Source organism: Saccostrea cucullata, unplaced genomic scaffold (genome assembly GCF_032062105.1).
Source record: "Saccostrea cucullata isolate Sc308-1 unplaced genomic scaffold, CSIRO_AGI_Scuc_v1 ctg426, whole genome shotgun sequence".
Classification (NCBI taxonomy): Eukaryota; Metazoa; Mollusca; class Bivalvia; order Ostreida; family Ostreidae; genus Saccostrea; species Saccostrea cuccullata.
The window spans coordinates 152,368-422,616 of record NW_026930434.1 but is presented as its reverse complement, the minus strand read 5'-3'; the positions used below and the strand labels follow the sequence as shown (position 1 = coordinate 422,616).

Genomic DNA, 270,249 nt, shown 5'->3' with positions numbered 1-270,249 from the left:
GAAACTTTAAATGGCAATATCTCCTTTGTTTTTTGACGAAATTCTTTGAAATTTAAAATATAGTCATGCTTTAGGATATCCTACAAAATGGTAAAGAAAAAAATCATGAAATCACGCGCATGCACGTGTGCTGCAATCTGATTGGCTGAAACTTTAAATGGCTACTTCTCCTTTGTTTTTTGACGAAATTCTTTGAAATTTAAAATATAGTCATGCATTAGGATATTATACAAAATGATATAAAAAAAAATCATGAAATTACGCGCATGCACGTGTGCTGCAATCTGATTGGCTGAAACTTTAAATGGCTGTAACCCCCTTGTTTTTCAACCAAACAGGATGGGATTTAGAAGATAGATAGATGTAAGGGACTCCTACAAGAAGGTATGATCATCATGCACGTGCACGCACGTGCGTGCATTTGAAACGAGTATATTTAAAAATACTCCTGAATGAGTGATTTTTATTACTTTTGGACTGAATGCTTTAATATATAGTATATTAAAATATATAAATAGTGTAGACAAGATGATATGGTCATAACGCACATGCATTCACATGCGCTTGGGTGCAATGCTAAAAATTGAATATAATTGGTATCCTTCTGGGAAAACGTTGTTAAAGTCAAAAATGCACAGAGTTTGTCTTATTTAATGAAGCTTACAGGAAATATGGCACCGAAAGGGAGTTTGGGTGCGTTTGGGGAACATCTGTAACGGTTCCCGTTACAATTAGCACTAGTTTGATTTGATTTTTAATTAAGCTATGTGTGTAGAAAGTAAAAATATACTTGACAAAAAAAAGTTTAAGACTTCAAATATGAGGATCGAACGTCGTTAATGAAAAAACGCTGTCGATATAAATGTATGTAAAATCGAACTGGAAACCAACACATTTCTTTTCATGTTCAAGTTTTGAATACCGGGGTATATTATGCTTCATATGAAAACAAAAAGATCTAGCATATTAACAGCCGGGTACTTACAATTAGTAGTTATTGGAATTCCGGCACATATTTATAAGATTTTATCTCGAAATATTACATATATATTGTCAATCAGATACACAATAACCTATTAATATCAAATTCACAGAACTTGTGTACAATTTAGAATGTTTGTAAACAAAATACTAGTAGTATTGCAAATGAGCAATGAAAAGGTATGTAAATTATCGAGTTAAATTTTTATTGAAAAAAGCAGCTGTCTGTATACTCAGTATAATACTGGAAATTTTGTTATTTCAAATTTTCTGTAAGTTCCCTCAGTCTTTAAGTAACAGTATAGGACATAGATAAAGAGGTGAAGAACAAAATCGAATCTTTAAGAAGAGTGTGATATGTCAAGACCAAGTTCTAGGAGGAAAGGACAAACTAGTAACACAATTTTGTAAAAGAAGGATATATGATACGATTCTATAACTATCGAAACCAACTTTTCACCTTTGAAATAGATCAAACAATAGGTCAAAAGTAAAAGGGTTTGAAAAATCAGCCTAGATCTACAAATTCTGTTAGATTAATACATTTTTGAAAAAGGAAAAGATAAAGAATAGAGATCGATGTAAAAAATCTCTTGAGGAGTGCCCTAGTATTGATCATGTAGACGGAACTTTTCGTAAAGAAGAAAGGGCTCACAATTGATATGAAAGTCAAAAAAAGACTCAGTGATAGGTTGTATTTGTTAACAAGATTATCATTGCAGCCACAGAATCTACAAATGCTGACTTTAAACGAAGTTAATTGAAATCCCTTTAATATCAACTAATTTGTCAGTAACTTGCCTTAGTTTAAAGTATAATACCAGTAGCATGCTCTTTGGTATCGATAAGGCTGGGGAAAATAAATAAATAAGGAAAGGAAGATGGAAAAGCTGGTCATCTTGTTTGACATACAATTTAGTTGTCAGTTGGGCCTTTATTGTCTCTAATCCGTAAATCATCTAAATCTGAAACAGACGTGACCGACTCTGTGGTGAACCAGTTTCTTTTTCATGTTCACTGTGATATATTGAGTTGACATCTGAATGGATTTAACGATAGTTAATTGACAAACTGTCATCGATATTAATAAGCATTACACATGCTGAATATCAAAGCCAGTCTAAAGGATGATTTTTAATAAAATGACATTTAAGGTCAGATAGAAAATCACAGGGTCAACTAGATAGACATTTCTGGCATTATTTTTGTGTGATTTTTGCTGCTTATAACACATCCGTACTCCTTACGATTGAAAAGATGATGAACCTAAGCCACTTCTGTCTTTGGAAAAACATCTATTTTACTTTTTTAAAAAATTCTTTTATATTCTCTGCTTCTTTTAATAGAGAAATATTTTTCTTTTTAAATCTTTTGCTGAGTTTAAATTGGGTTTTAATGGATAATTACATTTCTACATTAAAAAAATTTCTGTTAAATCAGATTTTTTCTTTTATTACAAATTCAGGTTGTGATTTTTTTTTCATTCATAGATTTGTATATTATAAATAGGGCTAGTCAGGTTTCTGCAGTGCCAGTAGAAAAATTAGAATTCAAAATTTTATTCAACAGAAACTAAAGAATTCTGTGAGACAGAAAATGTTATTCTAAAACATTTTACAATAACATATTGCTTGCTATGAATTAATAAATAATGTTTATAGATTGTAATAGATCAAATAATTTGAAGTGTATTAATGGTATCGTACACATGTACTAATTGGTCTGCAGTAACTTACATCCCGTCCTCCACCCATGTCTGTATACTCTTTCTTCGAACACTTTCTTACCTTCTCCAACTTCAATTTACATGAACCAACCTTGAGGATTTTTTTTTTCAAAAAAAAAAAAAATCGTTACTTTGTTTAAAGATGTAAATACATGTACAACATGTACTTAAGCTGTTAATACATTGAATTTCCAATAAAAAGTTAAGTTAAAGTTAACGAATGATTGTATATCCAAAGACAATTTTATGCAATAATTTTCGAGTTGAACATGATTACAGAATTATCAAGATCAGATGAGAGATTTTAACTCGTATCAGAATGCGTTTTTAATCTATTTACAGTTCTTTTTAAACTGCTGCATGACTTAGGATGAGACATTTGGAATTCTTCTCAATCCCAAGTGAACACTACAGGTGCAAAAAAGAGACAAATATCATGTACATTTGTGTAATATAATATTTGCATATATCCTCGGAAGCACGACACTGCATGGGAAATAATGTCACGTGATATTAAAAAAAATCATAAATACCACAAACTCCTTGCTTAAAGTCTATTTCTCACTTTCAAATACACGATTGCAGCAATGTTTCAACACAAATCCATTTTAAAATCCAATGTGCAGTACTCACAAAATATTGAGAATTCGTTAAATGTCCATCACTTGTATGTGCGTTCTTTTTGCACAGTTTTGGTATGTTGGCATGCAGACATCATATTGTAGATAAGGTGCAAAGTGGGGTATATATAGTTTTTTTGATTGTACGATAAAACATCTCCAAAGAACTATTGAAATCACACCATTGCAGTTCTGTGATTTTGGCCATCATTGCTTGATTCCATGGTGTCTTTTCTTCAGGTCCACTCCTTGATTAGCAATATTCCACACAGTAAAACCAGTATTGAAAACTGTGTTCCAGAAGAAACATTACATCTCGAGTCCTTACAGAAGCATATTTCTCCGGAGCGAGGCCTCGACTCTTCCATGCAGACAATGTTAATCATCAACTTGATTCTTAAGTTGGTAGAGCAGGTGCGTGTGTAGGTCATCACACCTAAAATATAGATCGTTACACATATATATTTATTAAATGGCTATCAATTAAAGCAAGTGTAAATGTTAGTGGAAGTTGATATCTAATAGGAATAGTAGGTTGAATAGAAAGCGGAATATAGACCAAAAATGTTTTACTTACTCTACTTAGGATTTTAAAAAAAAGACTTCAATAATTGTGTGGAATATTTTTTTCTTGTATAGTTATCAAAGAAAACACTTAACTCTGCTTAAACATATTTTTCAAACTGTAAACATAAGAACTTATGACCATATAAGTCTACAGCCCATTTTTGCAACCTGAACATGTGAGTTTCGCTTCAGCCAGTGTTTCTCAATTTAGAATGTATAGCCCTTTCTTCATGGGGCTTCCTTCTTAAAGACATTAGCATCTGAATGTATTTTAACTTAAAGGAAGCAATCTCACCTGGGCTTGAATTCCTGACCCACTTTACACAGTGACCCTCACAAATGGAGACATTTTTTGCTAGCAGAGTGGCATTGAATGGGTCAGAGCAGTTGTTAGGGTCATTTGAAGAATCTTGGCACTCATAGCAGTACATTGGTTTTTTGTAATCTGAAAGTGAAAACAGTTGACTACGAAAGCGTATCAGGGCAGCAGCTATGTCTTTTATTAATTTGTTTTAATAAATTATCCTTTTGCAACATCAAATTACTGATTTTTATTTAACAGATTACAATTTGTTATAACAATTTATCACTTTGAAAAACAATAACAAATTAACAATTTGTTATAACATTATTAAACTGTTATTCAAAATTAATAAATTGTTACAACAAACAAGTAATAAGAAATAACGAATTGTTCATTTCTAATATCAAAATTACTATTTTGTTACGTAATATCCTTGATTTTGTATATCAAAATGATTATTTGTTATAGCAAATTTATAATGTTTTTAAAGAAACTTTTAAATTTAACTTAACAAAATGCTGTTTTTCCTATCATGAATTGATATTTTGTTAAATGAAATTTATGAAAGATCCTGGTGACGTCCAAATACGCTTGCGAAGCTGCCAATTGATATATGTACATGTATTACAAAAAATAGCGTAACTGTACATGTTATAACGTTCGGTTAATATTGATATACAATGAAGCGCATTGAAGTGGTAAAATTTTCCGTTCGAATGGAACGTTTTGAGCTATCCTTAGAACGTTGTTTGTCAAAGGATGACACGCCCATTTCTTTACAAATAAATAAAACGGTCAATTTGTTTATTCGAATACCTGTAGAACATGTTTTCCATAAATATAATAGCCAATCAAATTGACAGTCTAAATAAACACTGAGTAAACATGTGTTCGACCGAAACATGTGTTCTGGTAACTTTAACAGACATGATAAATTCAGAAATATGCAAATATTTGTTGCAATTTGTGATTTACGGAAGCAGGGAGTCTCTAACTCTCCCTTCTTATCTTTTTAAAGCTCCATTTCAGTGTAACTCATGTTGCTTGTCGCGAAGAGTGGGGTGTCCTAAAACATAACGACGAATATTTCTTTCTCATTTCTAAAAATATGGGCGTGTCATTATGTTATAATTGACGTTCAAACCATGACTCAGAACGTTTCATCCAAACGGAAAATTTTATCACTTCAATGCGCTTCATTGTAGCTCGATCTTACTTCTGGTCAACGGGAGCTTGAAATAACGAGCTGTGCGTTTGAAACTTCTAATGGCAAAATACAGGCAAAAGGAGGTTGGAATGAAATATATGGAGAAAACGAAAAGTATTCCAAGCTCAAAAGTCCATTAAACAATACAAAATAGGAGCAGAGCAAACACAGACCTCCAAAACATCAGAAGTAGGATCAGATGTCATGGGGGAGTGAGCATCCCCTGTCACTGATCACACCCTTCGTGTGTTCTTTGTCATGATCGGAGAATAACGGGAAAATCCGTCGTCAATTCAGTGTGTTAATAGTGGCTTAAAAATTAGTATGAAAAACGTCGGTTAGCATTTCACTTAATGATAGCTGACAACGTCATTACATTGACCATACAACTTACGAAATGATGATATTGATATTCTTTTTGTTTGTTTGTCAGTAATTTACCTCCTTTTAGAAATTGTAGAAACGTAAAGCATGCTTTTGCATATCGAATCAACTGAGAGATGTAAACCCCGTATGCAGGTGATGAAAAAATATTTTTGCTGCATAAGTAAAGGAAGTTAACGATTGAAAAGTTAGTCAACACGTTTATCATAGAGCTTAGTTGTTAGATTAGCATTAAAGTATTTTTTAAGTAAAATGTCCAGATATGAAACAGATGTGTCAGACTCTGTGGTATCTTGATCTCAAGCTCACCGGGATATATCGTATCGACATAAGAATGGAAATAACCATTGTCAATTGACGATACGTCATCGATATATTTAAAATGTCGAGTTGAAGGCCACAGCAAGTGTTTCTTTTTCTCACATATAAGGTTTTGAATAAATTCTGCTTCATATGAATACAATTCCTTTCATTCTCAGTCATTTTTCTTAGTAAATCTGTAAATCTAGATAGACAGTTAAGTCAATTTAGCCAACATTGCGAGAGACCTGCTTCCACAAAGAATTTGAGTATCATACTATCTATAGAAACAGCAAAAAAAAACCCACTCTGGAATCGTACATCAAGAAGTATATTTAGTTCCACATGTGTGTTAAGCTATTTTGATGGAATTTCAAGAGTCATTGCAGCAAAACTGACAAATTGGTCTTATGCTCCATTCCAGCCAAGAATTTTTAACTCAAATAGAGACGTCACAATATCTCAGTGAAGGGCTTCAAATTTAGACCTTTGGCAAGCAGCTTGCAGTTGTTCGCCTGAACGTCTGAAGGTTTTATATATATATATATATATATATATATATATATATATATATATATATATATATATATATATATATATATATATATATATATTGAGAATTGACAATATTATCTAATTTATTTTAAACATAATAGACCTTTAACGATGTTCAATGAAAACAAATAATTAGAGCAAAACAAAAATAAGGGTAGAAGACAGCCGAAGGTATATTTAGCCAGGTAGGTAACCGGTGCTTGGTCACGGTAATTACTGTATAAACACTGCTGCAGGGGATTACGGTCATTTAGAGTCGTAGGAAACCCTAATTACTATATGTACAAGTGCAATGAACATTTTACGTTTTAAAACTGATTTTTAATGCATTAATAAACATATATATATATATATATATATATATATATATATATATATATATATATATATATATATATATATATATATATATATATATATATATATATATATATATATATATATATATATATATATATATATATATATATATATATATATATATATATATATATATATATATATATATATATATAATCTATTGTGCATACTTACAGCCATCGCACTCCTCGTCCTGTTGTGTACTCAAGTCAAAAATGACTACAACTGAAAAATAAAAGAAATATTGTAGCATATAGGTTTTAACAGTTGTAGCTAAATTAATTAGTGACTGGAGGTAAATCATACAGTAGAATACAAGTATGAACTGGAGAACAGTCCTCGGACAGCGGTCTAAAGGACCTTTAAATGTACAAAATATTTTTTTCATTTAGATGTGTATTTAGAGGTCATCTGATGCATTTGTGCAACAATGATTGAGATCTTCATTTTATATACAGACAATATTTATATCAATCATTTGCAAAAACTATTGAAATATGTTCATCACAAACTTTCTTCAGCCGTTTCTAAGTCGACCTGAATTCAATTTACATGTAAGTAATAATTTCTTCCAAAACATTCTTGATAAATATAACCACCTACATTTTGAAAAAAAAAATGTGTAGGAAATCTGAAGAATTTAAAGAGTGTAGGAGTTTCTACATACAATTTAAAAACAAATCGCATTATAATGATTATCTATAAATCCTCTTGAGTATACTGTTTTTCTGGGTTAGACTACGTTCTGCAGTTCTAATGCAAGGACGATTCTGCACCAAATTAGTCGCTTTATAGGAGTCCCTCCAAACCCATGTCATCAATTATGCATAACATGCTGCATTCTCTCGCCCTAATCAATTGTTAAATAATTATGACACGTGAAATTAAATTAGTCTCCTTGACGTCAAAAAAAATGTTTCTTGCAAATAATGGAGCGGAAAACAGAAGATTGTTAAAAATTGTACCCGTATTTGGTATTTAAGACGATGATTTGGATTTTTCAAGGCGAAACTCTAAAGAATAAATGAATTTTGTGTTTTCTGGAAAAAGGTTTTGATTACTGCAATTGTATAAAAGGTGCTATTCGTGCGTGAAGTTCCTATAGCTAATCAAAGTTCGATATAATGTTAGAAGGTGTTTTTGATTGCCTCTTTCGTAAAAAATACATAGTAAACGAAAAGGTCAAACGAATAAGTCAAAAAGTTTCTGTTTTTATAAGCCTTATAGGATCTAATTGGATTTTGATATGGAAGATTTTCTAGTGTCCCTCCACATTTTTAATCAATCTGTTCCTTGCGTCCTTATCGCCTCCCGGAAGCAGATGAATTTCCTATTAAGGAGAATTAAAACATGACTTATTGGGATGTTTGACCAATGTAGAGGGCACTCCATGTCCACTGGAGAGAACTGGCAAACATCAGAACAAGATAATAGACATTGATCTGAATCCAGCATGTAGTGAGAAAATATCAAGGGTGCTTCGTTGGTTGTCTAATACACTAGATGAACATGTACATCTGTTGCACGAAATTGCAAATTACATTCAATGTACAGACACAAAATATATATTGCTATTAATATCTTGATCTCATTTTTTCGTTTTGTGGATTGGTATACTTTTTACCACATTTTTGCAATCAATATAAGGACCTTTAAAGGACACATGATTGACAATGTCTCTAAAATTATCACAAATTACTGCGGAAAAAATGCAGTTCTGCAGGATAAAGAAGATGTTTCATTCAACTTCTCAAAGAATTGCCAACATAATACATTAAAGCTATTCGTTTTATCCAACTGTTTTCTTTAAATGGTATATTACGTTAACTTTAAAGATATTATTAGAAATAACTGAAGAATAAAACATCAATGAGTTTATATAACTGAAAAAAATATGTACGATTAATACAATTAATAATTGCAATTAGATAATTCCAACAAACCTCCAGCGCAATAGAAGCTCAAATACTTACGAAAAAGCAGTGTTTGTAGAAATGCAGCGTATTTTTTGGCCATAATTTTGATGAAATGCACGTCCCCATGCTGTGTAGATAACTAAGTCTTTTACAGAAGTCTGCGATGAGCTGAAATTATGCTGCAATAAACGGCATCAATAAGTAACGAGAATCCAAATCATACCGAATTACGTCAATTAGCAGAGTCTAAAATCAATGACGAGGGGTGTCAGAAATTATCTATTTAATCAAATTAGTACCCAGAAATCTAACTTCACATATATTTTGAATTTACAGTCATGTTGTAAATTTTGTATTTACTGCCACCCGGTAAATTCAAAATTTACAACATGACACAACTGTGACAGCTATCAGATCACAGGGAAGGAACAACATTCTATATAGTCCTCCACAAAATGTCTTCTGTTTCCTTATAAAGTTAACATTGTTATCCCAGTAATAACTTCAGAATCCAAGGGTCAAAGCCAAAAGAAATCGATAACAAAAGAGTTATCATTTAATGTGAGACTTACTTGTATTCCTCTTTTAGTTGAGTGATAATAAACAGTAATTAATTACATTTTTACATCCCATTGTAGCAAATGCAATCAGCCAGTTGATTGGTTGTTTTACTTGTGAACAGTAAGTCCTACGAAGGATACACCGTATATTGTATAATAGAACTTGAAAAAGTTCATCGATGGATGGTCTTTTAAATCTCAAACAATGCAATATTGATTAGTAACATTCTGTACATAGGTGGGCAATATATAGATTTTGGGAGGCAATTCGATGTCTATAATAAACGAATTGATGTAATCATTAGTCAAGACCAAACAGAGGAAATTTGTTTACAGCGCTGCGTTCATTGGAAATATTATCTACCTGTGAAAGTGTGAATATGATGTCATTAACATGGTTTTCACAAAAACAAACAAAACAACATATGAATTGGATCTAAATTATAACTCTGCTAAAAATTGTACTGATTTTTAAACAATTGATTTCTTAGTCTCCTTTCGAGACCGAAGCAAACATGCCAAACGGAATCAAAATTAAAAAGTGCTGTACAGTTGAATCTGTGGTTAGCATCACATTTTATCCATATTATGTACACAAAACGTTTTTAGATATAATGGTTAAACAAAAATATAAATCCATTCTGATAAAAAAAAAATTAAGAGGAATTGACTACTCTACTCTAGATTATTATTTTTTCTTCGATCGTGACAGCTCTTTTTTATATATTTAAATGAATGTAAGTTTGTTACACTAACATATTGTATTTATATTTGTTTTCATTATCATTAATCAAAACTTTACAAACTATGTTAAGTAATCAATATTTTTAAGCAATGATCTTTTTTTTCTTTTTTAACGTGGAAATGTCTCTTCATTCCTCAACTTTAAAAGAAATGTCTCAACTTTTAAAGAAATATCTGCTCATTCCTCAACTTTAAAAGAATTGTCTCCTAAACTTTAAAAGAAATTCTCCTTAACTTTGAAAAAAATGCTTAAAATAAGCATCCCCTGCCTACCTGTCACACCCGAAAATGCAGTGTGTAAATAATGACTTGACAATTCGTATGGAAAATGACAGTCAGCATATGACTCAATGATAAATTATATTTGCTGACAAGGTCATTGGATCGACCATAGAACTTACGAAATGATGACTAAAAACGAGACTGTTGTTATTTTTGTTTCATCAACTTGTTTGTCAATAATTTACCTCATTTTGAAATTCTTCAAAATTATTTAGATATGCTAATGAGTATCGAATCAACTGAAATATATAAACCCCGTATGCAGTTGATAAGGGCATATCGCTGCATAAGTTAGGGAAGTTGGCGATTGAAAAGTTAAATTTTAAGTCACCACTACCAGGCAACCAAATTCACAAAAATGAGCTAAACATAGTTTCACAGTTGATAAACTAGGTTTATCGACTTTAAAATATAGTTTACAAACCGTGAACTATATATGGCAGGCCAAATTCACAAAAATGAGCTAATCATAGTTTCACAATCGATAAACTAGGTTTTTCGGTTGTAAACTATAGTTTACGGACTGTAAACTATAGTTAACGACGTTAATCTATATTTTACATCTGTAAACCATAGTTAACGCGATAATCTATGTTTCACAACTGTAAACTATACTTAACACCGAAAACTATCATTTGCGATTGCAAAACATAGATTATCTGATAAATACAGTTTCACGATTTGTAAACTATGGTTAACGAGCGTAAAGTATAGTTTACAGAAGTGAATCTATGTTTATCAACAAATCTATTGTTAACGTTTTGTTACAGACAGATAAACTTAGATTAGCATTTGTAAACTATAGTTAACAACCGTTAAATATAGTTTTACAGATGAAAAGTATAGTTAACGAATTGTAAAGTATAGTTTACAGTCGATAAACCTAGTTTATCAATTGTGAAACTATGTTTAGCATGCCAAATTCACAAAAATGAGCTAATCATAGTTTCACAGTCGATAAACTAAGTTTATCAGTTGTAAACTATAGTTTACGGACTGTAAACTATACTTATCAACTTTAATCTATATTTTACATCTGTAAACCATAATTAACGCGATAATCTATGTTTCACAGCCATACACTGTACTTAACAATGAAACAATCATTTGCGATCGCAAAACATAGATTATCTGATAAATACAGTTTCACGATTTGTAAACTATGATTTACAATTCTTAACTATAGTTAACGATCGTAAATTATAGTTTACAGACGTGAATCTAAGTTTATCAACAAAAGCTATTGTTAACGTTTTATTACAGACAGATAAACTTAGATTAGCATTTGTAAACTATAGTTAACAACCGTTAAATATAGTTTTACAGATGAAAACTATAGTTAACGAGTTATTAACTATTGTATACGATTTGTAAACTATAGTTTACAGTCGATAAACCTAGTTTATCAATTGTGAAACTAGGCTTAGCTCATTTTTGTGAATTTGGCGTGCCATAGATAAACCTGGTTTATCGACTGTAAAACTATGTTTAGCTCAATTTGTGAATTTGGTGTGCCATACACCACATTTATCATAAAGCTTTTGTTGTTACGGATTACCATATGGATGATTTTTTTCTAGTAAAATAACTAAATATGAAAGACCTGGTCTGAAAAATCCACGTAGATATTGTCAATCAGAAACTCAAGCATCTTTTTAATATCAACTTCAGAGTACTTGTGCGTACATATATTTTTTGAATAAAGTAATTTTGCAAATGGCCAATGACAAGGCAAGAACCAGTTCCATTTTTATTGAAAAAAAAAAACTGTCAGATGATGTCAAATAGCCTGAACTCTAATTTATCTTTATTAGAATGGTTGTATATGAAGTTGAAAAGCAGCGAGATTTTGGTATAATTTTGTGATTTCCAATATTCCCAGAGTTCTTCAGAATTTTTAAGTACTGTAGTATCCACATCTATTTATGCCACTTCTCCATATTGTTGCACTGAGTAAAAAATATTACAGAAATAAGTGTCTGTGGTCCTTATACAACTTAATGTATTTTACAAGCTACTGGTTTCACAGGAGACGGCAATTTTTTCAATACATAGAAAATAAATGGTAAACAGGCATAAATCCTACCAGTGAGCTTTGCTATGTATTGACAAATTAAAATTGCCGACTCCTGTGCCAGGGACCTATATAGTTAGTATATAGGTTCCTGCCTGTGTTAAAATTTCCTAAATTTGAGAAATATGTTGGAAACTTTCACTAACTATATCTTGACCTAAATTCAGAGTAAATTAACGAGTGAAAAATCGATGCAAAAGATTCAGAGGACTGGACTATTCTGGAGAGATACAATTCTCAGTTGTCAGTGCCCGTTTTAATTCGGTCGGGATCGGTCCTACTAAACAGAGAACCCTAGAGAACTCTAGAGAACCCTAGAGAACTTGAGGTTTATATGGTGAATTTTGATATATTTTATGCATAATTTGGTTGATTTTTATTAAATAAAACATATTTTATACATAAAATCAATTTAAAAATTATTTTATGGAAGTTTTCACCAGAGAAACGTAACAAACTAGAGGGTGAAATATTTTCTGACATCCCGATTCCGATTGAATTTCAAAAACATTGTACATTATCGAAATAATATTTATTAAGTAATTTTACGATTATTTTTCACATTATTTATTATTTGATTTTAATAATATATAGAATTCTTAATCATTTACTCTGATCTAAAACATATTAATTAATTTCTTACAAGTTTATCACAAGGCTATGATGAAGTCTTAAGTACAGGTCCACGTAAGAATCAGGCAGGAGGTGATGCACGAGGTTGTCAGAAATTAATGATTTTTCACTCACAGATTTTTCTCGGAGTATAAGCCATGCATGCGGAAAGAAAAATAATTTGGTTCATTGTTACTATGGTGACCTGGACAAAGAAATTTCCTTAGCAACAGGCCAATTTTTCTTTATAGATTGACGAAATTTCACCCATTTTGAAGGCTTTGTACAAAAAAATTTAAAAAGTAATTCTTTTCTTCCTTAGTGTCACAAGAAAGATAAACTCTTGAAGTCCTCTGACAACGTAATAAAAAGAAATTACATTCTCCAATATATTTACTATAGATACAGCTAAAGATACATGTTTCCCGTTTTTTGGTGATTCAGCATTTTGCTTGATTTTAGCAAAAATCAAGTCCATATTTTTCGTTTCACCATCTTAGTTCAAATGTTTCATCTATTTCCTGTAAAACTACAAGAAAGGCTTTCTTAGAATTTAAAATAAAAAGTTTTGCAAATTTGAAATTTACCACCTGTTGCTAGGCAACAAAAATGGATGGTTAAATAAATTAAAATTGGTGAAATGTTTTTGTCTTATAGTTAACATTCTTAAAGATTCTTGTTGAGAAGTTGCTTCATCCTAATTCTTTATCAGATGTATTCGTTGCTATGTTTGTAATTCTTTTGCTTGGGAAAAAATAACTTAAAAATTCTTTTAAAAACCTGGTTTGACAATGCTGAACCTGGGCAATAGCAATTCAAATGTAAAAATCAGATAATATGTTAAAAACTTAAATGAATATGTTCTAAAAATAACTTTCATTGCTTCGTTGCTAAGGAAAATTTACTGTTGCCATGGAGATAAAAATTCTTTTAAAAACCTGGTTTGACACTGCCGAACCTGGGCAATAGCGATTCAAATATAAGAATAAGATAATATGTTGAAAACTTAAATGAATATGTTCTTAAAATAACTTGCATTGCTTCGTTGCTAAGGAAAATTTACTGTTTTCATGGAGATATAAATTCTTTTAAAAACCTGGTTTGACAATGCCGAACCTGGGGAATAGCAATTCAAATGTAAGAATCAGATAATATGTTGAAAACTTAAATGAATGTTCTAAAAATAACTTTCATTGCTTCGTTGCTAAGGAAAATTTACTGTTGCCATGGAGATAAAAATTCTTTTAAAAACCTGGTTTGACAATGCCGAACCTGGGGAATAGCAATTCAAATATATAAGAATCAGATAAATATGTAGAAAACTTTAATGAATATGTTCTAAAAATAACTTTCAATGCTTCATTGCTAAGGAAAATTTACTGTTGCCATGGAGATAGCTTATTGTAAAATAATCATATGTACACAATAAAGAATATTTTATATTTTATGATTATTCTAAAAATTGATTTTGGTACTTAGTGATTACAATTTATATGATTTTTCTACCAATGCTTTAGACTTTCACCAATTTTAATTTATCAAACCATCCATTTTTGTTGCCTAGCAACAGGTGGTAAATTCAAATTTGCAAAACTTTTTCTTTTAAATTCTAAGAAAGCCTTTCCTGTAGTTTTACAGGAAATAGATGAAACATTTGTACTAAGACGGTGCAACGAATAATATCGACTTGATTTCTACTAAAATCAAGCAAAATGCTGAATCAGCAAAAAACGGGAAACATGTATCTGTAGCGGTATCTGTGGTAAATATATTAGAGAATGTAATTTCTTTTTATTACGTTGTCAGAGCACTTCAAGAGTTTATCTTTCTTGTGACACTAAGGAAGAAAAGAATTACTTTTTAAAATTTTTTGTACAAAGCCTTCAAAATGGGTGAAATTTCGTCAATCTATAAAGAAAAATTGGCCTGTTGCTAAGGAAATTTCTTTGTCCAGGTTTCCATAGTAACAATGACCCAAATTATTTTTCTTTCCGCATACATGGCTTATACCCCAAGAAAAATCTGTGAGTGAAAAATCATTAATTTCTGAAATCCTCATGTATCACCTTTTATATATAGGCTGCCTGATTCTTACATGGACCTGTACTTAAAAGATTATAATACTCTTTGAAAAAAAGCAAAAAAAACTTGTCAGAATATGTATTTTTAAATTTAATTTTGTTCTGGTATGACATATTAGTTATTTAAAATATAAATAAATTATTTACAGACAGTAAATAGTTAAAAATCACTAGGGTTCTCTAAGGTTTTCTAGAGTTCTCTAGGGTTCTCTGTTTAGTAGTACTCAGTCGGGATCGATGAGCGTTTTGTATGTCACATGACTTCAAAATGGCGAGCTCCGTTGGGAAAGTTTCAAGTGTTTTCAGGCCAGGCTTGTTTAAAGGAAAAGTGGCCATTGTGACAGGAGGCAGCACTGGCATCGGATTGGCTATAACTCAAGAACTCTTATATTTAGGTCTGTGTATTTTAAAGTTCAGTTACAGTTTGCATTTTTATTAAATTATGTTTTATTGGATGTTCAAAGTTTTGACATGCATGATACAGGATGCAAAGTAATGATCGCGTCCCGGAATGCACAAAGACTTGCTTCTGCTTCTGATGCCATTAAGAAACAGATCCCTCGTGACAGTTCAGCAGAAATAAGTGATATCCAATGCAACATTCGGAAAGAAGATCAGGTAAATTTAGTCAGATAGACCCAGAATTTCCTTTATATATACAAATCTAAAATTTAAATCATGAGTATTTGCATAGTATATACACTATATACAGCTGTGTGCTAGGACTTTAATAAGACTAACCAAAAATGACAATCATCTCTAATCTTTATTTTACATGCTTGCCCACTCCCGACTCAGGATTTAAAAATAATGTACCGGCCAATAGGTGGTGGTAAAATCTTTTTTTTCAGAAAATTTTAACTTAACATTGACTCAGTGGGAAATTCAGAAACAAAAAGAAAAATATTTTAGTTCAGAAAGGTTGAATTGATTTCAGTAATTTTTAGTCTATCAGGTCCAGCACAATACCCCGATAAAGGTATATAGCTTGATAAAGCTATATAGCTTTATCAAGGTATTTAAAATACCTTGATCAAGGTATTTTATGAAATGAAAATTTAAAAAAATTCTTTGAAAATTAATTATTGAAAGTCGAGTTTTGAGTTGTTGTCAGTAAATTCACCCATGCATGCAAAGTAGTCAAACACAATAAAATCAGTAGAAAAACATGTCGTGTGAGGAGACGTTATTTCATGCTTTCTTTTTGATACCGAGTGTTTTTCATGCACGAGTAGACACACTGACAAAAACTCAGAACTCGACTTTCAGTATTTAATTTTTAAAGAATTTTCATTACATAAAATACCTTGATCAAGGTATTTTAACCCTTTAACGGCCAGAGATTTTGCAATTTTTTTGCATAATTGCCTAAAAAAGTTCAAATAGAATTTTAGACATTTTCTAGTCACTTTTACATAGAGCAACCTATATATTTTCTGAAAGGTAAGATCCTAAACTATTTGATTCTGCAAAGTAATTTGACGTCACGGTTGCCATGGCAACGATTGAGACCCATAATTGCCAAAATATGTGCTTTTCTCCTTTTATTCGTCCCTGAAATACAAACAATTTTACAAATAATGTTTCCAAACCAGAGGATTTGGTGTTACTATTAAAACAAAGCATGCATTCAATTAGTTTTTAGTTTTACTGGTCAATTTTATTTAATAGAAAGAGTTTATACAATTACACAATGTCAGTACCTCATGCGTTCGACTTCGGCTTTACAACTGTCTGATTGTCGTGAGCAATTTTTGAATCGCTCTCCCTCCTACAGTTTTTTACTGACTTCAATAAAATTTGATACACATGTGGAGCATACAAAGATGCACATTTTTTTCATTTTAGTATTTTTATTTCAAGGAACAGTGTGTGTAGCCATGGTTACAAAAATAGCAATTTGGAGAAGGGGGCTTCCTAACAAATCATGGGTATTTTATATTTATTTACTTTCAGCAGAGTCTTATCAATGAATAAAATTACCTGCCTAGTTCCAGTGATCTGCATATAAGAATTCACAATACCCTGTTATGTACTCGAACATACAATATCATCAGTATATATCATTAAGTTTTATATGACGGCCATGGGGAGAGTATGACAAAGAACTATGCACACTAACTCTCGATTCCAGCCTACATTTTACATTAACACCTTTTATTCAATAAAAATGACATTATGCCATTACTTTTTTTTAATTACAAACCTGAATTAGAATTGAATTAATTATAATATTAATACCAATGTCAAATTTTTAATTGCTCTTAATTTCAACTCTTTGTATAAGGGTGAAGGGGGTGGGGTGGGGTTATAAGATATATCTCCACTGTAATTAAGTTTAAACATCACCAGATTTAAAAATAGTTTTCAAATTTTCATTTTTCATGGATATGGATATTTTTTTCAGTTTTCACTTTACTTCGCTGATGTAATTTTTTTGTTTTATCTGTAAACATACCCCCAGCTGAGCAGTCTTCACGAAAACTCACTGGTCCGAAGACCGAGGCCAGTGAATTTTGATGTCGGGTCAGTGAAAATCAAAATTCAAGAAGTCCGATGGGCTTTTTGATTATAAAAATCATATACAGTCAAAATTTATTTCAACTGACTTACTTGCGTAATTTCATTGATATGTAAAATAAAAAGAAAAAACGTGTTGTTGAATCGTATAACCCTATTATAACATGGATGTATTACGTAACAACCGGAACACTAGTACGTAAAATGTGCAAAGTTTAACAACAACTTACCGAAACCCGTCAAAGGGTGAAAAATGGCGGCATTACAAAAGTTGAAGTACGTAAACATGTATAAATTTACAGTTATGAAAATGTATTTATTTTATTTTTTAAGAAAGGGGCCAGTAAAAATTTTGGTGGGCTAGTAAATTTTGAAAGTTCACTGGTCCGACTGGCCAGTTCGCTTGAAAAGTTTTCGTGAAGACTGATGAGCTGTATGTCTACGTTTACGACGAACAACGTAGTACCTGGGCTAGTATTAAACGTAGCCAAGCAAAAACTTACAGCTGATTCTAATCTGATTGATCAGTATAGTTATATGTACCTGGGAGTATGTAGTTGAAATCGGTAGCGTATGCATAAAGCAAAATGTAAAATTTTTACATCGGGATTAAAATAAAACGACTTACAGTATTAATACGGTTTACATGACTTTGGAACTTTTTACTGGTCTCACTTTTATGCATGCATGAATTTAAATTTAAATTAAATCCATTCTACTTTTCCCTATGAAGGTTTTACCAAGTACTGCACATGTCTTCCATTACATGGTTTATCATCACCTAAGATCCCCTTCCCAAATCAATTATAAATGCAAATGCAAAATGAACACCAACTAGCTGTGTCATGTAGCATTTACAATAAATATTCCAACCAGGGCAAGTAACTATTTGATCCCCTTTAAATTCATTACCCAGAGTATTCCTTTATCTCTATATTTACTAAGAGACGTGAAGCAATATGTGTCTGTGTGGAAGGGGGGGGGTACCGATGAGTAAAAAAGGAAATGAATCATAGGCATGAAATGTAAACAAAAATGGAGGTGGCAAATGGAGCAGCTTTGAAGATGTCCTTACTAAAGAAACCCTAAAATGAGTATTCTCGTGTGCAACCTTCTTAAGAAAAACTGAGTGCATCACTTTAAGTCCAGTTTGAGTCACAATCTTGATCATGTTATCTTTGCAGGTACATGTATATCTATCTGTTCAATTGCTTAATCTACTGATGAGCCCGCATAGGGCGACAGCGCAACATAGATTAAAGTTTGAGTTTTTCATTTTTTGATTTCGTTTCATTGTTATAGATCTTCAATATTTTTAGGTGGTAATATCAGTGTAGGCTTATGCAAAGCAAAATCACCTAACTTTTTTTCAGGGACCTAAGGTAAAATACATGCACTGGGAACAAAATGTTAAGATTTTCTAGAGCAAACTTGGTGTCTTTCTAATCACGCCTAAAATCCTCTTCCAATCTGGAGGCTACAGGCGGACTCTGGACCGTGGCTTGAGTGTTGATTATCGATGTACTTAGGCATTCACAATGAACGCGTATATATAATAATTCATAGGTTACATATATTAGACTTTTCTTTGACTTGGCACTTGTATAAATATATTCATAATGCATGTAGATATGAACCTGCGTTGTAAAAAGAATGGTTATTGGAGGGGGGAGGGGGTTCCTTCTCATTATGGTTTACACAGACAAACAAGTTTCTTGGAATTCAGTGACAGCATCTCTGTCTGTGTCTGATAAAACACGATTTTTCTTCCATTTTTTATTCAAAGTCGCAATAGGAAAAACGGAATCTGAATTGCTACACAAATTTACATATCATAGGCGTCGGAACCGGGGGGTGGGGGGCTAGGGCCTCTTTTTTGCAAACATAGCCATAATATAGACAATGAACATTGGAGCGTAGGTTTAGACAGAAATTGCACTGAGAGAAGTTCGATATAAACACCCCCCCCCCCCCACCCCACCCCAAAATAGGATTTTCGTGATGGACGAAGGACATTTTTTTCGCTTTTCAAGTTTTTGGAAACTTGAAAATTTTGTTTCTCCTTTACTTTGCCCCCTTCCACTTTCAATTTGCTTCCGACGCCAGTGCATATACTTCCATTTAATGTCCCACTTCCCTACCCGACCTTACATGTAATTCCCAGCCATTCTACGATAAATGGACGAATTCATTATTCATTATATATTCATTATATAAATCATGAAAGAAATGACTTTTTCAAAAAGCAAAAACATAATTATAATTTTCTTAAAGATATATCATTGAACTTGGGGAAAAAAAATTGTCCACAACTATTGCATTGATTACTTTTTAAAAACAATTTTAATATTCCATTGTTCCGTAGTATAGACACAAATGTATGATTTATAAAGTCTCACATTATGCAAAATGAAGTTAAAATTTCGGTAAAAATATCGTAACGAAGTTAAGGTTACGGAAGTTAATTCTCCAACTTTTATAATATAAGTTAAAATTCTCTGCAATAGTTAAAATCAAAGCTTGTTTTAGGATATAAAACAGAAGTATGAAGAATTTTGCTCCCCAAGGAATGAAAAAAAAAATATATCTGTCATGCAGAATCCTTCCTGAATTACCATTTCGGAAGTAAAAGTTTTTTCTCCAATTTAATCTGTTATATCTAAAAAGGCGTTGTCTTAAAAATAAATAGCTGACTCGCAACTTGTATTAATGATATAAGGTTTTTTGGTAAATTTCAGTTCTTTTTGAAATTAAACCTGCAAATAATCTGGCCGTGAAATTTAGAGCAAACTCAGTACTGAAGTTAATTGATTTTTAGCGATATGATTACTTATGAAAGAAGATCCATGCATTTCTTTTTCGAGAATAGGTTTGATTTTATTTTTTTTATTCAAGATAAAAAAATTATTTAACATTCATCGCAATCTGTTAGGAACGCTTTTACGGCTGAGAATCCCGTCTTGAAATTTGTAAATAAATGAAGCGACATTAAGATTTGCAGTGAAATACGTTTTCAACATTAGGCCTTTATGATGTTCATATCTAAACTTTAACTACATATATATCGGTAAATATTTAAAAAAAAAAAAAACATGCGTGTATGTTATATATCTTAGAGCTGAATTTGATCTTAAAATTGATAGTTAAGATATTATAACGGCAAATCTGTAAGTGACATGAAAAAAAAATATTAATTGTCCATGCTTGTTTTTGTAGAATGACTGTTCCGTGCTATGTCTCTCCCTGTGTATATATAACAACCATGGTAACAGAAAGGGAAATAATTCAAACGAAATTAAGTTTCCCGATTTTAAAAAATTAAATATCACAGTGTATGTTCATTATTTTATTTTCATGTTCCTATACATTCATTTTATATTAGATAAAGATAAGGGTAAGAAAAATAATCGCGTCAGTTAAATGCAGTTTGTGCGTTAGCAAAAATATCTCTTTCGTCGAAATTTTAACTCCTAATATGTTTTGTCGTTATGACAGCTTTTTCTTCAAAGTACATTTAAAATACTAGCCTAAGGACTCGAAAAAAGATTTATAAGCTTGTATATTTTTTAAAACTTTTAATGACAAATCTGCAAGGTAAGAAAATGGTAGCGACAATACCTAATTACTAGATTAATTATAATTCCTACTACATGTAGGAATGACACAAAATTCGACAGGGATTTCTGAAACAGTGGGTGCGCGAAAACGGGGCGTTGGCTCAAAAACTAGCAGAAAATGTTGAATTTTTTTTTCATAAATCAATTTGATTATAAAAACCCCACCATTTAAAAAAACCCTAAGATGATAGCTTTAAAGGAAAAGGGTGCGCAAGTTCGGAAAAATGTCCGTTCCGAAGTTGTCCGTCCCACTGTTTATTCCTACTACATGTAGGAATGACACAAAATTCGACAGGGATTTCTGAAACAGTGGGTGCGCGAAAACGGGGCGTTGGGTCAAGAACTATCACTTATATTCTAAAGCTAATGAAAATTCCCTTTATTACATGTTTATGGATGAAAATGTTTCGTATATTAACTCTTCTTTATAATAATTCCTTTCAAAAATAAATCTGTTTCATATATTAAAAGAATCGATTTATTTTACACCGAGCTTATGAACGATTTCATTGTGTACACGTAAAACGTTAAATGACGTCATAGTGCTTTTTTTTTTGTTTTACTCGAAAAAGTTCCAATATTCAACAGCAAATATTTCTGTAACGGATGCTCGTACCTTTCAATGTCCAATAGAGAAAATGTAGGGAAAATTCCACGCTTTTATGATATGGCATTCATTTTTTTTATCGTATGCTGTAAGTGAGATACAGCCTACAGAAGATAGCGCAAAATCACTCATTTATGTGTAATTTTACTAACTTCCCGCAATTATATTCAATGTTCAATTCAAGTTTACAATAATTTCTTAACATCGCAGAGAAAAACTGATAATAGAAAAATTGTTGTGTTTCTCCTCTAGTTTCAGAAAATATCAACTGTTTTGTTGTATCCCAATTATTTACAAAACGCCAGCAGTAAAAACACCATAATGCTGAAAATGCGTCAAAAGGCGCACTTGGCCGTTAAGGGGTTAAATACCTTGATAAAGCTATATAGCTTTATCAAGCTATATACTTTATCGGGGTATTGTGCTGGACCTGTCTATATCCTGTCAGGAGAGGTACACATACAATTCTTCTAAAGATGGCCTGGCTATCATTTAAGTATTTTGCAAAATTTTCTGATTGTTTCGTAAACTTGGCAAATAATATTTCTAACAAATAATTATTTAATAGTTTAGTTTTTTTTATTTGGAATACAGTGTATTTAGGAAAACTATGTCAATGATATTCTACACTATTTCAATGTAAACATGATAATATTGCATGATTAATTAAATTTACCCAAACATTTTTTCCTCTCTCCATAAGAATATGACAAGTATGAACAATGAAACTGCTTGAAGCTTCCCTTATTGCATTTACATGTCTATATAAGTGATGAAATATCATTTCAGGTTCAGAAAATGATATCAGAGACATTGTCAAAGTTTGGTAAGATTGACTTCCTTGTAAACAATGGAGGGGGACAGTTTCCCGGACCCGCCTCTTCTTTTAGTCTAAAGGGCTGGAATGCTGTCATAGAGACAAACCTTACAGGAACATTTCTATGCTGCAGAGAAGGTATTCTGAGGTTATCCATATACTCATGCTTGAGTGAAAGTTGTGTCTAGAGAATCATTGTGTCGATTGAATTATTCAGATGCAGATTTGCAGTTTTACATGTACATGTATACTGTAACCCATTTTCTAGATATATTACCTTTCAGTATATAACCAGTGGATGGGCGAACATGGTGGTGTAATCATCAATATCATTGCTGATATGTGGAAGGGTTTCCCTGGAATGAGGTAGGTAAGAGAAAAAATAAGTTTATTGATGTACTTTTCTTTATATATAAATATGTATAAAGGAGCAAATGTGAGGCCGCACTCCACTAAAAGGATATACAAGGGGTTTCAAAGAAATGCACAGTTGAAATCTTTTAAAGTCTTTTTGTTTGAAACACAATACCTATTTTCAAATTTATATGCAGATGTCTTCATATAGTCTTAATTCAAGATTTTCAAAGCAAGACTCATACAGTAAAGGAAAATCCTAACAAATAAATCCTCATATTTTTCATGTGTTTTCAAACAACAAAATATATGAAAATGAATTGTAAGTCAATCTAAGTATAGTTATGCCCTAAATTAAAAGAACAGTATTCCAATGAGAGGGAATGTTACTTTTATACATGTATATTTTTACCAAATTTATTTGTCAGTCACACAGGGGCAGCACGGTCAGCAGTGGACAATCTCACAAAATCTTTGTCCTTGGAATGGGCAGCTTCAGGGGTCAGGGTCAATGCTGTAGCTCCTGTAGGTAAATTTCAACAGATATCTTACTTTCATGATAAAATGGAAAATTAAATTACATGAAATTCATCAAATCCATGTAAAATAGGTCATGTATATGTCTGATGTTTTTTAAACATTTACAGGGTAGCTCCATATACTCGGAAACAGCAGCTGCAAATTATGGAGACAAAGATATATTTAACCATGCCATTCCACATATTCCAGCGAAACGTTTAGGCACCACTGCTGAGGCAAGTTTCAACAACAGCTTTTAAAAATATATGAGGAAAATTTTTGTGATGAATTATCTCATTTAAAAAATTCCCTCTCAATTTTACGAGCCATTTTTAATCTGCATTGTAATTGCTCTGTAGATATCAGCAGCTGTTTGCTTCCTTCTCTCACCGGCAGCTGCTTTTATATCAGGAGAAACTCTCAAAGTAGATGGTGCTGCTAGTTTGTATGGAACTACATGGCAGATACCAGGTAGAAAACGAAGCAAGCACTTGATCGGTCTTCTAGTTCAATTCATCAAAATTTCATTTTTCAAAATCACATTTTTACAGGATGCACTAGTTAACATATTCCAAAATTGTTTTGATTTTGGATTATGACTTGAAAATCTTATCCATGTATATACCTGTATTGCAAGTTTCCCTGTGTAATTAAGGCTCAAATTTGTTTGAAGCCTGACCTCAGAAAATAGGATAAGACAAAAGGCAGTGAAGTGCTACCCAGAAATTAATACTTAGTATTATGCATGTACATGTAAAATTAATACAAAGGCTACAATTTGTGAAGTTGACATCAAGCCTTAAAAAAACTGTAAAATAAATTTGTTGAAATTAAACAAAATTTGAGATGTCAATAGGATGTTTCACTTATCTTTTAAGTTTTTGTTCATGTTCATTTCCATGTAAAGGGTGAGCATCGAGGGCTTTAAGCCTCTTGTTGACTGGCACAGAAGCCCAAAGAAATTTAGATTTTAGTTAATACCAATATGTCCATATTTAGGCTCTCTCATACCTAATTTTCTCTTTCTTAATTTTCTTGTAGATCATAAAAATTTACCGGCCTATGATTGGGAAACAGATGATCCAGAGAATCCCAAAACCAAGGCAAAGTTATAGTCAAAGTTAGAAGAGTTAGTAAACAGATCGATTTTATGTTAATATGTGAAAAAATTAGTTCAGAACTGTGATTTATCTGTGATATAACTCTTTAGTGTACATGTACCTATTAACAAGGAGTAATTTGAATATGCTGTATATATTACATGTACTCTTTATAGTATTCTTTTGATCATTATTGGGATTGCAATAGTACTCCAGAATCAAAGATGCAATATTAATTAGAAGTGAGTTTAGATTTAATCAATTGTCTTTTTAAGTTTAAAAAATTCATTATTTAGGCCTAATTAACCATCTCCCTTTCCTAAAATCTGCATCTAATTGTCAAAACTGCAGATTTAAGGATAATCATGATACATTATTATCATAACCAGAATATAGTGTCTTTACTTTATCAAGATATATTATTATATATCATATAACCTTACTGTATACCATCCAGGATAAAAGGTTATCTGTTTGTTTTATTGGAATTAAATATTTTCCAATAAACAATGTGACAATGTGACAAACACTCTTTTTCATCATAATCAATTATTTCTGATACATGTACAACTATACATTATAAATCTAATGAATTTAAAGGTGAAGTCACATTTTATTCATGATTTATTTTTTAATCAATCTGACATCTTCAAGGGAACATACATGTTCAATCATTCAATCAATTCAATATTTGTATATTCTCAATATTTAAACCTTAAACAAAAACTTGTTACCATGCAGGCTCAAATCAGATTCCACCATGACAAATATTGGTATATGAAATAATGATGATTTGAGCAGATTCATTCAACCCAATATGTCACATATCATGTAAAACCTAATATGAAATATTCTTAATTTAATTATATAATATGAGAAAGAAGTCTGGATTAACGGTGGTATATTAAAAGCTTGTGAAAGAAAGTGAAAAGAAAACAAAAGTTCATCTTTAAACAGAAGATTGTCCAGACACAATTGCCCGAAATTCAGTTGTAATGGAGAAAACAAACCTAATTTTCATCTACACAAAGTTAACATTGTTATTACAATTATTATTGTATCTCAATACTTTGCTTTTTCCTTATTGAAGCCTTTCAATGAAGATGTACAAGTAACACAAATAATCACAAACTGAAGCCTGTAATAATGTAAATGTGAATCAAATGTTAATTGTAAAAGCAAATCATCACAATTTGATTATTAACACTGTGATGACTGTAACAATAATAGGACAAAACAACCAAAGCAAAATCATCAATAAAATCAAGTCAGTACATATGTACTCTCACCAGTATCTTATAAATAATGCCAAGGGGTAAAAATCTGTGGCACTTTGTAAAAATTGATTTTTATACAGTAAGACCTGAGTTAAGCATGGGTAATACTAAATGGATTATATTTATAGCTTTAGTTCCCTCTCTGATGGTAATGGGGAGAAGTACCAGTCTACTTTTTGGGGGGTCACTTTTTCTAATGTTGGGGGATTCCATTTTGGACTCTGGTCTTTATCTACTAAAACTGAAATACAAGAAACAGATTATAGATTAGGATATTTTCCTTTAGACATATACAGTTATTTGTAATAAGTAATATAAACAAATGTACTTTTAATTTTGAATATAAATTCTTTCCTTAAAAACAAGCCTGCACTTCTTGTGCAGTTTTCAGCAAAGCATAATTGAAACAAAACAATAAGAGATATATAAGAAGCATAACAAATATAATAGAGAAAGATAAGTCAAAATTTTAAGCCTTACCAGCTCTAACCCCCTCATAGAAATCATGATCCTCCACACAACGCTGACTGAGGCGATACTCCATGACTAGAACGTCTTGTAAGGTCATTGTCTCTGCCTCCAGAATCTGCCTTAGTGTTATCTTCATAGATGTGGGAGACTGTAATAATACATCAAAACAAATAACTCAATATTTATTATTGAATATCCATATAGGTTTAATTTTTATGGATTCCATGCTTATCCGTAACATATTCATTAATTTACAACATCAACATTATTGAAGAGTATGTCAAATCCTTCATCTTGAAACACCAGTTTTTTTGAGGGGTCTTTTTTTTTTATATTGATTAATCATGAAAATAAAATAAAACATATTAAATTGTTTCAGCAGTATACAATTCCACACTGTTTACCATTTTGCTGAGTGTGTGGAGCTGTTTCTTGGCCCATTCTGACCCCTCCTTCTTCAGGTTTTCCACAATCTGTTCTACAGTGTCACCATCAAAGAGTTTGTCTATCTCCTCCATGTGAGGTTCTAAGATAAAATCAGTATCTGGTATGTCTGTGCTCTGAAAGGGTTTAGAATATTCAATTATGTTGTATTTATTTTTATCACAAAAAACTAATCTGTTCTTATTTAGTTAACAGATGCATACAATAATCAATTTTTAGGATAATCACCTGCTCTGCATTTGCATGTTCTTCATTTTTCTATGTGAATAAAATTGTAAAAGTGGAAAATGGTATAGGTACTCACCATATTTTGAAAATTCTCTAGGACTTCACCTATATCATGTGCACGTGCATTATCTAATCCTAATAAGGCACTCTCTAGTTCTGGTATTTTACTAGACTGTACAAAATGGGTGGCAACTCCAGCCTTGAGGACATCTCTGCCCTTTAATCTGAATCCACTAAGAGCAAGATAAACTCCTAGCTTTCCACCCAGTCGTGGTAAGAAATAACCTCCACCGACATCAGGAAACAATCCTGGAGGAAGAACATGTAGAAGTGGAATACATTGTGCTGTTTTTAATTTCACTATGTTAATAATCAAATATTTCTCTGCAAATATTTTAATAGCCATTCTGAATATTGTCAACATATCAAGATTCAACACAAGATATTTGATAATTAAGACATAATGATGGTGTGTCAACTTACGTTGAATTGATTAAAAAATTGTAAGGAAATGATATTTAAAAAAATCATATACATGTATTGTACATGAACTTTATTTCTCTTTACCTATTGCTGTTTCTGGCATCGCAAATACAGTCTTTTCTGTGGCCACCCTGAACATTCCATGTACAGATAATCCTACACCCTGTCAAAAACCAGAACCATAATAGCTTAATAAACCTAATACAATAATAAAATTACAATTATGTTTCAATAGCATGAAAAATTCTTTCAAATTTAACAAAAATCCACTGTGCTCATTTCATCTATCAAGTTCTGTTAGTTGAGTTAATGAGTAGGTTTTTTTCTCCAAGCTTTACTTACCCCTCCCATTGTTATACCATCAATCAATGCTATATATGGAATCTCATATGTGCCTGTACAAATGAAATGGGTGTATACTTGTATTACAAATTCTGCATACCGAGTTTCTTCACTGTATATTAAAAACAATCCTCTCTTTCTTTATAATTTAATAAATTAGATACAAGCACTATAAACAAAGATATTATCAATCCTTTGCATACAACTGGAAATTGGTAAGCAACCAAGAGCATTATTTCACTTTTTAATAACTAATGATTTTTGTGACTAAATTCCCTCAATCTTGAAATGAAAATGAATGTTTTAAAATGTGGATTTCCCATTATCTGCATATTTAATATATACACTTGTAATAATTTATTACAATTGTAAAGATGTAAAGAAATATATTTTTACTGACCTATTTTGTTATTCAGTATATATTCTTCTCGGAAAAAATCTTGGGCCAATCTGTCTCCAACTTTCCCAGCCTCTGTGACAGCTACAAAACAAAAAGTCTACTTGATTATAAGAACATCAATCAGACAATGTGGTGTTGGACATTTAACAGCAGATTGACAGTATAAAAAGGATGTTTTAGTTGACATTTTATAATCGGACATTTTAGTGGAAATTAAAAAAGCCTGTGATAGTTAAAAGATCCGGTAAATTTGAAAAAAAAAATTATTGATGTAAGTTTGAAATTACTGCAAATTTAAATAATAAATATCCAGCTTCACATGTAGGCCTTGATACAAACAAATTTATTCTACCACGGCAAAATTTGTGTCTCTGACTTTTCGGTGCAGACTTATTTCAAACACTAAAAACTTTATATATCTGGTCCAATTTTCTAATTTTTGACTTGAAGAACCACTGAAATCCAGTTTGTAAAAAGTATTGCATTCCCAAGTTCAATCTTGTTAAAAGAATTCAAGTGAGCAGCATGATTACTTTAAACACACTGCTTCTCTGTTTACCTCTAATGTCCCCTCCAGCACAAAAAGCTTTATCACCAGATCCTTTGATAATCACCATGGTTGTATGTGGGTCATTCTCCCATTCCTTAAAATAAATACTACTCTGTCATGTGTGTACATGTTTGAAATATCTATTGACAGAGTATCAATTTATACAAAGATAATTTCAAAAGAATCAAATTCAACAAACATCAAACATAATTTGTTTATAGGTCAATCTTGAAATCCCACTCTACCTAAAAAGTAATACCAAAATTAAAAGTTTCTCTAAATCTTAATTCATTTATTTTCTTAATATAATATCTGGATAAAATATAAGCTTACTGTTAATTTTGGAAATATTTTTCTGATCATTGAGAGGTTCAGCGAATTAAGAACTTTGGGTCTGTTTAGAGTGATGACTCCTTTAGTGTCAATCATCTCGGCTATAACATCATCTGGTGTAGATGTACTGAAGTTGTATGCAGTTGTCATTTTCTATAGAGAAAAAAATTAGAAAATGAATAACTATTTTAAAATAGTACTTTTGCATAAATATCATGCCGTATATATTTGCAAATCAGTATACATTGTATATATATTATGAAAATAATATTATTATTGAAACACTGTGTATAAACAAATGTAAATAAATAGATGATCTGTACTTACAACATGATGGAATACAACAGACAACCTCTGAAGACTTCTAGACAATAAAATAGATTTACATTAGTAAGAAATTATCAGCAGATACATGTATATACTGAGAAATCACAAATTTTCGTGGGGGTTTAATTTTTGTTATTTTCGAGGTATGAAGAGACCAACGAATTCATGTCCATCATGAAATGTAAAATGTTACATACTTAACTACTCAACAATTCTTCATCCATGAATTTAAATTCTCACGAACCAAGAGTTTTTTCCCAAACCATGAAAAACTGACCCAACAAAAATATGTGATTTTACAGTATTGTTTGAATTATTTTTAACTTAAACGAGTTTAAAATGAAAACAATTAACTTTCCACTTTTTTTTTTACTAAAAGACTTAAGTTACAAGAAATATGTACCTTCTGATCAGCATATCTCCGTTCGAAATTTTACTTCTTGAACCTAAAAGTTAACATGGTAAATTAACTAAGAATAAAAATAGACAAAATAGTTAAAATAATTATTGTTTCATATGCAAAGCTTCATTCATTTAAATATATTTTTATGAAAATCACATATCATCTACAATTTAATAGTTTACGCTTTGCACTTGACAAACTTGTCAAAAGACTTATCAGCTAACGGGACTCTACAACTGTACAACACTCAACAGTACAATCATTATCATGATTATGGTCATACAATGTCATGTCGTTCTTACAGTTTTCTCTTGGCTGACTTTCCATTTTTACATTTTACGGAACATATGAAAACATATTTTATAAGAAGAGCTACCCATAGGTAGATGTCACAGAGTATGTACTAAATAGATAAGCATGCAAATATTTATGCCAATTTTCTACCTGTCTGAAGGGCGAGGAACTCTTTCGAAAGTGGAGGTTTAATTTGTATAAAGATTGTGTAAATGACAAAACCTAAGACGGATTCAACAGAAAAGAAAATTCCGATATGTTATTCAATTGTTACGTCAAACTTCCGCATGGGTATCAGTGCCATTAATTATTTATAGCGTTTTAAGAGAATTTTTGCACTCTTCACTTCATACTTTATTTTGTTCACATATAGGTTCCTTAAAGGCTTTGACAAAAAAAAATAATTTTTCTTGTAATGAAGTTATTCGAATAAATTGTTTTCGATTGTTACTCGTAGCATAGGTTACGGATTATGGTCCTCGAAGGTAAGCATTTATTTTACACACTTTTTCAAGATTAAAAATAAAAATAGTTTCTTAAAATTAAATATATAGCATTCAAAGGATTGACACATTATATCAGTTTTTTTTTTTAAATTTCAGATTAATGTTAAATTAGAACAGTAAACTTGAACGAAGGAAGAAATGGCAACTTGTCGTAATTCCTATTCTGACAAAGTCAAAAAAGAAGAGGACGATAAGGTAACTAGAAATAATCATCTTTAATTTCAACTTTGAATATTAAAAAAAACTAACTAACATTAAATTATAAAGTTTGGCGGTAATTTTTGACCATGTACAAATCTTAAATGAGAGTTGTTTTATAACTTTTTAGGTGTTTCCTGCATTGTGTGATGAGTATTACCATTCATTCTGTCGACAATATGGCATTGATCCTGTTGCTGAAAATTCAACACCAAAGGTATATATCATCTTTATTTATAATGCATTTCACATAAGTTTTCCTAAACAATCTCATTTGCAAAATTTAAAGACATGGTGTATTGATTTGATATATATACGATTCATATATTTGTTTTGTTATTGTAGAAAGGAAACAAGAAGGCAAAAAATCGACTAAAGACTTGTGAGGTATAGCTATTTACTTATTTATTATTTTTAGATTATATATAATTATTTTTTTTTTTAAATTATTTTCTTTTAACGTACTTTATTGTATTCACACTTTATGACAACCATCAATTTGACAACAATTATGCGTTCTTTGCGTATTGAACATATTTTGTATTTAAAAATTACTTCTGTTTAAAGAGTCACTCGAAATACCTCACAAAAATCACACGGAGGGGTTCTGGGAGAAAAATCTCAAGGGACAGACATTTCCCCGACACTGTGACATGGGTAATTTAAGTTTATTTATATTTTAATTAAAATTTTTTTTAAATGTTTAATTTAAAAACAGTTGGAGAAGAAACAAATTTGAATTTCATTCATTTTATATATATATATACATGTATATTTTCAGACTAGAGAATTTGAAGCTGGCATGATCGAAAGGAAAAGGAATCTAATGGGCAGGGTTCATGACCAGTTACTGGTATGTTGTAAATTCATTTGTATAATTCATTATCACTTTTTTTTTATAACAAAGCTATGAATATACATGTAAATATAATCTGTCTTTATGTTATATATCCAGGTAATTCAATGTCCACTAAATCCATGTTGTCTTTCTGTATAACGAATATATAATACCACCTAAATACTTCTACTCTTTCTCTTACATGTATATAAATGGCGCTGTTTGAATTTACAATGACAAATGTGGTTTGCTTCTGTTATACCATGAAATTTTAATAACACCTAAAAATAAATGTATAAATTTCATTACAACCAGAATGCCTCAAGAGAGAGGAACGAATCATACCAAGATTTCCTACAATTTCTGGATGGAAATAAGACTATCTCGCGAGATCGGAAGGTGGATTTTTCATGGTGTGTCACAAGCCAGAGACCCGAGTTATTGAGGCGCGATAGGGACTGGAACATAACAATGGACAAACTACTCCGGATAGAGAAAGAACTCGAGGATAGCGAGGACGATGATTGTTTTGTCCCACGGAAATTGTTTTTCTTCCAAGTCGACACCTTCAAAGAGGCAAAGGCATCTCCTGCTCAGGTACACGTAGTGGGTATTTGTTGTTTTAAATCAGAATCATAAGGAATTGTTTAATCCGATAAATTACAACAAAAATTGGTATCAAGGTGATTAGAAAAAAGTCTAGGAATAATAATTTTATTATCTGTCTTTTATAGGGGCCGAGAAATCGTGCTGTTCAAAGAGATGCACATAAGCAGAAAAGGACAAAGACAGAGAAAAAATCTGCTTCAAAAGCACCCTTGATGCCATCCAAGAAGGTACTCCATATATTCTTTTTTCAATAAGGTTTTTGATGAGTATTGCCCATATGCAATAGATACATAAGTATCTTTGTTTTCTTTACAGACAGATAAGCCAGAGCAACAGAAGAAGAGTTTTACATGTAACATGAAAGGGATGGTTCTCAGTTTTTTCGGAGTTCGACAACGATAGAAAGATTTAGAAAAAAATGGCTTCAGTGAGCTTTAATGAATGAAGTGGAGTTACATGAATTTTTAGCATTTTCCAGTTTTTACAAGGCTTCAATGTATTGTTGGAAAGCAAGAACTTAATTAGCATTTAAAATAACGTGAAAGCATGATGTAAGACCGAGAGAGCTATAATTTTTGTTTAAATAAAATGTATAGTAATGACAATTCACCATAGTTCTGTTATTGATACAATTTTCTGTTTTCCTTTGTTGATATGAAGCAGCGTCTCCATGCTATCGAATCACCCAAGACAAATTAATAATTTAGATAACAAGGGCTTTTTTTTCAAATAAGAACAACAATTGTTTAACAACAATTTCTCCTCTATCAAAATATTTTCTGCACTTTTTGATTCAAAAATAGATATTAATTTGATAATTTGTGTATTGTACACTGTATATCTTTCATTTTGGTGGTTATTATATATAAAAAAACATTTATTTTAAAATTAAATTTATTGCAACAGATCTCATTTAAGACAATATACACGTGACATTCTTTTCAAAATGTGTAAGATATACTTGTATACATGAAGTTTTATTTGCAATTTGATATTTGTTGACTGGTTCATTGAATTAAAGATTCCTATTGTGTAATATCACAAGAATCTTTATTGGGTTTTGCTCTAGACAATAATGGAATTCTTTCTTCGTGGCAAGACATGAACAAAAATATAAGGCCATCTGAGACATAATACTTACTGGTAAAACATACATAATGCATGAAATGAAAGGTTAATAGTTTTTTTTAATGTAAACACACCTTCCTTCATTCCAAAGAAAGATGTATGATTGTATACAATCAGAAAGAAACTACAACGAACTCCCAATTGCAACTCGTTATGGTCTATGCCACTACATGCATGTAAACAACACGAATTGACAGAGAAACCGTGTATCTACATTTCTACACAGAAAATAGTGTAATGATATGTAACTTGGTATTACTGTCAAAATATTATGACGATGTGTTATTTCTACTACACTTATAGCAAAAATGATAAAATTAAAATTACGTTATAAATACTAGTATTCATAGGACGAGGTCAAAAGTTAACCTCGGACGATTATAAAGTCTTCCTGGTAAATTATCCTACAATCATTCTATAATGTGATGATAAAATATTATAATTCCTCTCTTTTGATTATTATACTTCTGTGAGACATCACTGCATACTAATACAAATCTTTTTAAAATCTAATGTAGGCTTTAATTATATTTGAACTATTTGAAATTTTAGTAATATATTATGTCATATCAATTTACCCATATCATATTGTATATTCTTAAATACTTCTGCAAATAGGAAATCAGGTGAGAATATAGCTTGTCATAACATTATAGCCAAGTTCATTTACAAACCATTGGTTAACAAATTTTCATCTATTAAAGTCCTTAAGTCTAACTGGAAGACAGATTCCAATGACATGAGTCGTTATAATTCCTCTTCTTCAGCCAGTTCTTCCAGCTGTTCTTCATCCAGCCTTCTTTCTTGTTTTATTGCGACCTTGACCTTTGCCCAATCTCTCCTGACAGAACTTCCGGAGCCTGGGTACATTATACTGCTGAGAACACTTCCGGGGCCCATTCCTGACGAAATCAGCATACAATTAAATTAGATTGTATAACACTTAATTTTATCATTAACATCGGGTTATTCCCGTGTGAACTGTATTCACATAAGAATATACTTGTATTCTACTGTGTACTTTATTCATCTAATATATTACTTACTAGAACCTTGTAAACCCCCTATCTGAGACCCGGGTTCCTCATAACGTTGATGCACATCTTCTAAATTTATCCTATGTTTTTGGGAATCTAATAAAAAAATAACAGCACAAAAAATTACATTTTTTCTCAAACAATTCATATCATTGAAAAAGTTAAAATATTAAAATTCAAAGACTAATAAATAAAACAAAGAAATTTTTTCTACTTTGAGCGTCAATTTCCCAGCTGTAACTAAGATTTCCACCAACAGTTTTTCCTCTTTTCAGAAGATCTATTTTAGTTTTCCTTAACGGTGCTTCAGAACTCTGTATTCCTTGTCTGGGGTTCAATTTGGACCACTGTCTCTGTCTGTTCTAAAATTAGAAACGATTTCATCGTTAAACTCAATTCTGTTCAAATAGTTGATGCCACCATCAAAACTATTTTTAATGACTATAGCATCATTATTCAGTATTCCAATTTTTTATGGGTTTTTTTCAGAGGCTCCATTCTGTGAAATTAAAATCATTTTAAAGGGCAATAAAAAAATATTTCAATTCATACAATTTAGGTTCCTAAGAATTTTTTCGCTTTATTTACCCTTGCAGCCAGTTCTGTGTTCTTTTCTTGCTTCTCTAATTCTAGTTCCTGCTCTTCTTCAGTTCTGTTTGCCAATTCAACCAGCCTTTGTTCTACGTGAGTTCTAACTATGAATATAATTTTATACGATAAATATAAAATTGCCACTGCATGGTTTATAAATGTACAAAGAGATTTATTCGTAAACTAATTTCTACATTACATTTTTAGTAGTTTATGTCAAATATCCTTTTTAGGGAAATGTGTTGTATTAAAATTGATTATATTTGAACTCCTTATCATATTTCCCATTCGGAGCCTTAGAATTTTTTTTTCATTTTACTCTGTTCTACCATTTTAGATTATATATGTTTTCGGAAAGGAAACCCTCATATCACTGACCAGTGTTGTCATTAATGGCCCTCAGAGCACACAGATTTATAATAAGCAGCCAACATGGCGTTTCTCCCGCCTCTTTCTCGTCCTTGACCAAACTTAAACACGTGACACTTTGATAACGCAGAACTCTTTCATCTGGATTCCTGTCATTTAGCTGTATTTGGATTCCCATTTGACATTTAAATTCTTCCATGTCAAATATCTGTAAAAATAAACAAAAAGGTAGGATGAACAAAATACAACAATGCTACAATAGTAATTCTAATGAAGGTCACTAGGTATGAAATGAATTCATTTATTTTAACATCAAATTAAGACTCATCAATTTTTTTTAAAAATTTTTATCTGTAGTATGTAATAATTTATGCAATGACATTGTATTATTTTAAAAATACATCAATTGATATTATTTTGTGTACCTTGACCGGAACATGGAGTGGTAGTCTCCCCTCGTGGTTCAGGACTTCTAGGGAGAAACAGTGTTCCGCGGGGTTGTCATGATCCCTAACAATAACCGGGTTTTTGCCGAGACGTGTGGCCGTTATACTACCGTCCATATCCTTTCGGAGTTTGACCCCCTAAAACGAACATCGTGTCATCTTTTTTAATTAAACTTAATTCCTTAATGCAATAATTGTGAGGTCTGTAATGATAAGCATTTTTAAGAAGAAAAAAAATAGAGATAAATTCATAATTATGATAAAGGGAATGTCAATATCCTACAGAAAATAGAAGAAAAAAGATTAATTGCGGAAGATATCTTTTTATGAGTTGTTTCAATTCTGAACATGGTATTAAAGCTTAGTAGTATCTGATAGAATATAATTTAAGCAAAGATACATTTTATATTCTTTCTTTTTTCTAATTTTAGTCTGTGATCATCAAGAAATATCCTAGATCAATATCAAAGACCTCTTTCTAGCAGTCAGGTCAGAAACTAAATATTAAGTATAAGGTAACTGACTCTTACCTGTCCGACGTAAGACAAAATGCTAGCCGTTTCGTCATCTCGGTCGACATTACGGATGTAGGACAGGCTTATTCTTAAAATGGATGATTGATTTTAAAATTTCATAATTTGTAATTAAATTTCTGGTACAACAGTATGCAGAAAAATTCTATCAAATTTTTCATTTAATGATTTAAACTAGTATTATCTAATTGAAAAAAAAATGTTTGTTTGATTTTTAGCCGTAATTATAACAAAGAGCAAGACTATGAAATCATACATTTAAACTTAAGGATTAAGTTAAATTTTTCTGCTTTCAATAAAAAAAGAAAGCGAAAAAGATTTTTTTAAAAAGTTTTTGTTTGATGTCTTTTATGTTATCATTTTTCAGATTGGACTTAAGGAAGGATCCGTATTTAACGAACAGTTTTTTATCTAAATAATCCACAAACAATTCAAATCTGTAAACAGGGCATAAAACACAACCCCCGGCATTCCTGATACCGTCAAATACTAGTACGAGACAACATGTTCTTAGTATAAATGATATCTAAAATGATGCATGTTACTGACAAACAAGTTGATGATCCAAGGATATCTTTAATTCGCGTTTGAAAATTCTACGGTGGATGCCATTTCCTTGTTTAATTTATTTGAATTTGCCTTTTCCAGCATACTTAGTGATATGAAAGACACTTGTGTAGCTTAACTTTGTTCTTTAAACAGATTCTGCACTATAAAGGTATGAATGAAAGATTTAAAAAGACGATTTTTTATATCCATTGTAATTTAATCAAATTATTTAGATTAAAAAAGACGATTTTTATAACCATTGTAATTTAATCAAATTATTTAGAAACATTTCTACCTTTTATAATATTATGAAATGAACAATGTTAAATGATATATGCATTTTTTTTTAATGAAGAGGGAGATTGGACTCTTATTCCTGAATGTCGGTGTCCCTATACTATTTATTATTTAGTATAGTACAGTATTTAAACTGTAATAAATGTGTACTTCCTACCGTTCTCCATCAAATTCGGACCCAGGTCTGCCATCAATTGTGACCTCTCTCTCTAAGATATAAAACTTCTGAACTATTTTGTCTCTTTCTAAGTAAATGATTTTACACCAAGCATCGGGATCAACGCTATGCCATTTCTTATACAGATGACTTAAGGATTCCTACAAGATTTGTAGAATGACAAAAACATATATAAAGTATTTCCCAAAAGAGTCAAGTAATCAAACGTTCTAAACTACTTGTAAAAATTATAAGAAAATCATTAATCACACATATCTAAAATTAAATCAATTACACTCCTTCTTCTACCAAAATATTTCATTTTCTTAAAGTTTATATATTTGTTTTAAAGTAATACTGTATTTATAATATTCTCTGAGCTATGAGAATCCATTAACAAATATTTCTTTTTTGCCCTAACAAGTATCAATTATTTTACATCATAAACAAATGAAGTGTATCAAACCTGGACTATTTTGTACTCCATAATTACAGGACAACAACTGTCACCTGTCTCCACAAAGAGGTCTAATGATAATCTTATATATACACTGTGTATTGTACACTCTATACTAGAAATCAATACCCCAGTAATTGACTACCGCAGAATTTTTATTTTCAGTGTACATTTTACCTGATCAGAGACACATGATATAATAACAGGATGTATAAGCACAAAGCCTTGTTTGACAAAAGTTCACGTTAGTTTCCTGTTCAAATAAAGCTTTATTAAAAAAATTGCTAGTAGTTAAGTTTTCTCTTCAACTTATGTCAATTTTTTTTTTTTGAAAATGGCTTCTTATCGTATTGCATCGTTTTATCGACGGAAGTACAGATTTTTTTCTGGAATTGAATATATCTTTCTATCAAGATTTTGGATCCCTATCTGTCACATTGAAATACGCGTAATATAATTGTGAAATATTATTTCTTGATTTTAAAAAGAACGATAAACAGTGTTTATGCCAACAATACAAAACGATTATAAACTTTTCTTTTCTGATTTTCATCTGGTTATCTCCTTCTTTATGTCAAGGGATATTTTCTTACTGATAATTTCTGAAATTTCATATAGTGTATTTCAAATAGGAAGAGCAAGGGTTTGAAGATTCTCGTTGAAAACTTGTACTGACCTCAGCTATATGGGATAAAGGGCGTCTTCTAACTTGTGGCTCATATCGCAAGCTGAAATTATAAACGTCATCTGTTACGAAACAGAGCTGAATTTCATCTGTTTATACAATTATACAGAGATGTATTAGAAATCCTCTATACAAACTTTCTCTTCTCTATAAAAATGAAAGAAAATATTTTGACAGTTTCACAAAATTAAAACATGTATTTTAATTATTTTGTGCGAAAAAAAACTTTTTGAATTATGCTTTTGAATTTTGCTTTTCCTATTCATAACATTTTAATATTAATTTGTCCTACCTTTGTTGATATTCCGACTGCCCATGATAGTTGTAATAACTTTCCCCCATAGTGTAATAATCCGGTCTGTCATAGAGGTCCTGCTGTGGTTGTCTGGGTAGTCCTCTCCTTCCAAACTGTGACTGTCTCTGTCTCCGTCTTTTGTTTTCTTCCTCTTCCAACTAATTAATTATTAGCATGCTTGAATATCACAAGTAGTTTTGAGCACAATAAACATCAATAATTACAAAATGTAGAATTATTTATTTATATTATAGAGATAAATCTTTCAAAAAAACAAAAGATATGATGAAATTGGAGAGGAATTGGCTAGCTTGCATAGTCTCCCCAAGACAAATTTATGTTGCAGCCAATTTTTTAAACAAAAAATACAATGACTTTTCCAAATTGATATATTTATTTGATACGTGCAATAAATTTCTTTTATTTTACGACTGACAATGCGTTTTTTTTTTTTGTTTTTTGTTTTTTGTTTTTTGTTTTTTTAAATCACAAAAATTATACTCTTCAAAAATATTTGAAAGTAAAATTTTCTGTGAGAGGTCTCTACAAATCATACTTTATAATCTATATTGATCTAAATTTATCCAAACTTTGATTTCCTTTAGATAAATAACGCAATGGTGAAGTTTAGTAATATTTTCAACCAATTTACTGTAATTCAAGTCTTGCCTTTGTTGTTATCATATAATGTTAATAATACATTTGTAATAAAATCATTCCTTTTTTCAAAAAAAAATAATCCTACCCTCTTCCGATAGTGGTTCTTGTCTAAATCATCCGTGGAAATCATAATATGATAAAGCTGATCGCCAGAAGTAGCCACCATATTCCCTATTTTAAACACTTCATCTTTGCAATATGTTATATATTGCATCATGTCAATAAACTGTTTTCGGGCAATAAACATTCGAATTCTTGATTGTATGGTACGAAGATTTGAAACAAAATTTTCCATATACATGTTAAGATGATCTACATGCCAGTATCTGAGGAAGACCTAGATACAAAGGAAATATTGTAATTATTTAATTTTACTGCAGTATTGTTTAGATATGAAATGAGAATCAGTGATATAAATGGAAATAATGAACAGTTTACAAGCTCATAAGTCCATCTAAACAATGCAAACGTGACTATTTCAAGTTTGGACTTTACTTTAGTTTTCCCAATTTCACAATCGTAGAGTTGTGCTTTTCTTAGAATTCTATCACAGTTAGCTGCGTTTGTCTCAACAGGTTCAGTCACCGGGAAGGCTATTGCTTTATATCTACAATGCAATGCAGTAAGATATATTTGAAATGATTTTAGAAAAAAAAACTTTTGTATGGCTCGTTAAAACAGCCAGGAAAACTATTTTACCTTGTGAAAAATGAAATTAAACATGTAGCAGCTCTTATGAATTTAATATGAGCATTGAAAGTTGATTTTTTACTTGCAATTACCCTTTAATGAATCCTGCAAAATGCTTACCTATTAATGAAGTCCTGCATATGTAAACGTGTTGGGAAACCAAGTTTTCGTATTCTTATTGTCTCAAACACACCTGTATTGCGAAGTTGTTTATGAACAAGTTTGGAGTCGAAGAAGCCAAACTGCTTCTCAGAATTAGCCCTAATACATCTACAAGTTAAAAAGAATATTTTTAATACACAGCATATTAATATAAGAGAACTGGATACCATTGTATGTTTTGTATATGGTTTAGTACTGGGACTTACCGTATAAATTGAGGCTCAGAAGACGCAAGGTTCTCCATCAGGGACGATAAAGATTTCTATAAAGGCCAAATATATTGTTTATTTTATATTTATATAAAATGAAAAATACAATGATTTAATAAAATTTCATAAATTAATTAGAAAATAATAAAATGAAATAATAAAAAATCATCAATAGCTACAGAATGCTTATTTCGCTTACCTTGAAATGAACACTAGTTGTGGCACCGGAGACAGAAGGAATAGCTGGTAAAGGGCGATCTTTATTCATTCTTCATTCGGAAGTAAGAAAAGGTAAGTATAAAGATAATGTTACTATTTTCTGCTAATTTTTATTACTGAAATAGTCTTTGTGAATTAATAAAATTGTATTCTAATGTTCATGACTCACAATCGTATAAACATCTTTCTTTCTAAAACTTAAATCTTTCACAAAACTAAACAAAATGTATGATTATTTTACTTCAGCTATCTAAAATATACATTTTCCTAAATCTCTTTTTATATATAATTCCTAATATATGAAAACTTGCTTACGGATTCTCCTTTATAATACATGTACATATTAGTGACTTTGGTCACAATAGTAATTTTGATTGGATTGAAATATGTACGTTTACGGGTGAGTATAATTAGAAGTCTTATTCAAAAATAATAAAGCAGTTTAAGTAAGTATGTTTGAATCAAATTTTTACCCTTGTTTGATTCGTTTTCCTGCTCGTTTGGAGAGGGTTTCCCCTGGTCCTAGAGTAGGCATGTTTGGTTTACCCCATTCAGGAACAGTCCACGCACTGTTCCGTTTATCAATATCCCTGATTGTAAATAAACAATAGGGTTTTTTTTATCGTTTAGTTGACATAAATATAGTTTTGTTGAATTTGGACAAAATTTAACGAAGTTGCATACACTAACTTCTGAGGATGAGGACCTTTTTTTATAATTAAGTATTTGAATAATTGAAGTGATGAAATAATTCATTCGTGAATGTATGTTACCTTGTTTCTCTCTGTGGTCGATCAATAAAAAGATCGTTTATTAACCAATTATGACTGTTCTGCATCAGGCTTAAGAAATTTACACCCAGTGTTTCCCTGTTTTTCTCAATGAATCCACGTGCGTGGTAAGTAACCTTTGAATCAAATGAGTTGGTTATATTTTGTTAATTTAGATTTTCACGAGCGACTAGACTTTGAAAAAAACATATGATTGACCAATCTGTAAAAATACCTGGCCTGCATAATGAGTGATTGTAAATATAGGATCACTTGATTTGGATTTTTGATAGACGTCGCGTTTTGCAAATTCTCGGTTCATCTTTTCTACGAATGACATTTCAGATGATGTGTGTAATCTACATTCATCTTCAAGTATAGCAAACACCCCAGCAGGTCTCTGTAAGAATTGTAGGCATCTTATGTTTTCACTGCTCATGTCATCAGAAAAAAATCAAAAGATTATTTAAAAAATATATTGAAGTAAAAGAAAGAATTGTAAAGCATTAACAATAATATCTATAATTGCTCAATATGTAGTCGTTATTTGCTTATTTCTGACTGTAGAAACTCACGTCAAAGAAAAGTCCAAGAATCTCCTTATTGTTTGTGAACTTGATTTTTGGTTGCTTAATGCCTTCCAAATGATACTCTTGTAGCTCCCAGGAGAATATATACGTGTTAAAATAGCTCTGAAGCTGTTCATTTGCACTGTTTATACATAGCTGCTCAAAACTGTTCAACTGGAAATTTTCAAAGCCAGCCATGTCCAAAATACTAATCACCCCAGCATCTGCTGGCCTGTAGAAAATAAGGATTTAATCTCCACATATTACATCTTTCATAAAGGTATATGATTGTGAAATTTGCCAATGGCTTGAAAATATCATTTATGCCAAGGTTTATGCCATGTATTTAGCTTTTTCATTTAAAAAATGCTTAGCCATTAATATTCTGATGAAATTAATTACCTTTGACCATTTTCTTCAGCGTGGAGAGCATCATTAATCTTTTGAACAATCCAACTAAAAAGCCGACTGTACAGGGCCTTGCAAAGAGCATCCCTACCATCTGAAGCTTCGGAAACAGACTTCATCTTGATGATTCTTTCGCCTATAAGGGTATGGGATTTGTTTTCAAATTTTATTGATAAATCAGAATGTGTTTTGAATTCAAATTGTATTTCTCATTTTACCTCGTTGAAAACTGGTTGTCATCAGCAGAACTGTTGCTAAATCCTCTGCTTGAAGGGAGAGTAAGCGGCTACCTTAAAGGCAAATATTGACAATTCAATTGACAACTAAATGCAATATCATTTGTTTGAATATCAGGAGCTGGTTTAAGACTTACTGTAATCAACTTCATCCTCATTAACTATTATGACCTGCTGAAGTTCTGGATCTGCAGCAAAGTCGATGTTGTTCAAATGAAGAATACCTGCCATCATTGCAAAAATCAAGTCTACAATCTGAAAAAAACAAGTAAAATAGAAGTTTCAATCAGGATTACAGAAATCAACTAGAATGGTGATGTGCTGATATCTTTACACCACAAAAGTATTGCAGAATGCTTGTTTTTCCTACCTGTGAGAATCCTGTGTCATTCAAAGCTTCTTTTAACTCCTCAAATCCACTCCGATGATGGTCAAAATCTGTCTGGGACATAAAGACAGGCTGTGCATGTCCTGGATCCGTTATCCTTATCAAAATAGACATCGACATAAGTGTAATATCAGCCTAACTCGACAAAATTACTAGTAACTTCAATACAGTTTAGATTTTCTTATTAAAATGTACAACTCTTCGCTGTTGATTTAAATTACAATTTACAGAACATGTACCTGTAATGTTCAGGGCGAGTTAGATAGTAACGATTGAATTCATTCTCAGACAGACCGGCAAACATGTAGTAGAATATATGGAATGATCTCTCTCCCAAACCACTGTGTACCACGCGACTTTTCTCTAACATGTGCTCCGTCACCTTTGCTATAAAAAAAGGAAGTTTATTTCACTAAAATTTACGTTATCATAAACGAAAATGAAGAAAAACAGTAAGATAGCAAACCTCCAATTATTTTGCCATGCTTGTTAAACATAACGTCTATCAGCTTTCCAAATCTGCTGGAGTTGTCATTCATGGTTGTTTTAGCATTTCCAAATGCTTCCAGCAACGGGTTTACCTTTTAAATAGTTTCCAGAAATAGATATTATTATCATTATTTAATAATATTGTTATATTAATTGTTTTGAAAAAAAATATTAGAAATAAGTTTTACCTCAACAATCTGTTCTGCAAGTTTAGTAGGCTCTTCTGATTTTGACATTCTAGCGATTTGTGCTAATATCATTTTTGTGCTTTCAGTTTTACCTGAAGAAGAGAACAACTAGCATTTTCATGAGTATTTATTAGTTCTCGAAGCTTTACTGTAGAGTTGGGGATTCCAAATCATAACATACATAAATTTTCTGCTGTTCCTCGACTGGACTTCAATATTTTTAAAATAATTTTCTTCTTTTACAGATATACCGGTAGGTGTAGTAATACCTGCTCCTGATTCACCGCTGACGAGGATAGCCTGGTTAACCCTCCCCCATATCAAATTTCGGTAAGATTTGCTGGCAATAGCATATATGTGAGGAGGTAAATCCTGGAGTTGCTTTGCTTTAGAATATCTAATCCCGACCTATTGATGAAAATGAGTTGATTTGTATTGTAACAGACAGATACATGTAATTTTAAGATACATTTGAAAAGCATTAAAATAATCAGATTACTAGTAATTTACAAAAAAGAAGTTTCATATATTATCAAAACACTTAATGGCGATGCATCAAATACAAATAGAAATATACACAGTAAAAAAGTAAGAAATATGAAAAACTATGTACAGCGACATATCATATTAATCAGCATTACCTCCTGTCCATAAATGGGAATCATTCTGTTGGGATTGATGGCCACTAAAATGTCTCCCAGATATGTCTAAAATATAAAGCAATGACATTGATACAATTTGATTTATGATATGATATATATTTTTAAAGAAGTCCAACTATATTTTGATGTAAATAATGTGCATGTAACCTTTTCTTTTTATTTTCTTGTATGCTCCTAGGACAATCAATTATTAAAACAAAACAGGCTGCTAAAGATAAGTTGATGTTACGTGGATTTCGACATTTAACCTAAAGGTTGAAGATAATGAACATTAGTGAACAATCTCATAAATTTAGTAAAAAAAAAACAAATTATCCTGGACTGGGGAAACAAAGCAACTGGAAACATCAGAGGTGGGTTTTTCAATTCATTTTAAAGTGAATTTTTAATAACGAATGCATTATAATTAAAAATTAATGATTATAAATATTTTTTTCATTTTTTAAGCCTCTTACATATGTCATTTATTTAGAATTTATTTCGTATACTTCTTAGTTCTTTTGTACTTTTTATCGCACACTTATCATTTTGAAAAGTAAAAATCATGTGGAAATATTTTTGATGATATCACAATATAGATGTTATCTTTTTGTCAAGAATCATTTGGATTCCAACACTATAGATTGCAGGTAATTTTTAAAACAAGAAGAAACCTTGTTATTTGAAAGGTTTAAGATATTCAAATTTATGATTTATTTAAAACCATAATTTTATTTTTTTTAATCTTTGTCTTTTGATGTACTGAAATATTTTATTTCATTCTTTTATGCACACACATGTAATATAAGTGCATGCTTACATTTAGATTGATTTCCAAAGGTAGGTTTCAACGAAGTTCATAAAAGCGAAATATAGGTTCTAGTGAATAATCGAAAAGTGCACTTAATACTAAGTATATAGCGTTTTAAATTCCCTCCTTCAGATAGGGTACACAGATGTGTGTGTGCTTCATTTGATTGATCATATATCACATATAAGACAGCAATATAAAATGCAAGACGTGTTCTATGTACACTGTATATACTAAATAATTTTAAGCAAAGCCTTCGAAACAAACAATACTGATTTTATTCTTTTTCAGTTGGTTGTATTTGATTTTTGACGGTGTAATTGTGTGTTTCTTTATTATTATTATTATTATTATTTGTAATTTGTTTTAATTTCAAACATGCAGATTGTTATGCAACACAAGTATGTTTGTTCCTATAAACATAACTAACAAAAATCAACAATACCTTCTAAATATCTCATTAAAAAATCTACAATTGACATATTTCTTACATAAATGACATTTCTTTCGTATCGCCGTTTGAGCTCCTGAAGCAGAGCTTCCTCCGTTAGGTCGCTGAGAACCGCTAAATCGTCACCGTACATCTTCTCTGGAGTCGACATCTTGTTCCTGTTTGTTGTCTGTTATGCTAAAGATGAAGAAATGAGGAATATTTCTTCCTGAAAGCAATAGAACGTCTTAAATAGTAAGTGCAAACAAAAACAAATTTAGAAAAAGATGGTTGTTTAAATGGAAACATTAGAAATGATAGCAAAAATTAAATAATGGTAATTATAATTAATTTCAAAACATAATTCAATAAACATATTATTTTCTACATTCATGTCACAAATAGAAAAATCAAATCAAAAGAATAGTGATAAACTTATGATAATAGCATTGTTATAGTTACATTTACGAAATAAAAAATTTAATATTGTCCCTCAATCAGGCCTCTTCTATTTAAGAAATTGAAACAGAATATTATTTAAGTGTAGTTATCAAAAGATTTTAAATGTTTGTTTTTTTTAATACTTCGGTGCGATGAAGAGTACCCTACAAAACGAGCCGGTATGACCTTGAATATCTGAATAGTTTACCGCAGGTCGTCTAATGTTTCAAATAATACAGCAAAACCCCTCATAAAAGACTGGTGAGATCGGTTATAAAGCTTTCCACTGAGTGTATTTACATGTACTTTTTAAATTCTTTTCATAAATTTTAAAACATCCAAATCCATGTAAATGAGACAAAATATGATTGGACCGTTTAAATACCAGTAATAGAAATCTATTTCAAGCTGTGTACCCTTATGCATGTAGACTGATTGAATATTATTGTTAAACGCTAAGTCGGCAATATTTCAATCATTTTTCGGGTACCCTTAAAGAAAAAAACAGACAGATTATCCATTGATGTGGGTTGCAGATTAAAGAATTTCGGCAAATGAGTAAAACATTTAGTTTAGTTACATGAAAAGGAATGAGGTATCAATGTCATTTGCAAAACATTGCTATTTTTAAAAACCTGTTTAATATTTGCAAAACGTTAATTCCGTCCGTCTGTACGTTTTTAAATATACCACTGAATGAAATTTGATGCAACTTTCACTGAATCTTTATTACATATTGCCATTGTGCAACTCCTATTTTACTTTTTGATCCGACACATATTTAGGGTTTCCCGGCCACAGGAAAACATGGACTTTTTCACCAGTTATAAACATATGGGAGGCGGGGGGTATCATTTAGTGAGCTCATCGCTCACAGTACCTCTAGTTTGAAGTAAAATGCGACAGTTGCTACTTTTATTTACCTCGAAACGGACATTTACAATAATTTCTACACATAATGCAATGAAATGCATGTCTCTGAAATAATTTGAACGGAGTATAATTGTAGTCAATGAAAACAGAATGGAGACGTCACTGCAATTTCTCTGCCTTTCAACTTATTCATGACATGGTATGTTTCATTGAGAATAAGAGAATGTGGGTTTCTAGACTGCAAATGATGCGTTTAGCAGAAACTGATATATCTGTTTCATATTTCGATATTTTACTAAAAAAAAGTCGATAATAGTAATCTAACAAAAAGCTTTATGATAAACGTTATGACTAACTTTTCTATCGTCAATTCCTCTATGTATAGCAATACACCTTTATCACCTAAAATGGGGTTTATGTCTCCCAGATTATAAGATATGCAAGAGCATGCTCTACTTAAGAACAATTTCTAAAACAGGCATGCTTTTGACAAACAAGTTGATAAAACGAGAAAATTAACATTTTTCTTTAATGTTATAATTTTGCCAGATTTATGTTCGACACTATGACCTTGTCATACAAAATTTCATTTAGATGAATACTTACTGATGGGTTTTTTTCACACTTATTGTAAAACATGACAGGTGTGAATGCTCACTTCTCAATGGCACCTGATCCCACCTCTGATCTTTATGAGGTCCATGTTTGCTCTGCCCCTAATTTGTATTGTTTGAAATGACTTTTGAGTTTGAATACTTTTTACAATCTCCATTTATTTCAATACACACTAAATTATACGGATATTCCCCTTTTTCGTCATGAGAAGGAACATAACGGCGGATGAGACCGGTCGACAGGGGATGTCTACTTTATCATGGCGCCTGATCCCTCTCTGATATTTTAAGAGGCCTGTGTAAATTTCTCTGCTCCTGATTTGTTTTGTTTAGATTGATTTCTCAGCATTTTTACTGTTCGTTATCTTCATATTTAAAAAAAATTCTATTTATACAGGGCAAACGTATATCTCGCATTTTTATGGCTGGCTTTATCTAGCAGTATCCCCGAAAGAACCTCTTTGAAAACAATCAATTCTATTCCTCTGGCAAGAAACGAGTGTCAGATTTATTCATAGTGTTCCAACTTATTTCCTTTTGTGTTTTATAAATAGAAGCATGTCACTATAATATATTTTAATCATCACTACACTGAGTAGAGCTAAATATTATGAAAAAAAAACACCTTACAAATTGTATTACTAAACTCCAGGGATCAGAAAAATATATAAATAGTTATGTCTTCAAATGTAATAATCCCTTATAATGTGCCCTTCAGAACTATTGACACAAAAATTCACAACACTGAAATGTTGCCTTTTGTTGCCCATAAAGCAGGAATTTATGCGGGTAAAGGTGCAAACAATAGAAGAGACAGATACCCTTCACGTCTCGCATATCTATTTATAGCCTTGAAAAGTTCACTGAGAATAAATAATGAGAGACCTGAGGCATTTAATAATGTAAAATCTGAAATTCTCTAGAAGTTTACATTAATTCTAATCTGTTTTACAACGTTTGTGGAAAAAGTTTCAAGATGTTCCCAAATCATGACTTGCAGAATTTAAGAAGAAGATTGACGTGGAGTGCTTATACACACACTGCATGGCAAAAAGTTCAAACATTGGTTTGTAGCTCTGTCTCTTACAAAAACCTTATTTCAAAAGAAACCTAATGTTGACTCTAGACTTTTCTAAACTGCAAAATGCGTCCCTCTTGAAAATAGATTTTTTTTTATTTCTTTCAATTATGTAGACGAACACATTAGTATTTAGTACATGTATATTTTTTTAAAAACGAAAGTACCTAGCTATATCTACAAAGAGTTCTTTTAAATGTATTGCTTAAATTGGTCACCAAATAAAAAAATAAAGAACTTATTGTGAATAAGTCTTGTCTTTCAAAGGCATAGTGTGGTATACCCATACTTCTGTACCATTGCAAATTCTGTTGCATCGAAAGGATAAACATTGGTGTTAATCGATTTCTACCTTATTGTTAACAACTGCTGCATGCATTAACTGTTCAAAGTTTTTGCAATGTTAAGGTTTATAGTTATCAATTTGCGTACATACTTAAAAGAATATTCTTAAACGATGTTTTTTTTTCAATTATATATAATTATACAATTTGACCATATAATGGTTAATGATAATTTTTAAAAAAGATAAAGAGCTTAACCACGATTTAGTAGTAGTTTAATGATATTTTTAGCGATTGCATCAATAATCATAGAAAATGCTTTAGAAAGTAGGTATACCTTGATGTAGGCACAATACTTTTATCTTTTATAATAGCATCTGACCTGGCTAGCACATTCTATATCTCAATATTACTGATAGCCACTGAATAAAAATAAAACTTACCTTCACATGAGAATAAATTCATTTGGTCATATGTTACACAGTACAGCTGTCCTCCAGTGTTATCCCTCACATTTTCTTTCTTTGCAATAATATGTACCCCTTGTTGTAAACACGGTAATTTTCGGTAAAATCACGTTTTAGTGTTATATTACACCGTATTGGTGGGGTACATCAAGGGGACAAAAAACTTCAGTGCAATTTGTCAATAACCTTATCAGTTGATTGGTGGCCCAGTGAACGGTGTATTGTGTATTGATATCTTAGCTATGGCTTCGAACACAAACTGTCTTTGAACGGGCTGTCGTCTGTAATTTTCTTTTTTATAAATTCAAAATAGGAACTAATTTGACACATTTGTTCTTTTAGAAATTTGACTAGTTTTTTTTTTTTTAGATTTGAGAATTTTTTTTTGTTTTTGTTTTTTTAATTTGTGTTTATTTTTCCCTCGACAAAAACACATTTTATTTCATTTCTAACAATAACACCAAACTGTATAAATTATACTAAGATTACTCTTAGCATACCCGAAACATTTTCCCACACAGACGTTTAACAAATCTGAGTAGCAACTGGACCGTGAGGGGTTTTGTTAAATTAATACCACGGACACACACTGTAATGCAATTCAGGAAGTGGGCCGCGATGTTGCCTACTTGAATTTATTTGTTGGTTTTTTCACCCCCTTTACAATAAGATTCATCCGAGAGGCACATACAAAAATTCACGTTTTTTGATGTCATAATAATTTTGGTAACTTTTTGTTTTTATGTATGCCAACATGTTTGGTGAATCAATAAAGAAATTGAATTGAATGGAATTGTAATGCATTTGGATGAATTATAAAGGAGCTATAACATGACATAACTACACGTATTCTACAATTATTTAAAAACATATTGAGGTTTGTTGAAAAATCAAGATAACCTTGGAGAGGCATTCTTGGTTTCGCACCGAATAAAAACATATCTCTGTAGGGAAAATGGATATGTATGCAGGATATATCCAAAAGATACATTTCGCTAAATATGGATCTCATTCCACAAAGTATTTTTTTTTTTTTTTGCAAAGAAAGAGTTGTCTTTAAAACTGAGGAAACGGAAAATGTTTATCATAAAAGATACATCTTAATTTGCAAAATATATTATCCTTTTGTTATTTTCTTATTAATTTTAATTTGTATCTTATCTAAGTAGAGATCTCTTTTTTTTTACCTGATCTATTTTTTAGTCTTCATGTGCCCATCATTAAATTTGAAAAAAGTTGGAATACTTGACAAAAGCTTGTTTTGTTAAAGATTTAGAATTTCTGTTAAAAAGAAATTTCTCGGGCCTAAGACATTTCTTTCTATTAGGATATTTTCTCTGGCATAAAAAAGTTTACTCTTTAACAGAAAAGATACCTCATTTGCCAAATAATAAGTAAAATAACTGACATAAGTATATTTAATCGAACACTGGGCTATTTTGATTTAACGCTGGCTCTATGATTTCAAGTTTTAGCTTGACCGTGCAAAAAGCACGAAAAGGGCAGAACATTCTTTTACATGTATCAGTGCTACTAAATTGAATCTTCAAGGGAATAACTGCATTCAGATTTATGCTTGAAATTATGCATTTAATTAAGTCCGAACTTTATCCTTTCAGACTGACAACTTAATCGATACTCAGGACCAGGAAGTACAGGCAGGCTTAGTTAAGATAACATGTGCTGCAGGTTAGTGCATTTAAATCTTCGTTTTATTATATCTGAGATAAAGTGTGAATTTATTGCCAGAATAGCATGACCGTAGTACGAAAGCCCAGAAGGCTCATTCGAGATTCGAGTTTCAAAATACGAGATTCAAAATTCGAGATAAAATTCGAGTTTCGAGATTCAAGACAAACCAATCAAAAGCGGGTTCAATATTTGATTACTCCCCTTTATTATGTTTTTACTATCAAGAAACCGTTTAATATAATTATAACAAACGGGTCATTTGATTAAATTACAATGCAAATTTTTTTTTTATATATTTTAGAAGGAAATTGAAATAGGTATTGGATTTTTAATCAGCAAGATATATTTCAATTTGTATGATAACTTCTTAAATATTAAATAGTTTACATATATCAGGAGTATATATACTTTTGTATTGTCTACTAAACGTAGCTATATTTCCTCTATTAAGGAATGGACAGGACCCCCCCCCCCCCTCCCCCTCGATGTTCAACGCCGGGAATTATTGGGCTTTTTTTTTTTACAAAATATATTTATAATACTTAATCAGCATGACTACAATACAAAAAAATCGTAAAACCCCATGAATAATCGATCAACAAAAAAAATACCCCATACATCGTAAGAGAGAAAGGTATGCCACTCCAGTCTGTTTACGTTGTACCCCCACTGGTATTTCTATTTTTAAAAACATGCATTTATTTTATTTTAACTTAAAACGTCGATTCACACTGTCTCTACATATATTTCTATGTTAGTCCATGCTATCGAACTGACTCTGCATCTCGTATAATCCCATATTTTCTCCTTAAAGCTGAACACGACTCGTAAATAGGCTTACGCCATTTTCGATAACATTATCTACGATACATCAATACTAGGGTATACTGGTCGCATTCGTTACACCTGACTGCTTTGTTGTCATGGGTATCGGCGTGGAATGGCGACCCGTGTTCGTGCTGGTTATCTTGCATTACCTTTGTATATATTTTATTGCAGTTACGTTTATCTGTGTTGTTTGTATACTGTACTGCCTTATACAACTATAGTATCTTATTTTCCTGCATTAGACGAAGTATTACGTTATTATTCTCGCTACCGAGTTCTGTATAGCATAAGTCCGTCTACACCGGTGTTGACTGATTACACTGAACAGTGACCAAATTTTGCCCTATTTATAGGGGTCTGCAGAGTAGCGAGACTCGGGAACAAAAATGGCGGACAGATTTCTTTTATGAATCGTGTTCAGCTTTAAACAGCATTCTCTCTTATAATGTACAAATCTTTTCAAAAAAGCTAAAAATCTTCTTATAATCATGATAAGTTATATATATAAACGTTTACATTGGGGTGAGGGGTAATTATTTCATTAGAGAAAATTATGCTGAACAAAACATCATGCAATTATTTTAAGTTGCTTGCTACTTATGAAAGCAATGGAGATCCTCGTTTTTGAAAGTGTGGGGGGGGGGCAGCTAGAGAATTTTTTTTTTCGTTCATCTGCAAAAAAAAGGAATATGCCCAAAGTTGAAAATCCTATTTCGGGGGGTGGGTGGGTGGGGGAGTGAACAACTTTTTTTCAGTGTCAAGTTCTTTCTGTACTCTTTTCTTAGCATTAAATACTGCATTTCCCTTTAATAAATTTCCTGTTATATACAGGGGGATCCCACCTTTCAATTAACATTTCCTATATATAGTAAAAGTAGGGTTTGGAATATCTGATGGAAAAGGAACAGTGAGATTTTGTTAAAAATTGGTTTTGATCTGTTTTTCGTTTGTTGTATAATGACGCCTGTGGAATGTTACAAATACTTGGAACTCAGGACCAATGAGCAGTTTCATGTAATCCTTTTCGTGCTAACACCTATTGCGACTCGGGACTTGGTTTTAAACGGTCTCATCCTAAGGACCGATCTCCACGTCCTGCAGTGGATTCGAACACGCGACGTAAAGCTAAGTTAATCATTTCGCAACTCTATAAATGGTTTTAGAAGATGAAGTAATTAAATAAGGGAAATGAACTAATGAATTAATGTATCCTGGAAAGCCGTGCCTATGTAAAGGTTATATATTAATTTTAAAATTAAAATTTATAATTAGATTCAACTGCATAAACTACCGGGAAGACAGCCGAGAATATGATAACTACAAGAAATAAATTAATCGTTATGATTAACATGCAGAATATGTTTAAGTACTAGATTGTTGGGTATGCCAGAGCATCAACGATTGTTGGAAACAGCCCGTCATGCATAAATGACCCAACAAACTTGACGGTGATTCCTTATATTCCTCAATCCTGGATTAGGAGCCTGAGTCTATTTTCTGTGTTTCATAGGAGAAAGAATTTTATCTCTGAAAACTGGGGGGGGGGGTCTATTTTCTGTGTTTCATAGGAGAAGGAATTTTATCTCTGAAAACTGGGGAGGGGGGGGGCTGCGAGTCCGGGCGAGATATGATCAGAAATATGTATATTTGGCCAGTTTTCCTTTAAAGCATTTTTTTCGTTTCGTTTTATTTACTTTAAATGATGTAACTTCTAACTTCTTTCACAATATCACCGATATGTTCTTTTCAAAAGTTTTTTCCGATAAAAAGAACAGACTTGAAGTTTTCATTTCCATTCAGTGCAGTAGAATCATCCAGGAAAAGGGCGCGATGATATACACGTGACATTTGGCGCAAAATGATTGTGACATCCCTTACCTAGAAGACATATGGACTCATCCAATAGTACAGAAACGCAGAAAAAAGGTCAAACGGACATGTCCGTATATGAAATCGCATGAAATAAACAGCTGCATGCAAAAAAAACTAAAGGAAATAAACACATCAATATATTGTATAAGACGGTTATTTTTTCTGCTAAATGTTTTGTTGAAACGGTGGTAACAAATTCCAGTGATAATCAGCATGCACAAAATTTTGCTGGCTATCTGTGACCTCTTCTCTTCGCACCTCGGAATTAATATCAATCCTTATACAGCCTGACACCGTGACGTCAGGCAATAATGGAGTATTTTTTCGTTGAGCGATTATTCTGGGTTTTTTTTCGCCCATTTTTTTCTGTATTGTACACATGATGAATAAGTGTAATAATTATAATTTGTGAAAAAAATGTCCTTTAAGCCCTGGCGTTGAATATCTCCTGTCCAAGAGTACCTATGGTTTACCTAATAGAGGTAATACATAAAATTTAAGTTTAGTAGACAATACAAATATATATATATATATATATATATATACTCCTGATATATATAATCTGTTTAATGTTTAAGAAGTTATAATATAAATTGAAGTATATCTTGCTAAGCAAAAAATCCAATCTTTATTTAAATTTACTTCTAATATATACAACACTCTTTCTAATCAAATGAATTTTTAATAATTATATTAAACATTTCTTGATAGCATAATTAAGGGAAGTAATCAAATGTTGAACCCGCTTTTGATAGGTTAGTCTGGATTTAAATCTTCATTTTATTATATTTCTCGAATGTTGAATTCACTTTTGATTGGTTAGTTTGGATTTAATTGCTCGAATTTCGAATTTTGCATTTTGAAACTCGAATCTCATATGTATACACTCCTTTATATATATTTTTCTTTCCTTTTTAAAGGGTACTAAACTGTAAAAAACGTTTAAGTTTTTGTAACCAACGAATTTCATCGATTTCTGCAATATTTTGAATTTTGTTTACCTCATATTTGTCACTTTGTTTACGAGTTTTATGTTATTAATATTCATGTTTGTATGCCGACATGGTAATTGTCAATAAAAAGAGTTGAATTGAATATTTGTTTAAGGTCCAACACTTACACAGTAATGTAAATGCAGGAGCTATACATCTACGTATATCTATCTCTTTATTTAACTAAACATATTTCTTCTTTGTAAAGACAACAATAAACTAATATTTATAACCAGATTAACATTTATAACCAATTATGTACATGTACATGCAGATTCTGTACATTGTCTTGCATTTATAATCCACGACAAGCTCAGTTTATATGATTTCGAATTATTGACGTACAAGATTTCATAAAACAGAAATACATTCCATAACGCAAAATGAAATAGTATATAAATATTGCTTTTGTATAATTATGTACCACTGTCAACCGATTTGACAATGGTTTTCATTTTTCAATGTTACTAAACTACATGCATATTTATTATATCCACTGAATGTTTTATACAAATACATATAACAGTGAACCGTGCGCGCATATATGATTTTTGGAATATCACCCGTCGTCAAGCACTGTTGACTGTTGCTACGCTGGATTTCATTATTCAGCGGGTAATAGTGTTTTTTAACAAATGTTTCTCGACCAATCAGATTAATCTAATTTACATGAAAGTATAATATCATGTAATGTTTTACGCAAAGATAAACATCATTTACACTTTATCAATTCTAGATTTTATTTAACTATGCACAGACTACATGGAATGGCAGAATCAGATTTATCAACTTTAACAATAAACAAACAACAAATATTTGTTACATCTGGAATACAAGCATGCTATTACCCACAAATTAAAACTAAAACAATAACAGCAAAAATATATTAGGGAATGTCCCTTCTGAATATTGTATATAGAAATGTAAAAGAGCAAGTCTGAGCAAGATCTTAACAAGATAATCAAAATATTTTATAAAATTTAAAGAAATGAGAAAAATTCACAACCATTTGATGTCAAACAGCCAAATTAAGGCTTAATCTATATCGTTGTACCTTTAAGGGATAGGAAATATTTTTGTTTGGGGTGTTATGCTGAGGACTATAAAATACTGACAAAACAACTGAAGTTAAAATATATATAAAATTATCACAGGGTTCTTTTGAGACTTGTTTCTATACGTATACATGTACCTCCATAAAAAGACGAATCACAATGAAAATAAAAAATATGTGCTCTTGTAAATAACACTGGACGGAAAATTGATTCATATAAATATACTAAATCTATTTAAAAATATCTTAAAGTCTATTTGGAATTTATATTATAAAAAAGCATTAAATTATTCTATTCAAATGCAAATATGAATTCTAAAATACACGTAAGTAATTTCAACTACCGTGATTAATTTTATTTTTGAAAAAGTTTAATAATTAAAAGAAAAAAAAATCCCTTAAAAAGATTAAATTTTAGCCGAAATACATTTATCATCTTTAATCATAAGGGAAAATGAACGAATTTTAAACACCTACACACTGCTAGTCTTTCTACAATTTCACATATGTATCACAAAATATTTAAATATTGATTTACAAAAAAATCAACATCTCAATTGTCTCTATATATCTAAAAGCACACATATGATTCAATCCCCACAAATACTTTCACCCTAAAACTTTTTTCAAACCCAACAAAACTAGCACATACATGTACATCCAATAAGCATCATATATTTTTAACATGAATTAATATCTACATACTAAAACTGCTTAAAAGTGAAGAAATAACATTTTAAACATGCAATCTATTTAAATGATTTAGGTTGAGAAGCAGCTCTATTAAGGCCAAGATAATTATGAATTTCGCCTCTAATTTTATCAGGTATGGCATTTCCCGGTGAGACAGTAATATCCAAAATAGTAGTATTACATTTTAACAGTTCCACCAACTTTCTTCCTCCCTCCTCCGAAATCGAGGCTTCCTCTAATTCCAGCACCTTCAGCGTTTGGTTGTCTTTCAATCCACTGGCAAGAGCAGAGATACCATCATCCCCGATTTTGTTGAAGTCTAGAGATAATGTCCGTAGTGTAGTGTTCTTCTTAAGGGCTTTTGCCAGTCTCTTCCACCCCACCAACGTGATTTTAGTGTTCCCGTTAAGATTCAGGGTCCGTAGTGATGTGTTCGCCTCAAGAAGCTCTGCAATGTGTTCCATTCCCGAATCTCCCATGAGAGTATCCCCCAGGTCTAGTTCCTGAAGCTGGCAGTACTTAGGCTGGTTTTCTTCGTGTTTGTGTGAAAGGTAAGCAGCATGGACATCTAAAAGACCATTTGCTATATATTTTGTCCCCATGTCTCCAAGTGGGTTTCCATGAAGCCTGCGAAAATTTAAATAGTCTTTCATATTATTAAATTACTTAAATAAGAAAAATAATATATGTGAGAGTATATAGATGCAAAGAGAAACAGAGAGACTTGCATAAATTTCTTACAGCAAAATTTGAAGTGACGGCTTTTCAACAAAAAGCTCGCCGATTTCCTTTGCAGATGCTGCATTCAATTTGTTTAAATTTAAATTCACCATCTGTAATTAAAAAATGTGAAATGAATAGCTGTTTTATCTCATAAATATCATCAAAAAAGGAACTTAAGTAACAATTATTATTTACCTGAATATCAGATTTTGTGGTTTTCAAGGCTCCTACAACATTTACAAACTTGTCATGGCCCAAACTAGCATTTCGTATGCAAAACGTCTTCACATCATCTTGTTTTATCAAATATTCTGTTATTTCTAAAACCTGAAAACAAATTCATAATATACATAAATGAAGAAATATAGAAGTATTCATACACTTTCAAAAATTAAGGTTAGTATTGGATGCTTTTTAATTCTTTCAAGATATGAAAAATTCAATTACCTGTTTATCAGAAAGAGCTACGCTGTTTAGATCTACATCTGGTTTTCCTTCAAACAGTGGTGTGACAGATCCCTCAAGTGGAGTTCCTGGTTTGACTCCAATACGAGACAGGTAAGATGTGGTGCCAACACCACCACCCTCCACATCATCTGGATCATTCCCTGATCAAAGAAAAAAAATGATTATGTACAATGCTGGTTTATATGTAAAATATAGAATGCAAATAAAAAAAAGTACTTAAAAAGACAGTGTGCAAATTATGGCCGGCAATTAAGCACAGTGTGTGTATAAATGATTGTCAAAAATTTAGAAAAGTGAATTTATAAAATAATAATATTTCCACCATTTTGCAGAGGAATTGTACAATTGCCGAAATTCAATGTATTGTTTAATAATTAAATCCGGAATTAAAGATTTCATGATATTTTTTATAAAGAATACTAATTGTGAAAAGATAAACTTCTTCTCTAAGTGTTGCATTTTAAGTCGAAGACATTCTTTTTTTTTTTAAATTTTCCTCATTGCACATACAATGTTATATTCCTAGTTTAAATCAATACCATGTTTAAAAAAAGATGCTTTTTAAATATTTTTACTAAACATGTAAAATCAATGGGTAAGAAACTAATTAAGACCTTTCCTATAAAGAAAAAAAATACCCAAATCTTCAAACATTTTGACTGTTTGAAGTAATCTTTACATAATTATGTAACTTAAGCCTTCAATACGACAACCTACCTCCATGCATGTTGTCTCCATCTGTGTCACTAGTGAATATAGACACTTTTTTGTCCGTATCACTCTCACTTACAGGCAAGTCTGTAAGCTTGTTATCAGCTTTTGAATCTTGAACGGTTATATCTTTTTCACCATTTCTTTCTGCAACAAGAGTAAGCATATCAAGTACAAGCCTGCACAATGTGAGTAAGATTCAGAGAGAACCATTGGATATAAGATCACTGATGTACATCAGGGGGGTTTATTTCAGCATAATTAAAAGAAAAAGGTCTTACGACATTTATGAAATTGTTAATACTGTTAACATAGTCACGGTAAAAAATTTAAATTTATAGAAGACACATATATGAGAGCTACATGCTATTTTCGAAACTTAAAAAACGAGAGCGCAAACCAAAAACAACAATCAAAATAAAAAGCTGAATCAAGTTCAAGTAGAAATAAACTAATCACTCGTAAGACCAAAAAACAAAATACCGACTTAAGATTGTTGACTATGACAACGTGTATAATTTTTTTTTTTTTTTTTTTTAATGTATTTAGAAGGTATGAATAAAGATCCAGCTAGGGTTCATTACTTCGCAAATAGAGCTCTATATACTACAAGTAAATACCAGAGGTATATCAACCAAGATTTATAAAGGGCTGGTCTTCTGTAAAGTTTAAAATCACAATTTTAATTTCAAATTTTAAATAACAATTTAATTCAAACTAAGATACATGAAGTGTGATCAGGCATTCTGATGATCAAATGCTTTTGTATCGTATCTTAATTTTATCACTTGAATTAAACCAGAAGTCTCTGTCGAGACTGTAGCTCTACTGGTTTGTACTTATCAAAAACCATTGCACTATTTTATGTATCTTTGTGTAGTCTACTTGTGTGCCAACTTATTTTGAAATCAAACTAAAACTGTAGAAGGAGTAGCGTTTTAAAAGAATTTCACAGAAAATTCTATTTTTAGTAACCATGGTAACACAGTTCATCGAAATCAAAAACCGATGCACTATTCTATGTATCTTAGTATAGTCTACTTGTGTGCCAAGTTAAATTGAAATCAGACCAAAAGTGTAGAATGAGTAGCGTTTTAAAGGAATTTCACAGAAAATTCTATTTTTAGTAACCATGGCAACACTGTTCATCTAAATCAAAAACCGATGCATTATTCTATGTATCTTAGTGTAGTCTACTTGTGTGCCATGTTATATTGAACATCAGACCAAAACTGTAGAAAGAGTAATTTTTCAGGAATTTCAAGAAAATTCTATTTTTAGTAACCACGGCAACACCGTTCATCGAAATCAAAAACCGATGCACTATTCTTTGTATCTTAGTGTAGTCTACTTGTGTGCCAAGTTATATTGAAATCAGACCAAAACTGTAGAAGGAGTAGCGTTTTTAATGAATTTTACAGAAAATTCTATTTTTAGTCACCATGGCAACACCGTTCATAGAAATTAAAAACCGATGCACACACAGAGTAGTCTACTTGTGTGCCAAGTAATACTGAAATAAAAAATTGTAGGAGGAGTAGCGTTTTGAAAAATTGTTTACAGACATGATATTCATTTATCGCATAAGCTCTTCTGGTCTCTGACCAGTAGAGCTAAAAAAAAAAAAAGATCAACATCCAACACTGATAATCTGAAAAAGAACTGTTAAGAGATGCATGACAAGAAATTATGACCAAGCCAAAGACCTCTAGTGCATCTGTGAATTTATAAATGTGATTTACGAGAGCTAGTGAATACTATAACAGTTTCCCAATCATTAATTGCAAGCTAAAACACAAGACAAAGCATATGAAGTTATAACCTTTGTTTGAATTTCATACCTATTTCCTAATTGTCTTGATTGTTCGAAGGCCCGCCAGTGGAGCAGATTAACAGAATGACAGAGGTACACAGAAAGATTTGTTAGTTGATCAGTGAACACAGTACTACAACCTTAGGTGTTTAATTTTCATGCTAAGTGTTTGGGGAGGGCAGCAGCGATTGATGAAAACATAACATATAATCAGAGCTGAGGCCAAAAGATAAAGGACAAAGAGGCTTTTTTTCCACACATAAAACACTTGTGAAATTATTTCATTTATACATATCACACACAGATAACAAGCAATTGCAAATAAATTATTTAGCTTTAGTACCATTATGATCACTGTACGATATTCATTTATATGTCTATCAACATTTACAAGAGAAAACAGAGAGAACTTCTCAAACTTATATGATGGAAGGAAAACCCCACAGAAAACATTTATGTAATAATTTAAGTGCAATACAAATATCAAATAATCAATAATTGATATCTATGGCCCCATAAAAAGGATTTACATGTGCATTTATACATTTAACTTCTACCTACACTAATTTTTCACTATTATAATTTTAAATTTTTTTTTAAAAATAACTTTCTTATACTTTCTCCATTAGATTTTCAAATAGACCATCGCTATAATTCCGATTAGAATTGCAAAGGGAAATGTAAGTGAAAGACAAAGATAGAAGAGTGCACTACGACATTGAGTTAGTAAGATAGAAGGATTAGGTGGGAACTGCTCCTGAAGATTGCTGCTCGCCCTTCCCTGTGGACGAGAAAACAGTTAGTGTCACATGTGATCAAGCCCATCAAGTACATCTTTTTAAAGTTATGTAAATTATTTTCATAGCTTGACACTTGTTTTATATTTTGTCTTGATTTTTTTTTTAATTTAGTTTGGTCGATGCCTCATATTCGACTTTAGTTGTGTAATAGTTTTACATTGCTTGTATTCAACTCTGCTTACCTTCCGGTTTCTTTTTCTCCTCGACCTCACTTTCAGAATCAGAAGAAGAGGAATCTGAGTCAGAACTACTATCCTCACTACCACTGGACTCATCTGTTCACGATATAAGCATACATATATTTTTAAAAGGCCATGCTTTGAGCAAAACTTCTTAATGCTAAGGGCGTCAATTTCTTTATATGCTATGAAAGCCTAATGTCTTTGGCTTTAATAGCATTCAATCTACCAAAACCTCTTTTAATAATGGTATTGACACTAAAAGCGATACTGATTTTTAATAAAGCTTTGGATATCCCATAAGAATTAATGGTATAAACATTACACTTCATTGTTTTGTCTTCAATTGCATTAAGAAGACTTCATTTTACTTATATTACATATTCCACTAGTTGTTCTTTCTCACAATTTCTCTAAAATTGCATTAAAAGGGCTGAATTTAACATATTATGTATCTGACCTTCACAAAATTTTGTCATAAAAGTGTGAAAAAATACATTGTATTTTGATTTGGAAACATAGAGAAATACAACCAAATGCCATATTTTTGCATACTAGGATAAATAAACTAGTCGAACTAGTCGACACATTAAAATATTTTATTACTGGTATGAACAAAACTTCATTATCTGTAGATAAGTACCACAATAGTATTACATGGATGTACCTTTTTTGGTATCCTCTGTAGATTTTTTGTTTTCCTCCTTTTCCTGTACAGGAGACGGTGGCTTTTGAACAGGAGGCGGAGATGGAGCTTTTTGTGTTACAGGTGGCTTCTCTGATCTATCAGTCTCAGTTTCAGAAGAGTCACTACTACTCGAATCAGAACTACTTGAACTTGCCTTCGCTTCTCCAGCACCTTTAGCTTTCTCATCTTCCTTTGCTTTAACTGTTTCCTCCATTACTTGGGGTGGTGGAGATGGTGGTTTAGTTTGCTTTTGTTCCTCTGCTTCTTCAGTTTCTGAAGATGATGAACTACTTGAGCTACTACTAGAGCTGGTAGACAGTTTTCTTTGTTGAGCCAAAGGAACATCAGGGGACTCTTTCTTTTCCTCTGTCACAGGGCTTGGAGTCTTTGTTGCTTTTTCATTTTCAGTACGATCTGTTTCCGTTTCCGACTCACTGGACGAGCTGCTTGATGAAGAAGATTCCTTCTTTGATTCAGCCTTAGGAGGTGGGGATGGACTCTTTCTTGGAGGAGTTGTCTTCTTTTCTGCTTCTGATTCTGAAGATGATTCACTAGAAGAGCTGCTGCTACTGCTCTTCTCCTTTGAGGCAACTGCCTTTTCTTCCTCTATTATTTTACTCTGTTGGGTACTTTTTTCAGGAACAGCTTTTGTTGTCTCTGATGAGCTTGTGCTAGAACTTGACCTACTGCTTGAGCTTCCCTTTTTGTCTTCACTCTCTGATTCACTTGAAGCAGGTTTTTGTTTCTCTATAGTTGCAGTGGTAGTGACTCGTCTTTTCTCCTCATCTGATGATGAACTTGATGACGTTGAAACTTTTCTGAAACTCTTAGCAAGAGTTGGCATTGGTGAGGTTGGACGATTAACATTGTCATCTTCAAATTTTTTCTTGTATTGGAATTCTTGGGGAAGTGGAGATAAAGGCCGCTGTCTATGAACTTCCTCTTCTGGAATTGGTTTTCCAACATCACTGCTTGCAACAGATTCTGAATAACTTGTGTAATTAAACTCCAGTGGCACGGAATCCTTTCTTATAATGGGTGTCTTCTGAGGTGTGCGAGTTTCAGTATTTATGGATGATTTTCCAATTAAAACTTTCTCTGCAGTTTCCTCTTTCTCTTCAGGCTCTGATACATGAACTGACGAAGTGGACGACTCTGAAGATGTAGATGCCCTCCGTACAGGAGAAGGAGACCTTCTTACTGGTGAAGGAGATCTTCTTGCTGGTTCTGGAGATGGGGACTTTCTCTTCAATTCAGGAGATGGAGATTTTCTCTTTTCTGGAGGGGAAGGTGATCTTGCTGGTGATCTAGTTCGTGGAACAATGACCTTCTCTGGTGTTCTTGACCTTGACCTGGAGCTTGATGAGCTGGATGATGAACTGTAAAGTTTTGTATATATGTATAGGTTTAAATTATTTACAATTATTCTAATTATTTACTGCAGCAATGTTTGAATAATCATAAATGTGTTGAGCCTACCTAGATAAACTTCTCCTTCTGAAACTTTTCTTTTCCTCTTGTACAACTATCAGAAAGAAAATAAAAAATCTGAGTGAAAGGAGTTTAACAAGAAAAGGGTATATTTCAACACTGATAATTTAAAGAATATTGAACAGTATTTGTTGCACTGTATTAATTGCAATGATACAAAATAAACATACAACTTTAGAAATGTAGATTTTAATGAGTTTAAATAAAATATTCATATGAATACAATATGTTGCAAGCAAGACTAAGCAATACTGGTACCTTTTGTTGCCATATTTTCCTCTTTACTATACTTCTTTCCATCAGGGTACTCTTCTTCATCAGAATAACCAGAAACCTGCGTTTTATGAAAGTAGTAAATAACAGGATTCTATCTCTTTCAACCTTATTCTATATCTCAAAGAACTGTATCATTAAAGAAACAATAAGAAAACCCTTCCCTTTAAGTTGTGTGTGTGTGCATATTAAACAGATACCTTTCTGATTTCACTGATGCTGTCTCTGTCCGTCTCTGTCTTCTCTGTTTTGGTGTCCTCATCAGCAGGTAGTCCTACAATATTTGTCTTCTTCTTGTCCTCATACACGATGTGAGTCACAGCATTTCTGTCAACATCCTCTTCCTCCTCAGAGGATGGGGAAGAAGACCTAGATGAAGACCTTGAAGACGATTTTGATGAGGCAGACTTGGGTCTTTCTGCAAAAAATGTTTGACAACCATGATTCTCAAGCTCTTCATGCTAAAATACATGTATAATGATTGTTTGGATAAAAAAAATTAAGTTGTAATTTCACAATATTAATCAAAATTCTTACCTTACAAATATAAAGTAATCCTTGTTTCATAAAAGAAATTTTTTTGTTTTTTCTGCACTCCATACTTTCAAAGCAATTGATGGTCTTATTTTTTTTTTACCTCAGATGAAACTATCTTTGAATGTAACACGTTGCCTTTTTTCAATATTGCCATATTTCCAAGCAAGACAAAAACACAGTCATGATTAAAAAAGAATGTGAAATTTAATTTTTATTTCAATTTTTAAACAATTCTAATGTACAGAAAATTCTTCAATGTTGTTGAAATACAAGACTTGCAAATAAAAAAAATGATAACAAAAGTTTTCATGAACATAAATTTCAGACATAAATACATGAATCAGATCTATAGATACTTTAAAGTCTCATCTTTAGAATTATGCATTAACAAAATTGTTGTATGGTCTGAAATATTTTTAACTATTAAAATCCGCTAAAAGAAGCGAAACATGTCACAAACACTGTCACATAGACAAGAAAATCCCTTATATTCAAATAATCAGATCACATATCATAACCAATGATTCAAAAACGATGAGTCAAAATACCATTCATGACCTCTCAGAGGATATCTATCTACAGCTATTTATTCTTCTGATATTATCGAAAGAGAGTCTATCTTATCTTGCAAATTAGCTGGAATAAAAAAAGATAGTCTTTGTAAATACATAAAAAAAAAATAAATCAATAAATAATTACAAAAAATATAGAAAAAAAAATAGAATAATATGCAGAAAACATCAATCAAAAACATGCACATTTTTGAATGACAAAACCCCGAATTTCCAGTGTTATTACATAAACATGCAGCATCTTCAGAAAATGCTAGAAGTAACTATGGTGTTATATCCATGTTTCATCTATGATTTAAAATACGGATTTAAAAATAGCAAAAATCTGTGACTATGAACTTTCAGGACACATTGAAATACCATTTTCATAGTAAACAGAAATACGAAAAACAAGTGACCATTGTTCTTTTGCTAAGCGTGATGACTCAAACAAACTCATGCCAAAGTATTGATAGAATACAATGCATGCAAAAGGAAGAATTAGCTGTAGAACTTGCATCCTAAAGAAGTACTAGTAAGATGAAGGAAAAAAAGTAGCATGTTTATTCCTCATTTATTTGATAAATGAGCAGTACTCTGGCTTGTTGAATGTTCTTCCGAAATTGTAGACATAACATCAATATTATAGGCCACGGCCATAACTTTCTTGTAAGTCTCTTTATCTAAGCTTTCTAGGTTATCTAGATCAATAATTTGGCCATCGATTTCTAGAAGATTAGGTGCTCCTTCGGCTGACGTTCCATTTTGAAAATCTTTTGGGTATTTGACCTCTTCTCCATTCATATAAAACTTAACATCTGTTTCTGACGACTCAGAACTGGAACTAATAGATGCAGTCGAATCTTTTCTTTCACTTAAATTTGCTTTCGTCTTAACTTGTTCACATTGCTTTTTTTCAACTTTTTCTTTAGCATTTTCTTCTTCATTACATATAACAGCATTTTCTACTACTTCAGGCACCATTTCCTCTTTGTTTTCAATATCTGCCTCTTTCATATCTGTTTGATCTTTAAGTCCAGCAGTTGATTCGTCGCTCCCACCTCCATCACTTGCCTCTGTAACAGTAATACATGGTGTAGTTTTATCCTCCTTATCAGTATGTATATCATCAGGTTCGGTTTTTGCTTTTATTTCCTCGTTGACTAAATTGTTAACCTCCTCTTCCTCCTCCTTGGAAGTTTGAGTCTGTTGCGATGACTCTGGATACTTGACAACCATCGCTCCAGATTTAGCCTTTTCTAAGGTTGGCTTCTGTTGTGCATCACTTTTTGATTCTATATTGTCTAAGACAGGACATTCAATAGCTCGATCTTCTTTTTCAATTGGGATAGGTTCCAATATTTCAGTATGTGATATTTCAGATTCATCTTGCACATCTAGCATTTCAGTATCAGGAAGATTGTTGCTTTCATCTTCCTCTGCAAATGTTGCGTTTTCCTCAGCCTCTTTTTTGATGGGTTGAAAGCATTTTTCTTCTATTCCATCTTTAGGTGCTGGACTGAACCTAGTTTCCCTTTCAATATTCTCTGCAGCTGCTAAATGTTTGTTTGTTTTCAAAGTATTTGCAATTTCCTCCGCATCATCTGAGTTACTGCCATTAGATTTAATAACATGATTGTCTTGACTGACCGTGATTTTACTTTCTAAAATTTCCTCTTGTGATAACCCTTCGATAACCCTTTTCACAAGGATGGAAGCTTCCTCGCTGGTGCACACAGAAAGATCTTCCTCATTTGGAGCTAAACTTGTTTCACGTGCTACTTCATCCAGCAACGATTTTGTCTCATTGTCAACTGCTTCATACAGATTTTGTACAGCACCCTGTCTTCGTAAAGGCCTAGGTTTGCTTATGGAATCATCTTTTTCTGCAGACATTATTTTCAAAGAATTATCCTCATATTCATCTGATGAACTTTTCAGCAGACCCTCTCCATTACCCTTGGTGTAATCTACATCTTCCTTTACAGTAGAGGATTCATTGATAATGATATGTGTAACCTGTCCGTCGGGATCTGTGCGTGGTGTACGTGGCTTTTCATTTGAAGATGAAAATTCCTTTACATTCAATTGTTCAGAAAATGAAGATGTATTTTCTGATTTTAATTTTTGAAAAACGTCCTCAACAATTAATTCTGCTTCTTTGTTTGTATCTATCGATATTGTATCCTCAGCTTTTACTTCATCAGTGACCTGAATACTAGCATTCTTCTCATCACCTTGATTACTTGGGTCAATACCTCTAATATTTTGCAACAACTCTTCAACAAAAAGTTCTGCTTCTCCACTTGTGTTTAATGATATTTTGTCAACTTGTTGATCTTCAGACAAACTTGAACTTATCAGCGCATCTTCCTCAGAGCTTTTATGAACAAGAATGGACGAATCTGAATTGTCGCTGGTTTTGCTACTTCCTACTTTTTCCTGGGTGAGAGAAATCTTCCGTGGAGAAAATGGAGTAATTGATGACTGGGTATCACAACTATCTAGCCTCAGAGTTTCTCTGCATTTTACATCAACAGTCTCTGTGTATAAAGTTTCATCTTTGGCAATATAAACAAACGTTTTTGGTTTGATGATTTCTATTTCCTTTTTCTGAACCGCCACTGGCATGGACTGTGATCTTTTCTTTTTAGCTAACATACTTTCTTTTTCAAACAGATTTGGGTTTTCTGATTGTCTTCTTGAAAAAGGTGATGATGAATTATATGAGTTTTCATTTTCTTCTGAACACTTAATGGCATCAGAAAGTGAAAATTCCTTCAAATTGCCATCTCCATTTACATCTGACATCTTTTCTTTTCTATCATAATACGTTTTAAAATCAGTATACTGAAATTCATTCGGAATATGCATTTCATCAGCATTAGTTTGTACTTCACCATCAACTTCATCTTTGTTTTCATTTTTCAGGTCAAAAATACTCGTAAATTCTTCACATTTGTTTACGTCGTCAGGCATAGGAATTGAATCCATGTCCTCTTCTGCAAACAAGTTGATTTTGTGTAATTCTGGTAAGTGACTTTTGTTTGACCTATGAGGAATATCAGGTGATGAAAATGTGTCCATTAGACCCATAACTTCATGAAATATTACATCCTCTATATTGTGCACAGCATCTTCATCAGGCAAAGATTCAAAATCTTCACTATGGAACAAAACTAATTTTTCTGTAGTAGGAGCAGTAGGAGTCTTAAGTGCCTCATTGTCTTCTTCCATTACTTCTGGCTTATTGTCATCTACTATTTCTGGATCTTCGGTACTTTTTCCATTATCCATTACTGCTGTATTTCCATGATCCACCACTGCTGAATTATTGCCAGAATCAACTTCAGATTTATCCATGGAGGTAGTCTCTGTGTCTTTTGGCAATTCATGCATTTCTGGTGATTTCTCTTCATCTGTTTCTGAACCGTTTTCAATTTTTTCTGGTTTGTTTTCATCTTTAATCAATTCAGAAAAATCTTTTTCTGCTTCTTTAATGGACTTTATTGCATGCATTGCAGTTTGTAAGGCATGTTGAGAAGATTCAACTACTTGTTTTGATGATTCATTGACTTGTTTGGAAGATTCGTTAACTTGTTTAGAAGATGCATTTACTTGTTTGCTTGACTCCAATACTTCTTTTGAAGAATTTACAACAAGCTTGGATGATTCTGTTACTTGTTTTATTGACATTGCCATTTGCTTCTGAGATTCAAGAACGGCCTTCACAACTTCTTGCGATGCTTCAATCATTTGTTGCTCAACACTCTTATGACTATCAAAACTTCTGATACTTGCATCTGATAATCTTCTGGGTCTGGTATTTGGCTCTGAAGACATTCTTCCACTGTCTGTTAGGGAACTTGCGCTTGAATTTTTCTTTTTCTTCTTTTTCTTGTCTGTTACAATTGGTTGTAATTTTTTCTTTCCATTAGGTTGATTTTCAAATGGTAAGGATGACAATGAGGTCTGAGAACCTACTCTAACTGACTCTTTTTCAAGAGAACTTGAAGAACCAAACCCTTCTGATGCCTCTTGTCCATCGTGTTCACTTTCTGAATCAACTGATAACCTGGATTGCATTTCTTTTTTCTTTCTTCGGACTTTCATCAGAAGTGTTGCCAAAGGTCCAATTATGTTCATATCCTCGTAAGTGGTCTGTAAAGGCCCCTTCTTCATTTCTTCAGTTTCACTATCTTCATCCACATAGTATTTCTTTTCATCGTCAAATGATTTCATACTCGTTGTTTCTTCACTTTGCTTGGTGTTCATGTTTACAGACATACATGCATTTTCATCATGCAGTGAAAGCTTGTCTCCATCACATGCATAAGCTTCATCATAATACTCACCCTGAGAGCTGGTTCTAGGTTTAGGGACTGATGTGTCCCTTTCTTTTGGAGAATTATTTTTTGGTTTGTCAACACCTTTATCGGACATAACTGTGCTTTCACTAGAGGCTTCAAAGTCATCAGAGTAATAGTTGTTGTCATCTTCAGTCTTTGTCACTCCTGAACCTTCAACATTAGTTTCCTTGCCAACATGTTTATCGTCAAGCTTTTCTTGGGTTTTATTATTGTTTTCCTGTTTATCCTCTCTGTCTTCTTCCTCTTCTTTGTTCTCATTTTCCTTTTGCTTTCTCGGAGATTCCAGATCGGTCTCTATTTCAGACACTTCATCACAAGTATCCATGGCACCTTCATCATCCTGGTTGCTAAGACCATTCAGTTCCTTTATTTTTGTATCTTTTGGATCCACATCTTCAATTTTTGCTTTGTCATCTTCATCATTCATTATACCTAACTTACTCACAGAGGTGTCTGGTGTCCCCATTTTTTGCACCTCTTCATTAAATCTGACTTGCTTGTTTGTAGCTTTGGGGTTTTGTTCTTTGCAGTCCATGCCATCCACACCATCTTGTTCATTATCTTCTGTATGATTTTCCAAGATATTTTTGTTCTCTGAATTGCCATCATTTCCTGAAATATGATAAACAACTCCTGCAAATAGTTGTCAAGACAGAATTTTCAATTTAAAAAACTTCATTTTAATGAAATAAATATTTCTTATAAGAATAATATTAAAGTACATGAACATATTTTTAAGAACTGGCTGTAAGTCTAACCTTACTACGAGGTGGTCAACATCTGGTACATTGTGGTATGTGATGGCCAGGGGCTGTGTACAGGTGAATGGGAGGGTGGTAGTCACAGTTGTCAAACAACATCAGTTAATTAGTGACTTCAAGTAAAAATAAGGCAAAAGGCAAGCATATGAACAAAAAAAATAAATGTGATTGTGCCTTGTGGTTGTTTTCTGACAATTAAAAATATTATATGAAGGATTTTGAATTATCAATCACATTATAAAATCAAGGTGTCGAAACAATTATCTAGCAAAATAATACATTTTACTATTTTCCTTTAAATAAATTATATATTTTATTTGACAAGAAAAATCTTTTTTTTTTCATCTTGAAATAAAAACAATTTGTGTCTCATTCACAAAAAGAATGAAAAATACATTTTACTTAAATATTTTGACTTGAAAAAAATTTTTGAGGATGTTTGGAAATTATACACAAAAGGCACACTGGAATGTGACTGATCTTTTATTTTGAAAAATCCCATTAATGAAGTTTTTAATCCACACATGCAGTTTTCATACCTTAACCTTGGTCAGGGAAAATAACTTATCATTTCAATATGTTATAAAACACCATTCAAATTAAAATTGGTAGGATATCTATTTATTAATTTTATGTATAATATAACCCCTGACAAGGAGAAAGATATGACTACAGCATGATATGCCTAAATTCTACAAGCTTCAGGAATTTATGACACATTTCAGTTCAAAAATGTAGAATTTTTTAACATGTAAACTACAAATAACATTTATTATCCAAGTAAAATACATATTTAACTACTACAATATTAAATCTACAATCTAACCTTTACAATAAAATGTCCAAAAAAAAAACAACATGCAAATTACCAACATTTATCCAACTTTGATAACATTGAAATTTTTGTTTGAAATTTTCACTGACCAAGGTGTTTATAAATTGTGATAAAGTCACACAGATTTTTTCACAAACAGACAATTCACAATGAGTTTTAATCACCCCTTGGTGTAGAGTTGTCTTGACTTCCTGTTAATTAGTTATACACAAACATATCAACTAAACATATCAGAAGAAAATCAACATATATTATTATTTAATAGCAAAAAAATAAAACTGTATGAATTTTAAACAATACAAAGGTGATAAAATATTAATCAGGTCCTATCTGTATAGCTATCGTACATGGGGTTTCAGTGTCTTTGAAAGCATGTGTTTATATATATATATATGACTCTCCTCTACATGTACTTACTGAAACTATTCTAAATTTAAATTTGATAAAATATAGGGGGTCAACCTAATAAACTTATCACATCTGGACAAAACTATTACATGCTCCATTCTACAAAAGTCAATGTCATGGCACATTTAATGATTAATTCACCCACTTAGGCAAAGTGTTACATTCTTCTAATAACAGGCAAACTTGGAAACATATCAATTGCTTTGAAAAAGGAATGAGAACTTGAGAGATTTCTAAGAAACTGTCAAATGAAAGACTTACCTTTTTCTTCTTCCTTCTTTTCCTCTTCATCATCATCGAAATCATCCTCGTATTTGTCATCTACAAAGAGCATTCGAGTCTATCATTAGAATCGAAAATATAGTTAACAATTAAGCTGTATCAACAATGGTATACAGTGACAATTTTTTAAGAGATTAGTTATTATGGTTTTAACACCCATAAAATTAAATTAAAGATGCCATTTACGGTTTATATGTGTAGCTTTTGTTGGGGGTAGGGGTGGGTTAAAGATTAATAACATATGTAATTGTTTATGCCTAAATATACAGTCAGTTGAAATGACTGTTTTGTATTATTATGTTAAATTTGGTATGATTATGCTATGTTTTCAAATATTAAGTTATATATATTAATGCAATTCAAACTGACAACATATTTTAAATCTGAACTTTAACGATCATTCCAGAAAAAACAATCTCAAAACTGTATCTAGCAATCTAAATCTATGCACATTTAATAATGCAATAAAATATTTACTATCAGTAATAAGATATCTTTATAAAAAAAATCACAAGCATATTCAAACAAAACATGTATAGTTGTGTTATGTGAAATCTCAAGTTGGTAAAGTATTATTCACCCAGACATGAAACTGAGCCATATGAGTGAATACCAGTATCAGTGTCTCCTTAACGTGCATGGAATGGACAACTTGATTAGACCAAAGTACATGTATTGGAATTTTTTTCATAACACATATTTTACAGCATAGAGAAGTTTTGTGATAATGGTGAGATTACGTGAATGACAGATTCACAGACAGTCCACAACAGAGCAGGGGTACCTGCTTCATCAGGGGAAACAACTTCTTCCTCAACTTCCTCCTTTATAACTACTTTTTGGTCATTCTTTCCCTTGGATTTATTGACTGTATTTATCAAGAATATATTGTACATGAATAACATTATAATCTTCATGTTAAACTTTTTTTTCTTATTTGATAATATGTACTTGATGTTTTTTCACTTACAATATTTTACAATATATCTTCACACTAATTAAAAGGTAACTTAATTATAACTACATTTTAAGCCATAATGATAGATTAATTTTAATGGCCTTGAAAGATAAATGATAGTAATGAATATCCATAAACAAAGTATTTTTACCATCACCAAAGCTTAACACAAAATAAAGATAAGCATTCCTTTTGAAATTCTAATTGCACTTTAACAAATAATTTCATTTGTAAGCAAAAACATTTTCATGTACAAAACATGTGGATATTGACTGAGGAATAACATACCGTATAGCGGGTAATTTTAGCGGGGTGCTAATTTTGGCTTATTTTGGCGTTTTGATGATAGCCCGCTAAAATTTTAACCATCAAAATAGTCAGTACTCTTCTAAGTGTTTATCTGCAAAGAGCTAAAACCCTGCGTCCGCTAAAATAAATTACGCCAAAATTATTGGCATACCTTTAAGCGGGCAAAACGCCAAATTTTACACCCGCCAAAAAAACCCGCTATACGGTAAAATTCTCTTGACAAGCATATTAAATTTTATGCAAAGAGGGTTCTCTTTAAAATGCACAATATCAAACATGGATAGGTAGTGCTCAATTGACTTTGCTTTGGTGAAAAAAATAGATGCAACAGAAAATTTTTGCTCCATTTTTCTTAATCACCATTGAATTTCTCATGCAACAAATGAACTTAAAAGACATCTTGCATTTTACACTCTAGCCTATAAACTGATATGGTAGGCTCTAGCATGCTATAACATTGAGGTCATCTACCACTGTTGTCCTCGGGAGGGTTTGGGTCAATATACGTGTCATATTTGTTCTTTTGTTGGGTGGAATCATCCTCCACGGGAATTTCCACATTCTCCTCCTCCTCCTCCTCATCCTTGACTGATTTACAGACAATGACCAATTCATCAATTACTTTGCTTAACAATCTGTTATTCTGTTACATCTTAATATCAAAAAAATGATGATAACACAATGATAATTTACCACCTGTGTCTACCTACCTCCATCACTCAGCTCCTGTACATGGCGTCTGTCCACCACAATGACTTCCTCCTTCAGCTGCTCAGGCTGTTTAGGGGTTTTGGTTTTTGGTGGCCTTTTCAAACTTCTTGGACTAGCTTGGGTATTAAGCTTACACCTATAAAACATTTATAAATACATTCACTTCAAGAAATGTTCCACTTAAATGTGGTCATAAAACACAGTGAGAAGCTACTCTCTAAATTTTTTTTGATGACAAGTATAACAAATATTCCATTTACTTACTTATAGCATGGAGTAGCACCTTCCACTTTCAGTAGACTGAAATGTCCCATTTTCCCACCCAGCTTGACCCCTTTAGCATGCTTGTACTCACAGCAGGTGCTAACCCGACAGTCAACTCGACCATCGACATAGATCGTCAGACTGAAGGGATAACCACGATGGCGACGTGAGATAAAACTAAAGGTGTCTGAAAAATTCAATATATTGATAAAATAGATGCTCTGTTTGCCATTACAAATATATCTCTGGGAGAAAAATATTTTTAAAACTTCATTTCTATGGGTACAAAAATGAAACTTATGTATCATTTTTTAGGGGGGAGTGGGCTAATTCATAAAAAACTCTATGCAATGTTTTAAATAAAGGGGATTAATGGTCCTACTAATGTTTTCTCCCATTAATCAGTAGCTTGTTCATTGATAGTTTCCTATCTTTGTATATCATTTTGTCTACATGAATATACAGCAAATTTTGAGATGTTTCATTTCAATTTTCAATTCATGAGTTATCCCCCTTGTCCAATTTGAATTTAAATTCCTCCTTTGTATGTTTACGTACCACTAGGCTTCAGGTTTTCTTTGAACACAGGGAGAGTATTTCCCCCACAGTGTTGTTGATCTATTGTGACACTCTGGGTGGGGTCATACTGGTCCCGCGGCAGGGTCAGGTTAGGTCCATGGTACTTCATCGTGATCTCACAGAGGGTCTGGACCTCTCCCTGGTGCATCATGGCTGGCTCTTGTCTGTGTAACATCAGTGTTCCCTGTACAAAACCAAAATATCACTTAGAAAAATATTATTTAGAAATTATAGCCAAAATTTCATTCCGTACAAAACTAAATTATCACTCTGTATCTGAATTTAATATCTTGGTTTTATATGATGGGTTTTCACAATAAGTCATATCCTAGTAAAATTTGTGATACATGTAATTCGTCTGTTAAATACGTGTAATATCAAATATATTGTAGAAGTGATCAATCAAATATCCATGCATGGAAAACATAAATTTAAATCTGATATATTATAACATGCATACTATTGAAATAGCTACAGGACAGTTATATACTTTGAAAACAAATGTTAAAGGTATAAAAATACAATGTACTTGAAACTAAATCAATCACAGTGTATACTTTATGTAAAACATGCATAAATGATATAAAAAAGGCTAAAATGCGTAGTAAATATACCCTAAGTCTTGCACATTTATCTATTAACCTGAACGAGAAAAATATATTTCTGTAAAGCAAATAAAATATGTGTTCAGCTACAAGTATTACTTGGTGTTGTACATTGTGAAGTCTTTAAAAAAAGCTACCTTTGAAATTAAAATGAAACTAATGAAATGGATCATCTATATTAACCAGGCTACACCGTACACATGACACCAGGTGAGAGATGTTAATCAGCTGGCACATGCATGTTACCCCATACTAATCCACAAACTAAATTAAAATATCTAATGCATTCATGACTACCTTTATGTCAAAAAATGATATATGGGAAAAAATACAAGAAATTGTTATATAATGTACGATATTCTACATGCATTTCTCTTATTTGCTACATGTATGTTAAGCTTATTTCCCGTCATCATGCAGTTAAGAAACCAAGGCATGCTATAATGGGGTGGTCACAAATAGTGAAGGGGATGCAGGATCTATATGCATACTTCCACAACTCTGGGTCTATTAAGTGGGCGCCTGTGGTGACCATTGGGTGGCCCCCGGGTCGGGGTACCCTTTGCAGTGTGTTCTTTATCAGAGATAACACTGTAACTCCTCTCAGAACTTTTCTCCGATGACTGAGCTGACTGAAATCCATGTACAATAAGTATGTTGTGATATCAGTTATATGATTTCAATGAGATTAGTGACAGGACAAAAACCAAACAATGCGGATGTTTGTCATTGATAAAGTGAAATATGTCAATCTGGTTTTCTTTTTTTTGTCCTCAAATTCAAAATAAAATGTAATTAATATGGTCTTTCAATAAACTTTTGACAAAGATACACATGTATTAGCAGATAAAAAATGAAACAGATGGAAGCTCAAATATCATTTTGAACTTCCAAAAAACAAGAGTTGAAAAAGTGAAACACTCAAAGCCAAAAAGAAACATAATAAGTACCTTCTTCTCCCTAGGGCTGACACTGCTCCGGGGTTCTGCTGTTCTGGGGCGGGATCTTATGTGTGCACGGGACCCCACACGACTCCCTCTCTGGCTCCTGGGTGGGCTGGGGATAGGGGACATTAGATAGGGAGACATGGATTCCTGCTCAATACGGGACAACTGTAACGCATACTTCCTCAGGGCTGCCGAGTCAAGCTGCTCACAGATAAACAAATACGTTATTTAATCTTAGTTCTTATACTTATTACAGTGTAACTGTACATTCCTAACTTTGTAAATGAGTTTAAGCATTTTGCATCCATTCTCTCTAGCAGTTTACATTTGGATAATGTCTTGAATAATGTCCATATATGACTACAGTACATATTATAGTTATATCTTTATAAGGACTTACAGCATATAGGTGTTTGGTATCCAGATCTTCTGGTCTGGCTTTCTTTGTTCTGAATTCTTCTCGACCATTTGGACTTAAACGGCGTCCATGTTCATCCACATACACAATCTAAGAAATGTCATGAGATGACTAAACATTTATTTTCCAAAAAAGATAATGAAACATTCATCTTCAGAAAAAATCATCCATTATCATGGAATTGCCTTGCTTATGTTTATTTTAATGAACTTCATTGTTTTTCATGTCAGATCTTTAAATTTACATTCTTTTAAATCAAATACTGGCATTTTTATTGACATAGGAATCTGAAGTTAGGTAAAATACCAGTAAAATACAAGTATCTGATTACATTTAAGTTAATGTACATTTAAGTTAATGGTTTTAAAGAAAATAGGTTTAATCAACACAATTGCTTTACAGCATTAGACCATTCAAAGCAGGCAAGCATATCACATTAAAAATTAAATTCAAGCTAATGTAGACTTTAACTATTTCTAAAAATACATAAAAATCATGAATAAAAAGCCTTAAATATTTTTTCAATTTGAATTATTCATGAATTATTAATTACTTCTCTCTCTACTGATAGGTACATGTACCCAGTAGTTAAAGATATAGAAGCTAGCAGCACGAAGCTACAAAGTTTTAAGCAATTAAGCTTAATTGAGCTAAAAGATGTACTGTGTACTACTTCTAGTAGTCACTAGGTAATTCACATGTAGGTTTGTGATTATGTAGGATATAATATACATCTATAGGATGAAATGAAGAGAAAATAATTGCCCAAAAATGAGCATTTTTTTCAGTGATCATAGTTTAGTTGTATTTTCTTTCCATGCATTCTAATTAACTTTACAATCATATTTTGCTGCTGACAGCTGTGTTATGTTGTATATAAGGACTACATATTAGTTGGTCCCCATGTAACTTACGCCAGCATCATACTGATTTGTTGAGGGAGCACTCTGGGGCCGATATCTCTGGTCGGCTGTGTCTGGGCGACTGGCGGAGCGACTAGATCGCAGCGATAAATATGGCAATATCTCCTCATCCCCCTTCCTCCCTCTTGAGCTCTAGCATTAAAAAGCGTTAACTGATACAGAAAACAAATCACACATACTCCATTAATAGGTTAGTTAAAGCTGTATCAATTTATTGTTATCATGTTTATCACACCATCATTCTAGAAATTTTAGGATTTAATGTCCCATTGGCACCATATACAGATACTGCAGTGTCAATGGGCTTCAAAATATTGTCAGGACAACAATGCTATGCATATAAAAACTTGAAATAATGGTCATTATATCATCGCATCTCCAAGAAATCAATAGGTTGCATGGAAATTCCGCTACAAACAATGTTAGAACGGAACAGACATCTGAAAAGCTACAATCCATTAATAATTCATCACAATCCTAGAACATGGCCCGAGTTTATCTCTTGGGCAGTGACATATTTTCTGCATTAATAATCATTTTTGAATCCTATTTCTACATGAAACCAATTTATGATATTATGTTTGATGTTACTAAGTACTTCTTTGGTTTTATTACATGAAAGGCCATCTTAAAAATTGCCTGTTTGCTGTTCCTTGACTGACTGACTAAAAAGGCCTGATCATCAACAAAAATTTAAACCTTTAGGAAACCATTACATGTACAGTGTATTTTTTTTTTAATTCATGCTAAAATTTTCTCATCTGTAACCAACAACTTATTTAATTACAATAATATTATACCTTAAATTTCAATAAATTTAGAAAATTCATCACTGCATGGTGTTAAATATTTTTTTCTTTCAATTAATAAAAAAATTCCCTTGCTATCTACCTACTTAATTTTTTTTTTTTTTTTTTTTTTTGGCCATCCTGAGTTGGGACTTGGGAGAGGGCAAACATTTCTTTTTTAAAAGATGGTTTTGTTAGTGCACAGTTTGTTGACATATCAGAACACTTAACCTGAGTTGGATAAAAACTGCTAAGTTATTTACTACTAAAATATTGGATCCAGCAGTCTTTAAAATTCTGTGATATTTATACACTAATAGCTATTCAATTAAACTAAGATGAATTTTATTCTTAAGATCAGATTAAAGTCTACCTTTTCAAACTTTAAGTACTTATTGGTTGGCTGTTCTCTTTGTTTAACATTTTATTGTGATTTTAAATTAAGCAAGTGTACCTCAAACAGTTCTGACTGAGATTAATTTAATATTAAGGATTTAATCATTCCAGCGAACAAAGAAGGATAAGATTTCAGATCAAATTTAAATCGGACAAGAGACTTTATCAAAAACAATGCACCCTAATCAATCAATTTTAAAAGACATCACCTTGAAAACTGAATGCACCTATCTACTTTCCCTAACCAGCTATGCAGTGCACACTGCTGTCAACAGGCAATTATTTGGAGTTAAATAAGTGTTTTAATAAGTTGATCTCGGGCTGTTTGTTGAGATTAAAGAGAAAAAAACACAAACTGGAATACTTCTGATACAGAAATCATTCATCTATGTTCCTTAAACAGCCCATAATGTTCTTTCATTATGATTTATTATATACAATTTCTTTGCCTATAAAAAGAAAATTTTATTATAGGAATAGTTGACCAACAAAGCAAACCTATATATGTATCATAAAAAAGCTGTTAGTATGTTAGAAAAACAACCAACATATGAAACCATCAAAAACATCTATAAAGGATGATGTTTGTTAACAATTCAAGACCAAGCTAAACCATCAAAAACTCAACAAGAGATGATTTTAAAAACCAACTTTTTCCTCCTCTTCCTCCTCCTCCACAGGGGGTGGTGGGGTGGGGGTGGGAGGCCGAGGGAGCGGTTTAGCTCGGGGTGATAGGAGTGGCAGTAAATAATTGTCACTGCGATTGTGATCAGCCTAGAAGAGTCAGTGTTAAAGAATATATGCTATCTGGAGATACATGTTCAAATTCAAAAAAATATTTTAACATATTAACTAAAAATTCTTATTTTTGTTTACAAAAATAATGTACACTCCAAAATGATTAAAAAGGACATTATTTTCAGTGATGCTTTCTGTATGTATTATGTATATATTCCTGTTATTAACATTATATTTTTCAAATAAAAAAAAAATAATGATAATCAATTTTCAAGTCATGCATTCAAAGTTAAATAAATTTCTTCTACATGTATATATTGAAGTGCTTATTGGCAAGATCTGTTAAAGATCCCATGCAACCAGAATCCAATATTTTCATTTAGTAGAAAGAAAATCAAGGAAACCACAGCCTCCTTAATCCTTGGGCTGTTAAGCAGACGTTTATTATTCGCAGTAAGACCAGGAGGAAATCAATACAACTCTGTTCCTGATTAATTAATCAAGAAGAGTGATCTGATCATTCTTGTATACTTAAATGAGATGCCCTGTACAATGTCAACATTTGTATTAAAAAAAAAAAAAAAAAAAAATATGTCTATCAGTAAATTGATAATGAGTACATTTTTTTCTTTATAAACTTTAACTCTTAATCATTTAAAATAATAGATATATCATCTCATGAGCATATCAAAAGAGAATTTGAGAATACAATACTTAGAGAAATATCTTGACTTGAAGTTGTCATTTAGAGTATATAGAAACAAAAAGGGAGATAACTTCTATGATACAGTAAAACATGCAGATGGGTGATAATTATACCATTTAACCAAGAGCAGTTGATAGATCTATAAACCTAGGCTGAGAGAGACGGGTGACTATATATAGACATGCTTAGCTCTACTAGCAATAGAACTGGACAGCATCCCAATAATGGAGCCATTGTCTAATTACTGAAACTCGGTAATGACCAATTCTACACAAGACTGCCGCTGCCATACACCAATAAATACATCACTAATGCTTTGGCAAGCAAATACTATATCAGAAATGTCCTGTGAATTTGTTTCTCACCCGATAACGATTTCTACCAATTTTCTCCTCTTTAACAACTGTTTTGTCCTAGATGCATATTCATTTATAAACTAGAATAATAGCCATTATATGGTGACTTATTCTACAACCTTTTAATGCAGTGTTCATCGTAATAATGTTTGAAGTTTTTCCATATCCAATCAATTTCAATTCCTTCTTGAATAAAATTTTAAAAATATTTACACATAAAACAATCATCAGTAATGTCTAATAATATCGAGAACATAACTTTTTTCATTTGAATTATCAGCAGTTTGCTATACAAAAATTAATCATAACTATCCCAATACCCCTGGTATCTATTTTAGACATCTTATTTCATCTATTAGCAAACAGCTGTGTGTCAGTCTAAGTAGCTTACCCGAACCCTCCTCACAACTTCTATCTTGGCTATTTCCTCCAGCTTCCTCCGGATTTCCACCTGTCGATTGCGTTCCATGTCCAGGGTCTTGTGAACGATGGCCTGTGCCAGCATATCTTTTACATGCTTCTTGTGCTCTTTCCTGGCCATGTTCAGACGATACTGATTTTCTGAAATTAACTCTCCATGTTTGTTGACCTGCAAAAAAAAAATTCACCAATGTTCTAACATGGATAAATCATAATACACAAATGTGGGTTTTTTTTCAGATAATTTGATAGAGAAAAAAATGATTTGGAGAAGAAATCTTTCTGCCAATGGCATTCTTTGAAAAAAAAAAATGCACTACAATGTAGTTGTTTAAAGGTGTATTTTAAAAAACAACATAATATTTAAATGCTCTTAAAAATAAAGTTTATTTCAAAACAAATAAATTTGGAATAATCAGCTTCAAAACATATATCTAAATTCATCTTTCTTAGAAGTAATCAGTATATTTCGTACCAGTCCAGACTTGCGGAGGTGCCTCCTCATCCGAGTGTTAGAGAAGTAGCCGGCCAGGTTCTTGTCCGTCAGACTGTTGTAGGTGGCCAAGGGCCTGAAACCAAACAGGAAAAAAAATCAGAAAACATTTACAGAGCCATTGGGATATATGATAAATACCAATCAAATTAAAATAAGATGTTCTGAATCTACTTAAGCTTCTCAAATAGACATCTATAATTTTAATTAGATTATAAATAAACTTAATTAAAGTAAAACAAAAAGAGCTGATATTTTATGGCAAAGTCCATGGTGCAAGTGCTGTCAAATTGAATCCTTCAAAGATTAATTATTAAAATATATGCTGAATAAGTTCGTAAGAAAATTGATATGTATAATATATAAATGCTAATTAACTAAATCAAACTTGACATAATACATATATTTGTTTTCTGATATTCTGTTTTCAGAGTCATAGTCTTAAAGGATTTTTTCCATGAAAGCTGCCATTAAATTGAGCCTCTTAATCTTATTGGTGGTGATAAGGAACATGCCTCCCTTTCCCTTGTGACACATTAGCAAACAGATTATTCAAATGGGAGACAGTGTAGTACAGGGTATACCGGGATATCTCCAAACTGTCAGGTTAAACCAGGTATTTGTTGGCACAAATATTGATTGAAAGTAAAACTTGGAAACCAGAATAGATATATGTTTGTTCCATGTAAACAAAAAAATTTTAAAATTATATCATTGCAAGCGTGAAATTGTGTATTCACTCCAGTAAACACCCTTAGGGTACTTAAAAATTTGGTGAAGGAGAGATGTTATAAAGAAAAAATCTTCAAATTTTTATTAAGTTAAATGAGAGGCCCATGGGCCTTCAGTGTCACCTGATATTTTTCCTCTGAAACACTTCACATGCTCTCTATTTTCATTAACGATATTCTTTTGTAAAACTTTCAAATATTTAATTTGTGAATCTTTATAAATGTGTGTATCCTTTGCTCAATAGTTTCACCAAAATTAATGAATACTAGTAAATGCACTATAAAGGGATAATTTTATGCTTGTTAGACTAAAATAAATTCTCAAAAGCTCCTTCTTGCAATTATTTGTTTGTTTAAAAACCTCTAAATTTCAATGTACTACTACACTTATAATAATTGTTTACCCCTCAATCTGTCAGTCACTTAAATTCAAAATTCATATACAATACATACATGTATAATTCCATGCATTATGATACCCTCTATAAATTTGGTTTTATTCATTTCCATATATAAAGAAAGCTTCTTCGTAAAATCTGTTAAGTTTCAACTCAAATACCTTCAGTTAAAAGATGTGGGGAAAAAATTAAAAATTAGCTTAGTTTTGCAATTAAGGTGCTATATTATTGAACCTGGGGTCCCTTTATCATGGTTCAGATGATCTAACTATTGAGGTATTCAGGCTGATAAAGCTCTGATGCCTCAAACTACCACATTCCTCCCCTTAAACAGATTTGTTTAATAAACTCTTTGTTCTTAACTTGACTTTAAAGTAATTCTATACATAAACCAATTCCGGAATAATGTTGTCATCTCTCTAAAAGAAGACAGTCAAATGCAATATGGATTTTATTCTGTATATGACTTCCATTTTATGAGCTTATTACATTTTTTTTATTGTTTGAAAAGGATGTGGATCATCGATGCCTATAGCTGTTTACTTTTGAGTTTTCTTCCCCAGTCCTTAATTGAGTTCTTAATTTAATATCCACAGACGTGGTTAATGAGGAGGAACATGCAAATGAATGACAAAATTGTGCGAATATGTGATCCAGCCTAAAAAATGCAATTCACATTAATACAGTGATGAATGCGAGAAGTTCAAAATGCAAAGAAAATATATGTCTGAATAGCCGATTCACACAATAGGGGACGAGGTGCAAGTCTTCTTATGTCTATACCATTGACAATATGTATTCTTATTTTTAAAAAACTTAAAAGAAAGTGTCAATGTCAGAAACTGATGTTAAAATTAATATAGTTATTGACAACCAAATACTGTATTGAATGAGATATTAGACAAATCCCATTAGTTTATTTCCCTTCTTTTTATACAATACAAGGATAATTAATGGAAATTGCATATCTAAAATTACTTGGGATTCCGTCTGAAAATACATGCTAAGAGGCATTTTTATGTTTCTCACATTTTATTTCATAATTTTTATAAAGAGAATACTTATATCGACTTACCCTTCGTACACGTGACTCATTTTTTACAATTGCCTTCTTCTTCTTTATGAATTAATCGTTTTATTATCCTGATAAGAAATCTACTCCATGATGGTAAGAGAAAAAAAATCTTCGAACAACAGCTTTCAACAAAGCTCGTCGCCGGGGTGAGCCACGTGATCAAACAAAGTGCGAGGCTTTCGGTTATCCTCTAAATTTTTCTGTTGTATGCGTTCCGGTCATACGGAAGTACCAAAACTATCTCTACAGACAGAAAGATTAATAAAACAGGAATAAATATTTCCGAATAAGTTATTTTACTGTCTTTATTTCATGGGTTTGGGGGAGAAATCTTTTCATAAATCTATAATTTTAAATTATAGAGTTGATAAGGATAAATGCAATATATTCCACTAAAAAATTATGCTTAACATTTTTTTTATTGACGTAACCGGATTGAAGAAGTTTTGTATAGGTTCACGGTTTTAGCTGTGTTCACTCCACACCGCAGCATGGCGACGAAAGATGGAAAGAAAGGCCCAGCACAAAGTCCAAGTGCTGAAAACAGTCTTTCTGTGGCATATCTCGTTGCATATAATGTTCTTCAAATGATAGGGTAAAGTTTTATGAAATCTTACATTACGAAAGACGCATTTTGTTTGTATTGTTCACCATATTATCGATTGATAACGACTGCACGTGGGTGATTTACCCAGTGCTAGTGGCGGATCATATGCGCTTGTTTTTCAGGATGGTGTATTTTGAATATTCCGGGTTCATTTTTCTCTTTTTCGAAGTACTCTCATTAATTTAAAAAATCAAATTATATGAAATTGATCATTAAGGATGTCACATTCATATTTTTGTATGAAAAATTAATGAATAAAAATTAATTACGTATGATTGCTTCTCACTGTGCTGAAATTTTGAAATCCAGTCAAAGCGTTCCCAATTAAAACCGTCCCGGTCAAAGCATTCCCTGATTTTGGTCAAAGCGTACCATGATTTTAGTCAAAGCGTACCATGATTTTGGTCAAAATGTCCCCAGATTTTGGTCAAAGCGCCCCCTGACATATTTTATAGAAATATGATACTACGAAACCGCCCCCTGATTTTGGTCAATGCGTCCCTTGATTTTGGTCAAAGCGCCCCCTGACATATTTTGATAGGAAAACATAGTTTCTAAACCGCCCCCTGATTTTGGTCAAAGCGTCCCTTGATTTTGGTCGAAGCGTCCCCTGATTTTGGTCAAAGCGCCCCCTGACATATTTTGACATATTTTTATAGGAAAACATAGTTTCTAAACCGCCCCCTGATTTGGTCAAAGCGTCCCTTGATTTTGGTCAAAGCGCCCCCTGATTTTGGTCAAAGCGTCCCTTGACTCTGGTCAAAGCGCCCCCTGACATATTTTGATAGGAAAACATAGTTTCTAAACAACCCCCCCTCCCCCAACTGATTTTGGTCAATGCGTCTCTTGATTTTGGTCAAAGCGCCCCCTGACATATTTTGATAGGAAAACGTAGTTTCTAAACCGCCCCCTGTATGATTTTGGTCAAAGCGCCCCCACTCAAAGAATGAATCCTCTTAACACTGCAATCTCGCCCCTTTTTAAATGCAGAATTTTACCCTTTTAAATAAAAACAGTGTTATCTTATAGCTAAAGTCTTCAAATATAGTATATACAGATCCTAATAAAGAATTTTTTAGGAAAGAGACTTTCAATATATACATGATATCGATTAAATAAAGTCGCATATTTCACAGTAAAACTTCGCCATTCGCGATATGTAGGCCATTGTAGTATTAGCATTTGAATGGGAAGGCGGGGCGTCTATCAAGCGTGCGATAAGTGTGAATACATTAGCGTGTGTTCGAAGTGTACGAAGTTTTATGATGAAGTGACACCTAAAAGCCCCTTTTTTAGTGCAAGAGACTGAACTCATATAAGCATCCTTTTTTTAATTAGTCAGGCTTAATTTTTTTTTCCACTTAAATTACGAGTTATGTTTTAAATTATTTATTAGAAATTCGTCAAATTATTTATATTTAAATACACACAATGGAATTTGTGTATAGAACGTATAATGCTGGATTCACTCTTTTTCATACTTAAAACTTTATTTTGATAGAGATAATAATCAATCCATTAAATCTTATAATTAATTTGCTTTTTACATTCACGTGAATAATTATTTCATATCATGTACATATATATAATTTTGCGAAGTTGGTGTGCTACAACAAATGCAGATGAATTGTGAAATAAAACTTCACTCTGTGTTTGAAAAATAAATTCGCAAGAAAGTGAAGAAAATTAAACGTCAGTTTAACGTCAATATTATCGTTGCTGGATATAAAAAAACCTTCAGTGTTAGACAAGTGTAATTTGTACAGTCCAGATTGCATTGTTAAAAAAATTCTCGTCCTCTAGTGAGATAAACAATGAACCATTTCAAAAAAAAAAATACGCCTTTTTTCATTCGATTTATTGTTACATACTTATATTTATATTTAAATCTTTCATTTTGTGCCGATGTAATTAAAAAGTAACATTTGTAGTGTCGCCAGATGAAACCCGAAGTTTCCCTCTATTTATAATTTATTACATGTAGTAATTTGTTGGTTTTACAAATCTTTTTAATGCCTCACACATCTATTTCTTTTCCGTAAGGATTCTCTAATTTAATTGGAATTACGCATTTGTAACAAACGGTTTATTTTCTAAAGATATGATAAATTGGTATATTTTCAAAAAAACGATCGTAATTTTTTTTATCTTCCAAGAGTCAATGAACGTAACGCTGATGTGATGTACATGTATATGTATGCAAATTGATAATATAAATACCCTCGGTATTTTTTTTTTCAAATTCTGTATTAATGAGATATAAGCAGTAAGTGCAAGCTTTATGCTACAAGCCTCCAAAATATATTGATAAATACCGGAAAAAAATCAAACAAAATTGACTGAAATAACAAGTTAATCAAAAATTTGAACAAGTCTTAAATATACCGTTTTAAAGAAATTTTATCCCATGGTACTTTAAATTCTAACTAGTGCTAATTGTAACGGGGACCGTTACAGATGTTCCCCAAACGCTCCCCAACTCCCTTTTGGTGCCATATTCCCTGTAATCTCTATTAAGTAAGAAATTCTTTATGGAATTTAGACTTAATCAAGGTCTTCCCAGAAAAATACAAAATACATTTAAAAATAGGCATTGCACGCGTGTTCATCTGCGTAACGACCATATTATCTTGTCTACACTATCTAAAATTTTAATATACTTAATATCAAGGCATTTTATCCAAAAGTATTAAAAATTACACTCATTCGAGTGTATTTTTAAATTTTACTCATTTCACGTGCAGGCACGTGCAAGCACGTGCATAATGACTACACCTTCTTGTAGGAGTCCCTTATATTTATCTATGTTCTAAATCCCATCCTGTTTGGTTGAAAAACAAGGGAGTTGTAGCCATTTGAAGTTTCAGCCAATCAGATTGCAGCACACATGCATGCGCGTGATTTCATAATTTTTTATCTTTATCATATTGAAGGATATCTAAATGAATGACTATATTTTAAAATTGCAAACATTTCGTCAAAAAACAAAGGAGATATAGCCATATAAAGTTTCAGCCAATCAGATTGCAGCATACGTGCATGTGCGTGATTTCATGATTTTTTTCCTATATCATATTTTAGGATATCCTAATGCATGAGTATGTTTTAAATTTCAAAGCATTTCGTCAAAAAACAAAGGAGATATAGCCATTTAAAGTTTCAGCCAATCAGATCGCAGCACGCGCGCATGCGCATGCTTTCATGAAAATTTTTATATATCATGCTGTAGATCTTCATAATGTAGGACTATGTTCAAAATTTCAAAAGATTATGACAAGAAACAAGAAAGATATTGCGACTTTAGTTTCAGCCAGTCAGAGCGAAGCGCACGTGCATGCGCGTGAGATCTTGCTATTTTGACTATGCCATCTTGTCTATACTACTAATGTATCCTTACATTATGAGTTTCAAAAAAATTCATCAAAAAAAAAGAAAAGTTAAAGCAATATCCATTATATTGGTCATTTTACTTGTTGCACGTGCGCGCTCTTGCAAGCACGTGCGCGCAAAATGACCTTCGTTCGGCAAATCTACATAACATGTCTACTAACCCTAAAAACATTTTACCTTAGTCGGATGTGTAGTTTACAAGATCACTCGCGGACAAAATTTTCCCAGGAAGAAAAATAATAAGAATAATAATAATAAGAAACAGAGTAAAAACAATATGTTCCCCAACTTCGTTTGGGGAACATAATTACCTATTTGAAAAGGATTTGACCATCGATACATGTAGCTCGCAACACTGGACACGATGTCGCATTATGAAAGTGAATAGGTTGAGTCACGTGTTCAATGCTTTGTTATTTATGAGGTCAAAGGCGGGTTGAAATTTGTAAACAAGGTGCCTTTACTATAGAGACAGGTACCCGTGATTTTGCACCTTTTTGGAAAATAACATGTGAGCGCACGACTGTTTCAATTTCTTTCATGAATTAAAATGACAAGTATAACTCTTTACATTGACCCTATTTACTACAACTTGAAACATCAATGCGCTCAAATAAAAATTGGGCTTTCAAAATGGGGGTGTGGCCTAAAGTCTATGGGAAACCGATGTAAACAACATACCCCTGCTATATTAATCAGATAAATACCCAATTACAGTGCAAGTAAGTGAAATTTGAAAATGAAATTAATAAACTACAATGTTTGATGAAAAGATTAAGACAAAAATATGTAGAAATCCTTTAAACTTATTTTTTGTAAATTATCGGGGGGCCAAATGTGGACGTTTAAACGATTCATTCTTTGTTGTGTGAAAAAATGATGTTATTAAATTGTCCACAAAGCGCCCACTCGTTTTGGTCAAAGAGCGGTGGCTTTTAAGAGCCCCAGTTAACTTTGTGTGAAAAAAAAATTATGTATTCAATCGCCCCCGAAATATTGGTCAAAGCGTCCCATGATTTCGATGTAATCGTCCCCTAATTTCGATCAAACCGTTCCCTAATATACCGGTAATTTCTAGTTTTAAACATTATCGAATGGAATGTAATATGTTGAAAAAGAATTTGAAATTCGAACTTGACGATCAAAGTTTTTTATTAGGGAAATGCGTAAAAAAACTTCTCCATCGTTGCACACATACATAATTTTATGTAAGACTGTATATTTGCATAAATTGGATTTCAATTATTATTACATACGCCAAAGGATGTATTCGCTTCGACAAAAGAATTGACCTATAGGAGAGACAAATTTGAATTTCATACCTAAAATTTATTATTTACAACTTTTCAATAAACCTCCAAAGTTGGTTGAAACACCAATTTGTCCGTTAAAGCGTTGATTTTTGCATGAATTTTGGCCTAGAAGTCCTTCAGGGCAGGCCTGCCCCTAAATAAAATTGTGATATTTTGATAGGTTATGATGTAAGGAATGATTTAAGATAGGATTTTTTAGGGGCACCCCTGCCCTAGGGTCGAAATTCACAAAAAACCTACAAAAAATAAGGAAACCTGATTTTGAAAATCTGATTCAAATTTATACCGATAATTCTTATAGACGGATTAGCTCAGTTGATATATGAGTTGGTTTTACATCATGAAGTGCTTCTTTTTAAAGTCGCTGGTTTAAAACTAGATATGTCCAAGACCCGAATCATAGACAAGAAAGAAATAACCACGGAAACCAACCATGAGGATCATGTAATTTGATTCATGATACAGATTGTGCAACCATCATAACAATTTCTACAATACTAACCATTTTAACAATTTCTACAATACTTATCTAAGGAGGAAGAACTGGAAAAAAAATTATTTGCAGCTCTTGGGCGTAAATAGTTTGTGTGGTATGTTGTATAAATATAAATTGACGATCTTTTCAATAGTTTTATAAACATGCATTTGTATTAAATTCGGAATTTCCTTTATCCATATTTTCTTAGAATTAATTTATTTAATCAGATATGTAAAAATTTACTAATTCTGATTTTGTGGCCCTGGTTCATAATATCCCACCTCGGAGTGTGTATAGCGCACGTGCCAATCTTCTCACTTGTCATGTACCTAATTATGTAATACCACATAATATTACGCACAGGTATACAGGAAGATCGATGAGATTTGAAGTCTGTGTATACACAGTAAACATGAATTCAGACATTCATATCATTGTAAACAAATTTTAACAATAATGAATTTCGATAGAACAATAATATATACTAGCGAGAATATTTGGAACTTTCGATGGATCATTTTTTCTCTAATTGAAATAAATGAATTAAAAAAAATAGATTATTTTCATCACTTTTCTTAAATCATCGAGTTCTTTGCCTAGACGAAGAAATTGTGAAACTTTGAAATGTTAATTAAGATGAAAAATAACGTGTTTTATATTTTGAAAATTAGTAACTTTTTAAAAGTTTTGTTTATTTCCATGACAGCCCAGATCGCTTATACATGTTGCATACATGGTATAAACACATCATGCTTTCAGTAAATTTTACTCTACAGACTATTCTTTGACGTTACATATCTGAAAAAATGATAAAATAAAACCCCATACCGAATTATTAGGTATGGGTTCCAAGTTTGTTTTGTTTTGTTTTTTTTTCGAGATGTGAGGAACATCAAATGCCTTTATGTGTTTTTTGTTTTTTCTTTAGAATTTGATTTACCTTATGAACCTTTTCTCTAAATGAATGAATAGGAATGATTTTGAACATATAGGTATAAACGATATTTTGTACACGTGTCATGTACATGCTGATTTTCTTACTCATTTCATTTATTTCCTTCTCTGCTTGATGTATACATGGATGTGTAGGAATAGTTTAAATTATACCGTTTCTCTTACCTGTCAAATTTTATATTCATTTTTATAACTTTGTTGCATATAATAAGTTAATATAACCTGAAAATCAGAAATAATAATTATTTCATTGATGTTTAAAAAGTTTAACCAGTTTAACATTGAATATTTCAGATTCTGATTCAAAACAACTACGGTAACCCGTAAATCGCACAGTTTTTACAGCATATGTGTTCCCGAGTCACTGTAAATTCTATAAATAAATACGAGATCAATATTTTTATTTAAAAAAAGAAAGAAAAAAAAAACATGATGTCCATGGTCTTCACACAGCAGTTCCTATTGTCAAGTAAGAGTTATTTCCTTTAATGCTATATACTCTTGTATCAAACACTTAATGAATAAAATATATATTTAATTTTTTTTTTATCAATTTTTTGTCAAATGTTAGCCAAATACTTTTGAAAAGTAACATTTCAAATTGTAATGAGAAATTAGAGAAACAACGCCGCATGCGTTTGATTTTTCGTCAGGCATGCTCCACGCCGTATGCAAACTTTAAAACGATAAAAAAAAACTCCATTCTGTGCTTTTAACATTATTTTTGTTTCCTAAAACATTAACTACAGGGTCCGAAAAAGTAATATATCTAACAAAAACAAATTAATTCCATTAATAACACGGCAGGCGTATACATTTTCTCGGCAGGCGTAATTTCCCCTGGGAGGCGTCGGCAGGCGTATTTTAGTGTTACCCACTTTTATGTGCTTGATTAGAAATTTTTCCTTGATCGTATTCACCGTGTTTAAACTTTATAGATCCTTATATTCATACACCTGTTGTGTTTAAAAGAAAGTTACAGATTATAAAAATGTGTATGTGAGCATCAACATTTACTTTTAAAATGAGCTATCATATTTTGACTCTGGGACGTCAGGAAATAAATATACATATAACAGCAAATTCCGTTTAAAAATCGATTTGGATGCGCTTTGAAAATTTGGGTGGTATTCAAACATAAATTTTCTATAAGGAGCGCTTTGACCAAACTTCAAAAGTTGTATTCTATAAAAAAAAAATATGTCATGGGCGCTTTGATCAATATTTGGGGGCGCTTTGACCAAAATTTGGGGGCACTTTGACCAAACTTCAAACGTTGTTTTTCTATTTAAAAATATGTCAGGGGGCGCTTTGACCAAAATTTGGGGACGCATTGACCAATATTTGGGGGCAATTTGGAAACTTCGCTTTCTATAAAAATATGTCAGGGGACGCTTTGACCAAAATCAGGGGGCGCTTTGACCAAACTTCAAACTTTGTTTTTCTATCAAAAAATATGTCAGGGGGCGCTTTGACCAAAATTTGGGGACGCATTGACCAATATTTGGGGGCAATTTGGAAACTTCGCTTTCTACAAAAATATTTCAGGGGGCGCTTTGACCAAAATCAGGGGACGCATTGACCTATATTTGGGGGCAATTTGGAAACTTCGCTTTCTATAAAAATATTTCAGGGGGCGCTTTGACCAAAATCAGGGGGCGCTTTGACCAATATTTGGGGGCGCTTTGGAAACTTCGTTTTTCTATAAAAATATGTCAGGGGACGCTTTGACCAAAATCAAGGGACGCTTTGACCAAAATCAGGGGGCGGTTTCGTAGTATCATATTTCTATAAAATATGTCAGGGGGCGCTTTGACCAAAATCAGGGGACATTTTGACCAAAATCATGGTACGCTTTGACCAAAATCAGGGAACGCTTTGACCGGGACGGTTTTAATAGGGAACGCTTTGACTGGCTCCCGAAATTTTAATTAATCATATTGAAACCTAGCTGTAGAACTGTAGCTCTCTGTTTGAGAAAATTCGGACAGATTAAGCAGAGAGCTACAGATCCATGCCTTGAAAAAACCTTTAAATTACGCCGCCAATTTTTTGTTGCTCACTTCAGTATTATTTCTTATATTTTATGTTTTGCCTAGCTTTATAAAAGATATCCGGTAATTGACCATACATTTAACTCCTATTCCTAACTGTTGATTTACCTTTCAATGGTTCAAAAAAGGCAGTTTGTGGAAGTGGTCATGAAAATGGGAATCTTTCTAAGCGACATTCCAAATCCATAGGGAACTGTTTCGGACCATTGAAAGGTAAAAGTATCAATAATTGGAGTAAAATATATGATAAATTATTGGATACCATTATAAGAGCGAAGGAAAGCATAAACTAGAAGATATAATACCTGAAGTGAGCAACAAAAAATCATTCCCATAAGTGGAAGGTTTTTACAACACATGGATCTATAGCTCTCTGCTTTATCTGTCCCAATTTTCTCAAACAGAGAGCTACAGTTCTGCAGCTAATTGAAACCAACTGACAGAGCTGTGGAAAACTGCCGGCAAGACCGGCAAAAAATGCCTGTGACCGGTAAAAATGCTATCGATGTCGGCCCAAATGACCGACCTCTTTCTTTGTTAAAGGTTTTTGATTTTCCATTTTGATTTAGGCCTATCATCGGCACACTTCCCAGCTTAGTTATCGTACCTTATAAACGATTGCGCAATACTTTTTCTTTGCAAGAGATCGAGGCTATAGGAAATGAAAGCGAAACCGGTATTGTCTCGCATGACCTTTGCAAATGGTACAGAATTAGGTAAAAAACATTTTTAAAAAAATTAAGATAAGACAGGCTAAATAGCTGGGTATGTAATACAAATTCAAACAGTACTTCCGTCGTTCCGACTGTCCCAGATTTCGTTTTTTTTCATCGATCATATTCATGATGTTGGTATCTTTATTATCAATGCACAGATTTTCATGGACTCATTTTCGAGGCAAAATATAATTCCCAAATGCATTAATGTTTAGAAAAAAAAATTACATTTACTATGCAGAATTATCATTCATTGTTACCTGCTAAAAAGTGATGAAATCTAGTATTGTTATAAATGCAAAAAACGAAAACGGAGGAGGATGGACCTGGAAATGGAGACTTTTTAAAATGTTTTATTAAGTAAAGTGTACTTAAGAAAATAAATGTAATACTTTTCTTTTTAATTTTGCAACTTAGTGAACTTACTATTTCGGACCGGCAAAAATCACTTCGAACCGGCAAATGTTGTCTTCTTGCCGGTCCGAATGACTGGCTATCTAAAAAAGTTTTCCACAGCTCTCAACTGATATTTTATTTTTAGCTTTAATACAAAAAGTTTTGAGATGTATACAGTTTGTAATTACTGTAAATGTATTATTTTTAGCGCATACGACATTTGGCGGAAATTGGATTTTGAACAAGTTACCGTGGATTTGAATTAGCGCATATCTGAATGTTCTTCTTTATTGGTATATGTGTGAGGCATTTAGCATTATACTTGAATTAGCGGAGATCGCTTTCCGCCAAAAGCGCTAAAAAGAATACACAGCCAAATGTAATACGTTTACAGTATGTTTGCAATGATAAAATATGCCAGTATCTGTTTGACTTTTGTTGTAGATGGACTCTCTTGATGTTTAAGCTGGTTTATCACATGTTCACAGAACGTACAGTGGTGGGATTGTATGATGAAGTTGCTATCTTCCTAAATATATTTCAAACTGCTGCAGTTTTGGAGGTATAAAACCTGTTCTTTTAAATTTTAAAATGTGAATTTTAATGCAAAGTATTGGTAGAAAGGTACATAAGTACATACTTGTCATGCCATAAGCTTATTGGGATGTACATATGAGTTTTTCATCCTCAATATATTCCTTTATTACATAAGACTAATGTACTTATGCAAATGTTTTTTACAGATTTTCCATTGTGCTCTTGGGTTGGTGAGATCCAGTGTCATGTTGACAGCTTTTCAAGTGTTCTCCAGGGTTTTCCTCACATGGGCAGTTACATACAGTGTGCCTTCTGTAAGTCTTTACTCTTATCACTTAGACAGTTAAGAGCCAAAGAGGATAAACCTGGACATAACATACTTTGTCCATTATGTACAGTTTATACAGTACTAACTCTGGCTGTTATATACAATCCCTTCTCCTGAGATCACCTCACTGTTAGACAGACATTACTGAAGTATAATGGCAATAATTCCGCCAGAGATAATGTCCATATTTGTAACTCGGCATTATTTGAGGCTACACCTACATGTAGGTATTTTATTGGGTACTTTACATACATTCATGGTTAACTGTTAAAACGTAATGTCCTCTACATGTAAGTTTCACTTTTGTTATTTATGTGCCATCTGTTTGTAGGTTCAGAATTACTATGGGGTACTTCTGTTTGTTACGGCATGGACAATAACTGAAATCATTAGATATTCCTTCTACTTTTTCTCTCTGCTGGGAGGCGTTCCATATTTTATTGTGTGGTGTCGGTAAGTACAACTGTACTTGTTTTCAGGGCAATGTATGTAACTTGATAAAAAAATATACATAGATTCTCTGGTAAATGAAATAACTTAAAATTCTACATGTAAGTTAGGAAAACACAAGAATACACAACTGTTTTATTTTTTTAAAGAGTACACCTTTTCTTTTGAACTATTATACAAACTAGTAGAGATACAGTTTCATTAGAGACCTACTTTTATTTATTTTCTTTCCATTATAGTTAAATAATAATATTAAATCTTGTATATATATTGCAGGTACACATTTTTCATTGTTTTGTATCCAATAGGAGTAACAGTAAGTATAAAGAGAAGAAAACAGAATTGCATATTGCAAATGTATTATACGAGCATTTAACTTGTACAATATTTGGTGTTGTTAGTTGGAGTCAAAATCCTTAAGCAGGTGCCTCTTCATAAGATACTGGGAATTTTCAGTTTAAAATCTTTGAAAAACTATACCTAGGTGAAACTAAAGCAAGAGGTTTTGGCAAAAATAATGATACATGTATTTATTCTTGCTCTTTTTGACATCATTGGTCCTTAAGATGTAAATTTGGCAACACATTGTACGTCAAATTATCATAGCATCTTGACATCCAGTGACAGAGATTGATTCATTCTATTTTAGGGAGAACTAATCACCACATTCAGTAGTCTAAGAGAAGTAGAGGAGAAGAAACTGTATTATGTACAGTTACCTAATGCAGCCAACATGTCATTTAATTACTTCTACTTCCTTGTATTCTTCATGATTATGTATATTCCAAGTAAGTACATGTATGTATATGCAAAGAAATGCAGATTTTCTATAATATGCCTCTTGTTTTTAGCTAGCCAGAGCTGAAAGCTCAAGTTCCCCTCCATCTGTAAAATTTTCACATTTTCTACTCCTCCTCAGCAACCAATTGGCATATTAATTTTATCAAAGTTGGAAAAAAGCATCTTGGGGTTAATTAAGAAGATTCTAGACTGTTTCAATTAAATTATTCAAATCATGGCATTAAATACAGGGATAGAGTGAGGCCATATCAGGGGATCAAAGTTTTTCATTGGTTATACTGAGCTTAATTTCACCATAGTTGAGTTTCTATGATCTGACAAGAAGTTTGGGTAATACCATCCCACTGATGTTGAAGTCCCAGACTAGTGTAAATTAACTATTATTCCTGCCATCTTTTATTCGTGATTTGTCAATTAAAATCAATCTGTGATGATTAATTTCCGTGACTGTGAAAAAATTCTTATTTATACCCCCCGCAAACGAAGTTTGGGGGGTATATGGGAATCACCTTGTCCGTCTGTCCAGCTGTCTAGCTGTCCGTCTCTCTAGCTGTCTAGCTGTCTGTGCAAACGTGTCCGGACCATATCTTTCTTACGGAGGGACATTAGAAACTACTACTCCACACAAAGATTGCCCATGACCTAAGGGTGTGTCATGACCTTGACCAAGTTCATTTGGGGAAGTTCAAGGTCACGGGAAGAAAAAGTCCATAAGTTGTGTCCGGTCCATATCTTTCTTATGGATATTTGGTATGTTCTCATTTCACACAAAGATTGCCCATGACACAAGGGTGTGTCATGACCTTGACCCAAGGTCATTTGGGGAAGATCAAGGTCACTGGAATAAAAATTTCATAATTCGTGTCCGGTCTAAATCTTTTTTATGGATAAACTTGGTAGGTTCTCATTTCTTGCAAAGATTGCTCATGACCCAAGGATGTGTCATGACCTTGACCCAAGGTCACTGGAGGAAGTTCACGGTCACTGGAAGAAAAAGTTCGTAATTCGTGTCCGGTCCATATCTTTCTTATGGATAAACTTGGTAGGTTCTCATTTCTTGCAAAGATTGCCCATGACCCAAGGGTGTGTCATGACCAGACCCGAGGTCATTTGGGGAATTCAAGGTCACTTGAAGAAAATTTTCATAATTTGTGTCCGGTCCATATCTTTCTTATGGATAAATTTGGTAGGTTCTCAATATTCACAAAGATTGCCCTTGACCCAAGAGTGTGTCATGACCTTGACCCAAGTTCATTGGGGAAGTTCAAGGTCACTGGAAGAAAAAGTTCATAATTCGTGTCCGGTCTACATCTTTTTTATGGATAAACTTTGTAGGTTCTCATTCTACACAAGGATTGCCCATGACCCAAGGTTTTGTCATGACCTTGACCCAAGGTCATTTGGGGAAGTTCAAGGTCACTGGAAGAAAAAGTTCATAATTCATGTCCGGTCCATATCTTTCTTATTGATAAACTTGGTAGATTCTCGTTTCACACAAAGATTACCCATGACCCAAGGGTATGTCGTGACCTTGACCCAAGGTCATTTGGGAAATTTCAAGGTCACTGGAAGAAGAATTTCATAATTCATGTGTGATACATATCTTTATTATGCAAAAACTTACTTCTGAAAAAACCCAGCGGGGGGTATTTTGTCCCATTTGGACAGTTCTAGTTATATTTCCTTCTTTTCACTTGCAGTTTTTCCCCAGCTGTATATGCATATGCTGGCTCAGCGAAAGAAGGTCCTAGGAAACAAAGATAAACCGAAATCCCAGTAAAATGGTGGTGTGAATGAGGACTATAAATACATGTGTCTCCTGTATGAACAAAAGCAGCAGTACAATCACAAAATAATTTAGCAGAACATTTTTATTTATAAAACAGTCATTTCATTATGTAGTGAAAATCATTTATTTCAAATTGTAATCACTGATTTTAATTGTAATTAAGACTGAGCAAAATATACATGTATTATAATTATATAAATTATAAAGGTGTAGTCTCAAATCATTTACATTACAAATTTTTATTATTGAATAGTATTTTTTTAAATTAAAAAAAGTAAGGAAACAAAAATACAGTATTTATTGTCTTTAATCAAGTGTCAATTTCATTGTAAATATCTGTTTTGTCGTTATTTTGACCACTAGAACTGGTGTGATCGTACAAGTCAATGTCCTTTGGATATTCACCACCATCGTGCATATTCATTGTGCTGTACATATCACTGTTCATAATATTCTCAGACTCGGATTTCTGAGGATTACAGACACTAGAGTCGTATAATTCATTCCCAGAGCATTGTTTACTTGTGTTGTACATACTGTCCTGAATACTGGGTCCATCAGTACACTGTCCGCTCACATCATACACATTATCTGAGTGGAGAGAGGCTGGATTTCCGTGTAGGTGGTCATAGTCCTGGTCTTGTTGGGTTTGACTTCTTGCTGGCTGAAGGGGTACATCATGACCTTCATGAGGAGCATTCTTACTGCTTACATTTTTATGTTGTTTCGAGCTGTTCAGTTTGGCTTTCTTTCTGCAATGATGAACATACATGTACATGTTTACCTTTTGAGGAGCAGGCCACATTGTAAATTTTACGACTTCTACTTCTGCTTACTTTATTACAATTCAAGAGTATTCAATGGAAAGAGGAGCAAGTTCTCTATTAAATATTTAAAAGATAAAAAAAAGAAGAAATTATCTGGTTGAGAATTTAAAAGGATAATGCTAAATCTTGTAAACCAAAAATGTTTAACACTTTATTACAAGTTTATTCCTTTATACATTGGACATACATAAAGCTCATAGGATATAGTTTTCATTATGATCAATGCAAGTACTGTGAATATACATATATCAGATGGTGTAAAATATGAAATTTCTATGTGTAAACATGGTACAAAGAATTTAATATTGCCTGTGGCTATCTGATTTTTATCCAACCTGTGTTTTATCTCAATGATGCCAAGGCTTAGGGAAAATGCTTCTTGTTGGATACTAAAAATATTCAACCACTAATCATGGGAGCTAGTTCTTTACAACAGAGAAAGCAAACAAGTCATATAAAATGGATTCTGGACATAGGGAGGAGAGGAAAGTAAATGTCAGCCATGGTATATGTTCTATAAATGTTGTTAATTGTGTGTCTTACCTCTTCATACAAACAACTGCCAACAAAATAACAATAAGAACCACTACCGGGACAGTCACAGCTATGATCAAGGTGATGCTGCTGGGTACTATAAAGACATGTTCATGTTAAATAGATTTCCCTACTAAGCAGTTGTGACAAATTTCGGAAAGGTATCAAAACTTCTACAGATATTTGGAAAACTCTAAATTGTAATATGTGCAAATGAAATATCGAAAGTATGCAGAATTCTATTGTAAAACAATAGTTCGTAACTCACCATCATCAGATTTGTTTATCTCATCTCTGAGAACTACTCTCTTTGTGCCATCATGGTCATTAGAAGAATCTGCAGTATCTTGTTTATTAAAAGAAAATTTAGATTAGCTTTGAAATACATGTACCTGCTTTAAATCTAAATAATGTACAATGAAATAGTTAAATGTATGCTTGTATTAACATCGTAACTCACCACCAGAAGATTCGTTTATCTCATCTATGAAAATTTCACTTTCTGTGTCATCATGGTTATTAGAAGAATCTGCTTCATCTTGTGAATTAAAAGAAAATACCATATTTAAGGTACATTGATACTCTGATAAGAGAGATAACTCTTGATAACACAAATGTCTATAATTCCTTTATAAATTTGTCAAGTTTAAGTGCCTTTTTTGTCAAATTTTGCCCCGCAAGTCATGCTTTATTTGTTTGTATTTTATTCAGCACATACATTTCCTTTGGAAAATCATAAAAGATAGAGAAAAATTTCATATGAGTGAGCAGAGGGTTTATGAACCTTAAATCAGTTTTGAAATTATATTAAAAATCCTTTAAAGTGCTAAATTAATGTACAACAAAATAGTTGATGTTCATAATAACATATGTAGCGGTATTTGGGGTTAACATCAAAGAATCAATTATTCAACTAGGGATGTCTTTAAGAAAATGATATTCAATTTAATTACCTTTTAATTTAATTTTTTCTAACAAAAATGTGAAATAAGTAGAGATCTCTGCAATTATAAAGAAGAGAGATAAAAATCTTTACTCAGAGCTCATAGAAAACTGGGCTTTTTCATATCATGTACAACTACTTTTTCAATAAAATTGCACTTACGTTGGCGTCGGAAGCAAATTGAAATGGGGGGGGGGGGGTAAGTGTAAGAAAAAAAATTCAAACCTAAAAAAAAAATCGACTCGCAAAAAAAAAAAGAAATTGTTCAAACACACGAAAATCCTATTTCGTGGAGGGTGGGGGTGGGGTTTAGGATCGAACATTTTTCAGTACCGAAAGATTTTCAAAACACTACCTTCTTTGACCTAAACTTCAACGTGCCTTTTGAAAGGTGGGAGGGGAGGGGCTAAACCTAGGCCCCGATGTTCAATGATTACATGTATTTTATATCTGTGTTTGCAAAAAAGGGGGGGGGGGGGGGGGGCTAAAGCCCCCCCCCCCCCCCCCCCCGGTTCCGGTGCCTCTGAAATTGGGACTTAAAATATGTTGTACCTCGGGAACTTATCATCCCCAAATTACTTTGTAAAAATCAATTTGATTCTACACAGAATTATCTGAATTTGATATTAAACAGATGCAAGTTTTCTTCTATTCATGTGAAGTGTTTGGAGACTAAAAATTGTTGGAATTACGATGGTGAATAATTGTGTTCCTTTATCTGCCGACCTGTTTTTCTATTCATTTGAAGCAGAAAACACTTGCTGTGGCCTTCAACTCAAATTCAAATATAAATAAATACTTCTTTCTTCCTATTTCATTCAACAGTCTACTCGATGTATATTCCAGTGAACTCGAAATTAAAGACAAAGCAGAGTCTACCACAAGTACATCCTATCACTTGGTCGTATTTTCACTCATACATTAGATATAAATTGTTAGGTATTTTAGTCTAAATTTGACTTCAGATAATCCCATCTACACCCATTTAATACACAGGGCACTCGGCAGGTGAGACAAGGGATGCTTACTCCTCGTAGGCACCTGAATCCTGATTGAATTTCCAGGGTTTTTTTTTTTTTTTTGGTACATCATGTTCAAAGATTTCTATTGATTAAAGGTCTTAGGAGAGCAATCACTCTTCGTCATAATCACTGCAAATTCTCGAGAAACCATATAAATACCGGGGTATAACAAACAAACAACCCCCTCTAAATAAAAAAGGTTGTAGATGAGAGGGGCGACACCATGTTACAATTGTTCCTTCCTTATTTTAACTGGCCAACAGTTCCAACAAACAGAAAATTGACAAAATAGCATTTTGCATATAAACCTAAGCAATTTTCATTCAATACCTGAAAATATTTCGGAACCTTAAAAATCTACTTTATAGGGTTTTTTTTATTTAATTTTTTTTAATTTTATTTTTTTAATCAACTTATTTTTTTGCATAACCCAAGACGGGAATATTGCTTTTACGTCCTCCTTATTCATGTTATTGTACGCGGGCATAGAAAAGTTGAAGAAGTTACCATAGTCTCAAGAGCCAAAAATGGCATAGAGGTAGACCAAGATTCCAAAAGATTATCAAAACATTTTTTTTTTCAACTTTGCACGCCCCAACTAAAAGTTGTTTACAAGTTTAAAAGTACACTAACAATAAAAGTGGCGTGATCTTGCACGATAACAACAAAACAGTAGATATAACCTTTTCATACTCCCCCCTTGAAAAGTGAACGGGATGTCTGTATGTCAGTCTGTTACGGTTTGGGGTACCCACCTCCTCTTTTACCACTGAATGAAATTTGGTGAGCCTTTCACATATTCTTTGTTACATACGGTGTGTAGTACCACTGTGACCTCCTATTTTACTTTTTGATCCGACACATATTTTGGGTTTCCCATAGCAAAACATTGATACTGCGATTCTTTCTATAATATAAAAGGGTGTCCATCTCTTATCCGCAACTCCTCCTATTCCACTGAATAAAATTTAATTAAGAATTAATGTATCATTTTTTGAGTTTTATTGGGATGTAAAACGGGTTGGTCACGTGATCAAATCCCATGAAGCCCGAAGGGGTTTATGGAAGATTTGATCATGTGCCAACCCCTGTTACATCCCAATAAAACTCAAAAAATGATACCTTATTACTTATATTTACATTTGTGACTGATTTATTAAAAATAGTAAGGCACTGAAGTTTTAAATCCATAAGAAATTTACATTTTTTTCAAAACCCAACAGTTTAATTTGAATACGATGAACACGTCGTTCACTTCTGACGTCACTATGAAATTACGTAGATTGCTTGTGACTAAACAATCAATTTATGATCACATGGCGAACATGTTTTACCGAGATGTAAAAACACCTTGATCAAATGGTGTTATACAAGGGCAAACATTTGCAAATGTAAATATTGATGCTTTCACAGATTCTATATTACATGTATATAATACCAATGTGCACCTCTTTGTTTTAATTTTTGACCTGACAATTGTTTCAGGTCGATACCCCAGAGCAAAACATTGACGTCGCCATTAACATCATAAGAGGAGACGGGGGTACCATTTATAAAGCTGCTCATAGTACCGCAAGTATAAAATTCGAACTCTTTGGAAAGGTGTGCTGAAATTTTGTGCATTCTCAAATTACTTTTTGCAAAACATCACGATGCCGTTTTGAAAGTATAATATGAGTGTAAAATTAAAGTCATTCTTACCGAATTCAATAGGGACATAATTCCAAATACGATGTCCCACCCAAAATGTAAAACCTGACTGTATTGCATTGTCTAACTTCCATTGTACAGTTTTGGTGTCCCCAATAAAAGCCAAATGTCCCGAGCAATTGTTGTTATGCTCATCCCACGTCATGTTTGTTGTTTTAATCACTGTTCCATCCACTGTAACAGATTTAAGGATCGTTAAAAGTCTAAGAGAGATGATTTTCATAGATTCCACAACAAAATTAGCAAGTTAATAATTTGCCTGCCAGTCTGTCTGTCTTTTAATGTTTTTCTTTGACTGTAACCTTGTAGTTTGACATACCTTTGGAAAATTTTATTAAACTTCGGCTATAAATTTTGGACAATTGTCGTGGGACTTTTGCATTTGACAAGCGTATTCCGTGGATCTAGGCCTTTCTGTGAGTATAAACAATTTTGATCGTTTGGCCAAGACCTCGGAGTTTGACCTGTGGAGAAACTTTTATCGTAGCAATAATTTTAAACAGTAGGAGCTAAGACTTTCAAATTTCATGTATACTACTTGTGACTTCAATATATAATAGTTCATGTCGTTGACCTCTGGGTTTGACCTTCATTTGAAAAAAAACATTAACATTCAGTGTGAATTTTTAAAGGTTGCTGTTAGGGCTTTTATATTTCACTTATGCATTCCTTTGGTACCATTTATTTTTATCTCATTAAGTGATTACCTTGACCTTAAAAGTCTTTTTTTTTCTAAAAACTTGAACTGAACCTTGGCCGTATTTTCAGAATGGTTGGTATAAGGGGCTATTTGTGTTTTTTATTTTGTGTCCTGAAATGTCAAGGTCGTTTGCGAAATATACAAAGTCTAGATCTTCTAGTTTTGTGGTGAAGTTCCACTTCATTCCTTTTGATTTTCTTTCTGTAATTTATTATTATAAAGTATATGAACAGTAACAACAATAATTAAGACATTGTGCAGCCTTGTTTTACACCTGTTATATCGAAACAATTTTGATTATTCACTATCTTCTAGGACTGCAAACTGGAATTATTGCTTTAAAAGTTTACATATACAAATATAGTTGAATAAATATGATGATTACTTAAAATTAAATTTAGTATGTTACCGACACCTGTGATTCAATACAATTTAAATATTTAAAAAAAAATTACCGTTGTTCAGCATTGTGCAGTATGCCATTTTTCTCAAGTTGCAGTCACCAGATTTCAATGTCGGATTTGTTTCATAAAGCTGAAACTTGACAAATCCACAGCCTGCATTTTGGTCATTGCTGGTGATATTTTCTGGGGGGGAAACACAGTATACTGACAAAGGATGTCATTATAAATTAAATATATAAAACATATAGCTTGTTAAACATTGTATGAAATGTTCGATTGCACGAAAATCAATTCTTACACCAATTTATTTTTCTTGTACACGTGCATGTAACTTCCAAAGTTAAAAATTCAAGATACATGTAACCTTCTTAAAGATTAAAGGTGCCATTTTGAAAATTCATGACACGATGTAAAAGCTCAGAGGAATATGTAAAAAAAAAAAAATCTTTCAGGATTCTTTTTCTTCAGAGCATTCTGGGTTTAATTGCAAGTATTTTTGCTAAATATATTGAAAAAAAAAATCCTGTAAGATGATAGATGATCTTATGATATAACAAATATTGGAGAACTGTCAAATTTAAGTACTAGTGAGTAGTTACACAATGCCTAACAAAATTAAGTTTGTTCAAATTACGAAACCTGACTGATCATCTAAAGCATTAACATACATAAAACACATCGGATTTAATTAATAAATATTTGCTAATCGTACAAAGTGTGCAGATTACAGAGGTAGCTAGTTTGGGACTACTGCAAATGACATTCTTTTTCTTAGTACCACTTTACCAGAATTAGCTATTGAAAACAGAGTTGCACAATACCAGGCATGCTGGCTCTAATAGGTATTTGTCCCATCCCCGAATTCACAAACTACACAATTAAGTAAAATGTGACCTTATACAACCTTTATTTCATATGGCTTATGCATGCTCAATATTTTAGTTATTAGGTAAGTGGTAATTTACGGACAAACGGACGGATGAATTCAGAGTAATTTCATCAGACCCTCTGGAACTATGGCTGTCGTGTAAAAAGTTCTAAAACCGAATAAAAGCATAATGAAAGTAAACGTAGGATTCATTTTGTGGATCGTTTCAAAAATGAAAATGAATTTGTTTATATTTACAAGCTTCTTTTACCTATTTCATACACAGCATAAGTGTGATGACCATAACCGCCGCAGCTTTGGTTTGAGTTTCCAGGACAACTCTCGTTGCAGCGTTTTGCAGTATCAAATGACGTATGTAGAGTCTCGAAAGAACAAACACACTCCGTTCCCTATTGGTAAATAGAAACTCTGTATAACTCCTTTCATGTTGCAGAATTGTCGAAAAGACACAAACACTTTAGTCACGAAGACAGTAGAGTTACCTTCAGGAGTAGAGCCTTAACAGTTGATCCTGATTGGTTGAGGAAACAGAATTGATAACAATTGGTGACATTGTTCTCCTCTAAACAGTCCTTTCTCAAAATAGAGTGACTTTCCAAAGAAATATTGTGACAACCTGTTTCAAAACGTTCTGAATGAATTACTTTTTTTAGCTCATAATGTTTGGAGTCTTGATATATTAATATCTATATTTATCTTTTTTATCCATTTAGAACAATTAATTTTAATTCGATTAACTGTTGAAATATATACCTCTTGTAATGATTGGTTTGGTTATATGATGAGCAATGATGCTTCTGTCATTACTTCCCAAACAAGTGGCTTCAAAGAAAACTATACAAATTACATTTCTATATTGTTTTTGGATATGACAATCATTATCGATGCATCAAGTTAAAGCATTATCTCTTATATTTTGCAATTTATTCATTACAAATATGAAAAGAAAGTACACATAAGTAATAAAGTTTATAACTTATTATCATGGATGATCTACTGTAAACCACCTAGTATATTATTTATACATGTATTTTTAATAAGATTGGGTCTTTAGGAGTTAACTAGCAATATTATTTAGTAATTACACACATACAAATCCTCTATTTCACATGCATACACAAGGAATCGACCTGTACAAGTGTTTTATTTTAATTTAAAACACAGTTAATTATACATGTAGTTCATATCCTTTCAAACAAACAAAGATACGTAGCGGGTTCCAGTAAATAATTTACCAAGCCTCTTTTTCACCCCTCACTAAAATATCAAAAGTAGTGAAGGGGAAACTTTAGGAGTATTGAGCAACAATATATTCGAGAAGTGGTGAAAATCAGATGTGCATGGATGCGTAAAAATTCCAAGGAACTTTTGGAAAATTTGAAATCACAAAATTTTACCAAAATCAACAGCAATTAAATTTACGCCTTTTTTACTTTATATACAACCATTTCCCACGATAACTTAAATGTCAGGCTTTTTGATATCATTGACAGCTGCTTTTTCAATAAAAATGATTTACTCACCTTGTCATTTGCAAAATAATTTATAAAAAAAATTTTTGATTGTAAACACAAGTAATCTGAAATTGATATGAAAAAGATGCTAGAGTTTCTGATTGACAATATCTATGTGATTTTTGAAGACTATGTTTTCAAACAATCTGTTGGAAATTCCATGGGTGCCAATTTGACCCCGTTATGCAGAGACTTACTGAGTACATGTATTTTTGTATTCATATGAAGCAGAATTTGTCCAAAATTTTAAATGTGAAAAGAATAAAACACTTCTATGGCCTACAACTCAACTTTTAGATATATTGATGACGCATTGTAACTTATCAATGGTAATTTCCATTCTTATGTCGATACGATATATCCCGGTGAGCTTGAAATAAAAGATACCACAGAGTCTGACACATCTGTTTCATATTTAGATATTTTACTTGGAAAAGACGTTAATAGTAACTTTACAATCAAGCTTTATGACAAACATCATGACTTTAACTTTTCACTCGTCAACTTCCCTTACTTATGCAGCAGTATACCTTCATCACCTGCATATGGGGTTTAGGGGAGGAACAGCTAAAGTCGGACAGCATCGAATGTCGGACAGTCTTCTCTTTCAGAAAAAAATCGTTACTAAATTTAATATCATTTGATTTTTTCTTTCAGTATCTCAATCTAAAGGAAGTTATTGATTGTTTCATACAGATATGGTCGTGAAAACGTTTGAAATAATGTATAAAATTTGAAGGATCCATACGCGTCTCGCGGATCCGGATAAAATTCGCATGCGCACTGAGCGCGCACCTGTCAACAGTGACTTGGCGAAATCTTCAGTTTGCCGTCGGTACTTAATGATTGCCAATATATTTTGTAATTATATCATACTTTTACATGATTAATGTTAATTATTCCCATAATAATAATTTTTTGATGGATATTTATTTATAAAACCATTAAAATTAAACTGTCCGACTTTACATTCTCGGTCATTTAAAGTCGGACAGAGGAGAATTTAAAGTCGGACAGCACATTATATTGAATAAATTGTATTTTAATTGTCATATTTTTAAATACTAGAACAATTTCTTATAATGTTATTAAACTTACTAGCAATTTAAGAGTATTTCAGCTTTTGTAAATCAAATTCTGCCGATTAGCTGCAACCTTTTGGAAGGAAGAAATTAAAAAAAAACGTTTTATCACTTACCTTATAGAAATTGTTTCATTTCAGAAAAAAAACAATGAAAAACACGTAAAGCAGAAACGATTTCATTGAATTTTAACAGCAAAAGACTGATATAATATTGCAGAGAAATTAAATACTGTATACATAAACCGAAGAAAATAAAAGAAGGAAAGGGAAAGAAAGAGAAGAAAAGAAAATCTATTTTAAAAAAATCAACAAAGTCAATTTTTTTCGTGGCTTTATTTGAGTTTCATGTTTATACCTCATCACTCATTCAAGTGGGAAAAAAGGTTTTCTTCTTGAAAATTAAATAAGTTCCGGATTACTAATTCTAATGTAAAGATAGTGAGATATATAGTTTTCTGTCTATAATCATTTATATAAAATGGAGACAATTTAAACCCAAAAAATTATTCACACAATAACACATCGCTTTATAGATCATAGATCGCATAATACATGTACTATATGCTAATTTAAATTTCTTGGTATATAAATGGAAAAATTATCTAAATAATCCACACGATTACTAAGTATCTTACGTAAAAATAACTTTAAGTGTTCATGATTTTTTTTCCCCGGGCACTTGGTATCATTTTTGTAAGCTGGGGAAGGGCTAGAAAATTAAATTAAAAAAAAAATCAACTTACCTGAGTGAAAAAAAAACGACAAGAAAGAAAGAGTGGCTAATTGTCCAAACTCAAAGAAAATTCTATTTCGGAGGTTGATGGGAGGGTACGTTCCATTTGATTACATCTTTCAAAACCGAATTTTATTCATACATTACCAGATTACCCTGATTTGACAATAATAAAAAGGTAGAGGTGGGACAAACAGCCTTTCAATGAACTTGAATTTTCAATAGTGTAAAGTAAATGTTTGGGGGGAAAGTGAGGGGTCGCCCCCCCCCCCCACCCCCACCCCTGATACTTTGTGCATGCTCCACTACGATTTAACACCTGAAAAATGAAGTAAATTGGACTTTAAATGCCGAAACCAGTATGTGTCCGACTTTAAATTCTACATGTCCGACTTTCACTGTCACTGTCTGACTTTATCAGCCTTTGATTTTCCGTGTTTGGTTTTGATTTATAGCATTACAAAGCTTTTAACCAATTAAGAAATAAGGTATCATTTTTTGAGTTTTATTGAGATGTAAAACGGGTTGGTCACGTGATCAAATCCCATAAAGCCCGAAGGGCTTTATGGAAGATTTGATCACGTGGCAACCCGTTTTACATCTCAATAAAACTCAAAAAATGATACCTTATTACTTATTTTTACATTTGTGACTTATTCATACTTTATATTTGCCTGATTGTTACTTTTAACGTGTGAAATGCGTTAATTTTTCAAACCCAACGGCATGTATATGTAATCCACTAAACGCGCGTTGGTCCTTTATGACGTCACAGAGAAATTACGTGGAACGTTTATCCAAAAGCACATCTATGACCTCTTGACCCCAAACCTGTATTTACACAGTTATAAAAACGCTTGCCTTCAGTAGTGTTATGTAAAGGAAAACATTTGCAAATGTAAATATTGAAAATTAAGAATAGAAAGAGGGTAAAAGCATCATTTTATGTGACGTAAAACTTTCCGGTTTGGAGAGTGTACCGAAGGCGCAACGAGAAGGTCCGAAAAACCGTCCGACTTCCGCTGTTCCTCTAGGGGCCTATATCTCTCAGTTGATTCGCAACGCAACAGCATGCTCTAAGTAAAAACAAGTTATTGACAAACAAGCTGATGTTTAAACAAGAATATCAGCAGTGTCATTTAAAGTCATAATTTCGTAAATTCTGTGGTCGATACAATGACCTTGTCAGCAAATACAATTTATCATTAAGTCAAATGCTGACGGATAGTTTTCATAAGAATTTTTAGTCATTTTATACACACTGAATTGTCTACAGCTACACACTTAACGTTCAGATATTCTCAACCATGCATATTCTACCCCAAATAATGAATTGGGAATTTACTAACTCTAGGAAACAAGGAGGAAGTTGTAAAACTGCAGTGATAGCCGAAGAAAAAAAATACACTTACCCAAGTGGAAATAACATAGCAGCTTGAATATCATCGTGTACTGTGCGTTACAAACAAGCCAGGAAGTATTTTTCAAATAGAGAAGATACGGAAATCACTTCGAGTGGTCCCTGCACTGATCAGATTCTTAGTAAACAGTAAGTATACAGTACTCCCTGCCCACTTTCTTGTCTATATAAGTTACACTCAGAAAGTATTGTAAGATAAGGTTTGAGAATGATGGTACTATTAAAATGAAAAAGAATGAACGAAAATATAGAAAAAAATTGCAAAACACAGTACTTCGAATTAAATTCACATTTCAATGCGTGTTTTGTCTTGTACTTCATCTAAAACTCTTTAAATAACTCCATTCTTTTTTCTCTTCTTTTGTTAAAATTCCTAATTTGTGCTACAAACCGTAATGTGTAGAAGGAACTGAAAACGTTCGAAAGTTTTTGCACACCACACGACGCCTAACGATCTTCAAAAACAGAAGAACGTTGAGGGACAACGGTCTAAACACATTTAATGTATCCTTTCAAGGAATATCCAACCTAATTATAATTTTGTAAACCAATTCGAGTTAACGTTTTCGGTCATCCCTTTGTTTTACATGAATCAACAAATATGACAGTCACAAGGTAAGCATTTTGTCCTCTTATTTTGGTAAAATAAAAAGTTTCGCAAAATTTTATCCATTTTATCTAAGAAAGAAATAGATAAAATGTATAACATGTATGAATATTTTTAAAATAAAAGATACATGTGTTGTTTTACTTTATTTTGTTCTAAATTAAAACAACAAAGCCGGGGTTCCTGTGCTTTGTCCCTTATTCTTTTATTTTATTATTCCCTCGCAAAGGACGGGTATGGTGTCAGCCTTTGTGTGTGAGGGTGAGGGAGGGTGTGTGTGTGTTAGGGTGTGTTTGTTTGTTATATGTACGAAACAGAAGTGATGTAATGATGTTCAGTACTGCCCTAGTTTATAGACATCCTCTTTGTTGTGGCATGGTCTGCTTTGCTTTGCGTTTCTTAATTATTTGAAACAAGTTGCAATGCAACTTAAAAACACACTTAATTATGAGAAATGTCTCGAAAGAAAAAACCCATGTCACCAATTTGTTGTTGCGTATGATACATGTCTTCCCTTTAGCTCAAATGGTAGAGCAGTGGACTGACATGTCAGAACCGCAGGGTCCAATCCCAAGGAATTCTGAATAACATACAAAAGAGAACTTTTAAAAATATAAAATACATTCAAAATTTAATTCAATATAAAAACAGTCTTAGAAAAAAAGAATAAAAGAATAATTCTAGAAATGATTTAGCTTACCTGATTGAAACAAATCAAAAGTCTTTATAAGTATAATTTTAAGGTTCAGTTTATTCGTAGAAAGCAGGACAGAAAGTGAATTTGCTAAAGTCACTTTCTGTCCACAAAAATTTCGGACTTAACGTAATTTGACCAATCAGACTGCATGTTACGAAGTTCATACCTATTACAGTTCCCTTTGATGTGTGACGTCATTTGTTCAGAAGTCCATCAGAAGGTGATATATTCAATTGCACGTTTTTTTTACGCGAAGAGGTAACTAATAACGGATTAGCTTTAATCGAAACAAGATATAAAAAATTTATCTTCGAGGAATTTTGACGTGTCATACTAATTGCCTATAAAGAGTAATTTCTAAAGAGCCGAAACTGGGAATATAATTTATCTGTTTGTACACCGGATGTCAAAATAATTTGATCCTAATTGACACATGGATTGGTAACAAAGAAAGGTGTAATTAGTTGTTTTTTTTTTGTTGAGAAAACTTTATTTAAAAAAAATTAAAGAAGAGAAACAAAATGAATAATAAAAAATAATGAAGAATAACTGGAAATTATTTGTTTTACATGAAAAGTTTAAATAAAGCGCTTGTGAAAAATTTTCAATTAAAATAAAAATGACATTGTATTAAAAAATCAATTTTAACTTATATAATCTGTTACATTTAAGTTTTGAATCTCTTAAATTGCAAAAGTTTAATATAACACTAGCAGTTCGTAACTCACCACCAGAAGATTTGCTTATCTCATCTGTGGGAACCTCACTTTCTGTATCATCATGGTCATTAGAAGGGTCCGCAGAACCTTGATTAATAAGAGAATACTTAAATCATCTTTGAAAAATTTGTAACTGCTTTAAATAAGGATATGTTACAATTAATGTTCAATCAAGTAGTTTAAATGCTTATAATTACATGCAGCGTTCGTAACACATCATGGTCTGAGGTTTTGATTATGTCATCGTTGTGAATTACACTTTCTATGGCATTAGAAAAATCTGCTTCTTGTTGTTTTTTTAAAGTAAATCAGTTTTGAAATCCTTTAAAGTGCTATATCAATATACAACAAAATAGTTGAGGACGCTTATAATAACATGTGTAGCGGTATTTGGAGTTAACATCGGTGAATCCATTACGAGTTTTCAACTAGGAATATCTTCAAATAAATGATATCCAATTTAAATCATTTTAATTTTTTTCTAACAAAAAATGTGAAATAAGTAGTGAATAAGTAAGTAATTGTTTACACAGAACTTATAGAAAACTAGGCATTTTCTTACATATATAATAGTTACTTTTTCAATAAAATTAGAACTCAGGAGCCAGTTTCACAAAGCTGTCTTATGACTAAGATCTGTCTTAAGACCGAAAATTATCTTAAGATTGCACCATAGCTGTTTCACAAAACTGTCATATCTTATGATAATCTTAACATCTATCAAAATCTTAAGACAACTAGATACATGTCTTAAGTCTAAAGTGAAACTGGTGACAATATATATTTTGGCTAAAAACCTAAGGATATTTAAAGATAAACGGGTTTTAGTGATAGAACAATCCTTTGGACTATATTAGGCCAGACGGAACGATGCCCCCCCCCCCCTCCGCAAAAAAATATTTTTGCCTATAAATAAACGACAGAAAACCTAAAATGTACCTACTTTATGTTTTACCACTTTATTCATCTCAATGCATTTTTTCTTTGCTTGTGTCCCCTCCCAACTGAAATTGCATCCCCCCAAATGCTTCTTGAGGCAGTGTATGTACATTTATGTAAAATCCATATATCATATATAACTTTATTCAAAATTGTTTCATATTAATTCCATACCCCGCAAGAATATCACAATAACTATGACCAAACATTGCTAATTTAAGCAATTTTTTAAAATGACATAAGTAATTCCAGATCCTGTGTTCGAGATTCATGTGGTTTGTTTATTGATAGGGTACATGATATCTTTTTAATAAACAGAAATACGAAGTATATGAATTTTAGGGATTAGATAAGTCCATGAAAGTAAAAACTTATATGTAGCTACACTTCATTTTTTAGAAGTTTTACTTTATTTTGTTACATTATGGTGATTTTTTTTAGAAAGTAGAAAGTAAACATTTCATTCAGTAGTACAAATTAAAATTAGATAAAATCACAATTTTATTCTTGAGGTATCCCTCATTAATCTACTGGAATGTGTAATGTGTATGAAAATCATGCTGTAACACTTGATGTTGTATGTACATGCATTCTTCCTTCTTTTTTAATAGTATTGAAATTATAAAGCTTTGACTGGAAATTGTTTTTCGTTTCTTTTCTTCATCTTCTTTGATATTTTGTTGCAGTAGTTGAAGTGTTTTAAAGACACCTACGTCGAATTTTATGAACGAACTTTGAACACGATTTGGTGTTTTAAAAGGATTCCTAGCTATAATCATTCATTAATTGCAAACGGGTGAAACACAATATAGGGCGCATTAAGAATACCACATTGTTATACATGATTTTAAGAAATGTTATTTTCTTTAAATGCAATTTATCATAATTCATTTATAGTAATACTTATAAAGGACTTGTGTGCAAAATTTTGTTGATCTAGCCTTAACAGGATTTAAGTAAATGAAAACAAGAGGCCCAGGGGCCACAGCGCTCACCTGAGCACATCGGGCTTGAATTTACTCCCCCCTTCCAGGCATTCATCATTTGAACAAACTAGAATCTACACTACCTGAGGATGATTCCATATAAATATCACTAATCATAGCTTTGAAGTACTTGAAAAGAAGATTTTAAAAGGTTTCCCTATATATCCCTATGTAAAACTTGGGTCGGCCATTTTGGCCCCACCCTAGCCCGGGGGTCATGATTTGATCAAACTTGAATCTACACTACCTGAGGATGATTCCACATGAGTTTCATCTTTCCTGGACCAGTGGTTCTGGAGAAGAAGACTTTCAAAAGATTTTTCCTATATATTCCTATGTAAAACTAGGGTCGGCCATTTTGGCCCCACCCTTGCCCCGGGGGTCAAGATTTGAACAAACTTGAATCTACACTACCTGAGGATGATTCCACATGAGTTTCATCTTTCCTGGCCCAGTGGTTCTGGAGAAGAAGATTTTTAAAGATTTTTCCTATATATTCCTATGTAAAACTTGGGTCGGCCATTTTGGCCCCACCCTTGCCCCGGGGGTCATGATTTGAACAAACTTGAATCTACACTACCTGAGGATGATTCCACATGAGTTTCATCTTTCCTGGACCAGTGGTTCTGGAGAAGAAGATTTTTAAAGATTTTATTTATATATTCCTATGTAAAACTTGGGTCGGCCATTTTGGCTCCACCCTTGCCCCGGGGGGTCATGATTTGAACAAACTTGAATCTACACTACCTGAGGATGATTCCACATGAGTTTCATCTTTCCTGGACCAGTGGTTCTGGAGAAGAGGATTTTTAAAGATTTTTCCTATATATTCCTATGTAAAACTTGGGTCGGCCATTTTGGCCCCACCTTTGCCCCGGGGGTCATGATTTGAACACACTTGAATCTACACTACCTGAGGATGATTCCACATGAGTTTCATCTTTCCTGGACCAGTGGTTCTGGAGAAGAAGATTTTTAAAGATTTTTCCTATATATTCCTATGTAAAACTTGGTACGGCCATTTTGGCCCCACCCTTGCCCCGGGGGTCATGATTTGAACAAACTTGAATCTACACTACCTGAAGATGATTCCACATGAGTTTCATCTTTCCTGGCCCAGTGGTTCTGGAGAAGAAGATTTTTAAAGATTTTTCCTATATATTCCTATGTATAACTTGGGTCGGCCATTTTGGCCCCACCCTAGCCCCGGGGGTCATGATTTGAACAAACTTGAATCTACACTACCTGAGGATGATACCACACAAGTTTCATCTTTCCTGGCCCAGCGGTTCTGGAGAAGAAGATTTTTTAAAAATGCCATTAATTTTTAACAAATTCATGATTATCTCCCCTTGGAAAAGGGCGTGGCCCTTCATTTGAACAAACTTAAATCCTCTTCACCCAAGGATACTTTGTACTAAGTTTGGTTGAAATTGGCCCAGTGGTTCTTGAGAAGAAGATGAAAATGTGAAAAGTTTACGACAACAACGACAACGACAACAACGACGACAGACAACGGACAAATTTTGATCAGAAAAGCTCACTTGAGCCTTCGGCTCAGGTGAGCTAAAAAGTACCGCAAATATGACTTTTTTTCTGCGTTATGCGGTTGCACTTCGAAATTACAGCATTTTTCAATTGAAATAATTGTTAAATGCCATATACTTTCATGCCAATGATCATTATCAGACTTTAGAATTTATTTCACAAATTATTTTGGTGTTTGAATTTTCAGAATTGAATAACAACTTTTGAAGATATGAAAGAAAATGTAATAGGGGTCCCTGCAATGTTATACATTTTTCACATAATTTTACCCCTATGATTAAGCCAAGTAAACAGAAAGTCCATATCACTTATTTTTTCAGATTTCTGTCTAAATCCACAGTATTAATGTTCTGTTACTTACAGAAAAAAAGTTGGGTTATGTAACCATTGTAATGAAATTTCATCATGTTTTTATGTGGAAAATTAAGTTTTTACAAAAAACTGTAGTGTCCGTAACCACTTAAATTATGTGAATTTGGAAGGCTCTATAAATATCTAAACTAATTTCCTACAAAGGTGTTTCATATAGATGCTGAGATGTGTTGAAATTTTCCTCATCATCACCACAGTGCTGTTTCTCTGGTGTCATCAGAAATGTGGTTACGAACACTACAAAATCCTGTAGTGTCCGTAACCTGTATTTTAGTCAGTTTGAAACAGGCTGTGTTAAAACACTAAAGCTAGTCTATTAACAAAGGTCAGAGGTTTGTTTAACAAGTTAATCAATGTACTTTACTTTTTTCCCTCATTTTGATAATGTAGCTAATTTGGAAAACTCAGATTGCACCATTTCCATATACAAGATCCTTGGTGTTTCATCACCTTGATATTGGCAGATGCTATTGACATCCTAGAATTTAAGTCAAATAGCATGTCATTATTTTTTCATTGTTTAAGTCAACTGGTGTTATATTGTTACATTTACGAAAATCTTGTTGGAATTCCTCTATTTAAGGTTAAGTTTCATCCTATTTTAAATAACTTGTAGAGTGTAGTGCCCGTAACCAAAAGTTGAAAAAATGAAATATCTTTATTTTTTTCTCCATAAAATTTACAGATAAAGAACTATATGCGGTATATTGCATATATTTGCCCCCACAAAAGTCAAATTTTGAAAACTTCCTGAAATGTGCTGAATTCAATAAATTGTATGAGAAATATAAATTAACAGAAAATATTATAGAGTCAAAGCAGTGTATTCACAATTTTTGTTTTTATGACGTCACAAACTAGTCCGATTTTATATACTTTTTCAGAAAGAGGACAAAATGGACAAAATTTCAACAATTTTAGCTTTAAAATTTATAGAGCGCAAGATTGTTCAGGAACAATATTGACATATTTCTTTGATATTATCATTCTACACATTATATCAAAATATTGATCCTGAACACACATGCGCTCGGTGACTTTTACTCAAAATATCGACGAAATATGTACATTTTTCTGTAAAATTCATAAAAAAAACTGAAATTTACGTCATGTTTGTGACGTCATTACGTACATATGGCGTCATTACTTATGAAAATATTTAGTGCTTTGAAGTCAGCATATACTCCCCTGTTTAAGAACTTAATTAAATATATCTCCATCAAAGTTTGATTTGGGGGGCAAATATTGGTTATTACCGAATAAAGTTCTTATTGAAGCAGTGTATTATTAAATTTAGAGATAAAAAGGTGTTTATTAGCTGGAATTCTTTTAGATCAGGTGTTTTTTTTTTCTTTACTGCAAGTACTAAAATAATGACTGGACACCCACAATGACATAAAAATAGTTAAAAATTATTATCATGAGTTACATATCACATATTTCTTGTGATATATTGCTTCAATTGTCTAGTTGCTTATAAGGTAATATCTTAAAATGTGTTAAATGCAAGTAAATTGTTAAACGGTGGGGAAGTAATTTGGTTACAGACACTACAAAAACATTTCAAAAAAGAAAACAACTAAAATTACACCAATTTCAGATAAAGTATTGTATATTTAACTCTTTGAAGAAAAATAGAATGCTTCGCAGAATAAAAAAATAAATAAATTATAAAGAAATATTAGTGAGCTTTAATCTTCAAGACTTGACTTTTCTACTTGCACATAACACCTGTATAAAGTTACACTTGTATATATATTTATTCAAAGTATATTGGTTATGGTATGCTTTCATCAGATGAAGTTGAGAAATGAAGAATAAAAAAATCGGGAGAAGCTGAACCAGAAATAAAATAGTGAAAAAAGGTTAGGAAAAGGGCTGAAAAACAAAAACTTCATCCTCAAGCCTGTGAAAAATTAAAGTATTGTGTAGTGTCCGTAACCCTTAAATTTGGTTAATTGACTTCGTTGATCAGTGTACGTACATTCTAAATAGTTTTCATAAAACTTTAATAAATTAGAGAACTTTTCTTCTGCACTTCAGTTATATAGGTATGTGAGATAAGGAAGTTTCAGGATTTCCTAAACTGGATTTTTTTTTCCTATTAGCATTATAGTTCTGCAAGTAAATGGTTTTTACTCGAAACAATATCGAATTTTCATGCACTTTGTATTTAATAATCATTTAATCATCAATTATCATCAATTTGATTTCTAATAGTTCAGACGTTAATAAAAAAAATATCTGAAAAATTAAGGAAGACAATTAAACTTCTTGAACAAAAAATACTTGTGAAATTGAAGAATGGAATTCGTCTTAAGATTTGTCTTAAGATTTTTTATACTTAAGATAGTTTTGTGAAACAGCAGTGACAAATCTTATGATTGTCATAAGTCAGTTCTTAAGATGATCGTAAGATCTATCTTACGACAAATCTTACGATACTTTTGTGAAACCCAGCCCAGAATACTTTGTACCTTGCATTGAGAACTGATCATCCTAAAAATAACTTTGTAAAAGATCAATTTGACTCTGCACACAATTCTCTCAAATCAATATTAACAGAATGGAAGTATCCTTACAGGAGGATAATACATAGATTTTGAAATATAAATCACATTGGCAGTAAAGGCAGAGATTTTAAAAAAACGTAAATATATTAAGCAATGAATCATTATTCATTTTCTTTAAAGATATCTGTTAGTTTCATATCTGAAACGATGCATGGAAACAAATACTCAATTTGTATATATTTTAAAAAAAATTGATTCATTGCTTAATTGAAGCAGATCTTTACAGGAGAAGGAATCACTTGTTGGGGTCTTCAACTCGAATTCAAATATATCAACTTTTTTCCTCCAATTTCATTCTACAGTCAACTCGATGCATTCCAGTGAATTCGAAGTTAAAGACAACGCAGAGTCTACCAACAAGTACATCCTATCATTTGGTCGTATTTTGACTCACATATTAGATAAAAAATATTAGGTATTTTAGTCTAAATTTGACTATGGATAATCCCATCTACACCCGCTTAATACACAGGGCCCTCGGCAGATGTGACAAGGGATGCTTACTCCTCGTATCATCGATCACTTGGTTATCCTCACTTTTGTAATTAAGCCAAGAGAATTACTTAGTAAGGGGGAACTACCTTAACCAATAAATATTATTGTGTATATACAAATAATACTAGAACAGCAGACGCTCAGTGGGTAGATCGTCTGTACGTCCGTTCATTACGCTTTGGGGGACCCATCTCTTATCCGCGGCTCCTCTTATTCCATTATTCCTTTGAAGGAAATTCGATGAGACTTTCACAGAATACATTGTGAATTTGTCCTCCTATTTTACTTTTTGTGATCCGACACTTATTTTGGGTTTCCCATAGCAAAAATGGACACTGTCATTCTTTCTATTATATTCAAGGGTACCCATCTCTTATCTGCAACCCCTATACTACTGAAAATAAAATTAAATGATACTTTCAAAGATTCTTTATAACATAATGTCATTTTGCACCTCCTATTTTACTTTTTGACGTTACATTTATTTCGGTTCCCCCAGAGCAAAACATGGACTTTGCTACTAACATCATATCGGAGGCGGAGGTATCATTTAATGAGCTCAGTGCTCGAGTGTAACATTCTGAAATTTTGTGCATTTTTAAATTGTTTAATGCAAAACATCATAATACAAGTTTGAAAATTTCATATGAGTGTCAGATAAACGTCATTCTTACCGAATTCAAAAGGGACATAATTCCAAATACGATGTCCCACCCAAAATGTAAAACCTGACTGTATTGCATTGTCTAACTTCCATTTTACAGTTTTGGTGTCCCCAATAAAAGCCAAATGTCCTGAGCAGTTGTTGTTATGTTCATCCCACGTCAAGTGTTTTGTCTTAATCACTGTTCCATCCACTGTAACAGGTTTAAGGATCGATAAAAGTCTAAGAGAGATTTTCATAGATTCCGCTACAAAATTAGCAACTTAATAATTTGCCTGCCAGTCTGTCTGTCTTTTAATGTTTTTCTACAGATATTTGGAAAACTCTAAATTGTAATATGTGCAAATGAAATATCGAAAGTATGCAGAATTCTATTGTAAAACAATAGTTCGTAACTCACCATCATCAGATTTGTTTATCTCATCTCTGAGAACTACTCTCTTTGTGCCATCATGGTCATTAGAAGAATCTGCAGTATCTTGTTTATTAAAAGAAAATTTAGATTAGCTTTGAAATACATGTAACTGCTTTAAAGCTAAATAATGTACAATGAAATATTTAAATGTATGCTTGTATTAACATCGTAACTCACCACCAGAAGATTCGTTTATCTCATTTATGAAAATTTCACTTTCTGTGTCATCATGGTTATTAGAAGAATCTGCTTCATCTTGTGAATTAAAAGAAAATACCATATTTGAGGTACATTGATACTCTGATAAGAGAGATAACTCTTGATAACACAAATGTCTATAATTCCTTTATAAATTTGTCAAGTTTAAGTGCCTTTTTTGTCGAATTTTGCCCCGCAAGCCATGCTTTATTTGTTTGTATTTTATTCAGCAGATACATTTCCTTTGGAAAATCATAAAAGATAAAGAAAAATTTCATATGAGTGAGCAGAGGGTTTATGAACCTTAAATCAGTTTTGAAATTAAATTAAAAATCCTTTAAAGTGCTAAATTAATGTACAACAAAATAGTTGATGTTCATAATAACATATGTAGCGGTATTTGGGATTAACATCAAAGAATCAATTATTCAACTAGGGATGTCTTTAAGAAAATGTTATTCAATTTAATTTCCTTTTAATTTAATTTTTTCTAACAAAAATGTGAAATAAGTAGAGATCTCTGCAATTATAAAGAAGAGAGATAAAAATCTTTACTCAGAGCTCATAGGAAACTGGGCTTTTTCATATCATGTACAACTACTTTTTCAATAAAATTGCACTTGCGTTGGCGTCGGAAGCAAATTGAAATGGGTGGGGGGGGGGGGGGGCTGAAAGAGAGAGAAAAAATTCAAACCTAAAAAAAACTCGACTCGCAAAAAAAAAAAATTGTTCAAACACACGAAAATCCTATTTCGTGGAGAGTGGGGGTGGGGTTTAGGATCGACCATTTTTCAGTACCGAAAGATTTTCAAAACACTACCTTCTTTGACCTAAACTTAAAAATTCAACGTGCCTTTTGAAAGGTGGGAGGGGAGGGGCTAAACCTAGGCCCCGATGTTCAATGATTACATGTATTTTATATCTGTGTTTGCAAAAGGGGGGGGGGAGGGGCTAAAGCCCCCCCCCAGCCCCCGGTTCCGATGCCTCTGAAATTGGGACTTAAAATATGTTGTACCTCGGGAACTTATCATCCCCAAATTACTTTGTAAAAATCAATTTGATTCTACACACAATTATCTGAATTTGATATTAAACAGATGCAAGTTTTCTTCTATTCATGTGAAGTGTTTGGAGACTAAAAATTGTGGGAATTACGATGGTGAATAATTGTGTTCCTTTATCTGCCGACCTGTTTTTCTATTCATTTGAAGCAGAAAAACACTTGCTGTGGCCTTCAACTCGAATTCAAATATAAATAAATACTTCTTTCTTCCTATTTCATTCAACAGTCTACTCGATGTATATTCCAGTGAACTCGAAATTAAAGACAAAGCAGAGTCTACCACAAGTACATCCTATCACTTGGTCGTATTTTCTCTCATATATTAGATATAAATTGTTAGGTATTTTATGCCCTGTTCACACGGAGAGTTTAATTCGCAGTAAATTAATGCGAAGTAAACTAATGCGAATTAAAATAATGCGAATTAATTGCGTTCACACGACAGCTAATGCGAAGTAAACTAATGCGAATTAAAATTTTACTTCTGCAGTCCGACGTCAGCACGGCTATTATGACGTCATTTGCAAATCACGTCACCTTATGCAGAAGCAGATCCATTGGCATAAAGGCAAAGTCTCTGTATACACATTTTAATGATTAACAATATTTTCCTTAGTTTTTCACTCAAAAATAGCACAAGTACCTATAGCTGACCACTGACAAGTGGCATTTGACTAAATTTTGCCATTACGCATGCGTCAGAATTTAATCCGACTTAACTCAATATGAGTTAAGTCCCGTTATGGAGACAAATAGAGATAAAAAGTTCAGGGAAGATAACTCTCACTCAAATGCACTGACTTCATTTAGCCACATCCATTGCGCATGTGCACTTGCTCTTCCTTTCCATCTTCCGTCATCCATTGAAGCTCAGCATCGAGTTTAGTCTCAACAATATTCATCTTCATCTTGTGTTCCTTTGCTCCAACGTCGGAAATATGAACATAATCAGGGCAAATAAATCCTGGACTAAACGCCCATCCATATTACCCGATGTGTGAATAATATCATGGCATATCTAAAGTATCAACATCCCCAACGATATTAACCATGTGTGCAGCAACCATCGCAGTAGATGAACTCTTGTTTGTGAACATGACCTCAGTGTATCAATACCTTGGTGAAATCAAACCAACTTTTCGTTGTTATTAAAACCAACGTTTACAAATGGTGCCCACATACATTGGACTTTACCAATAGCCGCCATGCAGTGATCACGTGCCTGTTGGATCCGCCACGACATAGATCGGTGTCACATATCATCGGGTTCGGACTGCAAAATATTCCATCCATCATGGCTTCCGTGTAAACATTTGTCGGTAAAATTGTTTTAATTTTTAAGTGTAGCATTTCGACTGACCGCTAGGGGGAGGAAACGAACGACAACTCAATCATCAGCGGTAGTGGTCTTTTACTGTGTTGAGTGTGTCCGTGCATTTGCAGATACGCACTCTTCGTGTTTCGCATGACAGACCTTTATCTGGTATGTGACATTGCCTTTATCAGTAAAAATAATTTTCTATAGGTATTTGGTGAAATTATTCTATAATAGTTTTACTGTATATGTTATTAGATTAAATGTAAATAAATTTTTAAAATACATGTCTAACATGTACGATACAAGAAAATAATTTTTTTCACATGTTCTTCTGCTTGCTCGAAGTTGCTCGCCAGCTAAAAATTGGGGAAAATGCTTACAAAGGTCATGTGAAAATTACACGTTCTATAAATTTGTAAATTTTTGTAAATCTTTTTTTAACCAATTGACGTGGTATTCTGTTGTTAATTTTTTTTCTTCATCGGGATCGGGATCGGAGGCATCGTTGGTATTTTCATGATTTGTATGATATAGAATAAAGTGCTGACAGTTCAGAATTCCTATAAATATAATGAAATTTTTGCAATTTGAAATACATTCCTTAATTATTTTTATTTTAAAATCATTCAAACTGTATATCCAGTTATATATTATTTTGCTTAATTTCAATCGCGCTCGAAATACTTTTCGTAGTTATCTTCCCTTATAGGTCACAGACGTTGTTAGTGTTTGGGTATTTTTGGGCATCAATATTTACTTTATTCTGTATAATTTCATAACAATGAATGTTTATTCCTTTAATCTTCTGCACTTAACTGCTCAGAAATCAAGAATTGAATGTCGAATTCTATCTTTTAATTTTTAGGTGGAATTGCTATTAAGTGCAGTCAAATCACAGAACGATAAGTAAGAGGGGGTCAAATCACAGAATGATAAGTAAGAGGTCAAATCACAGAATGATAAGTAAGAGGTCAAATCACAGAATGACTGTGAATGAACCTTAAGAATGACATTTTCTGCACATTCAACCATAGTGGCATGTATCACTTTGTTAATTTAACTGTTAATATTTACTTATCATTTAATTGAATTAGTTTGTGCATCAATCAGATGATCTCTTGACAGTCTTGTAAATTTTTACACTTGTGCTTGTCTTGATATATGCTATTTATTCCATGTTTATTTATTTAATTTTGCATTGACATCACCTAATATTTACTTGCCATTTAATTTAATTATTCTGTGCATCAATCAGCTGATCTCTTGACAGTTTTGTAAATTTTTATACTTGTGCTTGTCTTGATATATGCTATTTATTCAACGTTTATTTATTTAATATATGCTATTTATTCAACGTTGAATATTAATCAATAAAGCCATGACAAAAACTGCCAATCATTCTTGATCTATTTTGTCGACATAATTCGAATTAGCTTCGCTTAGCGTTCACACGGAGCTAATGCGAAGTAATTTAATGCGCAGTAAACTAATTCGAATTAAACTAATTCGCATTAAATTCTCCGTGTGAACGCTAAGCGAAGCTTATTCGCAGTAACTTTACGTTTAATTCGAATTAAATTCTCCGTGTGAACAGGGCATTAGTCTAAATTTGACTTCAGATAATCCCATCTACACCCATTTAATACACAGGGCACTCGGCAGGTGAGACAAGGGATGCTTACTCCTCGTAGGCACCTGAATCCTGATTGAATTTCCATGTTTTTTTTTACATCATGTTCAAAGATTTCTATTGATTAAAGGTCTTAGGAGAGCAATCACTCTTCGTCATCATCACTGCAAATTCTCGAGAAACCATATAAATACCGGGGTATAACAAACAAACAACCCTCTCTAAATCAAAAAGGTTGTAGATGAGAGGGGCGACACCTTGTTACAATTGTTCCTTCCTTATTTTAACTGGCCAACAGTTCCAACAAACAGAAAATTGACAAAATAGCATTTTGCATAACCTAAGCAATTTTTATTCAATACCTGAAAATATTTCGGAACCTTAAAAATCTACTTTATAGGGGGTTTTTTTTATTTATTTTTTTTTTATTTTATTTTTTTAATCAACTTATTTTTTTGAATAACCCAAGACGAGAATATTGCTTTTACGTCCTCCGTATTGTACGCGAGCATAGAAAAGTTGAAGAAGTTACCATAGTCTCAAGAACCAAAAATGGCATAGAGGAAGACCAAGATTCAAAAAGATTATCAAAACATTTTTTTTCAACTTTGCACGCCCCAACTAAATGTTGTTTACAAGTTTAAAAGTACACTAACAATAAAAGTGGCGTGATCTTAATACACTGTATGCACGATAACAACAAAACAGTAGATATAACCTTTTCATACTCCCCCCTTGAAAAGTGAACGGGATGTCTGTATGTCAGTCTGTTACGATTTGGGGTACCCACCTCCTCTTTTACCACTGAATGAAATTTGGTGAGCCTTTCACATATTCTTTGTTACATACGGTGTGTAGTACCACTGTGACCTCCTATTTTACTTTTTGATCCGACACATATTTTGGGTTTCCCATAGCAAAACATTGATACTGCGATTCTTTCTATAATATAAAAGGGTGTCCATCTCTTATCCGCAACTCCTCCTATTCCACTGAATAAAATTTAAGTAAGAATTGATGTATCTTTTTTGAGTTTTATTGGGATGTAAAACGGGTTGGTCACGTGATCAAATCCCATGAAGCCCGAAGGGGTTTATGGGATTTGATCATGTGCCAACCCGTGTTACATCCCAATAAAACTCAAAAAATGATACCTTATTACTTATATTTACATTTGTGACTGATTTATTAAAAATAGTAAGGCACTGAAGTTTTAAATCCATAAGAAATTTACATTTTTTTCAAAACCCAACAGTTTAATTTGAATACGATGAACACGTCGTTCACTTATGACGTCACTATGAAATTACGTAGATCGCTTGTGACTAAACAATCAATTTATGATCACATGGCGAACATGTTTTACCGAGATGTAAAAACACCTTGTTCAAATGGTGTTATATAAGGACACTGCAAATGTAAATATTGATGCTTTCACAGATTCTATATTATATAATACCATTGTGCACCTCTTTGTTTTAATTTTTGACCTGACAATTGTTTCAGGTCCCCCAGAGCAAAACATTGACGTCGCCATTAACATCATAAGAGGAGGCGTGGGTACCATTTATAAAGCTGCTCATAGTACCGCAAGTATAAAATTCGAACTCTTTGTTAAGGTGTGCTGAAATTTTGTGCATTCTCAAATTACTTTTTGCAAAACATCACGATGCCGTTTTGAAAGTATAATATGAGTGTAAAATTAAAGTCATTCTTACCGAATTCAATAGGGACATAATTCCAAATACGATGTCCCACCCAAAATGTAAAACCTGACTGTATTGCATTGTCTAACTTCCATTTTACAGTTTTGGTGTCCCCAATAAAAGCCAAATGTCCTGAGCAGTTGTTGTTATGTTCATCCCACGTCAAGTGTTTTGTCTTAATCACTGTTCCATCCACTGTAACAGGTTTAAGGATCGTTAAAAGTCTAAGAGAGATGATTTTCATAGATTCCGCTACAAAATTAGCAAGTTAATAAGCCATTCCAGTCATTTTTGCTCCGATATGTTGAATCCAGAATTTTGCCTGTCAATCTGTCTGTCTGTTTGTCTTTAGATATCTTTCTTATACCGTAACCTTGGAGATTTTATCTCATTTGGAACTTTTATGAAACTTTGATGAAACTTTTGAACAAATGGCACAGGGCTTTTGCAATTTTGATCTTTTGGCCAAGACCTTGGAGTTTGACCTTCTGTGGAGAAACTTTCATCGTGGCCATAATTGTAAAGATTGGAGCTAAGACTTCCAAATTTCTCATGTGTACCACTTGTGACAAGACTTCAACATATAAAACCTCATGTCCTTGACCTCTTGGTTTGACCTTTATTTGAAAAAAAAATGCTTAGTTAACCATCACTATGAATTTTTAAAGGTTGCTGTTAGGGCTTTTAAATTTCACTGATGCATTCCTTTGGTACCATTTATTTTTTATCTCATTAACTTGATAATAAAAGCCTACTCTTTCTAAAACTTGAACTTTTGGCAAATTTTTGAGTGATGGGAATTAGGGGGACTATTTTTGTCTTTTATTTCGTGTCTTGAAATTTTAATAAATGTCAAGGTCGTCTGCAAAATATGCATCTTGTAGGTCTTCTAGTTTTATGATGAAGTTCCACTCATATCTTTTGGTTTTCTTTCTGTAATTTATTATTATAAAATGTATGACCAGCAACAACTATAATAGACATTGTGCAGCCTTGCTTCACACCTGTTGTATATCGAATCTATTTTGATTATTCATTATCTTCTAGGATTGCAAACTGGAATGATTGCTTTAAAAGTTTAAATATACAAATGTAGTTGTACAAGAAAGTAATTACTTAAAATCAAATATAGTATGTTACCCACACCTGTTATTCAATATATTTGTCTGTGTATTATTTAACATTTAAAAACGTTTTACCGTTAAACAGCATTGTGCAGTATGCCATTTTATTCTTGTTGCAATCTCCATAGCTCAACCTCTGTTCTGTTTCATGTAGCTGAAAATTGACAAACCCACAACCTTCATTTTGGTCATTGCTGTTGATATTCTCTGGTAAAAAAGATGCTGGATATTAACAATGGACGACATTATTTTTGAATGTATGGAACATTCAAGTATACGAGAATTATTTCATACACCATTTTTTGTACAGGTGCATTTTACTTATAAAGTTAAAAATTAAGATATATGTCTTAAGCTTAAAGGTAATATTTTGAAAATTAATGGCACTAACTATTTCAGATTGAAATTCAAGATCCAATTCCATCTGAATTTAAAATTAAGGAGAGTAAATGGGGAAAAAATCATACATAACATTATTCAGTGGAGTAGGGAGGGGTAAGGATTGATAGCTTCACAATGTAAATGCTCAGAGGAATATGGAAAAAAAAAATCTTTCAAGATTCTTTTTCCTCGGAGCATTCAAGGTTTAAATGTAAGCATCTTGCTAAGTATATTGAAAAAAATCTGTAAGATGATAGATGATCTTTTATCATGGTAAAAATTAGAGAACTGTACAAGTTAGTAGTTACCCAATGCCTCACAAAATTATGTTTGTTCAAATTACGCAACCAGGCTGATTATTTCATCTAAAGTATTTTCATACATAAAACACATTACATCGTAATACATTTTTGCTCATCGTACTTTCCTCTAAGGTGCTCAGATTACAGAGATACTGTAACTGTTCGGATTGACAGGGATAGTTTGGGTAACTGCAAATGACTCTTTTCTTCTTAGCACCACTTGACATAGCACAGCTATTGAAAACGGAGTTGCACAATACCAGGCATGTTTCGGAGACTGAATGTAATAGGTATTTATCCCATCTTCGAATTCACAAACTACACAAGTAAAATGTGATCTAATGTAACCTTTAATTTATATGATTTATGCAGGCTCAATATGTTATGTAAGTGGTAATTTACGGACAAGTGGACCGATGAATTCAGAGTTATTTCATCAGACCTTTGGAACTATGGCTGTTGTCAAAAAAGTTCTAAAACCTAATAAAATAATGATGAAAAAAACGTAGGATTCATTTCATAAACATGTATTATTTTTAAAAAATGAATTTCTTTATATTAAGAAGCTTCTTTTTACCTATTTCATACACTGCAAAAGTGTGACTTCCATAACCACCGCAGTTTTGGTTTGAGTTTCCAGGACAACTCTCAGTACAGCGTTTTGCAGTATTAAATGACGTACACAGATTCTCGACAGAACAAATACACTCTCCCCCCTATTGGTAAATACGAGTAGAAATTATATATCACTGCTCTCATTGTATAGAATTTTTGAAGATATACATGTACATTAAAATTGCAAGAACAATATGTAGTCTCAGAACAAAAGAGTTACCCTCATGAGTAGAGCCTTTACAGTTGATCCTGATTGGTTGAGGAAACAGAATTGATAACAATTGGTGACATTGTTCTCCTCTAAAGAGTCCTTTCTCAAAATAGAGTAGCTCTGCGATGAAACATTGTGACAACCTGTTTCAAAACGTACTTTATAAATTACCTTTTACAGTATATGATGTGAAGAGTCCTGAGATAAGAATATCTATTTATCTTTTTTATCCATTTAGATCAATAAATTTTCATTTAATTAACTGTTAAAATACACACCTCTTGTAATTATTGGTTTGGTTATCTGAAGAGCCATGCTTCTGTCATTACTTCCCAAACAAATAACTTCAAAGAAATCCATGTTAATCACATTTCTGTATTTCAAATAAAACTTTTCTTGACCCTTTATTTATTTTGCAAAAAAGGTTTACAATTTTGATCTATTGATTGAAGACAGATTTTTGACATTTTGTCTCAGATGACAACATATATTTTCTGCTTCGTGCATGTCCATTTCTGTCATTTGGGCAAATCGTACAGCTAGGCTATGCGGCCACACACTTAACGTTCAAACATTTCCAATCATGCATATGCTAGCCAAAATAATAAACTGAGAATTTACTTATTAACGAAAAGGAGCGTAAAGTGGCAGGTGATGATAGAAGAAACATACAATACACTTACCCAAATAGAAATAACAGAGCAGCTTGAGTATCATTTTGTAATGTGTTGTATATTTCGAATAAGCAAGAAAGTTTATTCTAAATAGAGAAGGTACGGAAATCACTTTGAGTGGTCCCTGCATGAATCAGATTCTCAGTAAGTGTAGAGTACTCTCGATCTTGTCTATGTAAGATAAGTCGCACTGAGAAAGAAGGGTTTGAGAATGTAGATACTGCTATGATACAAGGAAACTACATAACATGTATAGAAAACATTAATTACAATACAATATCAACATACTTGTTTTGTGTTCTTTACCCTAAGAGTACTATAAATGAATCCATTCTTTCTTTTTCTCCTCTTTTGTTATAATTCTAGGTTTTGTTCTTCTTTACTCATAAAGGATACAAACCTAATGTGTTAGAGAATGATCGTAAGTTTTTGTCAAAGCACGTCGTAAATCGTGTATTTCTTGTGATAAGAGCTTTCTTCGGGTACCACCAAATTTGACCTCTTGACCTTGGAGTTTGACCCACTTTAACATTAACCTTGGTCATAACTTTAGAACAATTGGTCATAAGCCTTTCATACGCCATATGGTATTCATTGTGACAAGACCTTTCAATATTTTGACCTTTTGACCTTGACCCTAGAGTTAGACCCACTTTTAAATCTTAGACTTTGGTCTTACCATTGAACATTTATACTAGGACTTTATGTGCATTTCTTGTGATAAGACCTTTCTCTGGATACCAACAATTTTAATTTTTTGACCTTGACCTTGGATTTTGACTTGCATTTTGAAAATTTAAATTTTCGCCATTAGTTGCAATAATGGGACATCAGTGTTTCACAAATACACCTTGTTTAATTTCCTCTCATTTTGGTAATTTTATTTTTAGCAAATTCTTATCTATCATACCTAAGAAAGAATTATATAAAATATAAAACATATATGAGTATGTTTTGAATAAAAAGGTATATGTGTTGTTTTGATATATTTTGTTCTAAAATTATAAGATTTAAACAGCAAAGACCGGGGGGATGGGGTATTTGTGCTTTCTCCCTTATACTTTTATTGTGTAATCCATTCGCAACAGAGGAGGTATTTTGACGAGCTTTGTGTGTGTGTGCGTGTTTGTTCATTTTATGTCCAACAGAATTGATGTAATGATGTCCAGTACTACCTAACTTTATAGATATGCTTTTTGCGAGGAGATACTCTGCTTTACAGTGCTCCAGTTATATATTAGTACTATTATTCTTTGAAACAAGTTGCCGTGCACGGGAAACACACTCAATAATGAGAAATGTCTCTTTGGAGAAAACCAATGTCACAATTGTATTGTGTTGTGTAAGATATATGATTTCTGCTAGCTAGCTAGTAGGGCTACTGATTTAACCCTTTAGCTCAATTGGAAGAGCACTTGACTGGCATATCAGAGCCTCAGGGTCCAATCCCAAGAGGAAACACATACATGTTTCTGTTTCAAGTTGTTCTCAATTCTGTTTCTTCAACCATCAGGATTAACTGTAAATGCTCTACTCATGAAGGACAAACTGTTTTCAGATTGGTTATTTTAAAAAGTGTTTGTGTTATGACAATAAACTGCAGTGTATAATCCTGGACATACTCTTTAATGAAAATTAAAGAAATAAAAAATGATAAGCACCAGAAGAAAATCTTTTATTTTCAAAATCAACACGACTTTTCACAAATGACTCCGAGAACGTTAGATGATCGAGGGGACACATATTTCCAGTAGCGGCCACGAGAAGGCACAAAGGCGTAATTGTAGACAGTTCTGGTAGTGCCCTGCTGTGGGAATAATTTAAAGTTTGGTGAAAAGTTTTTGTATGACATGTATGATCCGTCCTCCCAGTACCAGTTTCCATTTGTCGCCTTACCTCCGATATACCAGCCATCTCCTTTGTCTAGAATCATATGAATTGTTAAAGTGAGTGGTACTCACATTTATACACATAAATTACAGAAAATAAGGATGTTTCCTGATTACATGTACACCTGACTTATTTAAAAAGACAATTGTAATTCATTAAGCCTTCAGTTTAATACTGCATTTTAAGCAATGTAAATGTATATGCATTGAGAAAAGGTTCTTGTTATAATTGGAATATAATCATATATTTCAGAAAATCAAAACCCCAAAATGCGTAAAAATTCATTTTGCAGTGGATATAAGGGAGAATCGAGTTTTAAGCATTACTGACCCGCAAAACTTCCCACTGTTAGGGGAGGGCTTTATATATTACTGACGAAGTGTTTCCCTGGTTAGAGGTGGACTTATGGGCATACTTTCCAAGTTTTCTGGCTCTTATAGATTGATTGGCCATTTTACTGACCAAATCGTCTTGCTGTTATGGATTGCTCCAACATTATTCTGTCCAAGCGTGGCCGCTGCTAGGTGTTGACTTACCGTTTTCACATTTAAGGATATCATACAAAGTGTTCCATTCGTCAGCACTATCAATCTTTGCAATTCTTGCTGACCGTCTCCGACAAAAGGCAACCGCATCGTCCCAGTTTCTTATACCACGGTTTGGTGGCATTATTAGATACATTGCCTCTGTAATTCCTAAAGAGAAAGAAAAATTAATGCAAAATTTTAAGCAAAGTTCACTGTGTTTAGAGAGAATTGTGACGTCAATTGGCATCGAAAAACCGACAATTGATAGGTTGTATTGCAAATAGGTTATGAATATGAACATAAAATTTTCGAGATGCTGACTTTAAAGGAGGCTGTTGAAATCATTGTCAGGTTAGCTTGTTTGTCAGTAGCTAGTTTCAAAATTGATCGTATTCAGAGCATCAAAAAATATTTAAAGTCACTGTTTTCCCCCATGAAACTGGAAACCAACCTTCTTTTGGAGAAGGCTGCAAGAAAGATTTCCTTAACTTACCTGCAATACTCAGAACTGCAACAGCAGCCAATATAGCGATTCTGTTCTATAAAGTAAGGATACTTATATAATACCATGAAAAAGGAGAAAATAGAAAGAAAACATCACAGTAACATGATAAATGTATGAAGTTCTCTTACCATATTGCCAGATCTGTCTCCGCTGTTCGACTTTCTCAAACATATAAATAGCCTTAAATCGGCAACACGCTGTGTTGCTCAGATCCAAAAAAAAAATATTTATAACCAATGGTGATATTTTTCCAACTTAATCAAGACATGATTAATAATATTTAGGATGCATGAAGGTTAATTTGTTTTGCTGTTTGATAAACTGATTTAACATAGAATAGATAACAAAACAAATTGTTCATTCAATTTTGCACGTTTTGCATTTTCAATGACATTACATTACTGTAACCCTAATTTTGTTGATAATGCGTATACATCCCTATTGCTCCCAAATCTTTGTCACATCAAAAATAAAGATTATTTCCTTTACATCTAATACTTGACATTAAAAAAATAGTGAAATCATAAAGAATTTAATCATTATAGAGTTATACAAAGACATAATTTTAGGCTTATTTTTCATTCAATGGATTGCTAAATAAGATTTGTTTAGAACGAGATAATTTTGCTCTTAGACGTAACTTTGTTGGTTTATCTCTGATTTAATTTCAATAAGCATGTACACATTTGCAGGAAACGGCATCATATCAGCTCATCTATAAATACTCTCCTTTTTGGATAGCAATATCAGTATCGACCATTAGATTGTCCAGGGTGTCGATTTTTGAATGTGTATGTGAATCCATAATAAGAGGAGAAAATAGTTACCTTTTCCTCTAGATAATTTATGAAGTAAACATTATCTTTATTCGAATAAGCTTATGTTTTCCGGATTTTTTCCTGGGAAATGAAATTTGACGTGTCAGTAAAATGTCTTAACTGGCGCCAAAATGAAAATTTGAATTTTTGGCCCTTTCTCATGGAGTCGATTTTGGATAACTGTTCACTGAATTGATGTCAAATCTGTATCATATTTCTATATGCACTGTAACAGGTATTGCATTATGTTTTTCTACAATTTTAGTTTTAAACTAAAATCGATCATTTCAAAGTTTTAATTATAAAAAACACATCAGGATTCCCATTATTATTTATTATGCTGTAGACTTTGCCTCAAACCGCTTTTTAATCATCTGAACATCTGTGAAGATATGCTATATAATGTATCTACACAGAAAGAAGATTAGGTTGTTGAACATACTATTTCAGCTGCATAAGAATGGTAAGTTTGAACCATTTTCTACTAGATATAATACACATTTCGGTGCAATAAAAATTGAACATTTAATGTCAAATTTTACGATAATTTACCAATTGAAATTTGTTTTGGTATTTTTTTCATACATGTTTCCAGCTGTATATAAAAATGGTAATCCCTTCCACTTTCTGACTTTTTTCGTTCTTCTCTAAAGTACAAGTTAAAGCAGGCTGAAAATGCTCTTTGGCCCTCCAGGATAAAATGAACCACTCCTAGGATCTCTTTAAAAGCTAGTTAAACCAGAGACTTTTACGTTTCGCGAGCTAACTATTACTCTTTTTCTGTTAATTTAAAATATTTTGTTACACAACTTTTACGTTTGTATACCGATTCATTTGCAAAAATGCTCAAATCAAAAACTTTTTTTTTTCTTAAGGTTAGATGGGTACTTTTTGATTTTTTCTTTATCATTGCTTAAATATCCGATGCATAAACATACGAGTATTTAATATAATTTACTCAAAATTACTATGTGCTTGTAGATTTAACTAATATAACTTAATTTTAAACATGCTACATTTTTTTTATCTCGACACATACTATGATTGAAAGAAATAATTGAATGTAAAGAAATTCCATAGTCTTCTGATCACAATTTACCAGTATAGTGTAATTTTCTTATATCGCACAGTTTTGTAAATGAAGTATCAAAATAAAGAATACATTTATATTGCTGAAACAAAATATACATGTTAAAAATATCTACAGATGAAGACATGAAATTGGGTAGATTTGAGCTTAGATTTACAAGACTTCATTACATTGTGCATGTAATATCTGTTTTTCAGGCAATTCGTGTAATCCTTCTTGCCTTATTGTTTACATTTGGTAAGTTTTTAAATATTTGCTTGCTTATTAAAATATCTTTAGAGAAAATATTATTTAGAAAATAAAGTAAATGTGTAAATAAAATTACAACGTATAATTATGAAATAGCAATTTATATTCTCTATTTCTTAAAAATAGATTTACATATTTTTCTCTCACACTTTCAATGGCAATAAATTAATGGTCAAATATCAAATTGCAACAAATATTAAAAAGAGCCTTTGCTAAAAATGAGTATACTAAATGACTATTCTTTATATCTATCACAAAAATCTACCTTTATACTTTTATATATCTTCAAAGATTATGCACTTGGAGAAAAATACAGGATCTTCAGTCCAGGTTTTTACAAAATTTCGTGGGAGCAAGCTAGAAGAAATTGTCAAAACATTGGTACTGGCTGGGACCTGGGGAATATTGAATCCAGGGCAGAGGACAGGATGATTAAAGACATGCTAAGGTGCGAAAGAGGTCTGTATCAAAATGGGACTCTATATTTTCCGACATTTGTTAAAACTATAAGCAAATTTGAGAGTGAGATATTAAAACCCGAAACGAAATTTTGTACATTCTATTTGAAAGCCCATAAGCCATTTGAAAATAAGCGATTTATTGTAAAAATGAACACCAGTATGTATATTGTTTGACACAATTTAATAAAAAAAAAATAACCCTGTTGAATTAATGTAAAAATATAACAAATGTGCATTAAAAAATAATTTGTCACTTTTTTTCATCGCAATGTTCGTTTGCGTTATTTTACTTAACTTTACGACGTCACAAACGTCACAAACAGCTCTTACGTCTATAAAGCACACCAGGTTTGAAGGGCGCTGATTTTCGAAATAAACAATTATGAAGAGGGAAAATTAAAGAATGTAAATATAAGTATTGAATTCATATTTTGGGATGTCTTCGGTCCTATGACACACCTGGACGTGCCGACAAATTATCATACCACGCTAACGCGCAGTATTCAATTTGTCGGCACGGCCGGGTGTGTTATGGGACCGAAGACATCCCAAAATATGGATTCAATACTTAAATTTCATTTCAAGTATTAACCCTCCTTGATTCATTGTCTACTTTAGATACATTGTTTCGGATGTGATTTTTATTGAACAAAAAAATTGTAAATGAAATATTCTGTTTCCAATTGCGCTCTATTTATTTGATATATTTTATTGACAAAAAAATTAGGAAGAGGTGACGGTTGGTTCATAGGAGGGATCAGCAGAAACGGGAAATGGACTTATCCTGATGGATCCCCCATGAGATACACGGCCTTTGGAATTAAAAGTAGATTCAGTGGTAAATCAGCTCTTGCCGGACAACGAATAGCTGGGGATGTCCTCAACTATGCTGCCATATTTAGATCGGACCTAGCCTGGGATTACCTCACACAGCACGACACTAATATCATGGGATATGTCTGTGAGGCCTGGTACTGCTGATTGTATTAAAATATCAACCATCTTGTATTGTTTATTAAAAAAATATTTTATCATTATTGTCCTTTACATGTACCTGTTCTAAAAGAGCGAAGTGTTTTTAAGATTAAAAATCCATAAAATAATACAAATAGGAGCAGAGCAAACACAGACCTCCAGAACATCAGAGGTAGGATTAGGTGCCATGGAGGTGTCAACATTCCATGCTGAACGATAACGCCATGTGCTCCTTGTCATGATCGGGAAATAACAGAAAAATCCGTCTTCAATTCAGTGTATAAATAATGGGCTAACAATAAGTATGAAAAACGTCAGTCAGCATTTAACTCAATGATAAAATTGTATTTAATGACAAGGTCATTGTTTCGACCATAGAACTTACAAAATGATGATTTTAAAGGAGAGTATTGATTTTCTTGTTTCATCAACTTGTTTGTCAATAATTTACCTCGTTTTAGAAATTGTTCATACGTAGAGCATGCTCTTGCGTATCGAATCAACTGAGATACATGTATATAAACTCCGTGTGCAGGTGATAAATGTATATTGCTGGATAAGTAAGGGACGTTGACAAGTCAATTCGTTTATCATAGAGCTTGGTTTTTAGATTAACATTAACGTCTTTTTCAAGTAAAATATCCATATATGAAACAGATGAGTCAGACTCTGTTGTGTTTTCATCTCAAGCTCAACAGTATATATCGTATCGACATAAAAATGGAACCATTACCATTGTTTATTGACAATACGTCGTCGATTTATCTAAATATCGAGTTGAAGGCCACAAGTGCTTTCTTCTTTTCGTGCATAAGATTTTGGACAAATTCTGCTTCATATGAATACAAAAGAAGGTCTGCTAATAACGGGGCGCAATTGGTACCCATGGGAATTCCAATAGATTGATGGAAGACCTGGTCTCCAATAAAAACATAGATATTGTCAATTAGAAACTCAAGCATTTTGGGGGTGTCAACTTCAGAGTATTTGTGTGACAACAAGTCATACCCGGTATTTGTTTATATTTGAACTTGAATTCAATAAATGGTTATCCAGCGTACAGTATATCCTTAATTTATGTAAATCCCGTGTAGTTTTCGAGGGAGGGGAATAAGATGACATCATATCTAATGCTGAGATTCACTCGACCCTTTTTTGGCGTATCTTCGCAGCGAGTCTCAAGATAAGAAAATTTTATTAAAAAATGAAAATTTCCTCTAAAACCGTGACACCAAACAATTCAGAAATTTTAAAATCACATTTTTTGTTTGCAAAAAGGCATTAATTCCAAAACGTCACACGTACCTTTCCTCCATCATGGAATGCTTACTCCTCCTATGCACCTGATCCAGTCTCTGGAATTTCCAGGGATCTGCGTTTTAAGCTTTATTTGTAACATTGTATAGAGTTACTGTTAGTTCGGTTTTTTTTTTATATTTGCGCGCATCATGGAATATGCCAGCAGAGCAATTGCTATTCATAACGCCATGTTCACTAAATAACGTTGTTTATTTCTTAAATAAATTGATCACTAATGGTTATCTTAACGTATTTTATCAAATAGATAAGACAATTGCATAGAAGAGAAGATTTGACTCTAGACAGCAATCATACAATTATATCACTTCACAAGGGCTGTCTAGAAGCTAGATTGTCACTTTGTTAACCCCAATTGTTATGGCAATTTATCACTTAACTGTTTCTTTTTCTGAAAATATACAATTGTTTAGAATTTGTCTTTCACAACAACACAATGAATTACTTCGTATAACAAACGCTTACACTCACAATTTTAGTTGCTTATGAAATAAAGGGCCTTTTCATGCAAATTTATGTGTAAACAGACGTTTAGGGTCCTTTGGTACAGGCATTTAACAATTTTTAGAAAATGGCATTGAAAATGTATTGAATTTAAAAACAGATACATGTAATTTGAATAGAATTTTTTTTTTCACAAATTGTGTCCTAATTTTCAAATAATTCAGAAACTGTTTGAAAATGTCAAAATCATTTTAATATCTATAAAAAAGAAAACAATTGGATTGATATTGTAAAAACTGGTGGCTTTCATCAAGATAGAAATAAACTTCGTTTGAATATTTGTTACATAGAAAGGGCATTCCTTACCTGCCTGCTTTAAATTGCAACAGGTGTTCAGCGTATGTAAATTAATAAATAATAATCATGTCAAATACTAGTAACCAAACCGAACAGTATATAAAGTGGACATAGAGACCAATCACTGGTAAAGTACTCTCGATTTAATTTTTTTTTCCTTTTCCCTTAAGAGATCTCTGATTTAAATTAAATAGCAAGTATTATTTTATTCAAACAAAAAAGGAAAGAAGTAATCAATTTTTTAAAAAATATTTTTTTGAATCAAATCAAAATACAAATAATTCATATAAACCTTTACAATGAGAGAAATACACAACAATAGTTGATCAATTACTAGTATGTTTTCCATCTGCCATCAAATTATGATACAAGTAGGGTTTGAAGCATCGTCTCAAGCCACGGTCCGGAGTCCGCATATAGCTCTCTCCTAGGGAATTTGGCAGTGGTTTGCGACGATGGGTTTGAAGAAGTTTTTACCCAATTTCACCATCTTATCACCCGCAATCTAATTAGAAGTAGATCTTTCATCCGCTCCCCGATTTTTTTTTAATATGTCCTCGCGACATATAAAAAATTGGAGAGCGAATGGAAGATCTAATTTTAAATTAGATTGAATCATCTGTTGTTCACAATTCGTTTCTGTAATAAATCATTTTGCCCAAATAAAATCCTTTTGGGGGGTTAAAAGTTTAAATAATAATTAAAAATCAAAATTTACTTACTAGTATTCATATCACTTGACTGTTATGTTAATTAGAATGCATAATGTACGTCAATATTCAATTCCGTCTTTGAATTCTTTCAATAGCAAATCGTTCGCTTTTGGTTTCCTTAAAATTTAACAGTCGTATAACTAGTGTCAATTTAAGGACGTCATTGGTTTAACGATTAATTTCGTCAATCCCAGTAAAACATCGAGTGACAATAATGTGAAGGCAAAGGGTCAGAGATTTATTATTCATTAATTTTTCTACGTTCTGTGTCGCATCGCCCTAATTTACGAATTGTGTTGACAAAAAATAAAAAACCACGAATACTTTTATGCAACGTTTTCTTTGTTCAGCACTTTGTATAAATAGACGGATTATTTTTTTTTAAAAACAGACAGACTTCACATAGATTCGAGATGAACGCCTTAACATTGGTCTGCGTTGTTCTTTGCCTTTCCTCCTGTCTAGCTGCCAGATCATACCGTAAGATTTTGTTTTATAAATACAAAAAAGTACATACTAGTAAAAACAACCGCATTAAAAAAGTCAAATCAATTTTTTCCGCTTGAAGTTCCTTCTTACTACTCACCCAGTAAAAATATATCAAATATTTGCATGGGTATATGTTACTTGGATATGTGTAAATACATTTGCCTTAATTGTCCATTATCAAGCTATGCCTGAAAAAATTCTTTAGCATTATGCACGAGTTCAAAACGTGTGTATTTTTGTAGGTTAATTAATATTTTTAAAAATCTTCTTTTTTTAAGAACGAGGAAACAGAGGAGGTGGTGGTCGGCGACCAGTAGACCAGTCTCCTTTTCCTATTGGACCAGATCCCTCGCTCTTGACCTGTGAATTTGGACGTCTGCTTGGTCAACAGGAGTTGTGTCAATCCTCCTTCTTTCCCAATACCCCTAGCCAATGTCCCAGAGGATTTTTCTGCAATACCCCTGCTGACGGAAGCGGCCTTTGCTGTTTAAGTATGTTTATAATCTTTGATATCTTTTAAAAATGTCTCGTTATCCCAATTAGACTCCTAATAAATAAATTTTACGCGTTAATGGTGACGTATTTGAATTTTTTTTAACAGATACTAATCCATGCCGAGTGGGGCGTCCATTCCAGTCCAATGGGGATGCCCTTACTTGTGGTGGAGGGCGTAGTATACGATGCCCTGCTAGTTTCACGTGCACAAGGGGAAGGGGATTCGCTGTCTGTTGTCCATTACAAGGGGGTGGTGGCTATAATCGTTATGTTAATTAAAATGTTTAGTTTTAATAGTTCTTTTATTTAACCTGTTTAACTAAATATCAAAAATATATAAAAAAAAATACCCATCAAAAATGGGTACCGTCCTTGGCGACAAGGACTTACAACAACCAATGTACTGTTTGCCAACATTCAACAAATTATCACTGATGATGTTTGACTTTAAGACACATAGCAAATTTGATAGGCATCATTTGGGGGTAGTTCATACTGTTTAAAAGAAACATTTGACATTAAAAAAAGCTTAGTACTCACCCGTTTTGAAAACATGTTATGGTCACCCTATGTTTTGAAAAATGAGTGAAAACGAAAACATCTAAGAATATCTGAATAATTATTTTTTAAAAAGTCAGAAATTGTAGTTATCCACGTTTGTCTGAAAATCAAACAGATAATGAAACTTGAATCCATTGTTTTAAACTCTCAAAACAAATTTACATTAAGATGCATTTGACAAAAACAGCAAAGGTCTGAGAGAAACAAAAGATTGGAAGAGCACAAAGACCGCTTTATGTGCCATTTTCTTAAATATTGATGGTATTGTTCAAATTCTTAATTGAGCAGGCAGTGCAATTTCTGGAGGAGTCTAAAAAAAAATGCAAAAAGGCGAAAGGTTTATGAGAGGAGAAAATCCATTGCATTAAATTCTTCATGACAAACTGCACAATAAGCGAGGGAAAACAGAAGGCAATAGAAACATGAAGGTTTTCTTCAAAAACCCCTCGTCAGGTTTATTTATGGTATGGTGTTGTAAAGATGAATAAAAATCCTCTAAGATTGGTGACAAGGATAGGGTTATTTTCTGTGAAATAAAAAAAAGAATTCTGTATGCCACTCTTATACAAGTAATGTACACCTATAAGGAAAAAAAACTAATGAAAGTACCCTCCCCCAACAAATACTTTTTTCAAAACTTTTGAAAGGGATAATTGATATTAAGATCTGGCAAAGTAACAACTAAACAAAATAAACTACTAGTATATAAACTAAAATTACGATGTCAACTTTTTGATCCTCAGCTTTCCTTCTTTATGATTTATTTTCCACTATCTCCTGGCGATGGTGTTTGTATCCCATCTGATTTTATACGAAAGAGCATATTTTTTGAGTTAATTTGAACATATTTTATTGATTATACTATACAAATGGGATTGGGCAAAAGTTCTAAAAACTTATTACGCCCGTTCCCTACATATAAATTATACCAAAACATATTTACATACATGGGTTTCAGCTTAATATCAAATAACAATAATAATAATATTATAATAATAATGTCTAATAATCAGAGTAAAACACATTCAATAGAATACATTTCATATGTAATAGACATGCTGTATAAGATTTACAGTTAGAAATAATTATTATATCAACCAAATCGTCCTGACTTTTTTATGAAAGTTTGTACAATAGAGAATAGGTATTCATTTTCAAAATCATTTAACGATTTGTCTCCCCAGAGTAAGGTGTAAGTATCGACAGTATGTAATTTACCCATTCGCAAAAATTTGTCAAAAAATTCTTTCCTGGCTTCTGTATATTTTTTGCATGAGAAAAAATAATGATGAGAATCCTCCACTCTTCCACAAGAACATAGTGGACTCAAGATTACATTACATCGAAAAAGATCGCTATTAAGCACACAGTTATGTCTAAGCCTCGTGTGTATTATATTTAAGCGTCGATTTCCATAACTGAAGTAAGAGGGTGGCATTTGTTTCTTGAAAGAAATAGACTTTTTAAAAATAGATAACGAGGGAGAATTTCTTACGTTAAGAGGTAATGAGTTCCATTCTTCAATAACAAGGGGAACGAAAGTTGATTTGTAAGCTTGCAATCTGCATTTGGGTATGTTATAGTTCTGCGAGTTTCTCGTACTGTAACTTGATGAATTACATCGTAAGTTAGGGATTATATCAGTGAGATATTCAGGAACTTGGTTTTTATCAATTTTATACATTGTAGTTAGTCTGGTCTTTTTCCTTCTTTCATGTAATGGTTCCCATCCAGTTTCAATGTAAAGTGCATCTTTAGAAGCTAACAGAGTTAATCCTGTGACAATTCTAGCAGCACATAATTGTAATTTTTCTAATTTTTCGCTGTCACCTATATTACATCCACCCCACACCAAGGAAGCGTATTCTAACTGTGGTCTGATAAAGGTTGTGTACATGAGTGAAAGAGTTTTTCGGTTGACAAAAAATTTAAGTTTTTTTAACAAGCCCAATTTTTTGTATGCATTTGCTAGAATAGTATCAATATGTGTAGACCAACTAAGATCTTGCGAGAAAAAAATTCCTAAATGTTTATGAAAAGAAACAAATTCTAGCTGACTTTGCTGGAAGAAAAGTTTAGGATAATTAACACTTTTTTTCAGGCTAAAAAACATTGCTTTAGTTTTAGTAGGATTGAATTTAAGAAGCCATTTTTTCGACCAGATTTCTAGCTTATTAAGATCAGAATTCAGTTTGTTTTCAATAGTATTAACATTTTTAGATGACTGTTGTAGGGAGTTATCGTCTGCAAATAATCTACAAAAACTTGTCATTTCTTCAGCAACATCATTAACATATATAAGAAATAATAGAGGTCCTAACACTGAGCCTTGAGGGACACCGGCGTGTATAGGTTTTTCGTCAGATAGCAAGTTTCTGTATAAAACTCTTTGTGATCTACCCTCTATGTAACTCTTTAACCAATGAAACATATTTCCCTCTATACCATAAGTTCTAAGTTTGAACAAGAGACCCTTGTGCCACACACGATCAAATGCTTTAGACAGATCACAGAATATCATACAACAATTTTCACCATCATCGATGGATTTAACAATAGTATCATATGTTTCTATTAGTTGATATACAGTGGAATGACCTGGTAAAAATCCAGCCTGGTATTTATAAAAAAGATTGTTGTCACGAAAGTGATTATACAAGTGTTTGAATATGATTCGTTCCATTATTTTACCTATACAACTTAACAATGACACAGGTCTATAATTAGACATAACAGATGGATCATCTTTTTTAAATAAAGGGAGAACATTGGCAACTTTCCATTTGCAGGGAAAAATACAATCAACTAATGACCTATTAAACAATAAACATAATGGTTTTACAATAGTATACATGGTGGATTTCAACATCTTGTGACTAATATTATCTGGACCTATTGCTTTGTTAACAGGAATAATTGAAATAATATCTATAATCTCTTGTTCATCAATACAGACTGTATCAAATGGGTTATTGCACACAGAATAGAAATTAGGTAAAATGGCGTCGTTTTCGTCAATACAAGTGATAGAAGCAAAATAATCATTTAAAACATCTATTTTCTCTTCATTAGTAAAAGCCACACATGCATCACCATTAACAGAGGTATACTGTAGAGGAGGAATATCGGTAGTAGATTTTACTTTAAATATATCTCTCAGTAACTTCCAGTAAAGTTTGGAATTATTTTTACTTGCGTCTGTAATATGATGCTCTATGTTATTATGATAGTTTTCAATGGCGATTTTTTTCATATTGTTAAACTTATTCCTGCATTTCTTATATTTTTCCCAGTCAGAATTTCTTTTTGTCCTTTGGGCACTACTAAATAATCTATTCTTGTTTCTATGTGTTTTACGCAGAGCCGAATCAAACCAAGGTTTATCTTTCGGACGAATTACAACCGATTTTTCAGGAATACATTCCTTTACTTTATTCAAAAATGTTGATGTAAAATTTTTCGTTGCTTGATCTATATCAGGTGCCTCAATTATAAGCGTATTCCAATCAGTATTTTCAATGAGAGAATTCAATTTATCCATATCTGCGTGCTTATATAACCAAACCTTTCTTTCATATGATTGATTTTGAATAACATCTGATTTAACAAAAACATATGTTCCTTTATGGTCACTTATAAAATTATCAACATGAACAATTCCAGAGTGAAGCACCTTGATGTCTGAGCTAACCAGAATTGGGTCAATAAGCGTGCTCGATCTACTCGTGACTCTCGTTGCTTCATTGACAATATTACTAAGGCTATACTGAGACAAAATTTCGTTAACAATGTGAGTGCGTGGAATATCTAAAAAATCTACATTTAAGTCTCCAAGGATAATTATCTTATTGGATATATCAGAAACTTTTTCAATGGACCACATTACGTTTTTCCAAAAGGATTTATCAGAATTCGGAGGCCGATATAGACAGCAAAGGTAAATATTACTTATAGGGTCACTAACTTCTATCCATATACATTCCGTATTCAAAGGTTCAAGGTCAGTGCGTCTTATGGCTCGAAGTGAATCGGATACATAAATCAGGGTACCGCCTCCATATGAGTTACGATCTTTGCGAAAAGTTGTAGAAAAACCCTCAATCGAAATAGCATTATCATCAATATTTGCGTCTAAATGTGTTTCAGTAAAACACAAAATGTGATAATCACTGACAAATGATATTAATTTTTCAATTTTGTTTCTTATACTTCTTATGTTTATATGAAAAATATCTAAAGTATGGAAAGATTTATCTGTAGGCCCAGGATTTGATTCAATATCACCAGACAGCATTAATAATATACTCATAAGTTGAAAAAGAAAATTGACATGCTGAAAATATACTGCATGTTTCTTACAAACTTTGAATTTTTGTTTACAAAATAGGTAAGCTTTCCACAAAAGCCAAACTAAATATACCAATCTGAAAAAACAATAATTCATGGATTTGAATGTGCATCTATTTCGAAGGTAAAAAATTCCAATTGCGGCTCGATATTGTACAAGAGTATTACCCATGGTCGGTAATAACTAATGTTTTGGGTTGGTAAAAAATAGGAAAATAAAGCCGCAAAGAACAGCAAAGTTGAATATTGCAAAGATCTTGAAATTGTCTAGAAAAACTGAAACCCATTGCAGATGTAATCATAATAAAAAACAAACAGTAAACAGAAAATAATGAACTAAAGCTTGTTACAAGAACAAGTACTTGCAAGTCAGTCAAAGGAAACATATAAACAAGACTGACAATGATTGTAAATAAACAAAGCTTGTAAAACAGCATTGTTCTGAGAACAAAACTGGAGAGTGTGGAAAATATATATTATAATGTTTAAAACATGTCTTTAACGTTTTAAATGTAGAACTCACTTTCTCCGTGTGACACAGATCTACTATTTAAAGGCACATACAGTATTTGATGCATTTATTCGGTAAGTTCATACAAATCATCCAATGATGTTATTTGGATTCTGTCGCCTTCTTTTTCGGTTTTAATATAGATTCTACCGTCATATGTCCAGAAACTGTGTACTTTGTTTGCCTTTTTTGCTTCTATAATTTTTTTAATCACAAGTTGTCTGTACTTTGTTAAGTCTTCAGTGACAAATATTTTGCTGGGATTTTGCGGATTATCCTTTAGATTTTTCTTCGCGCTGTAGATTTTGTTTTTGATTTTCCAGCTGCGAAACCTGCAGATTATTTGCCTAAGATTGTTGGAGTTAGGGCGCCCGATTGGATGAGACCTGTTGATGTCATCAGGTACGATGTTGACATCCATCGTTTTACAAATATCAATTACAACATCATCAGTGTTCTGGGCCTGTTCGTTTGTAATGTTGACATTATGGAAGCGTAGGCATGTTCTTCGGCCGTATTGTTCAAGGTCATCAAGGCCACATTCTAAGTCGTTTACTCTTTTTTCAAGGTCAGAGTTTATTTCTTGAACATTTTAATTTCATCGCCTTGTTTTTTAATTGTTTCTTGCTGGGTTTTGATGGTTTCAGACATTGAGTGTAAACAACTCTGAATAATGACTTGAATGTGTGGTGCTAAAGCTGTTGCAATAAGTGGAACAAGCGACCCAATAAATGCTTGACTACTGACAGTCTTTATAATTATGTCATTAATAGCAGATGATGATGGCAAATCATTGATAGATGAAGAATCATCAGAGGTAGTAAATTTTTTGTTTTGAGTAGTAAATTTTATTTTAAATCAAGATAATTTTCTGAAAATGAAATATATTGTAGAACTTTCAACAACTTCGCTTAAGAACAGCATTTTGCTAATTCTATGGTCGTTTTTATGATTGCAAATACAACTTATCCTTGGGATGATTTTGTCAAATATGTTAAGTTTCAATTGTAAGGTCTTTCATTTTATTCTTAATTTGACTAAAGATATAAGTCGGTTTACCTAATAAATCCAGATATTTCAGGGACCTGTCGACAGGGGATACTAAATCCTAATAGGCATCTGATCCCTCTTTTGGTCTTTCAGAGTCAAGTACACGTTTCATATTGATAACAGGATATAATAAGCTTGATTACTACTCATTGTTTGCACTTTTGTATCTCGATGTAATGTAAGGTGTCGAAGTATATATCATAAATTTTACAAATACACTTTCATAAAAATGAATTAAATAGGTAGGAAGATAAGATATTTTTTTTAATTTTCCATCGATAATATAGGAACATTTGAAGTGATCTCTAGTATAGTAATTTGAAATATTATGGTATGTGTCTTAATATGTGTTCAATTATTTATTATAAAAATGCGGGTGTAATATTGCTAAAGTTAGTTGCTGAATTAAACTCGATATGCAGGCGCACTTGAATGGCGAAGATTCAAATTTGATTTAAGTATATTCTTCAGGACTAGAATTTGGGGACAATGTGTCTAAGAGAAGCAATTTCCTTATTATTTGATATTGGGGTCTATTTTGATTCGATGATATATGAAAATAACAAAATAAAATCAAGGTCAAGCAATAAGTTTTCAGTATCATTTGAACCACTACTTACAAATTAACATTTTAATACATCTTTTTAGTCATTCTGCTTTTTCTATAGTCGAGAAAATATTTCAAAGGTTATTTTTTATGTAGAAAAATAGAAGGCTGTTTTTCTTTTCCAGTTTTTAAGAATGTACTCCGGTGTATGTACATGTATATACATGTACATTTTTAAATATAAAAAAAAGAATTTATTTTTATTTCTGAAAACCTATATCGTCCAGAAGATTTACTATATGGAGATAACGAACTGTATTCAAGCAAAAAGCCCATTAAAACATTACAAATCAGGAGCAGAGCAAACACTGTCCTCCAAATCATCAGGGATCAGGTGTCATAGCGGAATGGGTATTCCCTGCCGACCAGTCACAACTGCCGTGTGCTCCTTGTCATGATCAGTAAATAATAGAAAAATCCATCCACAACGGAAAATTATGATTTAACAAACGTCAGTCAGCATTAATCTTTAATTAAGATGATACATGTAGATTGTATTTTCTGACAAGGTCATTGTGTCAACCATAGAACTTACAAAATTATGACTTCAATCTAGACTGTTGATATTCTTGTACCAACTCAACTAAGAGATACATGTATAAACCCTGTATGCAGATGATAAAGGTATATTGCTGCATAAGTAAGGTAAGTTTTGTTGTTAGTTTACCATAAACGTTTTTCCTAGTAATGATGATTATATTTATAGAAAAGTTAGGTTTCCAATATTAATTTCTGCATTGAGAAAGAAATACATGTACTAGTAGCTGTGAAATTTCCATTAGTCGCTTATAAGGATATGTTTTAGAAATCTGCCCTCAATTACCTTAAAATAAAAATGGTCATAGCTATCACAGCTGACATTCTCTCTCTCTCTCTTTCTCTCTCTCTCTCTCCATAGATCCAACATTAAATAAAATATTCTATTTAAACCACAATACTTTTTATATGTTTGATGTAAACGTATGATAAGAAAAGTGGCCTGGTCTGAAATAAAATAATTCAAGCAAAAGTCAAGGTAAGGGAATAGAGAGATATTTGTGCAGTCCATCACTTCCATTTTAAAAAAAAGAAGTTCTCATTTAGCAAAAAGGTTTTTCATGACAGTAAGTGTGTCTTGAATATTGATTAAAATTAATTTAGTATGTGCAAGTCACAAAGTCACTTGGCTGATAGGTAAAATAATAATTGTACGGTTCTGTTGTTATACAGATTAAGAAAAAAAACTATATGCCCATCATCAAATATAGCAAGAAATAATTAATAATTACTTAATTTTACTCGTTTTGATATCAATTTTGCAACAAAAGGTGTCCAAACATGAGTTAATAATTTTTAAAACGCCATAAAGCAAATAAATAGCTAGAATTGCATATTAAAAGTATTCCTCCAGTCACTTATGCTAACATGTGGAGTGAAGCTTGCGGTGGTCAGGGAGGGGGTTGATGATTTATGTTTTATACATATTTGTTATATTATGAAAAATAATAATATCCATGTAGAATATGAATAATTCCTTATCAATCATACAATGTGTATAAAGTGACTTCTCACTGATACGTGGTGAGGGTGTATCTACACTCTTAATTATCATTATTAGTAATATCATCATTTCACATGCATTTTGATAGTAGTACAATGTAATATCGAAATAACCATATATGATATGTCAGTAGTAAGACGTATGATGCATTAAGACATTTATACATAATAAAATAATTTTATTAACAAATGTGAAATATTAATTTTCTGAAAGAAAAAAAATCAACAACCGTGATTTGAATAAAGAAGTAATTAATGCGTCATACAGGCGGGGGATCCCTTGTATGATTGCGTAATTATGTAGATGCACTATTGTAATTTAAAGGACAAGGGTTTGTTGGTTTATTTGTAAATTAATATTAATTAATCATAAGACATGTTTAAAAGGACAATCCCAAAATCTTTTGCATATATGCACGCTTTTTTGAAAATCTTAACCAAAAATTCCCGCAATTTAAATCGAGATCTTAGTATAAAGGGACATTTACTTTTTGAAACAGAGAATTAGCCAAAATGATTTATTATCTGTGTAGTATTCTTTTCTATATCTCCTCCATTCAGGCAGCTAATTCTTACGGTAAGTTTTTTTTACTATATGTATATATAGATAATTTTAATGATATTCGATTAAGAAATGACATTTTGATATTTTAAGCATATAACTTTATTTCTGATATTGCTCAATTCTTCGCATAATCGACCCCCTTGAAATTTTAACGTAAAGTTACCAGCATCGGAAATTCATACTTTTTTAATTCTTGGTAAGATACATGTAGACAATAAATTATGAAAATTACAGGTTTTATTTTTATAATTGTTCTCCCCCAAACAATTTTGAGGTACGGGTTTTGTTTTTATCAAGTAGATATAACCTAATTTAATTTTGCTAGTCCTTTTACTTGCGATTCGTACAAAACGCATACGAAGTTTTTTTAATGAAATATTTACATACTAATTCAGAAAATAATTATCTTTTTCATTAATTATTTCATGAATTAGTTCTTGAAAATATTTTTTATTGAGAAGGACGAAGTGGAATATATTGAGATAACGAACAGTATTCAAGATCAAAAGTCCATAAAACAATACAAAATAGGAGCAGAGCAAACGAGGGCCTCCAAAACATCAGATATGGGATGAGGTGCTATGGAGGAGTGAGCATCCCCTGCCGACGGGTCACACCCGCCGTATGCTCCTTATCATGATCGGTAAATAAGGGGAAAATCTTCCACCAATTAAGTGTGTAAATAAAAGCCTAATATTTAGTATGAAAAAAGCCAGTCAGCATTTGACTCAATGATAAAATGTATTTGCTGACAATGTCATTGTATCGACCATAGAACTTACGAAATGCATTGATGACTTCAAACGAGATTGCTGATATTCTTGGTTCATCAACTTGTTTGTCAATAATTTACCTTGTTTTAGAAAATGTACATACGTAGAGCATAACGATAAGATGTGAAGATAACGAACTATAACTGATCTCTACAATTCAACAAAAGAACAGATCTGTGAACAGGATAAAACATGTATCCTCAGCAAAACTAGAGGTGGGATCATGTGCCTAGCAGAAGTAAACATCCCCTATTTCCCGGTCACACCCACCATGATCCCTTTGTATCGATCATGTAGGCGGAACATTCCATAGTCAAAAAAATTATAAGTATATTTTTTTTTTTCAAGGTTCCGGTTATGGACCCGGAAGGCGAAGGCCAGTGAATCCATTCCCTGTTGACCAGCCTGGTCCAATCCACCCCATACCATTTCCTGACGGTTATGGCTCGAGTACGAGTTGCCAGTTCGGACGCCAGCTAGATCAATACGGCCTGTGTCTAAAATTGACCTTCTCTAACGTACCCAACGACTGTGCAGCAGGATTTAGTTGCGTCACGTCTATCTTTGGTTTTGGTCAATGTTGTCGAGGTAGGTTTTTAGAAATTCAATTATCGTACATTTATACAAAGTGTTAATTTTTCTTTAAGACAATGTAGACATTTCTTAATAGCGTCATCATGGGTTAAATGTACTGGTAATCAAATTCTGCAAATCATTCAAATTTAAAAATTAATAATTCCACAAATCTGATGTCGTGCACGAACATTTAACAACAACGGTCATAAGGTAATGTTGTAGGCATTGACGCGTAATTATTGAAATGAAGTTGACCGATGGTATCTGACACAACTTTGAAATATATATTTCTATTTTGCATGTGCGTTTTTTGTTTACAGATAATAATCCATGCCCCAGAGGAAATCCATTCCAACAAAGTGGCAATGCTGTGTCATGTGACACACAAAGCTGTCCTTCTGGGTACAGCTGCACCCGGGGAAACAGATTCGCTGTGTGCTGTCCAGGTATAAAACCAAAACAAATCAAAATTGTATTTAAAATATTCATGAAGTTTCCAACTTTCAAAATAAGCGAAATGCCATGGTCGAGAAAAATTTAATCTTTTTTTTCAAATGTATAGTTCTTATATCAAATACTAGTAGCGGACATTTGTATATGTTATACTGATATTTCTTTTACATTCAAGCTAGACCAAGGACATGATTATATGCATCTTTATTCTAAATATTTCAGAATCAAGTGTGGATCCTCAGCCTCCCTCGGGTCTTAGACCGTGTCCCCATATAGCCTGTCCGGCGGTAGTGATCAGGCCGGAATGTCGGCGGGACACTGTACTCATCCACCACGGATACAGGTGCCTCGGCTGTCCTCAAAACACATGCCAAAATGGCGATGGATATTATTAGCATAATATTTTTTTTCAATTTTGTATGTTTTTGTATAAATGTGTATGTGCAAGGTTTCTGAACTGAAATAAATACTTTAAATTAATTTCTTAGTCATTTTTCTTACTGAAATGATTTATTGATTGTTTTTGGTTTATCCCTTTCTGAGAATTTTTCACTAAGCAGAAGGTTGAAAACGAGCGGTGATCGATCTGAAAAAAATATAAACACTCAAAGCTGTGAACAGGATTCGAAATAAAACAAACCACTGAAATTCTAAGAGGTGGAAACAGGTGCCTAGGAGGAGTACGCATCCACTGTTGACCTGTCACATCCGTCTGTATCGATGCACTGTCGAGGTTGACGGAACATTTCTTTTTCGACTGATACAAAAAAGATGTATCAGTCGAAAACGATATTTTTAAAAACAGCTTACAGAGACAAAAAAGTTATATTATTGATAATATATAGTGCATTCTAGAATACAAAATAGGAAAAAGGTGACTCGACCCCAGATTTAAAAAGAAAAGAAAAATGGAAAGGGGGGTCCATACCCCAAGTGCCTGTGCTCAAAGCATGCTATAGAGTATCAAATGAGTTAAGGGATGTAAACACCGTATGCAGGTGATAGCGGAATATTACAACATAAGTAAGGAAAGTTGAAAATGGAAAAGCTGAAGCCATACAACTAGTGTTTGTCACACAATTTAGTTGTTTGTTGATCCACATGTATACTGGATTCTAAAACTTCATAAAAATTCTTATAAATAAAGATACATAGCAGGTTCCAGTACATGTTCTACTAAGCATCTTTCTTTACTCCTCGCTAAAATATGTAAAGGAGTGAAGGAAAAACTTCAAGAGTACTGTGTAAGAATATATTCGAGAAGTGTTGTACCGTATATCATACGAGGGACGTTCACTAAATAATGTCATTTGCTAGATGACACACAACATAGAAATCATATGACATTAAGCTTGGCTTTCTCTCATTATTGAATCTTTAATAAATTGATAACAGTTTATGTGACCACTTTTCATCGCATTATTTGATTGTGGGAAGCTGGAAAACAAGGGCTATTCGAGAAACTGCATTAAAAATGAATGATCAAGAATCAGTTAACTATCGTAAAATTAAACGCTTCATTAAAACAGCTGTAAAACTTGTTAATATCCCAAAAATATATTCACTGAAATATGTGAAATTTACAGCAAACAATGTCTGTTTTATAGACACGTGAACAGGTGGATTTCAATAAAACAAAAATTATATAATGGGCATCGCAACAAGGACTTACAACATTACAACCAATGTATATTTGCGAAAATTCAACAAATTATCACTGATTATGTTTTATTGACTTAAAGACACACAGCAAAATTGATAGAAATCATTTTGGGGGTAGTTCACACTGTTTTAAAGAAACATTTGATAGTAAAAAAGTTTAATACTCAAAGGTCACTCTATATTTTGAAACATGAGTGAAAACGACAGTGTGTAGGAATATCTAAACAATTATTTTTTTTTAAAAATCAGAAATTGAACTTATCCACGTTTGTCTGCAATTCAAACAGATAATGAAACTTGAATCCATTTTGCTTTAAACCCACAAAACAAATTTACAATAAGATGCACTTGACAAATATGCTATTTTCTTACATATTATCGGTCCTATTGTTCAAATCCATATTTGGGGAGGAAGTTCAATTTCTGGAGGAGTCTAGAAAACAATTTTTTTGCAAAAAAAAATTGAGAAAGGTTTATGAGAGGAAGGACGCAGAATGAGGCATTTATTACATTAGATTTCTTCATGACAGCGTCCAAACCTACAGGCCATGAAGAGTAAAGGAGTTTCGGGATAAACAGAAAGTTAATGTTTTGTCACACCAACAAAATTTGCCATATCTTTCAACCTTTGACTTGTTTCATTTCCCAAACTTAGATAAACAACTATCAGAAAGAAAAAAACGTACAGTAAATCATAGCATCTGCCATATTACAGTATACGAAGGGTCAAACTCAAAAATGTGTTCTAAAAACAATTAGAAATTGAATAAAAATGTCACAGACATGTGTTTTAGTTGAACGAGAATATATTAGTTAAATCATTCAGACTAAATCATAGAAAGGCGTTTTTTGGTTTCTTTCCCAGCTCCAATGACATTATTTATTGAACGCCCCTCGTATGTGAATATTTAAAAAATTCTAAGGAACTTTTAGAAAATTTGAAATCGCAAAATTCATCTAAATCAATTGTATAAAACTTTTTAACTTTATATACAACCATTCCCCTCGATAAATTAAAGTGCCTGGCAGGCTTTTGATATCATTGACACCTGCTTTTTCAATAAAAATTGAACTCGTGATTTTTCTTACCTTGTCATTGGTCATTTGCGAAATTATTTTGTTTGTACACACAAGTACAGCTGTACTCTGAAGTTGACATTAAAAGGATGCTCGAGTTTCTGATTGAAGTACATGTATGTGGTTTTTGGAGACCAGTTCTTCCAACAGTCTATTGGAAAAGCCGTGGGTACCAATTGCATCCGGTATTAGCAGACCCATTTTTGTATTCTATGAAGTAGAATTTGTCCAAAATCACAGACAAATTGTCATCAGAAAAGGTCACTTGAGCTTTCATCTCAGGTTTGCGCTAAACGAGGAAAACTATATCTATTTGCAAGCCATTTACATCAATGAGAGAAGATTGATAGTGATAGCCTACTACTGTCGATGCTTCGTTTTGATATTCCAAAGAACCAAAATGAATTTGATTAACCACATAGATCTACATGTATATTGGATTCCGAAAATTCACAAAAATCCTTACAAATAAAGATACAAAGCAGATTCCAGTAAATGTCCAACCAAGTCTCTTTCGTTACTCCCGACTAAGATATCAATTAACGGTAGTGAAAGAGGAATTCTAAGAGTACTGTGAAACAATATATTCGAGAAGTGGTGTAAATCAAATGTTGATACTTAAAAATTCCAAAGAAGTTTTGGGAAATTTAAAATCACAAGTTTTTGCCAAAATCAACAGCTTAAAAACTTAAGACTTAATTTTCACTTAAAACACAACCATTACCCACAATTAATTAAAGTCCGGCTTTTGATACCATTGACAGCTGCTTTTTCAATAAAGATGGAACTCGTTTATTTACTTACATTGTCGTTGGTCATCTGCAAAATTATTTTGTTAAAACTTTTCTGATTGTACACATAAGTACTCTGAAGTTGACTTAAAAAGATGCTTGGATTTGTGATTGACAATATCTGTGTGGTTTTTGGAGATCAGGTCTTCAAAAAATCCATTGGAATTCCCATGGGTACAAATTGCGCCCCGTTATAAGCAGACCTATTTTTGTATTCTTATAAAACAGAACTGTCCAAAATCTTATACGTGAAAAGAAGAAAACACTTGCTGTGGCCTTCAACTCGACATTGAAATATACCGATGACGTATTGTCAATAAAGTAAAGGGAGAAAGCATTTTTATGATACAAAAAAATTCAGGTATGAAGAGCAATTTGCATAAGTCATTCGCAAGTGATATTTTAGATTCTGAGCCTGGGATTGTCAAAAAATGAACTTTGAGCTCAAAAGTATATTTATTCTTAAAATATTTTTCAACTTTTGGTCAAGGCATTTTAAGGATGCAGAAAAACAAAGGGAAAATAGAAAGATTTCCGTAATTATATCAATAATATTCAGATGATTTAGAAGAGGCTTATCAGTGCAAAAATATAAACTGGCAGTTGTTGTGTTCTTTAACTGACAGAGAGAATGTTACACAGTACCCAACATTAATGTTTTCATGCTTTATGACGTCAAGGTGTTGAATGATAAAGAAATAAACAAAATTAAAAGCTTTCTGTCGCTGAAGGAACGATTCATGAGAGGAGTAGACAAGACTATTGACCCAACAACCTTGTATTCCTCCAGTAGAAAAAAAACGACGGATGTGCTCTTGCAGAAAAATGAGCAAAATTATTCAAAGCACTAGTGAGAAATAAGAAGGCGTGGTTGATTCTTGCCAGAAGTGATATCCCCTCGTGTTTTGATGGTGTAAATTTCATTCCAATAGAATTCTGAGCTATTTCCTTCAAATCTAAGCAAGTCCATACTTGGAATAATTACAAGGTTTCAGTTTGATGATGCCATACTTATATTTTAACAATGGTTATTTCCACTCTTGTCGCATGATTTTTTTCGTTATTTCCCGATCATGACAAGGAGCATGCGGCGGGTGTGACTTGTCGATAAGGGATGCTCACTCAGGACTACATGGCACCTGATCCCAAATCTGATGTTTTGGAGGTCCGTGTTTGCTCTGCATCAATTTTGTATTGTTTTATGGACTTCTGACCTTGAATGCTGTTCGTTAACTCCATATATTTCATCCTTACTATTCATAGTCAGTTAAACATCCAAATACAAAACAGATGTGGCAGACTCGGTAGTGTCTTTTATTAAGGTTTTATGGGATATATTGAATATAACCGGTGTAAATAAATGTATTGTTAATTGATAATACACCATCGATGTATCTAATTGCCAATTTAAATGCCAAGGCAAGTTTTTCTTCTTCTCGTGTGGAAGGTTTTTGAATGATGTCTCCTACACAGGAATAAAAAAAAAAAAAAGGTCAGCTAAAAATGGAGCACACCTGGCTAACGTTAATCCGAATTCCAATAATTTTTTTCAAAGTTCTTGTGTGTAGAAACTTATTGAGTTTGTATATAGTTGTGATATGTTTTCAAAACATGGTATTTCGTGTTTGAAGTATAAGAATGGTTCATGAGCATATAGCTTAATTAATTTTACATTTCGAAATCTGGAAGACACGCTCCTGTGTGGATAAACCAGTTAATGGGGTTTATCCAATATGGATAAACCTGGTTATTTCGTGCAGCTTAATGTTTTACATGCAAAGATAGATAACTCTTAGTTTCTTAACATTGAACGTCATAAATCATCGGGCTCGGTACTTAAAAAATCTTGATAATTCTTGTATGCGCATGTCTTCTAGAATATTCCTTTCGAATCTGTAAATTGAACGAAGCAGACGCAAAGATTTTTGAAAAGAATTAATCGATCATCATCTGCTGATTTATTGTCAAATACAAGTAAATATGTTACGTGTATCAAGAGCTTCGAAGGCCAGGAGACCTTATTCCAGAGAAATCACAAGAAGTTCCGTATCCAGACCTAAAAGTAGGCCTAGCTGTAGGAACTCATGCACCGCCACATTCTGAACATGATGTCGCCATTGTCGAGCAGGCACCTGACTCAGAGTCACTGTAACTTCCTTAGTTTCCCTGTTACCTGCTATTCCAGCTCAACATAATCGAGGTACAGTTCAATTTGACCCAAATCCTTTTATTAATTATCATATTTTTAATTTTTACGAATTTCCATACAATGCGAGATTCAAATGACGTCATACTTGTTACCAAGGGGAACCATATGCATGTTTTCTGACAAAATATGACCCCTTTTTCCACCATTGCCATTTGCCAAAACCAATATCGAGTGAGTTGTGTATTTCTGCACATTTGGGAATTTGCCTAAATCTAATACACGTGTATCCGTCGTGGTTTAAACCAGAATTACAAACTTGCTTTCAAAAACCAAGACCCTGCATAATATCTGTAAACTATCCATCTATCCACTGGTCACCTTCACATAGTAATAATTTGGGATTTCTCTCATTTGTTATGTTTTCTACGGTGATCTAGTAATGCCATTTTTATTTAATTTTCAAAGAAAATATCGGGGTTTGTTAAAAAAAAAAAAAAATCGTCCTATTACATGTACATGTAAACATTCAATTTCTTTAGATATACATGTACATAGAATTTATTTCTAAAAAATTGAATTAATCGAATAATTAAACGTTTAACAATTTTTTTTTTCTAAACGACTCCCAAAATAATTAATTAAATAAATAAAAATGAGTTATCTAGACTTATTGATGTGTAATTAATATTAATTCTATTTCTTGGGAATTTCAATTGTAGGACATTTTCCTAGTCGTGTATGGCAGGAATAATCTATATAATTAATGCACTTCAATTTTATTTAGATAGTTCAATGGTTACGGTGTGGTGTTTAGTAAAAACATTGGTGTTGCCCACATTGACCTGTTGACTGGCCTGAGGAGTAATACAGGGATTCGCCTACCTAGAACTTGTATCTGTTGTATTAAGGATTATGATCTGGGCTGAAATTTTAAATTAAATTTAAAAAAAAAAAAAAAACATTCATATATTGACATTTTTTTTCTTTGGTTTACAGCAATTTAATCACAAATCAAAACAAAAGAATTATGGCATTAGTCGGGATGTTAGTTATGCAGACTTTTAAGTTTAATGTACATTTAAAAGCTCAACATATACAAGGTATATTATAAAAATAATAATAATAAATAAATTCCAGATGCTATTTCTAGGTTTCTGTGGAATAGGTTTCATTACAGAACCTTTTCCCTCCATGTACATGTACCTATTCAGTTTTGCAGAGCTATTCAGGAGCTAGCTGTAGCCAGTCTCCTTCAAACCGGTGTATCTCAAAATGCAGAAAGCAAAAGTATTTTTTTTTTTTCAATTTCAGGCAACAGGTATCATTTCAGCAGATCTGGTCCCCTCCTTTTGATCATATGATTAATTTTATAGCATATATGCCAGAGAGTATTATGGCTTTTTCTACCGTCAAATGTTATTTATCAGGAATCAGTTTTGTCATCAACTTACATGGTTGACAGAATCCAATCGATTCATTTATTATAAAGAAGTTATGGGCTGGTTTCAAGAGATGTAACTAATGCATCTCAGGATATAAGAAAACCATTATATTACCTATGTTGGATAACATTGTCAGTGTTTTGCCATATTTGTGTTCTGATTTTGAAGCGGCTTTATTTAAGTCTGCTTTTACATGATTTTGAAGATGCTTTATTTAAGTCTGCTTTTACACGATTTTGAAGTGGCTTTATTTAAGTTTGCTTTTACATGAGCTTTCTTTGCATTACTATTAAAGAGTGAGTAAAATAGTGGCTTTGGGTATCAAGCATATAATTGTCTCTTGTGATACCATTCAAGTTTTTGTTACAACATTTTAGACTGGCCAAACTGATTCGGGGACATGTTTGCATGTTGAAAAATATTACAATGTGATTGTTTCAATCTTTGCAGATTTTTGCTGTATTATGTACAAATATTAAACTGGCGTCTCAATTTTCACATTTAAACTCAAAACCCTTATCCCAATATCAGTTTCCGTCCATCTTAAGGTATTCAATGTATAATGAAGGAATTTTCGACGATTTTAGATAAAGATAAAAGTGAAATGAACCAAAATTCGCAAGACTAATAACATGTACACAGACGGTCATTTTGCACATTGAAAGTTTCTAAGAGTTATCTGGCCTTGATTGAAAAAAAATTAATTTATCTAAATTTCTTCGGTATAAAGTTCATTTTATATCATATTTTAATAAACAAACAAACGCATATTTTCACCAAGAGATAATACTTGAATTAGTTTGAAATTCAGACTACTTCTTAAAATATCTTACAAAAACATATGCGCTGTCCATAGACTTGAATATTAAAATCAAGGTGCAATTAATTGGTTAGTAATCAACATGTAAATTCCTTATTGGAACATTTTTGTTTTACAACATCTTCAAATTATGACTAAAATATTGCCGACTTGGCGTAGAACAATAATAATTAATCAATCAAAATATTTTGCTACCATGATTTAAAATATCGGACTATTCATTTCTTAGGTACAAAATATGGTCGTTATACATTGAATAAACTTGAAACAAAACGTTGCAGTTTTTGAATATTCAGTCAACTGAAGTTAAGACGCACTGATTTTTCACATTGGGGTTGCAACCCACTTTTCAGTGAAAGTGTTTTCAGATGAAAATATTACGCAGATGGGAAGGTGGCAGTCGGGCGCCAGGACTGTGTATTGAGCAACAAATTTAGATACGATACGATACAATAATTTATTTTTTTTTTTCTTAAGATATATGCGATATATTGGATTCTATAACAAGTCAATCATAAAAGGCTTATAAATCATTTAACGTATGAATTTCAAAAAAAAAATTAAGTGTTTCATTGTCATTACAACTTACACCTCAAATTAAAACTTTTAATGACTATCAAATCAAGACTTTTAATGACTGTAAAATCAACATTTTAAATTAAAATTGTCTATGCTTTAGTAATAATTCTAAACACTGTGTTATTGCCTTAAAAAATTGAATGATTATTGAACAGATTTAATTCAAAAAAGTGAAATATGATCTTTGGTGATTGAAGTTCCCATCTTTTTAACAGAATTAGAAGAAAAAATGCCTGTCCGATACGTATTGGAAGTTAATTTTCAATACGATATGTTTCTTGTATATTGATACGTATCGATAAATTGATAAAACCCTACAGTTAGCAGCCTATAAATCTTACATAAGACCATTGTCGTAAATTTACCTTCTGTTTATATATTGTTTTATATTATGACACAACGTTGCAATTCAAATATTGCTTTACTGAGTATTCCCACAAACTTTTATTACATATATGGTCACATATTTTGCCTCAGAATAATTGATAAATTGCCTTGCAAATGCAGAATGACAGAAGTGTAGACTTAGGATTAATAGTGCATGTGCTACATTTGTGGTAAGTAAGTTTAAGGGTCGTGGTGCATCAATCAGTTATCCACATATTAGGTCGCATTGCAAGGGAGATAATGGAGTTCAATTTTCGGATTTGGGAAACAGAATTTTTATTTGTACTTAGAGAAACTATATCAATTGTGTAATTTTGTTTTGTGAACATTTCTGCGATGCTTGTCATGAGCCCCATTGTGTGCGAGTTGCACATTTATCATTTTCAATGCAATTTGCATTTATTTTAAAATTTCAATCTTAAGGCGCAATTTGTGCCTTTCACTTACCAATTTGGTTATTTGGTGCAATTTGTACCTAATTTGTGCACGATTTGTGCTTTTATTGTTGATCTGGGCGGCAAAATCGCCGCCCCAATTTTAGTTTGAGACGGATGGGTCATGCGACTATGTCCCTTGACCCATTTGGCTTAATACATATATTTTGGTGCGATTTGTACCTAATTTTGCACGATTTGTGCTGTTGTTACTTTGGGCAGCAAAATTGCCGCCCCAATTTTAGTTTGTGGCGGATGGGTCACGTGACTTTGTCCCTTGACCCATTTGGCATAATTTTGCAAAGAATGCTGTCTCCGGGGGGTACTGTTTTTTCCAGACTCCTTGGATCAAGGTGGTATTTCTCTTGCTCATCATCTATATTCATTTACCTATGCTGCCATATAATCATAATGATCGGCGCATACATTGTGTAATATCTAATTTATTATTAAATGGCCATGACAAGCACGCCAAAACAAATAAAGTCTTCTTTTTATTGACTGTATTTTCAGACTTCTTAAACCTTTTACTGGGGTTAATCTGATCAAGTTTGTTTCTGTTATTGTCTTAGTCCAATGTCACGAAATAATGGGGTTTATCCAATATGGATAAACCTGGTTATTTCGTGCAGCTTAGTGTTTTACATGCAAAGATAGATAACTCTTAGTTTCTTAACATTGAACGTCATAAATCATCGGGCTCGGTACTTAAAAAATCTTGATAATTCTTGTATGCGCATGTCTTCTAGAATATTCCTTTCGAATCTGTAAATTGAACGAAGCAGACGCAAAGATTTTTGAAAACCCACCCTCCCTCCCCTTAATTTTATATTTTATCCCCCTTTAGCACCTCTGCCATTTTTTCTAATGCATTTTCATTATAACGGTTTTTTCCGGTTGTTTTTCTCGTTTTCTTTTAATTTCTCGTTTCAGCGTCATGGCATGGATCGAATCTTGAATAGGATCCACCAGCTTGTTGATGTGCTTTGCGGACCTTTGATGTTGATGTGCTTTGCGGACCTTCGATGTTGATGTGCTTTGCGGACCTTCGATGTTCCAGTTGCGTGTGGCTATTGACTTTGTTAGGCATAATTTTGCAAAGAATGCTGTCTCCGGGGGGTACTGTTTTTTCCAGACTCCTTGGATCAAGGTGGTATTTCTCTTGCTCATCATCTATATTCATTTACCTATGCTGCCATATAATCATAATGATCGGCGCATACATTGTGTAATATCTAATTTATTATTAAATGGCCATGACAAGCACGCCAAAACAAATAAAGTCTTCTTTTTATTGACTGTATTTTCAGACTTCTTAAACCTTTTACTGGGGTTAATCTGATCAAGTTTGTTTCTGTTATTGTCGTAGTCCAATGTCACGAAATAACTAGCGATTTAGCGATCTACGTACCCTCAGACCTCTGTCAATGATTGTTATAAACTCAATTTGTTATTAATATCATTCAATATTGGAATATTGAATTTGGGTTTTATTTTTCTGCAATACAAAACGTTCAGAATAGTTTATGCACATTAACTCTTCATAATAGGCAAAGCTTTAAAAAAGTTTAAAGTACGTGTAATTCACAGCCTGATCAGATAACATTATTCCACGGATATTTTACCTGCATAAAACTGTGCACTTATCGATTTTTACACGTCACTTCCCATTTTGAACTTCATATATAAAGAAAGTCACGAAGTGTTGACATATCTGGTAAGATATAGTTTATTTTAATTCTTCCTAATATACTTTCATTTTAATTTAAGTACAGGAAGGTCGACCTTCTGGGACCAATGTCGTGCTGAATATCAAACAATCTGTTAGAACAATACCTTGAAGTAATAAAGGCAATACCGACCCGTATTTTGAAAGCAATGTAACAGCAGAGAATTTTGTTTGACCTGATTCATAATTATAAAAGGCCTTAAAAGGTCTTATGGCATCCAGAAAAGATGATGTTTTTAAGGTTTTGGGGCGATTTATGCATAGACCATGGAGGGATGCTGATGAACCTACTGGCCCAAATTTTACAGCATCCAGTATGAAGAGAATTAAATACATGAAGATAACGAACAGTATTAAAGTTCAATACACAGGAGTTCGCGTACCTATCAGTTTTGCCGAAATTTTCGGTAAATAAAAAAGATACGTAATACCTATAATAATAACACACGTATTACGTATTTTTTATTTAATGAAAATTTCGGTATACTATTAATTGATAGGTACGCGAACTCCTGTGCTCAATATAAAAAAAATTAATAGATTTACTTTTTTGTGACAATATGCACCATGAATATTTTGAGTACAGGTAGCACGAAGAGGAAAAACAATTAAGGAGACAAGAAATATATACCAAACGCTTTCAACACTGTGATACGCAGGCAAGCTGTTGTTTTAATCAAAATTTAGTACTATAAACTGATAAAAATGTGCATCTAAATCCACCTTTCCTTTTGCAGTTATCTATTCAAATTTGTTGTTAAACAAACATTGTAAATTAAGTAGTAGATTAGATCTGGTTTTGATTATGAACAATGCAAGTTGGGAGCAGTACAAACACGAGCTGACCAGTCATGGAGAAGTAAGCACACCCTCCATATGCTCCTTATCATGATCAAGAAAATGGAAAAATCCATAGACAATTAAGTGTAAAAATATGACCTATCAATATGTATGAAAATACGCTGTCAAAATTTGATTTAAGGATGGATTATATTTGCTAACAAAATAATTGTATCGACCATAGAATTTGTGAAATGTTAAGGCTGACTTTAAAATGAAACTTTTGATAACACTGTATCGTCAACTTATTTGTCATTACAATCAGTTATAGCTTGCTTTGTTTTAGATATTATTCGTATATAGAACTTGCTCTTATGTATCAAAACATGGAGATTATAATACTTTATATATTTCTTTTCACTCTTGGAAATACAAGTAGAATAAAACTAGGCAGAATTCTTTAATTTACGCCGAACAATATCCTAAATATATTACTAGTATCTTTTTAACATAAAAAATATGTCTTGTTTAACTTTGCAGAAGGAAATGGATTCTATATCGAAAACAATATCCGATGATTTCCTGACATGTACAATATGTTACGAGATTTATACGGAACCCACGACACTTCCATGTTTGCATTCCTTCTGCAAACTATGCATTGCCAACTTCATTCAGAAGGATGATACAAAACGTTCAAGCCATTGTCCAATCTGCAGAGATCCTTTCTCAGACGATCAAAACAGTTTAAAAACAAACTTCTTTTTACAGAATATGATCGATCTGATTGAAAGTTCTTCAAAACTGTTTTGCTCATTTTGCAAAATAACAGAAAAAGAGCACATTGCGGTTTCACAGTGCATCAGTTGTTTAGATTATTTATGTGAGGACTGCACTAAAACACACGCACTTACCCGCCAAACAGTGGACCACAAAGTTGTACCAATAAGTGAAATCAGGGAAGGAAAATACGTTCAAGAAATTCAATCAGTTCAGAAGATTCGATGCTCACAGCACCCCGACGAAACTCTGCGATATTTCTGCATCCAGTGCAATTTGTTAGTTTGTCGTGATTGTATCATCTTTGAACACAAAAGCCATGATTTTAAACCGATTTCTGATGCTAGAAAGGAGAAAGAAAACAACATTTCAGAAGTAATGGGACCTTTGAAAGAGAAACTAGAAGCCATAAAGCAGAATAATGCAGTTGTTGGTTTGCGAATGGAGGAACTGGTTGACAGGGAGACCATTATTCAAAATCAAATTAAGCAGACTTGTACAAAGGCCATAAACAGCATCCGTAAAAATCAAAAGAAAATGGAGGACGAACTTAGGGATCGAATTAAACCTGGAAAAGATAATTTGCTGCATATCTGGGATAGATCTTCCAAAATGTGCACAAGCATCGAAGAATCTCTCAACTTTTCAGAGAAAGTATTGAAAAGAGGAAATGATATTGAGGTTTTGCCTTTGTTGGATGAAATTTTCAATAGACTTACAAAATTAGAACGTGAATCTAAGAGAGAAGAGAGTAATTGTCCAGCAGTCGATGTCCCTGATTTTCAGATCACATGGGATGAACCTCGATTTACATTTCTAGGTGGCAGTGGATATGCATCGTGTAATTGGGAAACTGGTAGCAATGAAAGAGAAAAATTAACAACTGCAGAGAAAACCAACATGTCAGGAACATTGTCAGAGAGTGTTCCAAACTTAAGTTCCCTATCCAGTGATGTTTCATATAAAATAAAGCTTCTGGAAAACTTGGATCTCAAAGAAGATGAGGATGAATTCAAACCCGTGTATTCAAGTGTGGCTTGGATAAACGAAGAAAACATAGCTGTCGTGGACAAACAAAACGAAAAGATCAAACTGTTAAATCTCAGTGAGAGAACTATAAAATCTGTAAACATGGCGAGGGCTCTGGCGGTATCCGTGTATAAACATGGCGTAGCCTGTAGGGCTGTGGATCTGCATGTAAAAGTGTTCCATAAAACACTTAAAGAGTTCAAGAAGAAACAGGGCGTGTTTACATTAGCTACGTCCAGCCCACAGAACCCCGCCCTGATCTGGATGACAAAGCACTCCATATTTACTGATAAAGATGGCAATGTGTCCAAGGTGTCTTTTCGGGACGAAGAGGGGAATCCTACAGCACTCGGAAATCCTAGATATGCCTGCTGCCTTCCGAATGAACTGTATGTTGTGTCAGACGGAGGCAATAATTGTGTATATTTTATTGAAAGCAATGGGGAAATCATAAGAACAATAGACCATCATCCAGGATCTATTGCATATGACAAAAATCACAACGTTTTCATCACTAATTTCTTTAATAGAAGTATTTCAATTTTTGATCCGAGCGGTTCCTACTTAAGCGAAATAAGTATTGGCAAATGGAAAAAATCACCTAGATGTATTTCAATATTAGAAAACAGAATGTTGATTGCAAACGAATGCCAAATCCTGTTGTTTGAATTGAAAAGCAGATAAACTCTTTATTTAGGCCTGCCATATTCTTATTGTAACAATAACATTCTCCTCCTTTGCAATAAGGGTCTACCAATGCAACCTCCTACTTATTTTAGATACAAAGAATGTTTTTCATTCATATTATTAGTTTAAAATGGATTTAATATGCAAATATTTTATGTACATGTATGTGTTGTTTGCACGGGCGCATTAACAAATAGACTCTTCCGCAAATAAATACCCTTTTCATAAGGTTAATATTATCTCATGAGTTTTCTTTACAAGGACTTGAAACTATGTGTTTACCTCAAATTCTTCTGTAAATAAGTAGTAAAAGGCATCTAGATATATGTGTAATATGTATTATCAGATGATTGGTCATATCTTTTAGTTCAACAAATCTAGTACGTATTCAGTTTTCTTGGCGTACATGGTGCTTAAAATTGTGGAATGGTAAACTAGGTAATGTATTTGTAAACTCGATTGTGGCTTCAATGTACTAATATGTCTAGAAGACATTTTGCTTTTTACAGCAACTCGGTACAATGGAGAGAAATAGTTTTTAATTTTAATCACTAATTGAAGAACTTCATTAGTGGAGTATGCACACCAAATATGAAGTCTCTATCTCTCATGGTTCAAAAGTTATGGCGAAAATTTTGTAAAATCTATTTTTAACATATAGGTCACAGTAAAGGACACAAGGTCATTGGCCTTGGAGTCATTTAAAAGAGCGTCATTGGTGGAGTAAGCATATCAAATATGAAGTCTCTATCTCTCATGGTTCAAAAGTTATGGCGAAAATTCAAAAAAGCTATTTTTAGCAAATAGGTCATAGTCAAGGTCACAAGGTCATTGGCCTTGGTGTCATTCGAAAGAACTTCATTGGTGGAGTATGCATACCAAATATGAAGTCTCTATCTTTCATGGTTCAAAAGTTATCTCGAAGGTTAAAGTTGACAACAGACAGACAGACAAACAGATAAATAGATAAACAGACAAACAGACAGGACAAAAACAATATACGCCTCGGATCTATCGATCCGGGCGCATAAATATAGATTAACGTTGTTAAGGTTTCGTCAAAGGTCAACATATCCAAAAATTTATTTTACAATAACTCCAAAACTATGTGAGGTATAAAGTTAAAACTTTTACAGTTTATAAATTTTTCATTGATTAACAGATAGAGAGATATCCAACTTTGATTTACAACCTTTCTTAAATATGTTGAAGACAGTAAATAGGGGGTTTCTTCATAGCTTCAAGGTCAAGGTCAGAGGTACCCAAGGAAAGAGCTTGTTACAATGAATACACATGTGAAAAATGACATCAAACATTTTGAAATAATGACCAAGATTTTAAAAAAAAATCAAAAGTAGGTCAAACTCTAAGGTCGGGGTGAAAGGGTCATAATTGTAATAAGTACCAAAGATTCCAATGACAAGGACAAAGGGTCAAATCTATTGGTATCCAAAGGAATGTCTTAGCACAAGAAGTACCCGTATTAAGTATAAAAAGCCATAGGTCCAATGGTTCAAAACTCCGGATCACTTTTAAAACTTCGCAAAAATTTGCGCAAAAATGGATAAAGTTTCAAGACCAGTGCAATAGGTTAAAGATGTTGGTAGGCATGAAAGGTTTAGAAAAAAAGAATACACATGCACAATATACAGTTTTTTTCAATGGGTGCCACTGTAGCTCTCCGGTCTGTCAAATTATATTTTTTCGGAGAGCTACAGCTCTACAGCTATCAGACTGACTGAACTTTTATGACTATAACGTCTGTGTTTTACTTTGTTGGTGTTTTCATGCCCCCGCTATCGAAGATTTGGGTGTATATAGTTTTTGTCGTGTTCGTCCGTCCGTCTGTCTGTTTGTCCGCAAATACTTTAACCTTGCCCATATATTTTGATTTAGTCGAGCTATGACTTTCATTTTTCACATGTGTACCCGGTATTCCTTTTGACGAGACCTTTTTTAGGTACCACCAAATTTGACCTTTTGACCTTGAAGATTTACTTACGTTAAAAAACGTTAACCTCGGCCATAACTTTTGAACGGTAAGAGCTAGGATTTTCATACTTCACATATGTAATTCTTGTGACAAGACCTATCATTGGATATCAAAAACTTTTACCCTTTGACCTTGAACTTTGTGTTTTTAACCTCCTTTTTAAAAATTAACCATGACTATAACTTTTGAATAATTAGGGCTAGGGCTTTCATACTTTACATATGTAATCCTTCTGACAAGACCTTTCCTTAGAAACCAACAACTTTGACTCTTTGGCCTTGAACTTGGAGATTAATGTAGTTTTAAAAAAAAAACTTTGACCTCGGCCATAACTTTTAAACAATTAGGGCCAGGGCTTTCATACTTTACATGTTATCCTTGTGAGAAGACCTTTCATCGGATACCAAATACTTTTACCCTTTGACCTTGGAGTTTGACCTACTTTTTAAAAACGAACTTCGGCCATAACCTTTGAAGGGTTGTGGATAAGGCTTTCATATTTCACATATTTAATCCTTGTGACAAGACCTTTCATTGGATCCAAGAACTTTGACCCTTTAACCTACTTTTTAAAAACTTTAATTTTGAACGGTCAGGGATAGGGCTTTCTTGCTTCTCAAATGTAATCCTTGTGACAAGGCATTTCTTTAGGAACCAACAACTTTGATCCTTTGACCTTGACCCTGGAGTTAGACCTACCTTTCAAAAACTTATCCTTGGCCATAATTTTTGAACAGCTAGGGTTTTCATATTTCGCAATATTGTATTTCTTCTGATAGAACCTTACTTTGGGTACATTTAATTTGCATTTAAGAAAAGTTAAATATTTGCAATGTAAATAATACGGGTGCATCAGTGTTTCACAAATATAATATTAACATATCTTTTTTTTTTGTCCCCCGCTTTCGCGAAAGCGAGGGACATTAAATCTCATTCGTCTGTCAGTCTGTAGTTCTGTCCGTCCGTCACAAAAACTTTAACCTTGGTTATATCTTTGAATGAAGAGATAGTGCTTTCATATTATTCTTGTATATTACCTGTGCAAGACCTTTCTAAATACACTATGATTATTGACCCCGTGACCTTGACCTTGAAGATTGACCTTTTTTTTTTAAATTAAACATTACTTAAAATTTGCCACAACTTCTTTCTAATGAAAAGAGAGAGGGCTTTCAAATTAAACACATGTATTGCCTGTGACAAGACCTTCCTTAATACACTATGATTTTTTACCTATTGACCTTGAATTTTTACCTACTTTAAAAAAAATAATCATAACTTTATATCGGCCATAGCTATTTAATGAGAAGAGATACTTTGTAGGGCTTTCATATTACAGATTTGTTTTATCTGTGACAAGATCTTTTTAAATACACTACGGTTTTGACTTCATGACCTTGAACTTGAAGTTTGACCTTCTTTTCAAAAACTTAACCATGGTTAGGACTTTTGAATGAGCAGAGATTGACTTTCATATTAAACCTGTGTAATGCCTGCGACAAAACCTTTCTAAATAAACTAGGATTTTCGACCCCGTGGCCTTGATCTTGATCTTTTGACCTATTTTTAAAAAAATAAACATTACTTAAAACTGGTCTTTACTTTTTAATGAGAAGATATAGGACTTTCAAATTGAACATGCATATTACCCGTGACATTCCTTTCTAAATATACTATGATTTATGACCTAACGATCTTGACTTTGAAGTTTGACCTACTTTTCAAAAACTTTGGTCATAGCTTTTGAATGAGACAAAATGGGGCTTTCATTTTAAAGCTCTGTATTGCTTGCAACAATATCTTTCTAAATACACTCTGGTTTCTGATCTTCTGTCCTTGAACTTTTGCCTACTTTTCAAAAATTTGATTATTTCATTACTTTTGATTGAGAAAAGATAGTGCTTTCATATTTGACATGTGCATAATCTGTGACAAGATATTTCCGGGCATGCTATGATTTGTGGCCCCTTGACCTTCACGATTGACCTAATTTTCAAAGAAATCAACTTCGGTGATAACTTCTGAATGACATATTCTAGGGCGTTCATACACTGTATTTGACACAATATGCCATAAAAATGACATCTCACCCAAAAAGACACCGAAAGCGGGGTACCACTTTTTTTAAGAATAGGTAGATTGGTTTTTGAAAGAGGGGTGGACGCTACAGAGAGAAAAAGTTTTATTGCCCTTAATTATCAAAACTCATCGAAAATCCTATTTCGTGAATTTGAGAGAGGGTTAGGACGTCTTAATAATTACTATATTTTGGTACTTCTTTTCAATTCCCGGAATTTGGAATTGCTCTTTGCAAGTGCCTTACAGAAAGTGGACAATATCAGCATCTTATTAAAAAAGACTGCATTCAGATCCCCCACCCCCGCGTTCTACGGGCCTGATACACGTCACTGTAGTGAAAGTGCAATAAATTATTTAAAATATATAAATATTACATGTAGTTGAGTGTAACATTGAAAATTTTCATCCCAAGAAAACCATTGTCAACCGAGGTGCATCCGAGGTTGACAATGGTTTTCGAGGGGTGAAATTTTTCAATGTTACACTCAACTACATGCAATATTTATTATATCATACTGAATGTTTTATACAAATACATATAACAGTGATCCGTGCGCGCATAAATTCTGCGCAGTCGCTATTTTTTTTAATATTACCCGTCGTCAAGCAATGTTGACTGTTGCTACGCTCGAGGGCGGGGCTTCATTATTCATAAATGTGTTTTTTAACAAATGTTTCTCGACCAATCAGATTCAACTAATTTACATGAAAGTATAATATTGTCGTTTACTGATTTTTATTTGAAAATTAAAATAGTCGTGTACTTATTTTAATTTTCAAATAAAAATCAGTAAACGACAATATTACTAAATGCATTTGTGCTGTATGAAAAAAAAGCGAAGAAAAATAAACCAAATAGCTCTTGAAACGATTTTAAAGCACATGCTTGAGTGTACTATTAGAGTTGTAATATATGTGAATTTCATGAAAGATGATAAAGTGTTGAACTTGTAGGTCTTTTTTGCTAAGGCGTTCTCGGTTTTATTTCTCTGTGTCAGACTTCTTCGTGGACTATTCATAGTACTTCTTCTAGTCTCTAAAAAAGAAAATAATTATGTTTGTGAGAAGTTCTTATGCCTCTAAACCTGAGGAAACGGGACACTTCAAATGAGGGGACAAAATAAAAGTGGACAACCACACTTTTCCTCCTACTACTTGTGTAAGTCGTTGAAATCGAAGTGCGGTTTCAGGTTTACATCACTTGTATCCTAAAAATTGTGTCGATTGATATAAAACCTCATAAACTTGGTCATGATTGTTATTATTTAAGAGGGGGTTGAACATGGATGTACATGAATATAGATCGAGCAAACGTAAGTATATTTATTTATAATCACTTTAATTAAGTTTAACTGAAAGAAAACTATAATTTATCGGGTTTTTTTTATGCACGTGAACGTAGTGTACTATGCTCTTTTCGTATTTTGTTCTCATGTTTAAGCAATTTTTATTATTTCTGTGATAAGTTTTCTGTAATTAATATATGTTTCATATATTCCTTGCGTATTAAGTTACATTATATACAATTAAGGGTATAAGAAGCAACATCCCAGGTAGCACAAAACGTTTTCATAACATTATATTCCGGTTGTAAGAATGTTATTCCAAAACGTTTTTGACATAACGTTTGAAAAATGTTTTTATAACGTTTTATCTAGGTTATAATGACGTTTTTAGAAAACGTTTCTCAAAAACATTTTTAAAATGTTTTTCATAACGTTTACTACTGGTTGGGAGGAAGTTTTTAGAGAACATTTTTGCATAACATTTTTATAATGATAATAAGAATCATTTTTTATTGCTAAAAAAAACATTATACAAAAGTTTTCACATTCCATTGACATGATTGATTGGGAAAAAATATTATAAAAATTCATACTATGATATTTTTAAGAATATACACAGAGCGCTGTGTAGGTTGACTCAAATTTTAAGAATATTTATTTTTAAATTGAATGAAATTTATTATAAATTTTAATTACAAATGATACCAGAAAACATAAATATAACGTTGTCTTAAAATGTTTGGAAAACATTGTTAAAACGTTATAGAAGCAGCAAACATCTCTATATTTCAATTCTTAAAAAAATACCTGTGGTATTTCCTTTTTTGTGTTATTAATTTCTTTGTGATATCTTTTAAAGCCTAATATGGAAAAATAAATTTAAACCAATTTTTATTTAATTTAGTTCTTCTTTTTAATTGTTTTAAATGCCACATTGAATTCCTAAAAATAAACATTGTGAAAAAATGTATAAAAAGCCGTTTTAAGGTATTTTTTCTAAGATGTGATGTAGTTCAACAAAGTACTGCTGTGCATTTATTCGCTTATGTTGTTTCCTCCTGGATAATGCGTTTATCAAAAGTTAATTGATTGACACAGCGGGATGCCGTAGTCAGTGCTGATGAAATAAACTATTTCCACGTGATCTATATAGGTCAACTTATCAAGAATTTGAAAATTTCTTGAAAGACAAAGAACAGGATTTAGGGAATATTTTACATCACCGTAAGGTATGTTGAATTTAAAGTAGTATTCATTGTGTATACATGTATAAAGAAAAAGTACTATCATGATTATAGTTGCATGTGTTTGTACAAGCCTAAATCATTCCTTGTAAATGATTGTATACATTCCTGGATATTTGAGGGCGGTTAATTGGTTGTTTTTGAAGTAAACTGATCATGGAAGTTTATCATGATTGTGCATTTACATATGTATTGTGACTTGTGTCTAGTGTGAGTTTTCTTTATTAATGTGTACTTTAGTATAATCACCCCAGGCTTAGAGAGAGATTTTCAACTTGAAAGCTTCAAAACATGATATGTAGGGTGAGTTTGTGTGTGTGTGTGTGTGGGGGGGGGGGGGGGCTTAACGATGGAGTTGGTTAACTATACTTCTTCGGATATGTAAACCAATTTCTATTTATGTACAGTGTCATGTATATATTTTTCATTTTACAATTCTTCACATGAATATAATTTTTCATTTACAGCGGCTGTTTGCAAATACCAAATATTATTTGGTACCTTTTTAAAGATTACATGTTATGAGAGGGATTGGGCATAATGAGGTTTTGCTACACACCATCCTTGAGGGATTTACAGGAGTATTAATACTTTAAGGTATGTTTGAAGTCTCCTGACAAAAATGTATTATGGAAATAGATTTATTTAGTATATATTTTATATAACAGTAGAACATACACATTTCTTTGTAATTATCTTATTTATGACTATGTATAGTTTGTAAATATTCTAAAGTTATTCTCTATATCCTTGTTTTTCAGAAGAAAACAAAGAAGTCCAAGTGCCAAACGAATGATTTTCAAAGGAAGGATATTGTGATTTTTTTTCTAATTTCAATTGTGACAAATCTTCTATGTTAAGAAGACTATATTATTGACTGTGCGGATGTTAAAAAAGTTCATGGATTACATTTGTGAAATGGTTTAAACCAATTAAAACCGTAGGAAGTACAATAACTTTTTTTGTACTTTTTAATTCTTTAAAACATGTTAGAAATGTTTTGAAAACGTTTTAAAAAATGTTTTGAAAACGTTTTAAAAAATGTTTTGAAAACGTTTTAAAAAATGTTTTGAAAACGTTTTTATAATGTTTTCTAAACATTGAAGGACAATGTTTTTGAAAAACGTTATGATAACGTTTAAAAAACCATACAAAATAACGTTGTAATAACGTTTTAGAAAATGTTTTTGTAACATTTTGAAAACGTTTTTATAACGTTTTAATAACGTTGTTGTGCTACCTGGGATGTCTGGTGTGAATTTTTATTAAACTTTTTTTTATTTTCCCCTTCTCTGAAAACCGCATACTGTACGGGTTATCTTTCTTTGAACAAAACGCTACCATAAAAAGAGGAGGGGTTATTAAAAAAATGCAAAGATTAATGATTCACCCACACAATAAATAACTTCTCCCTTTTACTTTAAAGTAGTTCGGAGCTTCCTTTCAATGCCCACTTCTTATTTTTTCATCTGAGGGAAACGGACTATTATTTCGATCGTTTATCAAAATGAAAACTTTTGTGCTAAAGTTTGTGCAATTTAGTTAAGCCTTGTATGCAAATGTATGCACAAAGATAGACGACAAAAACATTTTAGAATTTGTCCTGCAGCTCCGATCGAAAAAAAAATAAAACGTAAACAGTGAAAAGCTTCCGTAAAACTTGTTAGTCAGATCTCCGCCGTCCTCAAACATGGATGACTCCATCTCAGGTACATGTATAAATCTTCAAATATTTTTCTCTTTTTTTCAATAACTTATAGAACTCTTTCTCTGCTCTCTTTCTCCTTAATCCTTAACAAAAAAAATATCATTGTAATGCAAGCATATTATTTACAGGTTTTATATAAAACAAGATTTTTTTTTTGCGGCAATCTCTGATTGTTTTTTTTTTTTCACTTGTAATACAAACTAGTCATGTTTTCACAGTTGGTTTTGTTCAAATGTAATTTAGCCTACCCATTAGTACATTCCGGCATTTGGAAGTTAGGGAGTTGGTTTCAAAACATATTCCCCAAAAATCGATTTTAAGGACACCCCCACCCACCCACGCATGTATATTAACGGTTTTCGGATTAGGGGGTCTCTTCTCGAGGATAAGCTGCTTTTTTCATCTTTTTGTGTAATTAATGTACATGATTATTTGTAATGGACATTTTTGCTTCCTTCCTATATAACTTTTGAATTTGAATGAGTGTCTTGAATACTGCAACAGTAAATGTTTGCCATTCAGATAGTCTGTGCACAGACATCGTTCGATCGCTGGTACCCATGCACTTCATGTATTCAACCCATTATTTATGTCTATGTGTAAAGCAATGGTGCTTTTATTACTTTATAATTCCAGTTGTAGAATTTATTTATATTTTATAGTGTACTTTATATAATGTAGTAGTTTATACCGATAGAATCGTAAATGTCCATTGACACCCTTGGTTTGTCAATTAACAAATAAATATTTAATTTACTTTTTTTCATTAAACTGACGAAGAGTCTGTTGTTCCTGGGGATAGATCCATGGTGATTTTCGGTTACTTCACTAATTTACGGTAGTTTTTAACTTTTAAATTGACTAAGAATCCCTATATAGTGTGAACATCATGCAGACATTGCCCCCCCCCCCATTCTATATGTATAGCTCTGATAGCATTTTTTTTTGGAAATAATTAAATATTTGACCATCGTTAACATCATCATTATTCAAGACCTATGTACTATTATAGGTGTGTATATTTCACTTAGATCCTTCTTATCATAAAGTAAGTAAATAAGATATTGCTATTTTCCCTTCGCTAGCGGCTATGCATTGTTACTGTACGTATATTGATTTATCATTGTTTATTGGATTTGTCTACGTTAAGAATGTTCACATACATGTGTACATTAACAATTTTTTACATTACAGCACACAAGTTCTGCAATTAAACCAGTACACATAGTTCCACGATTAGGATTAGTTAAATTGCGAAAATTGAAATGTCAATTTATAAATAACGTCCATTTGTCTCACTTGATTAGCTCTCTGTGGCCAAGATTTGTATCAAAATGTTTATCGAAAATGAATGTGAAAAAGTGTCACACTTTTTTTTAAATTGCACCTATGGCGAAATGCTCTTTTGATATATACCTGTGAATACCTGTCTGAAATCTCAACTAGCTTTCGTCATTGGTTAACTCTAATCACGTGTCCACATAGATCGACGCCATTTTCTTCGCTTGATGTTTAGTGTCAACTTGCAGGTGCCCGTTACGGAAAAAGTGTGAACTTTTTTTAAGTGGATTTATATATTTTTGATCAAATAAGTCATGGCTGATCACAAGCCTAGATTGTGTCATTTGGTAAAATGGCCCGACTTTCAGGGGTATGGATTTAACTTGCATGCCGAGAGAGGTAAAGCGGGACAATTCATAGGGAAAGTGGACGAGGGGTCCCCAGCAGAAGCTGCGGGTCTAAGGGAAGGGGACCGAATCGTTGAAATTAATGGAACTAATATAGGTAACGAAAACCACCAGCAAGTTGTGGGGCGGATCAAGTCGCTTGGTGACGAAGTAAATCTTTTAGTGGTGGATCAGGAAACGGACTCTTATTATAAAGACATTAAACAAATTGTGAGGAGTGATCTTCCTGAAGTTGTCAAAATAAGTGCGGAGAGAGGTGAAAGCCAGGAAAATTCAGCAGGTATTAATGAGGATATTCTACATTGTCCTTGGGGGCAACTAATTTGTAGGAGTGGCTTCCAAAGATGTCACTGAGTGCTGTGTAAAAAACACATCTCTCTCATTTTCTCTCTTACACACAATTTTATTTCCAATTTTATTTCAACCTCTCACATTAAACCATCAGGGCTGTTTTTATTTTTAAATACCAAGGTTTTCGTAGAACAGGAATCATTTACTTTGCATAAAATGAATTTATGTGGTGGCACGCAGGTGTGGAGAATGGTCCCATATTCCTTGGCGTGTTTCAGAGTGTTCAGCAGTGCAGGATATGACAGATCTGTGATGCCTTTTAAATAAGACATTCGTAGTGAATATTTGTATAAATTTTCTTTGATGGGCATTCAGGTGTGACATAATCTCCCCTCTGTTTTCATGTGAGAAGGCACTTTATATTAAAGACTGTTCAAAGACAGAAGAAAAATGTCAGTATTAAATGCTAGATCACATAGATGTCATATAGATCTATATGATTTAAAAGTTAAAGTTTTTCAACATTTGTAAAATATCCTGTATCCAATTTTTTCCAGTCAATTAATTCCTACAGATTACAGAAGTTTTATAATTATTTGAAATTCTTTACACAAATTACACTTGGATATTTAAAAATAAGAGTAAAACCACAGAAGTATATAATGAAAATTGAAAATAACAGAGGGCATATATAATGTTCTCACGAGAATTCTTGATTGACAAAAGTTGCAGAGTAAATTCTACCTCCCAGAATTTCTCTCACTCGCATCTACCTTTTCTATATGCAGGTAATACATGTAGGTAGAATTTAATCTTATTATTGATAAATATACCTAAGAATTGCACTCGTTAACTATTAGGACAGCTTACATAGAATAGATAAAAAGGTCAGGGGGAGTGATTGATAAGAAGAAGACAAGTCTGTACACGGCTAAAAATTGTACCCCAAACTGGATTAAAGTCTCCCAGATAACGCCCATCCCACGTCTCTCAATGAAGCTGTATATTGTAAAGACGTTTTAAAAACTCGGCAAGCTTTTCAATTGTTGACATGTCTGAATTATGAAAGGAGATACTATACACTTTGAAATAACTGATAGAGTCATTATGATGGGCAGGGGTTTGTCGTATGGCACGTACAATAGAGGAAGAACTTAAATAATAGTATACACTTATCCAATGGTTGTGAGTGGGATAGCTCTTTTATCAAACCCGCGACAGGGAACTATTCCCCGAGTGTATTATATTTGATAAAAGAGCTAACATTTCCTGTTAGATTAATTGTATTATTTTGTGTTCACTAAATTTGTGACACTCTGAAGTAAGCCAGACGTATGTAACTTGATTCAGTTTATAGTTTTATAGCGTGTCATATTTTATAGGGAAACCTTAAATTTTTAAGTTGTAAGGAAAGTATATTTAGCAAACATTTCCTGTTAGATTAATTGTACATATTATTTTGTATTCACTAAATTTGTGACACTCTATAGAAAAAATTAATTTATAGTTTTATAGTTATGTAGAAAATTTTTACACACTAGATAAATTGAACATACATGTATTTAGTTACCTAATGATTCTAACAATCCTGTAGAAATTACTGGTATATAGTCTGGATGTCAGCCCTAGGTTCCACTGACATGTGAGAGGGTTATGAGGGGTGTCTCATAAGTCATTCTTGAAAACTGTACAGGTGGGAATTGTGGCTTTAATTTTTATTAAACATGCATTCGGAACCATAATACGTGAATGCATGAAATTAAAAATAAAGTTTTTAAAAAAAATTTTAATAATAAAAGGCATTCATGTTCATGTTGAATATACAATGTAGTTGATTAGATAAGTACATCTACAATTAGAATTCAGAGGAAAAGTAAGCAAATACTCTAGAGATTCAAATTTTTCAAATTAATGCAAGCTATCCTACTGTGAAAAAATTATAAATCATTTTCAATTTCATCCAATTAAGAAAGTTATAAGCAGAATAAATGTTGGTCTTAGTTCTTTTGTAAAGACCAGTCTCTCATGTCCTGCAGTGGGATTCAAACTTGCAATGTTACAGAATTAATTCTGTGACTTGAGAGCAAACACTCTAACCACTGCACCATGCAGGTGTCTTAACTGATTTGCAAATTCTGCCAAGTTCTCTATACACAAACAGTATACACAGGAAGTTAATCACAGTTTGCTGGCCCACTGTTCATCATAAAATTAGTAGATCTGACTGGGATAAAAAATATCACTAGTAATAATAAATGATCATAAATTTTAATTTCAATATTAATATCAGCAGCTTGTTGTATTATTGTTCGTCACAAGCAATGACTTGATCGAGTTCGAAAAAAATGAAATACCGGTTGATAAATTCAACAGTAAAATTCCCTGTCCCTTTCAAAAACTTAAATACTATTAATAATTATCGTAAGTATTGTAGCACAAAAAAAACAGTTGCTTCCCGTTTGTAAAAATTGAGTATTTTTTTTCGCCATAACGATGGTCATAATACAAATGCTTGTAATTTATCGAAAATTGAGATTATAATTAAAAAACTTAAAACAAAATATTGATTTATTGCTAACTTCTGTATTTCTTTCAAAACTATTTTTAACACCTGTGACCTTGTGAATTGTTTTTATAAAAAAGTCCTATTGTCCAGTTAATCAGACATTTTGTTTTCAAGTATCCATTTTAAGTTACCAGTTTATTTTCTCCTTTATTTTAATAATAATTTTTTCGCCGCATCTCAAAACAAGAATGATCGTTTTACGAGTGAAAACAAGATTTCAGTCACCTATACACTTTTCATTAGGAAAAAAATTACACAATCTTGATTTATTTTATTGAAACACTATGAGAACATTTTCATTTTTCAATGTTTGTAATACAGATAATTATAATCAATTATAATCAAGTATTTGATCAAATTATTGCGATGGTGATTTAGCGGTAAATGAAAACCAAAGTTAATTTGATGTTGGCCACACGTGTCAAACAAGGTGAAAGAGATATACAAAGAAGTAAATGTCAATCATTTTCACTGATGGACCTTAATTTATTTGATTGACGGGGGGATACAGACCAGGTAACTTGCATTATCTCGCTTTAAATTTGCAAATTCTGCCAAATTGACAAGGAATTAATTAGAATAAACTGACTGTTGATGTTAATTCTACAGATTTTAATAATATTATGTAGCTTGTTGTATTAATGCTAAAAACCTGAATGATTTGATAAATATTCAAAAACTGAACAAAAAAGTCAAAAATTGAGATTTTTTGTAACCATATATGAAACGGACAAAAAAAAAATACACTATCAAAATTTTTTATGTCCTATTGTAAAAAGTATTGAGTTGTTTCTATATTTTTTGGTCCACTGAATGAACTGATATATAAAAATTGCACTCTAGATCCACATTGTGTGCTTGATTTTTGGTTGCTTCTCTAGGTATTTATTTTGTGTAGTTTAAACTTTCTCTGGCTTTTAGAATTGTATCCTATAATAAATTATATATTAAACTATTTTTGATACTTTACTAAATTTTATTTACCTTTTAATGGTCTGAAACAGTCCTGTATATATATAGTTTTGTAATGTCAGTTTATTCATTTAACCAAAATAGCCATTTGTTAGCGTTTTAAATAAAAGTATGATTTATTATTAAATACCATTTTTAAAGCTGGGGAGAAATTTGGTCTACAAAAAAAAAAATTATAGCAAATTTTTGCTTCATAAAGAGAGCTATGTTTTCTGTATGTATTTGATCAAAGCTATCCCCATATGAATATAAGCATGTTTTTGTTTCAAAAGTTACAAATGTTTGTAATGTCAGTGAAACTAAAAAAATTTTTATGCTTCAATTGAATGAATGATATATAAAAAAAGTAACATTGTGTGCTTTTTACTTTTAGATCAATCCCTGTATAAAGGGAATTTTTAAATTTAAAAATTTGATCTTGATCTCTTAAAGGGGAAATCATTAAATAGTTTAAAATAAAAGTTATTCTTCAGAAATTTGGTCCACAAATTTTTTTTCATATGAAAAGAATTTTGTGTCATAAATATAAGTTTTCTCAATCACCATGATCAAGGAATTATATAAGTATATTTATAATGTAAAAAAGTCATGAAAAAAAAGATGATTTTTTTAACAAAGAAAAGCATAGAAGTGACCTTTTCAAATAAGAACCACAAGGTTGCAGTTAATCATTTGTATGCAAGGAATTTTATTGTATCTGAAATTTTAAAGGTACTGTGATTGAAATTTTGAATTTTTGTACAATCCATGCAAATTTTGTATAATTCTTGGAAGTATTAGCCGTCAGGTACAGGTTTTCAAACCTTAAAAAACAAAATGTGTGAAACACTGATGCCCCCAAATGGCAGCTTATATGACGAGTTTTGAAGTTTCTCAACTGCAAGTCAAACTCCAAGGTCAAGGTAGAAAATGTTGGTATCCAAAGGAAGGTCTTGTCATAGAAATAAACCTGTGAAATATGAAAGCCCTAGTACTAACTGTTCAAAAGATGTGGTCAAGATTTAAGTTTTTTAAAAGTGGGTAAAACTCTAAGGTCAAGGTCAAAAGGTAAAAAAATATTGGTCTTGTCACAATGAATACACATGTGAAGTATGAAAGCCCTTCCATCAACTATTCAAAAGTTATGTCTATAACTAATAAGGTTAATGTTTGATGACATGGTTTAAACTATAGGTTAATAGTGGGTTTCCCGCGATGATCGAAAACGAAAGTAGTGCCACATGGCTTGGTCAATAGAGTGATTTCTATTGACTTTATTGGTTGTGAGCTCCTAAGGTTTTCATCCAATTTTTAAAAGCTGTATCTCCTTTTTCATGGCAGTGATGTCAAATTTGTAACCAATGTAATCACTGGTAATCTTGTGAAAGGTCTTGTCACAAGTTAAAAATGAAAGCTATAGCCCCACTCATTCAAAAGTTATGGGCATGGTTAAAGTTTTTGCGGACAAACAGATGGACGGACCAGGCAAAATCTTTGATTACAGAGGCATAAAAACCTTATATTTGTATGAAGAATAATGTAATTTTTGTCTGCATGGTTCAAGATGAAAATTCCCATTGCTTTCACATTTTCCTCCTTATCATATGCATTTGCAAAAAAGTGAAGAATTTGTGTAACAAATAAGTCACAAGAAATGCATAAGTATCAGTTGTGCAAGAACTTTGACAATATCTACTAAAAAAGTTTTACTGTCACAGTAGCTCACTAAGCTGAGTCGATAGAGAGCTTGTTTTGTGATCAGAGGGTTGTATGTTCAAATCAGGGACATGACTGACCAAAAAATAGATAGCAATTGTTCCTTTGATAAGCACCCGACACTTTGAAGTGAAAATTGTCGGTGTTTTGATGATCAGACCTTTTTAATATTTTCATTTATTAAACATCACAGATTATGCAATGTGCAAATGATCATTTAGGGTCTTTGAACCTCATTCATTGTTCTGTAGTTCCTATGTTGAGTTCTATTTTGCCTAATTTGCACACACTTCCTTGGTTTTCATGTAAACTTTCAGAATCTTGAGACTCCCTGCTTACTATCATGTATAAACAATTAATTATGATGTGGATTTATATTGACAAATGGGGAAAAAATAAATTGCTGTTGATGTTTGATGCTGAGAGTGTTGTTACCATTTAGTGTTAAATATTTGTACTGGTAAACATTAGTGTTTTAACAAACTAATGCAACCAAAACATAACTGAGTGAAACTTCCTTGTCTCAATGGTAAGAGTCCAGTTGAGAATTTTATTGACATAGGTATGTCTACTTTAAAAGTTCCATTAAAATATTACATTAATTAGCTAATTTCAAGGTAAAATTGCAGCCCAAAAATCTCAAGATTTAAAGGGGAAAAACTTGTCAGGGTTTACCTTATAATTTTGTAAAGAATTAAGATAGGTAATTTTGGTACATTTATTTACCCTCTAAAATTTTTAAAATGATGATATAAGGGGCTTGCAACCCAAGAAAATTGTACGAGATAAAAATGCATTCCATTTTAACCAAGCACACTGTTGTCTTTTTGACTTTGCCAAATCTGTGAATTATAGAACTGTTTATCCAAGATAACACTATTCTATATGAATCATAACACATAGGCTTATGCACTTTCTGATTAGCTTTATAAGGCAAACTCAAAAGTAGTACACCATTGAGTAGGTCAAGTCTGATACACATCCCTGGGCAAGGAACAATAACTCATAAAACTAGTATTGGCATACAGTGTAACCTGGTATTCAACATGTAAATACGAACCAATATTTTTATTTCATGCCTTCAATTGTGATTTTTGATTATTCAAATTTTATGAATTTTTAAAACCTTTATTATTTGCTCCTTTGGCAGAAAAACAAGACTATAATCATGTCTATTTTCATCACTAATATTAAGTAAGATATTGGGAATTTTGTAAATCCTCCTATATTGAATGCACATATAATTCGAATTTTTATTCTCTGTGGTAAAAATGCATTATAGACCGATAGATACACTTAATTTTGTTAATTCAGAAAATTGTTGAAGGTTTTTTGGTCGTTCTGATTAATTGAAGCAGTCTTAATATATTTAAAAGAACATGTACATACCCTATGAGTGAGTACCTCTTGGTAGGAAGTTTTCCTTGGTTGTTATTCTTTCCTTAATACTTTGCCAGCATTTCTTGCAAGCCTCCTTTGTATTCCAAGTCAGGAATTAGTATATTAGTCAAAAATGTGCCAGTAAAAGTCATTTATATCATTTGTATCGATGAATAAATGTTGACTGTCTACTATTACAAGTGACCACAATATCATTCCACAACCTTTCCCAGAAACACTGCCTGTCTATCAATGATGGAATAGACACTCGGAGATTGTTATTTGTTCTGTTCAGATGCATAGCATTAGAACCTGTGCAAATCTGTGTTTTTAGGTTGGAAGGAAATTTATACCTTTTTAAATATGATTTCAGAACCTGAACCTACGCCTGAGCCCCAGGAGGCCAGGGAACCTTCACCGGAAAGAGAACCATCCCCTGAACCAGAGAGAGAGCCCTCGCCTGAACCAGAACGCGAACCAACACCAGAACCACCGAGGGAGCCTTCACCCGAACCAGAGAGGGAGCCCTCTCCTGAACCAGAAACCAACAAAGAAAATGAGGAACCCAGTGAACCAGAGGCAACTGTGATTACAGTCAATAGTGTCACCAATACGGAGCCAGATAGTAAATATATCGCTAGACTTTGTCACGTAACTAAATGGCCCGACTTCCAGGGATACGGGTTCAATCTCCATGCAGAGCGGGACAGACCAGGTCAGTTTATCGGAACCATAGATGACGGATCCCCTGCCCAGGCAGCAGGCCTACAAGAAGGAGATAGGATTATTGAAGTCAATGGTGCAAATATTGAATCTGAGAGCCATAGGCAAGTGATAGAGAGAGTCAAGGCAGGAGGGAATGAAACCAAATTGTTAGTTGTGGATCCTGAAAGTGATGCTTACTTCAAAAAGAATGGAATATCCATTAGCAATTCATCACCCATGGTCACCCCACTATCAAATCCTGCCAGGGGAGGTAAGAAAATTTTTTATTTTACATACATGTATTGAAAAATACTGATTATGTATGATAAGGTATTTAAGATTTTGGATCAGGAGGTCAAAATTCATTATGGAATATAGTGTATCAGATGTTATTTTTTAAAATTTTGATTAAGTATGATTTTTCAAGTTTAATGCCCCCTCTGTCTCACTGTCTGTCCCAGTGGTTTCTTTTTCGAAAACACTTGCAGATAATTTCAATCGAATTAAAATTAGATGTTAGATCTGCTCACATACTCGCTACACTAACATATAACAACATCCAGTAGAGGGTCACGTCAGAGGTCAAATTCTATCAACCAATCAAATTGTCGCCTGCAAAAACATTGAATATTGGTGAAGCGAATATGTCTAGAGTTGTTCCGAATTTGACCTCTGACACGACCCTCTATGGGATGTTGTTAGATGAGTATGCGAGCGGATCTAACATCTAATTTTAATTAGACTGAGATAATTTAAAATGCTGAATTTTGTGTTAATGTAGAAACTTACTGTTAGCTTTCCATGAATACCCATGCAGTAGTGTAAAACATGGTTAAAAAAAAATTACAATATATATTATCGTTGGTTTTTAGCTCACCTGAGCCGAAGGCTCAAGTGAGCTTTTCTGATCACATTTTGTCCGGCGTCCGTCTGTCTGTCCGTCTAGCTGTCCGTCTGTCTGTCTGTCTGTAAACTTTTCACATTTTCGACTTCTTCTCAAGAACCGCTGGGCCAATTTCAACCAAACTTGCCACAAAGTATCCTTGGGTGAAGGGGATTCAAGTTTGTTCAAATGAAGGGCCACGCCCTCATTCAAGGGGAGATAATTGGGTATTAATGAAAATTTGGTGGCATATTTTAAAAATCTTCTTCTCAAGAACCACTGTGCCAGGAAAGATGAAACTTATGGGGAAACATCCTCAGGTAGTGTAGATTCAAATTTGTTCAAATCATGACCCCCGGGGTAGGGCGGGGCCAAAATGGCCGACCAAACTTTTACATAGAAATATATAGGAAAATTCTTTAAAAATCTTCTTCCCAAGAATGACAAAGCCATAATTCATGATATTTATGTGGAAGCATGCTCAGGTAGTGTAGATTCAAGTTTGTTCAAATCATGGCCCCCGGGGGTAGGGCGGGGCCAAAATGGCCGACCAAAGTTTTACATAGAAATATATAGGAAAATTCTTTAAAAATCTTCTTCTCAAGAATGACATAGCCATAATTCATCATATTTATATGGAAGCATGCTCAGGTAGTGTAGATTCAAGTTTGTTCAAATCATCACCCCCGGGGGTAGGGCGGGGCCAAAATGGCCGACCAAACTTTTACATAGAAATATATAGGAAAATTCTTTAAAAATTTTCTTCCCAAGAATGACAAAGCCATAATTCATGATATTTATATGGAAGCATGCTCAGGTAGTGTAGATTCAAGTTTGTTCAAATCCTGACCCCCGGGGGTAGAGCGGGGCCAAAATGGCCGACCAAAGTTTTACATAGAAATATATAGGAAAATTCTTTAAAAATCTTCTTCTCAAGAATGACAAAGCCATAATTCATCATATTTATATGGAAGCATGCTCAGGTAGTGTAGATTCAAGTTTGTTCGAATCATGATCCCCGGGGGTAGAGCGGGGCCAAAATGGCCGACTAAAGTTTTACATAGAAATATATAGGAAAATTCTTTAAAAATCTTCTTCTCAAGAATGACAAAGCCATAATTCATGATATTTATATGGAAGCATGTTCAGGTAGTGTAGATTCAAATTTGTTCAAATCATGACCCCCCGGGGTAGGGCGGGGCCAAAATGGCCGACCAAACTTTTACATAGAAATATATAGGAAAATTCTTTAAAAAATTTCTTCTCAAGAATGTCAAAGCAATAATTCATGATATTTATATGGAAGCATGTTCAGGTAGTGTAGATTCAAATTTGTTCAAATCATGACCCCCGGGGGTAGAGCGGGGCCAAAATGGCCGACCAAAGTTTTACATAGAAATATATAGGAAAATTCTTTAAAAATCTTCTTCTCAAGAATGACAAAGCCATAATTCATCATATTTATATGGGAGCATGCTCAGGTAGTGTAGATTCAAGATTGTTCAAATCATGATCCCCGGGGGTAGAGCGGGGCCAAAATGGCCGACCAAAGTTTTTCATAGAAATATATAGGAAAATTCTTTAAAAATCTTCTTCTCAAGAATGACAAAGCCATAATTCATCATATCTATATGGAAGCATGCTCAGGTAGTGTAGATTCAAGTTTGTTCAAATCATGACCCCCGGGGGTAGAGCGGGGCCAAAATGGCCGACCAAAGTTTTACATAGAAATATATAGGAAAATTCTCTAAAAATCTTCTTCTCAAGAATGACAAAGCCATAATTCATCATATTATAATTTATATATGGAAGCATGCTCAAGTATTGTAGATTCAAATTTGTTCAAATCATGACCCCCAGGGGTAGGCGGGGCCAAAATGGCCGACCAAAGTTTTTAAAGATAAAGATTCTTTAAAAATCATTTTCTAAAAAAAAGCAAATCCATGATTGGTCATGGGACTACTTTTGGATTTAAACTTTACAATAAAAAGCCATTTTCTACTTTTTCCTACCTTTAGTGCTCAGGTGAGCGATGTGGCCCATGGGCCTCTTGTTTAATGATATTATGTATTGGCACTTCCCTACTTAATTCATCTGCTAGAACTAGACAGTGATTTTTTATTTTTTATAAACTTCCTTAATTAACCAAATCATTTTTTGAAAATTGTGTATAAGTATTGGAAATTCCAAGTTTGATCAGATAAATAGATAAAACATTGATGACAATATAGGCTACATCCCAATCTCATAGTAAATGCTTGTCATTTGTAAAGTTTGAGGATAAACAATGTAAACCCTGTACAATTTAGAAATTAGATAAATCATTGCTAGAAAAAAGTGATTAAATATTGTCAATCATAGTTGTATAGTCCAATATTTCTTTAAATTATAAGTTTAGAAATTAACATTATTAAAGGATTTTAGGAAGTGGACCCTTATCATGCTTCTTGAATAATTAAAAAAGAGTACCAGAGATTCTTATAAAATAAGCTAGAAAATATTTATAAAAAAGCTGCGTAACTATTTACCACAGTAGTTTTATCGTACACGTCTATTTGCATGTTTTAGGTTTAATGTTAGTTGTTACCCTTGTACTTTATGGTGATGCAGGTCCCTTAGGATCATTTTATGGTCTGTAAACTCTGTATCATGTGTCTGTGCATAAACAACAGATTTCTGCAAACTGAGAAGCATAAAAATGTCTGTGTTTGACAGTGCAGAATTTGTCACTGAGTATGGGTGACGGTAGACTTGACCTGTGGTACCAGTTAGTAATCAGTACTCATTATCACGTTATCAAATCCTCTCCAAAACAATGGGCACCTCTATATAGCTATCTGATAATGGACATCTTCTGTGATTTTTCACTTACACACAGATAATACGTATGTAAAATCACAATTTCCTGTGAAGATCTGTAGAAACGTGTTTGTTTCTAAGGAGAGTGTTGTGAGACGATCTATAAAGAAATTGTTGCCTGGCTCAGGTTAAAAATGGACCAATTTAAAAACTTTCCCAAAGTCCTGGGATTTTTTCCCCTTACAGTCCGGAATTTTCACATCCTGGCATATGGTTAACATTTTCGAAGGAAAAAAATATTTGTCAACCTACATACAGACCCAATTCTTTTACTCCAAGTCGGAAGAATGCAAAGAAACATTATTTTAAAGATATGGCCAGAATATATTGAAATTACCAGCTGTTTTTTAGTGTATATGTCAAAATTTTGAAACCTGTTGCTCTTCTAATTTTAATTACAAATGATGTCAAATGGAAATGAGTTGCAAATTAAAGTCCTTTAGGCAGAGAAGAGGCAAGGAATTTGTCCCCAACTTGTGTTATGAACAGTTGTTACAACATACATATTGCAGATTTTGTCTGTTAGTCATACAAATATCTAAAATTTAAAATGAAGCAAAATTGTTCATCCAGCATTACATTTCATTATTTATGAGCATGTTTTACTTTTATGATATTCTACTGTAACCATATCCTTAGTGCATATCCCAGTATAATGCTAATGCTATTCAGATGTACAATAAACATTGCAATCAGGCTCGTAGGAAATGTGAAGAATTATATTAATAGATTTTAATATATAGACACTGCAAGGAAGGAAAAACAAGATTTAATTTCACTTTCCTCTAGGGAAAAGTATATCATATACTTGTTTAACAAGCCTGGCATCTGTTCTTGCCATTTCAATAAGTCACAACATTTGCTTACAGTACGTACATGGTCTGTTGATGTACCTTTATTCATCGGATGAAGCTTGTACTTGGCAATGCCATAAATGTAGTTATATATGGGTAAAACCGTAGGTAATACATCTAATTATTCCCTGGGAACTGATCTCAATTTTCTTTCATTTATCAGAAAAAAACAGTATTTTACCCCTCTGTATCTGCTAAGCAATGGAAGGTAATATTATGATTAACCTGTTCTGCTGAAATGAATAAGTGAAGGTTTTAAGGATGAAATTGTAACACCCCCCCTGCAAAGAAGTTTAAGAGACATTATACAAATGGAATACTACATTGTCTGTAGACCTAAGTTTGGTTTGTTACTGTCATTGGTATAGATCTCTCTTGGGATATCCATACCAAACTTACAGACTAATGGTCCTAAGCGGATAAATTCCAGCTTTGAACCTGAGGGTGTTCAGCTCTTTCTGTGACACAATTTAACTTAATTTTAGATGTTAGGCTTTAAATTTTTTAATGTATTTTTTGATTAATTTTATATATGTGTCTTGAGTGTTATTCACATGAATATAAAATTAAACACTTTAATTTTTTGTTCCAGGTTCAGCGCCAGCTCCAACCCCTACTCCAGTCAATGGGACATCAGTAAGTATGGACAAGCGTATAAACTTCTAAAACACTAACTGGTACTTGTACATCCAACAGGTACACACACATACATTGAAAGAATGTCAATATGTTGATATATCTTGTCGCTATCAGTATTATATATCGTGAATTTATATGTGAATTAAAAAAAAAATCCTGTACTACATGCTAATTTTACTATATTTGGGAGGTGTGCTAACTTTGAAATTCTTTGACAGGAATCACCGGCTCCATTGGCCTCTAAACCTGCTAACCAGGCCCCCCAACTTGTTGCCAACGGCACCGCATCCAATTCCAGTGACCCAATGATGGGAATGTCGGCTAAGGAGATGAGGGAATACCTAGCAAACAAGAGGAAACAGGACCCCAAAAAGAGTAGACAAATGGATTTCGCAACCAAAGTCAACATGCTGCAGAAAATGTGAGGCCCATTTCCATGTGCATTTAGATATTATGTTAATTTTTGTTTAAAGAGATATATGGTGTATATTATGCATAAAGCATTCGGTGTATTTACAATGCAGACATATGCGTGGATATATATGGCACACTGTGATTTGAAAATTTGCCATGGTAAGAATATAGTGTTGTTCTGAAGGAGAAAAATAGTATGTTTCATCAGACACTGTAAATAAAGAGAGCAGGTGTCTTTGTTAATATCAATCTACATGGGGATTCTATTTCTACAACAGTCATGGCTTAATTTTTCATTAATAAGCTATAATCATCTGAAACATTTTGTGTAGAATTGTATCAGTTGCTTTTCATGCAAACATTCCAGTAGCTTCATTGATAAATTTTTAACTCACTTGTCATTTGTTGAATGTAATTATTTGGAAAATACAGAAGAAGGTTTGTAAATTATATTTTTAAAAAAAAACCTATTGGACTCCAATTTTGCTAAAATAGACACCTTACTCACAAAACAACATTGTACATGTTCAAGATAACTTTCCTGCTCAGTGTGTTAATGCACTGCACTTATTTTTTGGCCACTCAAAATTCATGTTGAGTCTATATATGTTTGTGAAATGATCAACATTCCCAACAGAAATAAAGCAATGTGTTAAAAAGAAATGGGACTTAGTTTTTCTAATCATCTCATTTAAAAGGTTATTGAATTAGTTCTGAAGAATTCTCTCATGTGTCTTTCTTGCCATAAAAGACAAATCAAATATGTCCATGTATTGGATTCCTTCTTTCTTTTTCCAGTGCCTATTATAGTTTTAGGATTGGTGATGAACTGCTATAATTATTTATACATACTAGGAGATTTTTAAATGACGTAAGTTCACGTGGGTATTTGAAGGCTGATACAAAGTGGAGAATTTTCCTTTAGCAGAAAATGTGTTCATTTCTTTTGAATGCACTGATTAAACCAATGATTAGTTTCTCAGAAAGTTGACACAGTAGTAGTTACGCATTAGATAATAAATGTCTACTTGGAACAATTCTTTACTGATTCAGTTAGTTCCGTTTTTTGCCAAGATTAAAACAGTCTTGTAGCAATGAAGCAATTTCAATGTTTCAAAAGATTCCATTTGTAAAGCACTGCATTTATATCAGTCTAACTTTGGTAACCCATTTATTCCAATTCAACAGAGGATTATTTTCATATTCTGTGTATTTTTTTCCCCAATTGGTTTAAGCCTTGCAGCATCAGTGTATCACTTGTATATTGAAATGTATTCACATTTTGTGCTATTAATATCTCAACATTTTGTCTCATGGTGTTAAATGTTTGTTTTTGTTGAAATGTTAATGTTTAAGGGGCAGAGAAAATTATTCAAATATGCACTGTATTTAGTTTTTTTTTTTAGAACATGTACATTCCAAAAAATCTAAACACATGCATGTAATAAACCCTTGTCATTGATTTTGGCAAAAAGAAAAATGCAATAATTGTCTTATTCAAGCTAAATATTTGTTGTGAAAATTGACTGTGATTACCAAAGTCTTAAGCATTCCCCATGTAACGTAAAAAGAAGCATTGTAGCCTCAACCTTTCTGTTTATAAAAAAAGAATTAACGTGCTTGGGACCTTTTGATAGTTAACACATAAAGAGAATGAGAGGTCTTCCTAAGAAATAGAGAAATCATTCAGTTGGTACTGGTCTTGAGAAGAATTGTTTCACACTGCAATTTTGTTTTCATTACAATATATATGTATAGGAGTGTGTGTGTTTCACTATTATATCTTTGTCACATATTATTCCATATACATTCTGTTTACCTGAGTGCTTCATCATAGAAGTGTTCATGGAATTCTAATATGTATTATTCATTTACTCCAGGACTTATATTTTGGTAAAATAAAATATAAACAATCAAAATGGAGTTGTTTTGAATATTTCTTTCCTGAAAAAAACCCACTGCATTTTGAACTGTTCAGCATGATAAAAGTACTTTAGACTTCAGTTTAAAGATCATCTATATGTGTTGCAGTACTGAGTATTTCCTCCTCCTGGATTTCGACTTCCTTGAATTGTTTTCTTAATGCTTAGCTTAAAGCTGAACACTACTCGTAAATAGGCATAGTCCGCCATATTTCCCGTTCTTCAACGCTCTCCCTACAACTCGTATATAAGGAGCAGATCGCTAGTCAGTTCAATGTATTTCAGTATAGAGATCCGACGAGTGTATACGTACATCTTACAAAGCGTACTACTCAATATCGATGAAATTATCAAATTTTACGCATTTTTTCCGTATCAAAAATGCAGTATGGAAAATGCAGGTCCATACATTATTTACAAACAGAAAATGCACCTAAAAACAAGAAATAAATGCAAAAAATCTAAGACCACGATAGGAGTACTACATGTCGGCCACGAGTTTCGAGTGTGCAATCGGGTGTAACGAAAGCGAACGGTTTATATACCCGTCTGACAGTGCCTATTTATGAGAAGTGTTCAGCTTTAATGATTTTATTTCATGTTTTTAAAAAATCTTACTAAAAAGTAAAAAAGCACACCACATTGAAAGACAAAAGGCCCATTAAAATTCTTATTTTGTTTAAAATCGGAGAATGTGGGTGTTCAAAATTATGATGATGATGGGTATTGGTGATTCACATATTGTAAAACATTTCATTAAGATTGAAACATCCTTATTTTAATGAATTGATATGTTAGTGTCATCAAATTATGATGTACAAATACCTCACACTTAGCCCGTAGTGGAGATGATCAATCAAAAAATGATTTGGCTAAAAAAGTTAATTAAGCTGGTTGTTGGTAGGTGGGGGGGGAGGGGATAAAGAAAAAAGATCTAGTAGGACGCAGTCAATAGATGGGGACACAATTCTGAGATGTTTAATTAACAAGAGTTCAGATTTTCCTTTGAATTACTCCAGTTGTATTCCATTATTCAGTGGACAGGATTCTAATTTCTACTCCTAATAGAGCGTAGTAAACAGGTTATTATATTACACCTGTTAAATATTGACAGAGAGCCCCTGTTGTAGGAACAATCTTAAATCGATCAGGACCACGGGATATTTGCTTGTAGTAGACTGCAGCTATTAGGTTTTCACTGGGATGTGTTCACTATGTTTCATCCAACACCTTTATTTAAAAAAAAAGTCAAATATTTAGATCCACCAACTCTGTATTTCTCTTAAGTGGCACTCTTATAAAACTATTTTGTTCCAACTTTTACCAGGTACATGTATTAAAAATACTGTATTAGTGGAAATTCATGCAAGGATCCCAATTTTGGAAGATTTAGTAAGAGTTTTAGGATTGCTAACATTGATTATCCCACTAAAATTATTCTATAAGGAGAAATTGCTGAATTTGCATTATGCTTAAAATTCCACTTATACAGTATGTGCAAATGTGAACAAGGTCAAAAGGTAGATTTCAAAAATGTTTATATAAAATAAAATAATCAACTTATACTGGTATTCCAAGAATACAAACAACCTATATATTGTTTAATATTATTTTTGTGAGCAATGTTAACATAATGCAAGTAATCAGCTGAACTTCAAACTGACAATTTCATGCAAATGTATTTTTTCCACAAGCAGATATGATTAAAATGTTTCAGTGACTTCTTTCATTCAAAATCCTTTTTAAATGAAATAGAAAGGACAAGTAATTACTTGTATATAGACTCTATAGAAATACAAAATACACTATACATTGTTTAATATTATTTTTTGTGATTGAAATTGTTAACAATAATGAAGCTATAAATAAAATGTTTTACTTTTGAAAGAGAACTTCACAAATAACAATTTTATGCAAACAGCTTTTTTTTTCCAAGCTTTCAAGCAAATTGTGACATAGATTCATATATTATTACATGTACATTATCCATTTATAACTAGTATGACCACCATGTAAAACATAACCTTTTGCATTATCAAGTGAACACATTCACAGGTCACACCATATATCGCACAAACTGTTTCTGGCAAGCACTAATAAGAATATCTTATTGTACATTAATATATCTACATGTATACATTGTTACAACTATGAAATGATGAATGTACAGAAAATAAATTATTGCTCATTTAAAACTGCCTCAGGTACATGACACCAGTATAGTACATATGTACCTGCATGCATACACTCTACATTGGATAAAGAGATATTTGAATTCTTCTTCACCAGAAGCATTGCTGTGTTTGTCTATAAACCTAAAGTTTGGTTTCCTATTTCTGGTGCAGTGTCATCTAGATTGTTTTGTGCTGAAGAGTATTAAGAATGTCTGTTTTCTTCAATGGACATACTACACATTTGGGTATCTCAAATGTATCACTTGTTACACACAGTTTCAAAAAAGGATAAAACTCTTTTATTAGTTTGTAAAAGGCAGGTTTAAAGACATAAAGTCAACAGGGTGTAAATATTTTCTCTCTGCACACATAGATTCATATATTATAAATCATGACATTATCCATTTATAAATGAAAAGGAAAGAAAGACACAAGTATATATATGTAACATTCCATTCCTGTTCTCTTCAAATAAGTCCATTAACATGTAATTTCTGATTACTGGTATTATTTCATAAAATAATTAAAACCAAACATGCATGTAGCTAATTGATATTTAAACGCATGTAATGTACTATACACACATACTGTTTCTGGCAAGCACTAATAAGTATATCTTTTTTCATTTTGAAATATAAATTAATATATTTACATGTATACAATATAAAACTCAAAAGTCCATTCAAACAATACAAATCAGGCAGAGATTAAACATGGACCTCTAGATAAGTAAATTATTGCTCATTTAACAACCATGTGCTCCTTGTAATGTTATGGAAAACATTAGTACCACCTGTACCTGAGCACATCTGGCTTGAATTTGGCGTTCATCATTTGAAGAAATATCTACACTACCTGAATTCTATAAATATCACTAATCATAGCTTTGCTGTGTTTGGTTTCTATATATCCTAAAGTTTATTTTCCTCATTTGTGGTGTCATGTGTCATCAAATTTGTTTTGTGATGATTCCACATGAGTTTCATCTTTCCTGGCCCAGTGATTCAGAAGGATTTTTGATATTTTATATATTCCTATGGAAAACGTGAGTCACAATTTTGGCCCTACCCTTGCCCTGGGGGTATCTTTGAACAAACTGTATCCATCTACCTGAGGATGATTCCACAAGAGTTTCATCTTTCCTGGCACACAGTGGTTCTGAAAGAAAAGATTTTTAAAGAATTTTCCTATATATAATGTAAAACTTGGGCAGGTTTAAAGACAAAAAGTCTAACTAGGGTGTAAATATTTTCTCTCTGGCCTAGTAGCTATAAGAAGATTTTTAAAGATTTTTCTCATATATTCTATATAAACTCATGACAATTGGAACAAACTTGAATCTACACACTGGAAATGAAAGTGAAAAGGATTTTTAAAGATTTTTCCTATATATTGGTATGTAAAACTATGTAACATTCCATTCCCATTATCTTAAAATATGTTGGATAACATCTAATTTTTGATTATTAATTCATATTAAAAAATAATTGAAACTATAAACATTCAGGATGCTTTCACATAGTTTCATCTAAATGCATAAATTGTATTTTTAAAGATTTTTCCATATATTCCTATGTAAAACTTGTAACATTGCATGATTTGAACAAACTTGAAACTGGTATGTTTGGTTTGCTTTCCTGGCCCAGTTTCTAAAGAAGATTTTTTAAAATTGCCATTTTTTTTAACAAATTTTTTTTTTTAAATATATCAAACTTGATATATTTGTAGAAGTTTAGCAATATGGTGAAAAAGATGAAAATGTGAAAAGTTTACAACAACAACGAAAGCCAACGACAACGACAGACGACAACCACGACGACAGACAACGGACAAATCAGTGTAAATTAATGCATATGGTCTATCAATTTGTACTAGTATGAAAAACATCAGTCAATATTTGATGATAGATTGTTTTTGCTGACAAGGTCATTGTATTGACCAAAGAAGTTGTGAAATGATGACTTTAAATAAGACTTGATATTCTTGTGTCATCAACTTGTTTGTTAATAGGTTGTCTCATTTTAGTAAGTGAAAATACAAGAATTAATGTATGCCAAACAAAAAAAAAAACATGTGTGTAAAAAATTTTAACTATTTAAATCATAATAATTATCAGTCTGAAAAACATCAATTGTCAAAATACCAATGCAAACATAAATTGACTTTCAAAACAAACAAATTTATTATTTTGTACAATTTATATCTGTATTTTATAAATGTGACCATGCAGTCTTCCTAGACAAAGTCATTGTATTTGTCCAAAGAAAACTGATTTGAACCTTTGTTAAATGGGATAATTGTTTATATCCTTGTTATATTCAACTTGTTTGTCAAGGTAGCTTATAAGGTAGTAGAGTCAATTTAAATTCCATGCCAAACAAAACAGTTCATATTAATTTGCAGTTATGATCATTTTCAGATTAAAAAGTTTTTTAATAGGTTGTCTAAATTGCTTTCAAATAATAATTCACAGTGGTGAAATGCAACTTCAAAAATTTTAACTATTTAAATCACTTCTACATAATATCAGTCTGAAATGCAACTTCACAACATCAATTGTCCAGAATTTGAAGGATATAGTACCCTATCTTTATGCCCCTTAAATAAATTTAAGATACAAAACAACCTAAATTGTCAAAACAAACAAATTTATTATTTTGTACAATTTATATCTCTATTTTATAAACGACAATTTTCTGTATATGTGTTCATACACTTGTTTACCAATTCCTGCCCATCATAGATACAATGTTGAATAACTGGCAAACAGAAAAAGCCTCTCCAGCAAAGAATGCTTTGAACTCCAAGCAGTGATGACATGTGCTGGGGGCACCAAAACACATGGATCAATTTCTAATTGCTCTTAGATTTGCAGTCTGCCAACAAACAGGAAGTATGATATTGTCAGCCATTAATGTCCGACCTTCCTCCACCTTCTACAGGAACTAGAAGTGATGAAGACTGGGCTTAATTCTTGTTATCAAAGACATAGATTAAGCCCTCTATGATTACTGGTCCTCTAAAGGTGACAACAAATAGAAGTGACCATGCAGTCTTCCTAGACAATAGTATTACATCTTCATGTATGTTGTCCAGCAGTTTAAAACTGATTTGTTTAACCTTTGTTATCAAGTACATATAAGTACATCCAAATAATTAATCTTGTTCTGAACAAACATAATTGTAAGAGGACATTTCGTATTGTTGGTTATATTCAGGATTATAGGAATGAGGGTTCAGATAAGGTATTTCTTATAAGGTAGTAGAGTTGCATCTTTATTCAACTTCCACTGCCAACATTTCTCCAAAACAGCCAAAATGGGCAAAAACACAGTAACAAAACTGTCTGGCAGACATCTCCGTGTTAACACTAGACCCCGAGACATGGAGAGAGCAAACACAATACCCTCCCACACTAGACAAAGTGAAGAGATGTGTTGTTTTGGGCTAACTGCATGAAGTCTGGGGATGGCTGGAGACACAAGAATGCTTCAAAATTCAAGACAAATTTAACTTTCATTAATATATTAGGTCGCATAGCAACTTTCAACCAAATTCTGCACCACTTTACATTGTCAATATTGACAATTTTATTCCTCAACAAGTGAAGTTAGGTACTCAGGATGCTATAATAAGAATTGAGCCTTTAAAAAGTAGTTTACTTTCAAAACGTTTCCCTGTTTCCAATGCTTTCTTCTTTGCACAAGTTCTAATATTCTCCGAGAGGAAACAATACCCTGGAGATGGAGTTCTCAATGACAGATTGTGGGAGAGGAGACTACAGTTCTGATACTCAAAGCCAAATACTCTCTTTACAAATAGCCTCAGTTTACCTTTACATCTACTCAGTATTACCATTTTCTCTAAGATACACAATGACAGATTCTGGGAGAGAAGACCCTGTGCAGATTTGATACTTCAAGCTTTAGAAAAACCTCTTAACACATATATCCTCAGTTTACCTTTACATCTACCGGTAATATCATTATCCCCAAGATACACAATGATACTACCCTGACTACAAAGAAAGTTGCTGAGCCACAAATTACTAACTGACACTGTTTCACCTGCAAAGGATATTTAAAATACGTATACCAAATCTGGTTTATAGAATTTTGTCAGATATATCTCAAATCTGTTGATAGTTTGGTCATTCAGTTGGCAGTGACATGCTAAGTCACTCCAAATGGTCAAACAGTAACATACCTTACTTATCACAGACACTGTCAATAAAGGAAGACTTGTATAAATTTGATGTGAGCTTAAGTGGTATATGTACTGTGTAGTTTACAACATCATGTCATCAGAAATAGCTGATATAGTCAAAACTGTTCTAACACCCAATGCTGAGGGTTCCATGCATTTTATCATGCATGTTTGTAAATTTGTAAATTATGTTCCCCTTAATGAGGCAATAGTACCTCTGTATGTCCTGGACCTGTTCATGTTTTTTTTGTTGTTATTAGACCTAACATCAGATGTAGAGCCAGGCAGATGATTACTGGGTAATCAATGTAATATTTGTAAATATGTAAATCAAGAGAGTTATTCACAGTCAGCTACACATTGGACAAATATATATCTTTTTGTCCCAGTTCTGTGCTCCAATGTAAAATGTATATGTCTGCACACATTGCAATTCAACCATAAAACCAATTTAAATAGTTTTTATGGTTGCCCTCCTAATAGAGAATAATAGTAATTATGTAAAAATTCACTTTCAGTGGGAAAAAAAAATGTTTCCTAGATTCAGATCTTATCTAATAAATCTTAGTTGAATCCTTGACATATTTTGTGAAGTCAGAAAAAAAAATGTTTGTTAATATTTGTGAAGATGTCTATGTAACATTACACCAAGATAAGTATATGTGTACAATGTTTGCTATGGACCTTATAGAGGAAATACTTAGATCAATCTAAATTGTTCTTTCAAATTGTCACACTCATTTCTACAATATTATGTGAAATTGTCAATATTTGGGTAGAGTTTCAAGATAGATGACTGCAAACATGAGCTGTAAAGTTTGATAAATTGGGCCAATAATTTTCATTTTGGCATGTTTAGATCCACCTGCATTGAACTTTGAATCAATTCATTTCAATGGAGACCTACCCAGTTTAAGGAATCAGACTGTTGCAGTTGCTTCTTCTTACAATTATAATTTGATTCAAATTTTGAAAGAGTTGAAATAATGTTGATTTATATTTCTCTAAGCAGCACATATTTTGGGTGTCATTTTTCCCTTATCTATAGGTTTATAACCTTGAAACATTTTATTGAATTTTCTGTTAGCTTTGTCTACAAAGATTAAAGTTAAGTTTTCTGATCTCTAGATCTTCAGTTGCCTAGCACACTATAGATCCCTGTCGTCCAAAAAACTTCTGAGAGTAAAACTCCCGCTAGCAAGGATATATGCAGCTGTATTGATAATCGTCAAAGAAATTTCTGGAGGAATTTAATAAATATATCATCCTGTGTCAGTTTTCCATTCAGAGTTTGCAGTATAAAACTATTTTAAATATTTTGTGTTATCATGTCTAGCTCCAAATTATATCATCAAAAATTCAAAGTATTTTTGAGTTAGAACAAACATTTCTATAGCTTTTCTTTGGTCTATGAACTTAAATAGCCCCAGACAGTGTTTTACTATTGTCAATGCACCTCAACTGAATGTGGTCAAAAGAATGTACAGATGCTTGTATTTTTTAAAATTCTGCTTGGTCTGATCTATAATAAATGAATACAATCCTGAATAATAAACCCAAAAATACGTAAGTACTGGTAGATGTATTGATGACCTGATAAAATTGGAAATGACTGAATTTAACAACAAACTAATGAATAATTAAATAATAATGGCATATAGGACAGGAGACAGTTCTGAATGATTTTCTTAGTAGGAAAAATATTTCAATTGCCAGGCATTCAGATAATTAAATTTACAAACTGTACTCTTATTTTATTTGCTCCTTTGGAGCATATGCAAATATTTCAAAGTGATAACAACTTGTCATTATCAGAATAGCCCACTTATGAGCCAGTATTTAGCAATCAGGAGCCCCACCCTTCTCCAAGGTGAGGCCATTCTTATAATAACGTGGAGCCTGTTCATGTGCTACCCAGAACGACTGAAGAGCTCTGCCTATCAACCCGACTGTGTGGGATAAACTCAATAAAAATCTGACTAATGTCGACTTCTGGCCATCTTAGAGACATTATATCATACAAACAGTGACTAATTTAAATTAAGTCTCGTAGAAATTTTGCTTCAGGGCGTGACATTCATTTAAACACACATATCTCGTCTTGATCAAAACACCTACACTTTTTATTTAAACCAACGCATATCAAACCAGTTATTTATTACACACAAATGAGGCTATTTTGTATTTGGGAAACACCTTAATATAGGAAACTAAGAGATGTATAACTTGCCATGAAATGTTTGAAATTTGAACAATTCAGCCCTCTTCTGAATATGCATATTAATGGTCCTTTCTATGTACATTTCAATTAGTTATCATAATTCATGTACTCCAATTTATCAACATTCCATAGAATTGTGTGGAAGTCACTCTCTTTACTAAATAAAGGGATAGTTTACACTTTATATTTTATAATTTGTAAAAAAATGCACAGGTGTGCATTCATAAAATTAATTTATACCTAATTAACACATGCAGTCTCAAAAAAAGGTTAAAATACTCTTTTTCAATTCATTATTTAATAGGAGCAAACAAAAATAACTGACGTTCCTTTCACAAAATTAATTGTTACATTATAACAGATGATATATCATGAACATATCATATATCATTAACAATTTTCTACCCACTTATAAATAGTAGAGTCTCGATTCAATCTAGCAAAAAGGGAAAAAAAACAAAACTCTTCAATTAGCAACCTAAACATGTATACTTATAAGTAATTTATGGTATTTATTCACAAAATATTCATGGATAATGAATGCTAGGTCAGTTTTTAAGTGTATAAAACCGAGCATTCATTGATGCACTACTGAAAGTGAAAGTTAGCTATACAAAGGGATCAGCATGTACCACTAGGAATAAACTAAATTATGGCAGACTAATCTGAGAGACAGGTAAGGAATGATCCAGGTAAAATCACAGGTCCAGTCCAGGAGACGGGCTACCTATACCAGGCATACCTGACTTCTCCTTATTCACCATTTCACAATTTATTAGTATTACAGGTATACACTCTGTTACAATGGGACTCGATCATCGGAGAATTTTACAACAAGATAATAAAACAAAATCTGTCTACACAGCAGATTAACATGAAGTCAATTCAGAAAATTTTAAATGCAAGAAGAAAAGTCCAGATCACGCATCAGATATGAAAATAATTCTATGGAAAAATTGAAACAAGAGGCCCATGGGCCACATCGCTCACCTGAGTAACTTGGGTGATGTAGTTCTTTACCAGATTCCCCCTCTTGTTATACCTATCATGCCCCAATACCCCCTTCCCTTTTATGATTTTAAAACTTTAGAATCTACACTACCCAGGATGCTTCCATGTAAGTTTCATCTTTCCTGGCCCAGTGGTTCTTGAGAAGAAGATTTTTAAAGATTTGTTCTATATATTTCTATGTAAAACATGGATTCCCTATTGTGGCCCCGCCCTACACCGGGGGGGTGGGGGGGGTGGGGGGGTCATGATTTTAACAATTTAAAATCTACACTACCCAAGGACGCTTCCACATAAGTTTTAGCTTTCCTGGCCCAGTGGTTCTTGAGAAGATTATTTTTAAATATTTGTTCTATATATTTCTATATAAAACTTGGATTCCCTATTGTGGCCCCGCCCTACCCCCGGGGGTCATGATTTTAACAATTTAATATCTACACTACCCAAGGATGCTTCCACATAAGTTTTAGCTTTCCTGGCCCAGTGGTTCTTGAGAAGAAGATTTTTAAATATTTGTTCTATATATTTCTATGTAAAACTTGGATTCCCTATTGTGGCCCCACCCTTCCCCCGGGTCATGATTTTAACAATTTAATATCTACACTACCCAAGGATGCTTCAACATAAGTTTCAGCTTTCCTGGCCCAGTGGTTCTTGAGAAGAAGTTTTTCAAATATTTGTTCTATATATTTCTATGTAAAATTTGGGTTCCCTATTGTAGCCCCGCCCTGCACCGGGGGTCATGATTTTAGCAATTTAATATCTACACTACCCAAGGATGCTTCCACATAAGTTTCAGCTTTCCTGGCCCAGTGGTTCTTGAGAAGAAGATTTTTTAGTGACCCCACCCTATTTTTGTCTTTTCTTGATTATCTCCCTTTGTAAGTCTTGGCCCTTCATTTTAACAATTTAAACTCCCCTTCACCCAAAGATGCTTTGTACCAAGTTTGGTTAAAATTGGGCGATTGGTTCTTGAGAAGAAGTTGAAAATGTGAAAAGTTTACAGACGGACGGACGACAGACAAAATGTGATCAGAAAACCTCACCTGAGCCTTCGGCTCAGGTGAGCTAAAAAATACTACCAAGTACATGTATAATGTTGATACCCTATGGGTCTCTAGCTGGTATAGTAAAACTTCTATAAACCATGCAGCCACCTCTGGACCAGACCAGTTGGCCAAATTAGAATGGTTGCTGGTTTTCTGTGGTTTACAAAGACTTTTTATATTGGTGGGTTTTCAGGGGCTGCTGGTCTCTGGGGTGTCAGTTCTGAGAAGTTTCACTGATTGTACCAGGTGTATGACTGTTATAGAAGAAAGAAAGTAAGCTACCTGCCATGGTTGTATCATAAAAACACTTATAGATTTTGTAAATATCACATCAACAGGTACTTCTACCTTGGTGTAGTACATGTACCAGTATTGACAGAAATCAATGCATTTGTACTTTAAAGTTATACAAAGCACACTGTAAAATGTTTTTTGAAATCTGATGCTCGTACACTCGTGATTGGAAAACATGTTCATGCATTACTTAAAACAATCTCCATACAATTGATCTGAAGTAGGCTTTTATTGACAATGAGATACATTTCTGATGTTCTGAAAAACATGGTGACCTTTATCTAATTTTTTTTAGGATGACAGGGAGAGAGAGACTCGGTGATTTGTACAGTAGGTATATATTGACAGACAGATAACGATCAGGCCTATACATCTATCTCTCCGTGTCAGCTGAAAAAAGAACAGCAGCTGTGCATCCTTCACCTCACTAGATCCGCTTCAACACGTCCGATTATCTCTCAAGTCATGTTTACTCAATACTCTGATAAATCATTCATCATCTTTTCAGGTACTTTATACCCTATGAATTACATCTTACAGAAATAAAATAATAAAAAAGATAGATCTTTACATTAAAAAGATGTATAACCTCCTGGATCAGAAAAAGAGAGTTCCATTCAAAGGTGACATTATGGACACATCTTCAGTCTTATGACCTCAGGAAGGGTTCAACACACTTTCATTTTCCAGAAAGATTTGAATACACATTCATGCTACATTTGCTTAATCTGAATACTGAATGAAATATCTTCCAATGAAAAAGCATTACCGTTGGCAAATATTCAACCTTGCCAAGTCTTCTTTAAACTCTAAGATATAATTATAATTTAAAAACAAGAGGCCCATGGGCCACATCGCTCACCTGAGAAGCTTTGACCATTCTGTTCTTTACCAGATTTTACCCTTGTCATACATAATGCATCCCCACCCTACCCCACTGATCATAATTTAGACATTTTGAAATACACTTCCTTCCATGGGCACATATGTTTCAGCTTTTTTGGCCCAGTGGTTCCTGAGAAGAAGATTCAAAGATTTTTCCTATTTTCTATGTAAAACTTTGATTCCCTATAATATTCCCCCGGGGGTCATGATTTAAAATTTAAAAAAAAAAAGCTTTTTTTCTGGCCCATTTTTCAATATATTTCTATATAAAACTTTGCAGTCAGGGTCATTATTTGAACAATTTAGAATCTAATACCAGGATATTACATACTTTTCTGGCCCAGTGGTTCTTGAGAAGAAGATTTTCAAAGATTTTTCCTATATATTTCTATGTAAAACTTTGATACCCCATTGTGGCCCCGCCCTTCCTGGGGGTCATGATTTAAACAATTTAGAATCTACACTATACCAGGATGCTTCCACAGAAGTTTCAGCTTTTCTGGCCCAGTGGTTCTTGAGAAGAAGATTTTCAAAGATTTTTCCTATATATTTCTATATAAAACTTTGATTCCCCATTGTGGCCCCACCCATCCCCCGGGGGTCACGATTTGAACAATTTAGAATCTACACTACAGAAGTTTGCTTTTCTGGCCCAGTGATTCTTGATTTTCAAAGATTTTTCCTACATATTTCTATGTAAAACTTTGACAAAAAAAAGAATCTACACTATACCAGAATGCTTCAATATCTTTTCACATTGTCAATACAGTGTATTTCTATGTAAAACTTTGATACCCCATTGTTACCCCGCCCTTCCCCCGGGGGTCATGAAACAATTTAAAAAAATTACATACAGGATGCTTCTGCATAAGTTTCAGCTTTTCTGGCCCAGTGGTTCTTGATGATTTTCAAAGATTTTTCCTATATATTTCTATATAAAACTTTGATTCCCCATTGTGGCCCCCCCTTCCCCTGGGGGTCATGAAAAAAAATACCCCAGAATATTCCACATAAGTTTTTTCACAAAATTTTTCCTATATATTTCTATGTAAAACTTTGAATTTGGGGGTCATGTAATTTACAACTATACCAGGATGCTTCCAAAAGACTGGCCCAGTGGTTCTTGAGAAGAAGATTTTCAAAGATTTTTCCTATATATTTCTATATAAAACTTTGATTCCCCATACCCCCGGGGGTCACGACAATTTAGAATCTACACTACCCCAGGATACTTTCACATAAGTTTCAGCTTTACTGGCCCAGTGGTTCTTGAGAAGAAGATTTTTTAATGACCCCTCCCTATTTTTGTCTTTTCTTGATTATCTCCCCTTGCGAGGGGATATGTCCCTTCATTTTAACAATTTAAATTCCCATTTACCCAAGGATGCTTTGTACCAAGTTCGGTCAAAATTGGCCCAGTGGTTCTTGAGAAGAAGTCGAAAATGTGAAAAGTTTACAGACGGACAGACAGACAGACGACGGACAAAATGTGATCAGAAAAGCTCACTTGAGCCTTCGGCTCAGGTGAGCTAAAAATATATTTTTTTTTAGAAATTCAAATGCAGTCAGGTATGCAATAACGTATATACATGTATTTATTCATTCATTATCATCCCAGAAGTTTGGAAGATGATTCTTGACAAAAAAAACTTTTCAAATCTCACATTGTCAAAGTAACAGTAGAAAACCATTAAAAAAAATTACATACAGTGTACTACACTGCCAGTATACTTGTTATCCACATGCATGATACCCCCCCCATAAAAAAAATAAAGTATATGCATGGTTTTCACAAAAACTTGTCAAACAATTTATGTAAACAACAAAAGACAGTCCCTATAATACATAATGTACAGGACCTCACTGAGTTTTGATCAATGGCCAGTCTTTTTCTTCCTGGTACACGAAAACAATTTTTCCCACAATGTCTTGTCCCCCTGGTGTGATTCCTCGTAGTCACTCATGACACGTTGACACCAAACAAAACTAAAATTTCTACCTGTGTCTGTAGAATTATTGAACCCTGACAAAATACTCTGTTTTTCCTTGGTTCAAAAAGTCAGAACTAGGCATTATATGTACATCAAAGCTTTTCTAAAAATTTCTCAGGCTTTTAAAATGCATGTAACTTTAAATGCAGTACCCCATCACTGATCTTAAAACCTGCTTTTTTTATTATAATAACCTCAGTATTTTATCTACGCCTTCTTTTTAATCCACACCTTCTATATTTAAAGGTACTTGTAAGAGTAAATAGAAGAAACTTTAATAAAGAAATAAAAATACTTTTTGGAATTTTCCATTCAATAAAGAACCTAGGGTTCTTAAAATGATAGAAAAATTCCTGATGAAAAAGAAAATCAATAATCCAGTCAAAATTGAAGGGGGAATTCCCGCTATCCTGTCTGTAAATATGATAGAGAGACACAGTGAGACCTGGTAATTTGTAAGTTTTAATGCGTGTTCCATCAAAAATTTAAAAAAAATTATTTCTGATCCATTACCTATGTATGATATAACTCAATGACCGTTAATCAATCAGTGAGGAATTTCATGAAACCATTGATAACTGCCATTTCCGCCCCTGTTTGGTTAATTCAAAGACATTTATAGTGCTGTCTGTCAAATCAAACTAAACTATCACTAAGTCAAGATAACAGTTAAACAAATTTAATTTTGACCCCCTGCCCTTGACTACAAAAGTCTAATAATCAGTTTTAGAAGCTGAGCAAAATTAGTGCCTAAAAGTTTTATGATCTGAATGTAGTGATTTGTGAGTCAGTATAGCATTCTGGGAATTCATTAACATCATTTCATGCCTCTGCATTTATAAAGTATTAAAGTACATTAATCGACTTCTTCAGGTGTTATGGCTCGGCTGCCCTGAAAATGAATGTGGACAAACAAGCTGGATATTTTATGATAAAACTGTCAGTGTGAAGTTATGACAAGATGGCCTCTATAGCTTCCCATTTTCCTAATGACTGCTAAATAAACTGGTCAAATTTGGACTGGCGTTAATTTCTGTTCCAATCAGACAATCTGCCTTGTATCAACAGTATCCCCAGGCCTGAACTGACCACCTAATAAACACATGTCAATGAATGGCCCAACGATAAAACACTTACCAATACCTGTAGCCACTTGACATGTTTTCTAAATGGACATTTTTATCAAGTGTCCACTTAACTAGGATGAAAACACGTACTAAAAGCTAAAAATATTTTTCCTCTATTTAACTACATTTTTTTTTATCCTGCATAATATTCAAAAGAGGGCACATTGCACAATCCAGGATCATGCCTGCTTTGAGTGATGAGATGTACTGAGGGAACCCAAGTGATAGTGAGGTAATAGTGGAAATTACAAACAAAATAAATACATTAAGACAAATTTATGTCTTATTAAAAACAAGACTAGACAAAACTCAATAAAGCATCATTAATGGCAAAGAAGATAGACACAAAAATCTATATACATGTACTACATACTCTCTATACTGTTTTGTACAGTTTATGAGAATAAAGTCTTGTCTTGTATAAAAGGTATGCTGCATTATAAACTATTATCCTGTTTAATTAAATTCTGATAACTAATTCTCTCTTGTCAAGACAAAAGGGGTCCCTGCATGAGACACAGGAATCAGGGTAGACAGAAACTGTTACAAGGACTTCAGACAAAATGTAATGGAGAATTGATGTTTTGAGACTGAATAGTGATTTTTTTTTCTAGTATACAGTGCAAATTTCACTTTATGTTCCCATAATTTCTAAGTATAAGAATAAGCATAGGTAAACAAATTGAAGTGAATTGTAGAGGAAAAGGTTCCGTGTGATAATTTATATCATAATAATGATTTAAGATCCTGCTTAAAAGGTTTTAACATTTTCTTCCATTATATGTAATTTGCCAAAACCCATGAGTAATGGTGATGTGTTCAGTGTAAAATATGCCTGCATGCATAAAAAATAAACCTGATAAAAATCTACAAATAGAATTTGTATGTACACTAATGTCAGAGTTATTACTATAAACATGTAATAAGTTTAAGCCTCACCCCCAGCAAATACCATGACATACATTATCTTATCTAATAATAACCCTTTTTCAAACTATAGCTGTTGGGCAAAATTTTCATTTCGATATTTGCATAAATCCTCAGAACTTTTCAGAAAAAAATTTGCATAAAGCAGTCATGGGTCATAAAAAAGTGAAAGATGTATTAAGCATTGCTGACAAGTGAAAGTTACGCATGCTGCAGAGAAGAGTGTTCCTTACCTATCGTCATTCATCGTAACAAACTCTCTCTGTAATTCAATGCTTGTTTGTTTCACACGTAAATTTTCACCCCTCGACATCATTCTCTCGATACGAGTGTTTCGACTTAAATTCATACTTTTTCGAACAGCACGAGACAGGAACTGGGAAATGATATGAACTGACCAGTTGTCTGGCAGTGACTGAAGAACCTGCAGAAAATAATATTTCAGATTACAAATTAGTGTGTTATCTCTCTGGGTATTTAAACTGTACTTCAATAAAGATTTCTTTACAGGCAGAATGCCTGATAATTAACAACTTCTTCTTTGTAAAATTTCAATGCACGATGCATTTTTTCTTATTCAAAAGAAGTCTCTTTTTTTATTTGAATTTTTTAGCTATGAATGCTTAAAATCATTCAATTTACACATGCATTGATCACTTCAAGTGTCAAGCAGGACATTTCCTCTAATTTACATAATTCCTAGACAATCTGCACAGAATTTGACATCGTAATTAACCCTACCTTGACAGTGTCAAAGTCTGCTACATTATTATTCAACAGCTCTACAGCAGGTTTAATTAGTTTGTCTTTTTGTCTGTCAAAAGAAAGACAACTCTTAAAATGCCACACAGAAAATTAATTTTTACATTAAACTGGGTTGCTTCCCTTTCTCTAAAAAAAAACCATGAGAATAAATTGTACACAAAAACATCATTTTAAATACTTATTTGATGCCAAATAATGTGCCAGCAGCAGTTTAAATGAACTTCTCAGATCAGATATCTAAAAGAATGACCAATCCTCTCCTCTCTACACAGACTTGTGACTTGGAAATAAGATTATTTTGTTTCTCGACAATGTATACATTCAACATACTCATAAGATGGATCCAAGTAAACATTAAGTAGAGCATGAAACAGTCGCTTCCGAACCATTGGATCCTTGCCACTTGAGTTCACCATGCAGTAGTTTTCAGCAGCACCGAAATCTTTGAGTTTGTGAACAAGAATCCTTAGCGCCTTGTCATGCTCCTCCAGCTGTGGATAGGTCAAAAATCAGTAAACCAAATAATTACTTAAATCAATTTTTATTTGAGAGAACTTTATTTTTGCGTAATTATGCGAGACAATGTGCTCAGAAAAATATCATTCTAGAGTATTTTAGCTTTCCAAAAGAGTATAGAGTAACCACAATTCGTGAAATATTTGTCTTGATAATAAGGAGTAAATGTCTATCACACAAAAAATTAGTGATCTACGGTAACTGGGAGACCATTTAACCAAATACAATATTTTATCAACATCAGAAATCAGAAGAAAATAAATAGGGATAGAAATATTCTGAGTAAATCAAGTGAGCACTAAATTGGAATACCTTGCCATAGAGAATAGCACATTCAGCATGCATATCAGTTTCTTTTGCTTTCCCTAGAATTAGCTGCACTCGATAAAGACTGGACATCTGTAACATGTGTCTAAGTTTGGATCTACAAGACAAATCAAAGTATAGTACAATGTATTTGTACTTTACATACTTAAACCAAAAAAAAAAAAAAACAAATATAATTTTTTACTGATAGAGAAGGGAACCTTTAGTTTCAGACCAGGTAACTTTAAATAACGTGAAACTCAGAGTTATCCAGCTTTTTACCTGGCTATATCTATCTGTTCCTTTTTGGCATTAGGGTCCTTCATTAATTGTAACACAGAATCTAAGTATAAAACAGCTAGGTGGGTGTGGTATTTTTCTTTCTAGATAAAAGAGAGTCTTGGACTAATATAAACTTCTATCACAACCACAGGCAATTCAATTTATACTTTTTAATCATAACACTGGCAAAAAGTATAACATCAATTTAACATTACTTTATGATACTGTTTTCTTTCTAATTTTACTTTCAAATTGTTTCTGATAGATGAAATATTCATTATTAAAGTCACCTCTAATTTTTTCTGGAATATGAGGTATTCTAAATATGATATCACAGCTTCAGGAAATCGGTGTAGATAATCAATTATGGTGTCAGGTCGCATCCTCTCAGAGGGGGGTTCACTAGAGGGGCGACTGGTAAAAATCTACAAAACAGCAATATATTGAAGTGTTAACCATAGCTTACATGATGAACATAATAAAGGTACATGTAATAGTACAGAATGCATTGAATACTGTAAACAAATTATTATACGCGTCATTTTTTATTCACGACTGACCGCTAGAGAACTAATCCGTGACGATTTATTTCCGCGAACGAGTGGTCACATTTTTTTTTATTTCCACGAGTATTTTTGAATCAAATTAAAATTTTATATCCGCCCATAAACTAGGTAAAATGGTAGCATGAGGTCTGCTTACGCATTATTCAAGACATTCTGTGCATTGCGTCCATTTAAAATCTTATATCCGCCCCTAAAGTGGGTAAAATGTTTACCATGAGTATACTTCATACACATTTTCATAACGCTCAAACGAAAATCGGGAACAAATCTAGGAGAATAAAATTGATTGAAAACTCTCAATTGTAAAAGTGCCTCATACTAATTGGGTAATCGACGCTTTCTAAGATCTACATAGCCAAGGGGCAATTATTATAAATGGTTGGGACAGAGCGGGACTGGGCCATAATTAGCCGTAATTAACCAGGCTATCTCTGACTTGTCTGTAACAATAAATGAACAATAATAACACAAGCTGAAATGATTATTGACATTTTAATCATTTTTAGACAAATAGTTTTAGATTTGCCATTCGTTTTTATTTTTTCTGAATGTTTGTAATTAAATTTCAACTGCTTCTTGTACACTAACAGTAAAGTTCTTCCGTGATTACTTGTTGAACAGTCAGGATCCGGTATTGAAAAAAGGGCAAATAACTCTAAATAAATCATGATATGGAAATGGTTCACCACGATAAATATCCGCGAGCAGAGGATACTCGCGGAACTCGCGGATATTTATCGCACGCATATAATACTTGGTTTACAGCAATAAGACACTAACCTGAACTCCTGCCTCTGGGTCTCTAGTTAGCACCCAATCTACATATTTCCACACTAACTCATGGTCACTTAAACTGGAAGAGTAAATTATCATGAACCACAATCACACACCAATTGATTTGGGAAAGAATCACTTATGAAGCTTGACGTAGTACTTACTTAGATAAATATTACTGATGTACTTACTTAAATAAATATTAGTGATGTAGTACTTACTTAGATAAATATTCTATAGCGAATGGGAGACCTGGGAATGATTCATCTTGAATTTCACCATTGACTAATCTTCAAAAACAGCAAAAATTTTCATCAATATAGATTCAATTGAATTTTGTTTTTAATCTAAATGTTTTAATAGAGTATCTAACATTTAGAGATACAGTCAAACCTTGTTATCTCAGCCTTAATGGGACTGAGAAAAACTTCAAGATATCAAAGAATTTGCCATATCAGGGTAAAATACATAAAGTGGTTGGGACTTCCAAATCACTTTGACACATCCAGTTTTATCCATGGTATTTGAGATGCATGTACCTTTATTCAAGATTACAATAAAGGTTAAATGTATACCCGGTAGTACTCATTTTTTGACAATTTATCACTAACCTTTGCCATATTCCTAATGCTTTATCATGGTCACTGTGTAGCCTATACAATAAACCTAAAGCATGATAACGTTCATATTTTCCCAGCCATTCTACGCAGTCATTTAAGTCACATCCTGAGTCATTGGATATTAAAGGAATTAAACCCTCTGAGTTCAACTCAGCATACAGTTTTAATAATGCCACATCTATTTCCTGAAAAGGAACAAGTTAGAAAAGGATTAATTATCATATTGAAAATGTACACAAAAACTTGATTTTAAATTTTAGTCTTCATCTTATTAAAAGTTCTACATGCAATAAACAATTTTCATTGGTAGAAAGTTTATATGTTTATACATGTCTTTAATAAATGCTTATTATGAGAAAACCAATCATATCCATGAATCTTTTCAGAGAGAGAGAGAGAGAGAGCTGGAAAAGGCTACCTGTTTAAACCCCATTGCTAGTTTTGTTCCTTTAATTTCCTCTAAGTATGAACACAAGAAGTCTTTATACTGTTTCACTAGATTTTGGTCTCCTTTACAGAGCTGATTAATGTCAGCTATTTCATGTAATGGCAGAGCAGACCGAGTAAAACTGCTGTTGGAAGGCAGAAACTTGGGATAAAGGCAGATAACCTGGAAAAACAATATAAACAAACTGCAGAGTTTTGAATTGTAAAAAATAATTAGCACACAATTTTAAAAGTAAATTTTGTTTTTTGTTTTAAACCTCATCTATTTGGCAGTCTTTGTCCATTTTTTACTGTTGTCTGCGTAGTACAATGCACCTTACCGGTAAATTATTAGTCACAGAACTTTTTCATTTTTATAAAAAAAAAAATTAGTTCTCACCTCTCTAACATCAGTCTCCCCACTTTTAAATAATTCTAATGCCTCCTCAAAGTTCTGCTGAGAAAATTCTATAAAAGCTGCCTGTTGCTGAAATCTCTTGTAAATCTGAAAAAAAATATATCTTGAATGTGAGCAAAGAGATTATGATGTACAGACTCTCATACTTAGTATTGCACAGTATTTCTTGACCATGTAAAATAAGAATAACTGGTAAAATTGAATTAATCGTTTTCCTATGATAGCCATTGTTGGCTGCTTATGATTTTATTCTGTAATTTGTGGTAATTTTATAAAAAGAGTTTGATGTCCTTTTCTTCAAAAAGTATGCTTAAAAAAAGGACTGATTTTAGATCATTGATATCTAAGCTTTTCAGTATGAATGAATCATGTATTTTCCTGCATTTAACAGAATTCTGAATTATCATTTTAGCTAATCCAGTCTGAAGAGTAATAATAATACAATGTACACCTGGAGAAAAATCCTGTTTTCTTCTGAAGGCTTCTCCAACAGAATTTGTTAATTTTCACTTCTGCATGAATGAAAATGGTTCATTATGTCTTATGATATTGTCACCATAAATAACTTGACAGGATAATAATTCTGGAATTGAGTTGATCAAATATTTATTAAAGATCAAGGTTTTGATTCAAAAGAGAAGAGAATAATAATATATTTAATGGATGAATTATTTGCTGAGCATTCGTTTTATTTGCATTTGAATAGAAGCTGGACTGTGTTCAAATGGAAAAGCTGACAATAGTTATTTACAAGATGTGTTACATTTCGGTTATGAAACAGAGTTACTCCCCTTTGAATCGTGTTATAGGAGAGGAAAAAAAATAACAAGCAAACCCTTTTAAATCTAACAAATCTCAAAAATATATATTATAATGATTGTATAAAAAATTAGACATAATCAACTCCATAACTAATGTCATACAATTATTCGTGAAAATAATGGAAATGTTTGGAAGAAGCACTTCTAAATCTTGTATATTGAATAAAAAGTGAACAATTACAAAATCACTGTTCAACTTGTGTAATGATTTGTACTGTAAATTCACCACTAATGTCATATACATTAGTGATAGTGAATGATAAATTTTGACACCCTAATAAGGGCTACCTCTATGTTAAAGGACATAATATAAAAGCTAATTGAACTTCTTATCTTTTGATGAAAAAGTTTGTTACCATATGGGTTCTAGGACATTTAAAATCTATTTTTACATTTAAAGTGACAATACGGCGCATCTCTTCAAAAACAGACTTGTTCAAATTTTCCTATAGGATTTGGAATTTTTTTGATACTCATAAATGTATACACTTTCAGAAAATTACAAATTTCATAAGTAAATAATTCTGATTATTTCATTAAAATTAATAATTATTTATGGTCCATAAATATATACATCGCAACGTGTTCGAGGTTCCACATTGCATGCTATCGAGCATGTGTATAGTTTTCATACACAAAACAGCATGGTAAGAGAGGGAAGCCCGGTACGCCTGCTACATTGACAAAGTCGTCCAAAACGAAAAACAAAACCAAAAATAGGGCTTGAAATTAAAAGCAACTTTGCTGACAAAAATTTAGTTGGGAGATTAATATATAATCATTGAATGAAGAAGAAACGGGATCTCAGCGACATCCATGTGGGGCTCGCGAAGGTTCTACCCTACAGGTTTGTTGATACATGCTATCATTTCTCGTATATCCATGGCTTTCAAAGAAAAAAAATCAGTGTAAACTCAACGTTAAAGTGCACTTATGACGTATAAAATTTATTGCCATTTGAAGTGCAAATTGTATTGGAACTACAGAAAGGTATTATGTTTGACATTTTGCCGCGATGACGATATGAAATACACAAAACGTTTTGTACTTAATCATGTTAAATTCGTCTGAATGCAGACTAATATGTTAAGTATTATTAATTTAACATTAAGATATTTTGATTCTCAGATTTGATTTTACTTAATATTCCATTATAATTGTAAACCCTACATTGTATGCACGTGCCAAAATTCACGTGGTACAAATAAAAGATCTAAGTTGTACGACCCTTGATTTTCCGGCAGATTCTAATTACGTTAATTTTGTATGAGGAGGGAATATTTATTTTCTCAAATGCTTAATTCAACTTTTTACCGTATTCCTGAATGATATATTGGGTAAATTTGAATGAAAAAATCACACGATTTGCAGCCGTATTGCCGCTTTAATACAATCAAAATTCAACTGAAAGAAATATTGAAACATATAGCAATATAACTCTTCTGAGAGGAAGATATGAAAAATCTTTTGTGTACATGTATTTTTAATATGCATGTTAAAGTTGGCATTTTCAGAGAAAAAAATTACAAACAAACAAAAAAATTTCCAACATACCGTATAAGTAGAAATTTTTAGCGAGGATTTAATTTTGGCATTATTAGCAAGGGTGCTGACATTGCTAAAATTGAATATCGCTAAAAATTAATTGCGTATTATTTGTAATAGCTTCTTTAGTTAGCATTTTAAAATCGCTAAAATAAAATACCAGTTCTTAGGTAGAAATCGCTAAATTTGCGTCTTGCCAAAATTTCCACTTATACGGTATATTATGAGAAGTTTTATCTATATACTGTCAGAATTAGCACATTTTTAATAAACATACATGCTATATCATGTAACTAAGTCTCCCTGCCTAAAGATGGATCTATCAAACGATGATTGGAACCTTGGCCTTTATAGATTTCTTACTGCTCTAAAAGTAAAACTGACCAGTGTTTTGTCCATGCATAGGAAGAAATTAATATTGCACTATATTTAGTCTCTAACAAAATGGTATGCACTGTTCATTACTACTTGTATGTGTTAGTTACCTTGTTTATTTTGTCTCTACTAAGTCCACTTTTATTGGCGTTTCTGGCCAAATCCAGGGCTTCTGTCACTCTCTTGTCCAACAGTAGTGCTTGTACCTACAAAATCAAATTGAAATCAACTCATTATCTCTTAGAAGCAACTGTGTCTGGGGTCTCTGGGTGAATTTAAATTATGGCATACGTGTTTTCAAGTGAGAAGACCAAAAATACTGTCACTTTTTATTAGTAAATTATGGCATACGTTTCATTCTCGTATAAAATAATTCCTTAAGATTATATAGAGAAATGACCACAAAAAATAATGCAAAACAAAATTAACATAGTACACAATACCTGTTTTTCCCATGCCACTGGAACCAGAGAATATATTTCACGGACTGATGAAATGAAGACTTTTCCATCAAAGTTTTCCAAGTAAACCCCGCCTTGGAATGGTATAGTTTGTTTCTGTTGTTGATCAAGAATGCTGGAAATAAAGGTAAGAACTTTCACAATTACTCTCTGGGTTGACAAAATATGTTGTCTCTTTTGTTTACAGAACAACTTGACACCAGGGCATGTTCATATGTTAACTACTAACAACTAATAACGAGTGTTTTTCTTTACAAAGGGGAGTAACAAGAAAAGAGTTTGTTGTTTAAGTTTAAAAAAGTAATGCCTTTCTCTTTAGATAAAACAATAACTTAAGGTTGATAGAAGAAATTGCCTGTCTATGTAATGTGGTCACTTTAATTAAGCCCCAGTATATTACCTATGAACTGTAATGAATTCATCATTCATGGCGATGATATAAGGGTGGAGGTAACTGACACTGACGATGTTGTCAGACCACTGGAGTGGAGGCCTCTGGGAAATCCCATCAGACGTCACAAACATCCCTAAAGCGCTGGGCCCGCCCAACAAAAACTCCTCCTGGAAAACAAAGGGTTTCAGGTTTGTAGTACACCAGGGTATGATATGCACTTTATGTTTAATTAGTTTTTTTTATTGTTTCAATGAATTAATGTACTTCACATGATTTTTTCTAACAATACATCAAAGTACATGTTTTTCTTGATAATGAAAAATCAGAGAAAGTAGCAGCTACCAATCAATGGGTTATCATACATTTTGAGAAAACAATTACTTTTGCCTTTCAATTTGCCAAAAAAAAATCACTTCATTTGATATAAGACAAAAATTCTGAAAGTAATGTGAAGGAAAGATGATTTAAAGTAAGAACTGCAATAATATTTCTCAAACAATTATTCTGGCCAGATTCCAAACCTTTCCAACTCTTTTGATGATTGGCCTGCAGTTTTCACTGTCGTAAGGGAACAAACTCTGTTCATATCCTGTGTCCGTGTTGATCATACTGTACTGTGATGACATGGCCACACACACAAAGGGGCTATCTATACTCTGTCAGTAGACCAAAAAAATATCAAACAAATAAGCAATGCTCTTACTCTATTAAGAAGAAATGCATATGTGTTAAAATTACAGCGTTAGCATTAACATTTACCATACTCAAAATATGGGAATTCTCTACTTTTAAATGTACATATTTAAAGCAAAAGCAATGTTATCTCCTTGAATTAAAAAGCATTTCTGACCCTTTAGAAACAGGTATGGAAAGTAAGCTGATATTCATATAATCTAGAATGCTGGTCCAAGTATTTTGCAATTCATAACCAAATAACCAAATTGTGAAAAGTGTGCATGAAATTGGGATGTCTTTGAAACATACCAATATATGTCTGATTCTTATTCGAAACGAATTTATTAACACCTTTGTAGTGACTTAAACATGCAGAGTGATCCTGGCTGACTTTGAGACAATCTGTATCTTACCAGGTCCACGGCAGGTTCTGACAAAGACACGTCCCTGAGGTGGATAAATCGGTCCTCCGTCACCGTATAAAACTGAAGCTGTTTTTTACGCAGAGCCACACAAATCTGAAATGCAAATGATTATCAAACTAAATGTACATGTATTTGAAAACAACAAAAGTACTTTAGATAGCCTTATTATAAGTAGAACAATAATAATACACTCAGTCTTAGAGCTAAAATATTAATAATAAAAATTATGTTAACATCTTTACTAACAATAAAGGAGATTCTATGCAAAATTTGTTCTATTTGCACAGTATATTTTAAATTGGAAACTTTTTGCTCGCAAAGATGCATTAATGACAGAAATGATACAAAAATATAAACACATTGTCAATGTTACTGGAAGAAAGAGAATGACTAGACTTCCTCATAGTCCCTACCTCCACACTGAATGGACTACTGTTGTGTGGGTTCTCATTAAAACAAAAGCAGTTAACTCCCTTGATCTTGGCTCCTCCCATCACTGGCTGTCAATTACCAAAATAAACTTCACTCATTACAACATTGCTTTTCATATCAAATAAGCTTGCAAAAGGTACTTGTATACAATAAATATTACAAAAAAAAGTTTTTTAAAAAATGAAGTCTTTCTTTTTGCAAATTTTGAATTTACATGTTCAATATATTAATGAATGGCTACAATTATTTGACAAGAAGACACAACTGTAGCTGTTCCTTCAAGCTGAGGCTTACCTCCAGGTCTAACATGTTCAGCATGGATATTGTATTGTCACATAGCACCATGATTCGGTTCAAGGCAGAAGCAGATTTAATTTGAATTATTGGTTTTTTCTAAAAAAAAAAAAAAAAAAAAAGGTTTAATTATACATCAGAAAGATTATACATCAGAATGTTCTTTCCCTTTATAAATTATGAAATATATCAACTTCCATGAAGTACATCTTAAAAATTATACAGGTTTTTCACATTTAATTTATAAAGTTGCTTATCATTGCTATTGAAAAAAATGACAGTGAAATAAAAAGATCTACCACAATGTATTTTAAACATTAACCCTAGTTTATTTTTATCTTAACTTGACTTCTTCTTTTTTTTTTAACACTTATTAAAGCTAACTGTTCAGATTATCTCATGTATCTGTGGACATTGAAGGGTTTTGTTTTTTTTTGTATACTTACAAGAGCAAGATATTTGTGTCCTATTTTATCACAGTGAAAGGTGACTTTTCCTGATGTTTGATTTCTTTCTTCAATTGTGTAATGGACAACAAAGCTACAACACAAGACACATCATCCTATAAATTTCCAGTACAGTTGTATATCATTATAAACATTGAACCCGTAAATATCACTTATATGGGTGACAGAAAGAGAGAGAGGGACTCAAAAATAAAGTTTGTAATTTTTTTTAACATTTTTTATTGTCAATCTGCTGACTTTAAAGCTAATGAATTACAATTGGGACCATGCATAGTATGCAGATAGAGGAACACATGAATATACAAACCAATCACTTGTTCCAATGTACAGATTTTTACCGCAGACATCAATACAGTCCAACTGAAATTACATAGTAATACAAAACTGTCAATGAAACAATAGGAAACAGAATCTTAATTATATATTAATAAACTGTTCATAAAATTGAAAAGAATCCCTTAGATCTATTGATGTTAAGGATATTTTTTTAATTTTTCATAGATCATTATAGCACATGACAATACCATAAACATTCCTTCGAGGGTGATTTTCTTCATATTAAAAATGAACTTGTCCATTCCTATCTCTACCAAGTATGGTTGTTTCAGATTTTTAATATCTCAATTTCAGAAACAAGTGAAAATCAACACGGGGTTTTTATTATAAAAATAAAGGCCTATATTAAAAAAATTAGAGAATCAAGTTCAAACACACTATGTGACACAGTAATTTCTAGCGACATACTAGGGCAGTCTACATGTTTATGCATGGTTCATCATAGCTATACGCGTTCACTGCAGACTATACTTATGTTGAAATCATGAATTTATGCAATGTATAATCATCAAGTGGAAGATTCCCACTAGTACTAGTCATTTAAATAACACAACCGCTGATCTTCATCAGCATCCTCAGCCTTACCTGAGTTCTAGCCTTTTCTGACATTAACTTGATCCGCTCAACGACCGGAACAAGTTCGAATGCTTTGATGCTCATTTTTGAGTTTAAGACTTGGACAAATTCTGTTAAAAATAATGATTTAGGGGAAATTATCATCCAACATCAGAATTCGTCTGGAAAACTGTATGGAGGCAGCCATTTTCCATTATGCGCCATCTGTCACTTCCGCTGAAAACCTCCCACCTCATAAAGGGCATTAACTATGTAACTGACCTCATTCGATAATCAAAAAAAAAAAAAAAAAGAAGGAAAAATAAAGAAAAAATGGGGAAAAAAGAAATATAAAAAAGAAAAAAAGGGAGTAAAATTATTTTTTGCATTTTTTTATTTATAAGAATGTAGTTCGTGTTTTCTTTCCTTTCTGTTTGTTTTCTAATTTTCATTTTAACATTCCCCCCCCTTTCCTTTTTCATATAGGTATTTTTCCATGTTTCACGACTCAAACTAAGATGTGTGAGATATCAATTATTTGGTGTTAACAAATAAACTGCTAAATTTAAGGACGGAATAAACTATTTCCCATGTTAAAATGTAGATGGATGTCTTTTCATCCAAAAAAAAATGTGTGTTTTAATCCCTGCAAGAATTAGATTTGATGCAAATTTGTTTGAAATTGGCCATATTTTTTCCTTTTTGGGGGAGAATTTCTCATTTTCCAACATCGGTCAATTAACTACCTTTCACTCCCTGATTCTAGGCACATTATTTAACTAATCTATATATTTTATTTATAAGTTGAAAATATGAAAAGTTTCTTTTAAAACACACACACACACCCTGACACACAAACACTGGACAGATTTCAGTTTCAAAAAAGCTGAAGTTTTTGGCTCAGGTGAGCTAAATTAAAGCATAAAAAGTGAAACTATGTCTGACTCAATAGAATGCATTCAATGAATTTATTAGTTATTTATTATTATTTTGTATACATTGTAAATTATTTATTATTATTTTGTATACATTGTAATAATTGGTCAAATTTCATAAAGAGTCGAAAATTCATTGTGCATTTTGGTCTTTTTGTGGCAATTTCTTAACATTTTTTTTTCAGCAAAAGTTTGTCATACAATCTAAATTTATCATGTTATCTCGAATCATACTCGTACAATATCATGTAAATATTATTATGCCTCATTATAATTATTCTATAAAAGGCATCATATGATTGGCTCAGAAAAGACCTTTTTGAAAGTAAATTACCTTCTAGAAATGGCTGCAGCTGGATTTAAGTTTTGAAATGGAGAACCAAATTATAGGCAGTGGAACATTATTTTGAAGAATTTTGTACTAGAACAAATATTGTTATATATCATTGATGATACATTTAACCAATTATATAAACATATAATTATTCTGCATTCTAGAAGCATTTTCTATCATTTGGTAATTGGTTTCATTAAAGCAAACACGTTTCTGGAAAAAATTTTAGTTTATTTCTCCAAATGTATATCAACAATGTGAAAACAATTTGACACAGTGTACATGTCTAGCACTTGTAAATAAGCACTTAATATGAATAATATTCATTTGTCTCATCAAAATAACAAAATTCCATGATTAAATAACAAAATATAATTTCATGGAATCACGAGAAAAAATCTCTCATTTCCTATCCAATAATCACATTGCCAAATTCGTAAGTTATACTGAAACACCTGACAGTGTTTTAAAGTCAAAATTGAGGTTATTGTGGTGAGACCATTTTAAAATTGTGAAAACAGAAATTTACAGAGGAATAATCTTTGAAGAGAAATGCATTAAAATGCATATTATTTAAATTTTCCTTCGAAAGTAAGAACATGACTGCAATCTGAAGAATTCAGAATTCAGCATCAAACGAAAAATATCTATAAAGTTATTCCTTGATGAAATTTCTGATTTCATAATGATGCATATACATGTATAATAACGCCATTCCTCATTATGCATGTATCAACATAAAAAATACAAAAAAAGCTTCCTTTTTTGAAAGAGACATAGACTCTTCACCCCAAATATCAGACTTTATCTGATTTTACATCATACAAGTGGACACAAATCTCAAACTCTCCCATTCTCATAAAATGGACTCATGATAGCAAATGGAAACAATATAAAACTTTCACACACAACAATATTGTTACAATATTCAAAGAGCCTGTCTCCTACACTTATTATTTTTTCTTGATTCTGAGATGGAAGCGAAGACTTTTTTTTTACTTCAAGTGAAGGCTTGCATTCTCTGACATCCCCCCCCTCTCTCTCTCTCTCTCTCAGTGTACAATAGGCAATGTATTAAGTAATGTCATCAAGAATTACTACTCTTTTTGATTAGAGATACAATGATTAAGATACAGTGATCAAATTCGTATTTACTATTTGCTATTTTGCTATACTACAAATAGCATGACAATTCTAAAAATGAATATACCTTAAGTTGCTAATTAACATTTTGAAATTCTACATAGCCTGTTGGGAAAAAATGGCACAATCGACAACAAATAAGGGTTTTATAAGGCAACAAATCCATATATAATTTAACATTATCTTTTAATTCTGAGAAATCATAAAGAATAAATACACATTAAATCAAGAAAATCTTCAAAACAGTTTTCAATGTCATATGGCTTTTAAAAGAAGAGTATCTACAACATTTTTTTAAAAAATGAATTTATATTACTGTGGAAAGAACAAAAAAATGCTATGGAAGACAATGGGAAAATGACCATGCTGATATATCCTAATGCCCAGTGAATTCAGAATTTAAACACTATGTTTAATGAAATACTGATGCACCCTTATAGGCCTAAATTCAAAGTTTTTCAAATGTAGGTCAAATTACTAGGATAAGATCAAGATTTCAAAATTCTAAAGGGGTGGTTTTGTAACAAGAATATAAAATATGAGAGCCCTGGAGGCAACTGTTCAAAATTTATGACCAAGGTTATAGTTTTTTAGAAGTACTACCATCAGTAAGTCAAACTCCAAGGTCAAAGCTTTAAAGTCAAAACTTTTGGTAACCAGAGAAATGTCTGGATACATGCAATGCACATAAAAGCCTTAGCTCCAATTGTTTGAAAGTTATGACAAAGATTAAAATTTAGTAAACTTTTGCAAAAGTAAGTCAAAATCCAGGATAAAATGGTCAAATATGTTGGAAACTCAAAAAAAGGACTTGTCACAAGAAATTTACATGTGAAATATGAAAGCCCTAGCACCAAAAGTTTAAAAGTTATGGGCAAGGTATTAAGATTTTGTTGGCAAATAGACTGACCCAAAACTAAATTTCCCTGCATCTTTGAATAAAGGCATATAAAAAGCATTACAATCAAACTTAATGCAGGCATTGTGATCCAACATATTCATATTAATTTACAGAAAATGAAGGGTCACTTTAACAACTGAACATGCTTCTTAAAAAATGAACATGAATTTGATACACCTGAGCATAAACTCTGTATAAAAAAGGCATGCATTTTTGATAATCAGTTTTCAAACTAAAAGCACCCCCCCCCCCCAAAAAAAAAAAAGAAAGGGAAAAAAGAAAGAGGAAAAAGCACAAACAAAAGCATGATTTATAACTCATTTCACTTTCAACCTTGACATAGACATCTTATTATAATCAGATCACATAAGTCTTAACAACTACCTTTAAATTTTCAAATGCATATATGCAGAAAAAAACATGTATATAAATGTACATGCTCCTGACTTAGCCATACTTTTATGGCAAATGTTTTCCCTAGAGGTAGCTGAAATATAATACTGGCCCAAGACCAGATCTCTCACTGATGACATACTGACAACATGGTACAGAAACAGATCAGACTAATTCTTCCATACAAACACATCTGATCCACTCAGTATTTATTGCAAGTATAGGTCTTGGACTGAGCAATCAATGAACAAAAAGCCTAATATAGCCCATCATTATTCTTTTCGGACCTCTTCCATTTTTTCCAAAAGTTGGTCAGCAGCCTCAGCATTCTTCACGCGAACCAACATGGCAACAGGCTTATTATCTTCATCCTTGGGATTAATTTTGGGATTAGGAACACAAAAAATGTATACATTGTTTGTCCCTTGCCTTTTCAGTGGAATTGATGGTGAAAGCATGATATTCAACAGAATGTTACCTGAAATTGGAAAATTATTATTAGATATTTCTATATTAATGGAAAATTATCATTAAATTTCTCTAAATTAATGTCACATAGCAGGTTAGGTGATTTCCCTTAATTTAATTTCAGCATACCTAAATTAGTGTCTGCTCTTACAACAAGCTGGGCTTTGTCATCAGCTTTCTTCAGGTGCAGAAAACCAACTCCTTTTTCATTCCACTTGCCATCTCTTTGGTAAAATAACTTGCATCTGAAATAAATTTTAACTATAAGTGAACAGAATATACAAGTAGATTATAATTAATTCTACTAAGGATATTGTAAAAATCAAAGAGATGCCAATAGCCATTATTCTTGAACAAATCAAAAAAGTCATTGACAAATTATCCAAGACTTCATGACTATTGGGGTATATTTTCCAACAATTACTCCAAAGTGGGAATTATTTCTTCAGTTAATTTAAAAATATCCTTAAAATTATGCGGCTTTTTCAGAAAAGCATAAAGTCAAGATATAGACCCCCCTTCTGTAAGAACTTACTTAACAGAGTATAATGACCCTATTCCTTAAGAACTTACTTCACAGAATATAGAGACCCCTCTTCTCTAAGAACTTACTTAACAGAGTATAGAGACCCTCTTTTGTAAGAACTTATTTTACAGAGTATAGAGACCCCTCTTCTGTAAGAACTTACTTAACAGAGTATAGAGACCCTCTAATGAAAGAACTTACTTAACAGAATATTGAGACCCCTCTAATTATAGAACTTACTTAACAGAGTATAGAGACCCACTTCTCTAAGAACTTACTTAACAGAGTATAGAGACCCCTCTTCTCTAAGAACTTACTTAACTGAGAATAGAGACCCCTCTTCTCTAAGAACTTATTCAACAGAGAATAGAGACTCCTTCTTCTGTAAGAACTTACTTAACAGAGTATAGAGACCCCTCTTCTGTAAGAACTTACTTAACAGAGTATAGAGACCCCTCTTCTGTAAGAACTTACTTAACAGAGTACAGAGACCCCTCTTCTGCCACTTCCGTACTTTCTACTTTAGGTGGTTCATACTCTTCATCATCTGAAGAAGAAAAATCTATCACATTAGGCAGCTAGATAAAATATTACTTAACAGTCTTAAATATGGGTCAACATATAGATTTTAACATGCAAAATCTACTGAACATTTGTAAATCTTATTATCTGGCAGGATTAGTGAATTAAACCTTCAGTATAACTGACAGTGAGACCTGCCTTGTGTAGTGGATGCTCCAGTGGCATCTGTTGAAGTGGTTGGTTTACTAAAAAATCCTGGACCAAAGGAGGAGCTAGCTGTAGTAGTGGAAGGAGCGAATGAGAATCCCTTTCCAGCATCTGCTGTGGTACTGCTACTCCCAGACCCAAAACTGAAACCAGTTTTTGGAGCACTGTCTGTTCCACTATTTGTACCAAAAGAAAATCCAGATGAAACAGAACTAGATCCATTTCCAGTTCCAAACTTAAATCCAGATGCAGGTGATGTTTCACTTGTTCCACTTTTTCCAAAGGTAAATCCTGATGCTGGTTTCTCTTCACCTTTTCCAAATGAGAACCCTGATGTTGTGGACTTTGTGTCCCCTTTCCCAAACGTGAACCCAGAGGAAGTGGTGGTGTTAGTTGTGCCACTGCTTTCAAACTTGAAGCCACCAGTTGTAGCGTTGCTTTCACTTGTTCCAAACTTTATTCCTGTATTGGGAGAACTACTCTCACTTGTACCAGTGCCAAATTTAAATCCACCATTGCTTCCAAATTTGAAGTCTGATGCTCCTGAAGTATGTGTAAAAAATTAATTTTAAAAGTTTTTCTCCAAGAAAAAAAAATTCATTTGTGATACTTAAAATGTCTCTTTTTGAAATAAAAATGAAAGAAAAAGTGAGCAAGCTCACATACCCCACGCTCCCCCAAACCTCAAAGTGCTGAAAATCGCGGAAAAATTAAAGGAATCTGAATTTTCCGGTAATATGCACATCTACACATTGTGTCCTAAATATCTGCAAAGTTTGACAAAATTCTGTGCAGCGGTTTATGAGGAGTTGTGCTGACTAAATGTTCATCTCTATATTCAAGGTATGAACAAAAATCTAAGTTGTAAAGTGCCGAAATTCCCAGAAAAATAAAGGAATCAGAATTTCCTGGTAATATGCACATCTACACACTGTGTCCTGCTAGGGCTGGGATGATATATCGAGATATGGATATATCAAGATATCTCTGAGGACAATACGCATATCGATACATATGAAGAAATATCGAAATATCGCCCAAAAAATCTGATTTCTGTTTTTCTTTGTTTATTTAACATTTGGGGTTTAATATATAAAATAAATATTAAAGCTAAATATAAATATAGATATGAAATAAATAATAATTAACACCACTTACGTAAAATATTTTTGTTTTTCAACATGTAAAAAACTATTTTGAATAAATTATTCTTATTTGCAAAGAAATAATTTGTTTATTTCAATGCAAAAAAAGATTTTATAAGCAATTAAACATATCGTGATACATATCGTATCGTGGCTCAAATATCATGATACATATCGATATACAGTACTGTTAAACGAGAATATTTGGCCCACAGCTATTTTAAGCGCCTTTGGCGCAAGAGCCCTTGAACGCTAAAATTTATTGTGCGCTAACGAATTTCTAAATATTATATGTTACAGTGTGTGTTCAAAGCTTTCTAAAAAGTAAATGTAAATCTGAACGCCCAATTACGTAATACCGAGGTCGTTGGATTTTATATACACACTAGCACTGTACATGGTAGAATCTATCGAGGAAGTTCTGCCAAATTATATTTTAATAAAACTATTGTTACCACTGTAGTTATTACCCGTTACTTATCATTAGCACCTTCAAAGTTTGGCTTCTCAGCGTGTCAATCATCTATTGCCTCGAGGTAAACAATGCAATCAAGCATGGCGATTGCGCTTGCAGACAATGCCTGATTATGATGACCGTATGATTATCCAAGTAACTTTCTTTCGATGCATGTATTGTTTTAATGTGAATAAAATGCGTAAATACTCCATTTCTTTTATTTAAAATAAAATTAAAATAATTTTTAACTGTGTGCCACTTGTGTTTGCGCTAAAATTCTTATGCGCCAAATTTTCTCGTTTTACAGTAGAAAAAGTTGTATCATCCCAGCCCTATGTCCTGCAAAGTTTGACGAAATTTTGTGCAGCGGTTTAAAAGGAGTTGTGCTGACAAACTGTTCATCGCTATATTCAAATATGGCCAAAAATCTAAGTTGAAAAGTGTGGAAATTCCCGGAAAAAATAAAGGAATCGGAATTGCCTGGTAATATGCAAATCTACACATTGTGTCCAAAATATCTGCTAAGTTTGACGAAATTCTGTGCAGAGGTTTAAGAGGAGTTGCGCTGACAAACTGTTCATCTCCATATTCAAGGTATGGCCAAAAACCAAGTTGAAAAGTGCGGAAATTCCCGGAAAAAATAAAAGAATCAGAATTTCCTGGTAATATGCACATCTACACATTGTGTCCTAAATATTTGCAAATTCTGTGCAGCGGTTTATGAGGAGTTGCGCTGACAAAAAATAGGACTGACAGACTGACTGAGGGATGGGTCAAAAACATTATACCTTACACAACTTGTTGCGTGGGGTATAAAAATATATTTAGACACAGCAGTCTCTTTCTGGAAAGTGTGACATTAGTCTATTCAGCATAAATCAAGTTCATTTCAAATTGATGATGCAGCAGTACAATTTTCTATAGAATACCTGTTAGAAATTGCATGCTTATGGGTATACCTGTACTGTTTGTTTTGGGGGGTGAGGCCCCTCCCCCAGGTTTACTGGTCTGACAGGCCACACATTTACTGATGTCCGGTTTGTTCTGAATCATACACGTGTCACACGTCCAAGTTCCTGCTGCGGGCTTGAACAAGGCTGACAGACTTGGCTGGGAATCCTTGTTTGCTGGAGCTAAAAATGAGTAATTGTTATAAGCAAATTTCGATATAAAGAGTTTCATATAAAAGCATTGCAATGCAATGAGTAAAAGCCACATCGCAAAGTCAGTGAAAAGGTAATTTTCATTTGCTGAAAAATCTGTAATATCAAAGTTCTAGCCAAAATATCTTTAATTATCTGTCATAATACTGTTAACAGACTTTTTACATGGGATCAAGATTCAGCAACATCACAACTTCAATTCTATCTATAGATCGGAATTTAGAAACTTTAGCAAACTTCTTGTACATGTATTACCATTGTGTTTCTTTTATGCACTGGATTTTGCTGTGGCAAATTCCTGCAGAATTTCTAAGATCACATCATTAGTATACATAAATCCCCAGAGCTCCAGATAATTTTTTAACCCAAAGTGTATTTACTCCCTGATTTTAAAATCAATGCAGATTTTGATTTTCAGCAAAATGACTGAAGAGTATTTTGTTTATATATAAACGTTTTGACCTTTATTTTGATTTTGAGCTTGTAATCGAAGTATGTGTTTTTGAAGAGGGAAAAAACTATAAAGGTCGGTTCCTGCATTTATTCAAATAAATTTTGCAAATACCAACAAGACTTTTTGCTAAGATTGGGAAGCATTCTTTTTTGACAAGGAAGATTATACAGTAGGTTAAGGTACCATAGGGTCAGAGAACTTTTCCTTCATTTAAGATATCGTATCAAGAGTAAACTGAGAGAAAAGAATCTTCGTTAACATGGCAAGTTGAGAGACACGAAAAATTGGCTATGAACCCATAATAAAAAAAATTATGCCAAGTGCATAGTCTTTCTACATAGAAATTGATTTTAATCTAAATCTCTGATTCTTCCTTCCGAAATGGAGATCGTCATCGTCATTACTAGAATATTCCTGGTCACTAAAAGGCTTTTAAATCTGTACTTTGTTTAGAGAAAAAATCAAATGCTGAGTTAACCTCAATTCGTATCATAAAGCAGTCGTACCTATATTCTTCAACTTGTTGTACGCAGTACTTTCATGGTGTAATGCATATCTATGATTGCTAATGCGTAATTGTATGCTCTATTTTAATTTTCAATGCATATTTTGTAAAATTTAATGTGTATTTCTGCAAATACACACCTTATCTGTAGCTCTGATCCCACCTAGATAACAGATGTAACTATACTATTTGAACTCTCAATATATTTTTAAAGGAAAGAAGTATATTGAATTTTTCTTGTTCGATCACATACAATAGTGTAACTGAGGATAACAGTAGAACTAGACGTAACTGACCTCCACTGCTAGTCTGAGATGATGAGGCCCCTCCCCCAGGTTTACTGGTCTGACAGGCCACACATTTACTGACATCTGGTTTGTTCTGAATCATACACGTGTCACACGTCCAAGTTCCTGCCGCAGGCTTGAACAAAGCTGACAAGCTGGGCTGGGAATCCTTGTTTGCTGGAGCTAAAAATTAATAAACAGATAAATCAACTATAAAATCTCACATGGTTATCAACATTTCCCAGAGTTCTTGAAATCTTTTTTCGCTGTCAGTCATTTGGACTGACTGCCATGTGAAGTTTGTCAGTCCAGACAGATTTTTATCAGTCCAAAAAAAAATTCAATAAAAAGATGAAAACTTTATTTGAATTTTATTATCAATATATTGTGCACCCTGTGTCAATAAACACTGCAAACTTCATGCTGATTTGATCGTCAGTTTTCTTTGAATTATCTCAGGGGTCGATTTTCTTCATAGGTTTTTAATCTAGTTCGATTTTCTCACCTGGCTTACCGAAGCACAGTCAACAAACCTGAGGCCTGTTTAACAGAGCGAGCGCTTGCGAACATTTCTTTAGTTAAGGAATTTTGGCGAGCGCTCACGAACATCCACTTTAATGAACAGGCCTCTGTTTTATCAGTTTACCAATCACAGTTTGACACTTGCATTCATCGAAGAAGCCATTACAAGATGCAGGAAAGCATTTGAAAGATTACGATCGGACGGTTATAGGGAATTCGTACGAAATTTAGTCGGATTTTCACAAGTTCCTCTGTCAACACTTACCGGTCATTCCGACTGACAAAGAACGGAAAGTAATCAGTCCTTGGTTGTTTTTATCGGTCTTGCCGACAGGACCGAAGATTTCAAGAACTCTGATTTCCTAATATGCTTTTCAGGAAAAAAAACAAAACAAAAAATTTTTCACTCATAATCACATGAAAAGTAAACAAATTCAAAGTTGACAAGTTGGTAAGCACTAATCTCTCACAAATAATTGAATGCTCGTAGACATGAAAACCTTAATAAATAGAATCACAAACCTGAACTTTTCGCACCATTGTCTTTCACTGAACTTTTAGATATACTAGAGTTTGACTTGTCATTTTCGATGGTCTTGAGATGCTTCTCGTAATCTGTGAAGATTGGTGTCAGGATGCAGTACGGATTTTTCTCCACGTGCTGCTTTATCCAGGCGAGGACGCTCTCGTTCAGACTTCTCAGATTAGACATGTATTTACTGTTGTCCTCCTTCTCATTTTGATCCTTCTTCTCCTCTGGTTTTTCTGGGATTCCGTTCAGCTTTGTAGCATTGTCCTCCATAGGCTTTTCTGTTTTTCCATTAGTGAAAGACTTGACATTCATGTTAAATGGTGTACTCGTCTGTGTAGGCTTGAAGGCAAATCCACCAAAACCAGAAAATGCCGAGCTTCCACCAGTACCACCCTTGAATAGAAAAGCAAAGATACATTATATACACTATGCTCATCATTTGTTATTTAAGAAATAAAATATCATTTTTAGAGTTTCATTGGGATATGACATGAAGTTGGTCACATGATCAAATTCTATAATGCTATCAACTTCAATGAAATTCTAAAAAAAAAAAGGGTGTTAAAGAATACAAAAGTTTTAAGATTATCCCTTGGTGTGCTCTTTTGTTAAGAAGGGGGGTTAGTTTCCGCATTTGATAGGTAGAACAGTTACATTGCATCATCGACAAACTATCATAACTGATTCAGATTGTTGTGATGCACTCTTCAACTCGAAAATTACATAATTTATGTAGAGACATCAGTTTTTCTCTTTACCAAAATATAAACACAAGAAAATAGTGGGTGTAAGATGTTTCAGTTGAGAGAGGAGATATGGATCTTTAATAAATACACATGCATCTGATTAATGGAAAGCCAGCATTTTGATTAACACAAATTCTTTCCCTTATTATTACTTCAAAGAGCCCCCCCAACTTTTTAGAAAAAAGGTTTGTACAATCAAAAAATTCATTTATTTTAACAAAGACCATGACATTTCTTTTTTTTCAAGTATACGTACATAAAATAGATTTTGTAGATATGCATACTTGAGTTTAATAAAATAATCAAAAGCATCACTGGTTAGCATTATCTTCTTTCTATAACCATGATAACAAATAAATTTTATAAGCCAAAGCCATTGTTCATTTTAAATATGCACGTTTGTCTACATTAACAACATGTACAACTTCCATGCTGCTATTCATACTTTTTGTGCCTCTATCATAAGAGAATTACAATCTCCAAACTTGCATATAAGAACATCTCTAAATTTTAATCTGAATTTAATTTTTCCTGTAACAGGAAAGGAGAAAATGTATGGCTGGACCGGGAATCGAACCCGGGACCCCTTCATCTCTAGTCAGGTGCTCTACCAACTGAGTTATCCCGGCCGATATCCACGGCCCAAACCATTACAATCTCATTAAATGCTGGATAATGGTTCTGATTTACCTCATGTACAATTATTTCATGTATATTTGTTCTGATGACGACCGTCTCTGGTCGAAACCGGTCAACTAAATAAATTTACTGCTGTATTCTCACAAAGTGTTGTGATCTGTTTTATATCTTCTAGCTTGATTTAGAATAAAGAAATTTCAAGCCATCTAGAGCCACCTGTATATATTGTTCAAAACAAAAATTACCACAGATCCTCTACTCCTTTTAGCTGTCTTTATCTGTCTCTTTTCTAGTTCTGCTTTAGATGCCACAGAAAATGTTCCAGCCTGTAAGATAGAAACACATTATTGTTTACTTAATATCAATATTGACCTCATATTTGTACACTGTAGGATGGAAATTCCTCATTTTACAGAAAGTAGAGAACTGTTACATTTAACAAAAACGGTTCGAAAAGAGAGATTGTGGTAAGGGACATCGAATGGGAATCTTTTAATTAAAATGATATTCCAAAACCAAACAGGACTATTTCGGACCATTGAAAGGTAAATGAAGTATCAAGCATAAGAGTAAAATATATGGTTAATTATCCGATGCCATTTTTAAACCTGGGGAAGGCATAAAATACAAGAAAAAAACTGAAGTAGCGACAAAAAATTCTGCAGCATAAATCAAAGGTTTTTACAATGTTTGGACCTTTAGGTCTCTGCTTTATCTGTCCAAATTTTCTCAAGCAGAGAACTACAGTTCTTCAGCTAGCTACGAGTTAGATATAAATTTGACAGGTTGGGCACAGCCTACCAAATGGTACTTAATCCCCCGTTTGGTAGATAATCTACCATATCGGTAACGAATTTTACTAACCAAATGGGGGACAAAATTGGTTGTGTTTAATTCCATGGACTGGAGTGGAATTTCGCATAATTTTAAACCATGTGGAATAAGATATAGATATTTATCGGTGGTCTGGGTGAAAAAAATCAAAAATTCTATGTGCAATTTTTTGCGCACAGTCGTTCAAAAATTTGACAAAAAACGTAGCTTATGTAAACAAGTGCAATGTTTCTCCGTTTTTTACTTTAAAAGAAAATTCTCTCCTTCTCCAACGATGCTGCACCTGTCACTCATGTCTTTTACTTTCTTTTTCCATTATCCGGGCAACCAATCAATTAGTGCAAACCAATCAAAACGATGATCTTTTTTCAAGCCTAATGAAAAGTCGGATGTAACTACGGAGGCACATTTGTGTTAATTTTCAACTAGGAAATCGGAAGAAAGATAAGTTTTGCCTTCATTTCTTTTTATTTTGAAAACAATGGCTTTGTTCTTCATAGAAATAGTAAATGTAGTTGGAATTTGACATAATTATTGTTTTAAAACGATGTACTTGGAACAATAACAAGAATAATGGCAAACGTCATTTTGTACATCTTTTATTGAATATTATTTTTCGATTTTATTAAATTCACCAGTAATATGCATATTTAACCCCAAAAGGTCGCATGGAATCTGCAACTTCATCCTCAGTCTTCACGAAAACTCACTGGTCCGAAGACCGAGGCCAGTGAATTTTGAGGTCGGGTCAGTGAAAATCAAAATTCAAGAAGTCCGATGGGCTCGTTGATCATAAAAATCATACAGTCAAAATTTATTTCAACTGACTTACTTGTGTAAATTTCATTAATATATAAAATAAAACGAAGAAGCTCGTGTTGTTGAATCCTATTATTATAACCCTATTATAACATGGATGTATTACGTAACAACCGGAAGTAGCTAGTAATTATTAACTAGTACGTAAAATGTGCAAAGTTCCAACGAACAACTTACCGAAACGCGACAAAGGACGAAAAATGGCGGCATTTCAAAAGTTGAAGTATGTAAACATGTATAAATTTACAGTTATGAAAATGTATTTATTTTCTTTTTTTATGAAAGGGACCAGTAAAAATTTTGGTGGGCTAGTATATTTTGAAAGTTCACTGGTCCGACTGGCCAGTTAGTTTGAAAAGTTTTCGTGAAGACTGCATCCTAAAAGAAAAATGACAACAAATATTACGTACAACTCTGGAAAAAATAACTTTATAGCAGGAAGTGCCCACCATACCGGTAAGGCATGAGGAGCTCGTGTTCAACAGGATTTTATGGAGATAAACATTGACGAAGATCCAAAAAAGATTGAAAGTTAACTCATCAAGAGTTAAATCACTGTATAAAATTGGATTTTTATCCAAAAAGACACAATAAAGATTTTTTTTGGTCGTTTGATCAAGAAGTTCGACTGTTACAGACAACTATGGGTATTGTTTTTACGAAGTTACGGAGAAATTACACATAGAAATTCAACCGATTTTTGTTAATTGTGCGAGGAATATGTTCACTAAAATCCCCCAATGCCTAAATAAATGCGCTTTTGTTTTATTTTAATAAACATTTCAATAGAATAAAAAAGTCCCCCATTTGGTTAGTAAAATTTGCTACCGATATGGTAGATTATCTACCAAACGGGGGATAAAGTACCATTTGGTAGGCTGTGCCCAACCTGTTTGACTCATGAGTTAATATGAGTCAGTCTGGTTATGAGTTGATTAAATGGGTTCATCAGATAACTTGGATATAAGTGGGTCTATGTAATTGGTTCGATAAGACCTGGTTATAAGTAGGTCTGACTACAAGTTGACCAGAAACCTTACCTCTTCCACATCATCCTCCTGATCCCAATTCCTGTCTGTCAGTTCTCTCTCAGCAACACGTTTAGACATTTTGTAGATTAGAATATTTTCACCTACAAACACAAACATATTTTTTTGCTACTAATATTATTTCTCTAAGAAGATTAAAAATTAATTTCTTTGCAATCACACTAAACACTTCTAAAACATTGTAAAAATGCATTAGTGTCTTTTAAATGTACTTTCCACACAGAAATTTAAATCCAGACAAAAAACAATGCCTCGACTCTTATCTTTGATATCATTACGCATTGTACCTTTGTTTCTGCTGTATATGGAAAAACTTTTTAAGTTCAAATTAGGTTCTCTTGTTCTATTCTCTTTTTAGCACATGGAGGCTGACATTTTGAACTACTTTTTCTTTGGCGGATATAATCATCCGCCTCTGAAGAGAAACGTTGCAATATTTGGAAATTTCTCGACATGTAAATCTAGTTGAAACAGTGTTTTATTTTAAAAGTTTTCTTATTAATTAGAATGGCAGTGCTTATCTTTTATAATAAGGGAAACTATGGAAAAGGAAAAAAATAGTCCTCAAGTAACTCGTACTTTAAATGTTTCGTCAATTCAAAGAGTAATTTGTACAGAGGCCCATGGGTCATATCGCTTACCTGAGCAAATTGGCTAGAAAATTAGTCTTAAAAAGATTATATGTATGTGATTACATATACCCCTCACTAGTGAAAAGGGGCTATGATTTATTCACACTTGAATCTACAATGAGGATGCTTTCATATTTCTTTGACTAAGCATAGCTTTAAAATTTATAGAAGCTTTTTTCACTATAAATGTTTGATCTTCTATTGTGGTTGCGCCCTACCCGACAGGGGACATAACTTGAACAAATTTGAACATCCCTTACCTGAGGATGCTTCTGAATTTATATATCTCACGCCTGCTAATCGATCAATTGCACAACCAGCAGTTGTGTATAACAATCAAAAGAGATCGATTTCCGGTTGTGCAATTGATGCGAATAATTCCAGTACACAGGTAGTAAATGGACCCGATTCAGGCAATAATTGATATTTTTATTAAAATATAAGAATGTGATTCCATGAGCAATTTATTTTTCTTTAATTTTACACTCTCATAAAATGCAGTGATTGTCGATTAGCGACGATATTTGTTTTGAAGCAAGGGCTGGTAGAGCGAAAACGCTGATTGAAAATAGTATTCGCCGACTAAAATTCGTTTTAATCTCAACTAACCTTGAAAATTCAATGTCCACCATGAGTATGCTACAAGTGCATCCTATCCACCAAAATTGGGACTTCGATATGTGTATAATTTGACAAATATTCGTAGAAAATAACATTGCTTATGCATGCGATCATTCAGTTGTGAAAGAGATCTCGGGTTATGCATGAGATGAAGGATAAAAAGTTACGATAGTATTACACAATCTCCATAATTCACTTCTTATACTATTTTATTTTTGGTAATTATAAAATTTTAAATATTGGCTATAATATGAAGACGTTGGCAGTGGCAGATCCAGCAATTTTTGAAAAAAAAATGGGGGGGGGGTGGTGTCCAGGTGTCCAACACTCATGCATAGAGGCACTTCAAACCTGGCAACACTGAGTTTTCAACAGTTCTATGGGGGACTTTGACAAGCCAAAAACAAACAAACAAACAAACAAATAAAACAAAAACACAAACAAGCAAGCAGTAGATATACCTAGATATAGTAGATATAGCCATACTTCTAGTACTAGTACTGGTAATTTTTGAAATTATAAACTTTGTGGCCGATTTGATGCTTTGCATCAATTTTATTTGGATAAAAGATGGAAAGGATCAAGAAGACAACATCACATTACAGGTGCTAGTGGACAGGACCCCCCCCCCCCCCGATATTCAACCCCCGAACTCGTTGGACACTGTTTTTTCTCACAAATTATATTTATTACATTTATTCATCATGTATACCATAGGGGAAAAATCGTCAAAAAACAAAAAAATAATCGTTCAATAAAAAATACCACTATTAAAAAATCCAAATAAAATTGATGCAAAGCATCAAATCGGCCGCAAAAGTTATAATTTCAAAAATTACGAGTACTTTCTTATTTTCAAAAGCATCAATGAGTCATCAATGAATCAATAAAAAAAGTCAATGATGAATGATAAGAATGTATGAATGAGGATGTAGACCTCTCAAGATGAACCACATGCTGAAACCCTGCAAGGATCTTTGCCTGACACGTGATAATACCCATGGTTTCTGCAGAATAGGCTACTCAAGGCGCGTAGTATGATGGAAAAAATGTAAGAAAAATCTTTGTTGTCACATCTGTAGCACATTCAAAACAATTTTTACTGCAGTGTTGTTGAAAAACTTTTTATTCACCTTGCAACTTTTACCACTTCATTATTATCCGGAAAATCATGACGATTTCCTTTCATATCTTGAACACTCCCTGGTTTGGGAGTACCTATTGTACAAACTCTTTCTATATAACCATTTATTATTAATATCCAGTTAGAAATGACAATGAAATTGAAACAACAACAATAAACGCTCAGTTTAAAGCAATTTTTTAAAATTAAGATTATTTTACAGAACTGATGAAAAGTAACGTTTCATTTCCCTATAATAGAGATCGGCCGCTGCTGCTGAAAAAGTCAAAATGTGCTTGCAAAAAGGACTGAACATCATTGGCGGATCTAGAAGGTGGTTCCTGGGGTTGATCCCCCCTTGATTTTTGCAGAGAGAGAGAGAGAGAGAGAGAGAGAGTTATGTAACATGGATATTTTATTACGTCTTATATTTTGAATAAAATAAATTCTTTGAATAAAAAAAAATAATTTCGAATAAAATAAATACACTGTACATGTTGTTCAATCTCTGTCCTTTCTGATCGCTATAAATAGAGTTCCCTCCTTTAATATGCTTTCCTCCGAGTACCGTCACGTGACATGCAATCCCAGCCCTGCGTGGACTACCAACACGTCCTATACAATGTTTCACTTTGAAACCAATGGAAGATCCCAGCGAATTCTAGCAACATGTATATCTACTGCTTGCTTGTTTGTGTTTTTGTTTTATTTGTTTGTTTGTTTGTTTGTTTGTTTTTGGCTTGTCAAATTCCCCCATAGAACTGTTGAAAACTCAGTGTTGCCAGGTTTGAAGTGCCTCTATGCATGAGGGTTGGACACCTGGAAACCACCCCCCCCCCCCCCATTTTTTTCAAAAATTGCTGGATCTGCCACTGCCAACGTCTTCATATTATAGCCAATATTTAAAATTTTATAAGTACCAAAAATAAAATAGTATAAGAAGTGAATTATGGAGATTGTGTAATACTATCGTAACTTTTTATCCTTCATCTCATGCATAACCCGAGATCTCTTTCACAACTGAATGATCGCATGCATAAGCAATGTTATTTTCTACGAATATTTGTCAAATTATACACATATCGAAGTCCCAATTTTGGTGGATAGGATGCACTTGTAGCATACTCATGGTGGACATTGAATTTTCAAGGTTAGTTGAGATTAAAACGAATTTTAGTCGGCGAATACTATTTTCAATCAGCGTTTTCGCTCTACCAGCCCTTGCTTCAAAACAAATATCGTCGCTAATCGACAATCACTGCGTTTTATGAGAGTGTAAAATTAAAGAAAAATAAATTGCTCATGGAATCACATTCTTATATTTTAATAAAAATATCAATTATTGCCTGAATCGGGTCCATTTACTACCTGTGTACTGGAATTATTCGCATCAATTGCACAACCGGAAATCGATCTCTTTTGATTGTTATACACAACTGCTGGTTGTGCAATTGATCGATTAGCAGGCGTGTATCTTATCCTGTACACACAAACACTCTGAAACTGATTTTTAAACAAAATGTTTGATTTTTTAATTGATAAGATACATGTTGTCTTATATGTCTAAGTTTTCAACAATTATTGGCGTCATCAATGGTATCAACTGCACCCAATTGTTAGCAGACTTTTTTTTTTTTTTGCATTTTAATGAAGCAGAATCCATTTATATCAAAACCTATAGGATATCAATCTAGAGAGAAAAAAAATTTTAAAGGCGTTATAACGCCTTTCGAAAAGGCGTAATAACGCGAAAAAAGGCGTTATTACGCCTTTCCATTCCAAAAGGCGTAATTACTCCCTTTTAAAAGGCGTTTTAACGTCTTTCTAAAAGCGTTATTACGCCTTTCCATTCTAAAAGGCGTTATTATACCTTTCCAAAGGGCGTTATAATGCCTTTCCAAAACGCGTTATTACGCCTTTCCAAAAGGCGTTATTACGCCTTGTATTTTCAATACATGACTAAATATATTTAGCCCAACCGAAGGGGGGGGGGGATCTTACCTTTGGGACATGAATTTCACAATTTGATATAAGACTAATTTCTCAAGAAATAATTTAAAACAGATAGCAGTTAGATTTCCAGGAAAAAAGATTTTTAAATGCGTCATATATATTTTCAATGTTGAACCAACTAAGTCCTTCTTTATCAATAATACCAGACATACCTCTACCAAGGGTAATTGATTTCAATTGCTCATTATACACATGCAAAAAGTTTGCCTGCTTTTTTCCAGGAAGAGAGAAAAATATCTTCAAATGACATGAGTATTAACACATGGCAAGCAAATAAGCTCCAAGATACATCTGCCTATATCCTAGATCTTCACAAGTAGAGTGCTGCCTTCTCTTAATACGAATGCAAACAGTTGTCAGTGAGATGTGGAGGAATATAGAGAATTGCATAATTATATCTATTAGCACAAAATAACGGCTTTCCATTTTCCTTTTCAAGAAGGCCAGTAGTACGAGTGCGAATGGGGTACCCCCCTCCACACAAACACACTTTTTGGGGAAAAGTCTTGCTACAGTTTAAATATTATAATTAAGTATTGGTTGCTTGGTTCCTGAACATTTTGTTGCAGTATGTAAAACTGTGGCAAATTACTGCATTTAAATAAAGTTTTACCGAGAAGCCCCCCCCACGAGTTTGGCCAGTAGAGTGGGGTTGGGGGGGGGGGCTATTAAAAGCACGGGCCCGTTAAATGTAAAATAATGCTTATTCAAAAAGCGTAATAACCCTTTTGGAAAGGCATAATAACGCTTTTTAGAAAGGCGTAATAACGGTTTTTGGAAAGGCATAATAACGCCTTTTAAAAGTGTAATAACACCTTTTTAAAAGGCGTAATAACGCCTTTTTGAATGGAAAGGCGTAATATAACGCCTTTTAGAAAGGCGTTATAACGCCTTTCTACGCGTTATTACGCCTTTTCAAAAGGCGTTATATAACGCCTTTTAATTACTCAAGCCCTAGAGGGGCTTGAGTTATCTAAAACGATGCTAGGTCATCGATTTACTCAGTTTAGAAACACAAAAATATATTATTTTTGTAGATAAAAATATTTCTAGAAACAAAAATGAAGCTTATCTTGAAAACCTCTGTATATTCAAAGATATTAAGTGTTAAATATAGAATTCTATTCTATGGCGAATGAACAATGAGTGAAGCTCCGCTGCCGCAACAGTTTCTATACAGAGATTTCGCGCTTTCCTTTGCGTAGGAATCTCAGGTAACTTTTCACAGTCACCGACAAAGCATCAATCGGCAATCCTCGGCTGACTCCGCTATGCTCCATTCAAACCTCGGATGTGATTAGTGGAGGAATACGCAACAGATCCTTACATTTCTTCGCCGGAAACTGCCTTATCACTCATTTCATATTTCGCTCTGCATAATACGACGGCGTATTAGTGCCATTTTAACAATGTAGATTTTTTTTTAAATCGTTTGTACGATTTAATAAATCGTTTGTACGATTTAGTAAATCGTTTGTACGATTTAGTAAATCGTTTGTACGATTTAATAAATCGTTTGTACGATTTAGTAAATCGTTTGTGCGATTTAGTAAATCGTTTGTACGATTTAATGAATCGTTCGTACAATTTAGTAAATCGTTTGTACGATTTAATAAATCGTTTGTACAATTTAATAAATCGTTTGTACAATTTGTTTGTTAAATCGTTTGTACAATTTATTAAATCGTTTGTACAATTTATTAAATCGTTTGTACGATTTAATAAATCGTTTGTACAATTTAGTAAATCGTTTGTACAATTTAATAAATCGTACAAACGATTTATTAAATCGTACAAACGATTTATTAAATCGTGCAAACGATTTATTAAACTGTACAAACGATTTATTAAATCGTACAAACGATTAAAAAAAAATTCTACATTGTTAAAATGGCACTAATACGTCGTCGTAGCATAACGTTCTTCGAAAATGTTTCTTAATTTGTGCAGTTCTTTATCGTAAACAGATTTTGATTACATCCTCATGTTAATAGGCTTTGAAAGCAAGAAAAAACTGTTGAGTGTACCACAAAATAACTCCGATTTCAAATGTATGACATTTGAAAGAAATTCAAATAAGATCACATGACTGAATCAGCAAGATGGTTGATTACCGTTGACGTCCGAGGTTATGTGCGAGGTACGAGTCATCCGAGGAAATCCGAGTGACAAAGCATCCTTGGACGATTCCACTGCAGACTCTGAAAGGTGACGCAGGTTACCCCATCGTTAACAAATCTACAATGCATGGCCAGAAAATGTATGGCTGTACCCCCCAAATGAAATTGCTTTTCAAGGGCCTGCAAATGATGTGTACATTGAGTGACAGTAAAGTAATAGATCAAAATCAATGTTAAATTCTCTTATTATCTTAAGCTTTCGTAACGGAACGTTTTAAATAATTATACCCCCCGCTTGAAAAGCGGGAGGGTATATAGTAATCGTTAATTCCGTCCGTCCGTCCGTCCGTCCGTCCGTCTGTACGTCCGTCCGTCCGTCCGTCCGTCTGTCTGTCCGTCCGTCTGTTACGCTTTGGGGTACCCATCTCTTATCCGCAACTCCTCTCATACCACTGAATGAAATTTGATGAAACTTTCACAGAATCTTTATTACATGTTGCCAATGTGCACCTCCTATTTTACTTTTTGATCCGACACATATTTTGGGTTTCCCGGCCACAGGAAAACATGGACTTTTTCACCAGTTATAACCATATGGGAGGCGGGGGGTATCATTTAGTGAGCTCATCGCTCACAGTACCTCTAGTTTCTTTTGGATTCGTATGGAATATGTACAGCTAGAAGATGAACCCCATCGTCTCAAGCCACGGTTCGGAGTAGGAGAGGATCGTACATTTTGGCCGTGGTTTGCAACGATGGGTGAACCCGTAGTCGCGTGGATTTTTTGGAGCCCGGAGCCCCCCCCCCCCCTTTCCACTTAGAAAACTTTTCTACACTGAGGCTTGTAACAAGCTATTTAGATTGATGTATTGAATGTGTACGTCATTCAGCAAAAAATACAAAATATCGTATATAGTTGAAGTAAACTAAATGTCGACATAACGAAATATTTCATTAAATTAAGAAAGGGCAACGTTACTATGCTCAACTAGAGGTACTGTGAGCGATGAGCTCACTAAATGATACCCCCCGCCTCCCATATGGTTTTAACTGGTGAAAAAGTCCATGTTTTCCTGTGGCCGGGAAACCCAAAATATGTGTCGGATCAAAAAGTAAAATAGGAGGTGCACAATGGCAATATGTAATAAAGATTCTGTGAAAGTTTCATCAAATTTCATTCAGTGGTATGAGAGGAGTTGCGGATAAGAGACGGGTACCCCAAAGCGTAACAGACGGACGGACGGACGGACGGAAATACCGATTACTATATACCCTCCCACTTTTCAAGCGGGGGGTATAATAAAATATTCCTGAAAGTGCGTCATGTAAATTCATCTTAAAAAGTAGTACGATTAATTATATTTCTTCATATAAATTAAATTCAATATATGAATTTTGTTTCATGTACATGTAGTTTATTCAACAGAAGATTGAACTCAATATCCCTCATCTTATACCATTTTAGGATATTAATGACACTTCCTAATTGACTTTTTACAGCTTGAGTATTTCTGACGTTTTGTCAGTATATACTTGTTTTTTTTCTCTTTAGATTGATCCTAATAGGCTTTCGTACATTTAAAACTTTCGGTTGAAGAGAAAATGTATCTTCCTAGCCGTGACCTTTGATTTGATATTAAGATACATAGATCACGTGTTAGCAATTAAAAACAACAATTTTCATTGAAACTTTGTTTTGATACTCCCCGTTAAACTACATGTATAATAAAGATAAAATTGAACCTATTCATGATGATTCTTGTAATGACTTCAACTTTTCTATCGTCAACTTATTCGTGTAGCAATGTACCATATTATCACGTGCATACGGGGTTAAAGTTTTTCAGTCAATTCAGTAAACAATTTTAATAAATTCTTCGTTCATACGATAGAGTTGACTGGTTACAGGCATCTGACAAAGGTTTTAAAAGGGTCTCAAGAAATCAACTTTTTATATTCTCTTGTTGATACAATAATCTTGCTTACTAAATTAAATAAATTTCAGGCGCGGATCCAGAAATTTTTTCCAGGGGGGGTCCACCCCAGTCAAAAAAAATCCAATCCCAGAAATTTCTTGACAAGCAAAAAAATAAAAAAAAAATAAACTCGCCCAAACGTCAAAAACCTATTTCGTGGGGGGGGGGGGGGGGGGGGGTAGTGGTTACTTCTATTGCCTCAAATTTTCACTTTTCATACCCATTTTTAGTATATACATTTTTTAACCTGGTAAATTCCAGGGGGGTCCTGACCCCCCGACCCCCCCCCATCTATATCCGCGCATGAATTTGTTGTTACTAAGGTCAAAGACTTTCTTACAAGTTGTCAGACTATCATTTCATGCTGAACTGATAATATAGGTATCTATCGTTTATTCAATCATGATAAAGAGCACACGACAGGCGTGACTAGTCGAAATTAAGGGATGCTTACTTCATTGCATGCACTAACTTCCACCTGTGTTGTATATAGAAGTCTGTATTTGCTCTGCTTGTGAACAATTCAACCTTTTCAGCATGACTGTTTGATGTCGTCATATTCTATCTTCTTCTAAGGGATGCTGGCTATTTAGATCATTAGACATTTTTATGATAAAAGTTAAGTAACTTTGAAAAATTGTTATACCGCATGGGCGTGACTAAAAGAAATGATCAGTATTGAGTAAATGACCGCACCTTATAAAATATCACATAAGCAATGTACTAAAAGTATTGAGAGCAAAAAATAGGAAAATTGTTTAAGGTGTGTTATTGTATAAAACTATAAAATATATATTGTTGTTTAATATAATGTTATTTCATAATTGGAAGCATCAACTAATTATAAATTATGTCTGTTTTTGTTTTTTTTTACACGTTTCTCTGCCGACAGTACATTCAAAATAAACAAAATGACATTTGACTAAAGGAAACTTGATGATGGTATGAAATGTATATAAATATTTGTTTTCTTATTCGGAGAAATAAAGTACATTTTACATCAGAATACCACAAAATGTATATTCGTCATCTTGAAAAATTTAGAAACACAAACTGCATAGCATATTCATTTTGATAAGGTAATTCACAGTCAACGTGCATAAAATCATTAGAGTTTATAAATATACAGGAAGACTAGAAGAAGGGACGGTATTGTATATATATTTCAGAACTCACTATATATAATACATGTACATGTTCATGTATATATATATATATATATATATATATATATATATATATATATATATATATATATATATATATATATATATATATATATATATATATATATATAAATTCAAAAGTAGTTAAAAATGATGTCACACAGTAAAAATAATCATAAAAGAAAAAGAAAATGCACAGTTTCCAAATTTCGTTCACCACAAGCGCTTTCTGAATTAAATAATCCGCCTTCATAGGTGTACATACATTTGAATTGATTTTGATTTATATATGACATTTCTGAGTAGATTTATTGTATAAAATCTAAGATTGAGTTACAGAGATCATCAAGTCTACCAACACTATTCTTGAATACAGTATTCACAGATACTAATTGTGTCTTCATATGAAAGTATGAATATTATTGGGGGGGGGGGGGGGGCTGGAAAGAACTTGAAGAAGAAATTGCTTGCAGTTATCTTTAAATTCGATATTTAGATATGTAGCTATATAGAAGACGTTTTATAAATTGACAACCTTCAGTTTGATTTCTATGTTTCTATATTTTGATTCGATATACACACCGCTTATTATACTGACATGTATGAATAACTGTTTAAATATTCAAAAAATATTTTGCTATTGTAATTTTTGCAGATTTGACCTATCCGCAAAATTTCGCAAAAAGTAAACCACCGCAGAAAACACGTGTTGTACTGTAGTCCTTTGAACTCAATATTAAAGACACTACCCACTGATTCGACACATCTGTTTCATTTTATACCTTTTATTTTACTAGAAAAAGACATTAATGGCAATCTAAAAAATCACGTGATGACTTTAACTTTTCTTTGGTCAACTTCCTTATTTATTAACTATTATCCCTTGTATATATATCACTGAGTTGATTGATCATTCAACACAAGAGCAAGCCCCCCCCCCTTTTTGTCCCCCGCTTGAAAAGTGGGTTATATTAATTTGGGTTTGTCCGTCCGTCCGTCCGTCCGTCTGTCCGTCCGTCCGTCCGTCTTTCTGTCTGTCTGTAACGCTTTCGTTTCCACACGATATCTCGAGAACTGTTTGAGCTTTTGCAATGAAATTTAGCATAGCAATTCCCTATGGACTAAAGAAGACCCCTATTGATTTTGAGGTCAAAAGGTCAAAGGTCAAGGTCATAAATAAGCAAATTCTGTCTGTTGTAACACTTTCGTTTCCACACGATATCTCTAGAACCATTTGAGCTATTGCAATGAAATTTTACATAACAACTCCCTGTGGCCTAATGAAGACCCCTATTGATTTTGAGGTAAAAAGGTCAAAGTTCAAGGTCGTAAATTTATACATTCTGTCTGTGTGTAACACTATCATTTCCGGGCGATATTTCAAGAAGATTTTGAGCTTATGCAATGTAATTTTATACCAAAACTCCCTAGGACGTCTCTCGCCCCTCTCAAAGTGCCCCGCCCCGTTTGTTTTATTAGTATTTATAGTATTACATGTCGCTATTTTTTAGCGCAGGGGCATGAGGAGAGTTACTGCGTATAAAACAGGTTCTCGGCGGACTTTTTGTTCTTATTACATCTATTAGAACTGTTTAATAAAGGCTAAATAAATAAAACACCATAGATTGTGTAAAATTTTGAGAATACCGAACATGAAAATATGAATATATATATGTATGTGACTTCAGTTCTGCATATACTTTACTCCGAGTAAAGCGATTCCGTGATCTAGTGGTTATGTCACTCGCTTCAAATGTAAGAGGTCCCGGGATCGAATCTCGGCCGATTCATTCTTTCTTCTTTTTTTTTCGAAATAGTTTTTTTTTTTTTTACTAAATGATAGTATTCAGCATGTGAAATGAAAAATTTATGAGGTTATAAAATCATCATTACAGTGTGATAAATATTCCATATAAAAAGAGTCTTCTATACACATAATAAAGAATAAGCAATCAAATCTTTATATGCATATTGACATACATGTATTTTATTTGCTTCAGTATACATGTATACATTTAATAATTCTACAAATTCAGTCAGGGGGATCCGATTTTTTACCTAAGCGGGGGACACGAATTCTCTGAATTAGCTTGTTTTTTTTGGTAAGTCTTTCTTTTACCTACCAGTAAATGAATACTACATCAAAACGATAAATATTTTTTTTCAAAATTGTATCACAAACATAAATGATTACACAAATCTAAATTTGGCTAGGGATAAAAATCCCACAAACACACAATAGAGAGACGGGCTATGCTGTGTCACGGCGCTGGAGTGCGTGTACTTGTACTTATGGACAGTTCTATCATGTAGATGTTGAACAGGGCGGTGATTATTTTCCATGATTGTGGTTCCATTGTCTGAATGCAATGTTCTGAGTGCCTCCATCTAAAATTTAAAAAGGAAATCATGATCTATCATAGTATCCAATATTTACTTAAAGCTGTCATATACCGGTATATTCTTTACTTTTTTTTTTTTCAGAATACCCAGTTCAATATACGTCTACCATAATACTAGCGCCAAAGGATAAAAAGAAACTAATAAAAATTGTTACATGTAGATGTTACTGGCCCTTTTCCAACACTCACTTTTCAATTCTGTTCGTTTCAAAGTAAGACGTCAAATTAACACCAAGTACCGAATTTCTTCTTGTTGTAAAAAACTTATATGATATTAGTACCTGAGATTCTGAAATACTTCGGGTGATCAAATACCGTCCACGTGACACTCTGAAAACATTCCGGAGTCGTTACACTTCCGTAATATCGGAAGTATGACGTCATCGAAGACGATTCCATCATATCGTCAAGTTTGAATGTTACCTCGTGATGGTCATCTAAAAATTTAAATAAAGATAAATATTGAGTAAGTGAATAGGATCCATACTCTTACCAAGCAAACATTTCCTGTTGCTATGCAGTCTTTTGATTTTTATACAGGTCTGTTCTTTGGGTTTTAGAATATTATTCTTACTAAACTTGAAATAAAATAACTGAGTCTGTCATATTTGTTACACATTTGGATTTTTTTTACCAAAAAAAATGTATATCGCAACACAACAAAAAATCTTATAATAAACGTGATGAGTTGAACTTATTCATTGTCAACTTCGATCCCTTATTTATGTAGCAATATATCCTTATCACCTGTTTATGAAAGAAAGCTAACTACTGACAAATAAGTTGATGAAACAAGGATATCAACAGTCTCATTTCAGTCCACACTTCGCAAATTCCATTTTCGATTGAAAAATGACATTGCCAGCAAATACTGTAAAATGACTAAAATCACATATTTTGAGGGGTAAAATTTTCGTGGTTTGAATAAAAATTTATTTGTTCATGGGGATTTGATTTTGTGGTTTAAGAATTGGTCAGTAGTAATAAATATGAAAAATTGCATTTCGTGGCGGACATAAATTCGTGGGTCTCTTCATACCTTGAAAACAACGAAAATTCATGTATCTATCATGGAGCTGGATGTTAACTTACTTTTTAAAATCATTATTACACAGTTAAATGGGCTTTTTAAAAGGATGATAACTGTTCGATATCTTCAGATTTGCATTTATTGTAGGCAATGAATTTATACTGAAGTGGACCACAAGTAAACTTGAACATTTTATTCTCAATGTTATACGTGTATATACTTGGTTAAAAATCTAGCTTTTGTGTGATTTTCTATTGTCATACCTTTGTTTGACACATCTGACAAATGTGAGAAAATGGGATCAAAATGGCTATTGTTTGTGGGGCTTTTCTGCAACGACATTAAAAAACGTCAGGTTTTTGTGTATCTATTGAACTTTAACAGAAGTCACTATAATATTAAACAAAGGTCAGTCTGCATTAAACATACTCATGAATACCCTGTGTGATAATTCTGTTTTAAGGGGGAAAACCGAATAGACACTTTGATTCGGTGCGTTTTACCTGATAGAGGTAAGCAAAAGCTGCCAGACCGTCGCTGTGATTCTTTGCATCATCGAAGTTTGACTAGGAATCTTTGTGAGCAACCACATGTAGCGAAAATAAATTTAAAGAAGACTATTTTAGCTGTATTAAAATCGGAATACTAGTATATTACATAGTTTTGTTGACCATAAGATTTACGCAATGTTGACTTTAAACAGATAAACGCCATTGATTTTACCATTGTTTCTCAACTTATTGTCAGTAGCCTGCTTCGTTTTAGAAATTATTCTTACATAAAACATGATCTTGCGTATCGAATCAACTGGGAACCATAAACCCCCTTATGCATAAGATAACAGTTTATTGCTACATAAATAAGGGACTTCAGTTATAAGAACATTAAAAAGTCACCGAGATAATCAAAACTTAAGTGCCCATTATGTCTTTCTCTATAGTAAAATATCAAAATGTGATAAAAGATATTTCAGATGCAGTTGCATATATGGAATCAACATATAAATGAAAATGAATATCCATTTTTTAAAGTCCTCAATAGAGTCCAAGAGAACACTTTCAAATCATTAAACCGGAAAATTTGCTGGAAAACACAATTGTCCAGATTAACGACTGAGGTTCGATTTTATTTGAATATATTTACATTTCGAATGTCTTTGTCCGAGATAAAATTACAAATTGTAAATGTACTTTATTTCCCCATCAATGTATTGGCGCGGTTCCAAAAAACCACGTGCAGGGCGGGACAAACAGCTAGACAGAAGCAGGGCTTGGTGCGCGTGGATTCGCGGAATCAAAGCATGTAAATATAAGGAATAACTGTCAGATTTTTCAATTTCATGACGATGATCAATCGATTGGCTTGCGTGATAATTTTATGCATAAACGCCTTTGGCGTTTATGCAAATTATCACGCAAGCCAATCGATTGATCACATCATGAAATCGAAAAATAAGACAGTTATTCCTTAAATAACTCACCTCTAGCGGATAATGCGCCCCTGTAACGTTGAATTTTGACCCGAGTTGAAAATTGACCCGGGGGTTATTTTTCAACGTTGAATACTGAGACCTAAGATGTTGAATTCAGATCCTAGTCCGTTGAAAACTGAGCCGGGTCGTGGAATTTTGATCATGAATCCGGTTCCAAATTCAACAGCATAAAAACACATATTTATGACTTGGTTTTCACAACTGTGATTTAATCCATGGGCGTCGGCATCGGACAGGGCAGGGGGAGGGGTAGGGATGCTTAGCCCCCCCCCCCACTTTTTTGCAAAGATAGACATAATTAATATCAATCGGAACTTCACTCGACCTTTTCCGTCAAGTCGAGATTCTCGACTTGACTGAAAATGCCGAGTGATGTTTCGATTGAATTAATATAGGCATTGAACAAAGTGAAGTTGGTTTAGCCCCCCCCCCCCCCCCCCTTTTCAACAGGCACGTGACAGTGTAGTCAAAGAAAGAAAAATAAGTGGTAGTGCTTGATAATAAAAAGAAATCGGATCCTAACAACCCCCAAACCCCGCCCGCCCCCCCCCCCCCCCCCCCCGAAATAGAATTTTCGGGTTTGAACCACTAGTTTTGACAATGGACAATTTTTTTTTCTTTTTTTGTCAGTAATTTTTAAAATTTGATTTTTTTTCTTTTTCAATTACCCCCCCCCCCCCCCCCCCCCCCCCGCACTTTAAATTTGTCCCGACACCAATGTAATCAATACACACTTAGACTCTAATTCAGTTGTATTCTTAGAATAAAATATTAACAAAAATATCTTAGATTTAAAAGTTACATGTAGTTTAAAATCGCAATATTTCGTGTAATATTTATTTTAAAAAAATCATTAGTATATGTAAATCATTAGTATATATAAATCCTGTTAGTATACATAGTTACTCAATATACAATTTAGTTCAGAAATTTGTTTATCTATATTTGTTTCTTGCTAAGAACACTTCATTTACTTCAATCTTAAAATTTGTAATATTAGTATTTGGGAAATGGTGAGAGTTTAACGCATGATGCACGCACGTTTTAATGCTTATTTAGTTGTGCACAACATTAATAACTTATAATGTCCAACTTCAAAAACGGATTTTTTTTTTTCAAAATAAAAGGTTTAGTGATCTTTTTGTCATAGTTAATCAAACAGTTGAAAAACGAACCCCACAATACAGATTTATTTTGCTAAATAGAGGATGGAGAGGGGAGTGATCTCCACTTTTTGGGATGTTTCAATTTGCTAATAAAATCTTGTTCCATGGCAGATTTAGAGATGATGGTTTCATCATTTTCAATGGTTCTGAGACTGAGATTCTCGATTTCTTGAACTTGGCAATCAGTTTCATCCGCACTTAAAATTAATTTCACCTTTGAAATCTCTGTTGATTCAGTAAACTTTTTAGACACAAAAGTTTACAAAGGAAGAAAATTTCAAGAATCAAACAAACTTATATCAAATCTTAATAAAACCAACAAACAATTTCCAATATCTACACAGAAAGTTCTCACAACCCAGCGGTATTCAAAGGTTTCGTTAAAGGTAAATGCAAACGGCATGTGAGAAACACTTGTCAAAGAGAGGCTTCTCTGATATAGAAATAGATCCTATTATCACAGGAATACATGTAATTGGAACAGACAAAAATGAGTTCTTAAATAAAAGCAACGGCCAATTGAGGCCCCACAATAAATTGATTATGGTTCCAAAATGTAATCTGAGAGTCAACGGACTAAAAAACGCATCTTAAAATACTGGAAAGAAACGGAAACAGACACAAGAAATATTTTCCTCGGAACCAATTAAAGCTTATAGCAAAGACAAAAGCAAAGGCGATTATGATATAATTTTTAGATCATGTTTACCACAAGAATACACTGCTAAGGTGGATCCCTGATGAGGCAGGCCTTCGTTAGGGAAAGTACCCGTTACAAAAACTGCCGAACACTCTTTACTATATTTCTATATATACTAATGAAGAATTATATTTCCAACAGAAAGGAATGCCTGGTTTAGAAGTTTGGTTCAGAGTGTAGGGTCCTAATAAATTTCATGGACAATTTTGGCCGATTGATGTCTTTATTTTCACACCAGATTTCCAGGATTTTTGTTTTATTCCCTATTCATAGTTTTATAGTTATTTATAGATGTTATGGATTTTTAGAAAGTATTGTCAAATAATTAACTTGCCATGCTTGAAGATAACTGAAATCGTGCACTAATCAAAATATACATATATACATGGGATGATAGGTTTATTTCTATTAGTCTTGAAAAGGGAAAAAAAATTGAAACTGAAATATAAGTAAAGAGATACTGATAAATCCCGTAAAACAACCTCCAAGTTCAAATAATGTTCAAATTCTGAGATGGGGTCAATATTCAACAGGGTCAATTTTCAACTTGTTGAGGTCATCAAGGATAAGAAAAAAAAATTATCAAGCTGTTGAAAAATGACCCCGGGTATAAATTCAACGACTTTTGGTCTCAATTTTCAACGGAGAAAAAACACCCCTGGTTCAATATTCAACGTTGAAAAATGACCCCCGGTTCAATTTTCAACTCGGGTCAATATTCAACGTTACACCCCATCAATCGAGTGTTCAGAACCTACGGTGGAGTTACCGCCCCAATGAAAATGGAACTGGTCTATTTTGTATTTACCGTGTAACCCTCCGCCGCTTATTTAAACATCATGGGAAACTTGAATCATTACTGAAAAAGTAAATATCAATATGAAAATGTTTATAGAATAATATAAGTCGGGATATTGCTCTCCTAGTATTTAAAACAAAGTTTGAATAATTAGAGCAAAGTTTGATTAATATACATAAGATAAAGACTAAAAAATGCATCGAAAAACATTTAATGTTAAAAAAAAACAGGATGATCTTGCACAAGAAGTGACCACTACTTGCAGCTCAATAAAATACACATTCAGTCTTGTATTTTTGAATATTATACTTTCATGTAAATTACTTGAATCTGATTCGTCGAGAAACATTTGATAAAACACACTACTACCCGCTGAATAATGAAGCCACGCCCTCCTGCGTAGCAACAGTCAACATTGCTTGACGACGGGTGGTATTACAAAAAATAGCGACTGCGCGGAATTTATGCGCGCACGGTTCACTGTAACATGTATTTGTATAAAACATTCAGTATAATATAATAAATAGTGCATGTAGTTGAGTGTAACATTGAAAATTTTCACCCCTCGAAAACCATTGTCAACCTCGGCTGCGCCTCGGTTGACAATGGTTTTCTTGGGGTGAAAATTTTCAATGTTACGTACTCAACTACATGCGATATTTATATAATGTGTATAGGAAAAGAAGCTTACGTGAATGTCCGGTGTTGGTCATGTTTTCATGTGTTGATTCTTGGTGATGTTCCAGTGTAAAGGCGTCGTGAGTGGTCTCTTGTGTTATACTTTTATGCAGTTCGATCTATGGGGGACTGATGGGTTTCGGCACATATTGGATAGACCTGTACTACTCCAGGTACTGGGACCGGAATAATCCCACGTGACCCCGAAGGCTGCAATAATAACACAAAAAGAACACCTGTTTATCTTTATGGGCCTTTATCATTATTTATCAAGAAAACATTGCCTATCTTTGAAGAACAATAAATACGAAATAATTTATTGCACTGTCCGGTTACTGTGTTATAAACAATATACACGTACCGGGGTATTTATTTAAATTTGTTGATTGTCTTGAAAATTTAATAATCTGCATCATTTACCATGGACGACAAAAAGCACCAAGATATATAAACATCTTCTGAGAACTAGCTGTAATTCTTTCTGATAAATAAAAAAAGTCTATACAAAGTTTGCTTTACCTATACCCCGAACAGGGCGGAGGGTTTAGGGTATGAGGTTTTAAAGTAATATCATATTGTAAATTTTGCGTTTACCTCTTCCTTGTAAATTCATAATTCACAACATGATAGTAAGAAAAAATATATGGAGAAAACGAACGACCAGTACTCAAGCTCAAAGATAGTTAAATTAAATTCATCACGTTTATCTTAAAGCTTGGTTGTTGGATTACCATTAACGTCATTTTCAAGGTCACCGGGATATAACGTATCGACATAAAAATGGAAATGATCATGATTAATTGACAATACGTCGTCGATATATCTAACAGGATGTCTTTTCTTCTTTTCACATAGATATATGGATTTTGGACAAAGTCTGCTTCATATGAATACAAAAATAGGTCCGCTAATAACGGGGCGCAATTGGTACCCATGGGAAATTCCAGTAGAGTGTTGGAAGAGGCGGTCCTTTGGATGAGACCTTTAGAACCGAGGCCCCTCGTTACAACAGGCGTAGGCACGATAAAGATCCCTCTCTGTTCAATGGTCCTGAGTGTCGAATAAAGGTCAAAATTTGTATAATATGCATAGTGGGGTACTTCACACAACAGCTTAACACTGGAGCATTCCTCTTGATTCATCCGATTTTTATCATAATTTAATTTGTAATTAAAAAATCCCTGAAAAGTTTTTTTGCTCTAGACAGACTGAAACAAGTCAGAACTTTGAATTTTAAAGTTAAAACAATCTGTAAGATAAAATTTAAAGAAAAATGATAATTGAAAGTAGCATCTTTCAATACCTAAAATACTGTAAAAATTCTTGACTGTTCTCAGAACTACTGCTGATATTTAGAATGCTTACCATTTTCTTTGCTAGAAGGAATCTCAAACAGAGATGTAAGAAAAATAAGTATCTTCGATTATTAATGATTTAGAGGAAATGAGAGCTTAGTCTTTTAAATAGTTCAGAGTGGTGAAGGCGGAGCTGAGTATTCATTGTAATGTGATATTACAGATGGTTTGTCTGTGAATATTTTTTCCCCATTAATTATTCATTGAAATAAACTAAACAAATTCTGTTGTCAAAACAAAAGAGTATTTACCAAAGAACCCATGAGCAGGTCACCTTGAATTTTGTCCGTTCCAACTTTCAGCAAATTGATCAAATGAAAATGCTTGGTGGATCAAAAAAAGCTAAGATGGTCCCTATGATGCATCAAACAATATTATGCAATTATAGAATGGGTTTGATAGCAGTTTCTTTATCAAAGCCCCCCTCCACCCTCCGAAATAGGCTTTTAATGTCTGGGAAATAAGTAAATAAGTTTAAGGTTTTTTTATCTTTTTGTTTTGTTTTGTTTTTTTTTTTCTTTTTTTTTGGCTTGTCAAGAAATTTCTTGGTTGGAAAATTTTTTTGGACTGGGTGTACCCAACCCCCTGCTCCGGAAAAAAATCCTGGATTCGCTCTTGTGAATGAATACAATATGAAATGCTGATTTCTTAAATCCCTACAAAACAACTGAAAACAGAATAAGGATCTTTTTAGGAGGTTACATATGAGTTTAATAAAATCCTGCAAATGCTTATGATGTAGCTTTTGCTATCACAGTTACTAAGTAGTACACAAAGGTCATCAAATCGCGTCTTTTTCTTTCTTTCATTTTATTTTATTTCTTTATTTATTTTAGATCGAAGTAATTTACGATGATTTCCATTTCTACATAGCATTAAATAGATTATACCCCCATTAATTGTAAAAACCCCATAAGTCAACTGTTCATTAGTTTGGGTGCAATATTATATTACAGTTTAAATAAATATTTAATCATTGACCTAATTGTATTAACAAAATTTAGAACTTGTAACCACAAACTCCCAGTAGAATCAGGTAGATGGACTAATACTGAAAGATCTTTAAGATTATGTAATTTATGTAACAAAAATACTTTGGGGGATGAATTTCACTATATAATGGAGTGTCCATATTTTTTGTCTTTACGGGTAAAACTTATTGATAAGAAGTATTGTTTTCATGTAAATACTTATAAATTTGAGAAAATTATGTCCATCACAAATGTTGATTCACTGTTTAAACTGTCTTGTATATAATTATGTAAATATGTTCCTGTACCTCATATGCCATTGTATGGTCTGAGTGTAAATAAACAAACAAAAAACTTCTTGATCTTTGAAAACGGTTTAAAATCCAGACAAGGCATATAAAGGAATGTAATAAAGACAATGCAAATCACATTCTGACAATGACTGTGTTAAAGAGTGTGCATTATATATCAGTTCGATATGGATGTCCTTATAACCTCTGGTACCTGAAGGTGCCTTTTGCAAATCTGCTTCATACCTTGTGTCTTCTTGTCTGCAGACGAAGGTTGATTTCTAACTATACATTTGATGCCTCCCCCTTCCTCACTGCGATTACAAAAGGGTACAATGCATGTGTATATTCATATAAATTTTATTTTGTTGTTGAAATTGATTTTGATCAATAAGCATAACGAGTTGACGTAAATATGGGGAAAAATATCTAAAGACAGTGAAATTTAGTTTTTTTTTTAAAGATGACAACTTAACTTAAAACTTTAACGAGCGAAACAGTGTCCAAACTCTCCAAACAAGACACATGTTCTTGTACAGTCTGCCGAAAGAAACTTTCGCTAATGTTACAAGCAGTGACACATAATCTAAAAGATTAACAATAATTTATCCTTCAAAATATATCTTGGCCAGTCTAGCGTTCACCTCGTCATCGATCACAACGTTCCTGGAGAGAATGCTACCGAGGTACGTGAACTTGTCCACTACATTTAGCCGTTGGTTGTTGATGGTGATGTTGGGATCAACATACGGTTTGCCTGGTGCTGGCTGGTGCATGACTTCGGTCTTCTTTATGCTGATAGTAAGGCCAAAGTTGTGGCAGGCATCAGAGGACTTGTCAACGCTGTGCTACATATTCACCTCGGAGGTAGCGTTGAGGGCAGAATCATCAGCAAACAGGAGGTCGTTGATGGTGTCCGATTGAACCTACTTCGCTTTTAGACGTCTGAGGTTGAAGACTGAGCCGTCAAAGCGCCATTTGATGCCAATACCAGTGTCCGTGCTATCGAAGGCATCAGTCAGCATACCGGAGAACATCAAGCTGAAGAGCATCGGGACAAGGACGCAGCCCTGCTTCACTCCATTGGAGACAGAGAATGGCTCTGAAGATTCGCCGCCGTCTTGGACTCTCGCCTGCATCCCATCGTGCAGCTGTCGAACGATGGTGATGAATTTTGTTGGGCATCCGTACCTCGCCATGATTCGCCAACGGCCTTCTCTGCTATAAGTGTCAAAACCCTTGGTCAGATCGACGTAAGTGGAGTACAGGTCGGAGTTCTGTTCCTGACACTTCTCTTGCAGCTGACGTGCAGCGAACACCATGTCGATTGTACCGCGATTCTTCCGGAAGCCGCACTGACTCTCGGGCAGGAGGCCATCCTCAAGGTGTTTAATGAGACGGTTAAGTAGAACCCGCGCTAGCGTCTTGCCTGCGATGGAGAGAATTTTAGGGAAATCCCATGGTGGTTGTCGCAGGCCTGTCTATTTCCCTTTCGCTTGAACAGGTGGATGATTGAGGCATGCTTGAGGTCTTGAGGCACCTTCTCTTGGTCCCAAATGAGCTCAGACAGATGGTGGAGTTTATCGACGAGAGCCATGCCCCCTTCTTTGTAAATCTCAGCTGGGATGGAGTCTCCTCCAGGTGCTTTGCCAGTTGACGACAGCCTTATTGTTTCTGGATCTCTTCCAACGTGGGAACGGCGTCCAATGACTGGTTGATGGGAACCTGGGGCAGTCGGTTGATGGCTTCGTCGTTGATGGTAGAGGGACGGTTCAGAACACCATTGGGGCAGTGGGCAGTAACTCACGACCTGCAATGGCCTGACGCCCCTTCCCTCCACTGGTCCGGGTAGAGCGAACCCGAAAACTCTTAAGGGAGATTCCTCTAGGAGAGCACTCTCTAGACAAAGCCCTGACGGGTCTCAAACCCCCGTTGATTGAGGGATTGCCTACCTACAACGCATGTAAAGACTGTGTACCGGCGGACTCCGCGGAGGAAACCGTGAGGGAATAAGTAGCCAAAATGAGAACATCATGTCTCTGAGGTCATGCTCAAATGCCGAACTCATTCGGTCATACGTGGAAAAATAATACGGAAAGCTTATTTAGTAAGCCCGCCCGACGAAGTTGTTATATAGAGACATTTGGAGTAAGAAGTTGATCCATACCTAGCGGGTTCGAATGACGTGGGGATTGGTCCTTCTGGACCGTATAGACCCTCAGACCTAGTCCTAGGCTGCTATTGCACTAGGTGCAGACACGAAAGAGATTCTTCGCTGTAAAAGGTTCCAAGTGCCGAGTACAAGTTTAAATTGGAAGGAATCAGGTACAATGTAGAAGCAAGCATCTCCTGCTGACCGACAACATCTGCCGAGTGCTTCAGGTAAATGGAGAAAGAATCCGTGTAATTTAAAATGAAATTGGTACTAGTATGTCATACGTATCTTTCTATTGTAAATATTCAAATATGAAACTGATTTACCAGACTCTGTGGGTTTTTTTTTTTATTTCGATCTTAGGCCAGTTGTAGGCATAAGAATGAGTGTTGTTTATTGAAAAAAGGTCGTCGATATATTGAAGACCACACCAAGAGACTTCCTCTTTACTTGTAGAAGTTCTTCATAAATCTGCCTCATATGAATACATATGAATATATATGAATTAAAAATCGGGTCTGTTTATGACGTAAAGCAAACTGTACCCATGGGAATCCCAACAGATAGTTGGAAAACCTGGGGCCAGTTTTGCAAAAGAACTTGCAAATAAGACCAAAATTTGATTCTACATTTAACTTTTTGATTAACATTATATTGACAACGGTTTTAATCTTTTTAAAAGGAATAGAAAGTTATGTCAACAATAGCAACTTTAAACAGAACAATTAATTTCACAGTGAAATAAATGTAGGAAAATAAATAAGAAAACTGTCTACAAGTATATTTTAAAAAATAATTACACTAAAAAGATATTTTTCTTGCATGTACATATATTCATTTTGACACAGAGTGTAGAAATATGCCACTATTCTTTCAATTACATGTATAACCCTAGCAACGTTTCATTATACTGGTATCTTAACAATCTCAGTGAGCCAACTTCCTTTAAGTTGCCTGCCTTTTAGTAATAATAAGTTGCCTGGCTTTTAGTCATAAGAATTAAAATGTCTGTTACCCAAGCTTGCTTTGATAATGTCCTGGAAAATATTTATCAAAAGAGAAGTCCTGAACATGTTAGTTCTTTTTGGGCTTTTTGGGCTTTCATTTCGATAATATTTAAGTCTGTAATGTTCAGTGTTAATGGGAATACTACCTGTATTTGTTCGGTTATCAGTAGACTATATACATATACCTATTCTTCTCGTCATTTATCAGCATTTAATTTTATTGCAAAGATATTTACTCATGGTGCAATTAAAAAAAGAGCCATGTGGTATAGTTGAATTTTTCATACCTAATTATTTAATCAGGTAATATATTTGCTTTACATACTTAATTAATCAGGTAGTATTTGCCTTGCATCTAAATTTTTCTTATCATTGTAAAATTATTAAATGCCCCCTTGTGAAACCATTTTTGTTATGCTTATGAGAGGGCTACTATACAGCATTGGTATTTATCTCACCTTCTACTGTAGTAGTCAGAACGGCATTTTTATGGTACAATACATGTAGGCTACAGAATACAGAGATCGTGATGAAAATGTACTTCAGCATTTTTGTTATCAAAGACTCTGCTTAAAGAATGAACTATTGAGATCATTTATTACCATAAGCATAAGTAAAACACGTCACATTCAATAGAAGCACCTCATAGAATTAACAATTCCTTACGGACTTTAACGGTACATCGTAAGTACAAGTTATGAACAAAAAGGGATACGGTTAATTAACCTTGTAATATTTGTACTTTCATTTTTTTATTAGATAACCCGCTCAAAGGAAGTTTAATCTGTGCTACAAATACTTCAAAGCACTTTGGAACTTTGTTGGCATGGAGAAGTTAATGAAAAGCTTGTCATATTCCAGACCCAATATAGAAATCATTGGAATAAGTACTTTAAACACAAGACGACAATTTTTTTTCCAGTCATCGTCTTCTATGTTGAGTCGAGAGGCCGGGCAGGCATACCATTCAACATCTTATCAATTCTGCAAATTTGGTGTTATTCTGTCTGTACTACATACTAAGTAATTGTCTATTGAGCTAGATTGTATTCGAACGTAAAACTTGTTTTAATATTTATTATTACAGATTTTCGCAACTTTTGAAATCAACGGTCTTCTGCATATATTAACTCTTCCTTGGACTGCATGTAATATATGGAGATAAAGAACAGTATTCAAGCTCAAAGTCAATTAAACAATACAATATAGGAGCAGAGCAAACATGGTCCTCTAAAACATCAGAGGTGCCATGGAGGAGTAAGCATTCCCTGCCGACCGGTCACACCCGCTGTATGTTCCTTGTCATGATCGGGAAATAACGGAAAAATCCGAAGTCAATTCATGCAGTATGTTTATAATGGCCTAATAATTAGTTTGAAAAATGTCAGTCACCATTTGACATGGTAAATTGTATTTGCTGACAAGGCCATTGTATCGACATTTTCATACTAATTGTTAGGCCATTATATATAATGGCCTAACAATTAGTATGAAAAATGTCAGTCAGCATTTGACTTGATATACATTGAATTTGCTGACAAGGTCATTGTATCGACCATATATATATTTTAATAATTTGTAAATATCAATTACATGTTTTATTTATATCCGTGGAATGTATTCTAATACTAATATGCAATGGGCCTCAAAAAGAGAATATAATACTAGAGATATCATAATATAAAAAAGTAAAAAATATCAAAAAAAAAAAAAAAAAGAAGCTTTTCGCGGTATCAAACTCAAAATGTATGTGTTAACAATAAAGTTCCAAGTCTATGAAAATGTCCTCAATATCTCTACATATACAAACAACCATTCCCGGCACTATATGTCTCTGAATTGATCCAGTTAAAACAATGTGATCCCCTTAATGTTATTTTAGATTGCACATGTTCAGAGGTTATTGTGAGATAAACAATAGAAACAGTAAAACTAGAAGGGGAACGTGATCTACAGAGAAGTGTCTGGCGGAGTTTGCGTACACACTGACGGTTCTTCCGTTAATGGCAAGCGGTGGGCGGAAGTTGTCGACCATTGGTTTAGTGGAACCGGAATCTTCATACAGGGCACGGAAGGAAGCCAGCTACAAAAAAAAAGAAATTAGCACAAATAAATGAAACGTTCTCATGGTTAAATATGAATAACGTTGAGACGATGAAATCAAGGTATAGTCTCAAGGCAAATAATATCTATGGATGCTAAATAGTAAAGAAGTCAATTTGTTGCGAGTTAATGGAAGAACTTAATGTCAGTATTACTGTATGGCTGAATTCATCCTCACTACGTCAGAGGTCCCGAGTCGACACGTTACCGTTGTATAGCGACGTGTGACTCGGGACTTCTGACGTGGTGAGGATTGATTGATTGATTGATTGTATGTTATTTTACGTCCCATTCGAGAATTTCTCACTCATATGGAGAAGTCACCATATACCAGTGAAGGCTTCACTCGGCACTCAGGGCCACTGAGCAGTGAGGGATCTTTATCATGCCAACGCATGCCGTGACACGGTATTTCGGTTTATAACTTTATACTGTCTCATCGGAAGGACCGGTCTCAACGTCCCCCAGTGGCATTCGAATCCGCGACGTAAGGTTCAACTCTGTACTCAGTGACTCTAGAGCAAGCGCTTTACCCACTGCGTCACGCGGGCAACGACGTTGTGGGGATTATGGAATCCGGATAGGGACATGCAGTTCACTATCGCGCCATCGAGCATGATGGTGCGATGGTGCAATAACGATGAAGCGATGGTGCGATGACAATGGAGCGATAGTGAATATCGCTTCATCGTCATTGCACCATCGTAATCGCACCATCCTGTCATCGCTTCACCGTGCTATCGCACCATTGTCATCGCAATGTCGTACCATCGTCATCGCGTTATTGCGCCATAGCTTCATCGTTATCGCACCATCGCGTCATAGCACTATCGACCTAAACCTCGATGGTGCGATCATGCGATAGTGAATTGCATGGTCCTATCCGGATTCCATAGAGGGCAGAACAAGTTGTAGTTTTTGCGGCGGTTGATCAAATGAAACGTGATTATTGTGACGAGCAATAGTATACTAGTATATGTGATGAGAATTAGCATAAAAGTGGCATTTGGAATAATCCAATTTGTCTGGACATAGATATATAGAATTTAGCAGCTATTTATAGATGACAGAATTTGGGAATGGTATTTCAAAGAATACACAAACCATGCATATTAGAAATCACATGATAAATACCCGTAATAGATAAAACAGATATGTAACATATGTTAAAACTGTAATAAAACAGAATTAAGCATTGTTAAATCCAACGAAGCAAAGACGTCCAAAAACAAAAGATACTGAACATGAACTGATTCTGTATTTGTATTATGCTCACCTGTGTTTCTGACATGGATAAAGAGTCTGCAAATACTGTCCACGTGACACTTTCGTCACAGGTGGGCGTGGTTAGACTGCCTTTGTAACGATAGAACTTTGACATACTGGCAGTCATGATGTCTTTTAGTTTCAGACCGGTGATTGATTGCGTCGCATCTATAAAAGGAGTTCTGTATCGGTTAAAAAGAAGATAACTCGTATTTCCAGTTATAGGAATGACATATCGTTGCATTAGTTTTACCTTTTGCTGTGACACTGCTTAGACCACTAACTATTGGAGCAAAGTTTGCATTATCAGAACTACCAACCTGCAAGAGTATCATTAAGAACAAAATATGTGTGAGTAAAGTCTAGAGACATGCTTCCCAAATATCTGATTTGTATTAATTTTTAATATACAACAAAGGAATCACCATCTAAACTGTTTTCAAAATTCATTAACAATAACATAATGTGTAACGGACAACTGTGATATTAGTAACGCTAGTGATTTCCTAGAGTATTATTAGATATATATGCACAAATGCCTGATAAGGTACCCCTTTTTTTTTTTTATTTGGAAACCTGTTAAAATAGCAATAATTAATTGAATCTTGGGGAGAGAAATTATTTATTAATGAAGAATATGTCATCTGACCTTAGCACCACTTTAAATTTTCTGGTACATCTAGCAAAACGGTTTGAAATTTGACTATAGCCAAGTTTTGTTTCATGCTTAATTATATAAGTCGCTTTCATGTGAAATTTTCTATGATGTTATGATGTTCAAGTTTCCTAGGGATTGTCTGAATAAGCTCAAGATACAGTTTAAATAAAGCTCATGATTTACATACTCGCAACTTCAACTAAAATCTTCTTTAATGAAACACATCATATCCGTACTTACTTTCGTTACTTTTGGAGTGACAAGAAGTTTAGCTTTCATGGTAGAAAAATGCTGTGTTCTCAGTGAAGAAATAAAAAAGTCAAAGTTTTCGTTGGCACTAATGAGAATGCTTCGTCTGACAAAGCGGTGAATGGAAGACATGTAGCTATATTTTAGGTGATTATGAGGTGATAACCAAACTATTTGCACGCGATAATTGGCAAACTTGTGCTTAGACTATATCTCTGGTCATCTTCTCTAGTTAGAGATATAGTATACTGTGTATGTATTAATAATGTCTGAAGAAAATCTTCCACACAACCACCTCATCTTGCAACTTCGATATGAAAATTTTCACAGAATGAACATTGAATAAAGCTTGACATGTAAACACTTTTACTGAAGTAGATATCGAATTGCCATAATTTTGCAAATACACATTTTTAAAAATACCACCCTATCATATTGAAATTATGGTGGGTAATTTTGTAGAAATACCTGTATAAAAAATCCCAGCACTGCTAGACCGTCAGATTGGGACAGTGCTGCATTGAGATCGGCGTAGGACGAATTGTACGTCACAATGTGAAGCTGAAATTCCAGGTAGTTTAATTAATAAGATTGTTAAATCTGAGACAAATTACAGTCTTAGATTTAAAAAATTACTGTCTTACTAGTATCTAAGTGGACTTTTTAATAAATTATAGCGTTTAACACATTTACTTGAGAAATAAAGTATGGAATTAATTTCCTACTCAGGTTTGTAATCTACCTACACTTTCAATTTCCAAACGTCCGTTCATTGTCCTCGCGTATTCAGGAAATTAGCCTTTATTTATAATTGTTGGGAAAAAAAATCAATGAATCATCATTTTTTATGTAAGAAATAATGCCAGTGATTTAATACAATGAAGCGCATTGAAGTGGTAAAATTTTCCGTTCGAATGGAACGTTTTGAGCTATATTTAGAGTGTTTATTGTCATCTTTTGACACGCCCATTTCTTTAGAAATTGATAAAACGGTCAAGTTGTTTCTTCAAATACCTGTAGAACAGGTTTTCCATAAATATAATAGCCAATCAAATTGAGGATCTAAATAAACACCGAGTAAACACGTGTTCGACCAAAACAAGTGTTGTGGTAACTTCAATAGACATGATAAGTTCAAAAATATGTACATATTCGTTGCAATCTGTGTTTAACAGAAGCGGGGAGTATCTAACTCCCTCTTCTATTTCTTTTAAAGCTCCATTTCAGTGTAACTCATGATGCTTGTCGCGAAGAATGGGATGTCCTAAAACTACGACGAATATTACTTTCTCGTTTCTAAAAATATGGGCGTGTCATTATGTTATAATTGACCTTCAAAACATGACTTTCATTGTATCTGATGTGAAATAAGTCTACAGTGTAATGCCTACTTTTAACTCTTTACTCAATACAGTAAAACATCGTTTACTAAGAACTTGCTTATTGAATTGAACATATTTTATTGTATTATATATATACAAAAAGATTGGGCACAAGTTCTCAAAACTTATTATCTCCGTCTATATAAAGATTTTTTTTAATCCAACAGAAATGAAGACTTACTTTTCACTTTGGTTTTTAAACAGGGATAAAAAGTCTCGGATAGTAAAAAGCAACATTCGATTGTATATTGTTTAACGTCCCTCTCGAGAAATTTTCACTCAAATGAAGACGCCACCATTTGCCGGTGGAGAGCTGCAAATTTTGACCTATAATCGGCACTCGGGACCATTGAGCAGGGAGGGATCTTTTACGTGCCAGCACATACTGCGACATGGGACCTCGGTTTATACGGTCTCATCTGAAGGACCGATCTCCACGTCCCGCAGTGGGATACGAACCCACGACGTAAGGATTTAATTACTCCTTACTTCGCGACTCTAGAGCAGACGCTCTAACCACTGTGCCACGCGGGCGACTGCAACATTCGAGGTTCCAATCTTATATTCGAATTTCACTGTATCTCAACGATTTGATTTAGATTTTATCATTGAACTTGTTTTGTCTCATAGGTCCATTTATAAATTTAAGTGTGTCTTGTCTAATAGAGATTTTTAAAAAATAAATTGTTCTCAATTACATCTTTAAAAATGAAAAGATAAGTTTGGTATGTATATTTGAAACCGGACAATTTAGGTACATATAACTGCAGAATGTCAACTGATCATGTTTAAAGATGCAACTATGGACTTATATAAAATAAAAGTATATCGAATTACCATTTCCACAGAAACTTTTATATTGAAAAGCACACAGATTCGTATTTTCCGATTAACTTTTTATCTAAATAAAAAGATTTAAGAGTTTGACTTTTAGTTGCCATAGATAGTAAACTACTTAGTATTTGACGAAATTTTACATCTTATTTCGACTAACATCTAATGGCAAAAGCGTAGCCACTGCTTCTTTTAAAAATGGTTTCTGAACACAGTTTAAAAGTCTCTTTATTAGATGAAAATTGGTTAGTGAATGATTTTATAGCATTTTGACTGTTAGTGTAGGAAACCGAAAATAATATATTGGACCTGTACGAATGAAAAATAACAACTTTATTATACCCCCCGCTTGAAAAGCGGGAGGGTATATAGTAATCGTTAATTCCGTCCGTCTGTACGTCTGTCCGTCCGTCCGTCCGTACGTCCGTCCTTCCGTCTGTCCGTCCGTCTGTTACGCTTTGGGGTACCCATCTCTTATCCGCAACTCCTCTCATACCACTGAATGAAATTTGATGCAACTTTCACAGAATCTTTATTACATATTGCCATTGTGCACCTCCTATTTTACTTTTTGATACACATATTTTGGGTTTCCCGGCCACAGGAAAACATTTATATTTTATGAGCTCATCGCTCACAGTACCTCTAGTATTTTATCTGTTTTAAAGAACGTATACGCATTTTTCAGAACATTTAAACGTCGATAAAAAATTCAATCAAACGGTCTTATACAAGATTAACTAGAGATGTCCATAAAGTAGGATGTCCTTACGTTTTGCTGAGTCAGGATACGAGTAGACTAGTATCAGATTAATACAAACGCAAAGTTAAAGTGGATATATATGCTTTATAAAACACATTTAGACAAATTATTTACAAATTTAAAAAAAAGTTATTTTAATCCAGTGCTTGCCTCCATGGGATAGTTAGCGCCATTAAGGGTGTGTTCCGATCCTTTACTGGAGTCGTTCCCCCAGTGAAAATGAAACTGAGCCACCTTAAATGTCCCTCCCAGTCCCCCTCCCGTCACTGTTATAGCCTCGGTAAAGGTCACCTTAGCTAGATAAATGAAGATTAGTCACCAATCACGCTTAATAATATGATCTATAATAAATTATGGTAATTTTTGATAATGATTTAATAAATAATTGTAAATATTTTTTATCTGAAATGAGATTATTTTCCTCATTTTTAGAATTAGCGTATATCTGAACAAATGTAAAAAAAAAAAATACATTTAAATTTTCATATAAATTTAATTGCTGATATGTTTTCACAATAATTTAACATGTGAAAATAGATCAATATTGCCATTTAAGAATAAAAAAAAATCACTTAAAATAGTAAGATAATGTTTTAAATTTCATGAAATATATTACCCGAGTGTCCGTTGTTAGAAAGTGTTGCAGTCAAGGTAACGTCATCGCCCGTCAATGAAAACCCCTCAAACGAGGCGGGGGTCATGGAGGATTCCGTGAGAGCGATGGGGGACTGACTCGACCCCCCACAGTTACTGTAGGTAGAGGACCAGCTACTGGGATCACTGTAGTCCCAAGCTAAACAGATGGATATAAAATAAGTAAAAATAATGTACACCTGCAGAACGAAACCCATTTTCTCCGATAATGCTGGTAATTGGGCATCCGCTCTGGGTGGCAAGGGAAGCAGCGCGGGTATTTATATGGAAGAGAAGTATCCAATGATAATTCGCCTTAGATAACTTGTTTGTAAATTGATTTGTAAGCGGTAAAACACTAGCTTTGCATGGGGTTAAATATCTTGAACAATCTCATAAAATGTTTAATTTAATTTCCACGTCGAGTTTTCTGATGGCGATAGCGAATGTTTTAAATAGAGGACCAGAAAATGTCTGAGAAGTTACCGGTACATTAACTTTATGTTAAAACCATTGGATTTATATAGCAAATGTTCGCTTTTTCAACATACCAGTATAAAAATTTAGTTAAATCAACTCGGGAAAGAAAATTACACGTTTTTTCAAATTTACTTTTGTAATCTTTTACATGAAAAAATAAAATGAAGATGGTTTAAAAGCCCCCGTCTCTCTCTCTCTCTCTCTCTCTCTCTCTCTCTCTCTCTCTCTCTCTCTCTCTCTCTCTCTGGAATCCTCATCAAAGGATTCACAGAAAATAAATTGCAAAAAAAGTCCACGAATTTTTGTTGAGATGGGTTGTGGTTGGATAGGCAAATTTGAAATAGTAAATATTCCTGGATGCTGATTCACGCTATATAGCGATAGAACTGTAAGTGCAGATTACATATAAGAACAAAGATGTTGCGGTATAATTAAAAATTGTTTGATACCCACAGATGCATAATTAAAGGTCAAAATTCGAAGGATTGATATTAATATAGTATTTTATAATCCTAAATTATTTACATATCACAACATATTTTCTTTATTAATAAGGAATCCCGTTTTCTCCTAGAAATGACCAATCACGGTGAGAAATTATTACATTCATTTTCATAATAAAAAATAATCATAAAAATTCAAAGACAATTTTCGAAAACAAATTAATAACTAAATAAAGGGTCTTAGACGAAAAACGATTCGAACATAATCTGCCTTTGAAATTTTTAATCACATGAATTATAATTTACCATGCGTTGACTGAAGGTTACTAAGGGAAATGGCTAATATGAAAACTGATACCACAGGCTGACCACAAACTCGCTACAAAATAAAAAGATCAGACAAATTGGTTGCAACAAAATTTTCGGGGTCCCTTCAATTTCTTTTAAATATTCAAATGTTGAAAATTGTACTTGAAATTACTTTAACTCACTGCAAAATTAGCTACCATGCAGACAGCAATATCTCTTTTATACACATCAAGTAATTATAGATTTACAGTGTATCTGTGTTTTTTTTTATTATTATTAAAAATAAGTTTTCTGTGCAAGAGTTTTCGTTATCTTACCATGTTGAGTATCAGCTACAGTGAGATACAGTATATCCTATGCAGTGATGTTGAATATATACGATATTTTATTTAGCAGTACAAAAAGACGTGCAATATCTATCCAATGGAACAAATAAATAAATTATCCTATCCAGTTCTCTAAACGGAAACAATATCTTATCCAAAAGTATACACAGGCACAATTTCCTATCCAGTTTTCTTATATACAAGTAGGAGTATTCAGCAAAAAGTTCAATAACATGACTGAGAGTTTGACCAAGACTGAGAAAGCGATCAAATCAAATATAATTAAAAGTTTCAATGCCTCTTATTAATATAATGCTTTAATCTCTGTGAATACTTCTCTTTGGGTGGAATGTAGGACATTTGAGCACCACACTGACGTCACAAGATATTGAACTATCCACATGGAGGAAGACATTTTTTAATTCAAAGATCTGTCTTATTCCGAAGAAAAAAATCTTTTGATTTTTTTTGTGTGTGTGCTTAAAATAGTTCTATATTTCATCAAACCATTTGAACTTCCTAATTTTACATAGAAAAAAATCGCATTTACACAAGTCGAGATGAAAATTACCTACAGTTAAATTTCGCTATCCCGAACACGGATATCTCAACCATCATGGGAAAATGAACTGGAAGTCACAACATCTTTTTTCCTGAAGTTATTTCCCTGGATACATGTATATCGTTCCTTCGATATTTCGATTTTTTTAGGTCTCAAGAAGTTCGAAATACTAGTAGTATAATTAGCTATTTTATTTGCTATTTTATTTGCCTACTATTTGCTCTTTTTTACAGTTTATACATTCAGTGATTTATATTTACCAGGACTAGAGAAAAATTTGTCTAGAGAATTAAAAATATTTATAGCCCTCATTATTGCTTGGCTGATCAGTCCAGATTACTTAACTTTGTGCACTGGAAGGAGTAAAATAACTTAGGTTTATTTTTTGCCAATGTTATTTTTGCCTAGTCTGAAATGAACGTGTCCTTTTGATCTTCAACAGTTTAAAATATTCTGTTAATCGGTTATTTGTTGAACTCCTGCTTGAGTGTTTAATTGTATTTGTTTGTGAATAATTGTTGTCCTTGCCAAATAAACGTCTTGAACATGACCTTATTGTCCTCAAACACGTTGCCGTTTCTTAAAAGTGGGAGAAGTGGGCGGCCAGGAAAAAAAGAAAAATGAAAAAGTTACACATGTATTTGAAAACTTTGACAAGCAAAAAAAAAAAAGAAGGAAAAATGAGTTGGGAGAGTGGCTGATAAACTGTGCTTGTTCTTAGAATATTTGGGATTTTTTTTACTTGAAAAATTGTATTGAAGATTTTCATTCATTATCGAGAATTTACGGAAGCCCTGGAGGGACATTGACTTACTTGTTAAGACTTATTTGTTATAACTTCTTTGTTTTGACTTATTTGTAGTGAATATTTTGTTTTGTTGCTAGTTATAACTAAGTGTAAGAAAGCTATTACATGTAAGAACCTGTTGCTTGGCTTACCTTTATGAATAAAATGATGTTTAGTCCTTTTTCTACGGAAGCCCTGGAGGGACATTGACTTACTTGTTAAGACTTATTTGTTATAACTTCTTTGTTTTGACTTATTTGTAGTGAATATTTTGTTTTGTTGCTAGTTATAACTAAGTGTAAGAAAGCTATTACATGTAAGAACCTGTTGCTTGGCTTACCTTTGTGAATAAAATGATGTTTAGTCCTATTTTAACTGTGGTTTTTAATTGACGAAATATAGTTTAACGTCCAGTACAGCTGTGATTACTTTGTTATTTTAGCTGTTATAACTTAATTCTTATTTTTTGTTTCTTAAAAGTTATTACTTAATTTGTATCTTCCAGTTTGCGTAATGATTGAAGACAATAACATGACTACTATTTTATCTTGTCGTTGGTAATAAATTCAAGGGCATAATATTACTGGTGTCTTCTTTCCTGAAACTAAATTATGCCTCCATCTTTCATGCCACTTTTTTTGTGAAGTAAATATGTTATAACAAATCTAAAATAACACGAATTCAAAGTAAAGTCATAAGAACTAACTCAAAACACATAAGAAGTAAGTCAATATCCCTCCAGGGCGTCAATAATAAACAGACAAAAATTTAGTAATCACATCAGTTCTGTACGTTGAACTACAAAACTACAATAAATCATTCAAAAACTACAGTTAGAATGGGACTAAACATCATTTTAACACTTAGTTATAACTAGCAACAAAAATTTCAGAACAAATAAGTCAAAACAAATAAGTCATAACAACTAAGTCAATGTCCCTCCGTAAGAATAAATTTCGAACATAATTAAGAACAAGAGGCCCATGGGCAACATCGCTCACCTGAGCATTGTGGCTAGGAAAAAGTAGAAATTGGTTTATTATTGAAAAGTTTAAATCCAAAAGTAGTCCCATGACCAGTCATGGCTTTGCTATTCTTGAGAAGAAGATTCTTAAAGAATTTTCCTATATATGTCTATATAAAACTTTGATAGGCCATTTTGGCCCCGCCCTATCCCCGGGAGTCATGATATGAACAAACTTGAATCTACACTACCTGAGGATGCTTCCATATAAATATAATCAAATTGCTATTCTTGAGAAGAAGGTTTTTAAAGAATTTTCCTATATATTTCTGTGTAAAACTTTGATCGGCCATTTTGGCCCCGCCCTATCCCCGGGGGTTATGATTTGAACAAACTTGAAACTACACTACCTGAGGATGCTTCCATATAAATATGATCAATTATGGCATTGCTATTCTTGAGAAGAAGATTTTTAAAAGATTTAACCTATATATGTCTATGTAAAACTTTGATCGGCCATTGTGGCCCCGCCCTATTCCCGGGGGTCATGATTTGAACAAATTTGAATCTATACTACCTGAGGATGCTTCTATATAAATATGATCAATTATGGCTTTGCTTTTCTTGAGAAGAAGATTTTTAAAGAATTTTCCTATATATTTCTATATAAAATTTTGGTCGGCCATTGTGGCCCCGCCCTTCCCCCGGGGGTCATGATTTGAACAAATTTGAATCTACACTACCTGAGGATGCTTCCGAATAAATATGATCAATTATGGCTTTGCTATTCTTGAGAAGAAGATTTTTAAAGAATTTAACCTATATATTTCTATGTAAAACTTTGATCGGCCATTTTGGCCCCACCCTATCCCCGGGGGTCATGATTTGAACAAATTTAAATTTACACTACCTGAGGATGTTTCCCCATAAGTTTCATCTTTCCTAGCACACTGGTTCTTGAGAAGAAGATTTTTAAAAGATACCACCAAATTTTCACTAATTCCCAATTATCTCCCCTTGAATGAGGGTGTGGCCCTTCATTTGAACAAACTTGAATCCTCTTCACCCAAGAATGCTTTGTGGCAAGATTGGTTGAAATTGGCCCAGCGGTTCTTGAGATGTCGAAAATGTGAAAAGTTTACAGACAGACAGACGGACGGACGCCGGACAAAATGTGTTCAGAAAAGCTCACCTGAGCCTTCGGCTCAGGTGAGCTAAAAAGGCATTCAAGATTGATCTAAAATATTCAGTTTTTTAGTTCCAAAAATTGTTAACTTTTTGCATGCCAAACCACAGACAGAATCTTTGGCAGAGCTTGGACTCAGAGCAACTTCGTTCTGGGGTGAACATGACAAAAACATAGTTAAATCCTTCGTTTAATTAAATGTACATGTACAAATTCTCCATTTACATGTTCAAGATTGGTCTAAAATATTCAGTTTTTAGTTCCAAAAATTGTCAACTTTTTGCATGCCAAAACCACAGACAGAATCTTGGGCAGAGCTTGGGCTCAGATCGAGCACCTTCATCCTGGGGTGAACATGACAAAAACATAGTTAATATAAATCCTCCATTTAAATGCAGTACAAATTTACATTTACATGTACATCATACTCGTGAAAATAAAAAATAATGATTGTTCACCGAACCATATTAAGAACTGCTTTATAAACAATAGAACTGAAAATATCGTTGACCTGATACTGAAAAGAAATTTTTGTGCAGCAGAAAACTCTGCTTTTGAAGTGAAGCCCCTCCCGGGATCCGCTTTCAATAATATTTGTTTTTCAAACGAGAACATGTGCGTGGTCCTCTGAATTCTCAGAATAAATTACAGTTGAACTTCGGTTTCTCGAACAAAGATATCAATATCATGGCTATGCAGAAAAGATTTGGATAAATCAAATCCTTCAAAATCTTAATTTTGATTTTTTTTTTTTTAGCCCTTTTCAGTTTTTAATATTTGGAAGTGATAATTAAGCTTTGACTGTATATCTATATTCAGCTTAAGGGGTAGTATTTATACATGTGTTACATTTTTTTTTCAAAAAATTTGGGTGTGACGCATAAATGTATTCTACCAAATACGATTTTATTTTGCAACGATTTTATTTTGCAACCAATAATGTTTATATTAAGTCGAGAAAGAACCATTCGATGTTTTTTTTTTTCACTATAGTGGCCTGCTCTACAAAATACTAGTATGTATTTGATACAATTGCAGATAATGCACGACTACAGGGTTGGATATGTATGGGGCGCCGTTTTAATATTTTTGAGGTATTTTCTGATATCAAAAAAGAAATTCTTGATATCAATAATTCGAATTCTTGATATCAAAAAATAATTCTTGATATCAAAAATCGAATTTCTGATATCAGAAAATGATTTTCTGATATCAAAAATTCGAATTCTTGATATCAAAAAATCATTTTCTGATATCAGAAATTCGATTTTTTGATATCAAAAAGTCTTGCTTATTTTCTGATATCAATAATTCGATTTTTTGATATCAGAAAATCATTTTCTGATATCAAAAAATCGAATTTTTGATATCAAAAAATCATTTTCTGATATCAAAAAAGAATGAAGAATTTTTGATATCAAGAAATACATTTTCTGATAATAAAAATTCGATTTTTTGATATCAGAAAATAAACAAGATTTTTTGATATCAAAAAATCGAATTTCTGATATCAAAAAATCATTTTTTGATATCAAGAATTCGAATTTTTGATGTCAAAAAATGATTTTTTGATATCAAAAAATGATTAGTATTTTCTGATATCACAAAATCGATTTTTTGATATCAGAAAATAAGAACCAAGTAAAATTACGATCGATTTAATGAATGATCCCCGTTATGACCTTTCAGCTTCCCGCGACACAAATTGTTGCGAACTTTGTTGGGTTCTAACAAGGGCATGTTTGGATATGTTAGGATGCCGTTGTCTTTTGTACATGCTTCTCATAAGTTTAAGACCTGTCTTGTTATAAGGATGCCGTCGTTCTTTTGCACTATTGACTATATTTTAAGCATTTATTATGCACACACAACTTAAGCACCAACTTTACGGATAACTCCGACTTCACCTTGAAGACCACACAACGAGTACTTGCTGATCAGCTGTGATGTTACATCACTTTACACATTGACAAATATGCAATTGGAAAAGCTAATGGCTGCTGTTGATAGGGGTAACAGAGAAATTCTCAGTCTAAGCCCGACCTACAGCACATCTAGATTGTTGCCGATAAACAACGATTTCTTTCTGTTTTACACTTTAATGTCTGGACATGTGGTTAACGAATACACAACGTTTTCTAAACATTTGCTGTAGCCCGAACCCGATCCCCAAACAATGATAATTTTTACAAAGAACATGGATTATTTACTCGGATTTATCCCAAAAACTAAAAAGTAATATATTTGAATTCCCTGCAAATAAATATGACCAAAAATATCAAAAACACTTATTTAATTCTTCCATTAAAAAAATATTATTAAAAATCTGATTTAAATTAACAAATTTTAGTGGAAAGCAAATCTGGCACTGAAGTTCGGCATTTTCTACAGATCAAGGGAGTATTCATTATTTATGTGAAGATTCTTCGTCATTTTATTTTATTTTCTGATATCAAAAAATACATTTAGTGATATCAAGAAATCAATTTGAATTTCTGATATCAAAAAA

At 32.9% G+C, this 270,249-nt stretch overlaps 16 protein-coding genes and 1 long non-coding RNA gene across 25 annotated transcripts; 8 read left to right on the top strand and 9 right to left on the bottom strand.

The window, feature by feature from the left end:
- Positions 1–2,892: 2,892 nt before the first annotated feature.
- LOC134228557 (uncharacterized) lies at positions 2,893–9,236 on the bottom strand. The gene is made up of 4 exons (XM_062710209.1): positions 8,978–9,236; positions 7,179–7,229; positions 4,190–4,339; positions 2,893–3,763 (listed from the first exon to the last, which is right to left on the bottom strand). The coding sequence occupies exons 1-4, from the start codon at positions 9,018–9,020 to the stop codon at positions 3,564–3,566; spliced, it is 444 nt and encodes a 147-aa protein (XP_062566193.1). The 5' UTR covers positions 9,021–9,236; the 3' UTR covers positions 2,893–3,563.
- A 6,300-nt stretch (positions 9,237–15,536) lies between these two features.
- LOC134228576 (peroxisomal trans-2-enoyl-CoA reductase-like) lies at positions 15,537–25,349 on the top strand. The gene is made up of 8 exons (XM_062710241.1): positions 15,537–15,668; positions 15,758–15,891; positions 22,807–22,972; positions 23,119–23,200; positions 23,617–23,713; positions 23,836–23,943; positions 24,067–24,178; positions 24,749–25,349. The coding sequence occupies exons 1-8, from the start codon at positions 15,542–15,544 to the stop codon at positions 24,820–24,822; spliced, it is 900 nt and encodes a 299-aa protein (XP_062566225.1). The 5' UTR covers positions 15,537–15,541; the 3' UTR covers positions 24,823–25,349.
- A 64-nt stretch (positions 25,350–25,413) lies between these two features.
- LOC134228574 (3-hydroxyisobutyryl-CoA hydrolase, mitochondrial-like) lies at positions 25,414–30,549 on the bottom strand. Of its 2 annotated transcripts, none has more exons than XM_062710240.1 (12): positions 30,510–30,549; positions 30,066–30,108; positions 29,663–29,699; positions 29,336–29,488; positions 29,012–29,096; positions 28,453–28,533; positions 28,053–28,105; positions 27,795–27,873; positions 27,304–27,536; positions 26,960–27,115; positions 26,565–26,703; positions 25,414–26,325 (listed from the first exon to the last, which is right to left on the bottom strand). In XM_062710240.1, exons 2-12 carry the CDS (start codon positions 30,077–30,079, stop codon positions 26,207–26,209), a joined length of 1,149 nt encoding a protein of 382 aa, XP_062566224.1. In that variant the 5' UTR covers positions 30,080–30,108; positions 30,510–30,549; the 3' UTR covers positions 25,414–26,206. The 2 variants fall into 2 exon arrangements, with proteins under 2 accessions (XP_062566224.1, XP_062566223.1); XM_062710239.1 differs by lacking the exon at positions 30,510–30,549 and adding an exon at positions 30,368–30,410.
- Positions 30,550–30,965: 416 nt separating this feature from the next.
- LOC134228555 (uncharacterized) lies at positions 30,966–33,174 on the top strand. Of its 2 annotated transcripts, none has more exons than XM_062710208.1 (8): positions 30,966–31,060; positions 31,194–31,280; positions 31,409–31,450; positions 31,631–31,720; positions 31,845–31,916; positions 32,217–32,498; positions 32,636–32,737; positions 32,826–33,174. In XM_062710208.1, the coding sequence occupies exons 1-8, from the start codon at positions 31,004–31,006 to the stop codon at positions 32,910–32,912; spliced, it is 819 nt and encodes a 272-aa protein (XP_062566192.1). In that variant the 5' UTR covers positions 30,966–31,003; the 3' UTR covers positions 32,913–33,174. The 2 variants fall into 2 exon arrangements, with proteins under 2 accessions (XP_062566192.1, XP_062566191.1); XM_062710207.1 differs by having other exon boundaries at positions 32,217–32,507.
- A 253-nt stretch (positions 33,175–33,427) lies between these two features.
- On the bottom strand, positions 33,428–49,856 carry LOC134228573 (myosin-IIIa-like). 2 transcript variants are annotated; one of them, XM_062710237.1, is made up of 30 exons: positions 49,658–49,856; positions 45,986–46,153; positions 44,684–44,749; positions 44,312–44,450; positions 44,043–44,134; positions 43,832–43,946; positions 43,605–43,752; positions 43,348–43,462; positions 43,115–43,232; positions 42,960–43,031; positions 42,736–42,877; positions 42,340–42,565; positions 42,000–42,164; positions 41,768–41,901; positions 41,468–41,584; positions 40,975–41,044; positions 40,773–40,828; positions 40,525–40,674; positions 40,210–40,321; positions 39,800–40,051; positions 39,052–39,212; positions 38,751–38,802; positions 37,618–37,778; positions 36,612–36,684; positions 36,061–36,219; positions 35,645–35,843; positions 35,264–35,370; positions 34,890–35,037; positions 34,685–34,771; positions 33,428–34,540 (listed from the first exon to the last, which is right to left on the bottom strand). In XM_062710237.1, exons 2-30 carry the CDS (start codon positions 46,094–46,096, stop codon positions 34,386–34,388), a joined length of 3,702 nt encoding a protein of 1,233 aa, XP_062566221.1. In that variant the 5' UTR covers positions 46,097–46,153; positions 49,658–49,856; the 3' UTR covers positions 33,428–34,385. The 2 variants fall into 2 exon arrangements, with proteins under 2 accessions (XP_062566221.1, XP_062566222.1); XM_062710238.1 differs by having other exon boundaries at positions 45,986–46,122.
- A 5,937-nt stretch (positions 49,857–55,793) lies between these two features.
- Positions 55,794–83,594, bottom strand: LOC134228572 (glutamate-rich protein 3-like). 4 transcript variants are annotated; one of them, XM_062710234.1, is made up of 22 exons: positions 83,518–83,594; positions 81,296–81,389; positions 80,792–80,989; positions 79,252–79,374; positions 76,476–76,583; positions 76,079–76,276; positions 75,620–75,760; positions 74,503–74,707; positions 73,945–74,131; positions 73,680–73,816; positions 73,441–73,557; positions 71,682–71,741; positions 64,159–64,376; positions 63,944–64,019; positions 63,674–63,719; positions 62,174–63,573; positions 61,510–61,602; positions 58,721–58,861; positions 57,983–58,143; positions 57,731–57,862; positions 57,554–57,645; positions 55,794–57,439 (listed from the first exon to the last, which is right to left on the bottom strand). In XM_062710234.1, exons 1-22 carry the CDS (start codon positions 83,535–83,537, stop codon positions 56,869–56,871), a joined length of 4,518 nt encoding a protein of 1,505 aa, XP_062566218.1. In that variant the 5' UTR covers positions 83,538–83,594; the 3' UTR covers positions 55,794–56,868. The 4 variants fall into 4 exon arrangements, with proteins under 4 accessions (XP_062566218.1, XP_062566217.1, XP_062566219.1 ...); XM_062710233.1 differs by lacking the exon at positions 79,252–79,374 and adding an exon at positions 77,408–77,548; XM_062710235.1 differs by lacking the exons at positions 73,441–73,557; positions 79,252–79,374 and adding an exon at positions 77,408–77,548.
- A 385-nt stretch (positions 83,595–83,979) lies between these two features.
- LOC134228571 (very-long-chain (3R)-3-hydroxyacyl-CoA dehydratase 2-like) lies at positions 83,980–97,531 on the top strand. Its single transcript, XM_062710232.1, has 7 exons — positions 83,980–84,112; positions 93,870–93,987; positions 94,169–94,276; positions 94,622–94,743; positions 95,017–95,056; positions 95,390–95,528; positions 97,242–97,531. Exons 1-7 carry the CDS (start codon positions 84,009–84,011, stop codon positions 97,319–97,321), a joined length of 711 nt encoding a protein of 236 aa, XP_062566216.1. The 5' UTR covers positions 83,980–84,008; the 3' UTR covers positions 97,322–97,531.
- On the bottom strand, positions 97,525–109,149 carry LOC134228569 (uncharacterized). 2 transcript variants are annotated; one of them, XM_062710228.1, is made up of 10 exons: positions 109,103–109,149; positions 105,113–105,181; positions 104,842–104,975; positions 104,610–104,748; positions 103,522–103,674; positions 102,358–102,540; positions 99,152–99,229; positions 98,960–99,037; positions 98,701–98,788; positions 97,525–98,082 (listed from the first exon to the last, which is right to left on the bottom strand). In XM_062710228.1, exons 1-10 carry the CDS (start codon positions 109,134–109,136, stop codon positions 97,641–97,643), a joined length of 1,398 nt encoding a protein of 465 aa, XP_062566212.1. In that variant the 5' UTR covers positions 109,137–109,149; the 3' UTR covers positions 97,525–97,640. The 2 variants fall into 2 exon arrangements, with proteins under 2 accessions (XP_062566212.1, XP_062566213.1); XM_062710229.1 differs by having other exon boundaries at positions 103,522–103,653.
- A 9,875-nt stretch (positions 109,150–119,024) lies between these two features.
- On the bottom strand, positions 119,025–128,020 carry LOC134228570 (uncharacterized). Its single transcript, XM_062710230.1, has 7 exons — positions 127,952–128,020; positions 127,683–127,816; positions 127,425–127,563; positions 126,240–126,371; positions 125,053–125,235; positions 119,303–119,380; positions 119,025–119,188 (listed from the first exon to the last, which is right to left on the bottom strand). The coding sequence occupies exons 1-7, from the start codon at positions 127,986–127,988 to the stop codon at positions 119,082–119,084; spliced, it is 810 nt and encodes a 269-aa protein (XP_062566214.1). The 5' UTR covers positions 127,989–128,020; the 3' UTR covers positions 119,025–119,081.
- Positions 128,021–130,006: 1,986 nt separating this feature from the next.
- LOC134228554 (snaclec agglucetin subunit alpha-1-like) lies at positions 130,007–131,319 on the bottom strand. The gene is made up of 3 exons (XM_062710206.1): positions 131,258–131,319; positions 130,774–130,932; positions 130,007–130,270 (listed from the first exon to the last, which is right to left on the bottom strand). The coding sequence occupies exons 2-3, from the start codon at positions 130,916–130,918 to the stop codon at positions 130,035–130,037; spliced, it is 381 nt and encodes a 126-aa protein (XP_062566190.1). The 5' UTR covers positions 130,919–130,932; positions 131,258–131,319; the 3' UTR covers positions 130,007–130,034.
- A 1,141-nt stretch (positions 131,320–132,460) lies between these two features.
- Positions 132,461–134,921, top strand: LOC134228553 (uncharacterized). Its single transcript, XM_062710205.1, has 4 exons — positions 132,461–132,550; positions 133,375–133,414; positions 133,718–133,885; positions 134,615–134,921. Exons 1-4 carry the CDS (start codon positions 132,548–132,550, stop codon positions 134,866–134,868), a joined length of 465 nt encoding a protein of 154 aa, XP_062566189.1. The 5' UTR covers positions 132,461–132,547; the 3' UTR covers positions 134,869–134,921.
- A 3,129-nt stretch (positions 134,922–138,050) lies between these two features.
- On the top strand, positions 138,051–150,139 carry LOC134228577 (uncharacterized). Its single transcript, XM_062710242.1, has 6 exons — positions 138,051–138,173; positions 138,461–138,673; positions 138,784–138,942; positions 148,979–149,218; positions 149,527–149,652; positions 149,882–150,139. Exons 1-6 carry the CDS (start codon positions 138,107–138,109, stop codon positions 150,052–150,054), a joined length of 978 nt encoding a protein of 325 aa, XP_062566226.1. The 5' UTR covers positions 138,051–138,106; the 3' UTR covers positions 150,055–150,139.
- Positions 150,140–160,621: 10,482 nt separating this feature from the next.
- Positions 160,622–164,358, top strand: LOC134228568 (E3 ubiquitin-protein ligase TRIM71-like). The gene is made up of 2 exons (XM_062710227.1): positions 160,622–160,717; positions 162,050–164,358. The coding sequence occupies exon 2, from the start codon at positions 162,056–162,058 to the stop codon at positions 164,000–164,002; it is 1,947 nt and encodes a 648-aa protein (XP_062566211.1). The 5' UTR covers positions 160,622–160,717; positions 162,050–162,055; the 3' UTR covers positions 164,003–164,358.
- A 6,183-nt stretch (positions 164,359–170,541) lies between these two features.
- Positions 170,542–171,548, top strand: LOC134228552 (uncharacterized). 2 transcript variants are annotated; one of them, XR_009984022.1, is made up of 3 exons: positions 170,542–170,592; positions 171,075–171,204; positions 171,369–171,548. It is a non-coding gene; the product is annotated as an uncharacterized LOC134228552 (long non-coding RNA). The 2 variants fall into 2 exon arrangements; XR_009984021.1 differs by lacking the exon at positions 170,542–170,592 and adding an exon at positions 170,668–170,905.
- Positions 171,549–173,781: 2,233 nt separating this feature from the next.
- LOC134228565 (Na(+)/H(+) exchange regulatory cofactor NHE-RF1-like) lies at positions 173,782–189,180 on the top strand. The gene is made up of 4 exons (XM_062710225.1): positions 173,782–174,283; positions 181,281–181,883; positions 186,801–186,844; positions 187,066–189,180. Exons 1-4 carry the CDS (start codon positions 173,911–173,913, stop codon positions 187,270–187,272), a joined length of 1,227 nt encoding a protein of 408 aa, XP_062566209.1. The 5' UTR covers positions 173,782–173,910; the 3' UTR covers positions 187,273–189,180.
- A 16,099-nt stretch (positions 189,181–205,279) lies between these two features.
- Positions 205,280–231,485, bottom strand: LOC134228566 (transforming growth factor-beta receptor-associated protein 1-like). The gene is made up of 30 exons (XM_062710226.1): positions 231,414–231,485; positions 231,091–231,207; positions 228,643–228,723; positions 227,003–227,405; positions 225,968–226,141; positions 224,509–224,682; positions 221,939–222,490; positions 221,693–221,765; positions 220,822–220,937; positions 220,566–220,702; positions 215,935–215,987; positions 215,607–215,700; positions 215,161–215,259; positions 214,848–214,934; positions 214,423–214,527; positions 213,856–213,990; positions 213,341–213,501; positions 212,923–213,055; positions 212,590–212,685; positions 209,721–209,825; positions 209,313–209,504; positions 208,886–209,079; positions 208,496–208,564; positions 208,281–208,353; positions 207,225–207,359; positions 206,935–207,035; positions 206,659–206,770; positions 206,161–206,321; positions 205,807–205,879; positions 205,280–205,489 (listed from the first exon to the last, which is right to left on the bottom strand). Exons 2-30 carry the CDS (start codon positions 231,196–231,198, stop codon positions 205,295–205,297), a joined length of 4,191 nt encoding a protein of 1,396 aa, XP_062566210.1. The 5' UTR covers positions 231,199–231,207; positions 231,414–231,485; the 3' UTR covers positions 205,280–205,294.
- A 24,928-nt stretch (positions 231,486–256,413) lies between these two features.
- Positions 256,414–262,920, bottom strand: LOC134228550 (carbonic anhydrase-like). The gene is made up of 6 exons (XM_062710203.1): positions 262,667–262,920; positions 262,201–262,346; positions 259,540–259,632; positions 258,418–258,484; positions 258,175–258,332; positions 256,414–256,878 (listed from the first exon to the last, which is right to left on the bottom strand). The coding sequence occupies exons 1-6, from the start codon at positions 262,899–262,901 to the stop codon at positions 256,696–256,698; spliced, it is 882 nt and encodes a 293-aa protein (XP_062566187.1). The 5' UTR covers positions 262,902–262,920; the 3' UTR covers positions 256,414–256,695.
- Between the last annotated feature and the right edge of the window lie 7,329 nt (positions 262,921–270,249).

Bases quoted from the DNA above. Each gene is read 5' to 3' on its own strand.
- LOC134228557 (XM_062710209.1), bottom strand. From the start codon at position 9,020: ATGGCCAAAAAATACGCTGCATTTCTACAAACACTGCTTTTTC. The intron at 4,340-7,178 runs GTAAGTATGCAC...TTTCACTTTCAG, and splicing joins GGACGAGGAGTGCGATGGCT to ATTACAAAAAACCAATGTAC. The intron at 3,764-4,189 runs GTGAGATTGCTT...TCTATATTTTAG, and splicing joins GGTCAGGAATTCAAGCCCAG to GTGTGATGACCTACACACGC.
- LOC134228576 (XM_062710241.1), top strand. From the start codon at position 15,542: ATGGCGAGCTCCGTTGGGAAAGTTTCAAGTGTTTTCAGGCCAGGCTTG. The intron at 22,973-23,118 runs GTATTCTGAGGT...ATTACCTTTCAG, and splicing joins ATTTCTATGCTGCAGAGAAG to TATATAACCAGTGGATGGGC. The intron at 23,714-23,835 runs GTAGGTAAATTT...AAACATTTACAG, and splicing joins GGGTCAATGCTGTAGCTCCT to GGTAGCTCCATATACTCGGA.
- LOC134228574 (XM_062710239.1), bottom strand. From the start codon at position 30,392: ATGGAAAGTCAGCCAAGAGAAAACT. The intron at 27,874-28,052 runs GTAAGTAAAGCT...GGTTTTTGACAG, and splicing joins ATGGTATAACAATGGGAGGG to GGTGTAGGATTATCTGTACA. The intron at 26,326-26,564 runs GTAAGGCTTAAA...CTTGTATTTCAG, and splicing joins CTATGAGGGGGTTAGAGCTG to TTTTAGTAGATAAAGACCAG.
- LOC134228555 (XM_062710207.1), top strand. From the start codon at position 31,004: ATGGCAACTTGTCGTAATTCCTATTCTGACAAAGTCAAAAAAGAAGAG. The intron at 31,451-31,630 runs GTATAGCTATTT...TTCTGTTTAAAG, and splicing joins ATCGACTAAAGACTTGTGAG to AGTCACTCGAAATACCTCAC. The intron at 32,508-32,635 runs GTGGGTATTTGT...TGTCTTTTATAG, and splicing joins CTCCTGCTCAGGTACACGTA to GGGCCGAGAAATCGTGCTGT.
- LOC134228573 (XM_062710237.1), bottom strand. From the start codon at position 46,096: ATGTCGACTCCAGAGAAGATGTACGGTGACGATTTAGCGGTTCTCAGC. The intron at 41,045-41,467 runs GTAAAAATTTGA...TTCCGAATGAAG, and splicing joins GGAAAACGAATCAAACAAGG to AATGAATAAAGATCGCCCTT. The intron at 34,772-34,889 runs GTAGAAAAAATT...TTTTTTTATTAG, and splicing joins CTGGGAAATTGACGCTCAAA to ATTCCCAAAAACATAGGATA.
- LOC134228572 (XM_062710233.1), bottom strand. From the start codon at position 83,537: ATGAGTCACGTGTACGAAGG. The intron at 74,132-74,502 runs GTACGTAAACAT...TGAATTTTTCAG, and splicing joins AGAAAACCTGAAGCCTAGTG to ACACCTTTAGTTTTATCTCA. The intron at 73,817-73,944 runs GTAAGTAAATGG...AATGTTTTATAG, and splicing joins GGTGCTACTCCATGCTATAA to GTGTAAGCTTAATACCCAAG.
- LOC134228571 (XM_062710232.1), top strand. From the start codon at position 84,009: ATGGCGACGAAAGATGGAAAGAAAGGCCCAGCACAAAGTCCAAGTGCT. The intron at 84,113-93,869 runs GTAAAGTTTTAT...CTTTTGTTGTAG, and splicing joins AATGTTCTTCAAATGATAGG to ATGGACTCTCTTGATGTTTA. The intron at 95,057-95,389 runs GTAAGTATAAAG...ATTCTATTTTAG, and splicing joins TGTATCCAATAGGAGTAACA to GGAGAACTAATCACCACATT.
- LOC134228569 (XM_062710228.1), bottom strand. From the start codon at position 109,136: ATGATATTCAAGCTGCTATGTTATTTCCACTTGG. The intron at 105,182-109,102 runs GTAAGTGTATTT...TTTTCTTTGAAG, and splicing joins GCTATGTTATTTCCACTTGG to CCACTTGTTTGGGAAGTAAT. The intron at 104,976-105,112 runs GTATATATTTCA...GTTTTGAAACAG, and splicing joins CAAACCAATCATTACAAGAG to GTTGTCACAATATTTCTTTG.
- LOC134228570 (XM_062710230.1), bottom strand. From the start codon at position 127,988: ATGGCTCTTCAGATAACCAAACCAATAATTACAAGAG. The intron at 126,372-127,424 runs GTAAAAAGAAGC...CTTTTTTACCAG, and splicing joins TTTTGCAGTGTATGAAATAG to AGAATATCAACAGCAATGAC. The intron at 119,381-125,052 runs GTAAGAATGACT...TTAATTCACAAG, and splicing joins TTATGTCCCTATTGAATTCG to ATGAAGCAGATTCTTCTAAT.
- LOC134228554 (XM_062710206.1), bottom strand. From the start codon at position 130,918: ATGTATCTAATAATGCCACCAAACCGTGGTATAAGAAACTGGGACGAT. The intron at 130,271-130,773 runs GTAAGTCAACAC...ATATGATTCTAG, and splicing joins TATCCTTAAATGTGAAAACG to ACAAAGGAGATGGCTGGTAT.
- LOC134228553 (XM_062710205.1), top strand. The intron at 133,415-133,717 runs GTAAGTTTTTAA...ATATCTTCAAAG, and splicing joins TGCCTTATTGTTTACATTTG to ATTATGCACTTGGAGAAAAA. The intron at 133,886-134,614 runs GTCTGTATCAAA...CAAAAAAATTAG, and splicing joins CATGCTAAGGTGCGAAAGAG to GAAGAGGTGACGGTTGGTTC.
- LOC134228577 (XM_062710242.1), top strand. From the start codon at position 138,107: ATGAACGCCTTAACATTGGTCTGCGTTGTTCTTTGCCTTTCCTCCTGT. The intron at 138,674-138,783 runs GTATGTTTATAA...TTTTTTTAACAG, and splicing joins AAGCGGCCTTTGCTGTTTAA to ATACTAATCCATGCCGAGTG. The intron at 149,653-149,881 runs GTATAAAACCAA...TAAATATTTCAG, and splicing joins ATTCGCTGTGTGCTGTCCAG to AATCAAGTGTGGATCCTCAG.
- LOC134228568 (XM_062710227.1), top strand. From the start codon at position 162,056: ATGGATTCTATATCGAAAACAATATCCGATGATTTCCTGACATGTACA.
- LOC134228565 (XM_062710225.1), top strand. From the start codon at position 173,911: ATGGCTGATCACAAGCCTAGATTGTGTCATTTGGTAAAATGGCCCGAC. The intron at 174,284-181,280 runs GTATTAATGAGG...ATATGATTTCAG, and splicing joins AAGCCAGGAAAATTCAGCAG to AACCTGAACCTACGCCTGAG. The intron at 186,845-187,065 runs GTAAGTATGGAC...ATTCTTTGACAG, and splicing joins CTCCAGTCAATGGGACATCA to GAATCACCGGCTCCATTGGC.
- LOC134228566 (XM_062710226.1), bottom strand. From the start codon at position 231,198: ATGTTTGTGTTTGTAGGTGAAAATATTCTAATCTACAAAATGTCTAAA. The intron at 214,935-215,160 runs GTAAGCCTCAGC...GGTAATTGACAG, and splicing joins TGAACATGTTAGACCTGGAG to CCAGTGATGGGAGGAGCCAA. The intron at 209,826-212,589 runs GTAACTAACACA...ATTTTTTTTCAG, and splicing joins GTAGAGACAAAATAAACAAG to ATTTACAAGAGATTTCAGCA.
- LOC134228550 (XM_062710203.1), bottom strand. From the start codon at position 262,901: ATGGGTTTCGTTCTGCAGGTGTACATTATTTTTACTTATTTTATATCC. The intron at 262,347-262,666 runs GTAATATATTTC...TCATTTATCTAG, and splicing joins TTCTAACAACGGACACTCGG to CTAAGGTGACCTTTACCGAG. The intron at 258,333-258,417 runs GTAAAACTAATG...CTCCTTTTATAG, and splicing joins AAGCAGTGTCACAGCAAAAG to ATGCGACGCAATCAATCACC.